The sequence below is a fragment of the Anopheles ziemanni genome, chromosome 3 (assembly GCF_943734765.1).
Source record: "Anopheles ziemanni chromosome 3, idAnoZiCoDA_A2_x.2, whole genome shotgun sequence".
Classification (NCBI taxonomy): domain Eukaryota; kingdom Metazoa; phylum Arthropoda; class Insecta; order Diptera; family Culicidae; genus Anopheles; species Anopheles ziemanni.
Genome location: NC_080706.1, coordinates 46,221,745 through 46,478,010, shown reverse-complemented (window position 1 = coordinate 46,478,010; position 256,266 = coordinate 46,221,745). Strand labels below are relative to the sequence as shown.

General features: G+C 44.8%; 6 protein-coding genes across 7 annotated transcripts; 1 reads left to right on the top strand and 5 right to left on the bottom strand.

The window, feature by feature from the left end:
• Nucleotides 1-38,059: 38,059 nt before the first annotated feature.
• On the top strand, nucleotides 38,060-50,514 carry LOC131286873 (uncharacterized). The gene is made up of 4 exons (XM_058315879.1): nucleotides 38,060-38,973; nucleotides 44,305-44,440; nucleotides 44,513-45,048; nucleotides 50,208-50,514. Exons 1-4 carry the CDS (start codon nucleotides 38,060-38,062, stop codon nucleotides 50,512-50,514), a joined length of 1,893 nt encoding a protein of 630 aa, XP_058171862.1.
• Nucleotides 50,515-69,293: 18,779 nt separating this feature from the next.
• On the bottom strand, nucleotides 69,294-71,119 carry LOC131287816 (transcription termination factor 5, mitochondrial). Its single transcript, XM_058316899.1, has 4 exons — nucleotides 71,020-71,119; nucleotides 69,977-70,949; nucleotides 69,687-69,911; nucleotides 69,294-69,604 (listed from the first exon to the last, which is right to left on the bottom strand). The coding sequence occupies exons 1-4, from the start codon at nucleotides 71,117-71,119 to the stop codon at nucleotides 69,328-69,330; spliced, it is 1,575 nt and encodes a 524-aa protein (XP_058172882.1). The 3' UTR covers nucleotides 69,294-69,327.
• A 2,431-nt stretch (nucleotides 71,120-73,550) lies between these two features.
• LOC131285996 (transportin-3) lies at nucleotides 73,551-78,246 on the bottom strand. Of its 2 annotated transcripts, XM_058314852.1 has the most exons (6): nucleotides 78,058-78,246; nucleotides 76,520-77,599; nucleotides 76,273-76,439; nucleotides 75,220-75,279; nucleotides 73,735-75,096; nucleotides 73,551-73,637 (listed from the first exon to the last, which is right to left on the bottom strand). In XM_058314852.1, the coding sequence occupies exons 1-6, from the start codon at nucleotides 78,169-78,171 to the stop codon at nucleotides 73,577-73,579; spliced, it is 2,844 nt and encodes a 947-aa protein (XP_058170835.1). In that variant the 5' UTR covers nucleotides 78,172-78,246; the 3' UTR covers nucleotides 73,551-73,576. The 2 variants fall into 2 exon arrangements, with proteins under 2 accessions (XP_058170835.1, XP_058170836.1); XM_058314853.1 differs by lacking the exon at nucleotides 75,220-75,279.
• Nucleotides 78,247-81,338: 3,092 nt separating this feature from the next.
• On the bottom strand, nucleotides 81,339-86,842 carry LOC131288755 (ras-related and estrogen-regulated growth inhibitor-like). Its single transcript, XM_058317929.1, has 5 exons — nucleotides 86,782-86,842; nucleotides 82,096-82,152; nucleotides 81,936-82,012; nucleotides 81,677-81,858; nucleotides 81,339-81,597 (listed from the first exon to the last, which is right to left on the bottom strand). The coding sequence occupies exons 1-5, from the start codon at nucleotides 86,840-86,842 to the stop codon at nucleotides 81,339-81,341; spliced, it is 636 nt and encodes a 211-aa protein (XP_058173912.1).
• Nucleotides 86,843-143,457: 56,615 nt separating this feature from the next.
• Nucleotides 143,458-152,310, bottom strand: LOC131288966 (aldehyde dehydrogenase 1A1-like). The gene is made up of 4 exons (XM_058318151.1): nucleotides 152,168-152,310; nucleotides 145,260-146,040; nucleotides 143,777-144,284; nucleotides 143,458-143,695 (listed from the first exon to the last, which is right to left on the bottom strand). The coding sequence occupies exons 1-4, from the start codon at nucleotides 152,201-152,203 to the stop codon at nucleotides 143,551-143,553; spliced, it is 1,470 nt and encodes a 489-aa protein (XP_058174134.1). The 5' UTR covers nucleotides 152,204-152,310; the 3' UTR covers nucleotides 143,458-143,550.
• Nucleotides 152,311-163,021: 10,711 nt separating this feature from the next.
• LOC131286950 (cadherin-87A) lies at nucleotides 163,022-226,624 on the bottom strand. Its single transcript, XM_058315960.1, has 20 exons — nucleotides 226,564-226,624; nucleotides 205,476-205,681; nucleotides 193,375-193,518; nucleotides 190,637-191,090; nucleotides 188,405-189,803; nucleotides 188,199-188,328; nucleotides 187,792-187,915; nucleotides 185,891-185,951; nucleotides 181,144-181,597; nucleotides 180,969-181,073; nucleotides 171,669-171,837; nucleotides 168,396-168,940; nucleotides 167,483-167,621; nucleotides 167,008-167,162; nucleotides 165,283-165,372; nucleotides 164,033-165,193; nucleotides 163,805-163,965; nucleotides 163,628-163,729; nucleotides 163,183-163,561; nucleotides 163,022-163,108 (listed from the first exon to the last, which is right to left on the bottom strand). Exons 1-20 carry the CDS (start codon nucleotides 226,622-226,624, stop codon nucleotides 163,022-163,024), a joined length of 6,126 nt encoding a protein of 2,041 aa, XP_058171943.1.
• Nucleotides 226,625-256,266: the final 29,642 nt, after the last annotated feature.

The following is a 256,266-nucleotide window of genomic DNA, read 5'->3' as shown; positions in this document are numbered from 1 at the left end:
GCTGTGTCGGCCAACACACCACCACAGATGCAATCAATTAAAAATGATTAAGATTAATTGAAGTCCCGCATACATCGCACGACCAGAGCGGTGGTCCTTACGTAAACATTTCATGGCACACGTACAACGCCCGGCGCGGACCTGCGGACGTCCATCCGTGCTGTGGGTCGCTGTTGAAACAGTTCTTCTTGAGGGTTGTTGTTTGAGTGCCGTCGCTGCTCTGATCCGACTGACCCGCCGCTTCTGTACCGGACAGCCATTGCGCACTCCAGCACCGTTTTGCCGACCCCTCAGGGCCAACCCAAAATGCCTGCAGAAGACAGCTCCGGCGCTGGATGGTGTGCAGTATGGAGCAACGATTTTTCCCGCTGTTTTCTTCTTGTCGCTTTCTCCTTTGACCTGACCGTGCTCCCCGGGACGCTCTCATGACACGATGGCCGCGTCGAGCATGAATGCTTGGATTTTTATTCGTTCTACAACCGAAGCAACAAGGAGAAAAACAAATACGCCAGCGTGGATCTTCAGGCGCGTTCTGCGTAAATCTTCACCACCAACCATCCGTCATTCGATGCGTGACGCATTTTTATGGCGACGTCTTAGTACGCCACCGTCATGCTGCAGTGGCGAACGTGGGGAATGTGACGAATCGATGGGTCAAATTGAAATCGGAAATAGAGGGCAGGGTGAGGAGTACGGCAGGCGGGTCTACCGAGTCAAGAAGGCGATTGAATTGAATTACTTTTAAGGACGAGCTGAGTTAGAAACTGAAAGTGTTTGAAATATCATACTATGTGGTACAAATGGAGCAATACTAATGTTAGAGTTAACTGACTTTGTGCATAAAACGTCCTTCATTACACATTCATTTTCCATTCGTTTAACTTGAGCGAAACTATGTATAATTCCAATATAAACATAAAGTTATTCATTATTTGTATTCAATTGATGCCTGTTTGAGAGTATTTCACCATCATGGAGTTTGTAAATAAGCTAAAAAAACATTTCAATTAAGAATCTTTTCGCGAAATTCCTTCGTATGAATCTTTCACCGAGGGTTCATTCAAATTGATTGATAAATATTTGAGAATCAGAATTGAAATTTGAAATCATTGATGAATCCTTCGAAACTTTCATGAGTCGCAACGAAATTTTGACGATTTTTTATGATTCTTCAATGATCTTAGATGGGTTTGGCTATACGACAAAAGAAAACAAAAAAGGAGATCTACTCTTCCCATTTCAGTGACTTTTTATGCTCCATAGATTTGTTCTCAATCAATCATAAATCTTTAGGTTTCAGGTATCTCTTATTTAAAGACATAGGAATCTCTATGTCAAAGCAAAGAGTAATTCAAATTCATGAATCTGAAACTCTATTACTCAATTAATGTATTTATCCAAAATTAATCTAATCCCGACAGGACTTCTCTATGATAAATGAGTTTTGTTTAAGTTTGCCAGGCGTGACTTAAACACCTATTAGTCCCTCGCAAATTTCAATGACATATTTTGCATATTTTTGCAAACTGCAATTCCCATCTCCTTTTTTACAATGTGTGTACACTTACTCCATCCTAAAAGTAAGAGGTAATATAATTTTTCCATCATAAATACCTAATCTGAATCCTTTTCTTTCAGCTAAATAAATTTACCACTTTTTTACACATCCCACGGATCAGATTTTTCTTTTCTTAGATGGAAAAGAGTCTTTATACTTATATAATTTATTATTCTATTTACGTGGCATGAAAAGGCCTCTCTCCGAAGAGAGGTTTCTGTGTCCGAAAGACGGTATATTATCTGGTGGTCAGTCAATCGTAACACCGGAGGAGGCCAGACTCGAGGTTCGATCCCACACCTGTGGCGTGGTGTTTTCTCGCGCAACCGCTGCGCCATGGGCACCTCCCAAAATAACCACTAAGCAACTAATAACTTAGCAATGTCATAATGAAGGAAAAGTTGCTGAATTGGTAAATCGTAAACCACAATTCGTGTACCGGAGAAAGTGGTGATCACAGCAGAGCCGGCATGTTAGTCACAACCCGCGGGAAAAACGAAGTAGATGAAACTAAGGGACGAGATGGTGTCATCAAGCACAGGAGAACCTGGGGTGCAAAAACGACAGTCCCGAAGACAGCAAAGCAAGCAAAAAACATTAGCAAACCACCGCAACACCGTGCATCAACAGTGTGCCAACATGCGAACACTCGAAGCCGTCCAACCCCCAACATTGAGCTGCCACGGGGAATTTGAACCTCCCACAGCAAACCCTCGTGCCGGGGATGGAAATTCGACCACGCGAGAGACCGTTTTTCGACACCTTTCGCCCACCCACACCGTGCAACACGGCCATCCGATGGGACATAGGAAATGTTGGTAAAAAGCATGGAACCGAATAAACAAATCAACTCGTCTATCATCTATCATCATCATCATCAAGCTCGCTATCGTCATCGGCAGCCGGAGCCGCGCTGTGGAACGAGTCGGGAATGCATACTCGTTGGCGTCAGCGCATCATTATCCGCTAGCGTATCTATGTGCTTCCATGTGTGTGTGTGTGTGTGTTGGTGCAGATGTCTAGCGTGACTTAGAACCCCTCGTGCCCGCGATGCTTTGATATGCTATCCCGCCGTGGAGCATCTATTCCCACGCTTCGTGTGGTGCGAGTGCGCCTTCCGGGATCGCCCAGTCCACCGAGCGATGATGTACGCGCCCTGCCAGCGATGATAACACGACAACACTTCCAAGCGGCATCCCAAAATGGCGGCGAAACGCGCGCGGTAGAAATAAAAATACAAATCAAAACCCATCCACTCTGCCCGGCCGGAACCGATGGGAGCGCTCCAAAGGTGGAACGTGCATCGGATTTGCTTTATTCAACGACTTTAAATTTATGGAAATGCACACACGAGCCGCGGGCTGTGCACACGCTGTCAAGGTGGCTGCTTTCAGATGCATCCGGTCGTCATCGTCATCGCCATCGTGAGGTTTCGAGCTCGTTCTGAATAGAAAGGATGCTTCAGCATCCAAGCACAAAATATCAGAGGTTGGCAAGCTTTTCACTTTCGGCAGAAACTTTTTTCAATTAAAAATGTAACGCAGTAAAACGCATTGTTAACATGAAAAAGCCAACTAAAAAAACTGTTTCCAATTAATCTTCCAACGACAAACATTGTGATAATATTGGTGCAAAACATGTCAGACCGTTTGACTTCCACTGAAAGATCTGGCCGGGTTGCAAAAGTCCGTAAATTTGACCACGGCTCTACACTATTGCCTCGGGGATTTCCCGGCAACAGCTGCTCCCGACAGGGTTCCGCAACCAGTGACAGGTTGAAATGACTAAACAGGGGCTACGGACAAAAGCGCTTCGGCCATTTAGACTTTCCAATCCGACCGGGGAAATTCAGGCGAGCGGAGTTTTAACGAAAATCTCCACGATGATCGAAAGCGACGGCTCATCGGCCCGATAAGGTTGCCTTTTCGGGAAGCATCCCGCGGACCGGTGCAATTCAAGTTTTCATGACAAATTTTCGCACTAATCTGGCAATGGCAAATAGGTTCAGTCAAAGTGGATTGCACTAGTACCAACCGGAGGTAGAAACAGAAAAACTGAAACGATGCAAATGCATTGGTGGACCACCTGGAAACTATCCGTTGCGGTCGGATAGTTCCAGTCCCCGAACTTCTTCTATTCGCTTCATTCTTTTCATTATCGCGAGAAAAGTTCATCAGCTGCATTAATTATGCAAGGGCAAGACAAAATTTGCATACTGCTTTCGGGAAACAGTTTCCTTGAAAATAAATGCATCAACATAAACAGCCCAACATTTCGTCCCACGTCATTCCTTCCGGATGTTTCTGCTGGTGCGAAGTTTCTTGGTGCATTTTGCAAAAAGTTGAAAATATGGTTCCTTTTAACGTAGACTCCTGCCAACGATTATTAAATTGCAAATTAAACATATAACCTGGTTCTTACAGAGGCGGATCAATCCATTCCTTGGCCCCAAGCGGGGAGGATAATCGGGAGCCTTTCAGACCTTTCCATTTACGGTAATGTGTCTGTACTAAAGGTAAAAGTCGGGCTTTTTTAAAAGAGTTTATTATCCTAAAGATTTCGATTCAGATTCGATTTTCAAATATTTCTATGAATTTATCAACATCATAAAGCGATATATAATTCACAATTCCTTTTCTACTATTTGCCTGCTTTTTAAACGACGATAAATCAATATCGAAATGATATACTACTTTTCGAAATGCTCGAAAGTTAAAATACTTTTATCCAAGTACACCAAGCCTCCGCCTGGGTTCTTAGTAAACGGTCATTGCCTGCAAACAGCTGGACATGAACTTCTGCTACTTTTATTTGTGTTTTGAACTCGCTTGAATTTCCTGGTATGTAAAAGTATTTCAATTATTTTATTTGTTTGTTGAGCAAAGTAAACAAACCCGAAAAATCGAAACTTGCTCTTCACTATGATATCTTCTTCTTCTTCTTCTTGGCGTAACGACCTTGTTGGTCATGCCTGCCCTGTAAAGGGCTTACGAGAGTTTTTACCCTATGTGTACGTGGATAGTCAGTCCTCTCGTACAGGGGAGGGTCCGGTCTCGGTTGGGATTCGAACCCACGCCGTCGAGGTGGTGAGCCCCGGCGCTCATGGGCCGATTTTCTAACCGGCGCTACCGCTCGGCTGTCGCGGACCCCCTCACTATGATATGCTCATGTTTAAAATTGAAAAGTACCATACCAACGCTGTAACTGTTTCGAAATTTACGCTACATGAAAATAAGGTCGGTGTAATTAAAAAATACATTCACTGTCCATCTGCTCGACGCATGAAGTCTCAACTGAAGTGCCCTTGTGGCTGAAGAATATGCATCGATTGGCATTCGACAATCGCAATTCCAAAGTGTTTGCTCTGAATACATAAAAATGTGTTTCCCAACTACTTCTCATCTATAAAAACTAAACAAGTGGATCGATTTAAAGTACAGTAGTTTTTTCAACGATTTACTGCACATTCACTTTTGTACCATGTTGATACTGCCAATTGATACAACCGCTGCACGTGTTGCTTGATAAAGGTGAGTTGATTTATGCTATCAGCCTTTGCTTTGCTGCTGCATAATTTGCGATGCAACAACTAGAGGTGATCCAGAAGGTATTTAAAGATATCAATAACGAAGTAACGAAAAATATCAATTGATCATAAATCAAATAACTTTTAGAGTGATGTAAATTTTGATTGAAATATAAAATAGAGAGAAGGATGGGATAACAAATCCTACATAATAGATGAAATAAAGTTTCGTAGACCATTCGCTTCTCTGTTACGTTGTAATAGTTTTACAATGCTTTTAAAAATGTATACTCTTTATTCCACTTTTAATGAATCTCTGCCTAATGAAATTCACTCGTACATCGCTAAAGAGATCATAACGCCACCAGGGCAACCATAGTCCTTTTTCCATGCTGTTAGTAAATTGTTTTCGATTGATTTACGAGCCTGAAAACCGCTGTCTTGAGGATCGAGTAGCTTCGCTTCAAGTTTTGATGAAAAATAGCTCATACACAAGGGTGTACTCGATAAACACGGATACTTTATGATGGATGCAGTTGCAACAAACTACCCCACCATAGCTGACGCTGAATATACACGGTTTGTGAACGAACGAACGGATGAATGAATATGAAACGGATACCAAAAGAAGTCCTCTTCACTCTAACTTTTTTGTATTGATGCAACCGCCCCGTGCATCTATGCATAACATAGATATATTGATTTGTGTTCAAAAGACTAACTTTAAAGTATGCATCTCATACTACATAGATTTTCCATCATTCGGTGGTCGCGCCAACAAAAACTGAATTAATTGGTTCCGTAATTCTCCATTCTCTGGCAAAAGCAAAATAGGAGATGAAATATGTCACACAAAGTTCAAAGAAAAGCTAATTACCGAAACAATTATACAGTTTTATAACAGAACAGATAGAAACAGACTTTATTCTTCAGTTAAACGTAAGTTTGAACATTTCAAATTAATTTTTATCTTTGAACTGGGGAATGTGGTACCATCTCCTTTGTCATAGGTCACGATAGCTAGTTGCTAGCTTCAATATAAATAATGAAGTGGAGCAATCTCAATACCCAAATCCTTTAACCTTGCTATCAAAACTTCCAATCAGCGTCTTCTGTTTGGTTTCAACGCTAGAAATTTACTCACAGAAAATGTGCAACAAGCTATTTTAATACATTCGGCTTGCAACGCCCCAATCCCTCTCTAAGCTCCGGCACCGGCCGCCAGATGATGACGGCGCGTGCTTTGTCGTTGATTTAAAATGCATTCCACGCCATGCTGTCAATGCCGATTCGCGCCAGTACGCTGCCATGCGTAAAATGGAATTTGAAATAAAAGATTGCCACGGTCGATCATCGGCACCGGTGTGGCAGACTGCAGAGACCGGATACACCCAACCGAGCGGTCGCCGGTTGTAGTAGTCGTTCATCGCAAACACAACCTCCTGGAATATAACTCCGCCAAAGTATGCCATTTCCCGGGGCCGCCAGGACTATCCACCGTTTCCGGTAGCTTCGTTAACGTCAGCGAAAAATGATCTTCGTGTCGGTTCCCGATGCCAGCCCCAATCAACCGCGGTACCGTCCGGGGCTACGATAGGAGCCAAGATGCACCTTGCAAGTCGGTAAAGCCGAAAAGACCTCCGAAGAGAAGAGCAATGGAAAGGTGTTTTATTCCACACTGGCAGGTTTGCTTCCCGTGGGCAACGCTTTCCCAAATCCCGGCTTCTTTTTTTCGACCACTTTCCTCGCTTCGCTATCACTCTCCGTATCTTTTTCGCTATCCCTTTCTGCTTTCATGGCTGTTACTCTCTTCACCTGCCGTGCGCGGGATGCACGGCACAGCACCGTTTCCTTGTGGAACCGGAAATGGGGTCTTTTATCATAAGAAATGATAAACTTCTAGCGCTCCCGGGACCGGACTACGCACCATTGAACTTCAATTGCAATTTCCGATGCATTTTGCATTTCCGTGCGCTATTTAGATCAAACGCGGAGCTCCTGCCTTTGGACAACGGGCGTTGGGTTGGTGTCTGTTGGGAGAAAATAGTGAGGAAAAATACTATCGATGCACAGTCAGAAGAATGGAGCCATCGGTGAAGAAAGCTACCTGAAACCCTGTTCCACATCCGTTTTCACCGGCTGCTAGAAGATGGTGGAAAACAGCCCAGCCTTGCACAACGAAGGATATGAGCTTTCGATAACAGAATACCACAAGATGTTGCGAAGATTGTGAGAACCATCGGCGGAACAAACGAGAAGGTGGGAGAGAAAGAGCAGGAAACGTGAAAGCCAGAAAATATCCAACCGGATGCACGTTGCATCGGACGGGTTTGTCTGCATGTTCATTTGTTCGTCGAAAACAAGTCGAAATGCTGATGGCTGCAAGCTGCTTCCAACCCAAGAGGTCCGAGAGGAAACACAAAAAGACGCTGCTTTGGTTCGTGTCCACGTGGGAAGCTTCCGGCATGCCGACACGTTCTCGCTTCGGGCGCTTCTAGTGATCCGCCAGGAAAGGGAATTATTTATTTGTATCACGTTTTGATACGTTTCTTCAAAGATTTATTCGTTCTCTCCACAAGACCGGATCGAAAGGATACCATTCTTCGCTTTCGGTGACTACGTTTCCGTACACCAAGATCACCGCTTCTCGTGACCTTGGCCTGGGCAGCGCCAAGTTTCATCGAATCAGGTACCGGGCGGAAGGATCCACCCCAGCGACGCCGAACACGACGCCGAAACGCAAAAGGTGCTGATGTCGATCGGAAAAGGTATGGAAATTGTTGATTGAGGTTCACTTTTTGTCTCCCAGAAAAAAGCCTCCGGAAGCCGAGTGGAACGGTATACGGTAAATAACCGTCGAATGTTGCACCGTCATCGGGTCGGGCAGTTTGCCCAAAATCCACCTGAAATCGTCCACTCTCCTCCAGATTCGGGTAGGAGCTGTGGTCGATCAGCGAGTTGTCCAATAAGTGTTTAGTTTGCAGAAATGAAGATTGCCCGTTGTGGGCCAGGATGGGTTCTAGTTCTATACGAAACTGAGGGGATTCGGGAGGATTCTGGGGTTAAAAAAAAGATAAATGGTATGAATTGCTCATTGTTTGTTTGGGACTCCCATGCAAACTCTATTCGTGATTTTATTGTAAGGAGATAGAACTTTGTTACTCTTGAGCCTCACTCGAATCCATTTCCACATATTAAAAAAGGAATTGTGAACTGGTTGTAGGCTTTTTCAAATTGAATCATTCGGCTGATTTTGTTTCTTAGAATTAATTTTTATACCTCATTTCAATGCAATACTGCATACTGGAAAGCTACTTTTTTTTATATATATTTGGACGCCCAGGCCGTATTGTACAGAAAGCTTCTTTTGTTGTGCGTTGAATTGTGCAATGTATATAAAAATTCCTTCCAGGTAACGAGAAGACGAGAGAAAACATCGAACCAATTGAATTAATTTGAATGATATAACAAAAATAAGTAGACATTAATGACATCATTTGAATATCGACAGATCGTCCATAGACATAGGTTAAATCCAACATTAATAATACAACTCAAACGAAACACAAACCCAAACAACGTCGATTAATGTCGATTTTCCGGTCGAAGCTGAAAGTCGTGGACGTTAAATTACTCTGAAATGGTGAAAAATGCTGAGAATTTAAAAAAACACACTAGTTTCTCAACCTTTAATCCTGAAATTTTAAAAGATTAGTAAGAAAAAAGCATAAAAGTTAAAATCACATTGTTTTTTGTTTTCTCGTTTTGTGACAAAGGTATAAGGATATTTATCAATTGTTTTGAATTTCAAATCTACCTTAAGCTAGTACAGAAACACGTTCCATAGTTATAAAACAATGGACCACATTCGTACTCAATGTTGCATGGAAGTATTATATGTAAAAACATGTTGATACATAAACAAATATTATTATCATATTCTCTGAAGGTAAAAGTCACGAATGGAAACACATTACATCGCACTGAATTATGCCAGCGTAATTTCTTTGAATTTCCTATATCAAATGTCGAAAACAAACCACCCGTCCGGGATCCAAAAACAACCACAGCCAGAACCAATTTGCCTACGATCCCACAATTTTCAGCAACAAACCCAACCGAGTTGGCCAACTTTGCCCGGTGATGTTTTTAGTGTTATTCTTTATTTTTTATAGTTGGCCACGGTTCATTGTTTTCAACCACATTAATTCTGTTGCGAATTTTTGAGCGCCGTAAATGCTGCGGACAGTTCCGCGTTGACGAGCAAGGGGAAGATCAAAGGGCGGAGAGCTGGTGACTCAAACGCAACCCGGTGGGCATTCAGTTCACCCGCCTAACCCTCGGCCTCCAGCGGTTGTCATCGACTCTGCCGCCGTTATCATTACGGCCATTAGCATCATAATGGTGGGGAAAACTTTCAATTGCAGCCACCCCGAACGGCACCGATTGCACCGAATCGGCATGCGTATGTTCGTGTTCCGATTTGTGAGTGCCCGAAATGCATGGGAACCACCGACCTCAAACACTCTCCACCGATGGCCGCTTTTGCCCGAGCGTGCAACCGATACAGAATCATCGCCGAACAGATAAAACGCAAGCGGGTCGCATCGAAAGCGAATTGTTTTTATTTGCATGTCCTTTTTTCTCGAATGTTCTGAACCTGAAGGATACAAGTGCGAGGAAGCGAGGAGGATATTTTATGCACCACCGACGGAACCAACTTTACATAGCTTCCGCACGGTTCGCATCCGTTCAGCGACTATTTATCGAAGCCGACACGAGATACACTGGAACCCTCCTGGACGGAAACAGCAACAGGACAGCGGAATGGAGTCACCGTTTGGCGCTGGCGATTTTTGCGGTCGACCCTCTCCAATCGCATCGGTCGAATGCAAAGTGCAATCAGCGATTTAATTACGAGCTCGTAGGCCCCATTTCGGGTGAATCATGCTCAATTGTACACACAACCGCACCAATGTTTATGAGCGCCAATCGGCAAAACAATATTTATGCGTCGCTCGGCGTTGGTTTTTCCGCGGGCTGTTGCTTCCGCCGGATGTGTATGTGTTGCCCATTCGGAAACCGGGGTACAATTTACTATGTTTTTTGCACAGTTTCAAACCGCACACCGTGCCGGCCCCGCCGTACCACCTGCCGCCGATTGTTTCCCCTATTTTATTAGTTTTCTACAAGTGTGATTTGAAAACATAAGCGCTCGTTTTGTGCTGTTGTGATGTTGCGTTTGTGCTGATTAACTCGTGCCAGGGATGGACCGAGGGTGACGCGTCATAATCCAATAGAGAATGAATTTAATTGCACAGCTTGTCACACGTGCAATTGCTTTACAATTAAACGGTACCAACATTTGGTCGGCATGAGAGGGGACACTTGTTTACTCCGCTTGCAATTAGCTTACAATTGTCGGGATATTTCCATTCGTGAACGCCCTTGCCGGCAGTGCGTGTGTGATGTTTTGGTATTCAATTTTAATGCTTCAAAACTCAAAACGATAAAACTCCAACCTTTTTTTAGTTAAGGTACACAGCCCCAATTGCTTCATAAGAAGGGTTTTTTGTTGGAACGAAATATCGATCCGATGCTAGAACTTATTCCATGAAAATGTACAAATTCCACCACAGCGTTAGTTTTTACTAAAAAAAATCGTAGCAGAGATTAGTGGAACTATATTAACGATATGCGTTGAAAACCAATCTGTGGTTATTCGAAAATTCTATTCAGTTTAATTTCATGGAACTTGTTGTCATAATTTTCAGGTAAAATTATGATTTATTTCTTTTTTGCACAAGTTAGTATGCATCATCAATTATTCTTTAAAAAAATTTCTAATTTATTTAACGAAAGAGGTACGTTGTATATATTTTTCAAAATAACAATAGCATTTTCTTACATTTGTAATTTTAAAATAAATTAAAGTAAATATATAGTAATAAATTAATAATTTTAAGTAATAAATTAATAATTTTAAACAGTATAAAGTAAAATTGAATTAGTTTAACCCCGTTGGCGCTTATTGGTTTGATTGTGAACTAACAACCGTAATAACAAGTGGTTTTCTATTTTGAATGGAACAACCATTGAATAAAAGTCTTGTGAAGAAGCAAACGTTTTTACTAAGACCTTCACATAAACAAAACCAGGTGCTAAAATGTGTTATAAAATATTAGAAAGCCTAGTAGAAAGTAGTAATAGACAATAACAATTATAAAAAGTCAGTAGTGGGAATATAGTACAAAATTCATCATATATAAAAATCTCCTATTATTATTGTTCTAGCTCAAAACCGACTGTAAACGGCAGGACCATAAATAGAGTGTGAGTTCCTAAGTACGATCCGTTTTTGTGACTGTTATGTTTCCGATAAAGATGTTGACTGAACAAATCCTTGGTTTGTTGGACGAGGCAGCAAAAAAAACCGACTAAATAAACCATTCGCGTGCGTTGCCTCGGATGTATACGGACGTCAGTGTCGGAACTAGCGCGCGCTACCTCTTGCGTGTAATGTGATGAATTACTACCATTACTGTCGACAGTGTGTCTTGCTGCGGCCGCATATGAGCTCGTATAGACTCAGCGCTTCTAGCCTCCGCATGGTTGGGCTCGGGCTTGGGGCGGAGGAAGTAAAATATGTGATATTTATGGGCAATACTGGTAGCAACTAGGCACTACTAATTGTCGGTATTTCTTGCTCTACCCGGGTATCCAGCTAGCGCAAGCTAGTCGCTCGTTTTTCTGTACGTTTTTTTCTCTAGTGTTTGGATTCCTCCGAGGGCCTAACGAATGCAGCATACCGTGAAATAAAATCAAAAAAGGAATTTCCCTCGCCATTGCACAGACACTGGTGGGCGGAGGAGGACGGCGTCTCCCGTGGGGCGGTCAGTGGGAAATGGGGCACGAGAGGTTAGATTTTTCGCTTTTCGTTTCGGTTGGCCCACTTGAGACCGGGCCCGGGCGTTGCCTCATAAGCCCAGCAGGACCGTCGTCGGGTGAGTTGTTGAACTGTTTGACCAGCGAGGGAAATGTTCCTAATTTATTTGGAAAGATCTATTACACCGGGCGCCCAATCGTAGTCACCACGGTCGGTGTCGTAGACGTCGTGCTGCAGAGCTTCGTTAGGTCGAGAGCACAAGTAAGATGTCCGTTCTCTGGGGGGGAAAGGCGAAGCGTTCAAATCTCAAGGCTCGGCAATGGTTCAACGCTTGCTTTGGCCAACGCTGGAAGAAGCGTCGACTGCCGGCAGCGGACTCGTGGACGCCGACTGTGAATGATGGAAGATTTTAATGGTCCACCACTGGCCCGTAATGTTCGTCGTTCCGAATGGACGCTCGCTCCCAGTAGAATGTAGGAGATTCGTGTGGCGCACGGCGAGCTAGTCCAATGTGCAATGGCGCAATCGTCGCCAGTTGGAGCACTGTAAGCCTCCATCCAATGAAGTTCTACTGTGAGCAGCATTTGCGGTGTGCGTATTATTTCCCTTTCCCAATGGCAGCAACGAAAGCCGCCCAGGAGGAAGAACCACAGTACGGATGAAGTGTAGTCTTTTACAATCAAGCTTGAATAGAAAGCTTTAGAAAATTGTGTATCTTACTCACGGCCAGTAATGACGTTTGCCACGTTGACCGCGAAACGGAATAAACGGAAACTCGTGCTTCGTGGTCGGTTGTTTTTGCTAAAGTTCATGTAATTGCTAACTTTTTTCTAGCATCTCATCTTAACCATCGTGACCACAAACATCGCACAAACGTTTTCCAACATCCAGCAACACCTTCCGTAAAGACGAGAAAAACTTATTCGGCACTTAATAGACATTACTTTCCTCCCGGAAATTGCGAGGCATAGCCGTAAGAGATTGTAACCAGATTGCAAATCAGCTCTCAAACGAGACACAGCAAACATTGCTGATATGTATTTTTATGACGCTCTTTTCATTTACCCTGGGAAAGGAAAGCGCAGGTACAGAAACACGGAAATTACAGTGTAATTATTTCCACCGGAATAAAAGTCAATGTTGCAAATAAATCAATCCCTTATGAATGCCTAAAATGGAACAATAATCGAGTGTTGTATGCAATCAAATCAGCTGATTGCAACTGTGAAAAGGCAAACTCTTTTTCACATTCTGCTCACGACACGTTGGTTTGGATTTACTATTTTATACCGGAAATTGTTTTTTTTTTTATTCAAGCATATCTAATTCCTGATATGTAAATTATTCAATGTAAAATATGATGAACAATGCTATGCTAAATAAGTTTCCTATCTGGGTCTACATTTCCGTGTATCTTGAATTGTTAGCTTTTAAACTAAACAAGTAATAAAGCACACAGAATGATGAAGAGAAAAAGATGAACAACCAGATTGTTTGTTCATTGTAAATGTTAACAATTAGTTAACCTGCCTATATTATATTTCATGTGGCACAAACTATGGTAAAGATTTATTTTAGTTTGAAAAAGGTTTCATCTGCTTAATAAAATAAAATTTGCAATTGATAAGAAAATACCCATATCTCATTTTAAAAATAACCACAACGAGGTACTTCTATCTATCTTTCAAATGTCTTATAAGTCCTTAATCGGGCATGACCAAGACGGTTGTTACATCAAGAAGAAGAACTATTAGTTGCTTGTATACTATTGCCAGATAATTCACAAAGCATTGGAAACAAAAATACAAATATTTAGTGGTAAACCACTTTTAGTGCTAATTAAATTAAACATTATTTAAAATTATAGAACTTGGGTGCTTGACGTTTGAACAGTTTGTACTTTGCCCTTTCTATATATGTCCTTTCTATATCTGCCCTTTCTTACAGTTAACTTAATTTGAGATACTTGTTTTTCTTGGAAAAACGATTCTCTCAATTTGCATTTGTTCGAGCGATGCATTATCTCAGAACTTGATGAAAAAGTTTTTGCTTTCTCTTTTCGAACCCATTGTCCATCAGCTCCAACGCATGCTGCGATCGTGTGGCTCTGCCGGATACTACCCATCCTTGAAACGCCCCGGGGAGGCACCATTTCACGGGTTTTATTTCTTTCCCCGTACACTCGAGACGGGGTTTTGCTTTCTGCTTCCAAGCGAACGGACGTCCTGCGAGGTGCCGAGCAGCATCATTCGACATCTCGCGTACCACCTCGACAGTCAGCTGGACACGCATCGCAGGCAGTCACATGTGAAGCTATTTCGTCCCATTCCGACACCATCCACCGCCCGCACCTCCCTTTGCCATGGACAATTCGTTCTTCTTTCACCCGGCTCCGAAACGCTGGTGCTGGAGCGATGTTCCGAGGCGGTTTTGGAGGAATGCTTAAGGGCCATAAAAACGGCCAGAAGTCAGAAAGAAAACAAAACGCGCCCGGCATCGTCGTTTGTCACTGACGGCCTTTCTGACGGCTACAAGTCGTCGTTTTGGTCGTCCCCGTTGCCGGTGCCGCCGTTCGTGTTCGAAGTCGCAAGCTAGGGCCGAAACCGTACGTCCCAGCAGCAGCAGCGACCCTCCCTAATTGATTTCAATTGAGCTTAATTATTTAATAGGCCCCACTGCGGGTATGTCACCGGCATTACGGTTGACAGTCGCGCATTGTGGTCCCGGCCCGGCAGCGGTGCGGATCGTCCACCCTGACGGCACTCGTGATTCCCGGAGAAAATCACACACACACACACACGCACACACACATGGACAGCAACTACTGGCGGACATACTTAAAAAAAAACTATGTAGACAGGTTCAAAAACAGGCAGCGGCACGAAAAGGAAAAACACTAAACGCTACTAGATGACGGGACGGGCGCGGAACGGCGATCGCGATGGAAGATTGTGTCGATCTTTCAGCATCAACAACCGAAACCCAAATCCACCAGCAAACCCCGCACCAATGGGGACAGGAAAAGCGTGAAGAAAGCATGCAGCACAAAGAAAGAGCAAAATAGAAACGGGTTTGGGTGGAAGGCGGAACAAAGCAACAGAGAGAGAGAGAGAGAGAGGGAGAGTGGAAGAAAAGAATAAATCATCCACGCGGACTGGTCACGCCGAAATAAAATGGCCGTTTATGGCATGGTGGTGATGGCACAAAAGGGTGGAAGGAAAGGGCGGGCGAAACATCATGTTGTCGAGAGTCGAAACCGTCGGACACGGAATGCTGAGTGACAGGTTCGTTTTGTTCGCGGGTGTTCCTTGACGGAGAGGGACGCGGAGGGGATGGATGGAATGATGGAGCAGGGCGGTTGGAAACCCGATAAAGCACACACATACGAACCGGTCGTGCCGCATGATCGAGCATCGGAATACATATCATTATGCGCGCGGGGATGGCGTGGCGGAGGATCGGGAAGATCTAACCCGCGTTTTTTATGATGATGGGCACATATATAATGATATATAAATGATGAAATATTATAATATCATGCCATTGTGCTTCTGTTTGTCATGTTCACTCTTCGCGTCGGTTTATGCTTTATCTTGCGCGGGACGGGACCGGCAAATGGTCGGTGAGGAGGCGGGGTGCCGGGCGTTTGTTGTGCAGTGGGATGTTTTGAAAGCGAATGCGAGCTGAATCGGACCATTTTAAGCCAGCATCCATTCATCCAGGCGTCATCCTCGGCCGCCGTTAGCGGTTTGCAGCAAGGTTGCCTTTTCGAACCGTGGTTTTCTTCGGCGGGTTTTTGAAGCACGGGTTTATCCCGTTGATTATTATGTTTTTTATTATACTCCTTTTCATCCCCATTAGTATCCATCGCATTCGAAACGGTTCCCATAGTCCGCATTCAACACGCGTTTCTCTGTTCGAGCTTCTGGATGGGATTTAAGTATCGCTGACAGGAAACGCATGAGAACACTCGATGTACAAAAGTGCAAAGTGATTTTTTCCTTTCCGAGCGGAACATGCGTAACCTTATTTCATCAGGGCGAAATTTGACTGCGAAGCTGGGAAAACATACTCCTTCCTTTTTTTTTGTTAGTCTCGACACCACCGAGTGCGTCAATGCTGCGTTCATCTCCCCCCGATTCCCATACGCCAAATGGAGTCCAGCGTTAAGTGGGGGCTGTTTTATGTGCTGGCAACAAAAATCGTTTACGGCTTTACCCCCGCGAGCTTTCGGCATCGTGTCTTTTTTCCTCACCTCAGTATAAAATGAAGAAATAAACCAGATCAAATGGTAGCAGGCGAAACGCGGGCTACCGGGAGGCGCACTGGCTCGCGGGAATCGCGACTGAAAACAAAATGTCGAATGGCGTCTTCTGCATAAACGTGCCGTTGCCGTTATTTTCATGCATCCCTTATTTTGCGACTCCCCCTTTTTTAATGCTCGCTCGCAAGGAATCGCTGTACGCGTGTCCGTTCGACACTTTGTGATTTTTTAATATTATATTTATCCATATAATCACCTTTAATTCCGCATCACCTCCGCGGTACCTGGTGCCGGCATATGTTTTAATTTACGGCCGACAACAAATAAGTACACGGTTGTTAATTAAGTGCGAACACGGCTTCGAGCTGCTGTCCGAACATGACACAATTAACCCGCGGAAGTCAATGTTGCGCTGGAAAAATGTTTATGAGGACGGTGGTGCTTTACATTGCTCTTGAAGGGATTGCGCAGGTCCGACACTGTTGACGCGTGACGGTATGGAAAATGTTCCACTTTCAATGAATAAAGGCATTACTTTGAATGACTGCAGAGCTCCAATCGATAGCTGTTTTCAAAACGTTTCAATATGGAGTCAAACGAGAGTATATCATCTACTTGTAAAAACATATGCGTTTTGCAGACAAATTAACATGAGATAAAACCTTTAGAAAACTAGAATAAGATTACAACAAACAAAATTAAATAAACGACATGTTCGTCCAAAATTTTAAAACAATTTTATGATGTTTGCTTGTCGCTTAAAATACTCAATGCAGAAATTGAAACTCATTTTCAAAAACTCAATACCAAGCAGCAGGACCTCCTCTCTTGAACATAATGGATAATTTTAAAAGTGACCTTTCACCACACACTCAACATAATGGCAACACAAAAATGCATACTCAAAAAATGCTCCATTTAAATTCTCCATACACCGGAGGCAAAACCGATCCTAAGCATACAATCAACGCCAGCCATCGATAGCCATCGCTCTAAGATATTTTTGGCTGCTGGGTTTCTACCACCTCTTGCTCTCCTCTCATTGCCCCCAGAGATAAGTGTCCCGTACGACCACAATCCATGCCGGATACTGCTGACGAAAGGTTAACTCCTATGTGCTGCTCCCCGTCCAGCGGACGTGACGAACGTAAAGCAATTAAAAAATCTTCCGACCACATCCGGATCCACCCACCGATATTTGTCTTCGGTCAGCATCGGTCAGCATTGCGGTTGGAAGTGGTTTGATTTTTGTCCGGCCCCCGTTTAATTACACTTCGTCGAATCGGGTAATCAGGGTACCCGGCCTCCGGCCCGGGGGAAAAAGTGCTGACCAACACTGTTTGCTCTACGCAAACCGAAGCCTCAACCGGCCATTAAAGTGTCATCGGACCGCAATCTTCCAAATTTTGTGGTTGGAAAAGACGAAAATGAGGGAGAAAAAAAAACTGAAGGCACGAAACGTTTCCCACCCGAAAGCGAGACAGGCGAGCTGCAAGAAAATGCAAATTTTAATATCACCACGATCCCTCCGAAGCTACGCTGGACGCCCGGGGAAGGGACTTTATCAGAAAGACCTTTCGGAGGCTGATGCGGAAAACAAACATTACCCCTCGGATGTACCGTTTCATGACCCCCTCCACCGTCATGACACCCGGGTACGGGAAGTAAAAAAGATCCCAACATTCTCTAAAATATTCAGCCGTGTATCCAACCCTTTAAATATGCCCTTCGATAGCAATCGCAAGCTTCGTATCCGGACATACGGCCACCGGACAAAACATATCGAACAAACAGCGTCACCCCCTTTTCGAACGGCAACGGAATGGTGACCGCATCCGGACCATAAGTGACCGCAGGAAAATTGAGTTCCTGCTCCATCCGGCGCCCGAAAGGAGCCGAACTCGATGAGATTTCCTTTTTCCGCAACCATTCGCCCCAATTCCTCAAAAACACACGGGAGAGCGTTTTGTGTTGGCGATCTTTCGGGAGATTCTTTTCATGTGCTCAATTTCTTGGACCGTCGACCTTTTTCTTCGATACCAGCAATTTTGTCTGCCCTTGCGGGGTGCGCAAAATTCACATGGCAATGTCGGGCGTATGCCAAAAAAAAACACCCCCCCGGAATGCGGATAAACGCACCCTTACGCAACACAAACGAGGTTGATGATCTGTTTTTCCTGCGTCCCACCAGAATGTGATCCGGCTCGGAGCGAAATGGGGTGCATTTTAGGCTGTCCGGGGGCCTTCCTGTCTCTTGCCCCCTTGCCGGAAAAATACACCCGTACTGCGTATTTTCTTTCAATTTTCACACGACGGAAAAAAAGGAAAAAACCCTTTAAACGACGATGATTACATGTAGGAAAGATGTTTTTTCGAAACCGATTCTGCTCGACAGATAGTCAACCGAAACCGATACGTACAACGTTTGACGCTTACGCACAAATATCTTATCCAATCCACCCCCGTCCCTCAATACCCCCGAACTTGCCACCAAGTTCTCCGGGGTGATAAGGACCGCTGGTGAGTTGCGTCAAAAGCTTGGGAAACCAAAGGGGGAAACAGAACACAAACCGAGCGTGAAGGGTAAAAGTATGCTAACGAAATGCAAATTTCAACTAACCTTTTGAACTATTATACTCCCCTCCTTTTTCCGGGAGGCTTTCGAGATGGATGGAGCTCTACCGGAGGGTGGCTCAAGTTGCTTGCCAAGCGAGAAAATCGTGCCGCTTCTACCCGGTTCGCTCCGAACTTTTCCCCATAGAATACTCCCGGTACTTGGCACTGTGCCAACACAACTAACAACAACAACAGGCTTCGCACGCACTCAAGAAGGACTTCGCACGCACTCGGAAGCACTACGCTGGCAGGTAGTTAAAAGCGCCGCCATTAAGCTCGGCCTCGGTAGGTGCATTTCGATCCAGCAAAGCAGCAACACGCGAGGGGAAATGTTTTCCGAATCGAGGGATCCGTAAAACAATCCTCTTTAGATACGCACGGCACAGCGTGGATGGGAAGCAAATATCCTCCCCCAGTGGCCTATCAAGTGGGACTATGATCAGTGTTTGGTTTACGAAAGTATTGTTTTTTATTAAATCATAAATAAAAATTATCAACTTTTCATGTCATTCGAAGTTCACAATATAAATGCAGCTTGACCTCCCCCGCAAACAAATGTTGAATGAATTGATGAAAGTGTCGTCAACAGACTCCATCCGCTTGATACAACGCGAATGGATTCCCTGGATTCCGTCCAATCATCAAACATCGACCAAACAGTGCAAGCTAATTGATTTCTAAATAACCACAGATGGTCCGACTAATTGAGCGCTTAACAACCGGAGCAAACCGCCCGCTCCTGGGGACGGGTTAAAATTTTCTCACAAAAGCTGCAAATCACGACGCGCCACGAACAACGAGACGGAAAAATCACGGCCCTTTCGGTTCACTTTGTGAGCAGATTGTAAAACAAGTCCCAATCGAATTAATAGACACAAATTAACGAGATTGCTCCATAGCACGGGCGGCCGGGAAAGGGGATCGGGATGGGGCCGCGTCGGGGTGGACGCGTGAGGAGGCCGTGCTAATGAAATTAATCAGGCCAATTAATTGAAAACTCTTGTAACATTTTCTTGGTCATTTTGGTTTTGACCGTCGCAGTACCGGCCACGCTCCTACCGTGCACCGTACCCGGCCAGTTTAGTTGCACTCGGTTCGCTTGGCTGGGGCGGGAAAATGAAGGTGTAAGTTTCACCGAACGACGACTGGCATGGCGATTTTCACAAGGCATCGGAGCAAAGCCAAAACGACCCCGTCCAGTAGTGAAGTTTAACGCAACGTCGGAACGATACGGACCATCACCGGGACGGGTCCATGCCATGCCTGCCGAGTCGATCGACGGAAACTATGGCCATATTAATTGCCTTTGAGGGATGAAGCGCAAAGGACCGGGACGCTATTTATAAGCCAACCGCGGTGAACTGCCACCGGATCGGACCGGCACTTGCCAACGGAAGCATTACTGCTGGTAGTAACATGAAATTATCTGTCGAAAGCTGTAATTGCCAGGGTTCGCCCGGAGGCCGCCGGTGTTTTGCATGGGATGGAGGGACGAGCCCAGACGGGCGAGGCGGGCGAGCGCATAGATAAATGGAAATGGCTTGGAAATTGAACACTAACATTGCGTGCATTTCTTCTGCATCGAGCGCTTTGCCGTACCCGGCAGAAAAGGGGTTTTGCCGTGTAAGGGAAGGATTAATGTAATTATAAATATGCAACGGTTTCCATGTCAGTGCCTGCCTCAACAACGATTAGCGTGTGTTATGCAGAAAGCTTCACCTCGGAAAGCACGCTATGCCACATCAAATTACCAAGAATTTCATATACATAGCGTTTTGATAACTGACGCAATATCCTCTATGATTATTGATTAAAGAAAACAAATTTACTTTTTGATTAAAACATAAATTTGAAAAAATTATCGTAGAGAATACAAGAGTGTTTGTTCGAATTCTCCACAACATTTTCCAACGCATTGTGAAAACGTACCAATTCCAATGCAAATACACAAATGTACAAATTAAATAAAATTCATACAACTGGAATGGGATTTTATAATGTAGTTGAATTCGTCATTCTATTATTATCTTGTCTGACAGCAAATTTTGCAGAGTGATGAAACGATAATAAAAACTTTGGCCAATTAATCAGCATGAAAAAATGCTATAAAGAGTCTTTCTCTCGTCATTTCATTAACTATTCATCAAAGTTTGTATTTATCACAGTAAGTGTTACAACATGTTTATAAAATACTTACTCATAAAATTACAATTTAAAAGTGCTTAATCTGATGACTTGAACGTTAAAGAATAAAAAAAAGAAGTTTAGAAAAATACTAATTGAATTAAAGCCTGTCTCATAGTAAATTGAGCCAAAGAAAGCGCGCTACTGTGGCGCCTCTAGTGGCGTCAGCCGGAAACTAATATTTTTAGTAGTATTAGTAACTAGTAACAATAAAGTTGTGAAAGTTTCAGACCTGTACTATTGTTTTTCGCTAAATGCCGTATTTTAGAAATTGAACGACCAAAAATAAATCCGCACAAATAACTGGAGCGCCGGTGGAAAGATTGACAAGGCCTGGAATCCATAATAAAAGCAAAAAAAAAGTCAAGTATTTTTCTTTCATACAGTTATACATAAGGTTTGTTATGAAAATAGTTTTTAACCATTTACGTGTCCCCTGTTCTTATAAATTCACATACTTTTTTTGCCGATTTTTCGACCTGCCATTATTCTACGGTTGTCTTAGAGTGGTACAGAGCCAATAAGATTCACTTTGTACCAAAACCAAATTTCCCAGAGTTTCGCCTCATCGAAAACCACTGGACAGTCTCAAAACTTCGTCTTAGACAAACTGGTGGAACAGTTACAGATGTTCTTGGCAAGAGGAAATGAACGGAGGCTGCGAAAACGGTGTCCCATTCCACGACATGGGCGTTAATGCAGGAAACAAAAACAAAATACGTGAATTTAAAAAAACAGGGAACACGTAAATAGTAAAACCCTATTTTTATAACAAACTTTATGTAAAACTGTACCAGAGAAAAATACTTTTCATTTTTTTGTTTTTTGTTTTAATGGGTTCCCGGTCTTTTCAATTTGCTCAGTTGCCTTGGTGCTATAGTTATTTGTGCGGATTTATTTTTGGTCGTTCAATTTCCAAAATACGGCATTCAGCGAAAAACAATAGTACAGGTCTGAAACTTTCACAACTTCATTGTTACTAGTTACTAATACTACTAAAAATATTAGTTTCCGGCTGACGCCACTAGAGGCGCCACAGTAGCGCGCTTTCTTTGGCTCAATTTACTATGAGACAGGCTTTAAGTGGTTCTTTTGAAGAACTATGGAACTAAATACTTTGCACAAATAAGCCTATTGCTTTGAAAACTGATTCATTTTGAAACAAAGGCTAGACTGAACTCATTGCTACAATATTTTAATCGAATCGTGCTCTTACATTGCTTACGAATGCACGATAAAATTCTCACATTTTGCACGGTCCGATTTCGGAAAATGTTTCATTCCTTGAGCGAATTTGTAAGGGAATATTCCACATTCTATCGCTCCATAGAAAACATCCTTCGCGTGCGATGCTGCAGCCACTTTCAGCACCGCTCGGTGCACCACCAGCATCACCATTCCGATTGAACCATCCATCGCCGTCCAGCGAGAAAGAAAAAACATTTCTCAGCCTCATCTGAGTGCACACATCTCGGTCGGTATGCCGTTTCCCATGCTGGTAGTGGAACCGCTGCGCCCGCAAATAATTTATATCAGAGTGATGGTACCGAGACGCTTCCCTCATCTGGGACCAACCGAGACGCAGGGATGAAGGATCCGCTCAGCGTGACCTGGGTGCAACTTCAGGGCGTCCGTGGAATGTGTGCTCTCGTCCCACAGTTTCTGTACGTCGGGCGATGGATTCTGCCCGTCTCCGGATCGGGTGCATTTTCCCACCCCACATCGGAGGAAAACATCGACATCGAGCCAGTACTTGACTTTCCTCTTAAAACGGGGTTCGGCCAACGCATCGGTGCGATAACGTGTCAGTCTCTTGGTAGGATATTAATGCCAACCGGTTGGTGAATGAATTTGCCAACGTGTCGTGTCTACCGATTCACCCATTTGCTACGGAAAATGTGCGAACCACAGTTCCGAGAGTTCTCGAGGTGTGTTAGGTATCTTTTTCCAGCTTCCAGAAATCTCCTCTCGTCTACAAAAACCCGCAGAAGACGAAAAAAAGGCATTAGGGTCGGCCTCGTCTGGGAACGCACCCAGCACGCTTGCCGGGAGGGTGATCCTTCCGGGGCGATAAAACACTTCTTCCACGCCGTCACCGCCATCGTCAGCAGTACCACCATCAAGGGCGGGCAAGATCGATCAGATAATGATGGTACACCGGCACCGGTGACTCTCGTCGGTGAACCGACCCGAACGGAACGAGCACTGGCAGCATTATAAATGGTGTGAACCTTCAATAAATGATTAGCAAATTAACTGATTGCCACCGGAACCGCCCGGAACGCGCCCAGGTTACGACGAAACGGAACGGTGAAACAACACCGGACACCGAACCGCCGGGGCCCTTTTCACCACGGAACGCTGCACGATCCTTTTTTTCGCACGCTTTCCGACCGGGGTAGGGTTTGAAAAATGCTTTGCGTGACATAAGTGAGGGCGAAAGCAAAACCAACATTAGCTGAATCGTTTATCCTTAATCTGAAGGTGTGTTTGCGGAAACGGATAGGGTAAGCACGCAAGACGGATGTGTGAACATATCGCCAACAAGGTGCAAACGTGTGCACGTACGTACGTTGGGTGAGTAGCTTTGATTAGTGATATTTTTTGTGTTATTTATGCATGGCCTCGAATAAACTTCGTTGTTCAGCGGAAGGGGTGGAGACTATTTCAGGCGTGAATCCGGTTACATTCCGGAAGAAAAACACGTATTCAGTGCGAGAGGAAAAACAAATATTGAACGATGGTGAATGAAAGAGAAATTAGTTTACAGCCATCTTATCTCTAAATAAAAATATTAGATTATAATGTTAAAAATCAAATGATCAAATAAACATCCAATTATGATGTTAAATTTGAAAATAACAGCACAATGTAATGCTGGTTGTATATTTCTTCTTTAGTTTACTCATCAGGTATATTACTACTGTAGGCTCTCGATTTTCTGTGTTCGTTCCTGAGTTCTGTTTTAGCTTTTTTACTTTCGTACAGTTTGTTGCATAGTGACACGATTATGATGAAAATGATACACCAGAAATATATTCAATGAAATTATCATCATATTACTTCCCGGAAGACCAGGCGTAGAATGTGCGAGTGTTTAAATATCTCTAAGGAAACAGCGTGAGTCACAATGCGCGTTACCCATTGCCAGAAGCCAGTATAATTTCGCATTGTATCATCAAACGTCATAATAGTCCTAGCTTGGTCATAGTTTGAGCTCTTCTAGATAGTTTTCAAGTTCAAAAATAAACATTGCAGCACGTGTAATCAGATAAATACAACATTTTCTTCTGTATAATTTCACAATTGTGACAAGTAACTAACAAACGTCATATTTCGACTAACAAGTCGTGCTTCATTTTGGCAACAACGCACCACCTATAGTATGACAACAATACCGTTCTACATAGCCACAATGAATATTTAACTTACATTGTATTTCAGCTATAGTTTATTTCATATTCTACATATATTGTAATTCAGCTGTCAGTTTCTTGCAGTAGATGGTAGAGACAAGGTGAAAAGAAAATACGTGGTGGTATCGTCCCAAATAACAATAGTAAAAGTACAGAGAGCCTAAAAATAATGATCGAACATTTCAACCTTGAGCTTTATGTTTGAAAAGTTGCTGTTTTCGTTATCGACTTTTCAATTTTTTCCTGTAAATCCATAGAAAAAAAAAATAAACATGTGAAAAATACTACATTTGAAAATTATTCGTCTATTATGCATATAATCTAACAAATAATTGATGATTTTTGTTGAATGAATATGGTTCAATTTATCGATTTCTAAAGGTATTATCGCAAAGCGACACACTTTTCGGTTCATTAAATTGTAAGGATATTTGAACGTTATTCAAATTAATCAAGTTTTTGAATCTGTATAACATGAATGAGAAAATAAAACAAGCCATCAACATGGACTTGTGAAGAAGCGTGTGACATAAAAAAACCCTATTGCAATTTCACACATAATCCAGCAGTGCAGCGCCAAAACCAGCACTATCTACCAAACCGACCGTGAACAACCCTATTTTCAGCACGCAGGTAAGCGGGCCACACTTTACGGCGGTAAATCTTCCTTGAACTATTAATTATATTTTAATGATACCACACTTCCCGGGTGTCGGTCCGGTTCCGGGAAAGATAAAGGGATAACCAAAAGTCGTTAACCGTTCCACCCGCACCAGCAGAGCGCCGAAACCAGAAGGGCTCCCGATGGGTCCGAAAGGCCCTCAGCGAAAGGACGACGCCCATCCCCGCTCTCGAACACACCACAGCGGCACGACAAAACCGAACTGACCGCATACCGAAACGCCACTGATGTGCGCGTGTTTTAGATTAAATTTAAATCAAGCGATTAACGCATACGCGCATAAGTATAATGTGACCCTCCGCAGGCTCACCCCGTCGCGCCGGGTGTGTGATGCCGTCGCCCATTTGCGTACACTTCGCCTCGCAGTGGTAATTTAATTGATGGCACATGAATGAATCATGGTGAGCAGAGTTTCATCACTCGTATCTGCGTCGGTGCGCGCGATCCACACACCGGACGGGTCGGTGCTCTAGAGCGAGTCCATCGGGACAGGCCAGCCCGGCCCAGCCCAGGCACTCATTAAGCACTCCGGCACAACCGAGCCGTATGGGTACGGCTCCCAGTGGGCCGATTCAGCTTCCGGTACAATCCGGCCATCAATCTCAAATTCACCACCAATCAACGGATGGTTCCGTGGCTCGCTCGTCGGAAGGAAACCGCTCGTCAGCGCAGTCCACGACGACAAGCTGCTGATGCCCCTCGGCTTCCCCCACCGGATGTCTCAGACCCTGCGTGCTCTGAGAATAACGATTCCCAGAAAGCACTCGCCTCCGGACGTTGCCTGGTGTCCCGTGCTGCGAATCTTTGCTGCAAAACTATTCGTTCGCAGGAATGCTAGCTAGCATAACTCCTTCCGGTGTGCCATTCCGAGGAATATTTTGTTCAGATTGATATAAAGACTGAGAGACAGAAAGAGATCGGTGAAATAAAGAAAATTCCTGAACAAAGCTAGGTATACGTGGAATAACAAAAGGAACGGAAGAAGACACATCTTGGTCCGGAAATATAAACTCCACCACTGAAGGTTTCCCGCATCATACATCCGGACTTGTGAGCATCGATTTGTGTGCATTTGTGTTTGCGTGCACATTTTTCATCTCAGTATGCAACGGAACTTTTGTACCACCAACTTACTTCCAAGCGCCGTTTGCGTTCGTTAAACTCACTGCAAAGATCAACACCAGTTATCGGTGAGCAAAATTTCGGGAAGTTTTACATCAAACTTTGGCCCCTCCAATCCCTGTCCATACCCGGTCTTTACAGGTCCATGTAACGGAAGCCGGCAAAAACCCCACAAAATGGTCCACCATTCGCGTGCATGTGCACGTCCGCCATGAAACTCCGTCGGTAACTTTTCCCGCATGCCAAGTCCTCGTTCGAAAGATTTTCCACACGTGACTACCTGCTTAGCTTCGTTTACTCCTGCTTTACTTGTTTCTTTTCTTTTTTCGATGTTTTTCGGCACAAATTTGCCACGAAAAACCCTTCGACGCTGTCGGTTCGCTGGCGGTGGCGAAACATGAAACGATGATCATTTATTATGTTGCTCCGAGGTGCCATCATCGGCTCGTTACTGCCAGCGCCGTGCTACGACAAGTGAACAAAAGGCACTCGGTAACGACACCACCACCACCACCACCGATGGAACGATTGCCCTGCCTCCCACGACCAGCGTGCGATTGACGTTATTGTTTCCCAAAGCGGGAGCTCGCTTTCCGTTCGAAACTTTTCTCCGTGTAAATCAGTGGAACTATTCAACAGAGAGGCGAAGAATGGTCGTCTTGTTGCGAGCGAGTTTTGCAATCGCTGTCCGCTTTGAGTGAAAAATGAAACCAACATTGATGCTGGTGTTCTTGCGGACTCAGAAGCAGAAAGAATTTTGATAGATTGATGGAAAATGCCAATGTAGGAGGAGCACAAATCACCGAGATTTGCATTATTACACCAGTTTTTGATTGTAATATATCTTCACTAAGTGAAACTAATACAAAGAAGTAATGATGTTAACGATAATAATCAAGTGTATAAAACTGAACAAATATTATTTCCCTTTAATTTACAATATAACACAATCAAATGCAATAGGTCTACGGAACTTTAAACAGCGCTTCGCTTACGAATACATACAAAAACTTGCGAAAATACAAAAAAATACCATAATCAAAACTGTAGGATTCTATAAAAACCCGCCGTCATTGGACTGTAAAGTTATTTGATTTACTATGTTATTTATTTGCATGACACAAAGACAACTTTTCTTCGAATCCTGAAATATTTCGAATATAAAGTATTATGTTTGGTTTTACAGATCAAATCAAATAAAAACATGACAGTGTGTTGAAAACACCATGTAAAACAATTTGAATGGTTTATGTTTGTCAAATCATAACAAGATGATGGCTAAAATGACTAGAACTAGAAAAAAATGAAAATACAATATTTTACAAAACCTGGACTAGGAAATATTAGCTACCAACTGTCCAGGTGTAACAAAAATTTCAAAAAAAGAATAAAAGAAAAAAAATCGAAAAAGAGAATTTCGAAAAAAGAAATAAATTCACTTTTCGAAAGTGAATAAATGACAGTGAAAAATGAAACAACAAGAAAGTGAAATAATGGGTAAAGGGGTAATTATTTTAGCTCTTCTAGTGAGTCCATTTTAAAACATGCTCATAAAAACTGATTCATCAAACTCGGAAAATCAACTCAATTAGTGTATATGTAAATATGTAAAAAGTAAACCAGCTAACTAAATTGGTATATTCCTAAAAACAAAGATACACCCATACTCCCCAGAGGCACCCCATCATTGAAACACATAATCGGGTAATTACAATATTTCATCCTCCTATCGAGAATGCTGGCCCGCCAGGCACATGCTAAAACCAGTCAATCCTCAATCAAAATTGGTCCTTTTTATCTCACGCCGGGGGACGAGTGCGGGCCAAAAAAGGCTTACATCTCCATTTCTAACCCCTTCACAAAAATCAACCACAATAAACATGACAAATTCATCAGTGAGGTGAGTGCCAACCGGAGCTACAGGGACGCAAAAAGGAGAGGAAGGTACACAAAAAATACCTCCCTTCCGGAGCTGGAAAACGAACGATATTTTGCGTGCGGAAGTATCCGGCGGTAACCGTACCTGTTCCAGAGCCTGTCACGCTCCACAAACTGCACGAAGCCCGGCATTTCATGCCTTTTGATACACATTCATTCTGCTCTTTCGGTCGAACGCCGTTCCTGGCAGGATCCTCCCTCCAGCACGCCGATGGGAACAAACGAATGGTGGAGCTTTTTTTCCGAAGCGTAAAAAAGGCCACACTGAGCAAAACATAGAAAAAGCTTACTCGCTTCCGCACGCCATCGGCGGAATGCTTTAACAAACATTCCACGCTTGGTTGGGCCGGCCTTGGATGGTTGAACGGTTTTAGACGCAACCAGATGGCCATCAACTCCCGCCCCACGGGCCAGCGCCAACCGTGGCTGGCTGGTAGCGGGAAGAAAAATGGCGATGAGAGTTGTGAAAATTTACTCAACAAACAACTTTTTGTGCTTCCCGCCCCCGCCCTTCCCGCCCCTAAAGGAGAATCACTTTCCTTTCCCAATGACACCACCTACCAATTTATAGCAGCGGCCAACTGGCGGCCTTTTTGCCAACCTGTCAATGCCGTTTGCGAGCCTCACAAACACACACTTTCCAACCCTTTTTCCGCCTCTCCCATCCACAGTTACCACCTCACGACCAAAGGATGCCACAAAAGGGCCACAGTTAGTAGGAGGAAAATGAAGAAAAAAGTGTTTACGCCACTCTCCATTTTGTTTGACTTTCACATCTACACTCACTTCCGGTAAGGCTTCGAGTATGCGAGTATCACCACGGTCAGGTAGGACGGCAGCATGAGGACCAGATTGGGTTGCAAGAGGGCTCGCGTGGAAACTTCCTCTTAAACTCACCTTTTAGCACTATTAAATTTCTATCTTTACTCAGTGCGCTACTCCGTCCCGTAACTGTTTCTGCCCGCCTACCCCGGATCACTTTGTGTACCGTTTTATGGTGGCTTAGTAGCTCTTTAATGCCAACATAACGACGTCTGCAAATGAAGACGCCTATGCTGGCTCGTGACGATCGTGCGGGCCGATCCGACGGAACACCTCGTTGAAGCGTGTCGAAGGATGCGGGTTAGGGTTACGAACGACACCGTTCATGACTTCGACTCCGACGACGACGACGACGACGACGATGATGGTAACGATGATGAGGTAATAATATAGATACACTAAGGATTTCACGGAGGCACCCAACGCCAGCCTATTCGAAATCCTGCGAAAGCAGCAGGAAGCCGATTGAGGTCGAATTATCGGTTAAACCCGACCCGCCCAGCGTGTGGTAGAAGCCGGTGGCCGGAACCGGCAGGCTGGTTTCGAGCCCGAGCAAGGTAATCCTTTTCTTTGGGGCAAAACATCGCAGATCTCACGCTCCACAGGACACGGCGCGCCAAGGAGGCGATTCACTCGAGCGTGCGAAGCAGTACGAGCGGAGAATCAATTATTTCCTGCTTTACGATTCAAATCGAGCCGGTGGAAATCGAAACCGCTCAACCGACGAAGCGTTGCAGCACAAACATGGCCCCGTCCGTGAATATGCACGGCGTACGGTTCGACTGACGTACCGAGCTCACAAACTGGTGAACATTCATTAGGCGTACGCCAACGCCCGGGAAACGATCCCGGTTCGAGGAGTGCCCTCGTGCAGCTGATAGCAACGAGCCAAGCAACCAGCGCACGGAAGTGGGCCAAGATGTTGGCAAATATGGTTTTACGCGTCGTATCGTATTTCATTTTGAAGTGATCGGCTCAAGGATACTTCTGGCTCGAATGTGAATGTGGCTCCGCGATAAATCAGTTCGGATTTTCATACAAATCAACAAGATTGTGCAAGAGTAGGTCCTTGTATGTCTCTCCAAAAAGAAGTATTTGTGCCATGTCAATCTGCAAACCATTTGTTTGTAACGTAGATTTCATTTTATTTCATCTGTTTTTCTTCACAGTTGTGATCCTTAATTTTCGTCAACATCCAATTTAAATTATTATGTTTGTTTTATTTTCTTTTCAAACATTATCGTTTCAAAAATAAATATAACCATCAATGAACATTGTTTATTAATTTGTTTTACCATACCATTTCATTTAAAATTGATCAATATTTAGTCAGTTTTATTTCGAAAGGTATTCCTATCAGTCAGCTTTATTTCGAAAGGTATGAAACATATCTTACTTTAAACAATAAAGTTTTCAAAATTCAAAATAGATTTAGTTTGACATTTTAAATCTGCCCTTTTCTATCTTTGCGCTAGAAAGCTTAAAGAAAATTTAAAGGCAAACCCTCCCGACAAAATTACCCACAAGAAAAATACAGTTTTACGAAATCTACGAGGAAGACAAACATGACAAGACCCAAAACATGGAAGCCATTGGCAAACCTAACGACTCTGAATAGGAGCTCAATGAAAAAATAGTTATCTTTACTGCCTGTTACCCAAATTCACCGATGCTAAATCCCCGCTGTTCACCGAACATCGCTTACCATTTGCTTTTCCGGTGGCGGCCCTGTCGAGTGAACTAAAGCACAAACCATTTCGCGAAACAACGGCAAGAGCATAACCAACAACGTGCGCGCCCCCATCGCCAAGAGAAAACACAATCAATTCGGGCGCTTTGCTGATGGTGCCGGCGAAAAACACTGGCGGTATCTGCCAGACCAATCGGAAAACGGTGGATCGGAAGAAAATCCCATCACCAAGAACTGGCCCCGAGGCTCGATACGCTTGGCCAGGAACGGGTAAACAAGGCGTCTTTCGCCCAACGCCTCGGTGCGTGTGTAAGCGTGTGTGCGCTTGTGTTGAAGATCATCATCATCATCATCATCAGCATCATCCGAGACGCAATCATCGTCGTTTTCGCCTGCTCAAACGAACCGAACGAACTGACGCGGGCAGAAGTATAAGGATCAACTCAACCAGTCCCAAGGTATTTTATTGATAAATGTACTTTTTTCACCGTGTATGTGAGCGATAAGTAAAACAATCCCTTTTGGCGTGCCTCTTGCCTTGGCGAAGAAGTAAGTCCACCATGTACGAAGCGGAATCCTCCGCCCAACTCTCAGCTGGTGGTTCGTGGGAAAAAACAATTAATAACATCCGAACATCCGCGCGTGGGAAGACCGACGAGGCGTCCAACCTTTGCCGCCCTGCGGCCACCGATTTCGCCGCCGCCGACATATCACATATTAATCAAATAAAGAAATCCAATATAAACACGATATCGAGAGCCGGAAGGGCTCGTGGGCATAGTGTGGAAATAATAATAGCACCTTATCCGGTCCGGGAACCGATCCGGTGGGCGGTAATTCCCGTGGCAAACAGTTGCCCACGTGATTGAATGTGTCCATAAGTCAAGGGACAGGACACCGGACAAGACAAATAGATTCACCCCGAACAGCACGGCGCTCTTGCGGCGGGAATGTCCGATCGCCTAAGCTTCAAACTGATGGGCGGACATTTTTATTGCACGCAGCATCGATGACAATTTCACTAATCTCGTACGGACGAGAAGGTGGATATGATGGGACAAGCCTCATTCGAGGACCATCGATGATCCCGGATCGGAGCAATTACGCCGGAATTGTTCGTGCGCGACATAAATTAGAATTATCCTGCCGGCGCAACCTCCGGCTCCTTCGACGATGCTGCTACAGGTCGCAGCCGATTTGTCCATCATCCTCCCGAAATCTTCGTACGTTTTCTTTTCACCGGGCACGCGATCGAATGGGCCAACCTTAATGCTCCCGCGACAAAGCCCCGTGCAGGTTGGGTTCTTCCAAACGTTAGCTAGGAAGAGAAATGTGCGTCCCAGCGTCGAACGTGTTTTTCCAATGCGATTTTGTTTTCGTTCTCCTCCCATTCCCATCTAGGGCGAATTTCTCGGGTCGTCCAACGCAGGAGTCGGCAAAGTCCGGCTCGCTAACTGATTTTATCCGGCCCTCAATAAAATTGTTTCATGTAAAAAGCCCGTCTCAATTCTTATCGGATTTTTCACGATATCCAGTTTAGTTTTTTTTCCAAAGTGAGGATTAAAATGGTTGAACTAGTTGTTCAATACCAGGTGGCATTCTTTTATACTTTTTGTTAGATTTTTTGTATCGTATTTGTAATATTAATTGTTCTATAAAATGCCAATAACACGTTCACTTTGCATCTGAAATAGCTACATTCAAAAAATACCATTTTCATAACTATAACGTACTCCGAGAGCACTCCAGTGAAACTAAGATATTTCAAAATAATTTGTATATAGGATTAATTTGTGTATTTGTGTGTAAACCAAACTGTATGTGTTAATCATAATTCAACGAAAATATGAAAATATTTAAAAAAGTTTTACGATAAAATTTCAAAAATTTAGGCTTATATCACGTTTTAGGTAACTTTACTATTTAGAAAGTTGATACTCTATTCAAAAGGGTTTATTATTACTTTGAAAACATTAAATTATCGTTTAAGGTATCCGACCCGTGCTTTCAGTTTCTCTTTATGTTAGAAACACTTTTGATTCAAACGCCAGCTGCCAATTAGGCTAAGAACAGACAGCCTGATAGTATTGATAAGCCAAAAGGGAACTTCATCGATCAGCTGACGGATCGATTGATCGAGAGGATCGATGACCCTTGGCATCGGCTTCGCCGATCGAAGGTATTAAATAAGGGGCTCGTTTGGGCGCGATGATCCATTGTGCAAACATCAGCGTTGAATAAAGGACTAATTTTTTGGTTCCTCACAACAGCGGTTCCTAATGAAATTTCTTGTTTTCTTTGCCATTTGCACAGAGTTGGAACAGTTTCCAACACTTTAATTATCTGGCCCTTTTTGGAAGACATGTGCCGACCCCTGGTCTAACGGCAGCACCGGACCAACCGGGACGACTGATTCCGACAGGTTGGCGAACGAAGACAAACTCCTCCCCGCTCCCTTCCATCAGCACTGTACTCTCACTTAGTCCTTGCTGTTAAATTTCCACGATTTAGAGCAATCAAATACGACAAAACCCCCGGCGGGCTTTTCGCTGCCGAAATTGCTCTTTCAACAGTTTCGCTTCCTTCCGAACCCGTAGGCGCTCGTTGGTGGCACGAAAAAAAATAGTCAATGATTTAAAAAAAACTCTTGACGAAAGCCGCCATGACAGGTGTGGGTCTGTGTATGCAGGTGTGTTTAGTTGTTTGCTCGGAAAAGGTGGAAACCCGTGATGGCGAAGATCCAACCATTCGTGGAAAGCGGCGGAAAGAAAATACCTGTTCATTTCAGCGAGCCAGCGGGAAACCTGATAGCCTTCGACACATGGCGTTGAAAGACACTTGAAATTGGAAATTCCTCGGAAAAAGTTTCCCGAACCCCCGGTTCTCCCTCCCCGCACCGACCGGGGAAAACCTGGGCTTGAAGGTCCTAATGAAGTGAGGCACGGCGGAGTAATGAAAATAATGTGCTTACGTTTACTGTTTGCTAGTTTGACGCTTCGTTTTATCGCTTGCACCTGAAGCGGAGCCAATCGGTTTTTCAACTGAACCGGTAGGCCTACTGCGATACTTTAATATGTAGCGATCGTTCGCACGAGGTTGGTCTCGGGCCCGGAAAACAAACGAACGGTTCCTCGGTATTCCAGTTCCAACCCAATTATCCATCGACCGAAACGGTGTACGGTGGAAGTATATCTAAATAATGCCCGTCATCGGGAAGCAAGCATAATCCTAGCGAAAGCTCACCGAGCTCCAACATTGATCCTTGCTCGCGCTTGTGCTCCGTTTCGTTTTGAATTTTGCAAATAATAAATTGATTCCCTGGGAAGATAATACGCCCTAAGCCCGCCTCTAGTAATCCACACGCACTTCGGGTCTAATTGTAAGGCACGGTCGAGCTCCGCGCTGCTGGCTGCCAGGTTCAAGGCAACCCCACAGGCCCCCAACTCCGTGATGCCGGCGAACGACTTGGGGGCCAGCAAACAATCCACCCGATGCAGTGGCAAACAATAACATTGTCTTTATCATCGACTCACGCCGCACATTGCCACCGGTGGGCTTTTCCGGGTGGAAACTCGGGAGTCCGCGGGTGAATCCGCGGGAGATTTGTAGCGCTTCGATGAACCGAGCACTTGACGATGCTGCTGATGACGATGACGATGATGCTGATGATGATCGCGACTAACATTGTGGGCATTGTTACACGAGACGTACAGAGGGATAGACGATTTGCAAGCCGCCAAAATTGGCATACATACACCGACCTTCGCATCAAACCGTCAGCTCACTACTCGCACTACGCCCCGGTCGGTCTCCCCCGGCCCCATGGGGCCCGGAGGGAAATGCATGATCGCAAATTGAACAACGGTTCTCCGAACGGCCTACGCTTTCTCCAGCGTTAGGACGATTGGATAAAATTTCCTCGAGCAGTCGGGGGCGCGAATCCAAAGGATAATTTTTTCTCCACCGAACGAGTGGGTAGATAATACCACTTTTGTAGGAAATAAAAACATATCTGGTTTTATTGCGTTTTGAAGTTTTTTTTACCAAACATGTTTCTAGCTATTTATTGTTGGTGTTGTTTCTTCCGTCATGTTGTTGCTTCGCCGTGTTTCTTCTAATTGTTTTTCTTTTCTCGTGGTTTACTCGACGTTTCGATCTTTGCCGACATGTTCAGCTTGCTGGGTTGCTAAAGCGCGAGGTTTCCTCCATTAGCGACCTAGTTTAGCTGAGCTGAAGCTGCGACCCAAAAGTAAGATACTTGTAAGATACCATTCCACTGCTTCGAAATCCATCGCTTTTTAATTTAACGCTTTCCAGAGGAACCGCGATTGTACTCGCTCCAATCGAGCGATGCTGTATTCCAATTTATGCCCTTGCTATCGTTAAGCATGGCGCTATTAGCGGAGGGAATGGCTCTGCAAATCAAGCCACCGGAAGCTCTTAAGGCACCCGGTAAGCCACCACAGAACATTTCGGGGGAAAATGCTGACGGATTACTGTTGGTTTTAGCATGGCTTTATGTCGTTCGCTTTTTTCAAAGCGATTACACTGGCTGGTAAATGCAACAAGGAGCAGTCTACTGAGCAGTGAACGTAAACAATTATAAATATTTTGTTCATTCTAAAGTACAGGAAATTTAGACTTTATCCACGGATTTAGTTTTGACAGTGCAGCGGTGTCATAACGGTTCTGCTATCATGTCGCTGATCACTGGTTCATTGTTTCTCAAATTTGATTTACCTATAAAAATACTTATATTATTATTAAAAAAATGAAAATTTCTCCATTGCAACTGTTTTTCTCTTACCGATTAAACCTTTTTGACCCCTTGACAGTCCTGCCTAGTGGAGAAAATGGCTTTAAAAAATGGTCACACTGTTTTTTTTTTACTTTTTGTATAGGTTTTGGTCTAGGGCTGAAAAAAAAGCATTATTTTCCTCAAGTTTTTAGGATTTTATTGATAAAAAAAATGGTATATTTGCAAGCGGCTATGCAAGTATTTTTGTTCTACAATATGTGTTATTTGCGATCAGCAATAGTTTGGCAATCATAAGCAACAAAATTGTTCCATTGCACCGATTAGAGTCAAATAAATGAATAAAAACGTGTTTAAAGAGAGAAAGTAGAGGAAAAACGTGTGTCAAAAAAAGTGGCCGAGCCAGGCTCGGACAAAACTATGAAGGGGTTAATATTGCTTTTGCTAAAACATATCCTTGGATATAGAATAAAAATCCGCCGTGTTAAAGGGTTAAATTGTTCAAAATAGGCTATAATTTTAGAATCAGATTTTTTATTCACTTCACAGAATATTTATGGATAGATGAAAATCACAAATTGTGACAAAAATTCTATTCTTGGCGTTTATGGGAAAACTATTGGCAAACATTAAAAATGACATAGGTATAAATGATATTTCTTCGAAATTGTACAGACGGGAATGAAATCTTATAAAATAAATCAAGCCAACCAAAACTATTACATTGCTTCAAAACATCGATGGTCAACGCAAGGAAAACCTTGCGAGAATGTGATACATTTTGGGATCACGCAGGCTAAAGTACGATTCGACCTCGTCGAAATACCATCATCTCAACGCCTGTCGCGCAAGAAACCACTCGCCTTAAGAATCACCCACATCATTTCCTACTTAGTGCCCACATCGTGTGAGTAATGGGTCGTCGGAAGGTTTTTCCCCCTCGACAAAACCGACAGTGTCCCTCCGGTGTGTCCGAGTCCAACAACGAACCAAATCCGATACAACCAAAGGACGGAAAGATCACCCGCACAAAATGCAAAACTATCCCGTGCCGGACTCGGAAAAAATTGCAACCAGGGGGAAAAGGAAGCAAACGAAAGCGCTGGTCGAAATCCGAGCGCGTCGAGGTGATCGCGTGTCGGTGGGAAAAGTCACGATGATGACGACGAGCCTCCCTGCGTAAGAGCGACCCTTCAATCGGCATAAGTCACCGGTTTTTTTTTTTTAATGCTTTTCATTTTACGAGGGGGTAAAACCGTACAACCACCGGCATTCCGTGCGCACCAGCACGATGGCCCGTATCCTTTCCGCTCCGGAGAACACGCACGAGCCGCGTTTCCCAACCCATCCACGATCGGTGCGCAAGAAAAGTCGGATACCCTTGCGCCAGGGGAAAAAAAACGCACACAGCCGACCAGATGACGAGGCCGATGGGATAAAACGATCCCAGGGAAGCGCACACGGAACGGCCGCACTCTCAAAATCGATCCACACACGTGGCCCTCATCGGGACGGATGTCGTCGGACCCTTCGTGTGATGTGTGCATCTCCTTACCGACCGTATCCGTACCGACGCTGAACGCACACAGGCGCGCACCGAAACCCCGGGTTCGGCGCAAACGACTCAAGGACCAGCATCTCTCCAGGCGCTGGCGCATTTCCCTCGCGGACCATCTCGCTCGCAACACCTCTCGCTCAGCACCACAGCATAAGCATAGCTCCGCCCCCTGGCGGCAAAAACGTTCTTGACGTCATGCTGGGTCGAACCCGGAGCGACCGTGGAAACCTCCCGCCGGGACGAACGAAAATGGCCGCGGCGATCCGCGAGCGGGCGGAGCCTGGCCTTTATTGATCTTAATTGAGTATAAAAAGCTGATCAAGCGCTATATTTAATTCATTGATAATTTTGCATCCGACCCGGCCGTATCGCCCCGGGCGCGTGGTGGTGTCGTTTGCCGTCGGTTTTTTTGTGCTCTTCCGTGCGATTGTTTTCGTAAATGAGTGTAGGTGTGCGAGAGTGTGTGGCTGTGTGTGATAGGTTTGTCGGTGTAGGGTGTGTGTGTGTTTCTATACCCGCTTGATGTGTGCGCGGATGGGAAGAACAAATTAAAACCCACAAGTGAAATTAATCGAAATCCTAGCTCGTGATTCTTCCTGCCAGACAAATCGCTCCTACCTAATTGTATCGGAAAACTAATTGCTAGAGTGAGACAGAAGGTGTGTGAGAGAGGGAGAGGGAAAGAAAGGAAAGAAGAAACCAGGATAATTGGCGCGAAGCACCTGATCCTCGTGATAGTGACAACAAACCGGAGTGTTTATGTTGATTTACCAATTAAAGTCACGTTCGATTTCAATTGAATGGAATTCAAGATTCTTAACACCACTGAAAGCAAAGGAATCTTGGGGTGGTAAAAGAAAAAAGCTGTGAAATCTATTGGTTTACGGTGCACAATGAATTAAGCTAAGTTAGTCGATGCAACTCAAAGGAATTCTTTCCTCAAAAAAGTAAAAAGTTTGGAGTTCCTTCTTTGGAAAAGAATCCAGTGTAAAGTGAGCCTCGTTCTGTGTGGAAAACATTGAACCCAACCTCGTCCATGGTATGGAACCGTCCACCTTCGACGACCAGATATTCGGCGACTTCACGAGCGAAACGCTCGGAACGCTGGCCGGCGGCGCGAAACCGATCCATGCCGGCCCGTCGCCAACGTCCGTCGCCAACGCCGCCTCCGGCCACGGCAATCTGCAGGTGATGATGGGCATCGGCCACTCTCCGACGCACGACGGTGGTGGTGGTGGTGGTGGTCAGCAGCAGCAACACCAGCGCCTGCCGGAAGTGAACAGCATCCTGGCGGTGGCGGGCTCGCCGAGCTACAAGACCGTCGACTACACGAACCTCAGCAAGGTGGAGTACCACCATCTGGCGAACGGGAAGCTGGACGGGCCGTCCTCGGCCAGCTACTCCCCGCCGGCACACCAGCAGCACCAGCAGCAGCAGCAGCACCAGCAACACCACCACATGGTGGCCGGCCCGAACGGCAAGTCGATCGAGTACGTCAACTGCAAGCTGGAGTACTACACCGCCCTGCCGATCGGCCACGACGCTGGGAGCAAGCTGGAGTTCGTGAAAACGCTCGACTACAACGGCAACGGGCGGCTCGACTATTCCACCTCGTCCTCGTCCTCGCCGAACGGCTCGAAGGTGCTGGACTACGGCAGCGGGGGCCCGGGGGGCGGCAAGCTCGACTACGAAACGACGATCGCAATGTTCCAGCATCCCGGGCCGCCACCCGGACCCACGGCCCAGCCGGGCGGACAACCCGGCGGACTGGTGGACGCGGGCGGGGCGATGCAGAAGCAGCGGAAAGCGGACGTGGACATGAACGGGGCGTCCGGATCGTCGACCCCGACGGCCACCACCGCCAGCAACGCGTCCCCCCTCGATGGCAGCGGAAACGGGAAGAAGAACGATAAGAAGAAAACGGACCCGAACGGGATCAAGAAAAAGAAGACCAGGTAATGGTGGAAAACGACTTCCCGGGCCCGATCTACAGGGTGGAAAATTGGGATGGATGTTATTTTTCGAAAAAAAGATCCTTAATGGGGAGGATCCTTCAAAAATACCCTACACACAAAAAATTACACACACACAAAAGACAGCCGTTAAAAGGTATATTCAGCAATTTTAAGCTTGGTTTTTGCGCTTCCTTTTGGTGCTGGATTGGAAAAAAAAAACACCAAAGGGCAAACACCTTTTTTTTGTCGCTCCCCTTCTTCGCGTGCCCGACGTGCTATGCAAACATAGAATTAAAGGATTATTTATTACCATGCCACGCGGCTCAACATACCCCCCCCTAAAGTGCCTCCCCCCAAAGGGTCGACCTTTGCCGATAATGAAACATTGTTAAATTCCCATTTTGACGTCCAACGCCCGCAAAAATAAGTATAAAAAACACACACACACACACACCCCCCGATGAAAAAATGCTCTGAATTGCGCATCAAATTTGCGATTCACGATGCCCCTTCGATGGGCTCGTCCTCCGACCCTTGACTCAATTAGCACCTCTCCACGGGCCGCAGGCCGTTATGCTACCCCGAATGGAAAATGCTCGAGGAAAAACACAGCACCAACCCCAACACACACACACCCACGCAACGACACAATGTGACAGGGTATTTTTTTGAGTGCAGATTTTATCGGCATTCATCATCGCGTGGGACGTTTGAGGGAGGTTTTGGTTTTTTTTTTTTTGTTCACCCTGGTTCGTTCATTTTCCCCGGTCCTGTTGAGGCATTCAACATTCGATTCGATCGAGAAAAAAAACACACTCACAACTTCCAGGACACATTCCGGATGGCATCGGAAACAGAGGGTCGAGTGAAAACGTTCGCCGTGGTGAATTGGGGTTTCGGGTAGAAAAAAGGAAAAAAGAACACGTGGAACAAAAAATGGGAAAATCCAACATATCACCACCGGCCCATCGGCGGACGCACCATTTCGATCCAGACAGAACGATTCGCAATGGAGATAGACAGTTCGTCAGACGATGCCCGACAGGCCCAACACACCCAACTGACGGGCCCGGCAGACGAATGCTTCGGCAACAATACGTTCGATCCAGGACGGCGCCATTAATTCTGCCCGCCGGCGCAGTTTTCCAAAAATTCGTAAAGTCATAACACATCCATCGGAATGCGATCTATCATCGCCGCACATTTACATTTGTGTTGTGTAGCGCTTTTTCTTCCTACGTAGGGTTTTTTTTTTGTTTTAAAACAATTTTGAAAGCAGTTTGGATTTCATTCCTCTCATTATCGATTGAGTGACTGCCTTCAGGCATTATTTAGAATGAATTTAAACTTTCCTGTTAGCAACGCTCTACGGTCGTTGTCAGTTGAGAACGGACACAAATAGCTGAAACAATAGTATTGGCCAAGCACAAAGAGAAATTTTGCCAAGCACAAGCCGAGATGAAATTTTATTTTTCATAAAAAGAATTCGCTTAACTATTCATATACATCACGGGATGAAAAAAGTGTTCCCAAGGTGAAAATTCATTACTTTTATTGAATCTATTTCATTAGAATATTTTTCCAGTCCCTTTACTTAGTTGGTAAATTCACAGTGAATTGAGCAAGGCATGTGGAATAAAAGTAATGGATGGAACTTTTCAATGTACAATACTTCATTTTTTAGTTGAAAGTTTATTTTATGTAATTCAATGCCAAGTCAGATCGTCAACGTCAAACATTATTGCCTGAAAAATGTTGCTTTAGATGCCAAATTTAGCACATAATTTTGTACATTTCGCTTGACCATAATTCTTCAGCGGTAAATTATACTCAGTGGCAAATGTGTAGAAACATTAAACATTTAATACATGTTTGTTTCCGATTGAATAACTCTAAAATCTTTTTTTTCTGTAAATCTTCAACCCGGATTATATACCGGACCATTCTTTTATTATTTCGCTATGGTGCTTAGCATTTATTTCTATAGGATACATTATAATAATTATTGTACGTCTGATTCCGTTCCAATATACTTCATCGGAAAAGGTTGAAAAATTCTACAGAATATTTGTTTAAGTAAAAATTTTACGAACTTGGCCCTTTGATGTTCGGGGCTCCCCGTGGCCGCTCAATCCGCGCACCGTTAAATCCGCCACTGATTATACTTCAATTTGCATCGTAAACCCGCTAGACATTTCCTAATGGTTTCTCTCAAAACTCCTGAGCGCTCACAAAAAAACTCCTCATTTTTTTATGGGCGGCCTGTAACAAAATTAGGGAATTGTTCAAGCACTCGGGCAGTTTTTCCAGCAGAATTACTGTAACAGACCGCTTCGGCCCGTACAAAAATGAGGCATTTTTCGTTCGCATTAAGGAGTTTTTGAGGGGAATCGTTAGGAAATGTCCAGCGGGAATTACTCTTTTAAAGTTATGTTGATTGAAAATGAATTTAATTTGAACTACACCAGTTGGTTCGCAGAGCACATCCCCGAGGAAAAGGACACTTTAAACTCGAAACGTTCTTCTAATTGCATCGTTTTACTACCCATTCTTCTTGCCCCCCTTTTTGGCGAACCACAATTTAAATTCATCCCATTGCGGTTGCACAAAAAAGGACCAGGATCTACACCATCCTTTTTTAGAACTGGCTAACAAATGATGATCCTACCGTGTTACTAATCAACCACAAACACGCGCACACACAGTCACACAAACACTACCCAATCGATGTTTCTCCGCCTTTATCGGATTAAATCGACCACTCCGATCCGGGGCCGGTGTTGCCGTGCGAAAAGCGGCCCAACCCAGAAAAACCGCTCCCGTACCCTCGTAACAAACGGCCCAACAACCATGTAATCATCATCTTACAATGAAGTAATTCGTCCGGGATACCCTTTTTTTCTGCCAACTTAGCTCTCCACCGGAGCGCAAACCCGATCTGGCCCCGTCGATGGTCGAAAGGGGGCTCTGATTACCGGCCTTCGGTAGTTGGTTGTTGTAGATTCGAAAACTCCGATCCGAAAACTTCGAGGGCCATTCACTCGCCGTCGAATAGCGCTGTGCTCGGTGAGCTGAACGGGAGGACCAAACCGAAAAATTGTAGGAAGTAAAAAAGTACTAACAAAAGGCCCTCGCAGAAAAAAAACACATCTTTTCGGTCACCTTCGTCAAACACATGCACCTCGTTCCAAGCACACAGGGAAAGAAGATCTTTCTGGTCAAGGGCTTTGCACCTTTTTGCCACTTTCGTGAACCTTGATTAAGTGTAAGTTATTTATCCGTTCCACGTCGGTAGAGCGCTGTGCAGAATGGTTAAGCGTGTTCCTTGGAAGGATACCTTTGGAGAACGAAAACCCGTACATGCACGACACCCAGGAATGTGAACCCTCCGGAGGGGCGAAGGAGGAAAAGTGTACGAACGGTGGGGCACCGAGGTCAGATTTATTTATTCTGATCAATCTCCTTGCGGAGTGTGTGCGGTCGCATGTTATCCAGCAATCGAATCCGATCAAAGGCTCGTGACATGGCGCAATCCATATTTGGTTCGTGAATGAACTCTCACGCATACCTTGGCGAAAAAATCAATCCATTAGAATGCAGTAAATCGTAGATCGAGGAAAGCCATGCCTCTACCGTACCGACGCCACCAGAGACCACCTTAAGTTGTATTTACACCGCACGGTTTACAGAATAATCCAATGATAAAGGAACGGCTCAGAATGGTAAAACATAAATACACATTACCTGAGCCGAACCCCAAACGGATGCCGAGTCTCCAATTCGGCCCAATTGTGTTCTACAATCAAGACAGATAGTTTATTTGCTGTGTGACTCTAAATCGAATCCTAATGCGGCCTTTCTGGCCGTTTGCGACAAAAGGCACCCCGTAATTTTGTCGATCGATTTTGTAATCCTTTCGGTAGCCTAATGAAAGGTAATTGTTCGAACAAACCAGAACCAGAATTTGAAGAAACAAGCCCAGAACGTGCGTTCTCGAAAAGCTGTGCCATATTTTTGGATCATTCGGAACTCCCTTTACATTCGTCCGGACAAAATGGACTATTAACAATTGGGCAAAACCTGGACAGAACCACTCGAACTCCGGCGCCTTAATGGTGTTTATGAATTTTTCGTGCCCCCTCCCGTTTCCATTGCAGCGGCCAAAGGTATCAGCATCTTCAGCGCATGACGGGCACATCGCTTGCCTTGTTTTGGTGCCCGAGTGGCTGCTTAATTCTTCCCCGTAAGCTCGACCCAGCCGGGAAGAACCGGGGAGACTGTACATCACACCGGTTCCAATCTAATTAGTGACTCCTGGAGCTGCATCTTTTGACCTGCCCGGGCGATAGCGTTGGTCCGGCGTAAGGCCGGGGCATTGTAGAGCGATAAAAATTTCATGCACGACCCCGAGAAGCAGCAGCAGCCAATCGGGAACCACAAAATCCTTGCAATCCTGGTGCAAACGACGGGGACGGGGTTCATAAAGAAACGGAGACTCTGGCATGGAAGGGCCTAACGGAGACATTAGTAAGAATCGGTACTAATTCCACCCGAGTGTGGCGTGGTCCGGGCATGCACTGGGGAAAAACATTTGTATTCATTAGCCGTAAGGGTCCGCCACCGTTGGTGGTGGAGGGTTGGAGGATCCAGGGAGAGACCGGGAAACCGGTGTTGCTGACCAATATTGTTGTTATTACCAAGTTCCTTTCCTTTGTGTGCGCGATGCGAAGGGCAAAGCCGGGCTGGCAAAGATGCCGTACACTTCTATTTAACATTCTTGGCCCACATTCCAGTTCGGGCGCCGGGCGAAGAATTGTGTGAGAGTAGGTTCAAGGTAGGTGGCTGCAAAAATCTCGCAGGCTTAGGCATCGGGGCACGAGGCGGCACGAAGTTCTGGTGCAAAATGCGATTAGAACGGAACGTCCGGTTGGTTTCGGTGTATCACGTAGATGCGAGGAAGCTTCCTCTTCAATAGACATGCAGCTATGCTTGTAGCTTCCAGCCAACAATGGCTCCGTTCTGGCCTTTGTCTTGCACTTTGATTGCGGCCAAACTACATATTGTTGAAGGAAGGTCTGCATGCTTTTCCCGTGCCTTTTTCCCGAGGCATTCGGGCAATCATTTGAACTTGCCTTGAGGGGGGAAAAGTGAATTTTACAAGCCCATCCGGTCATCCGTACCGCATCGAGCATTATATTTTGCATTTCGATAATGCTATTATATGGCTTCGGTCCGAGTCGGGGGCGAATAATAGCACAAATCATCGAGCATCACCGGAACGACACGCACTCACACGTACTCCCACTTTTGGCGCTTTTTCCTTTCCCCCAGGACCACCTTCACCGCCTACCAGCTCGAGGAGTTGGAGCACGCGTTCGAGCGGGCCCCCTACCCGGATGTCTTTGCCCGCGAGGAGCTCGCCCTCAAGCTGAACCTGAGCGAGTCGCGGGTGCAGGTGTGGTTCCAGGTGAGTAATGCACGCTTTTCCCCCGCAATGGTGCCTCCTAATGGGCCCCGCTCGTTCGATTGCTTTCCACAGAACCGGCGGGCGAAGTGGCGCAAACGGGAGCCGCCCCGGAAGTCGGCGTACCTTGGCAACAACAGCCCGTCGGCGCCGCTGAACGGTCCGATCGGTACGACGTTCGGGCAGTTTCCGCAGACCGCGACGGTGACGCCGCCGGGCAGCGTCGACAGCTGGTCCACCTACCAGGCACCGTACGAGCTCGGGCCGCACATTAACCTGCTGTCGCCGGCCGTCAGCCCGTACGGGTCGTACAGCACCCAATACGGTACTTACATGCCCGAAAGTCACATGTTCCCGGTGCGGCAGCACTTCGACTACGGCAGTCCGTCGCGGGCGGGCGTCGGCGAGCCGGGTGCGGACGAGCCGGGACCCCACCAGCAGCACCAGCATCAGCATCCGCACCACGGCCACCACGCCCACCACCATGCGTCCCAGCAGCACCAGCAGCACCAGCAGCATCAACAGCAGCAGCAGCAGCACCACAAGCCGGACCACTATGCGCCGCTCGACGACAAGTTCGACACGCACTGCACGGCCGGACTTCCCGATGGGTGAGTACGCGGGGGGAGAGAGGGGAGGGAGGGGATGCTTCTATCGGAAATGAAACAATTCCTACGATTATTTACGGAGATTTAGAGACAATCCACTGTGACAGGGGGGACATGTACTGTCCCGGCTCGGAACCGGGAACCCCCGTCGATGACAACGACGGCGAGTGAGGTCCGGGCGTCATCCTTCCGGAAGTAGATTGATGGGGCCACTATATGGGTCACACCGGGGATGTGTCTGTGTGTGTGCGATTGCGCATATGTGCCACACGTGGACAAATAAACCCACGTCGTTCCGTCCGTTCTACCTTGCCCGTGGATTCTCTGTTGCTGCGTAGGGCTATTGTGATTGTGGGACTATCCTACCATGGTACAAAGGTGAGCAGTTACGGACCAAAGGAATGGTCCTGAGTCCAGTCCGGTGATAAACCCGCTTCCGACCAGACAATGGCTCTAGGATGCCTCAAGGGTTTGCTATAACTTAATTATTCCCATTCTCGTTGGCTGAAGGATCTAGGAGCTGAAGGGCTCTAAGGAGGAAGTTCGTACAAGGATTAAGGTTATTTATGGGATTTAAAGGAAGGATTTTATGTAACAAAAAAACTACAAGCTAGTTGTAGTTACTTTGTCGGTTGCATGCAAGAGTTGAACGAACGCTCAAATATGTGGCTATCTACATTCTCTCACTATAAAAACAGTTCTCCATCACTGCCCACCGGTTTAAACACAATCCATCCGACAGTCCAATGCCTCGGGCAACCTTTCAAAACCCTCATTCATCGTGACGGCCGATGAGAAAATCTCTCCTGCCAAGTCTGCACCGGTTGGTCGTCCTTTCACTCCAGTGAGCTTAGTTGGCTGAAACGCACTGTTGGCTAATTTTAATCATACAACTGCGTATGACGACGTACCTGATGGAGTCACCTAGCATTGGCATGGTATGTTAGCTTTGATGGCCTTTGGAATTACAATTTCCACGAAGCGCATCGGTACCGATGAAATTCGACGCAACGCAGCATAAAAGAGCGCTGCAACGGGAAACGTTGGTTTCTTTTTCCAGGAAACCTACAAAAATTAGACATGACCGATGCAGGAAATACGCTTATCAGATTTGAGGAATTTATTCAATCCGGCAGTGGATGATTTAGTTGATTTTCAACGCTTTGACCGGAAGCTAACTTTTGGTTGGAAAATCGCAGCGATATTCAGTAAACTATGAATGCATGCTGCATACGCGGAATGCACTTAGGAAAAAACAAGGAAATTGGAAAATATGGGCATATGCTAGAAATATTATGCTGATCCTTGACCAGATTATGCTTGACCAGTATATGTATCATACTAAACGATAATGAAGCCCGACTAGGATGGATCATTTCTAGTTAGTATTTAAAAAACATTCACGCCCCATATTATTTTGTATTAAATTTCATGTAGCACCGACTATGGTCAAGAATTATTTTAGCTTGAAAATGTTTCATTTGCTCAGTCGAATAAAATCAATTAATAATAAAAATATATAATTCTCTTTAAAAAAAGTACAACGAGATACTCTAACCTTTTATGCCTTTATGTGTAATTATGTGCAATAAGTGCAATAGTATGAAATTATTGCGTTTCATTTTAACAGGATGTAAATGATCTCGTCCTAATGATCCATGCGTGTAAATATTTCATGACATAATTAAAACTATTTGCATATCTTTTTGTGTAAATGATTAGCATAGCGTAACACTGTTCGCTGGACAAGCGCAATTAATAACAGTGATATTTAATGCCTCAGTGCATTTAACGCATAAGTGCATTTAAGATGTATGAAATTTAATATAATTGAATGTAATTGTTTTTTTGTTCTCCAAACGAAATGACTGATTGTAAAAACTAATTCAAATAATCTCAAATCATGTTTATTTATGCACGATCTCTAATCATCATTACCATTGACGATTTATCGCCCCGAATCGAATCCCTCTGTGAACAAACCCTGCAGTATGACACAAAATTGTGTCAACACAAAATTGCACTTTTCGAAGAGTATTTCTTTTCAACACAAGAGGATCATGTGAGATATTTGAACCGCAGTATCTTCTAGTATCGTTACATATCATGCAACCTGCAGGTGTTCTCATGATCAGCCAATTTCGTACATCAAAACACGACCCCTGACCAATCAAATTCTGCACCAAAACCTTACGAAATGCTAAAGTTCTAACGAGCACAACTAATAGATACTGTCCGGCTTTTTCCCAGCCATCATGTTCACAATCAACAATTACAATCTCGATTGTTTCATCTCTTGCTGCGATGCCTTCTTCTCCTCATTTTTCATCGCTCGTACTTCATAGCTTTACAGTACGTTTTTTTCAACCAGCACCAATCAAAATGTTCGCTCGTTTGTTCGTGCAAGCGAGGCGCTGCAATAGTTTGTAGTGAAAATATAATCGAAATTTGATCAGACTATCGCAGATGAACTACCGGCATGTGAGTAACATTTGTAACCCCCCCCCCCATTTTGAACCACAACCTTCCACATCCGGCCAGCACGTGGCCCACACAAGTGGGAAAGCACATCATAACACAGAACTCGGAAAAACCTAACCGAACAGCTGCACCTTTTTACTCTCGTCCAACGGAGCTTTCACATATCTTGCCGGACGGACGACGGGTGGATTCGTGGTGGAGAAGTCCTGTTACCGATGAGCATTTTGCGACTGGCAAGTGTACTAAGAATTCATGCTGGGAGGGCAAACTTTCCCCAACCGGTCTACACCCCTCAGCATCCCTCTTTCTTTACAACAGGCCATCATCAATACGAGTTCAAGTTTTTCCTAGCCCCTTTTTGCCTGGATATCGATAAATTGTTGGAGACTTTTTCGGAACAAAGTTCGACGCTTTCTTTCAAACTCCTTGCCCGGAAAGACTCATCCATCTTATTCCATTTCCAACTATTTTTCCGATGCTGCGGGTACCGGGAACTGGAACAACGGCAAACTGACGTCCAGTTGTGTACGCCCTCTTCTAAAATAAAAAAAGAAAGGCCACTATTTGGGAACCGAGCAGCGAACCTGACCAAAGTGGACGTAGTGCCGTTCCGCAACGTGCAACTTTCAAACACTCGAAACGAAAAAAAAAAACAAACAACTACAGCTAAAGTGACGGGTTTCGGGGTGGGATGTTCCATCGATTCCGATGTGTGTGAAGGATTCACCAGTTCGCAGCTTTGCAGCGACACAGGATGCAACTTCTTGTGCAAAGTCCGGGAACTTTGTTTGCATTTCAAACACCTACCAGAGGAAGTACAACTGAACCGACGGAGCGTTGGCCATTCGTAGTCTTCATTACAAGTCGAACTCGCAAACTGCAAACGGCAACTGCAACTTCGGGTGCAACAAATGGTGATCACAACTGGTTGAGGAGCGCATTGTCTTCGGTAGTGGGGAGGGAAGGAGGGAGGGAGGGTGCAAACGGAAAATTGGAAAAACGGAACCGTGCGAAAGTTTGTCCCGAGCTTGTTTCTTTGTCGGTAACATTTGTTGCTCCCCAACTGATGAAGTTGCAGCAAGTCTTTACGAGCTGCAAAGGGTCATCCCGGTCGCCACCCGCTCACTGACTGACTCGTTCACGATCTCGCCGGTGGCCGATAATGAACGACAGAAGAAAATCCCCAAGTAAACATACACACACACAGTTGCAAACAATGGAGTTCTGATTTTCTCCCATCTCTGTTTGCTCGCCCCCTCCTCAGCGCTATTTGTAAGTCGCCAACAGATAATGGTACTTGAGTAAATGAATCCTGTTTAACCTTCGCCTCGGTTGTAATTTGAGCGCCGGTAGAAAGGTGGAAAAGATCGCTTTGACTGTTCGGCTGTGAAATTCGTGTACTCCTCACTTTGCGTGAAGAGCGTGAAAAACGTTGATGGCCCTATCTACTATGCTGCTGTGTGAAGATAATTAAAATTTTCCAGCAACTTACAAACTGTGAAACTGTCAACCTCTGTGATGGGGAGGGAGGGAGGGAGGGGGGGATTCAAGGAAAGCGAAGTCACTTTAGTCGGCTCTTTCTCGTGTCCACTTGAACTGAATTTATCTCCTTCCGGAACCGGATGTCCTCCCTAATATCGCGATAATGAGCACAGTCGGAAGCAACCGAGAACTATCAAAGTTTGATTGTTTGAAAAAAAAAAGTTCCTACAGAAGTACTTAAGCAATACGGTAGGAAATTAATCATCTTCGTGCGTTTGCTGAAGAGCGCATTAGGGAGAGATTTTAATTAAACGCTCATTGAAGAACTATAATTGAACAACATGGGTGGCAAATTGAGCGATCGAACCAGAGATTAAACATGACAAAGTACAGTGTTTCATTTCAATTTGCAATCATTTGAGAATGGTACTACTTAACTTGACTTGGGAAACTAATATGGATTTTTTTATTTGAATAAACAAAGTTCATAAAGAATAATTAAAAAGCTATGTGAAACGGATTGATTCTTAGATAACAAGGATATAATCTGTCATCGACATTTTTTTCCATATTTGATACGGATTTGGTTTTTTATTCGTTTTGAAAAATAAAACAATATTCCAATTTTGGAACATAACTTACACGAAGTGATTTCCCATGAACCCTGGCCAACTTGCTCTAATTTTTGCCAAAGTAAGTAGCACAAGTACCCATCAATACTTAGATTAATGAAAGATGTTTTGAACAGATCAATAACGCAAACATAAACAAGGACCAGAAACTGTTGAAATATATTGCTAATATGAAGTAAGTCGTGAATTTTATGATGGCAAAGTCTGGGAAAATCTTGTCAAATCGCTAAAGAGGGTTATGATAAGAAACTATAAATCTACGTTATTAAGGTTCGAATTTATTTATACACGATATTCGATCCCCAAACTGAGAACATGAGAAAACACCAACGCCTTTTTTGGCGAACCCTGTCGTAAAATTCCTGCAAGCATAAAATAAAAAGGAAGTGTACATACTTCCTTTCAACGACTTACTTGAAAACTACTCCCACTCCTCCCTTCTCATGTTTTAAGAGCGGGTCACCTTTCCGTACGAACGCCACGTAGCTCAATTTTTCACGATTTAAAAAATGCTCCTTTCTTCTACATATCACCAACGTTTCCCTTCTTTTCGCAACTCTTTCGCAGTCTCACGAACGGCAAGTACGTCGACGACACGAAGTACATTCACGCGGTCGACGTGCACTACAATCCGGACGCCGATCCAAAGTACGGCACTTGCCACCAGCTGGAAGATCCGGCGATGAAAGCTCACTACGGACCGCCACAGCAGACGCAGCAGCCTCCATCGCAGCAGCAGCAGCAGCAAACTCAGCAGCAGCAGCAGCAAGGTCAGTGTCAACCCGTCGGCGTGGACGACCCGGACGGGCTCGGTTTGGTGAAGGCGGAGGAGAGTGTAACCCACAGCTACGTACTTCCCTCTTTTTTGCCCTGATCGAGAGCATCAGAAAGGGTTCACAAGCATCATCATCATCGACGTCATCATCATCATCATCCTCGTCGTTCTCATCGTCGCTCCATTTGAGGCACCCGAATCGATCACGGTTCGACCAGTTCCGATCCCACTTCCACTAGGTTTCCCTGTCCCAATCCCCGCGTTCCTGCCTCCCGTTCGCTCCAGACACTCCCGTGGCTAACCGAGGAAAATCCTTTATTTCACCGTGATTGCTTTATCTCGAGGTTCGGTATTTGTTTGGGACTGCATTCATCTTCCTTTGTTAATCCTGCCGAACCAAACCGAACCGACCGACCGGTTTCATTATTCATCACTCACCCGTTTGACTATAGGGCGTATAGTGCTTCGGTTGGTTTTCGATCGTTTGTGGATCTATATATGTGTGTGCGTGTGTGCATGTGGGAAACAACCTTCCGGAAAATTTTCAAAAGGGTATAAAAGCAGTAAGACTCAATTGCCACAATTGAAACACCGATATCAGCTAGGATGTTTGGAACTATGTGCTCATCCCTAATTGGTAGTATTGAGGTTAGTTACTCAAGGAATGTGTTTTAAAATTATTTTTAAACTCTTAAAAATAATCCTTTAGGTCTTTTTAAATAAACCCTCCTTCGATACTAATGTGACGAATTAAAAGAGTGCTCTTAAGCCCCTCTCTTGATATCGACACAAGAGCTTAGCTGTTGCTTTCCGTATCGTATGAAATTCCGGAAAACCAGAAAATCGGAGTTGCTCGAAAAAAAGGCGAGCGAAAACACCTGCAATTTTAGGCAGAAAAGCTTCTCACCCACTCAGGTCCACTTTTCCGGTCTAATCAAATCAAACACTACGGCGTACCCCGAAGCAACACTTTCTGGGCAGTCGTTTGGCAAAATACCACTCGTTAGGTGGGGGGAGGGGGTGGTGTGTGGTTGAAAGAAGGGAAAGCACAACAAGTGTGCGTGTTTTTTTTTTTAATTTTCTTTTATCCAGGGCTATTGACGGGGGGTGTTGAGAATAAGGTAAAACCCACACACTAAAGGGAGATTTCCAGCGTTCCCGGGTCGTTTGTTTTAGTTTTCCCCCCACTTTTGAATTTTCATCCGTGTGCTTTTTTTCTATTGTGCTTTTAAACCATTCCAATAAGGTTTCTCTGACTCTGGACTAATAAATAAACCGATGGGAACCACCGGAGAGAGGCTCCCGCACGCAACCGGTTGGGCCGTGATTTATCGACACCACCCGGTGTGTCGGGCCGGGCTGGTTGGCTGGCTTTTCCTGGTCGATCGGAAAAACTTTACCCCCCTCCCGCTCTGCCAGAGTTGCTTCCGTAGCGGCCGCTGTGATCTCGAACGTCTGAGGGATCGATAATTTCGGTTACGGCCCGTGACCACACACATATAAAACCGATCAACCGCACACCGGCGAAGAGCGTGGTGTGCGCTTGCTTGTGAACGTGCTCCATCAAAGACTGTGGAAACCCCAAAATGTCGGTGTTTTCCCCGATTCTCCCAGCTGGATGGAATAAGTTTGACCGTTCTTCACCCGATAGCGGTTGGGGCAGATAACAGGGAGCAAAAATAGAAGTAAATTAAATTTTTCTTTTTCGAAAAACATTAAAAACAAATTTCACTAAACAGCGCTTCCGGCAAATTAAAAAAAAAACAACAGTCGACCCAAAATTCACTCACCCCCCCAAACGCTGTGAGGAAAGCGCGATCGGAAAACATTTCGCACGGAAAATCCTTCCCCTATCCACCTTAGAAGGGCCACCGGTCCGGTTGCGAATGGTGGAAAAACCGTTGGTGCGCCCCGGAAACACCGGAAACGGGGGAGGCCACCAACTGTCGGCGCCAACGACCGGCCGACTTCGCATGACCTACCCTTTGTTCCGGTTCAAAAGATTTGGCGGACGAAAAAAAAAGACGGCGAACAGCCACAGAAAAAGTACACGCGCTCCACCAGGTGAGGCTACGGGGTTTTGGTTTTCCCACCGCTTTCCCACCGGCTTCAAATACAATTTCGTGGCGGGGGAAAATTTTGTGTTTTTACTTTTCCCTACCCGCCCTTTCAACCCCCGCGATTGTTTCGCTCCGTTCGAGCGGGTCCAGTTTGGCGTCTTTCATTTTCCCAAATCAATCAACCATTCGCTGTACGTTTCCCGAAGTTTTCCATCTGCGCGCGCTCAATACTTTGGGGCTTTTTTTTTCCTGTAAGTTTCCGCCGATTCCTCTTTCCAACCACCGGTTCCCGGGTGGCTTAGGAAACATTTGGAGTCGTCGGAACAAATTTTACCCCAACCGGATACGTATGTGCTGGTGTCTATGGGGTATCCTTTTTGGGAAGCAAAATCCCGGAAGGATTCGTGTTTTTTTTAACACGGTGATATGCTTTATAGAAAGGGCGATTCGAAGAAACTCATGCATACAACGTCGGGGGTCTCGGGAGAGATTCAGTGAACCGGATGATGCTTCTAACATGTGCCGAAAATAGTCCCAACTCTTTGCAGCAAAAACCGTTCACCCTCCCGAAGGGTGTTTATTGATCGATGTTTATTTTAAAACATCAAGATGAAAGCTTATTTAAGGCGCACCTATTGAATTGCTCGGGACTGCAAAAAAATACCTCCACATGCGATCACTTGTATTGTTCCCTCGAGTCGTCACATTGTTACGGTCCACTAAGCACGTCGATAGGTTTTCTCGTACTTGTTTTCCTCAAAAACTTAATTAAACTAAAGTGCCATCCCGAATCGTTGAATAGTTTTTAAAGCTGATTCTATTAAAGGTAAAATGGTCAAGCATCTACTTTCCCCGAAGGCCGGAAGGGCGGTCTAACCTCTCCCGAACGCACTAGGGCACCTTGCGCCTTGATACACCTTCCCATCGGTGCGAGCCCTTTGACCATTAATTAACATCCCACTTTAGCGTCCGTCCCGAAGTCGTATGTTTTTCCTTCACTGGAAAGTATGAGTTTTGGAGAGCGAAAATAACAAAAAAAAAACGAACGAAACTCAAAGGAAAGCGTACACTTGGCCTGATGACTTTGAAGTTTTCCATCATATCGACGGACAATAGGCCCATTTTCCCGGCGGCCGGGCCATACCGGACATCCTGTCCCAAAAGAAAGACCGGCAACATGGGTCAAAATGTGTATTTGTTAGTTTTTTAGCTTTCGTACCAAACCGGGGCCCCTTTTCAACCTCTCGAATCTTAGGTAAACAACCGTTCGGGAAAGTTTTTCACCCACCGAACGGGTTTCGGCCCCCGAGGCGGCCCAATGCCGGCCAGCAACAGTTGGTAGTTTGGTTGTTGTGTAATTGAGGCCACAACGTGCCTAAAACTGCTCGTATGAGACCCGGGGCTGATATCGGGACCCGGGACGGGGCGGTTTGGAAAAGTTTAATTCTCCACGGATCGGTACCCGGGGCGGCGGGTCTTTTGGGGGGCACCGTGTGTATGTGTATGTGTGTATGCTCCGAAAGGTTCGTGAGTTTTAGATGGGTATATTTTTTTATGCCTCCTGTCGATTCTCTGCAGACTCGAATTTCATCCCAACGGAACGCAAGAATCTAATAGAAAGTCCGAAGCAAACACCCAAAGGCTTTGGAGTTGTTTACCACGCCATCTTCTCCGTTCACTATCGGGATTGGTTCTGTTCTGCCTCTTTCCCACAACTCCCTCCCACTACTTTCCAACTATCGTCATCATCATCATCCTCATCCTCATCACACATCGAAAACGCTTGTGAACCCTTATTGTTTGCTCTCAGTATCAACAAACTACATAAATTGCGCATAAAGCACAGGCGATCACAAATCGCACCAAGCCCTGGCCCGGGCGAAGCGGCGTGCTGTGTAATATAGGCCATATTTATTTGAGATCGACTCTCTCACGCCAATCCCATCCTTCCACGCCGCGGACGATATTTATTGATCCGCTCGGAAATGAACCGTGAACCAGCGCCTCAGTGCGAGGGTGTACACGGGCGGATCCAGGGAACGGAGGAGCGGGGAGGGGGGATGATAAATACATTGTAGAGGACAAAGCAGAAAAATTGAAATGAAAGAAGGATAAAAAAAAAAACAACGAAACCGATTTCGCAACCAAGCCGAGTAGAGTTGAAGTCGTAGTAATCGATTTCCGGGTGGATTCTTTGCGATGTTTAAAACGAAAGCTCGAATGAAGCGAAACAAAAAACGAACTCCGGTAGAATGTAGCCAGCGTTATTTAAGTGAAACGGAGGAGAAATTGATTCCGATGTACAAAGGGATGGAAAAGAGATGAATTCCAGTGCCATTTAAATGCGATCGACAAGCTGCAGCTAGTAAAGCAAATACGCGTAGTTCGCGATAAAAGCGAGCGAGCGAATGAAAAAGCGAAAATCAATTAGAACAAAAACATGAAGGAAGGAAAGAAAAGTCCTTAACGCTTAAGTTCCTACAGAGTGTCATATATATATAAATATATATATATATATTTTTTGTTTTGTATTCTATCTATGAAGCATTAGAGTTTACGATACTAGCATAAGTTCCGTTTATAGCCCTAGTCCCTTCGACAGCAAACATCACGACGTTCTTCCACCAGCTCGGGCTTAAGTATACCCGTTCCGGATGGGATTAGACCTAGGAGTAGCGTTAAGGAAACGAAAACGGTTCGACAAAATTGGCAGAACGAGCGTAAAAGAGTTGTTTTCGTTTCGGTCCGCAAAGAACCGCAATCGAAACGGGGCCGGTATTGTCGATCGTTTCGTTACAGCACAAGGCAAGTTGATTAGAAAGTTGGCGAGCGCAATCGGAGGGAGCGTGAAAACTGAGGAAAATTACTTGTACATACGGTTTCCACAAACACACCGCAAGTGCCCACACATCAACAGTGTCATGGCGCAACGATGCGAATGTGTCCGAATCCACTTTTCCACCCCACCCCGATCGTCGTTAGGTGACGAAAAGTGGCTAACAAACTCAGAACTCCAGAACGTGCCGAAAGTGCCTTACGGGAATGTAAATTGAATTCCTCCGAGCGCAAAGACAACCACCTATGATGCTCCGCCAAATCGTTGATTGCATGCACTCGGTGGCAGTAGCAGGAAAAATAAATAGATAAAAAAAGGAGCCAAACTCCCTCAGGAACTCCCCAATCCAGCCCGCCGGGCGATTTCAGGGAACGGGCCTAGTGGCATCGTCCGAGTAGCTGTTTGCCTGCACGAGCTAATAATTTGCATTTCGGTCCATAAAATGCTCCATTTCGGAGTAAAGTATTCTTTGAGCCAATGCCACGCTCCTGCAGGCACACACTATCAAAGTAAAACTAACGCTCTTCCGGCAAACTCGGTTTGGCTCGGATGTTTTCCGGATCGTACACATGCGCCCCCCCTCTCTCTCCTTCCCCTATTCGACCACCTTTCTTCGTTGCCACTCACCTTCGACGCGCAGCCGGGGAGCAGTAAAATTGTTTAAATCTAGTTTATATGTAAATAGATGCCACAACACGTGTAGCAGTGCCTCCGCCGCAAACTTCCGCCCGACCGCCCGTAGGAGTTCCCGGGAGTGGAGGATGTGAACAGATTTCATGGGCTTCCCACCATCCCACAATTATCATTCCACCCGGCGATGATGGGCATAATCATCGAGATAATCAGGAGTCGTGCAATGGAAGGATTCACCATATCCGCCATCTCCACCCGCATTCTCTTCTCCCCGTCTACTCACGATTTACACGATACTGTTTAGATTATAAATGTACACCTCGATTTGTGCGAGCGGAATATCAAAACTATGGCAACAGCGCCATACGAGCGGATGACGAGCTCCTAGCGAATCACGGATAGAACCGTTCCGGAAGCGAAGTTGTTGCTACAGCGGTATATTATATAGCCGGAACTAAATTAAACATTCCGCGGGAGATGAAACTAGCTGGCCTTGGGCGAACCATTGCTCAGCTTGTGGTGGTTGGTGTTGCTAGTGTGTGTTTATTTCAACGTAAGTGTAAGCAGATAATCGATGTAGCAAAGGTGGCCTTACATTTGCTGGTTGCGCTTTTCTTTCATTTTTTTTTTCGCAAACCAATGGTAGTTCGTTAAGTCCGTTTTAACGTAAGCCTTTTATGTATTTTATTGTAGAACAATTTTGTGACAATTTATTAAAGAAAAAAATACAGAGATTTTAAATATACTACATAGCTTGTCAATGTACAACAAATAACGAATTTAATCCAACAATAGGTCACAAATCTAATTAACGTAATCCGAAAATCAAATCAACATCGTCATTTGTTGTGCTACAGTATTGATACTTCGCTTTAAATAAATATCATTTCTATCTCCTACAAAACAATAATTCTCATTGATCTGGCGCTCAAACGCATCTCTCTTTTTAGTCACAATAAACTATCAACATAAATATTGTTTATACGCTTCTACTTCTCTTAATGTTTTCCAAAGTCCGAAAGAATCTTTTACAAACTTTCACAGAGCAACGTAGTGGAATGGTAAGGAAATTATCAGACCACGAAGGAAATATTAACTCACTGTAGAAAATGCAGTTCTAGTGACTTGCTAACTTATGGAGTTGGTTAATGCAAGAACCTAAATGACTCTTTGCATCGATTTTGCAATTCATGTGGTCTAAAGATCCTAGATGAATGGTTGAAAATGGTATTTTATAAATCAATATAAAGTTTTAATTTCCAGTTGCCCATCATTTCAACAAGCTCAGAAATTTCAATATTTTACCGTTGAAACCTCTGGCTTGGCTTATATAGAGAGAACTCTTTTTGAGTCATGGAAATTCAAAATTAATTTGCTTCATATAAATTTTTCTACAAGAGGGGTTTTCTTGGAACGAAACCTATACGACATTTGTAGCAATATGAAGGCGCTTAATTTAACCCTCAGTGGATCAGCAGAATGCAATAATCATTTCGAAAGAAATTTTCTGTGGCACACCGCTTGTAAATGTAGGATAGTTTCCAACAACTCAAGCGCCAGCAACTTCATTCAAAGCTATCCAAAATAGTAGCTTAATATCAAATACCAACTGGAACGGTATCAAGGAATTACAGCTGCTAAGCGGAAAAGGTTCCGCAAACCAAAGGCAAACGAACCTGCTGGCATGGTGAGCTTCTGGGAATGGATAGAGCGAAATGGATTGGCTAGAATCGTCTCCGTGGTTTCTACCACCATGGAAATCACTACGAAGCACCGACGGTTTAGTTGGTAACAACCTATACCGTAACAAGCTTACTCTGTTTCTCTTCTTCTCTTTTTAGTGCTTGTGTTTATCTCTGGGTCCGCAGTGTAAGGCCCACCCGAGCATCCCAGCAGCGAGAGGAACGGGCCAATTATTTGGTGGAGAAGGTTGCCGTAAAGTTGTCAAACAGCAGTGATAGTGGATGGGTACAACAAACGATGGTGGCATCATTTGTCAAATCGGTCCCGTCCCGACCGGCCGGATGGGTTTGGGGTGGCTGCCGCCGGGATGTCTCGTGTGAACTCGGGACAGCGGAGGTCCACCGGGCACGACCGGAGCATATCTGGTGCAGTTGTAAACGTTGTACGGATTACTTCCATTACTCAAAACACGCAGTGAAACAAAATGTTCTACAAGCTATTCGGAGTATAACCCTTTTGCCCATTACATTCCCTCCTTTGAATTTGATGGGGTAGTTTTCATACGGTGCCAGTATCAGTCGACTGCGATGGCATTGTCATTTCATCATTCTGGAAAGGAAATTAAATAGTTGGGGCAGGACGATTTGTGTTTGTAGTTTGGTAAGTGATTCGCATTTAAAATAAATTCGTTTGCACCCATTTCAACCGTTTCCATAGACCCTCTTCAATGACGTTTCTTTACTTTTATTCATTCAATATAAATAGTAACGAGTAGCAAGCTGATAGTGTCTGCTGATAAATAAATGGGACTCTGCCATTGAAATGAAATAATAATTGGCTATCCACGTTAGCACCCCCGTGGGAAACGATAATACGGTATTATCTTTAAATGGTTGCATTTTAATAAGCTCGCCTTTATTCGACCGATTCATGCAAGCTGTCCAAGTATCATCGTGCCTGGTTCGTTGTGGCCCGGTACATTATTGCATGTCCCCCCAAAGAGCGAGAACAATTATCATTGTTCGATAATTCAATGGATGCACCCCTTGGTCGAAGCGATTGTGACCGCGGGGCGAGATTAGCCTTTCGAGCGCGCCTTTTCCGACACTTTCCACCGGTTCGTTGCGACCGACCGAACAGGCCAAAACCGACCCGGAACAAAATTTCAAACGACTGAATTGACCAATTCGTAACGCAGCACCGTATGGCACCGTACGCTGGAACTGGCAACTCATTCGCTCCGTTCGAGCCGTTTCGGTGTTGCCTTAATTTATTGGCCGGAAATTAAATTTTCGCGGCATCGACCGATAGAAAATTGGTCCAGTTCAATTAAATCACGTATTGTCGGGCAATTGTCGTCAATCGGCTTATTGTGTTTTCCAACCTTCACGGCAGGATCTAAGGGAGTCGGTCGGCGGTGTCCTTTGGAACTCGTGCACGGTGGGCAAGGTATAAAACGTTAGCCCTCATTGGGGCTTAAAAGAATAAGTTTTGTAAAAACAAGCAAAATAAAACAACAAAGCTTTCATCGACATACCAGATTAATAAAATTGAAACATATCAGTTTCATGTGAAACTGATGAATGAAAAGAATGGATGAAGGAGTCAAACATTGAACATCCAAAAAAAGTGAAAACATAAAAAAAAGAAAACGTTGAATATAAATAAACAATATCTATACTTTCATAACCTACGCTGAACGAAGTAAATAAGTGATACCACCAGGTTTTCCGGAAATATGTTCAGAATTTACCCAATTTAGAACTTTATTTCAATCAGTTTTGCCTATTTTCGGCGGTCGTAATTCTATGAACTTTAAAAATATATTGCTGAATATTAAAAAACTGTTTGAAACAATAAAACAGCACCAAATGCAATTTAAAGATTTCAATAGTATGCGAGGGACCCATTCTTTTGGAATAAGATTTCAATAAGCTTTAATTGGTGTTGAATCGAGTCGTTGAAAAAGAGGTAAATATCAAAACTGATCGTAAAATCTACCAATCTTACAGAAATCCGTACTAACGATGACGGATAAAAGAATAATTTATAGGGAAGCAACGAACCGGAGAAGAACAGCAAAACAAATTTGTGCAGAATTTTATAATGTACACAAATAGATGATTCATTATGAGATGGTGATTTGACAATTAAATGGTTGAGACCTACAACACTCAGCGGTTGTTTGCAACGTTGCCCGATTAAAGTATCCATTCTTGTTTCAATCTATTTTAGACACACGAAATGCCTTTTCAAGAGGGAAATAAATTCCAATGACCAATCACTTGCATGGTAGCTTCCCACTGTGCGATACAAAGATCACATCCCCAGGCAAAATTGGAAAAAAAAACTGCTACTATCACCCACCAGCAACGAACGGCATCCCTCCAATCTATGCAGGGGGAATGGAAATACCCACAACACTCTAAAACGGTCAAACTATTTGTGTGCTGTGGCAAAACGACTGGGCGCCTCCATCGATTGCATCGACGACAACCGGTTGAACTGTCACAAAACCATCCACCCCGTCAGCCCTTTGGTTTCGGCGGAAAAGTATCCTCATTAACGAACCCTAAACCCCAGCGCCCCTACGATCCACCTGCTGCCAAATGACTAAAACCACCGGATTGAAATGTCCCCCCCTCGTTCGATGAGCGTAACGAACGGCAGCGGCAGAAACGCATGGTACGATGATACTTGCCCGGCCGCTCGTTGTCCAAAAGTACCAGGTTGAAGGGCTTAAAAAGGCCAAAAGCCCCCGCCACCCACCGCACAACGCTAATTGAAACGCACTCTTCGCAGGCCCGGAAATCGAAACGCCGGCAAACCACGACGCCGATCCCACGGTCCGGAGTCGACTGACAACTGATGAATCGGGCGTGCGACCGTGTGTCTTGTGTGTGTGTGTGTGTATTGAATATTGGTTTGGAATTAATTTATTTTAGCTCTAATTTAACGTGCACCTTGCGCGCGGCCCGAACCTATGCTGCCGCGTTTGAAACCGAGGACGGGGTAGATATAATGGGTTGACAAAATTGCATTATGATGCAGCAGTCCCAGGGCGCACTGCTAGGCGTACGGCCTGCAGCATGCCGGATCGATTCCCTCTCGTGTTGGACGAACGCGGATGCCGTCGGGATCGGATGCAAAATCGGCTTTTTAATGCGCTGACACTAATGGTGTACGTTTTGTTGCTGTCACTCGCGTCCCGGGTTGAGTGGTCCCGCAGCTATCGGTGGACAGAGCCATCGAAGTGCATCGAGTCGGTTCGCTTCCGGGAGCGTAGCCGGCGAAGCCACTATGTCAGCATCGTTGTTTGCTTACTTCGCCCATCGCCAATCCGTGCGCGTGTGGAATCGGTGCGATTTTGCTAATATCCTACCGTGGGATGTCTCAAACCGGTCACTAGCTCCCTTCTCTCTTCTTCGCTTTCTGTTTCAGTGGCTTGCAACTTGATCAAAATAAATGGCTTTTACTTTAACTATCTATTTTTCAAAGAACATTTGAAAACAACACGTGAACCGATAACACAAAAGCACTTTCCAGAAAAAAACGGTTCTGGTAAAAACCATAAAAATGAGATTCAATAGTAATAGCAATAAACAATTCCTAATGCAAGAATGCCATACTTTCAAATATAATGGATGGTTAAATTGAGGCTACTCTAAAAGATACCGAATTTGATATATTTATATACTCTACCAAACAATTCAAAATTGTTGTATCAATATATGAGGTTCAATCTAATCTGTTAAATTAGATTACTTTTGAACTAGTTTACCTTAGGCCATACCATTAATTTACTTATAATGATCCGCGAGCAACTTTAATCGGAATTTACAGATAATTAGAAAACAAATACAGTTCGTAATGAAGTAAACCATTTTTTAATGATGTATACTATTTCAACAAAAATACTACTACTGTTTGTACTAAATATAACATATTTTGAGTACATGAAACGATCTAGTACACAGAGACAATTTTACTAATTTTTAACAAGAAACAGTTTTTCTCAAGAAAAGTTATTTGCTTTGAATTTTACTTACATCAACAAATAAGTTTTTTTTATATGGCACGACAACCCCAAGTGGGACAAGGCCTCTCTCCGAGGGGGGTTTTCGGTAACCGAAAGACGGTATATTATAAATCGGTGGTCAGCCGTACGTAATACCGGGGGGTGCCAGAACCGAGATTCGATCCCACACCTGTGGCGTGGTGTTTCCTTGCGCTACCGCTGCGCCATGGGTTCCCCCAACAGTAGAAAATGGAAAAACTTCACCAAAAAATATATGAGAATACATTTAGATGTTTCGTAACATCATTTGTGAAGCTTATACTTTTTTTTCAACATTTCCCTGCCCGAAAACAATGTTGCCGAATACTGCCCTCGATAACAGCTTGTCCGGATGAGCTCATGCTCATCCTAGTCCTCACTTCGTTGCGTTATCCCTCAGTTTCTTTTGCCTAATACCATGCGTTCACTAAATTGCTCCTCCTCTCCCCACTGCCACCCTCTACGAGGTTCGCATTCATTTCGGACCGGTCATGTTCCAAATCCTACCCCAATCAGGATCGGCATTCAAACTTGCATACCCGTTCATTAGTGCACCCGGGCACCACGGAATGGTGGGAACGGCCATTCCATCACACGATGGTTCGCCCGGTGGACAGCAACTCGCCCACTTGCCCTAGCGTCCCCTCTCGCTCCCTCTTGCCAGTCGAGTCCAGCCACCAAAAGCGCTCCATTAAATCAATCCGCCACGGTGACCGAACCGGGCCGACGGGTTTTCAGTGGTCCGTGTAAGCGAAAACCCTCCGTGCGGACAACACTTGAAACAAATTTCACTCCATTTCCGCCATTTTGGCTACAGCCAGAAAAAGAAAAACTACGACAGGTTGTCCATCCGGCCCGTGTGCTTTCGGCATCCCTCTACAGTGCTTTCGGCATCCGGTTCCACTGGACGGAGTCCGTTTGGGTTGAAAGGATAGTTGCATCGCCCTGCTGCAATTCCCCCTTAGCTCCACGTGATGGACAGACGAACGGACCGGTCAACATTATTATGGAGTGACCATTGCACTTGAACGGCAGCTCGGAGAAGGCCTCGGGCGACGAACAAATACGCTCCTTTCGATGGCAACGACGACGACGACGATGGTTTGCAGTTCGAGCCGCCCAATGGCCGTGTCAGACTGCGTACGGTTGGCCACGTGCTAGGAAGCAGACCGGAACACTGCCAACGACAGCTCCGGAACGGGCGACCTGACATGCACTTGGGCGCCCGGCTTGTAAATGGGATACCGGTAGAGCGCCCGTTCGATGGAACGCGATGGCTTTCTGCCTAATCTGACAATATTTTCCAACGACCGTCCCCCCCTCCCACTCGCCGCGGATGACCGTGGAAGCCCCCAGGGCGAAGGGCGAAGAGCTGCCGATGGGTCAGAGGTGCGTGCAAAAATCACTCGTTTCTTCCGTTTCATATTGCCGACATGGGCGCTTCACACAAATTGGGCTTATTCGATTCGGAACGAGTTAGACACGGTGTGTGTGTGTGTGTTCGTTTTTTTGTCTCCCCATGCTTCCGTCCGCCTTTCATTTGTATTATCATTTCGTTCAAAACCCAAAAAAAAAACAAGATGCCAACACTCCGGAAAACACTCTCGTGCACTGGCGGACCATGTTCCGGGGCATGTTTCGGGCGCGCGCGAGAATTGTTACCGATCTGCGCCAAAATAGGCCGGCACACGTGTTAGTTTTGCTCATCGTCCGTGCGGCAACATTTGGGCAAGCGAAACCGTTTGCATATTCGTTTGTCCGATCCGAATGGGGGCCGTATTACTTTCTTCTGGCGTTCTTTTTGTCTTCCACCCTCCCTGCTTCTGCCGCTCGTTATTATCTGTGCCGGCTCCCGATGGTCTCGGCATTAAGGGGGAGTACTGAATGAGAAGCTTTTTAAGCTCGTGTTTTTAAAGCTATTTCAATATTCCAAGTGGAAGCAGAAACATATAAATTTTGGTGGGAATACTTTGGTTTAAGGAAAAATAACTTCCAAATAAATTAAATCGTGAGTTTCTTGCAAAATTTTAAATAGATGTGCGTATTAAATTGATCAATAATGTGATAGTGTTTCAGCATAATTTAATTATATAAAAATCATGTGCTGATACAAATATAAAAAAGAATCAAAAATCCAAGACCTATTCCATTTATGCTCCTATCACATTTATAGTGCCTCTATAGAGATGCTTTTATTTTAAAATATGCATATGACTTTTGGACTTTTTTTTCGATTTACAATTTGTTAACTTTATACTTCATTAAACTTCAGTGAAACCAAAAACAAATGTATTGCACATAACAAGAATACAATTTAATTAAATCATGTAATTGAAACGAAATAATAATTTGTAAAAAAGTTTTTGCAATTAGCTTTAAATTAATTTTATCACATTTAGTATACTAATATTTTAGTTTTTTAAATTTGAAATTGATTGCACATAACAAGAATACAATTTGACTAAGTTGTTTAGTTGAACCAAAAAAATAATTCGTAAAAATGTTCCTTTCTTATTTCCAGCAGCTCATGAGTTGTTTTGATAATTTTAATTTAAAATTTCGTCGTATTTCAATGTCTAGTTCAGTTACCCTCCTAACACGTATCGAGTGGAGGGGGCGACATACTGGACATACAAGTCGACTAGAAGGCATGTTTAGAAATAAAAACTGAAAAAAGGCGAGGGACAGCTACTCGTCCCGAAGAAAAACCTCCCAAAAAAGCGGCAGTGGCGAAACGGCTGATGAAATTTCACATTTGCATACAAATCAATTATTTTTCTTTTTCGCGCTGGCGTTTCGACTCACATAAACGTATGCGTGCCGTCGTACCCCGCCACCCCACAGCCTCCAAAGGGAATTTGCGATATGCTGCACACCACCGCCAATGCCTGGCCTCCACCGAATCCTTGACCGATCCCCCATTCCGGTGCGGTTTGATGTGCCTTCCGGTCTCGGCGATGACGCCAAAATGTTTCGGGCATGATGCTGGCGGGGCACGACGATTTCCCGGGCGCATCCGAATAACGAATACAATTTCCATTTTCATCCACTTCCGGCGGTGCCACCGCGTGCTCCCGGTCCCTCGGCCGGTTTTATCCGTTTGGCATTGGTACCACCTTCCGGCACCGGTCGCCGCTGGTTATACAACTCTCGGTACATACCGCCTGTACACAGCAACACACGCACGCACAAAAACATGCAAAACACACGGCACGACCGATGAAGACATCAGTTCCACGGTAGGCATATTTGAAAATGGGGAAAATCCTCTACAATCCGCTCGCCGCATGTCTCTACCTCCGGTCGCAGTAGAATGTGTACCTCCACGTCCGCGGGATGAACCGGGATAGTCCAAACGCTATAGTGCTAGCTTCAAACGGAACCGGACGAACCAGACGTTCAAACCGAACCACCGTTTCTCGAAAATGGGAGAGGAAAAATCCGCCACGATCAACAACAACCTTTCCCGCGGTCGGCCAATACTTTTACATGATGAGCACTTCGGCTGATAGTTTATTCATAAAGCGGAACGACCCAAAACGCGCCCGGCTCCTCGGCAACGCTGGAGAAGGCTCGTATAAACCGAGACATTTATTTGCCACGGTTCGAACGTTTTGCGGCCGTATGTTGATTTTATGACGCGCCTCATCGAACGGGGCATGCAGGCACGGATGAATCGGGTGTGTGGGAGATGGGAAGTGCACGGATTGAGATTGTGCTATCGACTTCCACTGCTGCGGACCGAGGAACGAGACTGTACATAGGCCACCGATAACGTGCCGATCGGGGTGCAGTAAATACCGAATCGCTGAATATGTTAAAGAACACATTTTTATGCGATGATGCCGATGGTTGGAATAATTCGCCGTACTCCATGTCGAGCACTAGCTTAGGGATGGGATGGCGCGTCTAGCTGGAATTACGAATATGCCCGACAGAAGGATGATGTAGGGTACCCTCCAACGTTGGGTACTTTAATAAATACAATCAGTGGTATTACCATGAAGGGAAAATAAAATTTACCCCAAACAAACGCTCAATTGTTGGGCCAATGTTGTAACAGTACTTTGAATAATATGATTGTAGTTTGTATACAGAAAATCTGTGCTCGTTGCCGATTACACCATTGCGATCGGATACACCAGTCGCAGGGATTAGATTATTCTCACTGAAAAGTGGTGTCTAACTGCTATTAACACTCAACCTTTCCTGTGGTAGGTAGGCGGTATAAAAATCCCCCAACAATTTCAATCGATTTAAAAATAACTGTATGTTCAGAAGGTTGAAATCACAAATTCTGAAGTGTAGTTGTTGTAAGCTAAATAGAAACATTCTAACTGCTACAAAAAAAACGGAAAAGTTGCGAAATACTTCACTCTGTAACGCATTGGAACGTATTAATAACAACAACAAAAATGCAAGCATTCATCAATAACATTTTAAACCATGTAACAAAACTACGGAAAGATCATTCGTTGATATAGATAATAGAAGGAATAAAATTTAATTTAAACAGAGCACAGATAGAGACATGTACAATTTATAAAAATAGAAGAGAAAGAGAAGATAATTGAACACAATAGGATAAGAAAAAGCGTTGTGAGCAATTGACCACATAAAAAATGCAAATGATTGAAGAAAAAAGTAATAAATTCCTACAGATAGGAGTAGTTCGTCTCGATCGATTGATCGAATCGGGAAAGGATCGAAGAATCGTGGAAGAACAGTAAAAAGAGTTAGCAGAGAGTGTGACAGATGTGAATTGTAAACCTATTTAACAACCGAACGCAGATTGGAAATATATTTGAAAGTAAAAGTGAATATAATGAATGCAATATTTTTAGAGTGATTTTTGGTAAGTAAATACTAAAAATTATTTCTCTTCGAATTGGCTAATTATTCAAATTTTACACCAATGAAAAATAAAATTCGCAGCATAGGTTTCCTCACATAAATATTATTAAAAATGTTTGTCCTTAAGTTGAACGCAACAACTACTCGTTACATCGAAGCCCGAGTGCTCTCTAACGTAACAAACATTAAATTTCATTTTATTGAAAAGTACTTCTTCGCTCAATACGAATCTATTCATGGCGAAAATGCATATCACTAGCACTATTCAAAGATCGTTCAGTAGCACTCGAGCGATGCACAAATGGCACTGCAATGGTCAGCGTCAACCAGCAAAAACTCCATCGAAAAGTTCATTCGATTTGCCTCAAAAGCCGCAGCTAATTTGCTCGTTCGACCGTGGCCGGTTTCGAAGTGTGGCGTAAAAAAAGTCGGTACTCAAAGTTAGGCAACTGTAGAAACTAACTCAACACACACATAGCCACACACTAAATCACATAGAGAGCCACTAAAGTACCACATGGCAACAATGGCATGGAACGGGAGACGCGTGTCCTTACCGTGTCGATGATGAAGTGGAAACGGTGAACCAATGCTTCAATGCGTTCCGTGGTACCACCCTCACTCCCTCCGTGTTTAAATTGTCAACTCTTAATCCTCGCGCCACGTTGGGTACACCAGCGTGAAGGATATATATTTTGTGTTTTATCAATCCACTTCCCCGCAAAGCGGTGATCGGTGTGTTTGTGGGCTTTGTTTTTTTTCAGAACGCAACACTTTTTTTCGCTCGTCCGGTCCCACGCGTGACCGAGTTCCGGATAACGAGGAGAGGTTTATATTTTATCATCGGTGGGAGGAAAAGCGGCAAGCCCTTTCCCAATGCCCTTGGAATGCATTTTAACACCGAGAGCACTTTGGTGTCCATGGATGAGCGGGTGTTTGTGTGTGTGTATGTATGAAGGTAGGTAGGGATGGCGTTTTGTACAAATCCGTGCACACCTGTACGGTTTTGTTCCGATGTGTCCCGTGATTTGCGTAACACTGGTGCATTGCGAAATCCGCCCCATCGTCCGCTCACAGAACCCCCGCCGTCCCATACCACCCGACGCTCGAGTGCAGCTCAAGCGTCCACTTGAGAGCAACAAACAAAACAATAAAAAGGGTACCAGATGTTTGTGTAACAATACGAGGACCTGACCCGGTGCAGCATTTCAGGCTCCATCAGCAAAGTGCTGCGTTTTGCTGAACCAAGCTTCCAACATCACGTGGATCGGGTAGGGATAGGGAGGATGGAGGGGGTTGATTGGCCATTGCTCCGGGAGGATCATTCCATTGTTTTTACTGATCCGATTGTTTGCTTTTGGTGTAGGTGCGAATGGAAAAACAGATTGGTAGGCGAGCCGGAGCGAAACATTAATCGATCGGATACAAGCCGTCTCCCTTTAAGCTGGATTAAGCCCTACTATTAGGACCATCCTTTCCCCCACGCGACCATATCGCCTCCCTCCCTTGCCTCCCCACCACACCATTGTCCCACCGCAGGCAAGTTCAACCGGATAATTTTTGGGTTTCCCAGTACACAATACCGCAGACAATCGGTAAACACGCGAGCGAATGTACGCCAATGTTTGGTAAACAGGATTTGTTTGCCGTTGCCATTTTCCAACGTCCTGCAAAACCGTCCTGCCGCTGGAAGTGACTTTCCCGCGAAGGGCAGCGGTGATAACAAAACAAATAAAACGATTGTCTACAAAAAGTTCGGTTGTGTTGAGCCAGCGATTGCATTGGACAATACATGGCCGTGTTTTATACCGCGCAATTAATCACCAACGATATCGGCAACTGATGTCCCGCGAAGTAAATAGCTAACCGCTTATAAACCACCCTGAGAGCCGGGTAAACTTTACCTTACCTACTTTAGGCCACCGTTTACCATCATGCCTGCCTAACACAAAAAAAAATCCATTTTGAAAAATTACATAAACTGAAAACAACCTGTTCTACTAAGGACTTTCTCTGCAGAATCTGTTTAGATGATAAAAAATGTTAAATGGTAGAATAGAATCTAGGGATTCAATTTCATGATGCGCTCAGTTAAAAGGATTCTCATTCCTACAGAACGACGAAACACAAATAACATGTATAGTAAACTCATAACGAAAGAATCACTCACCTTTGAAATATGATATCCTCCAGCTGTTTGTGTTGTGTGTGATTGGTGGTAATTTTTTCCATTTCATTTCATTGGCAATGATTTCATGCTTTGATTGCTTTGAAACCAGCTTGCATGCGGAAATGTGATTCCGGTGCGTTCGTGGCGTTTGTTTTCACCATGCATGCGTCTAACGTGGATTCACTCTTTTTGCACAGTTTACAATACGCCGAATTTGGGTTTTCCATGGTCTGGTGGTTATATGGTGTTTTTTCGAGTTCGAGTTTTATTTATGAAAAAGAGAACAAAGAAGATGTATTATTCATTGCTGCATTCGTTCAATTTTCAAGAAACCCTAGTAAGAAATTCACTGTGCAAACAAAACAAATGCATTTTCCGTTTATTACCTACTGAATGACTTGAACAAACAATCAAAACGGCCAAGAACTTTATAATGAAAAGTTGTAAAACTAAACAAATTATGTTTTGTTGCACAGCTTTCTTCACGTGTTACACTAAATTCTGGGTAGCATAAAACTCGAAACCATAAATGTTACCTTCGTTCAAAACTTTGTACAGCTACTACCTATCATTGTGGATGAAGTTTCTTCTAAACTTTCCCTACATTTCTCCGCCATCATCATGAACTACCCGGGGCAATGGCAGGTTTTTTACCAAACTTGTACTCCGTGCTTAAACTATTTGGCAGCTCTATGGTAATGGATGAGCCGGAATCGCTCTGCTGGATCTGCTGCTCCGGCCATACGCCGTCGCCGGTGAAGTGAAATTCGAGCTCAATCAAATAGAGCGCGAGCGCAAGCAGTTGCATTTTGCTCGCCCTATAAATCTCTACCCCCAGCTCGTCCTGCACCTTCCGGTCGTCGATCAGGGCGGAAAGTTTCTCCTCGATACGATTTCTGCGAAATGCAAAAGCCAAAAGATATGTTTTGTACATTGGGGTTAGGAAGAATCTTCGTATCGCCGTATCAGCACACTTACAGTGGGTACAGTAAAATGTGAACGTTATCCAAAATATCCTCCCGGCTGTACTTTAGTTTCAGCAGCGCCTCGAACGTGTCCTGCATCTGTGCGATCGGCACATGGAACCAGTTCGGATGGCGACGGATCTTCTGGAGTGCCGCATCGGCACGATCACCGAAAATGTATTTGAGAAAGTGAGCTGTATCCCTGCCCTTCGTTCGATCACACCCTTCGCGTACGTACCTAGAATGAAACGAAGGGTAGATGTGCTTAGTTGCTTAGGCAAACGGATGGCCAAACCCAAGTACCTTTCAAAGTTCTGCGAGTGACTCGAAAGCACGTCTAAGGAGGCACAGCGTACTTTCAGCTGCTGCAGATACTCCAGCCTTATGGTGGCTTTCGTTTGATACTGTATTAACTTCAACACTCGCGGATGTTTCGTGAGCACCTCGAATTCTTTAACATTCTTCAACCGCTCTAGCCGATCCGCGACGGTCAGCGGTGAAAGTGTCAGCACGGTCATACACTTGAGCAGCTCACCTTCGGGTATGTTTAACTCTTTCAATATCGCCATCACCTTCACCACAGACTCATAGTTGACCATCAGTACCTTTGGGTGCTTCATGGCCACCTCTCGCATCGTTAAGCCCCCGATCGCGGGAACTTCCGCCGGTAGGCGGAGCAAATTTTCCGGATCCGAATGCAGCAGATACAGATTGGCGATCAACTTTTCCCGGCTAAACTTGTACTCGTACTGCAGGATGTCAACAACGCGCTGCGTGTGGCCAAAGCTTTTGTGTTTAATTTTTGAGTACGATTTCCATAGCTTCGCCAGCTCCGTCTCGGTCATGTCGAGCCGTTTGGCAAGGAACGCGTTGAAGAATGCAATGCGCAGATCTTGCAGCAGCGTCTGTTCGTCCCAGCGAACCTTCGGCTCGACCGTACACTCAAACTGCCGCTGAAACTGTTCGTACATGTTCAAATCTTGCGGTATCAGTCGGTGGCGCTTCAGCAAGTCGATGTTTTTCCGTATCAATCGGATGTAGTTCACGAGGGCGGTCAAATTCAGCGACTCAACCAGTCCGCACTCCCGCAAGATCGTGGTTCGATTCTCGAGCGTCACAAGATGGTTGCACAGAATGTTTGGATGTTCGAAGATCTCCTCGGGAGATATATAAACGTACTTTAGATAGGTCAACTTTTTGTCTAGCTCCGTTTTGTCCAGCTGTAATAGGGCAGGATTTTTCGTAAGCCATCGTTGTACCTTCAAGTGGTCAGCCTCTGCAATTGAAGAAACAACACCGGCATTCAAACACAAAAACCATTGTAAGTATTTAACGATTCAACTTACCCAAACGTGGAGCGAAGAAACGAATCGCCTCTAGAACGGACATATTTTCCTTTGTGGATTCTTTGCACATCGTGCGGAAAAACACTCGTAAACCGAACATGTTTAATGTTTCATAACTTTCATACGCACAACAGCATTCGATTATGTTATGTTCTGACTGTCCAAATCAGCTGTTTTACTGCCAGCACTAGCTGCAAGGAAAAACATAAACAAATAGAAATGCTGTCAACAGGCTGTCAGTGATACATTCGGTGAACTGTGGCATTTGTTATTTAAATATTTCATCATTCGTTATATGAGCAACGGGAAAGTTTGAAAGTAAAAAAAATTAAATTAAAAACCTTAGAGTAAGGGCTTATTGAAGAAAGAGTAAGAAATTGTGTCCTCAGAATAAGATCGAAACATGACAAAATGTTCATAGACAGGGTTATCATATCAGTATAAAGTACTTCCAGTTTTCCAATATACAATCCACTACATGGAACATACCAATCCTCTCGCAACAGTAATGTTTTTTTTTAATTTGTCGTCAGAAATGTGTACTGCACTATAATTACGTTAAACGGTTTTATTGAGTTAATCAAGGAAGGAAATTACGTTTACATTTAACCAAAATTCTGTGATATATGCTGTGAAAATATAACATGACTAAAAATCTGTCGTTTATACATCATAGAAGCGAAATAACCGTGATCCATGAGATGCAAATCAGGCCTTGAAGCATGTGACTGATCCAAACATCCACAATAAATTAAAATGTGTAGGTTTCATCAAATGATAAACTTTAAAGTAACGAGAAATTTCCTTTCATGTCTCTAGCAATTCCAAACCTCTTCCGAATCTTGCTAAAACGCTTATGATATATGGCATGTAAGCACTACGAAACTCGAATATTTAAATCATTCAGATGGATGCCCAGGCATAGCACATATATGTACAAGACAATACGTTTAGAAAAGAATAAAAGGAACTGGTAAAATAAATCGTGGAACCCGTTTCAATTGAGAACAATTAAAACGCGCTGAAACGTTACAACATTCGCCAGCTTGTAGTAACACAGACGGTGAGGTAGGTATTATTCAAAGAATATATTGTAACTATCATCAAGAAGGAGGGGGCGATGCGCGCCTGTTCGGCACGCAAAGAAACGTATCGAGAATACTTACAACATATCACAGTTAAACTTAACCGCTAAAACAGATGCAGCTAGGGTTTCGAAATCATGTATGATATAGGCGTACGGAGTGGTTTGCAGAAACCTATCGCAAACCGCATGGGATGACGCGAAGGTAGAGGAGACCACAGGACACCAATTGATGTCGTGGAAGCTTCACGGGCGACGCGTGCGGGACAGCAGTACATAACACATGGCTCATATTTTCAGTGTACAAAACTAAACGGGCGTACTTCAACAGTTGTTGCGGCGTTGTCGTTTAGGTGTAATCCTTTTTAATGCGTATCGGGTGTCAACATAAAACATTCTCCTTCCTTTTGTGATCTGGCCAACAAGTCGTGTTGTCGTAGGTCCAAGGGGGAAGTAACCGGAAAACGTAGGGATGTCGAAACGAACAGGTGAGATGATGGGAGGGCTCCCGGCAGAGCCCAGAAGGACACAGTAAGGTTCGCAATGTTTTTCTTCTACACCACATTACCATCGCGTCGATAACGTTTTGCATTGGAAATAGTTAATTATTTAAATGTTTTTTTTTGTTTTCATTAATATCTTGGGTGCGAGTATCGCACAAATTTACAAACTTTCCACTTTGCCTTTACAGCCATTCCCGGTAAAGTAGCGCAGCGCTCATAGCCACATCACATTTTAAAAAGGCGCACGGAAAGGCGCACATACAACGGGCCCCAATTATCACAGAAATGCAAAATTAAACTGATCCTTTTGACGTTGTATCTTATCATAATCGTGCACAAAATTTAAATGTTTTATTATAACAAATTTAGATGCTTAGTCCATAGAAACCTTACCACAGACGAAATCGGGCTGCACTTATGTGATAATTGTTGCGCGTTGCTAGTGGTTCAGATTAAAAATGCCATTTCCCCGTGCCAAAAAAAAACACGATGCGGCTAGACGATACTACTTTGGGAAACTCTGTGAATAATATTACTAAACAACACGGCGTCGACGACGTACCCTCTGCTTCGAAGGGTACTGCCGGTTTGATCGAGTTCGCAAGGGGAGAAAATCGCATCGGATGACCGATTTGGACGCTTCACGCGATGATGGACACCCGGTAGCATGGGCCCAAACACATCACATCCGTTGTTTGTTCCTTTGATAACAAACACTCACACGTACACACATTCGCACGCCCTACTTTATCAGTACGGGAAAGAATCTATCTGCAGCGGCTGCACTAAAACTGAATGTAATAATGTCTCTATGTACAAAGTGCGCTGGTTCCGCGTGTGCGGTGTCGTCGAAGGGTGTATATATGTATATCGCAGCCGCCAGTGTAGTCACAGTTGAACTAGTTATAGGCTGAACGTGCCAAGATCTTTGCCAAATGGGTCTATACTCCTGCTGCTACTCGCGTGGCGTTTATCGGTAGAGTCGGGCAAAGTCTTGCAGTGCTTGCGTAGTGGCACGCGCGGTTTTGGAGCTAAAAAGAAACATCCGGGTAGGGGAAAGGAAACCAGGGTCATTGTATTGCACGAGCCAACAAAACGCGAACGCTCGAAAGCGCGCCTCCGACTTACCGGACGACATCGGTCACAAACTTGACCATCTGCTCGTGTGTCACCGTCACCGAGCCGCCGCTGTTCTTCTTCGGCAGCGAATCGACCGCCTTCTTCACGTACTCCTCGAGCTGCTGCGGGCTGTGCTGCTTGATCTCGACGAACACCTCGGCCACGTCGGTCAGCATGTACGAGTGGAGGCAGAACACGGACGCGTACAGCAGGTTCATGATGAGTGCCTCGCCGTGCGACAGCAGTATCGACTGCACGATGGGCTGCAAATCGCTCGCCTTCTCGTGGCGCAGCAGCGAGCAGAAGAAGCGCATCACAGAAACGTTCGCGTCCCGGTGGTCGAGCGTACAGGCCAGCAGGCCGCACTGGATGATGGGAGTGACGAGCGGAGACTGGAGGAACGGTAGGGGTGCACGTTGAATGAAGCGGGACGCAAGGCGGAAGAAGTCATCCACCATGTCCGGGTGGTTCTTGAGACCGTTCTCCATCTGTAGCACGCCGAAGGTCGGTTCGATGAACGCCTGGAGCATGTTGAGAAGCCCCTGCGTGCAACCTTCCTCGACGGCGAACTCATCCACCAGAATGCTGCCGAGGTACAGCAGGCAGCTGTGATTATGCCCGGAGTAGATTGTAATGATCTGCTTGACCAGCGGCTCGAGGATTGGCATTGCCTGCTTGCCGATACACCGTATGGCGTACCGGATGCAGCGCACGATGCGCTCCATGATTTTCGAGTCATTCTTGTACCGCTCGAGGGCCCGCGACAACACGTTCCAGTTATTGATGATCACAAACGCGCAGGGATTAACCTCGGACGTGTTCGCCTGGTGCGGGGGTGGGGGTGGCGTGACGTGCCGGTAGATCGCCGCTAACCGGTCGAGCCAGAAGCCCGGATCGGAGCGGGTTTTCTTGACGTTCAGCCCATCATCATCGCCGTTCGTTATCCGACTGAGTGCCTCCACCTGGAACGCGCACAGCTCCTGCATGGCCGGCGTTAGCTGGGGACCGGGTAATCGGCCGATGATGATCGAGATGCCCTTCAGTAGGCCGATCGCCGATTCGTACTGAATTTCGAAACTGTCGAGGCAGCGCGCTATCTCCATCAGGCCACTGATGTGACCGAGCATGTGCTTCTTGCAGGCGGAACAGATCGATTGCAGCGAGTTGGCGGCGGCCGTCGCGAGGCCGTTCTTCTGCTGGAGCGCAAATAGCAGGAAGTTCAGCACCGGTTGCAACGTTTCCGGGTTCGAGTCGATCCAATCGCACAGCTCGCCGAGGATGTTGATCGAAGTGTAACGTATCGCGATGTGGCAGTTCTCCGGCAGGTTGAGGATCGCTTCGACCACCTTCGGTACCACCTCACTCTCCTCACTGCGGAAACGGGGAAACGGAGCAGGCGGAGGAGAGAAAGAGAGACAGAGAGAGAAGAGAGAGAAAATACAAAAAACGATATGTAACCCTTAAACCATGTCGCGAGCATTTCTTTTTAATCACCAAAGCTGGTTGAACCTCGACGTTGGTATATCATCACGCTCTCCCAATTCCATAATCTCTCTAGAAGATCCAAATAACACAAAGCGCAAAAGTACATTAAAATGGTGTCCAATTCCATCGCCAGGATGCAGCATGGGATTCGTATGTATGGTTGGGCGTGCATGTATAAGGTGTTGTCATGGAAACGGGGGGAAGATTAAAGAGACAAAGAGAGAGAGAGTGAGAGAGAGATAGTAATGCTGCTTAGATCAAATTTCTACATTAAACATTTATCCAATACAAAATTACATTCATTTGTCATGTGTTTAAAAGTGTTCATTTTTGCTATTCTGTTATGTTATGGAAACGGGGAATCTCATCGTGCAAGTTGACCTTCGTTGAATGTGAGTTTCTTTCCGCCAAGCGGAAAAACAACCGATCGAAAAACTTCCCTCTCGTAGGCAAAATTGGGACAATAAACATTCCATAAGTGTCATTACGCTGTTTATGTTAGCATAATCAAAAATGCAATTAATCTTTTATGATCAAAAAGTATCGAAAAGAAAACATAAACAGATGATGAAAATGATTGATCATATTTTCACATAAACGAAAATCTACGAAAGAATTGAATGACTATTGTTATATCTATCTAAGTATGGCCCCGATCCAAAGGAAGGGAGAGCGCTTACAATATTCTACTTGTTATAAAAATTATTCCTGCGATGAGATTTGAGAATGTTTTACAAACGCTTTTTTAATATCAAGGTAATTTAAGATTGATTTATAGTACATTTCCCGGTCAAAAGTCACATTTCCCATGACACACACCCTTTTACACACCCGGTGATTATTGGCCACCTTATTTCCCTACATTTCAGAAGTAGCAACGGAAACAAATTCACAAGACTAACGTGCACGATAGAGCAATTCCGGGCGGATGAAAAGGATACAACAAAACCAAGCCTCTCCTACCTAGTGGCAAAATTAAAAACCTAAAACATAACCTTAACACGGAGCACACTATACTGTTTGGCCACAAAAAGACAAGGTAGTACTAGAAGGTGTACTTACGGCAGGATATTTCGGGCTACGTTCTGCATAATAAACAACGCTGCCTCGCTCGATTCCCACGTCACGTTGGGATTCTGAAGGACTAAAAACATTTGCTTAAAACAGCTGATCGAGCTGACAATAAATATGACGTCTTTGATAATTTCCGAAACTCTGTCACGGAAATCCTAAAACGATAAATTGAAATAAATGGTTGTTAGGTGTTGAGTTTGATGGAAAGGGGATTGATGTTTGCTATCTATCCTACCTGGAACGATCCACCTTCCTCCACCAGCCCATCGTGGTCCGGATCGAGCTGCGAATGCTTGTACAGGGCCGCTATCAGTCGTTCCACGTACGGCTTGAAGTGCGCCGTAAGCATGTAATTGTTGCGCTGGTACAGATCTTCGCTCAGCCGGAACCACATGTTGAAGGTAATTTCGGCCACCTCGTAGTCGTAGTGCCCGACGCAGTTCAGCACCAGGTCGAGCGACTTGACCGTGTGGTGTGGCGTTTCCTTCTCCGAGAATGCCACCATCCGCACCAGATTACTCTCGACCAGCACCGTGAACAGCCGGCAGAAGTTCATCGACTTTTCCAGGTCCTCGTGCGTCACGGACGCATTATACGCCTCCTCCAGGCATAGGATCCCGTTGAACAGCTTCTCGTCCAGGTCACTGCCCGTTTTGTTCATCTCCAGCAGGTTTAGCAGCGAACAGAGACAATCCACGGCAAACTCGTGCAAATCGGAACTGGTGTTGGCGTTGCTGAGCAACTGGAAACAGTACACTATGATCATGCTGTCGCATATTTCTGGCAGTTTAAATGCGTTTATTTGCACCCAGGACGTGAAGCACTTGAGGATCTTGCCGATCAGCAGCTCGCTCTCCTTGCAGTTCATTAGGCACACGGTCAGGTATTCGGCAACGAGCGTCGAGTCCGATTCCAGCTCGAGCAGAAACTCTTTCCGTCGGTTCTCGCCGAGACGGAGGTGCCGCGAGTTCACTTCCTCCGGGATGAGCGTGAGGAGCTCGATCAGCGCGTACATCATGTTTGGGTTGGGCGAGAAACGCTCGAGAAGTGTGGCGACCGGTTTACGCCAGGTGGACATCAATAGCGCTAGATCGGCCAGTGCCAGCGACAGCTGCGTTACGATCACGGACTTTGTTTCCAGCGTTATGTGGCTAATGTGTTCCAGTAGTGACTGCCGGAGGGATTCGTGAGCGGTTACCGGCAGCTCGTGGAAGCTGTTCTGTATCTTGTTTCGCATCGTCTGCGCAGCGAATGTGCAGGAGTTAAGGTCATGTTTCTGCTGCAACAGCTCGTCAGCAATCTTCCAGGAATGGATCTACAAAGAGGGGGCAAAGACCTTCATCAAACACACCACCATGGCACAAGTAGAAAGGTCATCGCGTCGCAATTGAGACCCCGGAGTAAAAATAAAACATGCAAAGCATCGTAACGCCCCGCGCATGAAAGTTGGACAATTACGTTTCATAGGAAACAGCCTTCCGTGTCCGCATCAGGCACACAATCTTCATTTCACCTCATTTCGATTCCATTTTCGCATAAAATCACATCTATCTCTGCACAACTACCGTTGTCGCAACGACGAGAAATGTTCCAGAACAAATCGTTCTTTGAGGTTATGATGCTGATTGTGTGCGAGAGTGAAACAGCGATAGCTTCTTGTTGCATCCAACACCCCATGGGTCTCTGGGAGGGCATCCGGGGTTTTGCATTCCGCTAAGATCCCCGGTTGAAGATGGCCAACAAGGAGATGAAAATACTATCACCGACACCTACCGACTTCTGAAATTCTTCGAGCCACTTCGATGCTTTCTCCTTTTCCACATTGTTTGGATCGTTGTACAGTGTGAAAACGCCTTGCAGAACCGCCTCGGCAGTCGGTGGTTCCATTTTCCTTCTTCCTGGCCTAGCTGTTGCCGTCGGGTCGGGCACTTAACCGTATTGTCTATCGTCTAGCCAAATTGCACTATTTTCTTGCACGATACACGGTCCGCACGCCAACCTTATTTCAGTTTTTCGATCCCAGATCTCACTTTTCGCAGATTTTTTACTTATTTCGATGCGTTTGGTACTAGTGTTGGCAGAATCAGCACTCCGAAGACTCGAAGATTCAATCCCTAGACGGATTCCAAAGATTTGAATCCCATTTGACAGAATCCAAAGATTCGAATCCCATCTGACGGTTTCAAGATTACTGGAACTAGAGGTTGGGTCGTCACTGCTTTTCATGTCTCTTTACCTTGTTGGTACTAATGACTAAACTGAACCTATTTTGAGCGTAGAATTGCCGGGTACTGTAGATACACAGATAGGTGTTTTCCTTAAAAATCCAATGAAATAGATGTTCTGATAAAGGAATCATATGGTTGGAAGCAGTCGATAAGTATAAATGTGTTTTACATCCTGGTTTAGCTGTTTTTTGGTACAGATTTGAATTCAAACGTGCATTACGAATGTTTGTTTTAGTTATCATATATTCCACGACGGCGCTATGTTTACCTGTCAAAGCGCTTCACATAAACCAACCTTGGTAATAAACTTAACTTAATCCCAATCTATTTGAATTTGATATGACTCGATCTAGACACGAGGTGTGTTTAATTAATCACGTAACTTGTAGATCTAAACAATGTGATTGATTTCAGTTTATTCGACTCGGGCGCTGGTTAGAATGGATAGTGACAATTATTCAGACCAGCTCCTGATTTACATTTTTACCGGATTTTGAATAAAACTATCACTATACATTGATAATCTTCTTAGACCGCGTCCACACGGCATCGTAGCGTAGCGATTTTGACACTCTGTCGTAGTGTCAACTATTTTTTATGGCCGTGGCTAAGGCCTCTCGACCAACATTTTCACTACGACGGAGTGTCAAAATCGCTACGCTACTATGCCGTGTGGACGCGGGGTTAGACAATGTTACATACAAAAATAACTGTTCCCGCTTTTCAATGCCTGCGAAGAACATCGTTTCCTTACAGAAGGCCTTAGCCACGGCCATAAAAAATAGTTGACACTACGATGGAGTGTCAAAATCGCTAGGCTACGATGCCGTGTGGACGGCCAGTATGATGAATTGGGATTTGGGTAAAAGAGTAAATGAGGCCCCGGCCGCCATGTTTTCGATCGTGGCTACACCTCTTGCGGACGTTTAAACTGAATGTATGCAATTGGTGATACATTAATTCGTTAAATTCGACCGACGAGTATTTGAACCGTAGTGTGTACCGTTAATTTCGGCTACGCAATCAACCTAGGGGGTGCGGTATGAGGGGGGCCCACGGGCCCCCCTTATTTCTCAAAACTATAACAAAATCTCTTTTTCGGTAGACCTAGCGCAGTCCGCTCGCTGCGCTCGCTGCGGGCGCGCCGCCGTTTCCAACTCATTTCTTCGACTAAACTCATTGTTTCATGCTGTCCATCATGTGTGGTATAGTTTAGTTACTAGTAACTTAACATGTAAAAGTATATTAACCCGCATTCAACCTCCACTGCGTGATTAGTTTGAACCGTTATGGTGTTTTAAGCGAACCGTTAGCGTTCAAAAATTCGAAACGTATACATGTGTCGCGCTTTGCATAGCTTCAGGCGCTTAATGTGAACCAGTAGGAAGAGGAGAATCTAGCCCGGGGCCTCATTTACTCTTTTACCGGGATTTGGATTTGCGGATTCAATGTACCCACCACTAGAACAAAGCAGCAGCCCACCAACAGGCTTTAAAAACCTTGATTCAACTTGAAATACTGACTAAAATAGCTAATTTGTGGTAAAAGAGTAAATGAGGCCCCGGCCGCCATGTTTTCGATCGTGGCTACACCTCTTGTGGAGGTTTAAACTGAATGTATGCAATTGGTGATACATTAATTCGTTAAATTCAACCTACGAGTATTTGAACCGTAGTGTGTACCGTTAATTTCGGCTACGCAATCAACCTAGGGGGTGCGGTATGAGGGGGGCCCACGGGCCCCCCTTATTTCTCAAAACTATAACAAACTCTCTTTTTCGGTAGACCTAGCGCAGTCCGCTCGCTTCGCTCGCTGCGGGCGCGCCGCCGTTTCCAAATCATTTCTTCGGCTAAACTCATTGTTTCATGCTGTCCATCATGTGTGGTATAGTTTACTTACTAGTAACTTAACATGTAAAAGTATGTTAACCCGCATTCAACCTCCACTGCGTGATTAGTTTAAACCGTTATGTTCTTTTAAGCGAACCGTTAGCGTTCAAAAATCGAAACGAATGCATGTGTCGCGCTTTGCATAGCTTCAGGCGCTTAATGTGAACCAGTAGGAAGAGGAGAATCTAGCCCGGGGCCTCATTTACTCTTTTACCGGAATTCCTTATCCAAAACATATATAAATAACTCAATTTTACATGACAACAGAATAGAAAATTTGTAAGTTTCCTTGAAAGACGACTGTTGTACTTTTATTTTAGCAGCTCTCTGACTAATGTTTTATTTACACACCGTTATGAAAATAATCCTTTTTATGTCGATAAATTTCGATCAACGTCGATAAATTTCGATCATTCTCGATCAACGTTTTAATTTCTTTCATTTCACTACACAATTGCATATAAACAAAACGCCAAGTATTCTGCTTCTTTTACAAAGTTTACTTTTCCGAAACATGTACAAATTCCTTCAACTTTCTCCAAAATCCTTACAAATATCTTTCATAAAACTAACATCAGCGCGAATTATGATGCTATAGGAACGTCGTGCACCTCCATGTACCGAGTGGTATAACATCCCGGGAGATTTTTGCAATAAAATGCAGAGACACATAACGATCTTCTTAATTACTAAAGTCGGGGATCCGTGCCCCAAGGAATGGCTGTATTGGTGTCTCACAGATGCTACTGTAACTATAAAGCATTTTTACAAACTCTAACAAATCTAGGGGGAGAGGCACCAGCTTTTTGTTTCGTTGTTGGAATGTTCTCTCCGTATGTACAAAGTGGTTTAGAGCTAATTGTAGAGTAAAGTATCGATAAAACTACGAAGGGCACCCGGTGGTGGTGGTGATTGAGCCCGGCAAAGGCGCTGAGTGTCAAATGCTGAGCGATGGTCGTTTCTTTCGTTCACCTTTGCTATTTTTGCCGAAAATGTTTCCGAGCGCCTTCGAGACACTGTTCACACCCAACTTCCGCCGCAGTGGTAGGGCCCGGAAGAGCTGCGTCGAGCGCGCTTCCCGGATGAGCGAGTGGAACGCGAGGGACACGCCGGCAAAATTTTCCGCCGCCGACACCTCGTAGAATTGGCATGAATACCGAAACGACAGCTCCTGCCCGTCGTTCACCGAAATTTCCCTACGGAAGTGAACAGCGTGTAAAAAGGATTAGTTGCAATGAGGTGATCGTTCGAGGAAAATATCGTGACGTAACTTACCTCGCATGATCGAGATCGCTCTTGTTGCCCAGTAGGAGCAGCGTATAGTAGGAGGGAAGCTTCAGTTTGGTCAACTGCTGAAGGTAGTCGGCCGCGTCCTCGAAGCTCGCCTTATCACAGATCGAGTAGACGACGACGAACGCGTCGCCCCAGCGCAGGTGTTCGTACAGGCAGCCGCGTTTCTGAAACGATCCGGGCCGATAAGGATAAGTCTTCGCGAAAAACAAGGATGAATTCTTTAGGATTTGGTTTTACTCACATCACATCGCGACGTGTCCATGATTTCCACCTCGGTTGTTATGTTGTCATAGGTGACGCTATGTCGGTAGAGAAAATCTGCAACGGAAAACAATAAACACGGTGGATTTGTTAAGGTCGGGTTCAAATCGGTGCAGCCTGCAGCCCTACTGGTCACTTACCCCGCGAGGAACTATACTCGCCGATGTAACGCTTCGTGAGATAACGCACCGTGACGGCTGTGGAATGTAAAACGAAGAGGTATAGTCATTAGTGCCTGCACTTTCGTACATCTCTTCCTATTTAATAGTTTGGTCTTGTGCTTCACCGGCCGCTGGTGGCCTTCGAAAGGGAGTGAGCAAAAACAACCCCATCACGTCCCCACGTCGGTTGACGGATCGCTGAACAGCTTCCCAACTATGGACCGAACGTGGCGGTACCGTAGAATTGTGAAATGGTTCTCGAAAAAGGGAACCGCTCGCTGCGCCGTACCCTGGCCGGGTTTTTAGTTGGAGTGCGCCCCCTTTGTATCTCCTCTCTCTTTATTCCGGGCCGGTTTCGGGACCGACGACAACACGACGTTTATGGGCGACGCAGTGACGTTCGTGGCGCAAGAATTGCCTGACCATAAACATATCTGCAGCTCCAGTGCGGGCGGAAAAGGCAGCTAGGCTGGAGATTGGTTCTAAAGCTGCCGTCGACCAGCGGACAGAAAAAGTTGCCCACCGATGTACTGGGGTCCAACCGGGCTGCATTTCCTTTTTAGAAGAAACCCCGAGAAGAGGGCACGCGCGTGTACGTATGTGTGGATTTTCCGCGGGCTGATTGATTTTACTCGATCGCGCACGTCTCGGCTGACGCATGTCGAATGGACGGATTTGGTATGGGGAGTAATGAGATAAAGCGTACGAAAGTTGAGAGGATTCGAAATGCCTCAAGGTATGGCAGGTCAGCCTGCAGGTTAAGCTTATGGTTAAGTTTAACGTTTGGGAAAAAATGATCTTTTTCTAACAAATAATTCCACAACAATTCCATCTATTTTCAAACAAAATAAGAGGTTTTCTACGATTAGAAAATTTTATTAAATAAGTTTTTTCATCTTGGCTCATGGTTCTTTAGTTTTTGAATGTTACTCTTTTAAACTTCTTTTCATTTATTTATTTATAGTTATTTTAATAGCTGCGTTTCCGCACATTAAAAAAAAAAAGTTTCACTCCTTACATTTGTGTGTTTTCCGCATTCTTCTTCATCTGCTTGCTCGGTAATTTAGAAATATAGACCGGGTCAAAGTTTTTTTTTTTTAAATTGTTAAAAGCTTTCAAAGGTTATGTCAAAACAAAAGTGCACGTAGAAAAGGTGTTGTCATTAAAAACTTACAAACATATAGAACATTGAAAAGAAGTTAATATTTATGCGATCAAAAATGATGATCACATGATCGATCTGAAAGTAAATCAATCGCATGCCAAATTACAGCATGATGTGTTGAAACATCAACTATAATTAATAACCGTAATCATTGGATTAACCGTACAATATGGAATGTTATGTTTCTTTGAAAAACATATTTATCACAAATTTTGACCAGTTGTCATGCTTTTTTCGAAAAAAAGGTTTTTGTAAATGTAAAGCTTATCTTTTTGAATTTTCTGAAAAATACAGAACGGAAAACAGAAAACACTTGGACTCAGACTCATACATATTTGAGCGTTAACAACACGAAAAAGTGCTTTTCGAGGAATGTTAATGCCTACATTATTGAAATAACCATTGTTCCTTAAATTCCTCCAAAACAAGACATGGCAGCATAATCGAAATACACATGTGGCTCCGTTTTCCCCTTTATCAACATTCCAACATTACATTTGCAAGATTACGGACATACGATTGCCTGTCATGTCACCAACTTGTAACCTTTTCAACTGTTCACCTACTGCTGCATATTGTATAAAGTGTTACTGGATGCATTTTCATTGTTTTCCTTCCCTTTCATGTTTGACCTCCTTAAAACATGCCTTCTGACAGAGGGTGTTCATGGCCTTTTTTTTAAAAGGCGTTTAAAAACACAATGTTATCTGCTGCAGTTTTCAGTTAGACAGATTACGGTCGCATTGTCTTCTGCCCGTGGCCGTTGTATAACGAGCCGCCTAAAGAGTCAATGCAGACGGGAATCACTCATTGTAGCTGCAGGTGATGCGTTACGGAAGATATAAATGTTCGTCTTTTATTAAACAGTTGCAAAAAAATTACTCAACGAATCAACTAACGACACACCATCCACCACGACGCCGGCGGTCATCCAGAGTTTTCTCTTCGCGTCCCCAACCATACCACTCCTTCGGCGGATCCTCTTCCCCGGAACCTCGTCAATGACGACAGCGACTGTATACATAATTTGTAACAGTTTGACTTTCGTGAACTAACTGCACTGGCAGCGAATCGCACGTCATTTATCTCGCCATTGTTGTTTGGCGATCGGTGTATGTGTGTGTATGTATCCAACGGGATACCGGAGCCCAAAAATCGCGCGCGCCCCGCCGGGTACTTGTTTTCATTCGATGAAAGAAAAATCTCCAAGATCTCTTTATTATCGAAAAATATAATGTAATGAAGGACGATGTGGTATGGTGTGTGGAAAGCGCGATCCCTCCATCCCCTTGAGCTGGGTGGGTCCTAAAAAATGACCAAAAACATGGAAGAAAAATATGGTTTCAAGAAAGTGAAATAAAAGGATCCAGCCTCGTGCATTCAAACCAACGATGCATTTCCCTTTGAGTGTTTTGTGTGGTGTGAGATCGCTTTTTTGTCGATTTTACTTCCATTCTCTTAGCCCGATCTCTTGAGGTTCCGAACGAAAGCGTCTCGCGAATGTAGGTCGAAGTTGAACGAAACGCATTGAATTCCGGGCCCATCGTAGGTCCACACCCGCGCCACCCTGTGCCGCGTCGTCCCCTCGCCCGCCAACGGACAAGAATTATTAATTACGATTTATCACGCTTCAATAATCGATCGGACCGGGCGGACAAATGGCACCGGGCCATCCCGTGGGACTCCGTGGGGTTCGCGTTTTCACCACCGATCGCCCGATAAAGATAGCGTTCGACCCCCTTGAGGCCCGCGTTTTCGGCAAAGGAAAGTGACCACACGAGCGGGTGGCATGACTGTTGTTTTTTGCCCCTCCTGCTTCTCTCGACCGCACGTGACGGAAAATACTTGCAGGTATGTAAAATGGGTGCATTTGACTCTTCAGTATCACCGTGGCCAAGGTTGACTTGAAGGTGCCGTCCGAGCGATCGGTCAGTCAAACAACAGCACGTAAGGTGACTCACGTGTTTAGCAGGGCACGTTTTCGGCGGTACGGCACGATCGACACGCCATGCGTATTGATGCGGGAGGGTTTTAAACCTTGATCCAATAAAGAAGTTATTACATTTTAATTGAGTCTCCATTGTTGCGGTTGTGATTGAGAATCGTTACCGAACAGACAGCAATCTAAACAGCATCTAAAAGATGTACATGTGAAAATATGTATCAGAACGTTTATGTAATCATTTTACCGACCAGCTCTTTTGATAAATTAAATTCTTGCTATGATTAAAATGTTTTTGTTGAAACACTAGGGTACTATGATAAATAATAAATAAATAAATAAAGATTTCTTATGCTCCATGTGCTATAATTTGATGAGTAAAATATTCACTTTCGCTTCATTGTTCAAAATGACTCGAAAGCGTAGACAATATTGGTACTGTAAAACCTATTCTAACCTCAAATCACGTCAATGCTATCTGTCTAACGATAGAATTTGGACACAGTGTGTTACCCACTTGACAAAAATTATTGTTACTTTTAATTTCAGCAGAAACCTCTTAGTTTTTTTTAAATATTCTTCTGACCGTGTGAACATAAAGTATAGTCATATGTCATGTTAGCACAGATTTTCGACGGTTTAGGGATTCCATTAAAAATATATTCCTTTTCTGTAGAATAGAGATAGAAAAATAAAATAGAATAATAAAAGAAATAAAATAGAATAAAAGACAAATGTATCACCCATCCAAAACGAGTTTAATTTTCAAGCATTTGCAATTGGTTGCTCTCTACGAAATGTTGAGCACGAGACAGAATAGAACTATTTTATCGTAATTGCATTTTTTGTTTAAATTAAAGTAAAAAATCAGGAATGGTTTTGGTTAAACGGTTCGAAATGAATGGTCAATTTGCGCCAAGCGAAAGTTTCCACCGCGGAATGTTGTACCATAAATCTAAGCGATAGTGAATCGTGGACAGCTGGTGTCAATTCGCTTATCGATTCTCTTTCAATTATCAGTTGTTAAAGCGACCAGTGTACCAGTTCCCGTCCTGCAAGACTAGGCCGAGGCGTTCCGTCTACTAGCCGTAATTAGGTTATTACAATTTTAGTACCACCGATTCAATCTCTCTCGAAATGCTGACTGCACATCCAGCAGTCATTCCCTCCGCCCGATGCGGTTCGGGGTGGCCCGTGGTGGAAAGTGCCGGTCGTTCGAATGTGGGTTGACAAGCGGCAGACGACGACAGAACGCCAGACCTTGAGACCCCGGGGCGGTAAAAATAGGCTAATCGATTTCTCTAGGGCGCGCACGTTCAGGTGGATGAGCTGGCAACTTTATGTCCGTTCGCACGCCGGTCGCGACTCCGAGGGACCCTTGGCGAGGGATTTCCCAGCGCGATGGCCAAGTGGAAATAACAATAACCATAACAATCGGCATTAAAACTGACGACTTCCCTTTCAGTGAGGTGAGTTGGACCTGACTTCACCGCAAAACTGGCAAAGATGGAGAGAGGGAAAGAGAGAGAGAGGGAGAGTACTTGCAAAACGTGCTTACCTGATTTGCCCACTTTGGAGCTTCCAATGACGACCACTTTGAGCTTGTTTAGATTCGTCATTCCTTCGGTTTATGTGCACTCTATCAGTCGGTTTGTGAATTTCAATTAGCTTCTGCAATGGGAGCTGCACTGCTCGTGGTTGTGTCCTTCCAAATTTTCCTACCGTTTGCCGTGAACGTCACTGAAATGGCATGCCCGTGGATGGGTCGCTAAATTTACGCTCACAAACGGGTGCCGGGGGGTGTCGGACACCACTTTTCCACTTTTCCAAACAGACCGACCTGCTTCTCAGGACGCCGGACGGGTGTGTACACAAGCAGCAAACGCAATCGATTGAGGTGTTGTCGTTGTTGCTATTGCTGCTGCTGTTACGGCCTGCCTGTGGACGATCATTCTGGCCAATGGTGCCACCGGCGCTGGCAACTGCGGGCCAACCAACTCGAATCCACCGAACGGTGGCCAACGGTAGCGGCGAGCTGTCGTCCGGACGATCGGGATCTGTTTTTGCTCGGTGGTTTTGGAGAAACGGGGAAAACGCCTCGCAGCGGGGTGGACCGGGTGGTGGATTCGTTTTATTCCGTTTCCCTTTTAATGAGACACGTCCGATGGGCTAGCAGAGCGATAGAACCCTTCGGGGGGAGCTAGATAAGAGGAACGAGAAAAAAAAGGGAGAACAAGAAATAAGAACATCGCACAAATGACGATCAGTACCAGTAAGTCATGTGTTTATTTAGATGTATGCAAAAACACATCTAAAGAAGGTTAAAAATAAAACCAGCATGAGAATATTACAGCTGAACGTGGTACGCGGTAGGACGGCCAGGGAAACTTAATGTGCACCTCCCCTACGAACACTCGATCGTACCCCTTCACCCCGTTAATCCCATCCCAACACACCTTAGACGATCGATAGCGAGCCGATAGGGCGGCAGCATAAATAATGGTACCTGCGCAAAGTGTAACATATTTTAATTAGAGTGAATTTAATTCCCATTTTCGCCTCGTATCGATCGGTCTCGTTTTTCGCCACCGTCCTCCTCATGTCCGCCAGCTTCAATGCCAACGCTCCATAGACATCCTTCGATGGGTTCGTCCGTGCTGGCGAGGTAACGACGTGGCCGGGTTTAAAAATAGTTGCAGTTTCCGGGGAATTGAGATGACACTGGCCCCGGTTGTCTAGGTCTACCGCGTCTTCTTCGACGACGGTGAAGACGTTTCGGTCACGTTGCGTCGGTTTTGCGAACGTTTCCATTTCGTGTCCCTGCCCGGACGGTCGGGTCGGTCTGTGGTATTTGGCCTGATTTCCGCACCGAGATGTAGCAGCAACGACGGGGATGAACTGGAACGACGTCCCCGGCGGTGGAGAGCTAGAGAGGAGCGGCGGACAACAAGCGGTGTTCGATGCAAAATTTCTGCATAATTTTAATAGATGCGATTGTAAATCTAAATAGCAACACCCAGCGCCAAACGTGCGCACCCGGGAAACGTTGGTGCAGAAAGATTTACTACGGTACGGAAAATGACGCGCCCGGGATTGGCTTGCAGTCGCAACCCGGGCCACTTCGTTCTTGCACCCGACGTTTGGGTTTTTTTTAATGTTTCCTTCATCCCAGCGTCGAAAAAACAACGCTGCGCTCGGGAGATGGCGAAGGAACGAGGGCGAAGACGACGTCGAGGTGCGCAATGGAATTTGTAGTCAACCGATGCTCGCTGCGTTCATGTCGATGCAAGGGCAGTCCGCGATGTTTGTAGTTATGTCGTATGGTCGCTACTCGAAACATTCGCTAAACGAAAGACAAGAGTAACAAGTAAGTGCTGGAGGGGCTTGGGATCGCAAATGCGCACTCGGGGTATACAAATACGTGGAACAGGATTCCGGAGGAATTTTACGAAGAGCCGACTTGTTATCAGTTGGTATGGATCAAACATTCGCTTTAACGAGGATTAAAGCGTTTGAATTTAGCAGAACGACGAATGAAAAATGTGAGAATCGTCGTGAAAATGTTTTAATATGTAGGAAATATCAAACGTTAAAAAAAAGTAAAAGTTGAAAATGGTGACATAAAATGAACAACCAATTACAGTAGATAATCATAAATGATAAATATAAAACCAAGTGTGCCATACTTATAATTAAATTTAAAAACGTTTCGTATTCTTAAAACACATTTCCTCTATTTAAATTCAACTAAGACACTAAAGAAATTATTATATGCATTTACTTGATGGAACATATTCTTAATTTCACATAACTGAAATTGTGTATAGCAAAAGTTAATCCACAGAAAATTCAGCAAAAATGCATAAAACTGTTATGCTCAGCAAATCTAAAAAACCTGCATTTGCAATCAATATTAAAAAGCGCATCTTGTTAAAATGATGAAAAGAACCAAAGTGGAACAGCCTAAATTGTTGGAGTCATAATGATGCTACAAATAAAAATAATGAGCCGCTTGGATGCATATTTTTGGAGTTTTTCTTCTATCGCAGTTAACCTTAATGAACATAACAGTAACTCAAAATGTTCCTAGATTCTAATTGTTGTAAAAAAATCAGACATAGACTATTGTGCAACATATTTCTTCAATATTTTGTCCGTACAAAGCCTAAATTCAGCAATCAGTGAAAAGCATGTTAATTTAAATTAACACCGATTTTCAACCGACGTAACAAGCCTTTATTGAAGCAACTATGTTCGCGTGACAGCAACATAAAATCACAAAACACCTTGTCAATATGTCGTCCCTGACGGCCGGATAGCGTTAATGGATTTTGGTCATCATTATTTAACATTCTTTATCGCGCTCATCATCATCATCAAGAAAGCTACCGGTTTTGGGAGCGTTCCCAGCTTTCGGCGGCCTGTGATATAACGATAAACAACAAACCCGCACACTCGCAAGATAATCGACTCCAATACGTGTTATTGTTATTATGTGGGAAACCTATTATCCGGTGGTGTACCGCGCCTCGGCTGGATGCAGGAGCGAAAGGAAAACGAAAAATCCGCCGATGAAAAATGGACATCGCGGCTTTGAAGCGCCGTCATCTTCGGGAATGGGCTTTGGGGTTCTGTTTGCTTCTGGTGCGAGTGCGTGAGAAGCGAGAGGCAGAGGGAAGTGAAATGTTTAATTTATTTTATATCATTTTACTTTTCCTCTCAATAGCGTGTAAACGCAAGAAGCCACACCCATTGGCCCAGATTGTTGATGCTATCGTCGTGCGGGCAAGTGGGCGATAATCGAAAGCCAATGTCGAGCATCAACTGAGCGAGCAATTCCGGCACCGGTGTGCACTATGGATCAGTATTATGTGGAATTTAAAATCGAATTACTACTATTTTTGAACCAAAACTATTTGAGAAACAATATAATTAAGGTACAAAAAGATTCTGCTGATGTTTTAAAACGAGCTGGCAAAACAATTTCTAGAGCAAATAATTACAGATCCATTTCTTTTATTTTTCACCTCTTTACACTCACAGTACGGGTCCTCATGCAATCTATATTGGTATATTTTCCATTACAAACGATTCCCATTAACTTGTTCGCGCTGGCGTCGGCAGCAGCCAAAAGATACGCCGGTTCGTTTATATGTGCGCAAAGGGAGTACAAAACGGTCGAAAATTGTACTCCTGTCACCCACCGAAAGGTGTGCTACCGTCAATGTTGACCGCTGGCCGGCAAAGAAACACCGTCGTAAAATCGCTTTGACGGTTTAAATCTGCAGGAACGCGATCGTGCCTTCGTCAAAGCAAGCGGCTCGGGGGAAAAAACAGCCCGCGCAGGTTGAGCGCGCGATAAATGATAAATAAGACGCGAAAGGGTAATTTAAAACGGAATGAAAATAGCCCCGACGAAATGAGATTATTATTGAATTACCCGAAAACCGTTCATTAATCGTAATGGAAATTGAAAATAAAAGCCATCAGTTTATGCCATCATCATGCCAACGCTTCGGCAACCGTGGTTTCGTTTGTTGATGGTGTTGCCGTAGCGCACGTAATCATGCCACGGCTTGTCGCGTGCTTCGCCGTACGGATCACGGCGTGGCGGATTTTACGCTTCTCCGCAAGGGCGAAATATCGTTGGCCGTAAAACAGAAACATTTTACCTCAGTACGATATTTTAATCGCGAGCGGTAACATATAGTCGACTAACTACAACAGTATTAACCGATTTCTTTAGTACCATCAATAATCATTGTTCGATTTGCCGAATCAAATTGACCAAAATGGTTGGAATGGCTTTCAACAGTCGGGCGACGATTATTGTTTCGTTTGTGTCGATTCTGCCACATAAACGATATGATGTTACATGCTGAAATGGCGAGAAAGTTGAGACAATAAAACTCATTCCATGCCCGTAAATTTTAATTCGAACATATCAGTGTAACTTGGGTGGGTTGCTATAAAGAATCAATAAAATTCCTTAATTTACTTTCACATACCGTCATGGCTTGTCGAATAATATTGAATCCACGTATTGATTTAGAATGTTTCCATTCATGAATAATAAAACGTAAATATATATGGAGATGAAATTCTTATTATTAAATCTACAAATACTTATTAATAGAAAAAAACATTGGAGAATAAAAAAACATAAATTTCAAAGAAAAATCTGTGGCTTGACAAGTTCTTAGCGTATTAGTATTTGTCCTTTTCGTAAAACCAACAACATAAATTTTAATAGCTTAAACCTCACCGATTGTTTTCGGTTGAATGATTGTATTTTTATAAAAATCTACACAAAATTCTACACATTACTCTAACTTTTCAAATGATAAAGTTACATATATTGAAAAACTTTTCGGCAAACCAATATCATGTTCGAAGTTACCGAGTAAGGAATGTGAGAAAGTAGCTGACTAAACGGAATGCCTCGCAACTGCATAACAACAAAGCCAAAGTGTCACGTTGAAATCAAGAGCTGCACCCAAAATACCTGAGCCGTTCGCGATCATATTTTCGATAAACAACCTGCACTGACTTCAAGTATGCTGTAAATTTGAACGTAAAATTATCTTCACCACAGCTTGCCATTTGTTATGCCTTGCGGAGTGCTTCAAGGAAGCGGGGGGAAAAAAGTAAAAACTGTTGCCTTCGATTATGAGCAACGATAAGCGGAACACTTCCTACGCACGAGCCAGCCATTTTCGTGGCGGTGATCGTTTTTCGCGATCGTTGGAGTGCATTTTTGGGGCTTATGGATGGTACCGTGTAACGGTGGAAATAAATAACTCTTTGACATTTATTTATGTTCTTGCTCGAGTTACAAAGGGTCCGTTCTCGGATGGTAGGAATGGCTGTCTTTTCGTTCCGGCCGGAAGATTCCCATTTTGTTTTTCGTTGGTTCTTTTCCTGTACTGCTGAACAGCATTTAGGAGCATGATTTATATGCGCGTTGTAAGCTGAGGCCATCCGGGGAGGTGAGTATCTTAAATTTGAAATTTCTCCAATCACGATCTAGATGAGCAACAGTTTGTGCGCCATATTTCATGGTACTTCGATGGTACTTTCTATTGATCGCGAATGGTTTATGGGTTCGTCGTTGAAAGTTCAGCCGCCGTCGAAGTGACGAAGATTGGTGTTTCTCTTCCCGGTCGATGGAGCGTGCAAGCCAACTTTGCCAGAGGACCGGAACTGATTGACGGTCGATCGGCTGGGTGAGAGGAAGGGACCCTTATGGGGGCAGATTGGTTGATTTTTATGCAAAACTGTACCACTACCACCACCCCCACCAAGTTTTTCCGGCCCTCAATATTGTAATGAAATTCCGCATGAAGCCGGCGGCAAAAACGGTTGGACGCTAAATTATTGGGCGTTTATGATGGCGGTCCCATTTCCGCCACCGGTTAACTAAATTTGCCTGATTGCGAGTAACGTTACAGTAATGCTCACAACTCGTTTGATATTGTGTCTATAATATTGTTTGTTTGCAATTTTTTTTATTAAAACAGAAATGTGATTTAAACATGTTTTGAAGCGTTATCTTCTTCCTTTGACATGTGATGATAATTTTGTTTTTGCCATCATCGTGTGGAGAGATTTAAAAGTTTTGAATTTTGGAATGGTAACCAATTTCGTTATCATGATAAAATTATTTCGCATAAATATCAATAATTTAGCTTCCTCGTAGATTTAATAATTCACTGAAAGTGTTTATTCATTGGATGGTAAAACGTGCAAACTTTAAATAAGTCCAATCCTTTCCTAATATTCCTAAGAAAATTATGCTTTTTAAATTGTATTTCTACGTCGGTGCCATGAAACTTTTCAATCTATTAAAATTGTATCTAAAATAGTTTGGTTTGCGTAATGAAAACTATAAAAAAAATGCTTAAATACACCTTCTAATGTTAATTCCGATTGGGGCTACAATCAATGCACATATTTTGGCCATCCAAAGGTAGGGCCAGCACTCCCTGCATCAATAGAGCTGCACTCGGTGTTGCAAATGCCGTATACGTTCTACCAATGTTGCAGTCGACACTGTACTTTCCGCCAGGGCGACGCACGGACGCACATTACCCTTCGCACGCGAGCCGCCCCTGACTGCTGGAAGCGTTAGACACCGGCGCCACCGCTGCTGCCCGCGGGCCCGCAGGCCTTTCGCTATAAATAGTCTCTAACGGGCGGCGGTGCAGTTCGTCCCGACGGGCTCGCAAGCGGGACGGGCGCTTCGATAAATATGCTAAATCAAACCGAAACCCAACGAAGCCGAAGCCTATCTCGTGAACGCGCGGAACGGCGGCGACAAATCTAGTCGACAAGCGGCGTGGCAATCGATCCACTAGCGCCCTTTCCGATCCACCCGCCGGTAGGTTCGTCGCTTGCTAGAGTGAACAAGTCTCCCATTTGGCATGGCGCCACCAGCCCGCCTCCGCGGGCCGCGGCCGCGATTGAGTTGTAGGAGTGCATAATTTGCAAATTGAGCGTAATATTTTGCGATAAATCATAGCATTTTTCGAGACCCCTCATCACCTCTTTCCAGTGCGCCACCCCTCCTGGCCGGCTGATTGGTGGAAACAGCGGGCGTTCGATCGGCGGGTATCGAAAATGGCCACCCCCGTTCCACACTGCTGCACCACGGCGATTTCTTTTTCGCTTCAGTTTGACTTCATGCCAGCCTTCCTGGGGCTCAGTGTTTGCAAATATTGTGCCTAGGATTAGTTCTCTTCCGTGCCTTTTTTACAGCCCGTTGTCTTTCGCCGTCGGAGATGCAATCGCTCCCGGGTGGATCGATCGGTCCGATCGGGATCGATGCTAAGCTCGCCGTTCGGGCAATCGAGAGTGCCTTTGTTTGGAACCCGGTCCGGATAGCTGCGGCCAGGGTGGTCAATTTATTATTCGCTCCCTTCGATTTCGATTTCCTGCAGCAAAATGGAGCATTGTCCGGAGCCCGCAGCGGTGGTGGTGGCACTGCTTCTGGGGCGGTTGTTCGGTGCATTTCGGTGCATTTCGGTGTGACTCACCGGTTTGGGGTGGTTTTGCGCGGTGGGCCTTAGCTTTGGGCCCCCGAGAGCAGTTTATAATTTGTTCGCTGAGTGGTGTTGGTCGCTGTTGGTTGGCCCAACGGCGAGAGTTCGGTGGCCTGGTGTATCATTAATTTCAGTTTTATGCTTATTTCGCGTGGGCTACAATTTAACCGCTAACAATGCAATTGGAGCGGACAGTTTGGATGTTTACCTTCTTTCGTCGTTTGCTTCCTCGATTACGATGGCTAGCGAAAACCGACCCTTAGCTGGTTGCTTTCGGTATTTTCCTCTTTGGAAATCTGGGTGGCCTTATGCCACCCAAAAAATAAAACTAAACGAAGGCAATACCGGCACACCAAGGAAAGGTCCCGTACCGCCAGGCGGCTGTCTAGGGAAGCGGTTTTTAATGAGCTTTTCCCATTTCCGATTTGGCATGCATCCAGCGAAGGGACGGTAGATTTTCCTCCCTCGGCTACCCGTTCCGGGGCCAATCAGGCGCGTCTTCGGGCGGCTGTGCAATATAAATTTCCTCCGGAGTAATAATAATAAATTTAACCCTACCAACTAGGAGGCAAGCGGACGGACAAATCTGTGTATGGAGCAACAAAGGTCCGTTCTGACAGTTTGCGCAAGAAAATGGTTTTACGGCAAGGAAATGCAGCTGGAAGTCATCCGCGGTTGACGGTCGGTTCGATTTGCCCTTTGGATGCATTTGGGCAGGCCAGGCCAGATCGTGTGCACGGTAGTGATTGATTATTTATTTAGTGCCACCCCGGGCAGCCAGATAAGCAGGGATCAGATGTCACACAGCGGGGAACCTTGATGGAATTTTTCACCTTGTGCGATCACGATGGAATACTTTCTCCTGCTCTCGTAGCTGACGGATATTAATTGTGTGTTTAGTGGGTTAAATCCGTCGCTTCCTGTTGTTAAAGAATTTATTTTCTACATATATTAGTTTGAGGCATGTGCTTATCTGCTAAGTTATCATCAAGAACCGGTTGATTGTATGTAGCAATCGCTTTTTAAACCAATGTAGTGAATAAATAGAATGATTAGAGAAATCCTCAAAAAAGTTCACAGCGACGTGTGGATAGTATTTTTATTTTATATTTTAAGCTGTTTCAAAGAAGGTTTTGTTTATTTTATAAAAATAATGATTACGATGAAAATACATTGATTACTGCTAATTTTGTTTGATTTATGTTTTGTTTGATTGATCTATTTGATGTTGCGTTGTAAAAGATTGAATGAAACATACTTTGCTTTAAAATTTTTTTGATTAATGTAGTTTTCAAAAAATGAAGGAAAAACCAAATAATTCCCTACACTCTACACTCAATAAAAAAGTTGAAAACGGGGCAAACATATCGGATGGTCCCGTTTTATTGAGTCAGATATTTAGAAATGAAAATTAGTTCACACACTCTGGTGACAACTTTATTCTGTACATTCGACCTGAGAGAATGTTATTTAATATTAAACAAATGTAATGATTCCAGTAAACTGCATTTACGTAAATTCGTCGGGTTGAAATAAGCAGGAAGTCAAATATCACAAACAATGTAGGAAAACATAAACATAAATCACAAGTGAAAGCGGCACTTGTCCATGCACCCCGTACATCAACAAGTGAAAATATGCATTCTTAGCCACGGTGACAACGAAATGTCCTGCTTCGAGGCGATCGTCTGCATTGCACCAGTTTCATGTACCGACAGTTTAAAATTACGTCGCCCCGTATGCGACTGCTTTAGTTTTTCACTTACTAAGCAAAAATAAAGAACTGCCACCCTTTGGACACCTTGTATGGTTTGCTTGTTTGGGCGTCATTGCAAACAATTTCCCACAGCACCGATGCACTCGCAGCGTTGTCCCCGTGCTAAACGCTGGTCGTTGGCACCTACCATGGCGTCTCGTTTTAGTTTTGTGATACAGCATTTTGTGTGTACTCTTTTGCTTCAGCAAAGTGTGCATCGCATGAACGCTGCAGTGGTCGGAAAAAAGTCATCCAACACCGGTCGGTCACCCGTAACAGGCAGAAATTGGTTGTCTCTCAACCTTTCTTCGTTTTTCACCCACCATCGTAGCATAAATACCCGCTTGGGGCGGCGTTAGCCATTCGGCGGCCCATGTCACTCGTGTCTCGGCTTTGACAAATCCGATTAATTGCCCGCACTGTGGGGCACGCGTTGGCCAAACGAGACCACGGGCTATCAGCGATCATATCTCTTATCGTATCGTAGGCATCGGCGTGAAACCGTTTTTCCGTTGCAATCTTCACCGCCGTTGCTCGAGGTCTCGATACAGGTCGTAGACTTACGCTCCGGTTCGACCATTTCATCACCCCTTGGGCGGGTGGGCTATAATTAATCGTATGATACAAACTATATTAACAGTTTAAAAATAAGAAAATTGCACAACCGTTTCCCGAGTGGAGCGGGCGCCGGGATGGAGTCGGGGGCGCAGAAACGGCCCACTCAGCGGGAAACGCCTTTTTGGGTCCGCCTACCACCTCGTGAGGGGGAGAGAGGTGCAAATAGAGAGAAGTGGAAAAGAAAACGGCCAACCATGGCGGCACGTGCGCAAGGCGCTTGCGTATTCCGGTGGCGTGCAGGTTATGGGGTGGATTAAAAAAAACTACGCACCTCCCCCTCCCCCCCCCCTCTCTTTACAAGGGGTTGCGATCGATCGGGAAAAACGTTTAGCTGCCGCGGGGAAGCTAAATGTGCGAAAATAGCCTGTTAAAAGCAAAAACAGAAAAAATGGTGGTAATAAAAACAAATCTACAGCAAGCGTCTGGATGTGGAGACAAAAGCAAAAACAGCAAAATATGTAACACACACACGCACAGGGGGCCAACTTTGAACAACAAAGTAACAAAAAAAAAACAGCAAGTAAAAACCACCCCACATGAAAACAGATTATTACCGTCAATCCCTTCGAGCCAAAGTCTCTCGGAAATGTGCATTGGTGGCATTTGATTTGTGGTCGGTCGAAACGCTGAAAGTCACGCCATACATACACACACACAACCACACACAAACAAAAAATTAAAAAATAAAACCAGGGCCGCTTTTCCCTTTCGTTTCCCTCGCTCGGAAAGCGTTGCATGATAAATGGCTCCATCGGTTGTTTTCGACAGTTTATGAAACCAAATTGATAAATATTAGCATTAGCACGAACGGGGTGGCATTCGGGTAGATCGGGTGTGTGTATGTGTGTCTGTGTGTTAGATGGTATTTATTACCCTTTCTTTCCTCCCGCATGTTGGCTCACGCTTGTCCTCTAATTGTGCGCCCATTAGTCGGGTGAGAAAGTGATTCGAATTTGTCTCCGTTGGTCGTTGAATCATAGCGATTCGCAGCGATTCCCACAAAAAAATAAACTGCCTTGTTTTTCAACCACTCCTGCCGTTGCGTGACCCGCCGGGGGATCAGAGTTCGATGAATTCCCAGTCCCAACGGTGTGCAGCGCTAAAGGAGTCTCTAAAAAGCCATCATAAACCATCGGCTAATCCTGCCGACAAATGGCAACCGCCGGGCTGGGGATTGTGGTGACGATAAAACCTTTTGCATCGAGCCAGGAGGGGTTTCACTCGGTCAGTGGTGCAATGGACCGGGAGTTGGCACGGAAAGTCCGCCACCCTTTTCAGGCTTGATGGCTGTTATCGTCGGTCGGTGGAAAAGGAACTTCTTTTTCGATCTGTTTATTATGTGCGAACACAACGATACGAGAGGTGGCAAACGCACGAAAGCTTCCTGAAAGCAGTGGTGTCGAATTGTTCTCCGTTGTGAATAAAAATTATAACCATACTTTTGATTCAGTTGATTTTTCAATCAAAGAGTAATAAAATGATTATGTGATGTCAAACAACAGGTTCCATGGTCTACTATTAATTATCATTGAGCAACGAGTTCTTATAATCCACTGACTTATTGGGATTATGAACTAAAGAACTCCATTCGATTGGTAGTAACATAAATTTTAGAAGACACAGGTCACAGTCTAAGGTCTCTGACTCCATTTCAAGGTGGCTAAGACGTTTTTGGATGAAGTTCTTGATCATTCCAAATTTTAGGGCCGATATAGTCGCAGTACCAAATGCTTCAAAGCCCATTATATCTGGGTTCAGCCCAACGAGTAATAATTTAGCCAACCAAGACTCCTCTGCATTCAAACCGATTCCCAAAAGTTTGAGCACTATGGACATTAAGGTTTTGATTAACGGAAGATTCATCTGCATCTTTATATCAAACATCTTTTCTGGCTGATAATAAAATTAAACAAAATTACAAGCAACTGTTAAAAATATTTCCATGATTTCTGGTTCATTGCATGTTATCCTGTAACATCGCTTTTTAAAACCTAGGGTTAACCCAAGCCTCAAAAGTGATAGAAAAATACATTGCTTTACAATAGAACCAACATTAGATTACGATAACCGTGTTTTAATTTTAAATTCATGAAGATGACCTTGTTTACACAATATGGAATTCTTTCTTTTTATTATGATATTTTTGAAGATTTTGGTCGAACGAACAGAACAATGTTCCACCAAGGTCAGTTATTGTTTCTGTTGCTGTTGGACACCACTGGTTTTACTCATTCCCGGGTGGGTGCAACATCAAATAAAAGTTCGCGCATCAACGACGACGAGGACGATGATGTCGGGCGCGTTCAAGCGCGATCCGCATGATCCGGTGACAGCAGACTTCGTGCCTCGAAAAGCTTAGGCAAAGGATTAGGACGTTCGACGACGGTCGCGCCTGTTCGTAGTGTTTTGAGCGGGTCCGTCGCCGGGTTTTCCCTCGGTGGCCCTCTCCGTTGTCTCTGGAGGTGCGGATTATGATTGTGGGAATTCGGCGTGCTCCAGTCCTACCTCGCACACCACGGCCCTGGGGGGGGGGGGGGGGGGGGGGGGGCTGCGTGTCGGCAAGCGTGAAGTGTTACGGATTCATTCTGCGAGCCCCAGTCCAGGATCTACGGCTCCGGGCTTCGGAGCAGACGGGCCGCCGGCCGATCGGGCCGGGATTGAGACATGCATGTGTACCTCTCGTGCCGGCGCATTGCGCATGGCCGCGGCCAACATGATGTAAGAAGACAGCTGCCACTCGAAGCAAAAGGTGGAAAACTTTCACCGAACGAAAGGAAAAGTTGGTGAACTTTGCGGGTGAACGCCGCGCGAACTGGTTACGCGATGCCGGAGAGGTTATATTGACTAATGGTCGAGCCAAGGGAGGAAGGGAGCAAGGGGCACGGATGACGCGGGGATTGCGGGTGCTCGAGAGTTTGCAAACGCGATCAGAGGGATTACCTTCTGCGCCGACTGGTAAGGTTATTTATTTTTTATTGCATCTTACTAATGCCGTGCGGGTCGAAGTCGGTTCGATCTTCCAGAGTGAAAGACGCATCATCCTGCCTTCGCCCACCCACCCCTACGTCCCCCCGTCAGAAAGGGGGCGCATGCTCGCCTAGCCATTAGGGTTGTTTTATTTATTTGCACCCGATGCACCCGAGTACAGCACCCACTTGATTGCTTCTGCAAAGTTCGCGGCAATTTGACACACCATAAATTAGAGTGAACGCTCGTTCAAGCCCCCTGCGCTCGTTCACGGAGCCATCCCTGCGTCAACCGCCGTGTCATGTGGACCAATAATTTAAATGGCAGACGTACGGTTTGCTTGCCTGTACCGGCGAGTTATAGCTACGGTTTTGGGCGATACACTTGCCAGAGTGCACAGGATGACATTTGGCAGCAGAACGGTTTGCTTTCTATTTTACGTCCTACTACATTCAGCCATTTGTTTAGCCGATCGGAGTTACTACTTCTTGCTTACGAAATATTGGCAGAGGAAAGTGGGACAATATGCACCGGTGGAATAAATTGCAATTAATACTAATAAACATCTGCATTTTGACACTTACGAAAAGAATCCAAAAATTTAGCTGATATAGACTATTAGAAAGAGATTAGATTATTATTGTAAGGAATTGTTTTCATTACTCTTGCAAATGTTGCTGTATAGATATGTAAATTAATATGTATAAAACAAGAAAATCTTACGCCACAAGTCATGGTAATGAATAAAGTCGGGGGTTTTGCCCAACAAATATTAAAATCGTGTGGAAAAGTGGACTTTAATCTATCTAAGAAAAAAAGGAAACAAGGAAATTTGAGAACTATAATTTTATAAACAGAAGTGTCTCTAAAACATATCCTAAGAATGGGTCAAATGATACGTTATATATGATGTTGCGACTAGCAAAGTTTGCTTAATATCAATAAAGATCTCTATATAAAAAAATCAGAATTTTGTTATCAGCAAGTGAAGTTATTGGAAAATAAAAAGTAATGAATTCAAAGAAGTAATTGATCATACACTACATCAATTCTAATATGATTTAGGCTAGGCGTTAACAACTTTAAAGGCGATCCAATTTTATTGAATCCTTGTGTTGAATTGATAATTTGCAGGAAATAATAACGGTTGTTTTTAATTCATCATCGAACCATATCCTTGAAACCAAGTCGTTGGCAGCTTATGGAAAGTGAACTTGCTAAATACGTCGCCTTCATTTGAATGCCCCAATGAGCCCGATAATGAATTCGCTCCATTTCCTCTTTGATCAAAATTACTTTACGACCGTCCTCCATTTCGGCTACGAAAAGAAGATTATAAACCATCCCGCTGTGAAGCAGGAAGTGCTGAACGCAAAAGACGTCGATCGTGTGGCATGGAAACAGGTTATTGCCCTCTGGACTTTTCTTCCATTTTTTTAGTTCAACTGAGATGTTGCAACAATCAAACTCGGTGGCCGGGACAGAAAAGTAAAAAAAAGTAACAATCTAAAAAGACAAATAGACAAAGAGTTCGCTGTCAAAACAGAATCAGAACACGAACAGAAACAAACTGGAGCTGGTAATGCTTCCAAATCTGGCGTGCCAGCAGAGTTCTTGGGTCGCCCCCGCGGTCAACGGTTCGTCGCCGCCCGGCGTAAGATGCTGGCGGAGCGAAAACGGGGAACTGCGCCGCTCGACAAAATCGCCCACGGTGTGGGTTTTTGAATCGTGGTGGTAGAACTCACGTGGTGTGAGGTTTATTGGCGACCGTCGTTATGGCCGGGCGGGATCGAAAACGGTCTACCGACCGCATTCGCCCACGGCAATCGGCATCCCGGGCCGCCGATCCGGAGGCAGATTGCGCCGCGAATCGAACCGCTCGTGCTCGCTGAGTGGTGCTTGTCCGAGAAGTATAAATAATCATCGAAAGCCAAACCACCGGTGCTGGATCCGGTGATCTTGGGCGGTGGGATGGCGCACGGGGTGGTGGAGGATCCCCAAGTGACAGAAAACACGATTTAGATAATTTTCGCCAGGCTTAGAAAGGGGCTGCATAGAAGATTAATAGCAGTCTTATTAAGCCAAAATTGCAAGTGTGTGCGTGAAAAATGAACCCACCGTGGGTGCACTGATCCGATCCTTACTATTATAAATTGAACCCTTCCATCCCAACTCCGGAACTGACAGCTCAAAGCCATCAAATCAAAACAAAATATAAATTCGAATTCAAACAGAGGATTTATTTTAACAATCTCAGCAGTTTTTCTGGAATAGTTTCTTCGCGTGTTCCAAAAACCGTCTAGTTGCAATTCGTAGTCATGAAACGAAAAAGACGAAAAGGTAAATATAGAAAAGTACAAATATACAAAAAATTACCTGTTTACATTTGCTTGCAAACAGGATAATCTTCCCCGACGAACTCGAATGCAAAAAAATCGCAAACACTGCATGTATCGAGCTACCATGGAGTAAACCTGCTTCCTAGCTTGCTGCTCGTCCTGTATTACAGGGTCAGCTGCATCTTGCGGCGAACAGAGCGTCTGCATCATCATTGCATAAAGTTCAATACGAGCAATGCAGAACGGTCAATACGAGCAATGCAGAAACCTTCCGGCCTTTGTTGTTGAAACCTGCTGGACGGTTGCAAATAATACTTTCCAAATAAAAATTATCGAGTGCTGAAGCGATAACGCAAATAAATCAATAAACTTACCATAATCGATAAACTGCCTCATCACAATCTTGCTTGGCCCTGGGTAAACGTGTTGTTGGCTTTCATACTGCTGATCCACTCGCTGTTTAATCCACCTTCTGATCGAGAAAATTAGAGTCGCATCTCTGTTTATCTTCGAACCACAATGTTGTTTTTGGTACAGTGCAAACGGCTGAATCGAGAGAGATGTGGAAATATGTTATTCGCAGACCGAGACGCAGGTGGGACATTTCAGTCCAGTCATTGCTGATGCTGTGCAGGAGTACCATGACAGTGCAGCGAAATCACTCCGTCGTGTAGCTTCATAGAATACTATGCCAGAGGGCAATTGGGCTACGTTCTATCGGTGCCGCAGGACAAGTAAGATCGATCAGTCCAGCCTAAATACCCATCTCGAGAATGCAAGCGCAAACTACGATGCGAGCATGGTTAAGCTAATGCAGTCTGACCTAGCCACAAACTGCTCGTTACAAGGCACAAGAGGTTATCTGCGTCATTTTCTTCAGCGTACTTCACACCCGGCGACTCGACACTGTTTCCAGCGCTGCTATCCAACTTTTCACTACGCTTTGTGAAAGTAACATCTTTCATCACCGACCTACCCGATTATTGAGAGGAAACATTCTCCTCGCTGCTGCTGCTGAGCGACGAGTTTTTCTTACGACTTAGCGAACGTTAGCGAACCGATCGCGTCCTGTATGTCACCAAGTAGACGGAAGTGATCGAAGAGGTGATATTCTTCACCACCGCATCTTACACCGTATCCTCCTGCTCCTTGATCACCATTGCCTCCTCAGACATGAACGATTTCGGTCCATGCTTACCGCCACCGTCGTGTACGTGTACGCATCAGATCGTCTCCAGCACCATTGATCGCCGACGATTCACTTTCACGTTTGACCACCTCATCCATGTCGATCAAAATATTACCCTGCTTTTGCTCCCTCGCGCCTCCGTGGACGCGGTTTTCCATCCGCTTTTTGTTCAACAATCGAGCAATCGACTCCTGCCAGCCAATCTGTTTCGTGATCATCTGCGGAGCTTTCGGTTTGGTAAAAGTGTTGGTCATCAACCGTCGCGCATTTTCAAGCTTCAGTGACAGTTTGGCCAGATTGGTGTGATAAATCAAACAGAGTGCCCCGCCGTATCCCATCTCGGTGTCGGACCCAAGGTCGAGATCCCGCAAACCCAAAATAACGTGCGGCTCCAGCTCGAACGGCAGCGTGAAGGAAAACAACCCCGATTAAAGGTTGTGGCACTCAAGTGATGGATCGTAGAATCGCAGGACAGCATTTTTTTGCTCGAATTTCGCTTCGTGTTTAGCGGTAATGAACTTGATCAGCTTCCTCGGCGCCAAAGTGTCATCAACCGTAGCCTCGTGCTTCGTTGTGGTGGTAAGGGTGAGCCCGAATGAAATCCAAAACGAGAAAAATAGGAAAATGAATAAGCTTGTCCCCTGAATCTTACGAACCTTTTCAATGTTAAACTCTTTTCGGATGTAACACTTCACGTTTGTCAACAGTGACTCCAGTACCATTTTGGTATCCTGCGGCGGAAGTGTCGTACCTATCGCGAAATTCTCCTGTACCACGTCTAACATCTACTGACGTAACGCCGACAGTACTTCCGACCGTCCTTGATAATCGTACTGATGTATTGTATGTGCCCAGAATTTCACCCCGATCTGGAAGTTAAACACCCGATTCCGCAGCAGCTTATGCAGTAGCTTTATGTTACCCAGGGACATCTCGTTTTGAATCGCTTCGATCAGCAATTCGAAAGCTATTGGCACCTTTTCGTCGAATATCCGCTGGTTGCACTATTGCAGCAGCGAACTGACGATGGCGATCACATCGTTCATCAGCACATTCTCCTTATTTGTTGCGAGTTTGTAGAGAATTCCCGAAGCCACCAAGTTCGTTGTGCGAAGTTCTACTTCTCAAAAAACCCTATATCGAATATGAAGTTCAAGAGATGGAACATTTTAAACTAAACTTCCTTCAACGGTTGTGATTTATTCACTCCCGCCGTGTCAACAAGTTTTGAAACAAACCTCTGGTTTGTTGACGTTTTTTCATTCAACACCTACATTCGACCGACGTTGATGATGATGCTTAATATATATTAACATATGTTTCCGGAAAAAGGCTTCTCTTACCTCTTTTCTTGTTATTCCGTGAAAACATGTGTGATTAATAAAGATTATCATTTTTTATTTACGCTGAACAAGTCCGCACGATGCACAGTCGCATTACCAAATGAAAACACCAATGACAGCTCAAAACTGATGCACAGCCAGCTTCGAAAAATGTTCAAGAAGAAAACATTCATCAGTCCGTGTATGTACACGGCGATACGAAATTCCGCACCCATACATTCAAACATCGGTGGGATTTAGGGCAATTTCACTGCATTTTTCAAAAATAACCGTCAATTTTGTCACCTGGGTCCCGATGCGGTTTTGAAGGGGGAATTTGTAACGTCAAACTGGCAGCGCATCGGTTGTAAACACGCATCACACGCGGACTGCCCACGTTTCAAGACGATCGACAAACGATCGAGCGGCGGCGGGCTGCAGAGTAGACTCGAAGGTACCAAAAGGAGGGAGGTGGATGGAGGAGAGTTGGATGCTCATTCGGAGGGAGGGCCAAGGAAAGTCACTTCTGGTGGTACGTGCCTCGTGCTTGCGGCATTTGTGGCTTTCTTCTCGTCGGTTGCGTGCGATTGCGTTCGAGGCACATCTCAATTTCACGCACTTCGTCAGCTGCCGCCGGCGCAGGGTTTATTTTCCCGCTTTATCGTTCATTCTGCCTCCTCTTCTGGCGGCAGAGCAGGAGGTAGAATGCTACCGCACCAGCAGCAGCAGGCCGGTAGGGTCATTTGGTAATTGGATCGAAAACCGAAACATTTCAAAGCCACGCCGGTCGGTGAAGCTACATTAAAAATTCTCAATTATCCACCCAGCGGGAAGCTGACCAGCGACGTTCGTTCGACCGCGAGGGAAATGGTTCATTACGAAGCCTACCGTAATTTTGCATCCACAAGATCGTCCCCGGTGAAAGTGGCAAGTGGGTGAGCGTAATGCGATTGCATTCTAGATGCGCTGGGTATGATATATCTTTCTTTTGATTTCTGCCGCTTACGGTTCACACGATGCGTGCACCTTTTCCAGTGATATCGCTGTGCGGCGTCTAGAGCGAGGGCAATCGTGATCGTGTTTCTTACGGGAAACACTTTGCTGCCGGCATAAGAGACTCTTTACTTGAAAAATGAAAAAACCGTTCCTACAGATACTGGGGTGGTTAACTTAAACTTTGTAGGAGTCTGAACATATTAAAATCAGTGGAGAAAACTTAAAAAAGATTATTTTTTAATGCATACTTCAAGCAATGTAAACATGTTTGAAAATATTTCTTACTTGATTCGTTAAATCCATTTTTATTGAAATACTGGTTATCCATGTAGAAATTTAAGTTGAACAATCTAATCTTGTATCAAACCCTATTTTATTTATATTATATTCAAATTAGGCTCTCAGAAACTTTCAGTCGTACAGTTAAAAAACTTAACGCCACTCTAGATATTTAGTTTTTTTTGTATGAAGTTCTGTGTTTTGTATGGAGTTCTGTGACACCTAAGTTTGAGAAATAGAGATGTTGTTGACGATTTGAGTTTATTTTTGGTGAAACTATCTAAATTTTACAATTGAAACTGAGTTTTATTAACACAAACAAAACAAGCATGTACACATATGCCAAGGTGTATCCACCCAAGTTGTACAACAAGGTTTATAAAACACTGGGAAATCAATGAAATATCAACCATTTTAAATAAGCCGTTATTGTAACTATTAAATTAAAACATAACTCTCAGGTATAGAGTTGAAACCATAACCCTGTTCTCAAACACTGAGTATCGCCGGGGCATCAATCGTGTAGTAAATATGTTTAAACCGTTTGATGAGATTCGCCTAACGACCTCTGTTCACTACAAACTGCTTTTGCTTGAGTCAGCTTCCGTTTCAAGATCAAGATCGTCCGCCAGATGCTACACATTCTCGTCGCATCCAACTATTCGGTACATTTCCGGATCGGAGAGTTGGCTTAGATCGTTCCCACCGCTCGCAATGTTCCCGCGGTGTTTTGTTTTGATTCTACTTTATTGCTTTCCTTCGCTGACCATCCGTCGACTCGTCGCGAGGGTGAAATCGTAATCTTGTCTCGTCTCGCGCGGGCGCACGCTCAAACGCGCAGACAAATCGCACCGATTAGCGGACACGCGGAAGGAGCGGAACCGCACGCGCCACCACCACCGCAAAATCGCCAAGTCTTGGCCGTGGGTAAGAAAGCGCGCCTTTTCTCGTCGCCCCGGCCACCTTTTCCTCCCGCTCTGTGGCGCCCAGGAAAAGGGTGCACATGACAAACACGCGCGCCCCGGCTGATGGTGATCGTGCGATTAAATGTGCACTCACCGACCAACGATCTCCAGCTTCATCGCCACCACCACCGCCTTCCAATGGCCACAAGCGCCAACGGCACGCACTTACGGCGGTGTGGAATTTCGATTGGATATTTCCTCATATTTTCCCGGAGCCTGCCCAAGCGACGGCACGGATATGCCTGGCGCCACGTTTTGTCTCGATCTCATCCGTTTTCCGTGTCCGCGTGCTCCACAAACGATCGACTTCGAGTGTCCGAGTGTCCAGTTGCGTATAGCTGCGGGCCCCTTGCCCTGTCTCTCATTTTTTCTCCCTTACTCTGAACTCGAATCTATGCAGATCCGGGGAGGGAACGCCGTTTCGGGAGGACTTGAACCGCCACGCGGGTTTACGGTCACATGGCGTTGAAGTTCGCCAGAACGGGACGATTCTTAATGATCACTTCCTTTTGCGGGGGGGGGGGGGGGGGGGGGGGGGGGGGTGGCCAGAGTTAATGGCCATTGTTCTACGGTTTGGCTCGTAGGCGGAAAGTTCGAGTTACACGGTCCCATTCTATTTTGCGCCACTCTAGGCGAGCCTCGGACGAGCTCCAATTACGGACAGCAGGGGTGGCTTGACACGGGAATTCATTACTTCCTGCTAGGCCATGCTTTGCTACGTACGTTAAAGATTGAGTGTTTTTCAACTGCTTTAAAATGTTTGTTTAATGATGCCAGTTAAAAATTGATCAATTTAAGCGTTTCCATTTTGAATTACTAGTGCGATGTATAGTGGACTAATTAGTTCACATTTATTTGTATTTTAATTTGTATTTGCAAGACATATTTTGGAAAAATAGCACAAGTGGGGAGGAAACAGCCAGTATCCTATACTAAATATTTTTTATCCTTCACCTTTAAAGTCACCTGTTCCGGAACACACACTTGTCACCAAAGCATTTCCAGCACGCACATTTGATGGTCACAAGCTGACCTCTCGAGGGACCATGTCTTGTGAATCTGGTGACCTACAGAGCTACTCCGCCACATGTTTGCCACGAAAATGGGGGGTTTTGCAGTGCCAGGGTCTAGTCTCACATGACCAATTTGTTGGCGCACTCTGGTCTGCTTTTGCACTCTCTGTACGCAGGCCTTTTGGGGCATCGCAAAAACAAAAACAATGCTTCCATCCCTTGGGCACGCACAAAGGAAATGGCATTGCCGTGGGGGAAGTGAAACAAAACAAGAAGTGTCGGGGAAAAATAAAACAACACCCGGTGTCGCGTTAGGTTTTTGTGTATGCATTTTAAGAGACACATAAAACTAAAACACATCCCTGTCGCCGTTGGCGCATATTCGTCGCACGAATGGATACGCTTCGCCTAACAACGATGCGCTCCGGTCGTGTCGTGCACATCCGGGGCAGGTGATGAGTTTACGGAAGATTTGCAAAGGAGGAAAAATGGCATCAAATTTAACGCTCACCAAGGAGGTTCGATGGCGGAGAAAGATGACCGCATTGCTGATGAGTTGAGATGGTGCGACGCCGTTAGATGTTTTCGAGTACGTCCGTTACGTTTTTGGTTACCGAATACTGAGTCACTTTTGCCGCTTTTTCTCACTGTTTGTTTTTCTCTAATTGTGACCTAGTTGATGCAGTAGCATCTGGTGCACCTGCTTTTTGCTTAACACTTCTTGATTACTACTATTAAAACGAGCACTCACACTAAACGCACACTCTCGGTCACTCCAAAAACCACCCTTGTTTAACGTCACACACGTTTGCTTCTTGCCGGTTTTGTATTTGGCATTCGAATCCAAGCCAGCGAATTCCGCAAGCAACAGTCGAATGGATTCCTTTCGCTAGTCGAATGTAAAATAAAATACCTTTTCACTTCGGCCCGTGTGGAGCTACCAGCAGTGCTGGCGGAATCGGAAGCTGCATCGGAAGCTATACTGCACAGTGCCTCGATCACTCTTCGGCCCGCGTGAACGTTTTTCTTTTTAATATGGGGGAGTTTATATGCTACACGATCGTATGATCGAGACGCGGAAACCTAATAGCGATATCGAGAAACACGTCCACCAGGATCCGCGAACAACGCAGAACTGACCCGCGAACGAACGTTTGCTGGAACGCGATGTTGTGTTGCAGCTCGCGGAAAAACAACATCGAGCCGCGAAGAGAGGCAAAGTGGTCCTACGAGAGATCTGGAGTGGAACGCACACAGTTTTCTTCGATACGAACGGAAATGTTAAGGGAAGAGCAGCATAAATAGAGATTTAAAGAGAAAAGAAGCGCGGCAGAGAGAACAGCGAGAGATTAGGATGGAATGGTGATCGAGCGATCGAGAGATCGCAAGGCTTTCCTTATGTTTTCATTGCTTCTCTTTCTAAATGTTGCAAATTCATGTTTGGTTTTCTGAAATTTGAATGCTAGCAGCAAGTCCTAATGAGTCAGCAAAGTGTTTTTTCGACGATCAGCGAATTCGCGAAATCTATTTATGCAATGAACAAACAAACAAATCGTTAAATAATACTTTTCCAGGCGTCCCATAAATCCGCGATTCAGCGTTTTTTGGGGAATAAGAAGGAAATGATACAATCTTCAATGCTTTTTTTCAATGTTATATTAAGGTATCAGAGCGCTTAAAGATTTATCAAGAACAAAACAAAAATAATATTTTAAATGGTTTTAAAGCTAATAATGCATCGAACGAGCTTTGCAAAAATGAGGTTTAATTAAGGTGCATAGGCTACGATAGCTTTAGAAAATTCTTATTATAGGTATATTAAATAGGTATATTAAAATTAATAAAAAATGTAATCATTCCCCCATCGAAATCGTCCATTGAAAAAGTAACCTGTTTTGCGAGCCTATGTAAAAGAATTCGAAACAAAAATATGAAACAGATATGGGTGGACCGCGACAGCCGAGCGGTAGCGCCGGTTAGAAAATCGGTCCATGAGCGTCGGGGCTCACCACAGAAGAAGAAGAAGAAGAAAAAGATATGGGCGGACTAATGGAAAAATTATGAATATACCAAAATAAAATTCGTTTAACATAAAATAAGTTATAGAAACTTACTGTTTGAGATTTGTAAGATTTGTTAAATAAGTGTCTCGTAAAGTCTTCGTAAAGTACAATTTAAATGGCATTTACAATATGAATAATAGTAAAGCATGTAGATTACGAAAAAACAAATTCATGAAATGAAAACAGAGAAATTTTAAATGCCTATCAAAAGTATTTTTCTTTTTCTTTAGTATTATGACAATGCATAGGACATCAATAACTATTCTTATTGTTATAACAACAAATATTGCTTTTAAAAATAACAGTAAGTTTTTTGGTATGGAAAGTAAAAGTAAAAGACTTTATATTTCGCTCGTTGAAGTGGTTCAAATGCTATACTCTTCAATTCGGTGTTGAACTTTCTTTCACTCCTGGGGAAGCTTGGTTTCGAATAGATGTGAATACCTTCTGTCCATTCGGTTCGTATTTCATCTCGCACTCACAACTCTTGGCGTCTCTGCGAGGCGACGCAAGAGTGCGGAAAGAGTCGTATAATTTTTTATTTCTCACTTCCCACCGGTACCAAGGGTAGACATTTCCCGCCATCCAGTCAGCAGCACACGCGGGTCGCTGCAGATTGCTCCGCTGGGTGTTATGAAAGCTTTCACGGGGCACGCATTAGCCACCCGAACGTTGATTTGGTAGCGTTGCTCGTACCACGCGAGTCTGCGAAAGCGCGCGAAGATGCGATGAGTCTGATCTGTGTAACCAGAAAGAAGGTAAACGAAAATGATGCACAATCCATCATGCCGGGTCCGGCTCCGAACGTCGCCATTACCGCGCGACCACCGTCGGTGAATCCGCGACCACTAATTATTGCGAACCTGGAAGATGACGTCCCGGCACTAGTATCGCGTCGTGTTGGATAATCATCGTCATAGCGCGCCGTCGCTGGCCATTCGTAGCAATAAAAAACTCGTGCAAGGGAAGAAAATCGCATAAAAGGTGGAGAAAAACTGGCGGCGCTCCCGCGAAGCAGCAATCCCACGCCGCATCGCCGTGAATGACCGGAGGGCCTGCCGAAGGGACCACTGTTTACTTATGTTGCAGTAATTTGAGGTCTTTCGTCGCGAAATTATCCATCGTCCTCACGCACTCCTCCCAGTCTTGCCCTCAGTCCCTTCCGACCCGGCAGTCGAATCTCGGGACGGGGCCACGCTGAATAAGACACCGGTGTTGATATGCACTAATGAGACAGTTTTGTCCGTTACGATCGTTTAATGTGGAGTGGCGCGCGCAGTAATTTCGGCCCCTTGGGCTTTTGGTTGGGCGCCCGGGCGGATTGGGTCCCGAAAACAAACAACATCCCTCCGCGGTCTCTCCCGCTTAACGGCTGGGCTCAACGTCCCGTGCGTGGTAAAACAATGTAGGGTGAATTATGGTTCCCGTTTACTACTAGGCCAACGTATGGCGTAAAACCGCGAGAGAAAATGGAGCAAATGGAGCGATTTTTCATGGTTTGTGTGTGTGTGTCTGTGTGCCTTTTTCGGTGTGCCCTTTCTATAGGACATTTTATCTTGTAAACCATGGCTAATTAGTGTACGGCAACCATAAAAATAACACAAAATGATAATGTTTCCGAAAAGGGCATATGGAAATTTCTACTCGCCATCCTCGGTCCCTCCAAATTTCAGTTAAAAATAAAGTTGTTGTTATGCGTCGTTTGTCATTTCATAAACCTGCTGTGAAAAGATGTACTCAAACAGTTTTTGGCCTGATGTAATCTGGGAACACATGTTCCGATAAGCCTTTATGAAGTTGTCACCATCCAAATCCAACCCCCGCGGAGTAACTAAGCACAGCGGCCCTCTTTTTTGTCCAATGCCAACTCTTTCTCTTCCGTTAATAAATTTAACCGATTTGTTTGAGATTTGGGTGCACGCCGGGGAAGATAAAATAATTTACAGCTCAACGAATCGCTTTTCAGCAACCTCCACTTCGTCGCCTTCCAGAGCGTCCTGTTACTTTTTCGGGGCTAGTGGGTGAGCCGGTGTTCCGCCGCAAATAAATGGCCGTTCACACGGGCACGACCAGCACAAGCGACAATCCCTCGCGCGCGCAGGAGCCGAGGTTCCGAAGCCCCGGGAACCGGTTCTAATTTGCATTTCAAAGAAATAAATACGAGCAGCAAAACAGACAATCCCTAGGGCCCTGTTCAGGGCTTGGGTACGGAGAGGGGCCCGGGTATAGGGTTCGGGTGGATTATTGTGTCCCCGCCCGAAACGCACCACTGATCCTGCCGCCCCGGTGAAAGTAGTTCACACGGATTAGATAGTGGCGGCACCTTGGATGGTGTGTGATTTTGCTTCGTGTGTCGGAAACTAAAAACCACCGTTCGCTATGTAGGAAAAATACATAATAAAACTCATAATTCCAAAACTCCCGTTAGTGTACACAACGAGGACGACGAACGGTTGGGTGTTTGGTGGACACAAAAAAAGGTCAATCTTTGCCAAAATGAGAGATTTATGAAATGCAGCACAAATAAAATCCTTCATCTCCGTGAGCCTCAGATCGTGAGCGATTTACGCGGAAGCTAATGCTCGCTGTGGGGTCCGTCGTGCCGGGCGTAAAAATCTTCGAAAACTCGTAAATATACCATAGCCATAAAGGTAACCCTCCGATGGTCGTCATGTCCCAATGCCGCTTTGGGTGGCTTTGGGAGCGAGAAAGCACCAGAAATTGAGGCATCAAGATACGTCCCCTCGTGGAAAGCGAAGCGCCACATCGAAACCAAATTCTTGCAATCGATTCCGCGAATATTTCATACTTGCACTGTTTTATTTCTTAAATCTCCCACAGCGAGCAGAGGTAAGGAAAAAAAGGCTGACGTTGTTTTAATGATTATTTCTGCCCGAAACGAAATAGTTGCGTGCGAGCACAGGGTTCGCGGAGAAAGGGAAACCGAAGCGGAGGACGACGCGCGGGACACTTGGGTATCAAATTGTGGCGATAAATATTGGTATAGGAATCTCGTGCACAGTTTCCAGTATCGACCAGCAACAAAACCGGCCTCCGGTGCGGTGTGCCTTTATTTTTTTTTATTTTTGAGAAGCTGCAAAAGTGTTCACATGCTCGTGCGCATAAACGCGAAATTCCACACGGTTCGCGGATCGCTCCGTTGGTTCGTGCCGGTTTGTCTTTGCCCACGACTTATTGCACTGCGCGTACCTTATGCCGGCCGGTTAGCGGAAACGGCACCGGTACGGCGGAGTGAGCATTAACGGTGCGAAAAGTAAGATTAATCATTGATATGATTACAATTTTTAGCCTTCCACGGCTGGCGCCATTAGTATCGCATCTCTCCGGAGCGGCGTGAGTTCGCTAAATGTGACGTTCGCATCGCTGTGAATTCCCGCCGCCCGCTGTGGCATTACCGTACGCAGGGCTCGGTGCATTCCGGGCACTTGTAGTCCAGACTCGTTCCTCGGTTAGGATTGGTGGGGCCTGTGTGAAGGAGCACCCTTTGAAAACGTAATTTTACGCGCACCATGAATGCGTTACAATGTTGTCGGTTGTTTCCGCTATGTTTTATCTAAGGTATTTTGTAGCTATTTATAAAGAATATTTGGGTGGAAATAAACACGGAAGCAGTTTAAACTTCGTAAAAGTTACAAGTCGTTGTTAGTGAGAAGTGAAATATGTCAAAACAAGATGAAAGTATAAAACTTTAATATTTGATAAAATAAAATGATAAATTATTTTAATAACGACAAATAATAATAATAATAAGGACAAATAGGCAAAATATGCAAAACTTCTTCTCGCTAAAGTGATCTGCATCACACATAAAACTACAATCAATTCTAGTATCACAAAACCGATAAAAACAGATTGAAATGTCAAGAAATAAAATTGCCGAAAAAGAGTAACGAAACATTAAATTGTTATACGTTTTTTTTAATTGTTTAATATATAATATAATATATATATAATTTAAGACATTTCGTTAAACATTCGTTTTATTTACAATTATTTTTCAATTTATTATATTTTTTCAAACATTGGAACAGGAGAACTAAGGTTTTGAATATCAGGTAGAAAAGCAAATTTTACTAAGTGCATATTTTAATACGTCTTATGAACATGATTTTCAAAAATATATATCGGACAGCTCAGTCTCAGTTGCGGAATATGCGTCATTCGGACCCTCAACACCGTGAACAAAAATGTTGAACTGCAGCTGGTGATAAAATGAAAATTGATTTCCTTCCATTAACGCTGCTTCCTAGGCATAGGTTTCTCCGCTGTCACTCGCCAGCCGGCGTGTTAAAGGTCCCCACGGCCACGTCCGTTATCGGGGAAACCATTTTCCAAGCAAACGGCGGCTCCGATTTGCGCGGACTCGTTTCGCAGTGGCTTTCGTGTGCCGGCTTTCGGCACACGAAATGTCAAATGTCAGTCGGAGGGTAGAAAAATGGGACTAGGGCACGAAGTTTATCGTTAAGACCCTTTCAAACGAGAGGGCCTCGTCCGTCCGTCCGTTCGTCAGGGCGAATCATACAATTGCAATTCAATTACGCTACCTTCAACGTTCGGAACGGACCTTGGCGCGGAAACGGTAGAAACGTGAGGTTGGCACTGCACCGGGGCATCGAGTAGAGAGGAAAAGTGACTCCAAGAGATGAAAATCCCGCCCCAGGCTTATCGGAGCGCTCGTATTTGCTAACCCGAGTACGGCTAACCAGAGAAAATCCCTTCCAAAATGGAAACATTACCTTCGTGCAGCCATCGTAACCGTCGACGTAATGCGATCACCTCCAGCGCTTGCCGATAATTGATTATGAACGCATGAATGGACCATTTGTACCCGTTTATCGGTTAATTAAATCCAATTCATTTGCTCGATAGATTGGTTTTCTTCAGCTGCTTTCGCACGGTGAGGCAGCTCAACAGGAGGATGGATGAGTTTTTGAATATTGGTTTATTTTCAACACTTCTAATATCAGGAACTACTCACAAATATTGTTATTAGTCCCTAGCTTATGGCGATTACTAGTAAATAACCACGTTCATTAGCCGGATCGGTTGGAGTGAACCGATCAGGAGAAAGAATCATAGCAAAACGCAAAAAGAGAAGAATTTTTATAAATTCTTCAAAGATCATAAACACGCTCAAACAACAACTGTATTTAATAAAGCTTCACTAAAACGTAGAATATTTTATAGAAATATCACAGTTACGAGACGTATTTTGGTACAGAAAAAACAACTTAATTATTAGTATGTGACGACAACAACTGATGGAAATTGTGAAAAAAGGAAAACAAGAAACAATCACAAGCAGTTGTTTTTTCCAACGAATATGGCCCTAAGTTGGGCCATACGTGTTTGTATGATACACTAACGTCTAGTGCAATGTACTTGTGAAGCTAATTCAGCCAGCATTAGCCATCACGAATTCCCAATCGGAGCCACCTGCGGTGACCAATTGATTCACAGCTAGGATGCAACGGGTAGTGCTTAAAGATTTACGGAAAACCCGTCTCATGCAACCGTAGAATCTATGGTCCACCGCAAACGCTCCCACCGAGAAGCGAAACCGGAGAACTCTTTGTGCCTTTCTTAGACCGTCCAGCCGTTCTCGTTGGTGACAGCTAATTTTCCTTTGTTTTCACCACACGCCAGCGCGAAAGCGGGAGCGATTAATAATATGTACAAACTGTTTACACATGTTTGTCGCATGTCGTCCAAAGTGATCGTTTTGTTGAAAGGCGGTAGACGCCACCGAGCGACCCACATGGCAGAAGACTGCGGAGGTGTTCCCTCGATGGGCCGCTAGTTTTTCTTCATCCCTCGGCGAAACGGGACCTCGGGAGTGGCGGGATCGGAACCCGGTTTTCTGGTCACCGACTTCCCCGGTCGGTGGGTGTATCACAGATCGTGTGTGCGTGTTTGTGATTGCAGGGGAGAATTGATTTAAAGACCACTCCCGCGACTGTTGGCGGCCTTCTCTAAGGCCCCGTTGCCTTCCTCACCTTATGTTGACCGGCGTCGAAGTTGGCCGCAGCAGCAGTTATTAACTGCCCTCGTGAAAGTCGATAATTTAATTTGATTAAAAGGTAGCCCCCAATGGTTTTCATCGTAGGCCATTTAACAAGGCGAGAATTTCTAGCGAAATATTGGAACTAGCTGCACAGTGGGGGAGTTCAGGAAAGAAACGATGTTCAGATTCTATTTTATTGTTAAAATGGTGGAAATAAACACTCTACAAATGTAATGCGCCAGCATCACGATCGACTTTCCGAAAAGTGTGACCAAAGGTGTGAGTGTGTTCGTGTGTGTCCGTGTAGATTGCACTTCACCACGTTCATGCTTGGGGCAATTATGAAACGTAACATTGACAGCCCCCTCAGGCCGAGGTCGTTGATTTACGGGGGCCCAAATTTGATTAATTACCAACAGGAAGCAACTACCACCGCTCGAAGGAGTTCCCGTGACGATCACCTCTGCGGCCAACGATTTGTTCGGGGAGGAGCTTCATGACAACTTGGGCGATTGAACTGGGGTGCCAAGCAGTGGGGCTCAGGTGCGGGACCTGGTGACAATTGACCGGATGGCAATTATTATCGCATTATTGAGCAGCAGCCGGCTGGATCAACAGGATGTTTTTGGGCGTTTTCTTTGGCATTTTAGGAACAAAGTTTTGGGGATGAGTTTTGAGATCGTAGATTTGAAGGCAGTAATTTGTGAAAAGATAAATTTAGACATTTATGCTTAAAGTATTCCTCACCAGTTTTGTTATTACTAATCAACATTTTTCTCATGAGATAATGCTCTATCTTCACCGAGTGTATGCTGTTTGGTGTCGTCCATTCAAAGTTATTATCCGTTCCACACTACCCTCGACTCCAATCCTGGAACTCACCCGCGCGGATGTAAATTTGTCATAATGTTGTGTTTAATTGTAGGTCCGGTTACACGCTTTGCTCACTTTACGGACAGTTTCCCTCCACCCTTGAGTCACCACGAGGTCTGGCTCTCCTTCATATGATGGCTCAGCCACCTGCACCAACTCCTCCCACATCCCATTCCCACTGTTCGAGTGAAGTGTCGTTTCCTTCCATCGAAACGGGTTCCAAACCGCAATCCCCTCCGCATCGGTTCGGGCGCAATTTGTCGCAACGGTTCATCAGCAGAAAAAAGGGGTCTATAAAATACTGAAAACTTCACGGAAATGACGACAGCAGTCGGGAAACGGCTTCACCGTACCCGCCTCAAATGCTCGCCGCCCCAAAACGAGCGGCAGATGGGACGACCCAGCCTGAACATTTGCTTTTCTGGCCCGGACGACTCCAGTTCCGTGACTTCCCTTCCCGATGCGCGCGTATGGAAGTGGATGGGGCAACCCGGCCCGGTTGCCGATGTAATATGATACGCTCTTTAGCGCGCCTCAATGTTAACAGCCGAGCGAGTAGACAAATCTACGGCGTCGAAGTCGAACAACTACACTTTTACCGTGGAACTAGCGAAAGGAAGGCAAGCTGGAAGAAGAAACCGGGATCCCCAATGACACTGGGCAAACGACCACAAATGTCAACCGGTGGCTACGAGCCAAAATGGGCCTTCGACACTTGTCTGACATAGTCCCTGTGGACCGTTGTCTTTTAATTACGTCAGCGTTAGGCTCCGTTGCAGTTGTTTGAGTTTTCTCGCCGAATTGGGTTCTTCGATTCGCTAAAATGTCCATGATCGACCGCCGAGTGCTTCCGCCGTTGACTTGTATTTATTACGACAATCTTCTTTACGTGTTTCATGCGAACGCTGCGCTTTGTTCAGTCAGCGATAACCACTTTATCATTTGCGCGTGACACACTAGTGTAGGTTCTTGAGTTTCTTTTACATGATGTGAGCAATCAATTCTTACACAAAGTGGTAATGTGATATTCCTTTCCATATGAATAGATTTTTATTCTTTCCTTACTTTTTTCATTTTCCTTACATGCATTGTTTTGCATCTTGCAATTTTACTTTTTCTAGAACTTTTTGAATTTTAAAGTCCATTTTTCAACCGAAATATTTTTTAAAAATAATTGTTTTTAATTCTGGTGAACTCTATTTCTTTGTTTCTTATAGTTTTCTGAAATGTAGAATCAGGACAATAAAATAGCTGATATAAAGAAAATATAACTCTCAACGTTCAAAGGTAATGATCTAACGTTAAAAGTTAATAAAAATTCTTATAAAAAGACTAGAAACGCTAAAAAAAACTACATATAAAGTTTTAGAGCGAATCTACTTGATTAATATGAAGAATCTACTTAACTTAATTTATCTAAAGAGTGCCGTAAAAGACTGTTACAATTTTGTGAAATGCTCAGTTAAAACAATTTCTCATCCGTACAATCAGCAATGGCTTTATAACTTTTTAAACATTCTGCTTTTCGATGTGCTTCAAAATTCTCCAAACGAAACCCAAGTTGGTTCTTATGAGTCATCGAAGCCAACCAGTAAAACTACTGCGAAAAGGCTTCTCGATCTTCTGATCTTGCAGCAGCTGTGTCTGCCGAACGGCAGTACGGCAGTGGGTCGACAGATGTTCTTGCAGAAACACCTTCCAATTAGGGACAGAAACGAAAGAAAAACGCAAAATAACGATCCTCCAAACCTACATTCTAATTCTGTTCCTTCTCCGGGTCGTCTCTCAAAGCACGACGTTTGTCTGGAGTTGCTCGTTCCGCTTTCCCCCCCGGGGGCCTCCAGGCGGCTCCACCGCTGGTTCGCAGAATATTACAACAGACAGGAATTTGGGGCTCGAAAACAGAAGAAAAACGAAATCAAATCTGTTAGCTTTCGTGTTTGGCTGCTCCGCGCCGTCGCGCCAGCGTTGCAGCGCCAGTTTTATTATTAGCTTTATTGTTAGTGCACGAATCGGGGCCGCCGAAGTCGTTGCTTGCATGCTGGCATGCATGCAAATGCAGCCGCCATTCTTCGGTGGCGTGGCTGCCGGCTTCATCCTTTTCCACCGCTTCGATCTGTGTTGGGCTTCACAGCCTGGTCCGAAAATGCACCTTCTACCCGACGGTCGCTTCAAAGGACGGCTCGAGCGCCACGGCGTGATTCTTTTAATGGCATTAATTAATTTTAATCCGTTTTATATTTCTTGATTTCCCGCCGCGTGAGAGCATTTTACAGCTCGGTGTGTCCACCGCGGCTCGGATCGGATTAGAAAGGGGGTTAGCTCTTTCTGTTTGTGCGCTGGTGCTAATGTTTTTATTTCTCGTCTCTTGCATTGAACCGCACACGGTGGACGCGTGTCGCGTTCCACAAGGGGGTGCATTTTTTCTTCCCGCTTGCTCCTTATCTAACCAGAAGGTTTATCCGTTGGTTTTTGAATTAATTTTTCATCCAAACGTTTGGCGCACGCCTGCCACCAGAACGGTACCGATCGCGTGGATCGACGCTTGCGCCACGTGGGGTTTTTTCGGCTGCACTTTTGACTGCACTTTAATCGAATTATAATGAAAACAAACAAGCGACACACTCAAGGAACCGAGCTTAAGCCGAGCAACATTAAATGCGACAGGCGACAGAAATCTGATCGTTCGACGAACCGTTCCAGCTGGAAAGCTTTCTGTTTTTCCGTTTCGACCATTGGTGGCAGTGAGGTCGAGGATTGTTTTCCACACTGTTGGTTGGAAGATGTTGTCCACCTCCCCACCGCCTTGTCCAGTGGGTGGATGCCCGGGTTTTATCTCACCTTCGTAAACTCCTTTCCCGGTCGCTTCCAAGCGTCTCGCCCGCCCCAAAAGTGGAAGGTTGGTGTGCTCGTCGGTGTTGCGCCCCGCAGACCGCTAGCTTTGCGGTGATAAAATGATAAATACACGCGGAGTCAGCGCTGCCGAAACCAGAAGCGAAAACCCCGGTGCGATTTAATTTAATTTATTAAAATTTAATGCAATATTCATGTGTAAAATTATCGCGTTAATGTGTATGACGAGACGTCCGGGCGGATCGGGTTTCGCGGGACACCACGTGCAGCCGCCCGGGTCGGTGGCGTTCACATGTACCTTTTTTTTATCTTTTTCCCTCATTTCCGCCCCGTTCGAGGTTTCATGCCTTTCTTCTCACGTGCTTACGTTTGGTTATCTGGCGTTTTGTTTTCGTGCTCATATTTGCATCCCCAGCCTGCGGGCGGAGGGAAATGCCGGGGCGAAGGGTTCGGTTGCCTCGATGGACACCCTTTTCCTCCCTCAATTTCGACCGACCCGTCCAAGCGCCGGCTGATAGGTTGACAAGGTTTTCGCTCCAACGGGCATTTACTTTAAAATAAGAAATATTTTAATGATGATCACAATATGCATTTTCAGCCAATTTTCTTTTCGCCGATCATTCTCCCAGTTTTCCCCGATCGACAACGAGGAATTGCATTCTGTCACGTCCTGTCGTTGTTTTGACGCCTCAACGAGACCGGGATTTATCGTAGCCCGTCGGACAAATTATCTCCGTTGTTGTTTCACCTTCGTTTTGCGATGCTAGTGGTAGCGCTGATAATGAACTTGAAAACAGTTTCTTGCTCTTTGTTGAAGAACGTTTAAAAGCAATGGTATGAAGCTAAGTCGATCAAAACGGGACAAATGCTTTTTCAAACTGTCTGCATGATTGATCTAAAGCCCAAATCGAAAAATAATTGGTAAGCTTTTTTATAAAAAATTTGACAAAACCCTACTTGAGTTGAGGGAATGATAAGAATTTAATGAAACAACGTACTTGTCCCAATAACATGTTCGCATACAGAACAACGCATATTTTCTGGAAGTGCAATTTCACACGAACACAAAAATACACTTGTTTCTCATTAAATTCGACGATCCATTCTGCGATGACACCGGGACCGGGATCGTGATCGCTTCCGGGACAATTTAATCCGTCATGCGCTCTGCCAAACGCGTTCGCCTAATGACAGGTGCTGAGCCAGCAACCAAAATGCAGCTGGATCTTGCGGGCTGTCCCGGCAGAACAGCCATCGCACCACGACGCATAATGGAGGGTCTGGAGGCGTTTCGGGTTAGTTTCGCACGTCGCCATCGCCATCGTCGGTACGGGTACTTACATTATTATGCAAAATTGGGCTGGACCGTCGTTTCGTCCAGAGCCGAGAGCAAAATGTGCTCCACAGTCATAAAGCCGGGGAAAAGGCGAAACGCAAAATATGGTGCGCAGGGCAAGTGCAGGCCTTGGAACGCCAGCGGCCATTGCACGAATTCTACCGTAACGCGCGTCTTCGCCTTTCCGACGGCAGTATTCTTCGGCAGTTCTCGACAGGAAGCGCCCAAAGGAATCGTAAACGAACGGTACCCGGCGCATCACGTTCGGTCGTTACGAAAGTTTACAAATTTCGCAAAATCGAAATCACCCCGCAAAATGCGTTTTTGGGGTGATTGGGGTGTACATTTTCATTCGAGCGTTTTGATTCATTTGCCTCGCGTTGCGCGCCGTGATTTGTCTTGATGCGTGTCGAGAATAATCATGCGCCGGGCGCATTACCTTCGACGTTCGGCGCGGCGAGTGGCAAAAATGGAGGTCTTGCGAAGAGCGACGGTAAGCCTCGCGCTTCTGACGATTGCGCAAACGCACGTCGGTGAGCGATAAGCGTCGTAAAGCAACGGCTCGATTGGGTTTCGCTTCCCGCCCGCGGCCCGGGGTGGCGATAATTTGCGTAATCTGAACCTTGTGCCCTGGCCACAAGGGCCTCCTCGGGTCGCACTTTCTTGCCCGCCCGTTATTGCGTTAGCTTTTTCGTTCCCCACCCCGGTACGTCCGGGCTCGGAGTCTGCCGTACGAGTGGAGTTTCTTCTTTTTTGCGTTTGCAGCTCGTTTGGGTTTTTTGTTTGGTCGGTGAACCGAAAGCACAGCCTTTCACCGTTGAACCGTTCAACGAAGCGCCAAAGAAGACGCTGCGTCTTCGTCTCGAGTAGTGCCCAAGCCAACCCCCAAAGCTCCCTGCTTCCCTTGCTGACGATGGTGCAGAGAGACGAAACACCAACTCATACACACACACAAATACACACGCAAACACAGCTGGAGTTACTCCTTGCGAACGACGTTTGATTAATTCGTGCGACTTTCCTTCGCCCGGCGCGACCGTAGCGTGATTATCTAATTCACATTTTAACACCTTCTGTCTTCTTGTCTTGTTTAAAGTGAAACATTAGCCTCCAAACACTGGCCAGGTCGTCGGACCGTTCGGTCTCGCCAGTGGACGGTCCGCGACGGGCCCGACAGTAAACGTGACGCGCTCGAACATGCGCCAGCGCTGGACAAACTGTGGTGCTTTAGAAGGGCCTGACGCTTCCGACGCTGGCTGGTGGGACAGTGGTACGACAGTTGGACAAAATTGTTGGATGTTGATAGTACGTTAATAAAATACTTACGCTAGTCATCAGGAACGTATACAACTACTCACCAACTCCCGTATTTTTCCGTGCATAACGACCCCCCTAAAAAATTATTCAATGCAAATGAAAAACATTTTTTTTCTCTTTTTAACCAGTTTTAACAATTTTTTTTTTCCTGTTTTAACCTCCACTCTATGATCGTAGATCTGCTTGGAGATCATCCAAAATGCTTCTCTGTTGCATTATTTCCATTCACTTTCGCGGATTCAATCACTGTAAACTTTAAACTGGATTTATGCGAAACTCTCTTTGCTGGTAGCATGTTGGTTGATTTGCTCGATTTTGAATACCAAAAATTAATAAAAAATAATTCAGATATCAACAAATCTATACACTAAGTTTTCAAAAAAGTCTCAACACGTAAAAATTACTACCCGTGTATAACGACCCCCTAAATCTGGCTTTGGCCATTTTTGAACTAAAAGGAGATCGTTGTACACGGAAAAATACGGCATTTTAAAACATGCACGAAAATCTCAAATAGAACTATGAAGATACGGGAAAAAGATTGGATATTCCATCCTAATTTAATTAAATTTTGCTCTGATGGATGGGTTTTCAAAACAATAAAACTTACATCTTCTTCTATTCAAAGCCGTAGGGTAAAATCAAATTAGTATATTTCTTAAATTTGCTCTCATATCGCGTTTTCCACTTAATTATATCTATTGAAAAAGGCAAAACGAAATACGATAATGCATTATCTTGTCAAAAAACATCTTAAAACAGCTTTAATGCAATTTTGATTTGGGTTCAGGTAACATCCCATTTGTATGATATGATAATGCAACCACCAAAATAACATAATACATACAAGATTCTTTTCAAGAATGTTTACAGTACTTTTCAAAAATACCGTTTTGTGAGGTTGTTAATATGAAAGGTCTTCTGAATCAGGTTTACTGCCGGTAAATCATTAAATCCATTCATATAACGTGAGCTGGCATTTAATTTTTATTTTTGCATATTGTAATACAATTTCGAAAACTCACAAACAAGTTCAATCTGTTCTTTGTGTGGCCAGATCGTCATCGAAGTGCAGACCGGTGTGTTCCAAGCAACTTGTTCGCACGATCGCACCCCATGTCCAACGTCCGGCGTCTGCACGCGCATCGCCAAGCGACTCAACAGGCCGTTCCCCGGGACCTGTCTAATTTCTTGTCGTTCGCACGTTGTGACGATGCGCGTAAACTACCTTCTGCACACGCTTCCCGGTGCATCAGCAGGCTGTCCAGCGCGCCGTACGCCCGCAGGCTTGCGTGTCGGGACGCCTCCTACACGCCGGCCTGTCTGCTTATCGCACACATCGCGTTGTTTAGCGCATACTCGAACAGCATTTGCATGATGATAATGCATCATCATCATCGCCATCACACCATCGCCATCTTCACGCTTGTGCCCCATTCTTGCCGTGATCCGCCCCACGTTCTCGTTCGATGCGGAGGTTTTCCCCTGTGGAGCCGCGAACCAGGTGCTGCATCGCGCGATGAGCATTGCCTCCGGCTTCGGCACCGAAACGAACCATCTATCTTGATCGCCACGACCGCGCTGCATTAGGCACCGAAAGAACGTCGGCGATCGACCAACCGCACGGATGGGAAGTGAGAGTGCACCTTCCGTGGATTGTTCCGCCCGTTCGAAACCCCAACCGTCTGCGCCACCGTGAAGGGAACGGGTCCCGTGGGTCTTCGGTCCGTTAGCAAGCGGACAGTTCGAAAGTTCAACCCGGCGGTGGAAGATACAGCCGGGGGAGTTCGGCGATCGGCGTGACAGGTCAAATCTGTACTGTCACGCAGGTGATGAATAGAATCCATTCAACCGACGGGGCCAACATCAAAGCGGTTCTTCCGCGATCGCACTCTCCGATCGGGCTTTCTAGCGCTGGCAACATACTAGTAAGGGCTCTCCTGGCGGTTCCCTTGGGCGTTCGAGTGGCCTCGACCGCAGTCTGATGTGCGTAAGGTAAGGTGGTTGCACCGGGGCCTATCCTGGCTCGTCGCTGCTGAATGACACTCGATTAGCCGCAGTGCGCGCAATCATGTCTTGTCTGGTATACGGAATTCCCGCAATAAGTTTCTATTCAATTGAAACCGCGCGTGGATTGTGCGTGCCACCAAACTGGATACAATTTTTAAGAGAGATTTACAGCTTCTTTGTAGGGCTGCACGTTGATGTTATGTGTCAAGCGATTTCTGTAAAGCAGTATGCAAGACAAATTGTTTGAAAGTTTTGCATACCTTTAAGAATTATATTTATCATTATGATTCAGGTTCAATGGCTTTCTACAAAGTTAATAGGAATATTTTTTTCCATACCCTCAATTAATTGTGAATGAAACGAGGGTACGACATCATAATAGAGGAGAAGAGATCTATGAGCAAATTAAGCAAATACCCTTGGATCAGGTCCCAGAGTAAAGTTGTTTAAATTTATCTGGGATGGTCCTAGATAAGAAGAAAACTAATTTAAGCTTACTGTAATGTAATGTATTTCAAAATAGAACGAAAATAATAACATATTGATTGATAAATAACGGATACGATATTTCATTCTAGAATAAGATATGTGAATCTCAACAACTTGCTTTTATTGGCAGAGAAACATGGAAAAGCATCTGACGTTTGTTACAAAAAGTTATGTGTTTTAATTTTTTGTCTTGACAAGATTATATTTGATATGCTAGTTTTGCGGACGATTTTGGAAATATACGAATTGGTAAAATGTAAAATATAAGTAACTTGAAATATAATGAAATGGAGTTTCTACTCAGATCTAGGTTGTAAAAGTAATCCATTAAATTCAATTGTATCCATTAATAACAGGTTATTTTAAATACAATGTAACGATCTGTATGATTTCTGTTTTTATTTTATAAATTGGCCATCTTAAGCTTGCAACTGCTTTCACCCACCCACCAGTTCAATGACCTTTCTATGAAAGAGAGTCCTCGTTTTGCTCGGGACATGATTGATGATGGCAAGGGTCACATTTTCCAGTGCACATTGGCAATGTCCACTGCCTTGCCTCGTCCCGGGAGGGTTGTCGTGGTACCATTAATATGTTACTCCTTTGCCTTTCCACTCCCTTCGTCCTGGCGAGTTCACGGATGCATAGTGTTTTGATCCGATTTTGGGTTGTTACCAAAAATCACGGCAGGATGCCAAAACATTAATCACGCCCATGTTAAACATGGGGCAGTTGCAAAACGGTACGGTTTTAACCTGCGCATACCTTTTTTTCCGAACCCAGCAACCTCCAGCTGTGGGGACATCGGGGACAAGTAAAGAAAAGGCAACCAAGGTGCATCACGACTGCATTCGCCTGCATGTGGCGGCAGTAGCAGGTCGCATGGGCAAAACCTTGCGAAAGATCGTTGGCCCGGCCGGGCGTATGCGAACTGGTTACACGGCGGGTGTAACCCCGGCAAATGTCGCCCACCAGAAACTTTCCCGGCCACCGGGCGAGCGAAACCGGGACGAAAACAAAGCCAACGACGGTAACGACCGGGCGGGATGAAGTTGCATTCGCTGTGCATCAGCCTTTCAACCCCCATCGGTGGGGTCGGCGTAGGGGAAAGGGCGTACACGGAATGTCACGACCGCATAGTTTCACAGGATCGAACGCTAATGGAGCGGAGCGTATCGTTGATTGTTTCGCCCCCGAATGTCCCGAATGGGAGGTGGTTCTCGACTTCCCAGCTCGGTTTCCTAGGAGAACACCGATCGTTCTACCCCCCACCCTAGAACCCTCGGCCTCGGGATGTTCGGAACGTTCAGAATAAACCACGTGACTCGGTGCCGCTATCGGTGTACGGCTTTTGACGTTTTGAGGTTAGAGTCATTTGAAACGCCACGATCGGTGCGATCGGACGAAATCTACACGCGTTCGTTTCGGGCGAAAGAGGGAAGAGGTAGTGATTGAGGTGAGGGCCTTAAAGCTGGGAGACACGAGTTTGTTTCACCGCGATCGACTTTAATTTTCCCCGCCTGTCTGGGGAATACATTTCCACGATGGAAAAACGCGGAATGCTCAACCCATTTGGGACCGTTCGCTTGCAGAAAGTTCTAAACCCATCTAACCTCGGGTTCCCGGGAGGGGCAGGGAACTGGTCATGATCTACACATGGCCACTATCGTGTTGGTGATGGTGAACGGCGCCGCCGCCGCCGCCGCTTCCCGGTGATTTATGTTGCACGACTTACAAACCACCATCAAATCACCATTCCGATTAGTCGCGTGTTGTTCGCCTTTCCCAAGGCAGAACCCCAGAGTGGAGGAATTTGCCTTTCGCTCGCGCCGAGAACCTCCTTTCCGATCCCGCCAACCCTCCCGCTGCCGCCGGGCCATCATCCATCCACCCACGGTTTGACCTCCACCGGGACAGCCGGTGTCACGGTGAATGTGTAATGGCGAAAGAATTACAACGAAGATTATGTTTCGGTGGCCGCTCCGTTACCTTCTTCTCTGTCGTTATTTCGGTTTACACCGTTCGCGCTGGTGTCGAAGATGGATGAGTTAATTTTTGAAAGTCGACCCGCGGTCCTTTTCTTTTGATTCTGGTTTCTTCACAACCGAACGACATTAACGCCCCGCGACTTGAACCGGGTGCAGCAGCAAGTGGGTGGATTTGGTTGCGATCGCATCCAGAAGCCACGGATTAGTGTCGGATTAGTTTGGTTGAGAATGCAGATACAGAGAGAGAGAGAGAGAAAGACAAGTCTCTTTAATCGTCGACGTTGCGAAATGTACCGTTGCTTCCATCAGGGATAAATACCAATGACATCCTGATCGGTGATCGGATGAGCGTTATGAAGAGTATTCCTTTTACAAGCGTCATCTATCACGGTATAATTATGCCAAACACATTCACTTCAGAATGGTTCAAACGAGAAGAGAACTCTGGTTCAATCTGATAAAGCTGTTTCTTTGTGAGGCGTGACGAATCTTTTTCATAAATTTCTCTTATCGAAATAAAATTGGGCATGTAATTTTTAATGACCAACACTGCCCGAACTCAATGCGTCTTCAACAGTACTCCGACTACGTTCTTACCAAATGCTGGTTCATCTTTAATGCATCGTTTTCAAGCAAGGCATGAAAATTAAAATTCCGTCGCGAAGCGAAAGTAAAATGGAACACTCCAAACCCTTCATTGTTGGTTCAATCAGGTTGATCTCCTGCCCAGGTGATATTCTCCGTTAAATTCCAACAACGCCGGCCGAAAATTAGCGCCCAAAAACAGTGAACTCAATGCACATCGGTTTGGCACATTACCGATCTTGTGATAGGAGAGTGTTTTGGGGGCAAAACCGTTCGAAAAGAGAGGAAAAGTGACGAGCATCCCATCCCTTCACCCTTCCTTCCTTTGCCAGCGGCTTCGAAAGGCGTTTGAAATGGCGCTAGAGCACCGCTTCCGCCCTTCTTCACCCGCAAGCGGCGGATGCAACGGTACGAGAGCCATTTAATGGATAAGTGGTGAGTCGGATGGACGCGCGAACGGACGGACGGATGGACGGATGGGCAGCTAAACGTATCCGTTACCGATCTCCGGGCGTCCATTACGTCGTTTCTAATTTGCGATTGTCTACCTTGGTGAGCGTGTGCGGCTTTCGGATCACTCGGATCGTCGGATGATCGCTTGAGCAGGTTTGGGTATTTACCATTCTCGAAAGAAATAACGAAGAAAGCGATGGTATTTTTAACTTAGGTTTTTTAAGTGTGTTTAACCCTATGAAGTGTGTTGATGCCCCACGTGTTACCCAACATAGTTTGTATGAATGTTTACTTTATCAATTCAATGATTTTATTCTCATCCTTCCTTTGTATGAATGTATTTAATTAATTGTTGAGTTATAAAATAGCTCCCTTGACGAATTCTCCTTTGCACTTTTTCGTACAATTTTAAGGTTTATGATCTTCAATATTGTACTATAATTAATTTTATCGTTTAGCTCAGAGATAATAGATTTCTTAGAATAAATCACTTGAAATGCTCATAAAATAGCAGAAATGTATTTAAATAACTGATACTTCTGTGAAACATAAGGAATAATAAAATTATTATCAATCAAATAATGATAATTTTAAATTGCAAAATTTCTATTTTTCTTAATTTGTTTAAAGCGTCTGGTCGAAGTTTAATTGACATTTTGATATTATTTTCAAACTTCTTTGAACTACCTTTCTGCTACGTACCGCAACTTTTTCAATAAGTTTGTTTAAAATTGCTCTCAGTTTGTGTGTTGTAATTAATAGCCAATTTGATGGTTTTGTTTTGTGTGTTATAAATCAACATTTCTCGTTTCACAAGCCATCTTGCACTTTCTTGTTTCTATAAAATCCCACGGTGGATTTAATATTATTTTTTGGCCCGTGTTGTGTCCTTTTTTCTCTTTTTTCCCCTTAGCATATTTGCAGCCGCTCACCTTTTGGAAGATCGTGAATGATAAACCCGTCTCGCCAGAGGCAAAGTTTTCTTCCGTTTTCTCTCTTCCTAGAGCGTTATCATCTGCCTGTTTTGTGTATAGTTCTTCGCTGAAACTGAAACCGGGCGTACGACCGCCAGGATGTGCAACCTCACTGTTGTTTTGTTTTTTATTCGCATCAAAACATTAGAGTGATGCTTTGACCGGGCCCGCTCCTCATGGATGGTTCAAAATTTGGGATACGAACGGTCCAGTCCGATCGCTATATTTGCACATCGCACCGGCATCGGCATCGTCGGCATCGTAGGCATCCTTCCGGAGGTGATTTTCCTGTTCCTGTCGCTTCGGTTTACCGTCTGCTGCTCGCTCGTCTTCGAACGCGAACATCCACGCCGGCCGAGTGGAAACCGTTCCGTGCGAAAGCGAAATTGATCGAGTTATCTGATGCGTCATCTTTCACCGGAGCGTTCGGTTAGGATTTCCATTTTTTTTTTGCATCAATCTTCTTCGGCCGATGTGTTGTGTTCCGCAAAGCTAAACAGAAAGTGCACTACCCTGCTACGGCATCTAACGGCAGCTTGATCCACACTGGCGAGCCGCAGGTTTCCGCTGATGATGCTATTTTCATATTAATGATTGTTTTTAAAAAGTCTCGCCTAGATTTGCAATCATCGAGCGAACGGGGAAGGGAGTGATTGGGATTCTACTTTCCCTTCGTTGTTCGCGATGAATGGGGATCCGTTTGATGAGGTTTCAATTGAATTTTGAAGATTGAAACAGCGTGGACTACCCTTTCTTTCGCTTTGCTGCAACGCAACTGCTCTTTTCCGTTAGGGCAGAAAGGTCAACTGCAGGTATTTCGAAATAATTGAAAACTGGAGAGTATAAGCATTCTCGTATCGAACAAATTGCTTTTAAAAAAACTTTAATTTGTGAGTTAAGTTATACTCCTTATTGCGTGCTTTCATTCATGTTTCTGTGGAGGTTTGTTCTCAAGAACAATAGTTAATAAATATCGTCTACAACTGCTCTCCAGGCAGCTTTCCTACAGGTTTGTGAAGAAAATGTACGCAAGAGACACAGCTGACACCAAACTGAACCTTTGCATGTTCCTCTGCCATACCGATTTGTCAGCCCTCCCACCCCGTGCCACATTGCCGGATGGCAGTTAAAAATTCCTTTATCGTTAGGTGGCCAATAGAGCCATTAGAAATTTAACATTTCCCACGCCATGCGTACGGCGTGCGGTAATGCTTTTCGCGCGAGTGCACGCGATGTAGATGAAAGACCATTGCAATTGCACTTGGGACGAGGGTCTATTTCTATCGCGGTTGTCTCTCGCACACACACACACACATGCGATCTAACGAGGAAGAGATGTCCATCCCTGGGAGGGCATGGTTTACGCTGAAGCTAACGGGTAATGTCGGGTTCAGTCATCTTTCTGCATCATCACCTGCGATGAAGGTGGTCTTTTCGTGGAGCCCGTTTTACTTCTCCATCCCAATACATAAACCGAACTTTCTTGCTTCGGTTTCCGCCGGTCGGAGTTCGCAAGTTATGAACGACCAGCCCGAAACGTCCGCGATAATGATGAGATGAAAATTTGCAATTACACCCTCAAACGGAGATGGTTTCACTCCTTTTATTACATACGTTGGGTGGTGGGAGTTTTTCCGAGATTGATGCGGAAGGTTTAAAGGGTCGTTTCGCACCATCCCGGCATGAACGCGCTCTACAATAGTAGCCTTTATGGTGTGCGTAGGTGAAAGTGTTAGTAAATGCACACTGTTTGGTATACCCCCGGCCACCCTTGGTAGGTCCTTGCCCTTTGGGGTCTCGTTTGGGTGACCGGCTGCTTTTCTTTTTCGTTGCACTCCAATCAGAGTCGCCGATGGAGATCCTCCTAAAACCTCCGCAAAATGCCGTAATGTGTCATAACAGTGCGCACCCGAGTGTCGTTACATTCGGCCGGGGTTCCCGAAAGGGTCTCCAAATGGGTATGACGGATATGTGGGCTGGTAGCCATCGCGAACGTTCACCCAAAGCCCACCGGTTTCCGACGACCGCCTGCGTCCGTGGGCAGACAAACAAAAACCAAAAAGTACGGGGGCGTCAATGGATTACGCGGCTGCCGACAGTCGGTTAATGATGGTGGTCATTCTAAGCCTTTCACTTGTGATCTTTTTAGCCCGGCCGCTGGAGCCCCGGAGGGAGGGCTTTTGGGGTAGGGAAGCGAACGCCGTAAAATGAAATTGTTTTTCAACAACTTACTCGCGCAGCTTCCGAGGTGGATATGAATGGCGACCTTTGAGGCTCCCGGGCAGTAGCGAACATGGGCCGCAGCGATTGTTTGCTTAATATTAATTATGAGCCCTAAATAATTGTCCCACGCAGCCCGCCGCGGTGGACAGGTTTGGTTAGCGGCCACAGGAAGTAGGGTTAGCATTTATAAGTGTCATTTCGCTTTTCACTATCGGCTTCCCCGGTGAAAGTCGTATTGATTTTGCTCCGGATTGAATAAGCATCATTTTTCATCTCAAGTCGGTAATCAAGAGGTGTTGCAATCAATAGAGAGGTTTATGGCATTGCATTTGAACACGAACACAAGCTCGCTGAGAAAGCTTTGTGGTGTACCATAAGTTTAAAATTTGTTAACAATAAATATTTATCAAACGCTGTTCAATGAATGTGCTACTTAATTTTGTATATTTTAACAAATGAAAATAAAATGATAGCATGCTTCATTTTGTTAACATATACATGAAAGAGCATTCATGATACCTCATAGTTATCAATATCGTACATTTAAAGTTCATCTTCCCTAATTTAATTTAAACAAAAGATTATTCTAAGAAGGATAGCAAAACTAATCTATTTTCATTAAGAGTAAGCTGAAATACTTGAACTTAATGTTTTGCCAATCATTGAATGTTTGTTTCTGAGTTGTAGAAGATTTATTAAAACATTTTAGTGTACATGTCAATGCAACAGCAACTTTAAATATTGCCGTTAAATTTTAGGTAGTTTCGATTTAAATGCAATTCATTTCTAGAATAGTTAAACCTAGAAACGAAAACTGGTTTTAAACAATCGACTTCATGTGGTTTATATAGTAACGTGTTCGAAGAGCCATTTTAAACAACTTTTTCGACATGGAGTAGATGCAGTACTTCATACCACTCTGTTACGTTTAATGAAAACAAACTTTAATCCTTTTTCAATCTCCCAAAGTCAACACCTCTGACCTCTCCTTGTAGTTCAAAGCAATGCTCACGGTGAACACCGTTTCTCGTCCCTCGGTCAAACAGAACGAACCCCCTCACCGTTCACCTCATTCACAACATTTAATCCTATCCAACGTGGCTTATCTGAGATCTTAATCACCGAAACTCGTTCACAACGCTCGACCGGGGGCTGGTCAGGTTGGCGGTTTCACACGAACAGGTAGCCCGAACGACGCAAAGGTCACGACGATTTCGATCGATGTTGGTCAGCATGGCGCACGAAATACACACCTGACACGGGTGGTGGACACTGAACCTCCCGAGCTAGCCCTTTACCCGAACACCGTCGGCCATCGAGTTCCGAATATGGGCCGGCTTTCCTGGATGAATGAAATTGTGTTTTTCCTTTGGCATGCCCAGGCTCGCTGAGGGTGCATGAGTCTTTTCCAACTTACCGCTGGAGAATGGCGACCGACGTCGTCGAATGTGCGATGTGTTTTTCTCTCAACCCTTGCTTGTCCTGGCCTGGTCCAACGAGCTCGTTCGTCTTGTTTACTCTAAATTACTAGTCATCCGAAAACACTTTCGCCAATGTCGTACACACAATCCACACTCCCTCGCGTAGTAATCCTGAGACTTGTGTTCGAATTTCTAACACGTGTAAATAGGTTCCATACGATTTAGCTGCGCCTGGGCGATGTACCCGCTAAGCCACCTACGAACGGGTGGACCGAGGCGCACTTGAATCACCGATCCGGTACGTCTTTGTCTTCTGGTGGCCGCCAAACGGTGCGCGTTGCCGTTTAAACTTTCATATTCGCGCGGGATCGTCGCCCGCAGTCCGCCGGCGGGGGAAGGTTACGGGGGATCGCCTGTCCTGCCGAGATCGACGGGGGGAACCGTGATCGTGACTCGGTAAGACCCCGAACTTGAGCTTTGGAGAGCGTGGCGGTTGTAGATGGAGATGGAACGGGACACCACGACCGGACCGGATGAAAGTCCGAAAGTTCGACGAACGTTGGACAGGCGGGGTGGGAGAGTAAAAAAAGACACAGGACTCGCCCGCTGTCAGTACCGTCAAGCAAACGGTTTTGCTCTCTAACCTCAGCTGGTCTTGACCGGTCCTGATATTGCACCCTTTCGTCGTCGTGCGACAGTGAACGATCACTTTTTCCGCACGGCACAACGAATTCCGGTTCGCGAAATTCCACACCGCTCCGGAACGATCGCTCCTCCACAACACAAACACACACACAAACAACCCTTGGCCGGCACGCACCGATACGGTAAAGCGAAAGATCACCTAAACAGTGGAGCCACAAGCTAAACACAAATCCCTGACCAACGCCAGGAGGAAATCGAACTTCAAACGCGAGCGAATGTTTCTGGCGCGCACGCGCGCGTGACTTGAGCAACGCAGCAGACGACGAACCGAAACCGAAGCGAACGAAACGTGTACTGAACGCAGGTTGCGCGCCCGCTGCGGCTGCTGCAGCACGAGTCAACCACACGGGGTTCGTCCCACCACGAGGTAAAAGGTTCGTGGTCGAGGTTTGCTGCGAGGTGGCGTGCATGGGAGAAATGGCGGGACACTCAGTGGAAACCGGCGGTGGCGAGAGGTACGAGCAGAAGGATGGCAACATTTTGTGTTACCCAAAGCCTGTAATCTCGCGAGAACAAACTTCATCCGTTGTTGCTATCATTGTCGTCTTGGACGAATAATTTTAAGAAATCGCGAGAGTGAGGTTTACAAAGAATATCATTAAATTTCAAGTGTGTTTTGTGATGAACTATTTTTCAGGCTAGTGAGGGTAATATTTTATTTTGCATCAACAGCGCATTTTGCAACTTAGTTGATACTTTTAAAATATATTTTCTTTAATAAAAACATTTTCGATTGCAAAAACATTTCAGTATGCATGGAATGAGAAACATGTTCCACAGTTAAGTTTATGAAAGATAAAGAGAAGATTCATATGTAGGACTAAATTATAGTACTTCCAGCAACCTAACGATCATTGATGTAGGCGATTATGTATCCAACGGAGCCCTAAGAAGCCAAACTACCTCCCGGTGGCCATGTGAGAGGGCGAAGTACATTTAGCTAACCTCCTCGAAACATGTGCCCAACATAACGCGGTAACAAATATGCAATTATGCTCCGCTGATGGTGGTGGATCTAACCTTCTCGTTCCACAGGACTCTCGCCAGTGGAGCACCAGACCAGATGCAACAACGGTTTAGCGTGGCGTACATTTTGACTGGTTGCTTTTCTTTGTGCTGCTCGTTTTTTTTTGCGTACGCCCACGGGTAACTTTGGGGATCACGTGAGCAGTGCCTGAGGGCATGCAATTACCGAAACTACCAAATCCGTTTGATGCTTACAAATATGTGACCGGAGGCCCCGTGCAGAGTGCTTGCAGTGCGAAAAGCAATTATATATCGATTGGCAATGAATAATATGCCATTATTACAGTGCCAGTTACCGCACGCATTCTAATCCCGATTCCTTTTTCCGCGAGATCATTGCGAATTATTTGATGCCATAAAGAGAGAGAGAGAAAAAAAGAGAAAGAGAGAGTATCATTTTAAACATTTTTACTTTCTGATTTTAAAATGCTATGGATGGCCTCTGTTTTTTTACGCATTGAGTATCAATTCATTTAAATTCGGTAACGTGAGCTTTAAATTCAAAAGCTTAAAATTATTTTTAGATACTTTTCTATGAGTTCGTTGTCGCAAATACATTTCTGATAATTTTTATATTTCTGGTGTTTTAAAAACTATTTCTAAAATACCGATCGGGGGGATCCGCGACAGCCGAGCGGTAGCGCCGGTTAGAAAATCGGCCCATGAGCGCCGGGGCTCACCACCTCGACGGCGTGGGTTCGAATCCCAACCGAGACCGGACCCTCCCCTGTACGAGAGGACTGACTATCCACGTACAACAGGGAAACAAGTCTTGTAAGCCCTTAACGGGGCAGGCATGACCAACAAGGTCGTTACGCCAAGAAGAAGAAGAGAAAATACCGATCGATAATTTAAGATTATAATTTGACAATCTATCGTCGGCTGCAACCAATATATGCAAGGGAAACTGGGCTGAATAGTGATAACACAACAGTAACAAGGAAACGGAGTGCCTCACCGCACGCTGCACAACGTTGGTGTATTAGTAATCGATATTAAATTCATCTAATAAAACCTCCACCCGATCAAACTAACCACAACCGTATGCAGCCGGTCCACAGATTCTACCCCGGAGTTCCGAGCAGAGGCAAACCATAGCGTTCTCCGAGGCCAGCCTTGGAGGAAGTGATGCGATCGTCGTGCATACGGCGCTGCAGCAGATAGTGAACCGAACGGAGGGAACGCACGTGTAATTGGCCGTGACCACCGCAGCAAAACGATGTCACGCATCCTCGCGGAAAGCGCGCGAGGGTCAAGACGGTGCACCGGTCGGTGGAACATTCGACATCCGCCGTCGCGTGAAACCAGTTCCCCAGGTGCCGTGGGCCGGCACGATGCAATGGCGTGGGATGTCTGGGCTGCTACCCGCTTCCCCCGCCCGAAACATGATCCACCTGATTCTTGCTCAAACGCAACAAGGTGCAACGGTGGTAATTTGTGACTTGCCTGTGTTTGTGGTTGTCTTCTTGGTAACCCCTCCCTCTCGACTGTCCATGTTCCGGGGAAGCTCATGTGTTCTTGCGGCGAGAACCCACGTGCGCAGACGCAGTATCGCAATAGGACACGCCAGACGCAAAGGGGTTCGTCTCTTACGGGGATACAGGGGTTGAGGGCAGGAAGCCCCCACGACCTACGAGCGTACGTGCAAGCATCCATCGATCGGCTATTAGGCTACAAAATGGCTACAATTAATAGAAACAATGGGACAGGTCTCACAGGTAGCATGCACCGAGCGAGTGCATCTAACATCGGTCCATCCGATACTCTGTAGCGATGTAATCGGCCGACGGGGCCATCCCGTTCCCTATTCGGGCGCCCGAACCATTGCGGCTTGTAGATTCTGGCGGATTTTTCTAACAAATTGCTGACATTGAATTGCAACACGCGGCATCCATCGCGGGGCAGCTGGCGTTGTTCTGGCGGATGCTGCTGCCGTGGCCCATTATGCGCAACCCCGAACGACGGGTAACGTGTAATTTGTTGTCCTCCGGGAAATACGGCGCAGGAACCCGCGACCCGGGACCCGCAGGGAAACGGACATTTGGGAAACATTACGCGCGTAGATGTAGCGTTTTATTTTAGTTTATATTTTTCCCAGGAGCGACCGCGCACGTTTCCCAACCGTTGGGAAACTGCGAGAGAAGAAAACCAAAAACCGGAACATCGCATCACGCCACGAACCACGGCCGGACAGCATGCTGCGTTCTGCGCAATGTCGATAATCTTCGCCGTTCTAATGGTTTCGCTCGCAGACGCTCGTTCTCGAGCGGGGTTTGAAAATAAAAACAAAATCGCAGCAATAAAAAGCTAATGCCAGCGCGTTTATAAGCGTTATGTTTTGAGTGAATGGGCCATTTTTCTTGCCCGGGTTTACGGTGCCACCGCTCCTCAAGCAACTCTCCAACATCGCAACATCGAGCAAGATGCACCGGGAACGCATGTAAAGCTGAAGATCGGTGTTCTTGCGCGCGCACCTTAAATGCGCAAACAGACGGACATGTAAGTGAATTTTCGGGAAAAATGCAGTCGTAAATGTTTATCGCTCCGGGCGGTAGTTCGCTAGTCATTAGTGCGAGAGTGATCGCGTGATTATTGTCCGGGGTTTTGTGGCGGGCCGTATGTGGGTTATGGGTTTTGTGTAGAACATGGTTCCCCCCATTGAGCGCCATGCGGAGTGGGTTTAATTATTGGAGTATGTTCCTAACTCGCATGATTACAGGGCACCGGGTTGTTTTTACTGGACCGTGTCTTCCAAATGACGTATTGATAAATTGCGCCTCACAAATTCTTCGTTGTTCTCTACAGAAGAAGAAACATTTGAAAACACCTTTTAAAAATTAAATCTTGTGTTTAGCAAACGAGGTAACGACATGTCTAACTAAGTAAAAAATATTTAAAAGTTACACTTTTTTTAGCCAACTTCATCGTGCCTGGTCATCAATCTTAACGCGATGATTCCCTCAAACCTACGTCCCGGAGTCGGAAATTCGAGAACCCTTGAATGTTTCGATGGACGAGTTAGGTAAACTTTCTCACGGCCCAACGAAAAACTCCATCCGGTTGCAGTTTCATAATCGCGCGCGACGCTGCACAATTTCTCGGTGGTGTTTCCATCCGTCATAATCTCGACCGACCGACGGTGATCATGGTGATGATGATGATGCAGATGGCGATGATGGTGGCAAAATGGAGGGTAAGGGTAGGGCCGTGCTCAAATAACGCAATGTTTGCCCGACTTCCTCCGCCCGAAATTGGTCTGAGAGATGAATCAAAATGTGCGGAAGGCGGTTTACCGGGTTTGAGATTTTGTGATGCGTCTCTCGATGCTGTCACAATGACCGTAACATAATTGCAGCTTGCATTTTGCCAAAAACGCCCACCATCACATCACATAATAGCGATTACGTTTTGTTTCGTTGCAGAAGCGTCTGCAAATTTGGAATTTCGATGGAATGAACTGGTTGATGTTTGTTTTTTAAAGAAATTCTGCGTTATAAATTTCGGTATTGAAGAGACTCGAAGAAATGAAAATCTTCGTTAATGATGCATTATGTTTCGAGTAAAGTGTTACTATTTAAATTCCTTAACCAACATATTTCCTAAATAGGATTCATCGTTGCGACCCTTCAACATCAAACACCCACCTTTTCCGGATCGGTGTCCCTCTGCCGATCACAAATTACACCATCAGCGACGGGTTTTTGTCTGGTTTGCCAATTCTTCAAACCGAAACTGGACACCGGACACTTGTTGGCGGGGTGCGTCAGCAAAGTCGTTCGCCCTTTCCGCGTGTATGTTTGGTTTTGTGTCGTCGTTTTCCTTTCCGATCGATCGCGTTGGCGAGGGAAGGGTCGCCGAGATATGTTATGCTATGCGCGCTGCTTTGTTTTGCTCGTCAGCTCGCACTTTTTCTTCCCTTTCGAGCGGGCGAAATGTGTCTTCATCAGCACCGCAAAGAGCGATCGTTGTTCGCCCGAGGAGTAGCCCGTGTGGCCACACTGGGAACCGGGTCGTAGTTTTCGGTTTTTGTTTTTTGCGCGACTTGGCGTTGTATTTTGAGTGGATTTTTTTATTCACGTTTGAGGCGCAAAATGGAAGTGACTTCAGCGAAGGCGCGCCTGGCTCGGTTCGTGGCCGTGCAATAACCGGCCGACAGCGTTATGCTGATTTGTTATGGCTACCAGCGCGGTTTTTCCCGTCCCCGAACGACATCTTCCAAGACGTGACTGCATGATGATTTATGAGTAAGCCCACGGACGGTGTCCGCCAGCATGCGATGGAATTGCGGGATGAAATGATAGACGTGTCTATTGGACCGCCTGCTCACCCTCCCGGGTGCCCACCACCCTCACCACTCCTCGTCATTCGATTTTATTTCACGCGAAACACTTCACCACGGCGCGATCCCGTTCGAAATCATTCAAGCGCCTATTAGCTTTAAAAATTTTTGAAAGGTTTTTGCTTACTTACCGGGCAATGATAGAAAGTGTTTGAAGAAAATGGGTGGATCGGGTTGGGCCGGGGGGAAAAAAAATACACACACCAACACAAACGGAAGTTATGATGCCGTGCAATTATGCAATCGGAACAGATCACACTCGTGGACACTCACGTCGCAGTGAAGTCGATCGTCGCGCTCCAAGAGAAGCAAAGCAAAGAAAGAAAAATCGAAAAGACCGAGATTGTATCGTCCAGCCGTGTCATCGCCCCGGGGAGCGCTTTTTGCGCCGATGTTGGAATTGGAAGTTGGAAGTTCACTTTTCACCGCGTGCCATCGTAAAACGATCCAACGGTTTCGGTTTCTATTTTGCATTCGTGGGTCGCTTTCTTCCACCGCCTTTCCTTTCTCGATTTGTCCACGACGACCGAACGGCGAAGCGTCATATGGAACCATTGATGATGCAATCGGTCCTAGCGAAATGTACGCCCTTTCTTCTGAGCCATTTCGGAAAGATTAGTTCCTTGGCCTTTGTTCGGTAGGGGATATTCTCCGTTGGCGTGGATTCGCTAGTGATCGATTCAATGTCAAACGCCAAGGGGAGTGCACCGGGATGATGCATGGATGTTTATTATGTGCGTTGGCTTGGTACCCGTGCTTATGGTTGTTGATTATCCAGCATATACTTCTCCGAGGGCCTCGGGAGATCGTTATGATGCCGGGCCGAACCTAATGAAACTTTCCGTTAACACCTTCTGGGAGATGGATGCAAATCAGATGCACATCAAGCAGATCCTTGCTGCTAATCATTTTAATGCATCTTCTGCAAAACCTATATGATCGATCGTGCGCAGTGAGATGTTGTTTGCCGCAGGTTGTGAGATGATTACTGGAAGAAAATTATAAGTTGCAAGTACGTGAGAATTAAGGTGTGAATTTTTGCATCACTATTAAATTCTTCGTTGCGATCACTTCGTTTTTCGAAGAGATTTTACTTTTTCAAAGGTGTTTGGTTTGTTGTAGAAATTATGAAACATGATCAAGTGAAATCTCCTTTTAATCAAACTTCATTGCTTGTGATGATTCAGTTTTGTTGAATGGAATTTTTCATCCAGTATACAGCACCACTTTTTTTTATTCATTTCATTGATTCTAATAGTATGTTTGGAGTTATACTTTTAGTGTACCTATATGGTTTAGTGTATATTACTTCAAGTTTTTAGTACCAATTACGGAAATACCTTTGGATGAATCTTTTTTTCGTGTGTGGAATCTCTTTTCGTTTTCACTACAAAGAAGGACATTAAACAACTTCATCTAAATTTCTAATATATTTTGTATATTTTCATGTAACATACGAATTATTACAATGGAATTAAAACCTAGTTGGAACCAAACGAGATTTTATTAATTTTAAATGAACTGATAAACGTATTTTTTAAAATTAACGAAATCTCTCGATAAAAGAATTGTAATGAAAATGGTTTATTATCGAAATGAGTTAAATATTTCAGGCTGGTATTATACAACACTGCAAACATATTACAATAAAATAATGAATAGTATACTTTTTCTAAAAAATATTACCTGCTTCAAACGATAGTGCTTCCTTTCTTTTATCAATAAGCAAATATTTTAATTATCTGCTTCCAGTAATGTTCATTTCAATTTTTTGTTTTGTCATTTCATTTGAAGCTATTTACTTCTGGTGGCATTACTACGGAACCTATCTAATACGCACCAATCCAAGAAATTACGGTCCAGACCGATTGCATAATCCATGCAGACCGAACTGGGTGATAGCATAACGTAAAGTCCAATCGATACGGTCGGGCTTCAAACTGGATTCCAACGGGAGGGGTTTAATAGGATCGCCTTGGCTCAGGAATGCCATCAGTCCGGGAGTGTCATTATCGACGCGTTCGTTGCGATTGTATCTACCGTACTGTTTCATAGAAAGTAAAAAAAAAAAAAATAAAACTGATGACTAGTGCAACAGTTCCACCAGCAATCTGATGACTAGTGCAACAGTTCCACCAGCAATCTGTACACTATGTTATTAGATTTGGCGATATTCAATTAAGATGCAAATGTTTCTGCATTTCCGTGCGTTTTGATTAGCCTTGCAACGTGCGTTTCGCTCGGCTCAAAGGATGACGATTCGCGTCGGAAGTCGGGTTCGCTCATACCTGTGGTCCTGTAAATCCTAGGTGGAAAGGCAACGGTACACAAGGAAGGAAACCAGTCTGCACTGTTTGCTTTGCATCGAAGGCTTCCACGATGTCCACGGCTTACTTTCAATCAAGCTTACCCCTACACACCTGTGAAGCATCGGCGCTGGGTGGCGATCGGTGCAGACACCGATCCAGGATGTTTGCTAAATGGGCTATTTACTTTGACGATGGCCGTAAGCCGCAAGATCACCTGCCGGCAGTAAACCTGATGCGATGCAGCCAGCACAAGTGTGCTTTAAGAACAACGGCGGTCATAACTTGACACCTTCTGCGAGGGGACGGTGCACCGATCGGTTACTGTCAGAAATTGCGCCGATCGTTTTCGTCGTTCTGGTGCACTTCGGAGTGACACATGTGAGATGGAGATGCATTAACCCTTAGGTGTACTGCATAAACTTTAACGGTTTTTAAAGATCTACAAAAATACGTCCGTTTAAAAGTTTTGTGTCATGATGTTGTATTTTAGTTCTCTACAATAAATTATTCGATCCTATATAAACATCGGCAGGCTTGTGAAGTGAAATGCATTAATCAATAAACATGGTTTTCCTGTATAATAACTTTGAATAATAAAATCAAAATGCTTCTTCTTGAGTGTAAATAATAAAATTTTTTAAATAATAATTGAACATTCTAGTTGAAGGATTAAGTACAAAAGAAGATTGATCTTACTCGTAGTGGCGAATACTTCCACAACTCTCCCCGGCCCTTGGCCACCCTTCAGTGGCAAATGAAGAACGACAAAGTGACACGCGGAAACGCCAGCGTGACGTGTGAAAGACCAGCGTGAAAAACGAAAGCGCCCCGGAATAAGCCAGGAGATGATTTCGTTTACCTCGCCGGACCATATGCATGTCTAGCCATCACACCTCGTCTTCCGCCGTGAGGTACTTAAGCTTTTACAATTACTTTTTTCTCGCGAGTGCTCGAGAGAAAGGTCACGCAGCGTCTGGATCACCGCGATGTCGGTTGTTGTAGGGTTTGCTTCTTTTTCTCCTTCATGTTCATGTTTCACGCGGTGTCCTGTGGATAAACAAAATTAAAATAAACTCCGCTCGTTGACCGACGGAGGTGTTCTGTCGCGATGAGGGCGATTAACTTCTCGAGAGGCAGATTCGAGAGCCTGGCAAGAAAATTCGTTTCGTACAGCCACACACCATGGGCCGTCAACGGGACTGTTATTGATACCTGTCCAACCCGGTGCGGAACAACGCGATCACCGAGCGAGGTGATCTTTCTGCAAACGTACCAGGCTCCGTTTCTCAATGATGTGCAATATTCTTAATCTAAAACAATCACTCGCCCGCCATGCGGAACATCGATACGATCCGCGGGGTTTCCCGAGGCGAGAAAAATCAACTTCTCATTCTGGTCCATTCCCTGGGCCCGCATCGATAGAAGACAAATCGATGCACTCGAAGCGCAACCCTTTGCCGCAAGACGACCGCTGAAAGATGCTGCTCCTAACGGGCTTTCCGGCATCGGTCTGTCACCGCTCTCTGAGGGCGTCGTTTGGGGGCGCTGTCGAAACCGTCACCCGGCCGTATCCTGCGACTTATCGAACGCGATTTCGACTTCCTTTCGTCCGGGTCGGCGCACTTCGGGCCAGGCAGATTTATAATGCACCCATCCGCTACGGTGCATTTCCCGGGTAACGGTTGTTTCTGCATTCGGAATTCGTGTTTCCGAGGCATCTCTTTTTCACTCTCCGCTGGTTCTTCAATTAATCGTCTTGTCGGGCGAACAGGAAAAAAAAAGAATACCATGAGAACTGCATATGCACACAGTCCTCGGAACGGCGCTCGCAGGAAGATGATCGGATTTACCGATCGGAACGCGCCGCATTCATTCGCCACACTCGCCACCCCATCCAACGCGTCACCCCGTCCTGACGTGGGAAGCGAAACCGTTGAAAGAATAATCGATTTTTGGAACGCAAATTCCTCGTCCGCAACGGGATCGATGGATCGGAAAAATTGGAAAACAAAACGAATACGGGCACGCGGACGAACCGGGTGAAATTCGAAACCCATCCGAAAGGCACACGCAGCGCGCATGTTCGCACGGATAATCGGTCGGTCGCGGGCCTTGAAACTATATCGCATATAGGACTTTCTTATTAATTACTTTCTCTTCTCGATGGCCACGGAAACAAGGCGGAGGAAAGGATAGAGCGATGGCAGTTTGTCAGTGACGACTGCCCGAAAGTTAAATTAATTGCAAAAACACTTCCCTTCCGGAGAGCAATCGCTGTCACGATGGCTGTCACGATCACCCTTTCGGATATCTGCACGGAGTCGATCGATTGATCGCCGGGGATGTGCATCCGACCCTATATTCCACCTCCAAGGCAGAGATGGAGAACTTATTTCAGTCAAGGAGATTCACAAAGAAAAGCTTTCATAAATTTATTGTAAACGGTTAAAATGTTGATATTAGAAATAAAATGAAAAAGGTAGTACTTAAAATGAGTTGAAATATATTGGCCATCGTTACCCAATTTAAACAACTGTTTGCCATCACTACTCTCTAAGACAAAAGATAACGAGTGCCGTGCAGCTTCGCGTGCGAAAACTATTTCGTGATCCTTTTCACTTTCGAAAATGAAGTTTCGATTTCTTTCAACACTTTCTACGGCTCTCGATGACTGCAGAGAAGGGAAATGGGTGTTAAGAGATTGATGGACCGTATATTCTTCGTCTTGATTTTGTTGTTTTTTAGACTTCTACAGTATGTGATTGTGTTCGAACGACAGGGATATGCCAGCCCAGTCGTTTCGGGTTCTTTATTGCACTCACGACGCCGGAGCCGCACCTTTGGAGCAGTTTTTCACACCTTGGCGGGCAGCTTGATCGTGACGGACTTCGTCTCCAGGTACAGTTCGATGCCGCTGTAACCGAGCTCGCGGCCACTTCCGGACTGCTTGTAGCCACCGAAGGGAGTCGTCGGCACGACGTAGTCGTAGCAGTTGACCCTGAACGAAGGCAAATTTGGGAAAAAAAGCATACGGTAAGTGACAGTGGAAAAGCGAAAAAAGGGGCTCCATTTTCCTTACCAAACGGAACCAGCTTCGACCGCGTTCGTGAAGGTGATGGCCGTGTTGATGTCCTTGGTAACGACGCCGGCCGCCAGCCCGTACTCGGTGCTGTTGGCCCGCTCGATCACCTCGTCGAGGGTGGCGAATTTCAGGATGCTCTGCACCGGGCCAAAGATTTCCTCGCGCGCAATCTTCATGCCATCGGTGACCTCCGAGAAGACGGTCGGCTCGACGAAGTAGCCGACGGTGCCGGAACGCTTACCGCCCGCCTGCAGCTTAGCGCCCTCCTGCTTGCCCGACTCAATGTATCCGAGCACCTTGCGGAACTGCTCGTCGTCCACCTGCGGACCCTGCTGGATGCCGTCCTGGAACGCATCGCCCACCTTCCGGTTGCGCGCCATCTCGGCCGCCTTGGCGACGAACGCGTCGTAGATGCCCTCCTGGACGAACGTGCGGCTTCCGGCGCAGCAGTTCTGGCCGTGGTTGGCGAAGATGGCGTTGTGTGCAATCTCGACGGCTTCATCGACTGTCGATCGGAGAGGAGGAAAATGATAAATTTGATAGCTTCATAGAACACGTCTTTAAAATGACTAGCTCCACGAAAGGTATTTGGAATCAATTCCTAATAAGATAAGACACACTGGTCAACTTCATATCTCATATAGTAAATAGTCACATTACCTACTGGTCAATAGATAATTGAAGCTCAAATAGAAGGCAAAAATATTGATCCTTAAACATATTAAGTATGTTCTAGAGTTGCCAAATTCGAATTTAAAAAGAAAATTTTAATGCTTCAAACAAATTTTTATCGTATGTGTTCATGATGTCTTGTTTGTTTACATCCCAAAAATGAAGATTAAATTGTTGAACAAGGTGTTCAATACCAGGTGACTTTTTGTTCCTAGTCTCGTGAGTCTCATACAACATCCGGCGGGAATAACTTGTTTACTTTGCATACAAAATAGCTACATTCAATAAATAAAATTTTGAATCCCATTGTAAAAGCTCACAAAATTGAAAACTTCTCGAAACTGAGTTATTTTAATTACTGAGAGTACGACAGTAGAACCAACATACATTAAAATAATTTGAGTACAAGATTAATTTCAAGTACAATTAAATAAATTACTTAACAGTACAACAAACCAAAATCAATGTGTTGAAAAACTCAAAATTTGACAAAAATAAGTATGAAAATGTTTAAAAATGTTTAACGATAAATTTTCAAATAGTTTATCTTTTGCCATTTTTTGTGTAAAGTTACTATTAAGGAAGTTGATACTCCATTCAAAATAATACTACTTTGAAAACATTAAGTCATCGTTGATGGTATCCGGCCGGCGCTTTCGGTTTCTTATTAATCTAGCCCTTTTTGGGAAATGTACACCGACCCATGCTCTAAAATATCTGAGCTTTTTTGACTGAGTCATGAAGGACAGTTCAACGGTCTCGAACAATACATACAAGTGATCGTTGACACCTCGAGAGCGCTACTTACGGTCGGCATCGTTGAAGATGACCAATGGGCTCTTTCCGCCGAGCTCGAGCGAGACCTTCTTCAGGTTCGATGTGGATGCACCGTTCAGGATGATGCGTCCCGTCTCGACCGATCCGGTGAAGGCCACCTTGCGGATCTCCGGATGAGCAACAATGGCGGCACCGACCGTCGGGCCGAATCCGTTCACGACATTGATCACCCCATCCGGGAAGCCGGCCTCCTGCGACAACGCCGCCATATGCAGCGCACTCAGTGGCGTCTGCTCAGCCGGTTTCAGCACCAGTGTGCAGCCGGCAGCTAGCGCTGGGGCCCACTTCCACGTCAGCATCAGGATCGGGTAGTTCCAGGGAATAATCTGTCCGACCACACCGACCGGTTCCTTGCGGATGTAGCTGAGGACGGGCCCGTCTGAGGGTACGGTCGCGCCGTGGATCTTGTCCGCCCAACCGGCATAGTAGCGGAACGTGTCGATCGCGCAGTTGATATCGAACACCGAGTCCCCGAACGTCTTGCCGTTGTCCAGCGACTCCAGGTTGGCGAGCGTGTCGATATCGCGCAGCATCAGATCGGCCAGCCGATTCAGGAGTCGACCGCGGCCCGAAGCGTCCATCTGGCGCCAGGGGGCGCTGCGAGCGAAGGCCGCCTTGGCCGCACGGACAGCCACCTCCACATCCTCCTTATCGCCCTCGGCGACCTCGACGATGGGCTTCTCGGTGGCCGGGTTGAGGGTGGCGAACTTTTTGCCACTCTTGGCATCCACGAACTGGTTGTTGATGAAAAGCTGCAAGGATGGTTTGGAAAGAAAGCGGAAAAAATGGTTGTGAGTTTGGATAAATTGCACATTCCTGCCCAAAGTCTTCTTAGGGTGCGATTACACACGTCGCCCAATACGAGCAGCATGATTTATGTCCCCACATCCCGAGGAAAAAAAGCCGATGTTCGACGGTCGACATCCTGGTAGCGCCGAAAGCCAAAATCGCCTCCCGAGGCCAAATCCCGAGGAGGTGTGACAAACATAAATAATCAACCCAATCGTGCCACCCGAATCGTTAAGCCTCCTTTAGTGTGTATGTGTATTTTTCGGCATGTCCACCGCATGAACCCCTACTGTCCCGGCGTGTCCTGGTTCGCCATCCTCGCCAGCGAGCGTCGACGATAATAATAAAAATTATGAAATTAAGTTATTAAGTCGGGAGATTTATGAAGCGGAAAACCGCATGTAGCGCAACGATGGCTATGGCGACAGCGTGTTTCCCTCACCTCTTCCCACACTCGCCACGCCATGTGCTTCTGCTACCATTGTCACCAATCGACCGTGCGTTCCGTGTTTATTTTAAGGCTGAGCGGTCTCCAGAGCCCCGTCGGGGTGGCCTTTGGTTCGTTAGGTAAGGCTCGACTCGCACTGTTGCGTTCCGTGGGGAATGCGTGCTATATCCTGTCCCACAACGAGAACAATCGCGCCACGGGCTCGGCTTACCTGGGGGTCGATACACGGTGTCCTCTTCTCTTGCCGATACTTTCTTCCTGATTGCCACCCACCACCCTCCGGCGGTGGTTTTCTTCGCCCATTTTACAATTTCACTGGCGACATTTTTAACGGTGACCCCTTGGAGACCCCGCGCCGGCGCCCATCCAACCCCAGGACTCAGGCTCAGGCCCAGGCATCGATGGGATGGTTTCGGCCTTTTTGGGGTCAAGCAGCTTTACTCTGGCACGGTGCGTGTGTGTGCTTGTGTGCGTCGGACAATGCGGCGACACCGTGGTCGCGCCGATGCATGTTCTAGTTAATTGCTTTGGCACAGTGTGCAATTTTTTTCCACCCCGCCGTTGTCGCTTTCCCTTCCCACCCCTGGACGCTTTTTCCAGTTCACTTTCGGGATGCAGCTCCCCATTTGGCGGGGTGACCTTTGCCCTCACACCCTTTGCCGTAGCATTCTCTGTCACTCGCGTATCGGAGGGCGCAGCGTGCAGGAGGTGGGTGATGTAACGGTGGATGAGGTCGATGGTTTCGTGCTGCGTGATGAATATGGGATACGGTGGGAAAAATGGGTCAGTGTGCAGCCGAACCTAGGAACCTGCGGTTACACGGGGGCTGGTATTTCGGCGGGGCTGGAATGCCGGAGGTGCGACAAGTATGCTGTTTCGTGATGTCATACACTGAGGAATGTACATATATTCAGCTTTAATAGTGTCGAATGAACTCGTGTTTCCGGTTCACTCTTCAATATATTGTTTGCATTACAAAAATGCGTTTCCAATTCCCGTTTTCGTGAAGCTATAAATGTCTTTTTTCTTCCCAACCAAATCTCATTCTCAAGTTATGTTTTGTAACAAAAAATTTCAATTTTCTTGTTTTTGCAATAGAAAAAAACGAACACCGAAACTAAGAAATAGGAAAAACCGAATCTTGGTAGGTCACTATTTCAATTTTTTGTATCAACCAATTGAAATTGTTTAGCCTGTTTAGCCTGCTTAATATGCTGATTGTATTTTGTAATAAGTACCGCAAAAATTATGAGACGGAAAATGTAAAAAATAATACCTAAATCAAAACAAAATTATCGATCGAAGGACCACGAAATTGCTCAAAAGAAGTTGCTAACGGACAACAAAACCCATTGTTAAAACCACTGATCTACGCGTGTGTATTATGTACTGTGCTTCCACAGTTATGATTTAGCAATTCTATAATAGTTTATTTTATTATCAAGAGACGTGGACGTAAAATATGGTTATCAATTAATTTTGTTATTAAAATAAATATGCATAATCATGCAACAAACTAAAATAAATCACACCACGAACGATTAAAACGTCAGAAATAAAATTATTACCAGACATTCCTGTAATGGAATTTCAACACACATTACTACGAGTAAACATCCTGACCAACCAAAGGACGTGCCAAAAGTTGAGGGAAAGAAATTAGCACAGACCCATAATTTTTCAATTTTCCACGCTCGTCGGCTTCCTATCGGCCGGATTTGCGTTGCGGGCGGCAAAAGGTGGCCCGCCTGAAATCACTTTTCGCTACCCAGCACAATTTATGTGAGGCCATCCTCTCGCACCGGCCAACCAAACGGGATGACCAACGGTCACGAGATAATAATAATTAATTTTTAGCCGCAACTTCTTACGCTCGCCGGGCGGGCCCGCAGATGCTCCATGTCACAAGGATCACAGGGATGTGCCGTCCAGTCGGGACCGTGGCTTGCACGCGTGCGCTTCCGAAGAGATACCTCTGGGTCTGCACAGAAGCCAAAATCCGTTACCGTAGGGCCACACGCGCATTTCGAACGCGCCCGGTTTGTTCGATGTATCACCACTCCGTTCCGTTTTCGATGGCCATTTACGCCGCGCGGAAGGGTACAAGAATGCGTAAATTTTAGTGTCTTATGCATGGTTTTTGAGGTTTTTTTTCTCTATCAGTTGGTGGCAAACGGAAGGCCGAACGGAAGACAAATCACATCACCGAGCCGAACCGTCTGCCTTGGGTGAGCTATCCATTTAGGGTCAGATGTAAGAAGCGATGCAAGGTGGAAGCGGGAATCTTAGTCGAGCCGGAGAAGGTAACATGGTGGGTCGGAGGGTGGGGTAAAGAAAGCAGAAAAGATAAACGACTTAAGTAATGCGATACGATATAACGCGATAGCGATGCATGCCAAAGTTAAACTTATGACCATGTGCGCCGCGCGCTGATTTGCGATGCGTGACTTCGGTGCGTCGCGCAAACACGCAATCCACGTTTCCCGGTGCTTCTGGCCGGTGAAGCTGAACCATCGTTCGCTCCGACCGCTCCACCCTGGACCCGGGCGAGGGACATTAAATTTTAAATTGTTTATGCATCCCGTTTGGGTTGTGCGTACATGGGCGCGTTTACATGTGAGACGTAGATTTGGTTGACATTTTTTCAGCATTTCTCCGGCCATGTTCTTCCTCCGGTATCGGTGTTGAAAAGTTAAATTATGCCTCACTGTCGATGATGTTACTAGGCCAATGCTGTCATCGGGTATGTTTTGGGAGCTCAGAGTATCCTTTTACCAGTCGAGCCAAGGCTTGTTTTTTTGAAGTAATACGAGGTTAAGATGCAAAGAAAATGATTTATTGATAATCCCAATCAGACACGGCTTGTGAGAATGTGAGCTTAAAACTTCTTTTCCATCGATTTAAAGTTAATCAATTGAACGATAACATGAGAAAAGCAAAATGACTAGAAAAATTACAATTTGCAGAAGGTTAAAAATAAAAAAAATGTCCCCCCATGTAAATCGCTATTGAAAACCAAAAACACCACACTAACTTATTAAAGTCTCATCCTCATATCACCATCATTTAATACGGACATCCAATATGGACACTGTATTTATTTGAGGGAAGAAATAATTAAAATTTTAACATTTTCTCCAAATTTAACAGTTGAAACAGATTATTTCATTTGAACGACATTTCATTCACTCATTTTCGTGTCATCGTGGTTTTTATTTTTAAGTTCATCCAAATCGATACTTTCAATTTTACATTTAAAGTTCGATCATTGCTCCACTGTGAGGTGATAAATTGATTCAATTTAAGGACATTCCCTTTCGTCAGGTCTCTCGTACGGATTCAGATATCGACGTACTCGTTAGCCAAGCTCCCAGCTTTATTTATTGTCTCGTGCCCTTTTCAGAAAACTTTGTTTCATCATAGGAACAAAAAGGCCTGGCGAAAAAACGAAAAACAACAGGGAAAACAATATGCCAAAGAGTTGGCAAGTTGCTTTGAACAAAAGATGTATTTAAGAACTCGCTGGGCCGGGCTTACGTAACTCCCTGGCGGCCGGAAAGCGCGGCGCAACCAAACCGAAAGAGTAATTATTCCAGTCGAAAAGGGCGCACGAGCGTTGTAAAGCTGGAAATAACATCATAACCAAACCAGAAACGTGCTCTACTCGCCATCCGGGCGGGTTCGGGAAGGGACGATTTGTGCAGCGGCTGGAAACAAATGGAGAGTTCACGGTGGATGAACTCTTCGCCCCGATCGTAAGCAATAAGGCGGGCAACAAATCGCGATTGCACCTCGCGAAAAGATCACGGGTTTTGCGAGGTGACGACTTGGGACACTGAAGACGCTGGGGATGCTTTTGGCAATGGATTCGATACACACGAGGGGGGATGGTAGTTATGGCCATTTAATGACACACAACTGAGCTCACATACTCATACACATACACACACACACACGGTTTACCAACGGTAAACCATAAATGAAGCCATCAGATAAGCCTGTCCGACGCCTGTCCGGCTGTTGTCAGGTAGTTGATTTTCACGCCACTTAACACAACATAACGCTCAATTAAGCCGGGCAAATGGTGCGATATTATCGGGCCCGTACCTTCGTCCATTTTGTAGCCACACTTATCGGTCGCGATAAGCAGAGGCTTTTGTACGCTTCGATCGGGAACCGAGGCGTAAGCCCAAATTATCATTAATTCATTCGCCCTTTTTCGCCTCGATCGATCAAACGTTCTCAACTCACCGATAACACGCCCGGGGTTGGGCTTGTGAAAGTCCACACCGAGACCGGGCGGCAACAACATTTATCGCTCCGGTGACAGATTCACTATCTAATCGGGTCCCAGGTCTGCGATGACAGATCAGAGATCGCTCTCGGGTTAACCCAAGCGACACCGACTACGTACTGCACCGGCATTCGTGTCGAGCTCGGACCACTTCTTGGAGCGAAAAGGGAAAGCGGTTCATTTACGTCACACACTCTCCCGGGGCTTCCCTTTTTTGTTGTTTGCTTTTGGAGCATGCGGACATTTGGACTCGCGCTCAAAACCACCGAAAATCGGGCCGGCACAAATGGCCACCGAAAAGTGAAGCATGCCTTTATTGCCTTCGCGTCGTGCGGAACAGATCGTCGGTGCGATAGAAATTGATCCGTCGGGCGAGTGAAAAAAAAAAAAAAATAAAAATAAATACCAGTCTCTTGCGAGCGAGACAACACGAAACCGTCCGGACGTCAGAGTTTGCCGTCGAAAAAGCCAACCCGTTTTGGTTCAAGGATAAGCGATCATAGTGGCCAGTCCCGAGCAATTAGCCGATAATGATCGGAGGTATCGAAACTGGGCGTCGAAGATGTGGCACGGATCAGAATCGCGGACATCGAACACGGTTGGCCGGTTTTCCGCCGGAAAGTGCCCGTTACTCGATGACGGCCAGTTTTGATTGATTTTGGAAGCATGGATTAGCTTCTTAAACAAGCGGGAGTCACGTTTGAGCACACAAACGTTCGGAGTGTTTGAGAAAAGGGGTTTAAGGTCAGCAAGTGGCTTTTGGGAAATTGGGTCATTAGGTTCGTATCGAGCGCCGGGCGGAAATCTGTAGTTAAATTTTGATCGAACATTTATTCCCGGTGTAAAATTGAAATATGCAGATACTGTTTACGTCCGCTTCGAGAAATAATACCGAATAAAGCCATCGATTTTTATATGCGAGCCATAAAAAGAGCTCCATTTTAGAGCTCTTGCTAAGAGATACCTTATCGGGACGGTCGCTCTTTTCACCAAGTGAATCTCTTCAAACAGGTATGTCAGTCAGTCTTATCTTTCTTTTAATTAATGCGTCCAACAAGTGGCTTTAAGGTGGAGAACCACTTAAAGTTGGGAATCTAAGAAGAAGCCATAAGATTGTTGCTTCGCAATCAATTTCGTTGTTCTTATTTATAGCGTTATGTTGGAATGTACCCTTCGCCACAGCATAACACACAGCGACCATCCTGAAGGTCAGTGATCTTCACGAAATAAATCAGACACAGAACTCCCCCGCAATCACAGATCACAGCACGAAGGCCAACGTAAAACACACTAAAAATACACTTTCACTGGCGCTAGGGTAGCCAAACGGCGTCGGTTCGATACTTACTTTGGTGTATTTGATTTCCTGATTCGGGTTCGCCATTTTGGACCGGCAGACGGCAGACGAGAGGTTACCAACGAAATGAAGCTGCTCGCTAGAACTTCACCACAAGACTGAAACGCCGGTCTAATGTTCCGAAACGAAGCGAACGTCGCTTGTTGATTTGCCAAATGTGCGTCCCAAAGACTGATGCCTGTAGCACAAAGACTAACAACGAAATAATGATAATGACTGTGATGATGATGATGTTGATGGGAATAGCGTGTGATGGGATGGGCCCATATGGACACAAACACACCGTTCCTTCAAGAGCCGGCCGGTAGATTGTGCTGGCGTGCTGTGTATTTTTTTTAAGAAGCTGTCAACGAACCACCAACCTATGGCGATAAGATACGCCGGACAGGTTGCCGGGTCCGATGGCAGCACGGTCGGCCAAATAAATGCAGCTCACGACCCGAATGCTTGCGTTAGAACCATTTAATGGTCGTCTGTCCTTCAAATTGGAGACGTACGAGTGAGGAATGTTTCCATTCGTTGAAACTGGTTTTGAACTGTGGAAATAATTTACGATTCTCACTAAATGGAATGGTAAAGTGATATCTAGGGAAATATTCGTTGCCCTTACGGTCAAACTGAACTGTTCGAGTAACGTTACGCGGAACCGCGCAGAAAGAGTCGGATAAATTAAACGGTTTTAATTAATGGCACCAGAAAGGTTTATGTTTAAAACGCAGGCTACAACAACACAGACCTGTGGTCTGTTCTTTAATATTAGATGCTTAGTTTTTACTGTGTGGGCAAGTTGGGTTGTTTACATCGCGACATCAAGAATGCATTGCGCATGCTCTTGAACTTGAAAAAATTGCATGTGACATCTGAAGGTCATCAAAATTGTTAAAGACAATTGAAAATGACAAACGAAGCCGTTGGAAAATGTTTGCTTTGCGTTTTGCTGTAAAAAATTCACTATACAAATTTCTTATTATTCTCATAAACACTTTTTAGTTGTATAATTATTGTTTACATATTACATTTAAGTTATTCGATGATTTTTGATTGAATATAGCCTGTGGAGGTGTTTTTAAAAGTCATAATAATAATGTTAAAAAAATAACAAATTTGTTTTCACTTTTTAAAGATAATCTACAACAATGTCAATATGTCATTCAAATCCAACCCTTTCTTACCAATGCTCTGAATTTTATGAATACCCTTGATATGAATCTTCTTGAATTTTTATTTACATTATTTAATTTATATTGTTTTTCTGTATCGAATGTTTTAAGTTTTTGTATATAAGATTAAAGGTTCTAAAATACTATTTGTAAACTTTTATCGAACATTTCAGAGATTCAGCTGCGAGAGAACCAGAGAGACTGAGAGAATGAAGAACGTCTGCAAAAAAACTTGCTTGACAAGAATTTCACTTTCACTTCCCACATGCATCCAGTGAACTTGAAGTGAATGCCCTGGCACGGTTCGTTGCGAAGGACGTTTCAAGAAGCACCCCGGCTCTCTTCTTCCGTCCGAAAAGGAGGCAACGATCTCACAATTAGGCCAACAGACGCGCATCGTAACAACGGCCCACAAGACCCTCCCTGCGACACATCCGGGGCCGCACAACGGTAGACAAATAAAGAAACAAAAGGCCAAAAGCCCATCCGGCAGACGGTGCTCACATAACCGAGCATATACCCAATCGCAAAAATCGGATACTGTTCGGACCTCTCACTCTAAATCTGCACTTTCTCTCTTGCTTCCTCTCGCACAAGGGTATGCAACCACTTTCTGCCGCGGCACCGAGCTGCGAGTGTATGCGTGAGCCATGCATGAATTTACTCCCCGCATCACGCATCTCCCCTTTGGGTCCCACGAACTTGCATGGTTCGTTTCCTCCATTCTTCATGCCCCGCGGTCGTTGCCCTGCGGCTGTCGTTTTAAATCGCTTTCTGTCTTTTTTGCGCTTATTTTCTCTTTTGCTCATCATTTGGCTTCGCGCCAAAACTATGAAGTGACGTCACATTGCATTTGTTAAATACGATTTTAGTTATCACTTGCGGTAGATTTAAAACCATATTTGCGTTGATTACAAGTGAACAAAGTTTTCCAGTGTTTATAAAGTGCAAAATTATAATTTGCATTGGACCAAAATGTCCGATCTTGATAAAATGAAAAAAACTGGCAATTTCAGTCGTAGGGTCGCAAAGTACCTGAAGATGGATTTACCAGTCGATGAAGAAGCAGTGTCAAGTGGATTGAGTGAGTGAAAATAATGATTTAGTAATATTGAATTAGTGTTAAAGCTTTATTTTCCAGTGTCACAACAATTACATGCCGTTAATCCTTAGGATAGTACCGATATGCCATCTGAACCACAAGAGCATCAAGGAGAAGGATCCATTCATTCCGAAGATCCGAAATTAACGGATTATTTAGAAACGAGTTCTATTAGTATGACAGGATGTGCTCTTGTTATATTTTATATGCACTCTGGCTGCAGCATGTTGAAGTTTCTTCATCAAAAAGTTAGCAACATGTTTGTCAGCTACTATTTTAATGCTCGTTACTGCCTACTTCCTTAAAAAGACTCACCACCTCTTTAAAATTAATCAAACCTGTCGTTGCTTGCCTAGGTTTCCTACTGATACCCGATCAATTCTTCTTCTTCTTCTTGGCGTAACGACCTCTTGGTCATGCCTGCCCTTCAAGGGCTTACGAGACTTGTTTCCCTGTTGTACGTGGATAGTCAGTCCTCTCGTACAGGGGGAGGGTCCGGTCTCGGTTGGGATTCGAAGCCACGCCGTCGAGGTGGTGAGCCCCGGCGCTCATGGACCGATTTTCTAACCGGCGCTACCGCACGGCTGTCGCGGACCCCCAACCAATTAATACTTGCAAAAAATGGCTTAGCAAAAATAATATCAATAGAATCGTGCATACAATTGGAAGGTTCTGCGCGCGTGACTTGACTTTGCAACCAAGCCAACAGTTTTCTTTTGTATTGAACGTTTGTTAGGTCATCTTCAAGCTTCAAAAGTTCTTCTGTGCTAGATATAGGAGAAAATTCAAAATCCGTCTACTTACGGATGAGGCCTTCTCTAGGCCGACTGACTGCCACCATCGTGTTCAAAGTGACATTCGTAGGCGCAGTGTTGCGCAGAACTAAATCCAGTTTGGCTTCGAGCCTCTCATTTTGAAGTCGAAGTTCTTTATTCTGATTTTCTAGTTTAGTGAACTTCTCTTCAAATTTTTCAGACATAGATTTGACAAGATTTATTACCCCGCGTCCACACGGCATAGTAGCGTAGGGATTTTGACACTCCGCCGTAGTGTAAATGTTGGCCGAGAGGCCTTAGCCACGGCCATAAAAAATAGTTGACACTACGACGGAGTGTCAAAATCGCTACGCTACGATGCCGTGTGGACGCGGCCTAAGGCCGCGTTTGCATTGTTGTATTGTTGTCCATTCTAATTGGATTTTGTGTAGAGCACAAGGTGTGGGTAGGTAAAGCAAATGAATTGTGTTTCTCCTTAACAATAACATTCTGCTTATTAATTTACACAGCTGTAAAACAAACAAATATAAAAAAGAAACACAAATAACTCCATTGCTTTTGGATCCATTGCTTCAGGATAGTTTAATGGTGATGATGATGGAAATGAAGAGCAAGGTTTGAATAAACAAATAATAATGAAAATAATGTAATTTAATCGATCTTGGATGCTGCTTGATCGATCACGAACGGTTCGATGACAGTTCGATGATGAGTCGAACAAATTGCCGCTAGAGGGAAACTCCTGATAAGGATGAGAGAATCAGGAGCAGTCGTTCTCACTCTACTATCTGGTATATAGACAAGTTATTGAGGATGCACCAGGTTGCACTGGTATCAGCTGATACAAGTCAACGACCTGTGACAAATCCGAATTGGTTGGTGGATTTGAGAACGACCTCTAGTAAAATTATTGTCAATTTAAATGTGGAGAACTTTTTACACAAAGCGGAAAAGAAAGCACGAATCGATGTAATGGCACTAGATTCGAAAAATTATTAGATAGTAGATTGCGTAGCACTTTAAGGTGTTAACTGAATTATGCTTACATTCAAACATTTCGTTATTTATATTGAATCACCAACTGGTCGTGCAGAAGAGCAGCCGATAGCACAACTGGAAAACACTTCGTTCCATGGGTAAATATAAACCATCAAATAACGATAATCAATTCTTACTTGCCTTCTTTCAGGAACAATTGCACCGTAAAAAGTTAGCTCTTCAATTAGAATAATATGATATGACGCTTCCTTTCACGCCACCGCCACAGGCCCACAGCCACGATATACCCGCGCGTGTAAGAGCAAACGAGAAGCAGACAGCTGTCTACACTCTCTGAGTCAGCACGGAGCACGGAGCTAAAGAACAAAGCAGGAGAAATAATAGAAGAGAGAAAGAACACGGGCAAAACAAATACGACACCGATTTTTTTTTTTATGCAACGCGTTTGTGACGTCATCAATCCGGCATCACCCTAAACACACCGCAACACCGCAAAAATCGGGTGATGGCAAGTGCTCATGTGTGTGTATAACGCGGCGCGCTTCGACCGCGACACCCAAAAATCTTGAATTTGGCGATTATTTAGGGGCTTAATTGGATATCCAATTTTTCTATGTGTAATATCCAATTTAGTATCCAAAACCCGCGTGTTCAAGTGACTGGGTATGCTCATAATTGCACCGAGGCCGCGGCAAAAAACCATCCATACATACATATACACACACACACACAGCCCCCGCCATTCTGCCCACGGGCAACGATCGCGTTCGCGATCTCGCCTACTGTCTTTGTGCGAAAAAAAATGTCTCCCATCAAGAACTGGAGCAAAGGCTCCAGAGCCAGACCACGATAATCGATATGGGCACGCGGTGGAAGCCTCCGCCGAGGAGGGACAAGCGGATTAATGATTTATTCCTCCCGTGTGGGCCTTTCTCAGCCTCCATCGGTGAAGTGTTCTGTTGAGGTCCCATGTTTTTCGTTCGGCACCGATGCGGAAAAAGTCAACATCCGAGGGCACCTCGAGCCGAACGCGGGCTTGCACGTTGATTGCATTTTCATTTCATAACCAAAACTGTCTCAAAACACGGTAATCTACCGGCTGCCGGTCCGCCGGGGCTGCGGGATCCGGCCACGGAAAGGCCGTGGCTCGTGTGGCCAGCGAAAGCCGCACATATCCCTCGAGGGCGCAAAACGAACAGTTTCCTCACATTTGCGCAAGGCTTTCAACCAAAAGTGCACGGTGGACAAACCATCCCCAAATGGGCGAAGGGATAGGGGTCGTGGCTGGAGGAAATTAATTTACCCATATATTTGCCTTTCGCCTCCTGCGAAATGATGAAGCAGTTGTCGAACACCGAACCGATCATTACCGTCCGCCGGTCCGTGCCGTCACCCGCAAACGGGCTCCCATTAGCGCGCGCAAACATTGTCGAAGAAATTGATTTCGGTCCGAACGGCTCCTCCACATGTTTTTCTTCCTTAAACTCTCTCTACTTTGTTTACCACCGTTTTTACTATCGTTGAGGCGGGCTTTGAACCACCGACCGAGATAGTATTCGATAATCAATTGGTGGCATCTTATCCCTAACATTTAGTTGCATATGTTCTAACAACAAACTTGAATTCGGCTGGGAAATTCCATAGCTCAAACAAACAATAGTTGGCAAACAAGTAAAAATATCCAATATCCTTGACAGTGAGACATTATTCTCGGGTCCCGATCAGAAGTAGGTTTCGTGCACGAACGACTGAATGTTCCATCACTATCAGTGATCTGGATACCTCTAGGGTGATCGGGAAGCAGATCGAAACAATCCTGCCCATTTGGATTTCGGTTTCCTTCAACACGTTTCCGAAGGATGTCCATTTTCGGGGGAGGGTGTCGAATTTTGTACACCCATTTTTTTTTTTTTTACGTAACATATTTGTCGCATTTTTCACCATGAACGATTGGAATCTCTGTGTGGTTCATATCGTCCTCACCTTCGTTCCATGTGTTGTTTTATCATTTTTATTTCACACGAATTTACCGTAAACCTTCTGTACTCCTCGGTGATACATTTTCAATGTGCGTGTTTGTGTAGATTTGCTGTTTCGGTTAGCTCTTGGTTTGTTTTAAAAAAAAACTCTTCGTTTGCCTTTCGTTTCGCACGAATCCTTTCGAAATTGAAAACCTTCGCGCGACATCTGGAATTGGCGTGCTTTGCGTTTCTCTTCCTTTTTTTCTGTTTGATCGGTTGTAGCTGCTTATCGGAATTCCGGGTGCATGCTTCAGCATGGGGTCATTAACTTTTCCTTTCCGTTTGGGTACGTTATTTACGAGTTCGTTCAGGAAGTATTCGTTTTGGAATTATTCTCGGAGCTGATTTCCTTCGGTATTTTAATTTTAATTCCATTATGCATGGCAGCAAATGCGTTATTATAACAGTAGACTTGCTGGATTCAAATTAAGAGTTTATTAGAAAAATTAAGTTATTTTTCCATATTATAAAATGGGATTTAAACTTAAAAATAAGAAATCGCACTTACAAAAGTGTTTTATTTAATGTTTTTATCTTAACTATTTATCTTAATTATATATCTTAATTTGTTTATCTTATTTAAAATTTTAATGATCTATTTATCACCAAAACTTAATTGAATTAAACCAAAACGCAAAATTAGGATATGCATGTAGAAAATTATGCAAGCATAATGAAAGCAGCATAACCATTGGGAAGTACAAAATAAAATATCCAAATGTTCAATGGATGTGATGCCGGCGGTCACAGCAGCAGCCTGGTAGAGGGGTCTCGGTGCATAAACATATTTGCTCTTTATTTTTACATACAACCTTCCCATGACCCGCTCCGCAGCAGTTCACCCTGCACTTTTCCACTCGCCTTCATCCTGCCGATTCATTGAAAAGGGCAAGTTCGGCAGGAATTTCCTCCAGGAGTTTATTTTGCCAAAGCGATTCGGTCTACCTTAGGTCGATATTTTCCTTTTTACCTTTTGCTGGAACAATCCCGGTTTGTTGAAAGACGAAAGATAGCAATGCGACAGGGAGAAAAAGAAGAAGTAGCCAAGAGCACCCAAGCGTCCCGGTTTCCATATGATAAGATTTATTTACTTTGGTTTTTGTTTGGAAGAAAATTTATTTTTAAACATTTGTCCCCCGTCTTGCGAAGGCTTGTCATTGGAAAAGAAATCGAACCGATTGAATTCAAACGAATAACCAATGAAATAACACGCTACCGTTACCTCAACCGTCGTTAGGAGAAAAGAGAAAAGCAACGCTCACCACAACGCCGAGAAAGGGTTCAAGCAGTGCGCGAATTCGCGTGGTAAATCTCGTGGCTGGCGCAGATCGAACAGAACGATCTCCCGATCGTCCCTTTGCAACCGCGACCGATTATCGGGCAGGCTGGAAGGTTGGGCCGGACGACGGTTCAGTTGACAGGCAAAATATCATCGGCGATTGAATGAACGCTGAATACCGTTCCAATTGTCACAGTATCGATCTTGGCGCTGAGTTTCGTTTGTTCGTTTACGTTTCTTTGCTGTTTTCCATTGGAAGGCCTCTATGGCCAACCTCCCGATGTTGGCATTCTTTGATCGCGTCTTCTCCGCCGCGCACACCCGGTTCGGCTTTCGGACTCGGATTGAAAAGCTAAATTATGTTACAACCGATGACATTCGGGTATAAATTCAAACAGTTTGCGGTTTAACCTGCTTGAAAGTGAAAACTGGCAGCAGTGGGGTTAAAAAAGGCAGAAAGGGCCCGCGAGAAGATAGGGTGGAATGAGGTAAGCGTACCTTTATCTATTCTCTTCCTCCAATCTTCTCAAAATATGTTGCTTCTCGTGTTTGGCCCAGTAATTTTCATGTGAATTTTTCACACTTCCGTTTATTTTCGGATCGCATCCGAAGGCGACCACAATGAGAATTTTGATATGATTAATAAAATTAGTAAAAGTATAACAAAACCATCTAATCGTTTTAGATAAGTTAGCGAAGAATATAACAAATATGCAAAAATATATGAGGTATGAATGTTACAATTTTTGTTACAAACTAAAATTCACTTCAATTTGACAAAAAGAGTTAACAAATATGATTCGTGAAATACGTAAATGTAGTTTAATTTGGGTTTGATATCGTCGCATTGCAAATAGAGTACAATTCGCTCAACAGCCTTTAGTTCTTACCATTTATTTTCTCGACTCTCGTTGTTCTCGTTTCAATGTATATCTGTAAAGAAGTTAAAGCTTAAGAAAATGAAGGTAGCATAAATGGTAAGTACAATCTAATTTTTACTTAAAATTCCAAACAAATCATACATTCGAATTAGCCACTGATAAAAACATTTTGTGATATTAACTCGGAATAACGCATTAAACGAATCCCATTCTGTAAAACAATGGACCACAATTTGTGTAAAAACTTGTATTTTCCCTAAATGTTTTGTTACCATTTTTACTCTGGTGTACGTGTGTGCGTGCTATTTTTCGTCGTTTTTGATATACTGATGACAGTTTCTTACAACAAATTTGTTATTCGATACTTTAGCACAGATTTTTGTTTTTTTTTTCCCTCGCCACACAACATACTTCGTGTCCTGTACAGAAACCATGGTTCACGGTTCTTTATCATTAAGAATGCACAGAGAAGAATACTTCTGTTCTAATAACTATTTTTCTATTAGAATAAAAGAAAATGTAACGAAAATAACCGACCTCAAGGGAACAGTTTCGATAACCCCGCACTTAGTTGAAAAGAGGAGATAACGCACAACACAACCTACTCGTTAGTTGTGTCGATTAACGTAACACTGATTTCACTTTTCTCGCTCGAATGCAACGTAGAGTACAACTTTTACATAACGAAACAAGTTTCTCTAGCTTGAGTGCTGTTATTATAATTTCTGTGTCCTTGCTACTTTGTACATTGTTCTCAACATGCAATTCAATTTTGATGTCCAATACCGTTGTAAGCCGTTGTTTACGGTCGTTCAACACTGAAAATCATAAATTCCATTCCTGGCGATAATTTATTCTTCACTTGCTTCTCGCTGTGCTGTTTGACTTTCGTACGCCGTTCGTTTCCATTTTTCCGCGCTTCCCTACAGGCTTGATTCGGTCCTCAACAAGATTGCGACCACTGGACCGTGTAATTGATTTAAAATCATTTTTAAACATTTTCAATCATTAATGTAATTATATACAATCTGCTTGCCATGCACCGATTGCCATTCGCTTACCCGGTACCGTGTCCCCTAGTGCTGAGCATAAAATTGTCGGTGAGTTTGAGATGCATTATTATATAGCACGCAGAGAGGGTGTATCAAATGCATTCGTAATTTGACAGTATCTTTTCACTGGGGAAAGAACATTTGCCAATTTTATCACTCCATTGGGATGTAATTTTACCGAAAAAAAAACCGCAGATGTGTATTTATCAACATCGTACAACACAATATAAAAGTTGGTACATCAACATTAAACCGTTCATCAATCCCAATCGAAAGGCCACGAATGATGAATGAACTGTCCGACTCTGGTGAACTGCAGAGATGAGAAGTCCGCATACAATTACGAGGCTATACGTTTTTTTTCATTGTGTTTTCCTCTCTCCCAACGTTTGTTCAATTGAATACATAAAATGCGATGTTTCAATTAAAAACTGCGGCGAAAATAATAATAATGAATGAAAATGAGGTTAAAGTTAACGCGGCTTAAATTGCGTCCTTCCCTGCAAGGGGCGGACCGGTGGGATCGGAAATGATTAACCGGGTAGGATCGGAAACCAAACGCCAAAATGGAGCTTCCCGTTCCCTGAGGTTTTGAGCCCGAGCGCGATAAGTCCCGGGGATGAAAAAATACACCAAAGAGAATAATGAGCGTGAAGCATAAAATTGCGGGCGACTAATGAATTGACCACCAATCGAGCGGCTAAAGGTTGACGTGTTGCACTGTCCGATGTGTGGATGCGTGTATGTGACCGGGGAGTGTTGTTTTTTCATCATGTATAACAATAATGTTGCATAATGTTGGATTAAAACAGGCCCTCGACGTTGGACGAGGGAAAAAGAGGACAGCTTTGGGGCGCGCAAATGATTGAGAATAAATTAATTGGTGAACGTATCGTTTTCACCGTTAGTCGCAAACGTGTTAAAGTAAAGGTGCACGCCAAGGGCATGGGGTCAAGCGAATGGCAAACCGTTGTATGGTGCAGCGAAAACGTTCCAGTTTGTGTCCCCTAGGTGACACTGATACTGCTCGGGTACATCACATCGAGTGCGGTGCTGTGAGTATGCGATGATTTTTTTCAGTAAAACCTATTTATTGTCTCTATCATGTAATCTCATAACTACGGCCCGTCTGCTGAGCCGTCCTCACATACCGTCCGGGGGTTCCGCCACTCTGCTGAAAATTGCTTCGCCCTCCCTTCAAAGTCTTGTGTTTTCATAGTTGCAATCTGTTTGCCAGATCTCGGGAAGCAGCATTTGAGCAGCCGTTCCCAATTCCGATCGATTTCCGTATTTGCTAGAATAAAAGTACAAATAAAACTCTACATCTACCGAACGCGCTAACCCGTCCAGCGTGTGTTTCAATCCCGTCGCTCCTTGAGTAATGTGTCCGTCGAGCAGCCGACGACGACTTGCCGGAATGTGAAAGTTTGTCAAATGTTCTCGCTTAAAAATAACCCCTACATAGACTTGAAAAAACCCCGATCCTAGCTTATCCTAGCTTAACTAATCACTACGTATTACTTCCATGCTGGTTGGTGGATGTCGTCGCTGCCGGGTGCGGTGACATGGTTCGTCCTACATGAGCTCCGTGACGTAGTCTGGCTGTTCACCTCCACCGGGCTGCTGCACCTGGAACGTGGAGCCCCGGAACTCGAACAGTTGCTAGAGGAAGTAGCAAGACGAGGAAAACAATCGTTAGGAGGAGCTCTAGTTTCATAACCTTAGATTCCGCTTACCGATGGCGCTCGGTTGTTGCGTAACGTGGCGTAGTCCGCGACTTCGCTCGAGCTGGTCGCACTCGTGCCGGTCACCCCGGCCGGTGTCGGTGTTAGGCCACTGCCCAGCACCGTACTGAGATTGCTGGGACCGTAGTTTCGCGGCTGTATGGTGGCGTACGTGTTGTCACCGGCCTGTGACATGTCGTACGAGTCCCTCCGGTGGCCGAGCGGAACCGACGCCGGATGGTGCAGCTGATGCTCGAGCCCAAGCGTGAGCGAAAGCTGCGAGGATGGGTCCTGCGAGCTGTTGGAGTTGTTCATCGACTGCTGCTGGGACATTTCCGGCTCGGAAAACACCTGCATCGTCAGCTCCTGCTCTTCGTACAGCTTAAGCTTCCTGGGATAAAAGGGTGACAGCATTCCATTATTCATTCTGGTCACGGAGCACCGATATTGTACTTACTGCTCGATCCAAAGAGGATTTTCCGTTGTGTTTAAGTCCTCTATGATCTGCTTCTTGATCAGTGCATCTTTACGCCGTGTTTCGCTCGGTATCGTAATAGTCCTGGAAGTAAGAACATCGGAAATTCATGTAAACAAAATGGTTGTTGAAAGCCCACGTCACCGACAGGAGGCTTACCAATGCTTTAGGCAACAGCAGAGAACGATAAAGCTAACCGCTCCAACGAAGAGTACGATAAGCAGGGCGATCAGTGCGGCCAGCGCTAGGTCGAAGTTGTCCTGCGCCGTAGTGGCGTACGCCGGGACAACATTCATGATGGAGAATCCCGCATTGTAGTCCTAAAAGATAAGCAGTTCAAGTCGATAAGAAACCACTTTCGAGGAGAGTCCATAAACGGAGACATACCTGAAGGAAGTCATACTTGGCATCGATCTCCCGGAGGATCTCCTCCACCGGGACAATCATCTGCGTCGTCGTGTCGACCGCGTGGAAGTACATATCGCACCAATCCATCCGTATGCGCCCGAGGCTGTCCACGTGGTAGCGTATCTCGTCCACGATGATCAGCCGCTGCGTCGCGTTTCCCAGCTCGGACACAATCTCCTCCCGGTCCTGGTGGACCTCGGCCGGCGGTCGCGAAAGAATCATGCGCACCAGCTGCTCCGGATTGAACACCCACACGTGGACGCGGGCGGTCGCCTCCCGTTCGGGCGATTCCACCTCCTTCGCCACGATCTCCAGCACGAACCGATCCTGGTTGTACTCGGCCATATAGTTCGCCGTCACCACGCGCCCATCCTTCGAGATGGCGAACGGGCTCGGCACGATGCTGCCGGTGGTTTTGCTCGCACCGTCCTTGTACAGGAAGGTGCCGCGGATAAAGAGGTCCAGCGTCGCGTTCACCCCCAGGTCCCGGTCGGTGGCGTTCACGATCGCCACCAGCTCGTTGATGGAGGCCTTCGCGCTGATACCGGCCCGGTAGAGGTCGCGCCCGAAGACGGGCGCATTGTCGTTCACGTCCAGCACGTGCACCCACACTTTGGCCACGGTCGCGTTCCGCTCCAGCTGCTCCGTCGCGAGCAGGACACGCTCGTGCTCGCTCACGTACAGATCCGGTTGCTTGCTGGCCAGAATGTACAGCATGTACTCGTCGTGCTCCTCGCGGTCAACCGAGCGGTTCGTGTACAGGTCGCCGCTCGTTTTGTCCACGTAGAACGCACCGTCCTCGTTGCCGAGCAGCATGTAGTAGAAGATGGGTGGGCTCGGCCCATCCAGGAAGGCCTGTATCTTACCGATGCGTATGTCGCGCGCACTGTTCTCTGTGATGAAGAACTTGTACGGGTTCGAGGCGTCCGGAAACTCCGGATAGTTCTCGTTCACGTCCACCAGCAGCACCGTGAGGAAGCGCAACGTCTCGAACCAGGCCGGCGTCCCCTGGTCCCGGGCGACCAGTATCAGCTCGTAGCGCGACTGGCGCTTCCGCTCGAGCTGCCGGCGAATACGCAGCTCGCCGGACATCTCGTTCACGCTGAACTCTTCCGTTTCCTGCACGTTCTGGTTGTTCACCTGGGCGAAATGGGATGAGAGGCAAAGAGAGGCGAAGCTCAGTTATGAACGTTCGGGCCGCAACCGCATTGCAGATTCGACCGACATACCTGTAGATAGTACAGCACCTTGCCGTTGGCGCCGGAATCGTTATCGGTTGCCTTGACGGTCATTACGAGATAGTCGGTGGTGGCCAGGTTCTAGGTGGGTGGGAAATAAAGTCGAGGTAATGAGTGGCTTTTATCCCGTGAGGAAGTGTCATTGAATATTGCCCGATGGCTTGCAGTTTAATTTGGTACGATACGTTTATACAGTTGGTTGCCAGCTATACCCTTATTTGACGAGGACTTTTACTGCCATTTTTGTTCAGAATTTCACAAAATAGGTTCTGGCAGGGCATTTGACATAAAAATTCTGCACGCTCGAGTAATAACCAAATTAAAACAAAGTTCTACCAAATTCATTTTGCAGTCATTTGAACATTTTTATGTTTGAATTTGGCGTATTGTTCAGCTTAGAGTAATGAACAAAGCATGTTGCAAGTAACATAGCAAAAAATAGGCAAAACGCCACTTTGACACAAAACTACCAGTCAAAAGCAAAACGGAGCATGCTCGGTTCCGATTTTGAAGAAAGAATGCTGTTGTCGAATGCGATTTGACAGTAAAATTGTGGTGAAAGGTGAAAGTTAAAGTCCTCGTCCAATATTATGTTAGGAGCATTCAAAACGACAATGTAACAATAATGAAAAGTAACAACCTATAGAATGGAAGTAAAAACAAACACAAGTTTTTTTTCGAAAAAGGCACCAAATAAACATTATTTACAATATTGCTTTTAAAGAAACGTGGTTGTAAATAAAATGAAAACAGTTAAAATTCATTATGAGACTTTACTGAAACAAATGTAATTTCGTTTATCAATTGAAATGCAATATCAAAGTACAAACAGTACACTGCTAATTTGTTATTCTTATAGAAAAAAAAACTGTAAAAATTGAACTGTTGTAATAAAATTAAAATGCTTTTAATTGCATCTCGGTTTCAAAACAGCACGCATCCCCAGGAGATTTATAATTCAATCGCATTCCTTCTCCCAACTGTGCCTAAGCTGGTTGGAATGCAACACCGCGAACATTACCCGTTGACAATGGTAATATTCTGCATGGAACTGTGTCACCCACTTTCGCGCAAAGCCTTCGGGGCTGCAAAAAAAGGCCCTCGGTCCGACCGCTAATACCGTCCGCGTTGGGATGTGGCATATCAAACATTCAAAGCGCCATGCCAATGCATCCGCGGGGTGGCCGCGAGTGGGAAAGGCTGTGCAATTCTACTGCAACGGTTCGGGACCGGGTGCAAAGGGTGACGGAGAAGATAAAACCCCACGTGAACGACAGAATCGGACGTTTTAATTTATACCACCCGATATCGACACCGACCGTTAGCTTCGCATCCGCTGGTGTGTGCGCGTGTGGCGCAACACGATACGATATTACCATTTTCGGGTTGGTCCTTCGCCCATTCCCCCGCCCGTTGCCTCGGATGTGGGTGATGGGGGCGGTGAGTTTGGGTACACGTGGAGGGTGACGGTTTCCAATAGAATTTTAATGAAAAACTCAATTAAACACGGAAGCCTAGGGTAAGCCGGTCCGGAGCACGCACCGTTTTCCGTGCCGGACAGAGAGCGTATCAAGCCAATGCTCGGCGCGAATTTCCCCACCTCCTTGCATTGATACATCCCCCTCCCCTCCCTCTTCCTCCCCACCCCTTCTCGTATGCATCGTTACCCCTTTCATAGGCTTTGGCTCTAACGGCGAGTTTGTTGGGTTTCGTTACCTCCGGTATCTCGACGGTGGCGTTGGAGAGCGCCGGCATGATGAACACGGGCCGATGCTGATTGATACTCTGGATTTCGATCATTATGGTGGCGGTGTCGCTGTGCGGTCCGGAACCGAGTCCATCTCGCGCCTCAATTTCGATGCGGTACTGACCTGCGGAAGGAGAAGAAGAAGAAGGACTCGTGTGCGGTTAGCGATGGGCGGGAGAGAGAGGGCGGAATCGCGCTCGCCGATGGCGCAGTGACATCCCGTTTCATCATAGGCTAATCAATTGATATAAACACGTCCATCGTCGCGCATCGCCGGTGTCATCGATCTTCGCAACACGTGACACATTTGCCGTGATGCGTCCCGTGCTGCTCTGTCACTTTGTTTTCCGATGTTTTAACGTTATTTTTTCCGTTTCCAACGGACTCTGCGGCCATTTTAGGCACGGCCGTTGTTTAACGAGCGCGAGCATTCCATTAACTTACCGCTTTTTCCAATTAAGCTGGCACCGGGATAGAGTATGCCCGAGTTTGCATCGAGCCGGAAGATGCCCCCGACGGTGTCGGATAGTATGGCGTACTTGACGTCTCCTGCGGCGCCCTCGTCCGGATCTGTCGCCGTGACCTATTGACGGGAGGGAATTGAATACAGATTCCATTAATGGAAAGTGTATGTTTTTTCGTAGATAATAACCAAACGATGTGGTTGAAATTGAATGATAAGCAGACAAGGAAACATTTAGTAACTATTCTATTATTGGCATATGATTATTCCTAGATATAGGAAAATAATAATTTGAACATGAGGATTCAATAAATTTACTCAAAACTATATTTTACAAATGGTGTAAATGTTAATTTTAAGTATCCGACGACTCAAGGTTCTCATTAGATTCTCCTGATGACTATCTTCTATAAGGGTATTGTTCAACTCATTGCGTTGCAAAAACACCTTGAATTTAGTAATACCAAATTGTGTGATATGTTTTCCCCATTTTTACTTAAATAGGGTAAGCACGAAAAAACATTGAAAACACTACCGTGGAACGGAAAAGTTTGAAGATGCAAAGAATTCTAGAGAATGTAGTAATGATACATTCGTAATTAAACAATTCATAACTAATTAAAAAAAAACAGGAATATTCAAAAAGCCTGAATACATTTTATGTGTAACATAAACATGGTAGTAATAATCTATGTCGACACAAAACTATTTAGTTTTGTGGCTTCCTACATGTTTTCTATTGAAATTCTATGATTTTCTGTTCTATAGTATTCTATTTCAATAAGTTGTTTTTCATTTGTTTGACGATACAATTTCCAACGAAAAAAGGACATGAAAAAACGTTGTACTAAAATGTTGGTATAATTTTATTCCATTTTAGGACGCAGCACTTACCTGCAAGATGGCCGCCGGCGGATGCAACGCTGCATTTTCCGCAACCGTCGCGTAATAGATCTGCTGGGAAAACGTTGGCTCGTTGTCGTTCTCGTCGAGGATCGCGATCTGCACAGGGACGGTGGTGGATCGTCTCGTCGCTTCCGGGGCTCGATCCGTCGCTATCGCCGTCAGGCTTGCCTCCTGTTCCACCTCCCGATCCAGCGCGGACGCATTGTGCACCGTGATGGCGCCAGTATCCGGATCGATCGCAAAGTTCCCGCTGTGGTCGCCCACGATCGCGTACGTCAGCTGGCCGTACTGACCGGCGTCGGCATCGTTCGCCCGCACCACCCCGACCAGCGTGCCGACGGGGCTGTTTTCACGCACCTGCATGGAGTACTCGGGCTGCTCGAACACCGGATCGTTATCGTTCGTGTTGACGACGTCCACCGTGATCTGGGCGGTGGAGGTGAGCTGCGGGACGCCCGTATCGACCACGGTCACGTTGAACTGCACCACTGGCACCGCCTCGTAGTCGATGCGCGTCCTCGTCTGGATGAGTCCTGTGAGCGACCGAACAATGAAACAATGAACGAGTGGAAACGGTGCGCCAAGCCGTGCGTTAATTTTTCACGCCACGTAATTAGAATGTCAAATTTGCCCGACCCCGCACACCTCTTTATGTTTCCTCACCCGGGAGCGATAAACGACAGGGCCACAATTTGTTCGCAGAAATGAGAAACGTCGAAACGATTTCGTCGATTATTAACGCCTGTTTGGATCCGGCTTGCATTGCCCAATAATAACCAGTGGTGCTTGGTAGGCAATGAAATATCATAAATTATCGGCTCCATTTATGTCTTGCTTTCAGTGAGCCTCCACAGACACTCCCCTGGTCCAACACCGTTGCTCTTTCAGAGGATTATTTTGAAACCATTGACACGAGCTAACCATGCCAGCAGAACACTCGACAGGGAGTCGCTCCCTGGTGACAGCTGGTATTTGCATTCAGAATGACTGGTGCAGCGTGAATTTGCCAATTGTTGGGCGCCTATGATAAGGTTAGAATGATTAAATAACAACCGTTTTGCTTCGTTCGAACCGAAGCTACATCGTAGCAACAATTGCGAGGTGTTGCATCGGACAGGCTCGGTGTTAATTCATCTATGGTGCATCTGATTAGGGGGTGTTCATTCGGATCTTTCGTAGAATCGGTTGCCTTGTCAAGGGAACGAAATGGGAAGTGGACCCACTGAACCTTCACATTCTGTAACATGTTTACTCCATCTACAAACTCCACAAAAACATGAAATAATGAGAAAAGGACAATGGTTTCAATAACATTTAGTAACCCTTAACTCATAAGTTTAGAAATAATACCGAGGCTGCAACTCATAGAAAGCCATGATTTACTTGTGAATTAATTAATGCGTAAATTCTGCTCTTGGTAAATTCTGACCAATTATGGTATTTCAACAACCAATTAAAATTCTTTCGGTGAAAATGAAGCTTTGTTGAATACTTCGAATAACTGGGCCGAATACATTTCCACTGATAGTTTCCCTGGTAAAACATCGATTATTTAATTAAACCTATATTATTTTTGGATAAATCAACTAGTGGGTAGACTAGTGAACACACTACATATTTAATAAACGATTAATTTTATAAAATTAAACTTTGTTTCATTGGTTCAAAAATTTCGGATAATGCTAATGCTACATATATGCAGAGGCGGATAATAAGATAAAAAAACTAAGTAGCTACTTGGGGCCCGAGTTATCGAGGGTTACCAAGTCCGCTTGCTCATTTGTTTTTAAATTTTAATGTTGCAATAATTTTATTATTTTTCAAAAAAGTTGCATGTCTTATCAAATGCGTGATAAATTTGCAAATTAATTGTGTTTGATTTGAAGGTCACCAAACGTCACATTTTTTTTGGTTTTTTGAAGTCAAAATATAAAATACTGATGCACTATCTTATATAAAAGCGATAAGTGTAAAGATTATTTAACAGAAGAGGAAAATTCTCAGAACAATTTGAGGATAATGGACATGGATTAGGAAAAGTAAATGCCCTGCACATTTCCAACAGTTTCAATGCTTTGCATTGTACTAACCTTTTCTTTTCGAATTTTCTCAAACACAAAACTCACTTGGTTTTTGTCAAGAGACTCAATAACTAATTAGAATTAGATTAGAAAAAATGAAATTACTCATCAAATAGGAAATTTTTTTCGTGAAAAATTATTCTCCTGGAAAGTTCGCAAAAATGATTTCGCATTTGTATGTAAGTATGGATTTGAAAATAAGGCTTTTGGCATTTAAAACATGGGATTATATTGAGGAAAATTTGAAAGTTGTAGTTGAAATTTTAAAAATTTTGGAATGTATGTTTTTGGGGCCTACTTGTAGCTGCTTGGGGCCTCTAGAACAATTAATCCGCCTCTACATATATGTACCAATAGATTTATATGAGTTTGGGCCATGTTTTTTGAGTCATAACTGTTTATCGAAATGCAAATTTCAGATAAGAACAGAAAAGTTAGAGATGAGTAAAAACATTACACTTTCCAAGATTTATGCAGATTACTTAAAGACATAGCGAAGATGAAATGAACATGAAAGATGATGTTTCCCCACAAAACTAGTTGTGTAGCATACATATCGCAACCTTAACTGCCCCTTCATATGCGTTGGGGTGTGGCTGGAAACGCTAGAAAGCCTAATCAGACCAAAGCCGTTCAGCTAACCGAGTTTGCGAGGTGACAAACAGCCGAATCGCGGGCGCTCTGCGAACCCGGACCGGAACTAATTATCGCGATTAACCGGGCTCGTACGTGCGACCGTATGGTTTTGGATTATGCCTAGCATGGCTAAAATATTGATCCATATTAGTGGAACTTCCAAATGCGCACCAAATACCACGACGCAAGAACAATGATGGATGCAAACGTTATGGCAGCGTCCCGTCATCCCCAGCCTACAGTTCGCCCATTTATGGACGACCCATAATGATGATAACGAGACCCGCACGCTGAACGGAATGAGCGATGGCTTGCCCATTCCGGGTCGGAATCTTGATAGCATTGAATAAATAATCGATAAATAGTTCGTCGGAAAGTAGCTATGGAGCACGTTTAAGTTCGCTTCCTCGTGCGGGAACTGTGTACGGTCGAGGTCGAGGACTTCCGCCGAGCCGACAGATGCCGAAGCTGCCAGTAATCAATAAAGTGCTGGTGCATCCGGGACGGTGCATCTGTTTGCACCATGCCGATGGAGAGAACCTACCTGTCGCGTTGTTGATCTCGAAAAAGCCGTTCTCTGTCATCCGGTACTCGGCAATCGTCGAGTCGGCATCTGTTGCTTGGATCGTCGTCAGGATCGTCCCGACCGGTTGTTCCTCAACCACCTGGAAGTGATAGGTGGGACTGTCCGGGGTCCATGGCGGAGCAAAGATCTGTACAGGGGCGGGAAAACCGAGAATATGAGAAGCGTGGCACGAGGATGTGTGGCGATAAAATGCACGAAGATGGATTGACAAATGGTTGAGGCGCTCGGTGTCACCTTTGAGTAATATTATAAATTTTGTGCCCAATTTATGCCCAGGCAGCTGAGAAGGACCACAACGCTGGAGGATGGAATTTGTAGAATCTGCTCAGCCTCACTCACATGGGCCAACGGTCCGGGCGCCCTTCGGGACGAACGTTGTCATCATTGTCCTCCTGCTGACAGCAATAAACTGTGAATAATGGCTCGGAAAAGCCATCAAGCAGTCTGCGGTAACCGGGTCACCGAGCAGCTAGAAACGGCGTCGGTGGTGGTGACTTGCAAGACGCCATTCGAGCCATAAGTTACGACGTGCCCCGGAAGGCACCGCAGCCTTGCGGTGAACAAGGAAACTTAACCAAAAAAAAAAAAAGAATGAGAATCTACCGAACCATCTCTCAGCCGGTTCGAGAATGCAGAGCATCGATGCGACCACCATGTTCGACACAAAATCACACACGCACCGCCCATGTAGCCACCCGAACTGGAGCCAGGCGCAAGGTAGCACAAATAAACGAGCACAACTGACAGCATAAATCAAGGAGCAGCACGGCCCAGTTGACTGGAATGCATTGTGAAACCTGCCTCAAGTGTAGCCCGGGGGTTGCCATTTTACATTCTACGGTGGCTTTTCAACCAAGACATTTCCTACAACCCGATCCCGTTCGTGGAATGTTAGGTGTCTGTGGCCTTTGACCACGAAACGAAATGCATCCCCGGAGGAGCTGTTGGCTTCTTTTAAGGCAGCTCAAGCGACCCCAAGATGCATTCTACTATCTCCGTTGCAGAATGGTTACGAAGATCGGGGTCTGATTGTTCTTCGGCTCGTTTGACGAAGGGCGCTCTACTGTGAACCGTTTAAATGTTTCATCAAATCCTTTCTAAACAAAGTGCAGCAAACATGTTATTGGTGACCCTCGAATGGATGCTTTTATCATAAGCCACTGTGACGCAAGAGGAGGAAAACGATGGCTGAGCGATTGTTTTCTAGATCAAAAGAATCCATGCTGCATCGCTTCCAGCGCACTTGAGACGGCGTCTCGATGAACTGACCTCTTTTTCGCTTTGGGCGTACTGGACTTGATTTGATTGAAGACATCGTTTCCGAACTCGCCAAAACCAGGCCACCCATAATGGAAAGAAGGAATGCTCATTGCCACCCTCGTCCAACCACTACCAGCCGGCCGGTTTCTCAAACAACACGTTTCCGGATCGCTCGCATTCCCTTGGCAAAAGGGAACGAGAAGAACTCTTTTTCACAATTCATCACCATCGTCATTGTCGTCGTCGTCACTGAACTACAATTCCAACCGAGTGCTGCTGCTCAGAGGAAATAGGTTGACACAAGCAAGTACAAGCGAAGGTCCAATCGAACGAGGGCGAGTGCTTGTCTTTCACTTTCGTCAAGCTTCCGAGCGGAGACGGCCGGTATGACGGCAAATATGCAAACATTTCCCGGGCGCCTTCCTTCCTTCGAGCGTGGGACTGGCATTGTACACAGTTTTCCAGGGGTAGAAAAAATAGACTAGAGTGTAAAACAACGAAGTGAGCATCTGAGACGGGAGCGCACAAATGGACGACGAGATATGGCCCTACATAGAGTGCGCCGGGTTTTCTATCAAACCTCCTTCCCCCCAACCATCTCTGATCGGGTTCTATGGCAGGAAACATGACTTGTAGGTAACGACAGCACATTTTGTTTTTCCTGGCCTGAATTGACAGAATTGTGATTTGCATTTGCAGCGGAAGTAAATCATCGGAGCGATTTGTCGGAATGGCGTTTGGACCGATTTTATGGACGAATTGGGTTTGTGTTTTGCGGAAATGTCGAATTTCGCCATCGACAGATGGTGCTAGAAAAGGGTATGAAGGGTATTTTGTGTGTGGTATTCAATAGAATTTTAGAGAACAACGTTTTTCACTTCGGCTGAATGACTTTTCCAGAACAGAAACAACTCGCATGAATCGCTTCTATTATTCGAAAATTGAGAAAAATATATTTTATTTTCCAAAAATCTCACGTGAAAAGTTAAATTCGACAAAATATGGCCAACAAGACTGTCAAATAAACGGAAAAGCAAGAAAAATACTTGATTGTGGGGTGAAACTATCTATTACATATATATTTGAGCTTTTTTATTTATGGAGTTTTGTGTACACTAAAAACTCGATCAATATTGAACCGTCGAAACTTTCCACACATTAAGCTCAAGCACTGCAGATGTTGTTGAAGATTTATTTGATCACGATGTTTTGATAAAACCAACTAAATTTTACCAATTGAAATCCAGTTTTACTAACGCAAACAAAACAAGCACATGTGTCAAGGTGTATCCATCCATCCAGGTGTATCCAAAGTTATACCACAGGGTTTATAGAACACGGTTAAATCGATGAATTGACAAACATTTTGAATTTACTGTTATTTTAACAATTAAATTAAAACCCAACCCTCATTTAAAGATTCAAAATAATAACTCTTTTCTCAATCTCTTCTTCTCCGAGCATCGCCGGGGCGTTCAACATATTGCAAAATAGTCTGGATTCAATGTGCTCAGAATTGATTTTCTAAAAGAGGACTAAATCCTTCCTTTTCTTTATTATTTTCCCTGAAAATTTTACCAAATTTGTTTATAAATCGTTGTGTTATGATGATGCCTGTTTGTGTTGGATGCCCTTTTGTGTTGGAATAAGAGAGCAATACTGTCCGAGTGAACGGTTCCTGTATGCACGCGATGGAGACGCCCGGTCTCTGACGATCAACCGAGCCACTCAGTGTTAGCTACTGTGCTGTTCCAGTCATAAAGTAGTCCTCTAATTAGCACATTGGCTCCCACCCTTTGGGAGCGACTGGCACGAGTGATGGGACCCAAATTGGCCCGCCGCTTATGATAGTTTAGTACCGATCGAACCACCGCTGGAAGCATCGAGCCGCACGCACCTTCACCCAAACACGTGTCCGTCTATTGTTCGCTCGAAAGTCACGCGGAGCGACCTGCCAGTTCCGAACCCGTCACTGTGGTCCCGCGGGAAGGAGAAGTCAGTTCGTGAGAGTTTGCTAGTCAGCGCTGTTAAACACTGATAATTGCCTTATCATTTATGCAAATGATACACGCGGCGCTGCAGGACGCGAACGTTCCGTGAAATATATTAACTCACTTATTGCTCAAAGTGAGCCGAACGTTTTTAGACTGTGCTTTTAGGTAGCATCGTGCTGCAGAACGGGCTCGGAAGAAGCGAGAAGCCTTGCGGCCGCACCGAACAGTCGCGTTTGAAAGCGTTTCTTTGTGGAGGATTTGTAGCAGGATTCAAACGGCTTTCTACCACTCGTGTCATTAACCCGTCGGTGTGCTGCGTCAGAATGAAACACACGGAAACCTGACGTCTCCACACACAGTTCACTGTTCACCGAGAGTTCATCAAATATTCCTGCCAACAAGCGAAGGGTTGTCCTCTCGGTCGATCCGCTGCCGCGGAGCACGCTCAAGACATTTACGTCAAAAACTCGAGCGTGTGCCTCCCACCTTCGCATTTGCTTGAGCGATTCTCTTCCCTCCGGAGGATGCCGTGCATATTTGCCTTTTATCGCTACTAATTCTAACTGGATTAGCTGCGAAAAGCGTCTCCCGGGAGATGATTTCATGATTATTAATGTGCTGCTTTAGCGGCTGCGTGTTTCACCGGTAGCACGTTTTCCGGATGGATGTATGCATGGCAATGGATGGGGGTGAAGGGTCGCAGATTAATATTTCACCCCCCGTGGCTCGTTCCAATGCACGTTGCTAAGGTAGGCAAATTAAAACCGGATTCCAAGCGATGAGATACGGCAAACAAACGGAAACGATATTTCGTGCATCGCCACACACCTAACCACTGTTCATTTTTCTTCCGGTGATGTGGGTGGAATCAGTTTCACCACCCAGCTCCTACGCTCGTGCCTTGCGACGTACGTGTATTGTTGTTTAAACCGATTGTGCGATGGTAACGAACCGACGGAATCCAATCCCCGAGCTCTCGTCCGAACCCTTCGGGTTGGATGCCGCAAGGATGTGAAGGAGAAAATTAATTATTCAACATACAGGCCCCACCCCAAATGGGCACATTTTCTCTTCCACCCTCCAGCGCACACCCGAACATGGCTCATATACACTCCAACTAGGGGAATTGTGTTTGGCTTTGGGAGATCGATTAAAATTTCCCAAAACAGTCGAGCTGCCGGCTGCAGAAGCCACTCCGTTTCCGTTGAAAGGTAACCCCGGAGAACGGGACGGATGGGCAAATGTTTTCCATGGCATGGAAAAACCCTCGGCCCAAATGGACGCAGGCAAATGGTAAAGCCCATAATCGTATTATAATTAAAATGCCCTCATCTTACAAGCTTTTGTGTTGGCGATCAACGGAGGCTTTTCAATCGCACTATCAGCCGCTTTCCGAGCCACAAGGGCCTAGGGGAGTGCCTGAGGGTAGTAGGTGCCCGGATCACTGACAACCAGCAGACCGGATGAGGGCCGACCGATTTCCTCCATTTTTGGGATCGCTTTTCTACAGAACCACAAAACCCGAACGGAGACGTTATTCATTCTCCGTCCGCCGGGCACTGCTTGGACTTTTGAATTTGTGTTTTCACTAGGGATCACACACACACACACACACACACACACACACGCACACGTACACGCAGCGACATAAGTCGACCGGTAGTGCGTGTGTCGGCTCAGAAGATGAGGAAGGGATTGCTCTCAAAGGATTTTTGCTAGAATTAATTACAAACTGTCGATGAAAGAACCTACGGGATGAGAAATATTAGTTCTTCTGAAAGTTTCTCATGACTTACGTAAGTTGTAATTGGATTCCGATTTTGCTGAAGCGGAACCAGACCTGGACGTGTCTCAGTTGCACAGTTCTGCGATTTGTGTTGAATTCTCAGAGCACTCTAATCCTAATTTTCTCCGAATCACATTGTTAGCAACGTTCTTTGGTGTCTGATACGGAGAATTTCCCATCGAAGGCGACGAAACATTATCGCGATGCAATACACCTTCCGGTGCATGCTCAAGCCGATGATAGCATTTGGCATGTGCTCTATCGCGATGAAGGATCTTGATGTTGTTTTGCACACACATACACACAAATACTAGGCTGCCGATCAAAGAACCACCTTTCAGCGGGATGGATTCGTAATACGACATGAATAAGGCATCTTTGCTCGAGCTGGTGGGTGTGTAGGAGAATGCTTTACACTCCACCGTTCCCACCGGATGCACTTGGATCAGGTTCCATACCGTGTTGTTCCGGAAGTGCTTTTGTTAATATCAACACAATCCCGTTGCGCAATGCTGTTGCTACCGGTTGTATCTTGCGGATTGAATCGAAAAGGGCATCATGTGTAAGTAGCGTGCGTCATCCTGAGACCAGAGAGGCTTTTAACTGACGGTAAAATTCACCTCACAACTCCCAGCGCGTACCGAAACTCCGGTGGGAATAGACCGTTTTAGCAGGTTTCGTTTTATCCTCCCTAAGAGATGATCCTTGCGGGATGAAGGAGGAACTTTGGGAAGCAAAATCAAGCTCATGTTCTCACTTTCGCTGATAAGCCACGACCATACGTACATTCAACAACTCACTGCACAATTTTGGCTGAGAAAATACAAAATGTGAAGAAAAAATATAAATAAACTCGTACCCTGCCGTTTCTCCAACCGGAATAGTAATTAACGGAAGTGAAGTTAGGCCAAGCCAGCAAGCCAGTAAAGCTTCTCTCGAGAGTCACTTAGCAGATGCCGAGGTTGAGCCTCTTCGGTTCCGGGAGGCGGCAGAAAATGAGTGAAAAAAAATCGGTATAAAAAAGGAAAACAAAAAAAGCGCACCGTGAAGCCAAAGGTGAGAAATTGTGGTTCGGCAAACAAAACCCGCCGGATAGCGGCGAACCGTCGGAATCGGGCGTGAAAAGTCGACCCGCTCGGAACGAACAGAAAAGCCAGCGCCGGGTGAAAAAAAGCTCCCCGAGGAGATGAGATGGGAAATCCAATGGAAAAGCTCCCGTATGCGCTATCACGTTCCACTTTAATGGATGCACTGCTTGCACTGCGGCGCGTATAATCGGTGCGCCCTGCAGGTCCCGGTTGCAGTTGTAGGTCAACGCGGGGCCCCTTTTTTATATTGGGTTGCATTGCTCGTTTCGCTTTGAATCCGGGATGATTACGCCTGGGGAGGTTGGACCATTTGGAGTGGACGCGGTCGGTGCGATTTGTCTTGATACAGCCGTAATAGGAGCGTCAGTTTGTGGAGCGCTTTTTTAAGCCAGCGCTCGAACGAGTACCGTAAACTTTCCACCAACAGGCCACGCCAGTCACAAGAAAGGCGGGCAGTATAATCTGCAACAGGGCTGGCCTCAAAGAGTGAAAGCAGTAGATTGAGTGTATTAAAAGATACATGGAGTTTGCGAAACCTTCTGAAGATATTTTCTCATAATCCGTTGACGTCGAGGTATCCGTGGCCGGCCAAAGGAAGTCTTCGTGCAACGTAACGAAACACGGTTAAAGCTACTTACGCCTTGGGAATGCGTATGATATGGTCTCAAGAAGCACACACACACACACACACGCACCCACACATGCAACGGCTCACACCCAAAGCGAACCAACAGCGAGCGAAAACCAGGCGCGATGAAAGAACGCGAAAAACGTTGCCATTTTTCTTCCCAACCATGTTGGCAGCAGATCCTCAAACGGTGTTAGTGAAATGAAAAATGAGAAGGAAAAAAAACAAGCAACCCAATGCCGCGGGAAAAAAGCGGGCAGCAGCGGCGAAAAGCGCCGACCTGCTGCGTTGGGAATAAATTGCTTCATTATGTGAAGCTGTTCAGTATTTTTTTCCAAAATTTTAGTTCACCTCCTTTTTCGTGTGATCTCGCGTGGCTTTGCGTGAACTTCTAGTCAGGTTTGACGTGCTTGAAGATAAAGATAGGGAAAGAAAAACAGAAAAAAACCGCCCCATACACAGACACTCACACATACACCGACAGTCGGGGCAAACAAACTCCACTGCTTACCGGGTTGATTCATCGTAACTTTAGATCTCCCTCTTGGTTTGATGCACATTTTGATGAGGGGAATTTAGTGGCGCCGCAAAAACGGAACTTTAAAGTCTTATTAGTGTAGTAAAAGTAGGTAAATTAATAAACACGAGCTGAGCCAGAGGAGAGCGTAGATTGAAATGCTAGCTTTTCAATTAAGTTTTTCGTTTGGTTTGTATGTTGGAATAACGGAACGTTGAAGGTCGTTTGAATCGATAAATCCTAAACTAAATGATATTCAAAACAAAATTAACCAGTGAACATAGTTTTATTCAACATTTGGATACTCTTGTTTTTTTTTTCATCACGATCACATAAGATTATGAAGATTTAGAGCAATCATGTTCGTTCATTCTGAAATCGGAGATGAAATCAAATAATTTGTGAAATTCTACGTATACTTATGTTGCCTTCATAAAACATGCTCACTTTTCTATTCATTTGGATTAAGGAAGGATCACTCCATCAACTGTTCAATGTTTTTCTACTAATTCAATGTGGACGTGAATGTTTTACAAACAAAAAAAGGTAAAAAACGTTCACTTAGTATCAAAACTCTGATCCTGTTGTATCTGAAAAATATTCCGCAAAAGCATCCTGCCTCTGCTGGAAACGCAAAAAACAGCCAAACGATTCATTGCGACTGACAAAACAATCTTCTCGTTCATTGAGCAAAAGAAAGCTACCGTCCGGAAAAACCGGATGGCATAAAAATGCATCCGTGATGAACTCCAGGAAGCGAGCATCATGTTGTATTGTTTCGAAACGCAGCGAGCTGCAATAGAGTGCAGTGCGAATGGAGCGAAGGAAGAATGGTACGGACGGAACGTTTCGCAAACGTTTTACCAATAATTTTCCAACCATTTTAATCTGCTTTTCACAACGAATGTGAGTTTTTTTTTCGCTTGTGCTGTTGTTCACCCTCCCTGGATCAAAATTCCCAGCTTCCGACGTTTGTCGTCCTGCAGTCGGCATGCAATTCGCAACAGATCGTTCACTCTTCCGGTACGGTAATGGCGCAATGCGAACGGATGGATAACATTAATCGACTTCATGGTCCAACGGCATCCATCGCGAGTGGAAAAATTACGTTCATATGATTACGCATGCAGCCGCGAGTGATCCATGTTCTTCTCCCTGTACGCTGTCGGGCTGCAGAATTTTAGTTATTTTTTTCATTCCCCATAGATCCCATTAGCGAGTGCTAGCAAGCATTCTTCGAGTTTTTCACGCTCGTTTTACTTTTATCGAAAGCTTTTAGAACGCTCTCACGGGAACCGTTCGCTTGATGTTGCAATCGAGTGTGTAAATTGTGTGCTAGCTTCCGGAACACATACGTAGGCACGGTTCGAATGGATCGAATCGCAAGGAAACTATTTATGACGCTGCATACACCGGATGGTGGATGCCCGTGGGTTACTCACGGTTATTACCGACGAGCATAGGAATATGTGGCAAAAATCGGTTTGGCAGGTAGATGAGGTGGGTGTTATTGTGCATTTTCTAGCATATCGATCATCGCGCCTGACATCATATCGGTGAATTAATGCACTCCACGGCATCGTGATCCACGCAGACGAAACGAATGGGGAAACTAGTGGCACAAATGGGTTCGTTCACATACTAAGGAAGCTCTTCCCTGGTAGTGTTGCGATTTTATCCCCATTCGCAACAGTGCTCACATTAAGCTCCGTCACACCTGGGTAGAATGGTTGCCAAGGAATACGCCATCAAACTTCGCCAAACGAGGGAGATCTCCAGTGGCGGGGTGTTTCTTTGTTGTGAAAATAGAAAATCGCATGGATTCGCATCAAACATCACGCGCAAAGTACCGGGAGAAGCAGAAGAACGGAGAGTTACTTTTAATATTCAAAATGGATTCTTCACTCAAGGACGAAGATGATGTTCACTACGCGCTAGATACGGTGGAGAAAGGAAATCTGTGAAAAACAAACAAGTACACTCACCGGTGGCTCTTCATTAACATCCGTAATCGTGATGATGAGCAGCCCTTCGCCTTGCTGTATTGAAGGTGCCGTTGTGTCCGTCACCAGTACCTTTATCCGGATGACCTGGTTTGGCGAGCGGGAAATGAAGAGACATTAGCACTCGACCGCTCGCTTGAGTGTTTGCAAGGCTTACCGCAAAGCTGTCCCGCTGGAGCCGTCGGTTCACGAACACCTTCCCGGACCGATCGATCCGGAACATGTCCTTGAAGTCCTCCATCTCGCCGACCTCCTTACCGTTCTTGTCCACCGCCGTGATGGGCTCGGTGGCAGCGTAATCCAGCGACTCGCTCGACGCGACGTCCGGGTCGACGGCCACTAGGGTGTGCACCAGCGTACCGATCGGGGCGTCCTCGCTCACCTCCGCCCGCTGGGTGGTGGGCGTGAAGTACGGCGCCTTGTCGTTGCTGTTGATGATGCTGACGATGAGCATTGCGGTGCCGGAGAGACTCGGTGTGCCCAGATCCGCCGCCACGATCTCCATCTGGTACGTGTTGCGCCGATCGTAGTCCAGCTTGCGGGCGATCGTTACGTCGCCAGTTTTGTTGTCAATCGCGAAGTCGTCAAAGCTGCCTTGCTGGATGCGGTATCTGGAGTTGGAGAAATTGAATGTGCAACGAATTATGAGTATTTATTAGCATAGCCAACCACAAACCGCTTTGGTATATTTGGAATAAATCTATGTGTACAGAGTAACAGGATATTTGTTACAAAATAAAATTTAATGTTTAAACTTGACATTCGATACCATTGAAGAGTTTGTATAATCTTATAACCTAGATAATTTGAAAAATACTTTTAGCAACTTAAGAACAACTTCGAAAAACTCCACTTGTTAGCGCTGCCAGAAAAAATATAGGAAAATATAATCAAAGAAGGCTTAGTTAAATGACATGGAAGAGGTTAGAAAAGAAATAGGGCAGTTGCAGGCAAGACTTTGAGAGAAGAAGTTGTAGTAATAGTATTTTTTTTAGTTTTGATGGAGGTTTTTCGATGTAGCTTGATGAAATTTGGTGAAATATAGAAGGACATTTGAGCTATCTACTAAAAACAACTATTAAGTTATTTTCCGAGATAACACCTATCCGCCTGTCACTTGATCGTCGTTTGTTGTGTGGGTTATCAAAAATTTGCATTATTGATAACGCACAGCGATAACGATCAGGTAACGGTTCGATGACAAGTTGGGTCCGTTCTAATCCCGTTAGATGGCGTATGCATGGATGGAAGGGAAGAAACGAAGATCGGTCGCTCTCACTCCACCGCCTGGGCTACCACAGGTCGTTGATTCCGGTGCAGACCAGCTGATCGGGTAAACGACCTGTGGTGCAACCGAAAACGTTGGTGGCTGTAAGAGCGATCGCACTTTCTTATCGCAACCGTCAAGGAGAGTAGAAGTGCAGTGTTAATTTTTTTAACCGATAAATAAAATTCGTCGCGTTCAAGAAATTGCTGTGAAAGTTCTTCTTGGCGGGGGAAAGAAAGCGTCTTGCCGCACCAGGTGCAGCAATACCGCCTATAAAATTTGAACGGCTTGCTAGTTCTAATTCAATGCATTTTTGTTTTCTTTAGTTACAAAAATTATTCTTTCTGATCCGGAAGATAGCAATGATATACAAAAGTTCGGTTCAATTTGTCAATTCTTAGTATGCTTTCAAATGAAAATGAAATCAAGAGGTATAGTTTGAAATTGTTTTCCATTCATCATTAACCTAATAAGATTACAAATGGCGAAAATAAACCATTGTGGGTAATGCGGATCAATCCTGATGATGAGTTTATGGCAATTAATCCGATTTATTAATTGAGTATATATTTCTCCTAGCACGCCTTGGTACATTGATTGGCGCCTTCGTATTAGAATTAGCTAAGCACCGGTCGAGATTTAATAAGATTTTCATTGAAATTATTATCTTTGTTTTTCACTTCCAATTCTACCTGGAATCCCCGGATGGGCCCTCAAGCTGGTAAATCTTATCGAAATCTTGGAATTACAAAAAAGCCACCTCTTGGAGCATTAAACAAAATGCAATTACGCCAAATTGCCAGACTGAAGCCGACCAATCGAGACCGTTGGTGGAAGCGTGGTGCTAATTTCAAATCGTCTCCCGAAGCCGCCAAACTCTTTTGCATATTTAATGAGCTGCTAGCCCCTCCAAAAAGTTCGGATTTAAATTCAACGGCGCACTTCCATCCGTCCGCCACGCAAACGGGCAAGAATGTGGCTAATCCCGTGTAATTAATGATCCAGTGCGGCCTTTCTGACGAAAAAAGCGCCACTGGCCGGGCATTGTTATTCACCGGTAGCAACGATTTTCCGGCCATGTGGCCGCAAGTCCGAATTCAACCACTCCGCTTTTTATGCTCAGCGTCATTTATTTTTTATTTGTAGAAACGAGGATCCGAGATTACCATTGACGCGTTTTGCAATCGCGCTCAATATTTCATAGGACAGGAAATAATGAGACAATCAAAACTTTATCACTTGCTCACGTCGTTCGTCAAGTGCCGAGCCTCAGCCATACTTATTCGATATCTTCAACAGGACGAGCTTGTTAATGTCTGTTTTCACTAATCGAGGAGTAGAAATTCCTATCGTTTGGCTTACATTCTGGAAAAGTCTAAGAAGCTTGAAAAGCTGGCGAACGGTTTCCTTAGTTCCAAATGGGTGAGTTAGCGCCCGCTCTGTATTCTCACTCACGGCATGCCCAATGCTTGGTTAACGCAACCGTTTGCCCATTCGCTCGCTCACCGTGACCCCTTAATCCTATTTAACCCAGCAATTTGGGTTCCTTAGCGTTCGGACCCGGTTCGCTCGCCCTTCCCTCCCTCCGATGCAACGCACCGACGCCAACGGGGCTACCGATTTTGGTCCTGTCGGCCGGCGGATCCCGCCGGCGTTCAATCCGTTCCGTTTCTCGTAAATCTAAACAAGAATTTGATTAAATTTTAACGTAATTTATGCGAGCACACCTTCCGTTCGCTTGGCTCCCAAAGCCGACCACCGGTAAGCCCCTCCCTCGGGCGGGTTCGACTCCGTAGACGAGCGAGTTATCCTGCCAGCTGCGACCAAATCCTTCCCCCGTTCAACCTCGCTTCCAACGGATGATTGCCCCACTCAATTATGTTGCGCTCCGGCACTGGGGCACTATTTATTTTTTTTGGCCCCACTTCTGTCGCCACTCCTTCGACGGTTGTCGTTCGTACATTTGTTCTCTTGTTTTGGCAGCGCGCACACCCACACACACAAACGCACCCTCTTACCGCTGATGTTTCGATTTTCCGTTCGTTTTATCAGGACGGTTTTGGGTGGTTAGGGATGGATTTTTCATGGTCGCTTTTCACCGGTTATTGGTTGTACAGCGACTGGGTTGGCCGTGCTGCGACCACGCACCAGTCCGCTGGTCAGAAATTGGCCGGGGTGGCTGCACATACATTGGCAGCGGTGCCAGTTTCCACCCCATTTGGATAACGTTGAAAAGTGGGTGGTGGTGCTCGGTGGATGAAACATGTCGAAACATTTTGGCGAAATCACCCAGACTTGGAGTCGCTCCGGTCAAAGCTAATCAGAAAATTTATGTGACAATTTGTACACCGGGTATGTTTAACGTTGGCTTTCCCGGGGTTGTTCAGCGATGCTGCATACGTACACCGGTCACGGTTTTTTTTTAAAAGGAAGATTATAAAAACTCGATGAGCATAAAATAGCCGATTCACATCCCTGTTGATTGTGTGCACTAATTTGTGAGCTTTTCTTTATGAAAAAGCAAAATCATTTACATACACTGATAAATATACTTTAGAAAATGGGATCCTCGCTGCTACATCATAAAACGGTTACATGTCCCCTGAATTACCGCTTTATTTTTCTGATCTCTTCTTCCTCAACCCATTATTGTCAATAATTCCATGAACTTTTCCATTTGCAATAAACATCATCATCATCGTCATCGTCTTCATCAAAACAACCATCATCATCGTCATCATCGTCGCCATCACCATCGCCCCGGATTGTCGTGTTCCCTGCAGCGGCCCGTGGCCAAGTTTTCCGGCATGCTCCTGACCTTTTCGTTTTTTCCTTGGCCCCCCGGCAGCCACAACATCACCCAGGATTACATCGGCAGACGGGCGGAAGTAAAGGGAATAAAATGGACATTAATGGTCGTTTTGCAAGCGAAACCACCCGAGCTTCGGGCACGTACCGGGACGCGTTGGTGGTGATGGGGATAGGAGGGTATGAGAAATTGAAAAGTGGATATTGAACCATCGACCAATATCATCGGCAAGGCTCAAGGCACTGTCGATGTGTGTGTGTGTGTGTGTGTGAGTGGGGATGGGGGAATGGTGGATGAATAAATAAAGGTAAAACAAGGAAAGGTTTAGGTCATATATTCGCATTTACGGGACGACCGTTCCGTGCTCCGGAGGCTCGGGAGATTGGATCGCTTCCGTGCATGATCGAGCGCTTTCCTTTAGGAAATTGTGAATAGGTGTACGTGTGTGTATGTATCTGTTTTCAGCACTCTCCATAATGGTTATATGCGACCCGATGCTTTTTCTTCTGCCTTGCCGCCCCGAACCTCCAATTTACCAGCAAGGGTTCAGGCGAAATCTGAACCGGGCGAGAAAAACACTGGTAAAACAGGGGAAATAATCAAGTTATTCTAAAAATTTATTTTTACGGCCCTACAACCAATGTATATGGCCTTCCTTATCTTGGTGGCAGTACCTGCAGGCGGACGGCGGGGAAGAGGGTTGAATTTAGGGCCGATCGAAAATCAGTTACGGAGACCAGGTTGGCCGAGGGTTAGGGTTTTCGTTTTCCTTCCACCGGATGCTGTGGGCACACGGCGCACGTAATGTAAACTAAGTTTTAAATTTACCTGATGTCTGCATTGATTCCCGTGTCCAAATCGATCGCCTGCAGCCGTTCCACTTCAGTGCCTGGAAAATTGATTGTTGCACAGCAGCGAAGAGAAGAGAAATGGAAAGAGTATAAGCATTGGTTGTATCCGGAAAGTGAGGTTGAGACTTTTTTAGTTTTTAGCAAGTCTATATAATTATCCAACACGAGATTTTGTGGTGTGGAAAAGTATTTTTCTGATGCAATTTCGTTGCTTTTCTTTTATTTTTTGGTGAATAACACTAATGGCAATAGCTTAGTCAAATTTGAAATTAAATGAATTTTGAAAAAAATGAAAATAAAATAAAGCATTGAATTGCGGGGTTGACTGTAGAGTATGATTAATTATTATTTGTCATTATTTTTATCGAATAAGATATTTAACTCGTTGACTGCCATATCACCCAAAAGTGGGTGAGAGCAGCAATTAGTTCTAAAAAGTTGTTGGCCTATAAATAAATGAAAATCAAAACAAAAACTATAGTAATATAAAATACAAGTTCTTTGGGAAGCAAAGTCTTTGCTTGGCCTTCAAAAACCGTCAGTTGCACAAAGGTTATAAACAAAATTTATTTAAAAAGATTGTACTAAAAAAGTATGCTAAAAACGCTTGGCAGTCAACGTGTTAAATTGTGTACTCTCAAACATTAACTCTCAAACAATTACAAACTGATAAACCTATTGAATTGCAAAGATTTCAACTTCTACACAAGGTAAAATGTTATTAAACTATCTACAGAAACTGTAAAACCAGAAGAGCGTTGAGATGATAGCACATATTGACATCAACCTTTTCCAACATTAACACATATAGTCTTCATAAGACTAAGCTCGATATTTCATCGAGCTTCGATGAAGTAAAAGAAAAGAACGAAAAGTAGAATGTAAAAAGAAGCTACGTCTTGCTAGACTGAATGTTTGATATTTAAAACTACCATAAAGACTTTTCTACCAATGAAATCCTTGTTATCCTTACGTCAAACTATCATCATTCATGAGAACGGCTTTACAAAACACATAACCCCGGCGACGGTGACTATCTGATTGGGACGTGCAAGCGTTTGGGGAATCCGATACCGATCCGTTCGTCCGAAGCAATATTCATAACATTGAGACTAAATAGTCTTGACTCGCTCGTTAGCATCAAGAGGCTGCGGTCACGCGAGCCGGCAGGGGATGCGAGGAGCAACGAGGATGAAATTGATTCCAGCATTGGCCCAGTTGTTGGGAGAGCCGTAAAACCCCGATCGATAGCTGTGGGCGGAAAGGTAAACGCCAGCCAGAACCGTCCTCCAAAGCCGTCCTCCAAAGTTCGGTGAGACTAATATCTTTTGATGAGTTGTTTGATAGGCGGGCGAGCAATATATTGTACCGTCAATGGATCCCGAGGCCGAATTCCCAACCAGCGCTCCTTAAAACTGTTAGCCAACTAAGTGGCAGCGGGGGTTGGGCCACTGCCACCACTAATTCTAACCACTTCGGGGATGGGACGCCCCGTGCCCACGAGCGTTCGCCTTTGTCGGGTTGACACTCGATACAGTTCCTCAAACCAAGACTCAGCCATTGTCTATCCAACAGAGCCGCTCTTTACTACTGGTACGTCAGAAGAGAGAATCCTTGGCGTACGAACGGTTAGCTAGAGTCGCATTCGTTAGCTTGACTGTAAAACAAGCGCTTGTGCGCCCCTTCCTTGCCGGTGGCTCCGGACAAAGCCAACGAACGGTTCAATCGAAATCGGAACCAACGAGCTCGAGCTTTAAGGATGCCAAACGACCCGACGAGTCGGGGTGGCTTTGTTTTATCGTCACCGTCAGTGTTATCATCATCGTCACCGTCGTTACGGGAGGCGCTCGTCGGTGTTTCCCACACCGCCCCACTTACCGATTGGTAGGTTTTCCTCAATCGAGGTGAGATAGTGTTCCCGAGCAAACAGGGGCGCATGGTTGTTCACGTCCCGGATGGTAATGTTCACGCTGCACAGCGTCGTGTAGAGTCCATCGGTGGCCTGTCGGGAAGCGTTAAGAAAGGAGTTGAGATGAAAATAGTGGCATAAGGGGTTTCTCGGAAAATCATTGACATTTTCTAGCGCCTGGAGAAGGCGCTCGGTGACACACTGGTAGTTCGATTTGTTCCACAACGAGCTCGGAAGGAAAATGGTTATCAAGAGGAATTTCTAATTAGATAAAGTAACGCCTTCCTGCGACGATATTGTGGACGGCGGTGTGGCCATACCGGAATAGATTGGATTTTCAGGTGGGAGTCACACCGGCCCCAAAACCGTGGCTTACCTCCACGCCGAAGAACACATTTTCCGACTTCAGATGGTTGACGTCCAGGGCGACCGATTTCGATATCGTCAGCTGACCGGTGCGCTTATCGATTTCGAAGTGGCGTGTGACGGCCTCGTTTCCGATGATGCTGTCGAAAAGGAAGAGGAAGGAAACGAATTGCAGTGAAACCCGTTCGTTGCGCTAGAGAGAACGCTACCACTTACCGGTAGTTGATTTCGGACACAACATCCGGATCGCGAGCCTTTATAATGAGTGGTGGTTCGAATAAGGTGGCACCTTCATCAACTGACGCCCGATAGAGTGGACTCTCGCAGACCGGTGGAGAGTCGTTGGCATCGAGCAGGCTGATGCGAACCGATACCACGGACGTTTGGCCGCGACCCTCGTCGTCGGTGGCGCGATAGGAAAGGTAGTACACCGATTGCGATTCGTAGTCCAAGCAGGGCGCTCGGCCAGGCCCGGCGGCCTCCGATACGGTCCGCAGCGGATGCTGGTGGATATCGTTTGTCTGCAGTGGCTCAATGCGGACCGTCGTCGGAAGACCGTGGTCGGACTCGTCCGACGTCGACTGGTCTGGCATCGTCGTCGTCGTCGTGGAGCGTTCCTCCGATTCCTGACCCTCGTACAGCTTGGAGATGGTGGGTGGCGCGACCACACTCACGTCGTGGAATTCGTTCGACTCTCCGTTATTAACAATGCGGTACGTCATGTACTCTACGCTGCTTCCTCCGGAAGTGGATGCGTTCAGGTGGTTCACATCGGCATACTCGTGGCGTAGGTTCGCCCGGGCGGGTACCTGCCGGCGACGTCTTCGAACCGCACTCAGATGAGCTTGGTCAGCGGGGTTGGCAGGACAATCAGCCACCGAAATGGCGCCGGTGAGTGCGTCCACGTGGAACAACTCCGATCCGGTGCCGGACAGCGAGTAGCGGATGCCCTGATCACCGAAAAGTCCCGAATCCAGATCCTTCGCCGTGATCGTCGTAATTAGCTGTCCCGCGTGCGCCGTTTCGGACACGCTGGTTGAGTACGAGTCCTGCTCGAACAGTGGCCGGTTATCGTTCGCGTCCGTAATCGATACGGTGAGCGTGGCGGTGGACGATAGCCGGGGGTTTGTCTTCGTTTCTTCCGCCACCAGCAGCACGATGAACTTGCGCTGGTTGGGATTCTCGTAATCGAGCGACCCGTTCGCCACCCGGATGCTGATCTGGGACGAACCGGACACCAGCTTCGGCTCGACGTCGAACACGTTGGAGACGTCGTTGAGGCGAAGCGCAAACTCCGCGTTCTCGCCCACGTCCGGATCGCGCACGGTGATCTCCAGCGGCAGCGGCGTTCCCGGGGCCGTGTTCTCCGACAGCGACACGAAGTATTCGGTTTTGTTGAACATCGGTGGCGAGTCGTTCACGTCGCGGATCGTGATCGACGCTTGGGTCGTGGCGACGGTGAGGTTGTCATTGCCTGGAACTCCGTCCACTACCTCGCGCGCCTTCACGGTCAGTATGATCAGGCCCGTGTCGTCCGGTAGGGCTTCCTTGTCCAATGGCTTTGCCGTCCGGAGCTCTCCGGTGTGTTTATCAAGCAGAAAGTAATCCATTGGATCTACACGACGAGTTCGAAAGAGAATAGAAACACATTATGAAGGTGACATTAAAGTGGAAAAGGATAGTTTCATTCTGTTTGAAAGAGTATAAGAGTAAAAATTATCATCGTTCTTCAAACACGTATCTAACTTATGAGGAAGATTTAAATAATGTATCTGCTTAAAATAAAAAAAAACTACATCTTTGCAGTGATATATAAACCAACGCTTATGGTATTCTGTTAGTTTATTCCGACTGTACTAGTAACTTATGCTAATCGAATATGCTATTGTGATCGTTGTTCACATTTAGGGTCACAACATCTATCCCATAGACGAAATGTTACCCAAGCAACGTTCGTGGAAAAAGTATGAAATAATGAAATTGAAGTTCGAGTACTATTAGAAAAACAAAATATTTCTGTGCCTGAAAGGACCCTAATATTCAGAGAGCTATTAGAATTCCAAATACAAGCGTATGTGCGAGTAATGCAACAATTATTTAAATGTGCAAAATATTTAATGTATTTTGCGACTCCCATGATTTTAACGTTACTACAACAAGTTTAACAAATGCCATACTTTTAGGATGGATGTCTAGCACTATCTTAAAGAAGACTTGTTAAGTTTATGATTTTTTTATTGTTGTTTTTAATGAAGATTGTAAACATAGACTTACATGCTAATTGTAAGTTCAATCGAACTAAAAAGTCTCTTGAACAAATTGACACAAATAAATAAATAAACATATTTTTCATTTACTTTTGTTTTTAAAACCTCATCATAACCATCTGAACTAATAAAAGGAAAAATGTGCAATCGTTAAAATTCCTTTCAATGTTTTTGTACTTACTCGTCACCAGCTCGTACACGATCTTCCGGGGTTGGCCACGGTCACCGTCCCGTGCGTGGATCACCATTACCAGCGTGCCGATCGGGCTGTCCTCGTTGATGACGGCCGCCAGCGATCCCTGGAAGACCGGTGCCGCATTCTGTACGTCCCGCACGTGAATCTCCAGACCCGCGCTGGCGTTAAACAGGCCGTCGCTCGCATCGAGCAGCACTTGGTAGATCATGCGATCGTTGTAGTCTAGCGGTTCCTTCAGCACCACCGCCGCGGTCAGCCGGTCCTGCTCGCTTTTCGTCACCTCGATCGAGAACTTTTCGCATGCATCCGGATTTTGTGGCTGCGGAATGCACACGACGTCCAGATCCTCCCCGACGGTGTCCCGGTCCGTGACGAGGATGCCGTCGAACACCGTCGTACCGGGTCGGGCGTTTTCGAGCACTTCCGTTTCGTACGGAATCTACAGTAGGGGGAAGAAGTAAGTGAAAAGCAAATCAATATAAAACAAATGAAACAATGATCCCAGTTGCTACAAAGCTGTAAGTATTGTCCCTGGCAAATTACATTTCAATCCGCAAATTTCCCTTTGCGTTCTTAATTGGTGACCCGTTTCCCTCTTTCTTTCGATGGTAATATCAACTGCACCGACTATTACACACCACCGGTCCCACCGCTGCCCAGGGCCGTCCATCGAACCGAGGGTTCAAATCGAACGTCCGATCCCGCTGGAGTATAAAATGTTTGCATTTCCAAAGTTTAAATTAGTTCGAAACACCCGAACGGACAGCAGTGTCCCTCGTTCGATACGTTCCGCAGGAAAATCGTTATGCACAACCAGCGCAAACAGGTTCGGGGGGAAAAACAGATTAATCATTCCCAACCGCAGTAGCCGAGGTTGGAGCGCACACTGGATGCACAATTTACCACCCCGTTTTCTTTCACGGTCCTAATGTACCATCCAGTGAAACTGCCACGTGACGGTTCGATACCACACTTCCGAAGCGAAGAGGACATAACCGCAAAAGAGTGGTGGGCAGCCATAGGACGAACACCAGCAGGGTACATGAGAAAAAGAGCATAAACCCTGTTAAAGGAAACATAAAAAAGGGCTCCACCGAATCGGGCGAGTTTATTGAAATTGTTTAAAATGAGAAACTTTTCCTATTTATTATTGCAACACGAAACTAATTTCACTTCAATGAGTTCACCGTCACAGTTGGCGGAGTGCTCGTTGTTGTCGCGGTATTCGTTTTCGTCACCGTACCAGGGTGGCTTTCCACATGGCCTTTGCCCGTCCATCACCCTTTTACCGTCCACTTGCTCGCACGTTGCTTTCATGGTTGGTTTTCTCTAACGAACGTGCGCACGGAAAGCTGTTTTTGCTGTTCTCCGAGCTTGCAACAACCATGAAAGTTACGATGACAAAATAGGAAAAATAGCAATGAGAGGGACACAAATTTCCAGGAATTTAACAAAACATCGTCGCATCACTAGGAGCACGTAGAATTCACTAGTAGTTCGCGAATGGAAACAATATCAAACCAGCAACTAAAGAGGGGAGCGAAAGAAGCGTAAAACATAAAACGAGACGATCCGTTCCGGAAGTAGATGGTATGCAATCACCCTGACCTCCAACGGGCTCGGAAGGAATCTTTGATGACAAGGTGCAACACCCCACGGCGAAAGGTGGCAACCCTGGAGGAAAAGTTTTCACAATTTACAGCATAATAAACATTCCCCTTTCGCTCATAGTTCAGCGAATGGGGATTCGTGTTGATGTACTTCGCCGATTGACGTCTTGTTTTTTTTTTTGCATTAGTTTAATGAAGCTGCATAATGATAAAGTGTTTAAACAAACGTAAACTTAGCTGCCAACGAACGAACGATAATGAGGTAACATACTTTTGTTGAACATCGGTCGTTCAAAACTGCTCGGAGGGTTTTTCTTTTCTATGTACAAGTTAGTCTAGTGAAACAATATAAGTTTGACGAAATTACTTTGTATAATAATAACATTAAATTAAAAATGGAGTTTTTAAATAAATAGCCTTATCCAAAAATACACTGAAACAAGCACTTATTGCTATTAGTAAGAGACAATAGAGATAATTAGTGTTATAAATAAGGAATCATGGATGCGGACTCCCATTAAAAGCTCAAACACTGCTCAAGTATAACTATAGAGAAGTACAGCCGAAATGAAGCGAGTTTGAGTTAAAATACCAATTCATATTTCAGAAGTGTGGATATTATTTTTACTGCTAATATAGTTCAAAAACTAAATCGACAGAATAAAAAAAAAAAGGTATAAACAAAAACTACCAATCAACAAAATAGAATATTCGGGCTGAAACATGATAGAAAACATGGGCATAAAATTTGATCTGTTAAACATCACTTTCAAATGCTAAAAAAGTAAAGTGTTTGTAGCATTGCATCTCGAACCTAATAACTTAGAAGGTTACACGTTTCTATATTGCTGTACTTCAATTTTGTACCCGAAATCATCAAACGCATTCTTTATAGTAATAGGAATCCGTTCCACCGTTTCGAGTCTTTCTGGACGACCCTTATTGCGTCGGAACTGCATGACCTGTACCGCTCTTATACCCTTGTCAAACCTATCAAAAACTTAATTACAGCGCGATTCGTTCACGCCGTTCATAGAGCATACGGCATCCGGAGCGCGCAGTCTGAAAACGATTTTTTCTATTTTCGGCAACAAACACCCAATTTGTACTTACGTTCTGAAACTCGGGAGGATTGTCGTTCTCGTCCAGCACAATAATGGTGATCGGTACGTTGACGATGTTGTCATTTTCGGACTCGATACCGGTCGGACTGACCCGGTCCCGGATGGAGACGGAAAAAGAGAGTGTATCTTGTGCCTGAAAAAAAAAGAAAAAAAGGACAGTGAGCTGCAAAGTAAACAACCATTTCAACTAAAACCTTCTGGTGATAACAGTGCTTTTATTACAAGTACGACTTTTCGTCCATTTGGTATGTCGCACTCTCTCTCACATTTTCTTGTTTGATTTCCTATGTGTCGTTTTAACAAGACTGATATCAATCGATTGCGTTCAAGTCGAGTCAAAATATTGTATTCTTTTTGCAACAAATAAGCCCCCTCTCGAAGCGAAAGCAAGCTCCGGGATGCGTCTTTGCTTTATGACTTCGCTAACATTTCCATTCCGTGTTCGTTGTTACGCTTGCCAATTGGAGCGCTTTTTCTCCAAACGGTCCAAATGATTTCCATCGGTTCTGATCGACATCGACGTTTTTCGCTAAAGTTTTTCCACACTCCCATACCTTCTTTTCCCGTTTTTATCCGCCGTTCGTGCGACCAGCGGATATTGATTTCTACATCCGTTTGATGTGACGGTTGTTTGTGCGCGACGGTGGGTATTTATTTATGTTCGCTTTTTGTTGATTTTCTGTGTCTGTGGGAGCGTTTTTGTTTGCAGCTTTTTATTCGACCCACCCGTGTCCCCAACGGCTTTGGGCCGCTCTCGGCGACATGAGGGCGATCGGGAAAATCAACATAGCCAGGTAGGAAAAGTGAACAGCCGATCGGATAAACAAAGACAGCACGAGAAGGGGAAGGGGGTGGGGGGGGGTGGTTGGAGGTGAAGGAACCGACTAACCTGAGGCAGTGGGAAACGAAAAACCGAAATGTTACGATACGCGGTTGTTGTTCACGGCCGAGCGGAAGATGCAAACAGAATGAATAATTCTGTTTATGCATGGCGAATATTTTTGCTGTACGCAATTGCCCCTGTGCGTGTGTGTGTGTGTGTGTATGATCCTGCAGGGATGTGGGCACATTTTTGTGTGGCTCTGGGGTTCTTCTTTTATTTCTATTTGTTTTCTTCGGTGCCTCGGACGCTGCAAAAAAAACATGCGTGCAAGCAAATGACGGATGCCATCCGGGCGTATTGCCTTCGATAGGGTTTTCCATAATGTTCCCACACCAATCCCCGTGCAGGGACGTGGTTGTTTTTCCATCCTGCGTCGTTCGCGTTGTCGGCGTCCGAGAAAGAAATTCACATCCTACCGAGAGAGCATCGGGATAGGTCAGGGCTGGATGATGAAAAATAAAGCGCATCATTATGCCACCGTAGCCAGCTTGTTGTGGAAGTCACGCACGATGCCACCGGTCCGCAGCCTAGGGAGCCTCCCGTGCACCGTCAGGAAAATCGATTCGGCTTGATGGCTTGGCAGTCTGTCCCCGTCCGCGACGAGCCGTGGCAACTTTATTCACATTTGCCGACAGGAAGGACGTGACATTAAGAAAGGAAAGTGGAAAAAATAATCATATCGTTCGAGCGGAGCGCTCAAACAAAAACAGGGAATAGGTTTATAAAAAAAACAACCGGAAAAAGGACACCTACCCTATATCATTCCATACATGTGTGAGGGATGCAAGGATATCACACGGGACAGTGTACTGTGTGTGAATGCATTTGCGAAGTGCAATTGAATTCGCTGGCGTTTGCATCCGCCAAACACGCAAAAGAGGCAGCCCAGAGCACGTTAATGGAACTCGTAGGGGATGTTCGGCCTCCCTTATCTCCGATATGCCCTGTTCCGCTGTTTTGATTTTGGTGATGCACCTGCTCTTATTAGATTTTTTTTTCCGCGTGCATGTTGACTTACGCAGGACATTCGATGTTTCCCTTTCCGTGTTCGATGTTCCGGCCAGTATCGGTGCTTGTCGGTTTGAAAAATCAAATTTAGCTTAGTTTGGGTTGAAAGCGCACGGTGCGTTCCCGTCGAGCACGAGATGATACCGACGAGCTCGTGTTCCGATGACGTTTTTGCTTTTTCACTTTATGTGCGTGTACGTGTGCATGAAGAACTGTACCCAAATATGCACAACATCGTCCTTTAGATGACATTTTTTATAGCACACTAGAATTCGTAGAATATTAACGAAGGTGTTCCAGCGATAGTGGTTCGATTTCGCACCATAGAAAGTTTTGGAAAACCCTCGGAAGCGCCCGATCATGGATGGCGTCAATCGTTACGGTGTTAAATAAATTTATCCCTCTCTAATATTGAATTTCCACTCAACTTTACGACTTAGCGTGGCGGTCCATTGGCTACGAACAAACAAACCACGACTCCGCAACGCTCCCAAATAGAAGGTGGTACGGTCTCGGTATCCTGGTTGGCGTTTCCTTTTCTACAAAAAAAAAACATCTACCAGCTCGACCTCCGGTCGATTTTTGACAGCATACTCCCCGGTTATAAACCAACTACGTATCGATCGAACGATGAACATGAAAGCTACGCTCAACAGGACGCGCGGCGACGGTGCTGGTCCGACCAATAACTTAATTACCTTCGCTCAATCACTCGATTATATGTTCGTATACGCTTGGCAGACGCCGTAACTTGCCAAACGGAAGGATGTACTACCACCGAACAACCGTCCGAAATAGCGCTAGTGTCAAATTAGTTTCTCGATCTTTCGTGTCTTTTTGAGTAGAATACCCACCGAAAGGGCTTTGAAAACATAAAAACGATATGAACAGAATTCTAAGCCGTGAGCCATTTAATCAATTTTATAAACTTACATCAAACACACACACCTCTCTACCACCTATGGCGATGCGCGTCATGGTGATCTAATTTGGCCAACGGCTCGGAATAGAATTCTCCGATCTGTCATGCCATCCGGATGGGCAAGAACGCAGGCCAAGCCGAAGAAAAACTTGTTCTAGACTCGAGAGCAGCGTATGGCGAAAGAGGAATGTAGAGTTGGTCATGTATGTGGATTTTTGCCATCCCGATTTCAAAGAAAAAATCGACCGATTTCTCCGACGCTTCTGATACTACCATTCTGCTTCAAGCTTCCGGATGGGGGAGTTCACGGGGTGGAAAAAAACTACACATGTCAGACGATAGCACAGCGCACTGGCATGCCCTCGCATGATTCCAGCGCAGCCTAGAACAGCTCGGGGGTAGAACGAGCGCTGTTGAGTTGTCGATATTAATTTTATTTTCCAATTTATTGATCCCGCTTTTTTGTCGATAGCCGAAATCGAATTCATCCGTGCCGATGAACTACTTTTTCTCAGTTCCCTCTCCATTCCATTCAGCCGTGGATCTGCGGTAAAGAGGGAAGAGGTTACGGGGATGGTCGCTTCGGTATGTGCCACCCGAGGCTGTCCGTGTGCTTAGTGGTTGAGACTTCCTCCAATTTTCTTTGTAAACGATTCCCCGTGTCCCCGTGTCCACCGGGTCGCTGGCAAGGTTCCTGCAAGAATTCCGGGTACTCGGGTCTGAACGATGAAAAGCAATTCTAGATACGTCAAAGAAGCGCAGAAGAAAAAAGGACGAAGAAGGAAAAAAAAAGGATCGACAACATTCCGTTCGTGATTCGGGAAGAAGAATTACCACGTAAATCTCGTTTTCATCCTACAAGAATCTCGTTTTCGGCAACACAACCCACCCGGTACCCGGCCGCACCCATACACACATACACACGGTCACGCACGAGAAGATCCATGTTATTTTTCTTCTTCTCGGAGCGGGGCGGATCGTGCATCGGAATGTGCTCCTGTCGCCCCCGTTCGTAGGTAAGCCTCGTTCTACATTCACGACGAGTGGCGCGCTGGACGACCACAAGCCTCGGGGCCCATTTGTATTAGTTTTTATCTTCATCTGGTTGTAAGTGAACGGAAGCAGGGAACTTTAAGACGGTGGTTGAAAATGACGGGATTGCTATGGATAATATTCATACGATGAATTGCTGGAGCAATCGAAAGCATAAGTTAAATCGATGGAAAGGATGATATTTTTATTACTCTGATTTAATCAGCCACCATAGAATAATTTTACAAAGATGGTGTTGTTCAGTAAAGATTTAATTTTGAATGGTTTATGCCAGAAAATGAGCATCATATATCAAATTTTCAGCAATGTTATGCTTTGAAAGTAAATTTAAGTAGCATCCTTAAATATTAATTTTCATTCTCGCTACGAATAAATTTTCTCTTATTTTGTTAAATTTAAAAAGCATTTTTTTTAACTTCATAAAATTCATGCCTATTTTAATCAAATTTTTGTCATCTTGATGTAAGTTTAAAATTGAATTTGATCGAAAATAGATACTTGAAATTAGCCCCATTTGCTTATTTTATCAATCTACGATCAATTTGATTTATTTAATGGATACTTTAACATTTGCTTAAAACATGACGTGTTATAAAACGCAATGAAAATCAATTATAAAAATTCTTTTAAGATAAAGTATTTTTTTTTTAATTTCAAATATGAGGCAAATGTCCACAGCCTTTCTGCAATTATTCTTAACGTCTTCTTTTAATAGATTTGCTTGTTACCCACCTCCAATCGATTCTCAGAATTTTTCCCTTCCAAATGGAATGCAGCCTCAGTCGAACGGATTGGGAAAAAAGTTTTTTTCCTCACTGCTCGTTGCATCAAGCGAGCTATTTCAACTCACCCCCCGGGTAGTCTGTTTTGTTCTATTTTGAGTTTTCTGTGTACCATCCAACCATTTGCCATTGTTTCTCGGAAGCTTTTTCCGCTTCCGTGTTGCAGCTTTTGTTTCGCACACTTGGTCAGCGCTGATGAAAAACGAAATACGTCGAGATGCACTTTGCTGGGGATTATCGTCGTTAAGAAGATGGTGAGACGGGGAGGCTCTTAAGAGATCCGACATTGAGCATACTGAAGCGTTTCATGGAACGGCGGAAAAGGCAGCAATTCTGTTTTTTTGTATGCAAATATTTCACCATTTTGGAGCTTTTTTCATCATTGTTGCACTAGTGCTTTGTCTGGCACACTGCTGCGAGCGCGTGTGGATGGTAAACAACGGCGCGAAGAGAATGGGAGAGCGAACGTTGTTAGAACAACTCTGTACCCAAGCCGCAAAACGTTTGCTCCATTAGGGAATCAAAAAAGCATGGTTGGCTCGAAGGACTAACGCAGGGCAATTATTCTACCATTCGGTCGCATCCCTTGGTCCCAGCCGTAGTGTTTCGTTTTCCCGCCGTACCATCGCAGCAGACGACCCGAGGGTTTCCATTGTGGCCAATCGATGACCGAGATCGCTTGTAGTGGATTGAAGGATTAACTTCCGCTCTAAATGATTCCCTTCCTTGAATGATGATCCTGCTTGTTATTTGCGGTTGAGTAATTAGGTGTTACGTCTAGAGCACTGACGAGGATTAGGATCCGACATTGCCGAGTCTTTGTTTTTCTCAATGTTATTCTTTATTTTTCTTAGACGTTGGAAGTTTCATTTTGTGTGAGAGAAAATAATAGATAAGCCGATTGCAAAGAAAACACTGTTAACAGTGGAACCGAACGTTTTGTGTTGAGTGGCTTATGTGTGTAATAGAAATGATAGGATAAACATAAATTACATAACTTTTTTTTACATAACGATATTATACGATTTATACGTCTTATACGTACATAACAATTTATACGTGTAGAAAAATTAAAAACCAGTTTAAGTAGCAAATCTTATGTTCAATGATGAATGTATTTAATATTTTCTAGTTGAATGGAGAAATGTGTACAATAAATTCAGTTTGGCATTTAGTTTTGGCATTCTTATCAGTCAAACTATAGAAATAAGAGTTGAGCTAAACATGTGAAAAGAAAGTTTTTCAATATTCCTTTATCAGTAGAATATCATATACGCATGGCTTTCTCATTAAAATGGGTTCAATCGTAGCCGTTTGCGTGAGCGTAACAACATTTTACGCCCAAAAGTTCCTTATCCGGTTTCTGAGGTCTACCAATGGCAGTTTCCCGGTTATGGCTTGGAAAACTTTGATTTTTTTTTCTATCAACCACCACAAACCGGGAAGGATTGTCAGGATGTACGGTGATTCTGCTTCTCAATGGATTCCTAATTTGCAAACCGGTAGCCCACGGGATTCACATGCTGGTAAGGTCACATCGGCACATTCGTATATACTCTGTTTTTGCCGAAGGTATTTTACAGCCGAGCAGCACACATACACATACGAGTAAAGGGGGAGCCTCCTATAGCATGTGATGGGAAACCGAAAATTAGCATATAGATCAAGCGTCAAACGAAACTGGTAAATGCACTTCCGTCGCTCATTTTCCCTATCGCCGGCAGACGTCCGGCTATCAGGATCACGGACCACGCTTACTCGGAGCGACCTACCCTTGGGGCACAGTTGGGAATTTAAATCATCTACTGGCAGGTTAGCCCAAAGGAACGACCGACGAATGGTGAGTCCCTTCCTTCCGGATCCATAATCAAGCCCCAAAAGTTTTCTCACAATTGAATTTGAATCTTACCGTCGACGAATCGAAAGTTCCATGTGCGGTTCGGGGAAAGAGGAGATATTTCACCAACTCTAGTTGAAGGGTCTGATTCATCCAACGGAGATGAAAGTTCTGCCTCGAAGAAGCTCAATGGAATGGGATCGGTTACGTCTTTGGGGATGAAACATTCTCCGATTGAATGCAGGACGATAAGTTCCTTCGGGAAGTATTACACCATCAAGGGTTGTCAAAGGTTCCAGCAAATATGACGTCAGACCGAATAGATGCAACATACAGGCCGCATAATTGCAATTTAAGTCAACTTCACTGTAAGGTTTTGGCTACTGAATATTGACCAACTTAATCATAATATTATTGAGGACGCTTGTTTACTTCTGGCCAGCACAGTTCCCAGAATCATTCGTATATTTCATGGAAAAGATTTCAAAGGATACTGCTTGACACAGCTATAAATGCATTCTGTGGTATGGTAACGTTTGCAGCAATAATTAAACATCGTTTAATATCACTGAAAGGCTTCGAGTTTGTGACGATATTTTCCATGCACGAACGAGGCATTGCTTATTGATACTAACGCATCCTTGTACTAGATATCTAGAATAGTAATAAATTCATCGACCACTATCCATTCCGTTCCTAACGACAGCTTGTAGTCATTAGTATTTACACCACCTTAGACGTTACTTGTCCAGCCATGCAAAATCGTTTAATGCATTCTAGGTTTGTTGACGTTAGTCGAAGCTACATCTTCCTGCCAGGCGGTGATGGTAGGTTTCTTCCACAAACCAGGCACATGTGCCGGCAGATCGTTCCGATTGCGCATTTCGCTTCCGGAGCAGCATTTGCAGTCGCTCGACACGGGAGCTCGAGCTCACCCACACTCAAAGTACGCATATTATCATCGCATTTCAGGCGAAGCAAATTATAATGAATATTTTATGCGGTGCTGTTTGTGTTTGCATTCTGTCTGCAGAACTGCAGGGGGCATACTTTGCGCTAGGTGTGCCAACTCCGATAGTCGGTAACCGTGTAGGACTAAGTGTAGCTTGGAGACTGCTGCGACAAGACGATCTTATGTTTCCAGTGTCGTCTTGCCGGTTTTGCCAGCGGGTATAATGCAGACGGTGTTGACGAAGGTAGGTCTTAGTGACTTGAAAACAATCTTTAAACTGCACAGTGATGGAAAACCTTTTCCGAACGGCTTGTCAGGCTATATTTGAACGTAATTAAGAACCACCTGGTATAAAATATGTACTAGTATCAATAAGCCAAATTATCCTTGAACACTTTGCGCATACTCTATTGTACCAAAAACCCTCAACAAATGATGGCGAATGCTTTGTAGAAAATCTTATTATATTATAAGTTTTTCTATCCATAGACTATGCACAAGAATTTGCCAATATTTACAGTCAATGAGCGCACTTTTGATTGTCGCATCAAGTTAATTAAAAAAAAAGTGTTCTCTTACTCCATAAAATATTTCTCTGTTTACACATTATTCTTCATTCAAGGTTGACTTAAATTTAAATTAAATAAAAATTAATTAGATAAAGTGAGTAAATTTAGTTCAATCAAAACATCATTATGCATGAGAAATGAAGAATACTAAAATAAAACAAAAAAATAACAAAAAGATGTTACATCATTGGAGAAGCGAGGAAGCTTTCAGGATAAAATTATTATTATGTTTGAAGAACATTTAATAGCATCCGTTTCAAACCAATGGTTTGTGGTGCAATATGCATTACATTTTGAAAGCAAACTGAAAGATTGCTTCCAAAAAGATATGACTTTTACAGTGTTTAACAGGTAGTAGTGTGCCATCCCTGGCTCCTGGAAAGTTTCTAGAAATTACACACCAAGCAAGCCATAACTGCTAGCCGGCCAGCATTGCCATTAAGCACCGGCGAAGGATGCAGCCGTTGTTTGTTGTTCTGTTTGCACAAAGTCAACCCGGGAGCATATTTGCGAATCTCGTCCGATGCTCCCGAGGAGAAACATGATAACGAAAGGCAACCTGGCCCCAAGTGTACGGGCAGGACGGATGGACGGATGTGAGGGAGCGCCAAAGGTTAATGTTTGCCCTGGACGGCACTTGTAACGCATTCCGCTTTGCAATATTATCTCTCCTTTCCGTCAACAAACGAGATATTCGACATGGGTAGTTACTTAGCTCCGAGCGCGTACATGGTGTTCTGATTTGTTCTACCGTGCGAGTAAAAGCTGTTTCGTAGATTGCAACATTGTTACATGAGAAAGAAAATATATGCACTTTCCCCAGCTGCGATGAAAGCGCTCCCTTGAGCCGTACGATGAATATTATTTCTGCTAATTTGCGAAAGCGCACGCAAGCGGAATGGAAGTGATAAAAGCGTTTCGGGCAAAAGGGGAAAAAGAAAGCCTGCCATCATTTTAAGCAAACGCTCCTCAAACGCAATTAGCTCCATTCCAGCCCGCTTACGTCGAAAGGGATTTAAGATGGTTTACGGCACGACGGAGGAAACATCGCTACGCAAAAGAAAATCCGATTTGATCGCTCAATAGCCAACGGCGTCACTCCACGGTTCCCATCCCAGCGGCCATTAACCCCGGCCCCAGGGTGGGCGGCTGAAAACGCAGCTGATTGTCCCATACTTAAACGCTTTCCATTTCCCCCCCACGGCGGAGGAAAAGAATACGGCAAGAAAGGGAAAATTCCGACAGAGTGCGTGCCTGCATGGGGAGTGTGTTTATCCACCGGAGGACTTCCGTTTCCGAAGGCCACCCAAGACAGTCTGCGCTTTGCGGCATTCGCCTCGCTCGACGTTCCGGGGATGGGAAGCTGGGATCAGTGCAGACTTCCATAAGGATTACATTTTATTGTCAATCTGATAGCTCTTATCGCCTGGAACTGCTGCCCCGCTTACCCCGCCCGGTAAGGCGAGAAGCAAGATGTCGGTGCCGGCTTAAGGCGGGAGAATGAAAAGCGGAACGAATGCAAACCAGTGTGCGAGTATGCTGACGACTGCCTTGTTGCCATTTTTGCACTTGAAGTCGTACCCGGACCGAAGCGTAATTAATGAACCATTTTGAATTCATAAAATATCCTACGGCCAATCCCACCCTCCTGACGAGACCAGCAGTACTGTCTGTGTGTGTGTGTGAGTGTTTGTATAAGAAGTTATTTCAAGCCAAAGGATCAACGAGAGTTCTTTTCCTTGCCTTTCGAAAGGGGTCGAAGAAGTTGGACGCAGACACAGCAGCGCCAAAGATATGGCACGGGGTCGGTTCTACTCAACAGGGCACAATTGAATCGTAAATTGTGCCATGGCTCAACATACCCGGGCCCTAGCGGGCTTCCGGAGCAGGTGCCCGGCCGGTTGTTCCTTCGCCTTCCAATCTCGCACACAGCTCCAACCCGTGCGTATTTTGCACCGGTTCAATTCCCGATTGTTTCCAGCCGACCGCCAACGATGCTTCGTCTTCGCGTTCGCTTAGGGTAAGCTTTTCCGGGGCTGACTTTTCCTGCCTCCAGCAGCTTGACTTCTTGGCTGTTGCTTCCTCCCTTGCTGGTGGAATAAATTCCTAAGCCAGCCTTTCGTTGCCCCGTATCTCCGGTGGCCCATTCGTGTGTACACGCACCACGGAGAGCTGGATAGTCGTTAAGCTCCCAGGAAAAGCATTTCACCGTCGATGTGTGTGTGGGTGTGTGTGTGTGTGTGTGTAGGTGGGTTGAGCACAGTGAAAAGCTGCCAGCGTAGATACGGCCATGGCTTTTGGCAGATTTTCCATTTCACTGTGTGTGGAAGGAATAAGCCCATCGGTTCCGTATTGTGCACCACCAGTGCCCCATCAATAGGGCAAGCGATTTGACGGCGCGGAATCGTTCGGGCGTGCAGGACTTGCTGGCGAATATAATTACCATTATTATTGTTATCACACAGGCAATCACATGTGTGCCGATGTTGTGCGGTTGCGTCGTCATGCTTGCCAACCTCGGGAGGGGCGACGATGGGCGATGGGAGCGGTGCGGTCGGAGGGCATGTGAAAAGCGAATTTCTCCTGTCTTAAGAGATTGTGCACCGGAAGAGGAACGATGTTTTACCCCTTCCACGTGAGCACTCTTTAAGTTATGCTTCAGCAGACGCGTGGGATTATTGAACAGTATAATTGGGGAGGATTTAGTTTAAAGTAAGTTTCTCAAAACGAGCATTCATAGGGGGAAATAGTTTCTTATAAAAATGATTCCTACTATAAAATCATTAATTTGGACGTGAACAGAATAGAAATTGTAACGCCAGAAAATTTTATATTAATATGAAATATCATTCACATTTTTGATTAGTTGAAGATTATTGTGGATATAATGTCATAAGAAAATAAGAGCAATAAATGTCTGCTTTCATGACAGTTTAATATCTATGTTTAAGCCTCTTATAAATTCTATTAAAATAATATTTGAGCTAGCTTTAATTACTTATTGGCATGAGTTATTGCCAAAACGATCTATTTTAATAGTGCACATTACGTCTCTTGTATTAAGTGTGTGTGTTAGTTCACGATTAATGAGATGCTAGTAAACACTAAGCAATTAAATTAAAAGTGATGCTTAATAACAATAATAACATTCAGTTATGTCTTTGGGATTATTCTATTTTGGGAGTGTCTTAAAGTTATAAAAAAAAATGTATACGAAACAGTCTCTCTTTCTTTCATTCCATTCTTCAAATGTTTTTAATAAACTGCTGCATGCTTGAAAATTCAACCGTGTGATTTTATCTATCTCGGCTTTATGGCAACAAGTAAATATAAACTCCATGTTATATCACCATGAACTATACCATTTGAATAAAAGAGTGTCGAATGAGGTGTAAAATCAGGACTTGTTGTGATTAACATAATTATAAGAAGGGAAATAAATATGTTCCCTCATTCAAGCCAAAGTATGCTTCTGTTTGGTTTTTAAACTGTTATGAAAATGATAAAAAGTGTTTTTAAGTGTAAAAAAAAGTCATGTCCCTCTCGTGCCCTCCGAAAAGTCACACAGAAACACACATAAAGTGGAAATCGTGTGGTAGATGGAAATTTATCTCCTGAACATGCACAGATCGTCCGACCGACCGGTAGGCAGCAACCACTCACACTGTTATCACGTCACCTCACAGACGAGCTCGAAAGTGTACGAGTTGACATATGTTTGCATCATTTTCACTAAAGCTTACCAACGGTTTGGGGGGCGGGTTTGTCGGGGAACGAGACAAACTAGCTACCATCGCTAGAAAAGCCAACGGGTCAAACGGGTCCTCGCAAGATTTATGTCTTTTGCCATTAGCTAGCCGGCGTTTGGGCGTCATTTTGCTTGGCGCAAAAGTCACCCCTGCGTTTGGCCCGAGAGAGCCAACTACAATGGCGTGAATCGGGCAATTTTCCTCCGGGAGAAAACGATTTGCGAGGGTAGCTCCCTCTCTCTTCCGCACATACACATACACAGGCACACTATCTCTACCAGTCATGCAGAACACTTGGCAAACGGTACTATTTATGGGCCGCCACGCTTACTTACCTCACGATCGAGCTCCTTGATCACCTGCACGTCGCCGGAGACGGGATCGGCGATGAAGTTATCCGAACCGATCAGACCGAACGAAACGTTACCGCCTTCCGGGTCGTAGCCTTCGAGCCGGTACACGACCGACCCGACCGGCGTCGTCTCCGGCAGGGCCAGGTTGTTCATGTCCTGGGTGAAAATCGGTGGCAGGTTGCACTGACCTGGAAAAGCAGAGGGGAAAAGGAAAGCGCAAACGGTGCGCGTGAGTGTGTATTAACACGTGTTTTATGGCTAATCTAATTTGCTCTATTATTTATGACGCCCGGTAAAAGGCGATAAACTTTATCTGGTCGATTGTTGGAAAGTTCTAAGCCGACGCATCGTTTAAATTTCGCTCGAACACAGCCGGCCGGTGAATCAATTGAATAGCTTAAGAAGCCGAAGGCGAGAGAAGATGTGTTCGTGCCCAAGGCCTTGCTAGTGGGTCGTATACTTTATGGCATCATAAAATTGCTTGCGCAAACTAAACATGAAGATAGCGCATTTGCACCCTCTGAATATCTTTCAAACTTACCCGTAGCATAACAAACTATTTCAATGCTTTCAAGTCATTCGAGTTTCTTACGCAATTCGTCTTATGTTGCACATCGCACATTAAATGTTTTTCGTGTATCAACTAATGGCAAGAATTTTACTTAAGATTCTCATTTCCACACTCGTTCGACTGATGCGCTTAATCCCTGCGAATTTATTTTCACTACACCAGAAACGACAGTTTTCCTCAACAGATTACATGCCATTTATGCTAGTTTTTTTTCGTACGTCTGAATCCATTGCAAAAACTATGCAACAACGATAATGGCCCCGTGGGGATGGAAAGACGCCGACGAATGCTGTTGCAACATTAGCGATGCCGCAACTTTTCTGATTGCTTCCAGCAATCCGGCATTGCGGTAGGTTTTCCTTCCATTTTCTCTCCCATTACGCGGCGCCCATATGTGAGAGGGCAGAACTTTTCTTCACACATTTCTTTCCTTCGGCTTCAGCACCGCTGCACGAAAAACTATGCCCTTGAAGTTTGGGCGCACATTACTTTGGGCGAAATGTTGCTTCTCGTTTGGTGCGGCTTGTAATGGAAAAATAAATTGAAAAAAAAGAATACAACTTTTATGCGGCACTATTGCACGAGTTTTGCTGGCAGCCTGTTCGGTGGTTGCGAGCTGAAATAAAAACGGTATCCTCTGCTGAAAGCGGGTGGAGATGCAAGCGGTCGGCGACGATGAGGGTAGAATGTTTTTATTATGGCAATTTTCCTCCAGCTGCCTCACATCGGTGCACCGTGTGCTTTTTTTCCAGCGTGGAATGAGCGGTGCATGAGTTCCCCGGTGGGAGTATCAGCTGGGCGACATTCGGCCAAGAACAGGTTGAGGAAAACGCTGCCAGCCGAATGAAACACTAGACCCACCCGCTCGGTCAGCTACGTCCCGGTTGAGGAAGAGTTTTCCTTGCTTCACTCACAGTTTGCCGGAGCGATGCTGTTACTTCGGTCGTCATCCGGTTACAAGACCGACCTAAGAGGGTGAAATTTGGGTTCTTGAAGGCGCGGAAGGGTGTACAGAATCTTCATCAAAGTTAACGCCGGTGTTCGAGAGCCGGTTGTGCGAGCAAAACTTTGCCCGAGGTCTTGTAAGTTTTTCGCCTCGGAACAGGTTTATCTTTCACTGCAACTAAACTAGAACCATGGACAGACCAAAGGTGACTGGTTGGGTTTAGGGTGGGTCGGAAGAGAGGGCTGGCGTTCATTAGGACACCATCGGAAGTGGACTTGGTCCGCTTTCGCAACCGGAAGCTAGCCGGGACCCGGGATATGCAGGACACCATAATTTTGCATTTACGGTTCCACCATCTGACAGGTAAGCAGTGGTGCAAATTCTGGTTACGTAAAAGATAACTTCGCTTTGTGGAGGGAGAAACGACAGCCCGCTTACTCGGCACAGATAACATGTTTGTCCTGCCACATTCCTGCGATAACATTGCGGTACGTAAGGAATAACATATTCCAAAACATTCCAACCGGAAACGAATTCCCCTCTGCAATCGTCCATTTTAATAGGCTACAAAATTCCGTTCTCACAAGTTGGAGATTCTAGGAAAGCTTCTTGCAGTTCTAGGAAAGCTTGTTGCTTTCCCAGGAACGTTCGTTGCAAACCGATGAGCCATCACGCACCGAATGCCAATGAAAATGTTTCTTGGGTACTTTTTTTACACGCAAAATGCTCACGTTCGGCCACAAGCGTCACTGGCAGATCAAACGATTTGCTTTGCCGCTCGTGTGCGCCTCGATACCTGTGATGCTGGATCGATACTTATTCAGTTGATTCTAGGAAATTCATTGGCAAATAAAAGTCAATGCATACATTTATTGTGAATATTTCCCGCTTTAGCGCACACCGATATTCGTGTTATTGCCAATCAACGTTCGGCAACCAGAAGCTTACCGCTTCCAAGGAGATGGATTCAATTAATTTGTATAACAATGAATCGTTCACGTTTGATGATTAAAAATGAAATATTGTGAATAAATTATTACTTTGATGTAGTGAACGCTTCAAGATAACAACTCAATCAAAATCATTGGTCAGAAATGAGCTCAATTATTGAACTCATTGTATTTTGAACTGAGCAGTACAAAGAGTAACTGTCCTTTGTAGTATCATATTACATATGAAATCATTAATTATTTTGAAAACAAGTAGTAAACATCAAAAACATGTGTCACAACAGTGGTACACGTTGAGAAAGAGAAGAAATAAAATATTTCAAGAAAAATGTTCTCTGTTCGGTCATGCGTCCTTGTTGTGGTTGCACTGAGCGATGATTATTAATATTCTAAAACACACTGTACAAAAAATAAATGGTGTATCACTCTTTCCGACGACCGTTTTCGTCGAGATTTCATCCTCCACTTCTGCCCACAAAAGGTATACAATGTTATCGATCGTCCGTATGCTTTGTTTGTGAAAAATGGTGTACATTTCCCTGTGTTCCCTCCGCACACGGGTCGGTTAGGATGGAAAACACTTCCTACACGAATACCCGATAGTTGGTATGCGATCAACGTGTTCCACACACTACCCTCAGGCCGCAGGATGTTATTCAGACCACCGTACGAAGACCCTCGAGGGTAGAGGGGGCGGAGGAAGGGGGTGGAAATAAAATAAAAATAAATGTGGTTTGAAATCACTAGAGTGTTGCAACCTTCGGATCTTTTCGCTCCACGTGTTTGCAGCAATTTCCATGTAGATTCCGATGTACGTTACCGTTCGGTACATTCTTCTCCAAACCCTCCACCGACCAAACTCTACGAACAGTCAGGATTCTTCCAATCTCCCCCGCCGAAGAAGTGGGCGAGAATTGGCTCCATTCTTTGCCAAAATCATGCTGAAGGTGGTTGAGAATGGTAGCGATTGCGAAAAACGATACCAAGGATGGTTGGCATGCTGTTCGTGTACGGTTTCATCGTTGACTGTGTGCGCTCAATACGGAGACATTACGATAAGGTGAAGGAGCGAAAGAGGTTAGTTCTGTGCCGGTGCCAATTATTATTATCGTATTATTATTACCCTATATGGTTTCAGCGGGCGGAATTGTGTGAGAGAAAAAGCCAAGTGAAAAGAAAAACACAAATCTTTTTTCAGCCAAGCAAAGGTGCTCGAAAAGGGAACACATTCCTTCGCTGTCCTAGTCGTCGGTGCCAAAAAAGGTTCATCATCGTGCTGATCACGATGCCGACGATGATGATGATGATGATGATGATGTTGACGATAACATCGAGAGCGAAGCCAAAACCATGTGAATGGCTCGAGAACATCGAAACGGTTGAATGAGAAGGAAAAAATAAAGAGGGGGAGCCAAAAATCCCTTCAGCCGGAGGCGGGAAGAATTAATTTCAGCCAAATTATGACAGATGGTTATTGCAGTTTTGGTTCCCATTCGGGCACGAAAGTGGCCACCCTCACCACGGTGCGGGAACCTGGCGAGATTGGTTTTATTTTATTTTACTACGTTTGGTCTGTGTTGGTGTTCCTCTTGCAATGATTCTTTTCGGCGCCCCGCTCAACTTCAACTGGGCCAATCGGAATTTGATTTACAGAACGTTGGCACGGGCGTTCGAGCATGTGGAAGGTGTTGGGCGTTCCGTTTAGACGCGTGGATGGTGGAAAACCTGCTACCGGGTGCACGGCACCCCGAGGTGGTAAACGGTGCCAACGGGAGCGAAAACAACGTTCAATTTGTATGTGACACGTGCACGCTCGAGCGACATAACGATATTAGGATCGGCCGGTGCCGCCAGCTTGAACCGGCGAGGGGGTGGTAATGTGATAAAAATTTGGTGTAACTTTGAGTCGTTATAGGCCATAAATGGCAGCTGCTTATGTTTTTTCTTAATGAAAAAAGAAAACCACTCTCGCACGAACACGCTGTAAAGAGACGTGCAGTCTATGGTTTTACGCCAAACATACCGCCACGCAAAACAGCGGTAAGAACTCCATTTTAAGGGCACACACACACGCACACACACAAATGAATAGCATTATGAGATAAAGGAAAACCCATGTCGGCAAGAAAGTTACACGGGTTTCACTGCACGTTAATATGAATCCTTCCTGCCGACGACGGATGGTGAAAAAGGGAGTGCAAAAATTTGTTCCTACACGCTTCCGTCTTACGGAAGAGTCATTGCCTAAATCAATTCACAACCCTCACGGCACACTACGGCGGTGGCAGCGAAAAGCTATAAATCTTGCCCTCATCTTGCACCAGGCCGGGAAACGTAACGGGCCTAATGTTTCGGTTTGGCTTTAGCCGATTCATCCGGTGGCCGACGATTTTTCTCCACCACGATCGCGGTCGAACGGGTCGCGCGGAAGGGAGGATGATTTTTCCACCGGCTGACTCACATGAATCAATCCGAGGGCGGATCGTGATGGCGGCCATGCAAAAGCTCACTTTCTGTTCTTCGTACTTTGTTCGCTTCTTTAGCGAAACGACCCAATTGATGGGACGGATGGTGGAGAACTAGAAGGGATATGAGAACGGATTGCCGAAAAAGGTGGGCCTTGTTCGAACTAAATCAAATCCAAGCTCATTTATAAATGTCGCTACCATCCTTTCCGCGCTCGGAATGAGGTTTGCTCGTGTAAGCGGAAAGTATTATCATTTGTATCAATACCATGTGAAGCTGCCCGATACGAGTGGGATAGCAAACGAGGAGGAAAGAATTTTGGTCTGCGCTGTGGATATTCGTAGATGACTTTTATTCTTCAGGTTGTCTCGTGTAGGCGTAACCTATGCAATACTTCACTGATGATTTTTTCAAAAATCATATACAATCTTATATTAAAAGCAAAATCTTCATTTTTAACGTTAGTATGCATTAAAAAGACAATTTCTAATTATTAGCAGACCGATGCCCTACAATCTTTGCACAAATTATAAACTCGGAATTGTATACTCCTTGACTTCTTTTTCAATATTCAAAACCAAACCCCCACTTTGTGCTCTGTTAACCAATAAGGTTACGCTAGCTGTGTACCAATAAGGTTACGCTAGCTATCTCTTCTTCTTTTATGACTTTTTTGTTATTGACTACCCTGTACCCTTTAAATGGTTGGAGACAAAACAATGAGGAGTTTAGCTTAGATCTTTTGTTTTGAAGTTTTACACTGTTGTGAAAATAAACTTTTTGGAATGCAAAATTATCTTTTTTTTATTTCAACACCTACAAGCAGAACCTGCAACAGTGGCACAGTGTGAAAAACATATTGCACCTACATTATGCTAGAGAAAAATAACAAATATTGCAATGCAACACAAATCGACTCAGCAGTTCTCACTTATCTGCTTTCAAAATAATGAACGTAAACTGAACGAAGGATATTATTTATTTCATGCTTCGTTGTCATGCCAACTTTACTGCACCTCGTTTTCACTGTATTTCAATTTTCTTCTACTGTAACGTTCTTTTGTCTCGGGTTTTAATTTTCTTTCACGCTCGGTGAAAAACAATGAGCTGGAGCTCATGGATATTTTATATTTTTTTATTAGTTTTAAGCGCATGTCGCTGGCACTGTTTCGCATGTTGAGACATTATCGCAGAAACAGAAAGTGCAAAAAACTAACTTCAACTATAAATCAGAAAGAAAAACATTTTCCTGAAGACACCATCTTTTCGCAACAAGAACTTAAAATGTAAGTGTATTCGAAATATTCGGACCAACGGACATGTGAAACAGGAACAAATTTCCCATATGCCACAGCCGTTACCGACATGTGAGAGTTTGAGGAAGTATGCATTTTCCACGTGTTAAATTCTTTTTTTCCCCCACTCTCAACAGTTGGCTGGCAAAATTAAAGAAGAAGCGCTTCAAAAGAAACTCTCCACCCATGACTGGGCGCCTCCATCGGAAGTGTTTGGAGGTGTTTGGCAGTTCAACGCAGGCACGTAGGTGGCACGTAACGGGGTTGAACATTTTTCACACTCTCATGTGTGTACGATATTTTATTTCCTTTTTTTCCATCCATTTTTATGTCCAGAAAAAACATCCTCTGCACAGAAAACGTGTGTTTAAGCGTATTGTTTCTTGCCATTTTATTCCACTTGTTTGCACTTGTGCTCGATAGTGCTTGGCGTGATGTAGACACTGTAGAGTTCTTTTCTACTTTCGTTTATCACTTTGTATGCAGTTTATTTCGGTGCCACTTAGCTTTAGAGGGCGCTCGGGGTGATGCAGGAATAATCTTTGGTATGATTTATGTTTCATTTTTCCGTTGCACATGTTAACAACATTACACTTTATGATACGCCAGTGCTAGTTGGGAATAGTGTTTTTCAATGTAAAACAAAAAACACTCTTTATTATTTTTCCACATTTTCATTTTGTGACACGATTCATGTACCTGCCCAAGCGGTAAAATTATGCATGTGAAGATGGAATGCTCGTCGGTTATAGCAAACATTTAAGTCGAAGAATGCTGACTCGTAATAGGATAAAGAATTCCCAGTCAGTCCCATATAGTTTCTGATGGCTGTACTAAACCATCTTCAAGAACATTTGTGTAGCACGTCGAGCATGGCGCATCCTCCAATGTGCGTCGAAGCACACAATTAGCTCTGCTACGGAGTGGTACTTCACGGAGAGCCAAACGTTCCAAGTTGAAAATACCATAAAAACGGTGAGTCGTTCCTGGTGAAAAAAGGTCACCTTGCCGGAAGGTAATTTGCAACGGCGCATAGTATTTTTTGCGCCCAACTTTGATCCCATGTAAATGATGCCGCGGAAAACATCCGCAAGTGGGAAGCAGAAAAAAAATGTCGAAGTAGCACTCCTTCTCGGCAGGAGTACGAACACTGACGCTTGATTGTGGAGCTCCTTCTTGAGTGGGTCCCATTAGAAACATACGTACACGTATGAGCATGACACATGCGAGTGGGACGGGAGGAATGTAGAAAGCCATATTTCGCATACCGAACAATTTATGCGAAGGAATTTTTCACTTCCACGGCTGGATGTTATTACTAGCAATCGCGAGGCGACCCACACCGTACAGTAATGTTAGTAGAGCCGTTTTCTTCCTCAAACCTCCGAGCAAGCAAAAACGGCTTTACTCTGCAGACTTTCTTCAACCTTCAACCCGCCAGGTTTTTTGATGTTTGGTTGTCGGAAAATCCAGCGCTCTATAACGGTGGTCCGTATATAAGGGTCTATGCATGTTACAGGCAAGACGTGACGTCAAATTGAATGGAAAAGTTTTCCTTTAAAGAGGTTGTTTTTTTTATTTTCAGTTTTCTTCGGCTCTTCCTGCCAATATTTCTTATGAGGTTGTACAAAAAAAGTTTCCCTGAAACTGAAATAAGCATGAAAAGGTTGTAAAGCTGCAAAGGGAGAAGATAACACAATAAGAAAACATTCCAGTTTATACGAGGCAGGAGTTTTCTTAGAGGGTGTTGTTTTTCCTATTAGCTGCTGTAATTTCCTGATAATTTCCCTTCTTAAAATTAAAGATTTGAATATAAAAAAGCCTTTTCGATTCATTTTGAGCTTATCAAAGTTTGTTTTTGTTTTTATAACATGTGATCGAGCTTGCCGTCAGGTCGGTCGCAACCGCTTGTGACCGGAGTGTGCGCGTCTGAGATGGTACGCACGGTACCAACACTCAGTGTGGAGTATTAGCCAGACTGGGACCGATGGGCATGCCAACAGGTCACAGTCTCCCAATAATCTCCAAAACTTATACGATAGAAAACTTGGCGTGCCAGAAGGTGTCCTACAAGAGATACCGTGGGTCGGTCTCTTTACAGGATCTTAAAGCTTTTAAAGTATAACACAAACTTATGTTTTTCTTTTCCAAGTAATCCATCTATTTTCAAATTTCTGAATGAAACGACCCTAATCGGCGACGAGTTGCATTAGTGATGTCTAACTGCGGTTCCCTTGGCAAAAGGCCTGAATGGACTACTCCGTTCAATTCAATACTTTTTTTGCTATACCTCTTCGCCATTCGTTCTGTCCCATTCATGTATCGTTGCCATTCATACGTACGTGGATCAATGCCACTTCGAACTTCGAAGTGCCAATTCGAACTTCGAAACTAATCTAACTAATTCTGGGATTGCCTACATTTCGGCGCAACCCAATTTGAATACGCAACAACATGTTTTCAGTCAAGGAAAAGTATTTTCGTTGTAAAGTTAATTCAATTCACCTTCCTTACATCCCAATAAATTAACCATACACCGCTGCAATGATAAGCGTCTCTCTGTGACCACATTAGCACCGTTCAGCCAACCGCACAAATGGTCTTCTCCGGAACCCGTGCCTCAGTGTGCCCATTTGAGCGCAGACGGAAGCACCGGTTGGGCGGGAAAACGGTTACCCCTGCTCGAACAACATTCGCATGCAAATGAATTAGCTCGAATGTATAATGCTCTCCCGCAGAGCACTATACACCGGCTTCTTCGCAATGGAGGGCCCTGTGAAATTGGCAGGGGGCAAACACTAACAGCTTCCATTGTACCCGCTTTGTCGGCCTCCCAAACAAGAAATAGAGCGTCCCCAGATTGGGTGCCTCGCAGTGGTGCTGCCTGCCTGCCAAAAGATCGGACGGCGAATCGACAGGGTGTGGCCGGAAATTTGGAGTAAATATGCGGAATAAACACATCCGACTGGCATGGCGTCGGAAGCAAACGTACCGAAGTAGGGTTCCCTGCTAAAATACCATGTATGCCAAGGACCGCACAGGAACGCTATCAAGCGGTATCCTTTTACGGAGCAAACGGGATTTGGAAGGTAAAAATAGACGATTGCAACTCTGCTGATGCTCTTTTTTGCTAACAGTTACGATATCGTAAGAAAACCCCAACCGTTTAAAGCATAGAGTGTAATTGACCTATGCGTTATGAAAGCGGAAAAATTCAATCTGTGTGCAGAATACCAGTGATGAGGGAAAGAGAATGGGTGTTATGATGATTGATGTGTACCAAAAAAAGGTTCTTGCATTGTTAGATTTGTCTACAATTGATTGAATAATTGGCAATGCATAAACTTTCTTATTTTTCAGTTAGTTCCAACAAAAGAAGTTTGGCGCCTATTTAAGTTGTTTTAGACATATGGAGGCGCTCGGTGGTTTTCTTCCGACATGGAGGCGCTCGGTGGTTTTCTTGTGACATGGAGGCGCATGGTATTTTTCTAAAAAAAATTTCCAATATGACGTGTTATTGTGAGAGAATTAATTTTACCCTTCTCAGCTTACCGTAAAAATAGCCTCTCCAGTGCCACCCAGTGCTACTCTACGTTTGATCGTTAACCCCGCAGTAAACAGATAAATAATAAAAGGGCTAATGATAACGACAACTGTGGCATTATCTAACGACCTACACGACACGGGCAAGCACCACAATAACTATTACCCGGCCGTAATGTCGCTAATAAACGAACCATACGTTTTACGGTGACTCGCAGACACCTGTGCCATACGTTTGTTAACATATTTATGATTGAACCGAACACGCAGAGAAAAAGAGCCACTCACGATACAACGCTCCAACCCGAGCATCAATACACCCTCCGAGGGTGGCTCGAAATGTTTCCCAATGACGAGCCACTGAGTCGGGTTTAATGGCAAAAGTTTACTGCCAAAAGTTTCGGTGTACGATCGGCGACAGATTGCCGGCATGCGGGTGACATTATTTGACGTTGGCTGGCGTCCTCGCGACTCTGGCCAGACTTTTTCGAAGCCCGAGCCAACGTGCAAACGGAACGGAAGAACATATTTTTCCCCATGGTAAGGTTTTCCCCACCGTTCACATTTGTTTGGTCTCCCGCCGTCGAGGAGCGACCGGAGGAAGCGTGTTATTATTTTCTGGATAAACTTCACCAAATCATGACCATAACTTTTGCGCACCTTGCGCCTACCCGGAGACTAGTCTCCCTTTTATGGCAGAACCAACACATCGATCTGGAAAACCAATCAGTCCGGGTGGCTCATTTCACCCGTACCGCGCCGTACCGACCCGCACGCTTGGGAAAGGCTGGTGAGAATTTATCGTTTCAGGGGAGTTGGCATTCGCGCTGTCGTAAAAACAAAACGTCGCACCAATTTACGGCTCGGGTGATAATTGAATGTGACCTGGAGTGCCGGTGAAGGTAGAATAGCGGCTTAGCGGAACCGAAGAAAAGTTTGGACTACAGGGTAGCACAGAGTTGGTACACCTTTTAGCTGATTAGTGTGAACTTCTGATGTTTGTTGTCTTGCCTTTACGAAGTCGTAACTGGTAGTTTGTTGTTGAGAACTGCATGAAATAGTTGAGCTATCACGTAGGAGATGCGCTGATGTGTTGATGTGTTGCACTCTTGCGGCTTTTATTTTAATGAGAGTGCATAGCATATACTTGAAATGATAGTAAATAAATCATTTTTAATCAATTAACTATGGCATATGCATACACTTTCACAACCTTTTGTTGAACACTCTTCATTTTAAGCAAAACAAAATAGAATGTTACCTGGAAAAATCCTGTTTCGCACAGTCTAGAAGGGAAGTTAATCGATAAATCAGGACCTTGCGAAAACGTGCTTAAAAAAAGATGGAAAACCATCTGTTGTTCCTTTTCTGCTCGATCCTTTGTTTCGAACGATGTTCCTTTCGGTTGCTGGTAAACCGTGTGTGCGAGTGAAGCAACAAAAAGATGGGCTCTCTTATTTTTCGGCCTTCCATACGTCGATGACACGGTTGGCCTTTTTATCTTCTGTCTGTCGATTCGGAATGACACGTTTCAAATCTACGAAAGCGTGTTGTTTTGTCTGTTCGCTTCGGTTGTTTTTTTCGACATCCCCCCCAAAGCTGCCTCTGCTGCGCGCGCCATCATGTGCGACGGCTTCGAGACAAGATGGATTCCGTTTGTCTTCGTTCTATTTACTTTACTGTCACGATTGCCATTTTCCGGAACCCATGCGAAACCATTAGCCACGGCGTGCTAAGCTATGAACAATGCGTTAGGGGTGCGTATGGTGGTGTGGGGGCTGGGGGTGGAGGGGAGGTTTACCTTGAGCCTTCCAGGACCTTTTGCGAAGGTGTTCGGTGCGTTACGCACCGTTTGCTGTTTGTCTTCGGATTGTGCTAATGATGTGCTTTTTCTTCCATTTTCTCTCCGTTTAAAAAACTCGTTCGCCCATGCTTGAAACATTTCGTGAAAGCACTGAAGTGATTGAAGTTTCCCATGAAAAACCTCAACTCGTCAGCGAGGTCGGCATTGAGAAGAAAGGATTCGCGCACAATGGTTCGATTCGAGGTTGTCAGCTTCCTTTATCGGGTGTCTGAGTTTGGGTCAAATTAAAGCAACGATTTCGACGATGCGTGACGTGTGAGGGAAGAGGGTTCGTGAAATGGATGAAACGTTCCACCTTGGGCACATACGTAGTCAGTTGCTTGGGGCAATTCCGTCGAGTCGAATCCTAATGAATATTGATGAACATTATTTACGGCCTCCAGATTAAACGATCGATGAATCAGTAATAGAAGGTTACGCATGCTATGAATTCCGAGTGATTGCAAGTTGTCCCTCCGCTTGGTTCATTCGTTTTGTTTTTTGACAGTTGGTTGTAGAAATTGCAAAACATGACCTTCTAACTAATCATTTGTGTGCATCTGGAATCTGCAAACATTGGCCCACGGTTGGACGGTTCATTGCACGCAATTTTAAATGCTCGTTCCGTTTGCTCTAATTGTATCATGAAGAAAACTTTAACATTTCCATTTTCTTCCTCCATCTCGGCTATCGACTCAGATGTAGTTTAAATTTTCCATCGATAGCAAACGATGTCGAAGCAGCTGCCACAGACATTAGCCAGTGGGAAAGTTCAAAGAATTGATCCGTCTCCCTTTCGTTGCTTCATCGGTCTCCGAGAATGTCTGCAACGGAAGGACAGGAAATTAGAATCCGAACCTTTCGTTCAATTGGATCGTTCTTCGGCGTCTCGGTGGTGGACTCGATGCAGGAGAAAGTTCCTTGCAATTTTACTCATGCATCAGTGGCCACTTCGGAGGTGGAACGTGGACTTTTGGAAAAGAGAAAATTCCAAAATCCGGATAGAAAAGGGGGGAATAAATAAAACGTCCAACTTTCTCCGTTTTCATTCCCTTTTTATGGTCATTTTTGGATGAGTTCATTGCCAGACTGCTACCAGACCAGAGAAACCTAGAAACCACTCAGTTAGTTTAAGCGGTACAAGGTGAAGGACGTAAAGAAAGGGTGACACATACCCGCAACGGAAGCGATGACAAAACTGGATTTTTTATCCATTCTGATCGTTCGATACAATTTAGCAATGTAGGGATACTTTTCTAAGAAAATCCAAATTTTCAAATCAAATCAAATTATATGATAATGTTGGAACGAAAGTTTGTTGATTTATTGCTAAAAAAAATTGAAAAAAAATCAATAAATTTTCTTTCACAGAGCATTAAATGGAATAATGGTTCGAAAATACGTTAGATAAATTTTCCGATCATCATTGCAGAGACAAAAATTACCACTGCGGAATTTTCAATTCAAATTTTGAATGTATATCTGCAAAACTCTGCTACCTGAAGTTAATTCATTAAAGTTTTTTCTAACCCATTTCGTCCATTAGCGACTTTCGTCAGGCAGTCTCCGGTTCGCTGTATGACGTCATCATCGCCACTGAAACCAGGCTGGATGACTCATTGCCCTCTTCATTGCTGTTCGAGGATAGCTTCGAGGTGTATCGCTGCGACCGCAGCTCGATCAACAGTACGCACTCTCGTGGCGGCGGCGTCCTCGTCGCTTGCGCAAGCCAGCTGGTGTCGTCCCGTATTCCACACGCATTCCCATCGCTGGAGCTCCTATGGATTAGGGTGCATCATCAACGGCCCTCTTTCTACATCGGTGTGTGCTACTTGCCCCCTGATCGTAGCTCGTCGGTGCGTTGTCTGGAGGAAGTGATCGAGAGCGTCTCTCGGATCTCCGAGCAGATGAGGCCCGACGACCAACTAGCTCTCTTCGGTGACTTCAATCTCCCAGGATTGTCGTGGCGCCCTGTACCCTCATCGGTACCTAATTACTTTGATCCATACAACGCTGCAGGAGTTCCGTCGCATGCTATCTCCTTCACCGATGGTATGGCATTTAATGGTATGCGTCAAATTTCAGGGGTGGTTAACTCGCTGAATCGACAGTTAGATTTAGTTTTCGTGAATTCGGCCGCATTAGATTCGTGTGCGCATGTAGGTTTGGCGCCGATTCCGCTAGTCCCTGCTGATTCATACCATCCCCCTCTTGAGCTCACCCTGACCGTTATGATCTCGAGTGTTCAGCCTCATGAGGGTGTTAGGGTAACGTCACGGCCGCGTAGGCTAAATTTCCTAAAAATGGATTTCGTTAGGTTAAATAGGTTAATCATCGACTACGACTGGTCGGTGATTGATTCGGAGGACTCATGCAGTGAAGCGGTCATTAAGTTTACTAGCGTTTTATGTTCAATGTTCCCTTTATGTTGTCCTCCTGCTCGCCCTCCTCCTATCCCCGTTTGGTCAGACAGGCATCTTCGCGTGTTGAAGGCGGACATGAAACGCGCAATCCGTATGTATGGTCGGTATCGCTCTCCTTTCTGGAGGCATATCTACAAGCTCGCAGCCTCTGCCTACAGAGGATACAATCGGGCTCGTTACCAGGCATACGTTCTACGTATTCAGTCGCGACTGTCTACTAATCCCAGATCTTTTTGGCGATTGATGAACGCCCGGCGCGGTTTCTCCCGCATTCCCCATTCCATGTCTCTTAATGGAGAGACAGCTTCCTCCCCTAATGGCATCTGTAAACTTTTTGCAAAGCAATTCTCGAGCGTTTTCGTTGACCCGGCTCAGTCGGCTGCCTCTGGCTCCGAGGGCCTTGCTCATACCCCCCTTGACGTCCTCACTTGCGACCTGGTGGAGATCAGCGAGGGTGATGTTTGTGGCGCGCTAGCAAGGTTGAAGCCTTCCTTCTCTCCTGGCCCTGACGGCATCCCTGCGTCTGTTTTACGCAGATGCGGGGCTTCCCTAGCCCCTATCCTGGCGCGTCTATTTTCGCGCAGCCTCCGCGAAGGGGAGGTTCCAGGGCTGTGGAAATCGGCCTGGGTTGTCCCGATTCACAAGAAGGGATGCCACTTATCCCCCGCCAACTATCGAGGCGTCTCCCTCCTCTGTGCCACCTCCAAAGTCCTCGAATCCATCCTACACTCCTCCATCCTCCCCTGCGTGCGCCCGTACATTTCTCCGAATCAACACGGGTTCATGCCTCGCCGTTCGACTGTGACCAATTTGATGACCTTACTGTCCGTGGTTTACCCCAATCTGGACTCTGGGCGTCAGGTTGACGTCATTTACACCGATCTGAAGGCCGCATTTGACAGCCTGCCTCATGGCTTACTGCTGGCAAAACTCGAGCGGCTGGGGATTGGGGAGCCTCTTTACTCCTGGATCAGATCGTTCCTTAGCGGACGGTCTTACTCTGTGCGAGTGGAGGGTACCTTCTCTGATCCGTACATCGGGGTGTCTGGTGTTCCGCAGGGCAGCATCCTCAGCCCTCTCCTGTTCTCTCTCTTCCTTAATGACTGTGTCAGTGTGCTGCCTCCTAATGGGCACTTGCTGTATGCTGACGATGTCAAATTATTCCTTCCCATATCCTCTCCTTCCGACTCCTTACTCCTGCAAGAATCCCTCCACCGCTTCTCTGAATGGTGCTCCGCGAATGGATTGACTCTCTGCACATCCAAGTGCTGTGTCATATCCTTCAGTCGCTCCGCTGGGGTGACCCACTTCGACTACTGCATTAGTAGCGTTGCGTTGTCGCGAGTGTCGGTTGTCAGGGACCTCGGGGTATGGCTTGACGCTGCCTTGTCCTTCCATGTACAGATTGACCAGGTGGTGTGCAAGGCCAACCGTTTGTTAGGGATTATTTCTCGCCTGGCATCGGAAGTGCGGGACCCGCGCTGCTTGATGGCGCTTTACTGCTGCTGGGTCAGACCGATCCTCGAGTATGCTTCCGTGGTATGGACCCCAGCAGGTGTCACCGCCTTGGGAAGGTTGGAGGGGGTGCAGAGACGCTTCACGCGCCTGGCGGTGAGGCGTCTTCTCGGCTACAATGCCTCCTCCCTCCCGCCTTACGAGTCGCGGTGTCAATTGTTGGGGCTATCCACGATTCAGACTCGCCACCGGAACGCTCAGGCTATTTTCATCGCCCAACTTCTCCTACACTCCACTGACGCTCCGGAACTCCTCTCTCATATCCCTCTATATGTCCCTTCCCATAACCTTCGGGAAAGGCCTCCTCTCCTTATTCCCACGCGCCGTACGCGTTTCTCCCAAAATGATCCTTTTATCCGCGCCATGTCTTCCTTCAATAGCTTTAGTCACCTGTTTGACTACAACGTCTCCATCCCTTCCTTTCGTTCACGTCTTAACAACTCCCTCATGTAATCTATCCCTCTCCTCCTCTTGTGCTTGGTCTTCTTGTTTTAAGTGTATCTATAGTTTAAGAAATACTTTGTATAGCCCGCGTGGCAAACAATGTAAAATAAATTGAAATTGAAATTGAAATTGAAATTTACATTCCTACTTGGTGCAGAAACACGTATAAGCCCATCGTTTGCCCATTCAAAACCGGGCCATAGCGTGTGTGTTCGTGCGGAATCACCATTTGGCTGCCATGGAGTTGCCAAAGAGTAAGCCAATGCTAAAATGGCCCCGCTAACCAACAACAAAGCTGATAGCGGGCAGCTTATGACTGCGTTCTCATGGCGAGATCTACCACGGGCAGGACAGTGAGGGTATTTCATTTCGTTTTCAGTGCCGAAATTGCGCCGACATTCCCACCGCGAAAGCGATGTTGGCTGGTGGACGTCAAAAACCCGGGGAACCACTAAAAGCGACTGTTACAGGACCCACATACGCTTACCCATGCATTGTAGTGGGACGGCGAAATGCATCAGTGCCTTCGAATGGTACATTATTTTGGCTGGCAGCTGGCTGCTCGGTACCGGATGCTCTGGCTACCGTTGGCATGACGTAGGGTTCATAAAACCACGCGCATTTCTCATATTTTCAGCACCATGTGAGTGTGTGTTTGTGGGAGAGTATGAAGTTGGCGGAAGCAGTTGGTGCAAGTTGCGGGATTTAATTAAATTTAATTCTGCAATTTGTGTCACTGTTATTGTTTGCTTTGTTTAGCTCTAGCAAGCGCGTGGCCGTGGATGCACCATTTTGACATATGGTTTTTCTTGAGAATTCGGTATCATATTTCAAAAGTTGGGTACTTAGTTTATGGCTTTCCCAACCGGAGGTAGGTGTGAAACACTTGATTTAGCTGGTTGGTTGGATATATTTTTCAATGCTGAAAAAAATATTTTTAAATTAATAAAAACTTCTTCCACCACCTAACACATTTTGCATCGAATTTGACTCAATTTCAGATGAACCGGTAACAACATAACACTAAAGAAATTCTACCCCCATTACCGGAAACGTACAACCAAAAGTGAATGCTCATTTTCCATGTGTCCACTGGACGTTAAATAGAGTGCGAACAGCGGGACAAAGGAAGAGTGATACAAACACCCAAAACCTCAAAAACCCGAAAAAAGAGCGGTTACGCGTTCACACAGCGATAGCCCATCGGGACTGGAACGACCATCTACACGATGCTGGTTATCATCATCAACATCATTTTCATCGTCACCGCACGATGCTGTCGGTTGACGTGTCATGTCCATCGTTTTTCGCCTGAGGAAAATTCTTTTCGTCTATTCGCAGGCTTACTGTAGCGTCACTTGAACCAGTGCCAATTTGGTACGTTGGAGAGTGAAATCTCATGAGGGGAGTGAAAATAAAGAAGCAACCAGGAAACCGGACTGAGCTCAAAATGGTTGTTGATAAAAATAAAATGTTAACAAATGTTCTGCAACGCAATACATGTCGAACGAACTGAATCGATATGATGTGATTTATTGTATATGACGTTTAACATGGTCATATTATTTACAGACTGTTGAATTTGTTTGTTCGTGTTAAGCGAAACATTTGCTGCTATCGTGAATGGTTTCGATTTCAATCGTAAGCATGAACTTGTCGAAAAGTGTTCATTTGAAGTTTATTTCCTTCATTTCCTTCTGCCTATCGCGATAGAAATCCTAAAGCATGTTGTATAAAAGTTGTCAAACCATCGACAGCGTTTTCTCGATCAAAATGATCTCGACAGGTCCGGGCTTAACGAGAGCGATTGCAAGTGCATTTGCAAAAATGTTTCCTTTTGTAAAGTGATTCAACGAAGGCGTATAAACATTTATTTCATGTTTTATAGGATATGTTCCATTATCAATTGTTTAATCTTAAAACTTAATTGCATAAATTTCTGCGATGTTGCCCCATGGATCGATGGAATTTACTTTTGAAAATTGAGCATTGATAATCACGAACGTCGAAGAAATCTTGTTTAACTTTTACGCTACTGCACACACCAATTTTACAAAACACAGCAACCACAACCTGAAAAGAAAAACCGATTTGACAGATGGCTGCTAGACTATTCGATCGAAAGTTTTCTGTTTCGATTATTCCTTCGATCATGACTTGTGGTCCCCTGGTTTCGTGATACCACTTTTTTATACCACATCATACTGCGGAACATAGTGGTAACATCGAACACAGATTGTCTTTTTATAAGCATTGGGTTGTTTCACAAATTCTGTAGGGAGTACAGTTAAATGAATTTAAAGGAAGATAAAATCTGGTATATGAGATTTTTTTTTCAAATTTTGTCGTGCGCTCAACAACATACCAAATCTCAAACAGAGATGTGTTTGTTTTATCACACTAACTATACTTGTAATCAAACCACTCTTAGCCAGATTTTAAGATAAACTATCTTTTGTTAGAGTTTTCATTAAATCATGAATGTTTAAAAATTTCTTTTCTTTTTCATAAACAAATACAACCCTTAACTGATTGGAATAATTCATTCGTTTTTATATAAAATTTAAAAACACGTATGTTTCGTTGTTATAACAGAATAATTTTTGGTTGAAGCTGTAGAACAAATTATACATCAAAAAGTGTAACGATAATGTCCTTACTCTTTTTCAAAACCATTTTTTAAAAACAGATTTCACCCATGATGAAACTTTCTCTACGGTTTGTCAATGGTATGAAAAATGTTTCGCAAAGTTCAGCCAACCAATGCAGGTGCTTTCGCATGAAAAATTATTCGGGTCGAGGTGGGCCTTAAAAGGTACGACTTCGAGGTAAATTTACCTCTGAACGAGAGTGACATGAGGTAGTTTTGTGTTTCGATGTTCTTACAAATTAAAGTGCGCTTACGTAACTTTTGAATCCGGGAGAGAAGTTAAATTAAATTTCAGCAAAAAAGTCTGAAACTCGCAGAAAGCCGGTAATACATTGAAGATGAAATAGGACCAACTAGAGCGGGGCAGACTTACCGGTTCCATCGAATTATGCCTCTCGAGCAGCTTCGAGTCCGTACAGTTCACATTACACCACCGAGCTCAACGATGTAAATTCCTTTAACCGGAAACCAACGGAGCCTAGAATCTGAAGATCAGAATCCACGGGTGCAGCGGATGTTTCCGGGGCTAACTTCGTCCTACGGAAAGCCACCGCTTTCCCTCTACGGCCGATTTCACCGACCGTGGCCTACCGTGAAGGATGGAGCAACTTTTTCACAAATTGGATTTGCCGAAACAGCCGACAAACGATGCGGATCTCGAGCGGCATACGCAATACGCGCGATCCTTCAATCTACGGAAACTCTTTTGGGTCGGGCTACAGAAGCTACAGAAAAGCAAAACGACGCATTAGGTAAGAAGAAACCGACGAGGTAATATTTCGCGCAACGGTGACAATGGGAAATACTTTCTGCCGTTTGCCAACAGCCGACGGCTCGTGTGCCCGGGAGCTACCCCGTCGTGAGCTAGGTGTCAATTTATGGAGGATTTTTATTAGCCTCCGCATTTGTCTGTAGCATGCAAATGAAAATGAATGCTTTATTGCGAGGGATGTTTGCTGTAGGTTTGGTTTTATTGCAAACAAGGTGGTTTAGAAGAGCATAACAAGGTTTTAATCAAAAATTTTACAAAACAATTTTTGCAATTTTGATATAAAAGGATGTTTAACACAACCTTAAATCTTCAACTTGATAGCAACTGAGCAATTTGAATAATTAAAATAACTATGTTCTCATTTTAAAATCAAATGTTTCTTCATTTTTTCCCAATCCTATCCTTTTTCAAAATCCAAGCAAATAATAGTTATTATTATATTTCATGCTTGCGATCAAAAACCTTCAACAGTGAGTCTTGCATTGGCCATCCAGGTCATGACCGAGTAATCTCTTCAGCTAATCGCATTGTACACACCTTCATATCCTCACAAGCCAACCGGCGGTGAGGCAAGGTCGAAAGAACAGCCAAGATGCTCCTTCGAAATGTTGGAAGAAGTCTTCGTGCAAACAACGCCACACAAATCACACCGTCCCAGCGCCACGGTTTTCCTTTTAAGGACCACCATGAAGCCATTCTCCGGAGCCACTCGTTTTCCGAGCCACCCGTCACGTTAACGGCCGAGGAAAAATGAAAAAGGTGACATACACTCCCATTCGGAAGCGACCGACGTCAGCTACGGGGAGGACGCGCGCGAAGCGAAGAAGCTAAAGTAAATAATTCAAGCACGTGAATGACATGCACCTTTTCCCGTTCTTAACAGGTTCGGTTCTTCCCCGCCCCCGTTACGGTCCGGGTTTGCGGCGAACGACCCTTTTCGTCATGCCAAAACGGCGCGGCGGGGATGGTGGCGTACAATAAAATGAAACCGCAGCCCCATGACATACTGACAAACACACCCTCCCACCAGCGTCTTTGGCGTTCCTCTCCAACAACAACAAGTTTGACTTGAGTAAAGCATAACAAATAAACACGACTTTTGACCTCCGGTGCGCGTTCGCTGTTTGCGGCCCGCGCAACCGACGAGCTGCCAAACCAACGCGCCAGACAACTTGCGGTGTCAGTTCCGGTTGTCGAGTTGTTGGGCAATTTTTGGACAAAGGGAAGAAAATGTTCGTCCACCACCCGCCCATCCTGCAGCATCTGTCAGCGAAAGGTTAAGCCGCTGTTCGTGGTCGAAGCATACGCAGCGTCTTCGGGATCCGCTCAGGATCTGCAACAATGGCAATAATAAACCTGTCACTTCATTTGCCCGCAACATCTCGCTTCGGGTGGCGGTGCGCGTTGGTGGCGACGAACGTTTCACGGAGGTGGTGGTTTGCCACTTGACACTTGGCAGACTGGTCACGAGCGAAACAAACGAGCGTGGATGCTATTTTTCTCTGCGGCCGGGCCACCTTCGCTGCCCCGCAGCCCACATCATCGGCAGGACTGCGAAGGTCGACCACCTACGCCGGATTCGAAGATTGTCTCCGGCCCCGACCGGCGGACGATATGACGATGAGAAAACGGAAGCAGAATTTATTACTTACATGGTTCGAGCAGGAGGCCAATCGTCAGGACCAACAGCAAGGTTTTCCATCGGGGTAACATTGTTCCCCGTGCTTCCCTTCGGCTGGACAACACGTTTATTCTGCAACGGAAGATAGAGAAAAAAGCGAGAAAAACAAACGGAAAGGATTAGTACGTGTTCGTTCGTTTGGTTGAGTACCTTTTTCCGGTTCAGAAGTTCGTTCGAACTCATACATTCGTTCGCGTCGTTGGATACGTGCACTCAAACCATCTCATACCGATGTCACCTAAGAACAACCCCCCCACCCCACACGATCATACCAGAGTGGCATGGAATGCGAACAGGATGGCACCTGGTAGCTGGTCGAGCAAAAGTTTTTCAATATTTATACTAATTTTATTGTCCTAGAGCGTAGCACGTGTGCCCGAGAACAAACGAACCAGCTTGTCCAGCTTGTCCGATGGGAAAGTATGGACACTCGATATTGCTGAACCCAATTGTGGATATGGATGTCCAACCCGCCCACCCTTTAAGCGCCACACTCGGCCCTGTTGAGCCCCATCGCTGTCGGTTCACAACTACACACATCACTCCTTAATCAATACCACCTCGTGGCATCCGGAAAGGAACATCCATTTTCTTCCGGTTCAGTGGCCTCGGTGTGACGCAGCATGTGGGAGGATTATTACTTTCTTTTCGTTTTAGGATTTTGTTACAAGTTCCATTACAAGAAGTGGATCTTCGGCGGTCGGAGTTGGGCTTGGAGCGAACATTGTACGTAAAAGTTTGCAGCTATCCGTTCGCTTCCGGGATGATTTTCCTCTCACATGGCCCATGGGAAATCTAAAAAGAACACGTGACCATTATCCCGCACTCGTCCATATTGCGAGTGTGGTAGAACAGGCTATCTTCTAGCTATTGCATTTAGATTTTCTGTTCTTTGAGTATGTGCAGATCTTAAACCTAGTAGCAAAATAATGATATTTTCTATCAAGAATAATTTTATGATTTTTGTGTTTATTCAATACTTAGTAGTAAAAAAAGGGCAAATGAATGCATGTAATTTTTTTCAAAATAATTTCTAATTGGCAAAATTAAATATCATTTTGTATTTTGTATCTTTTAATGATATTAAATGTTGGGGGTCCGCGACAGCCGAGCGGTAGCGCCGGTTAGAAAATCGTCCCATGAGCGCCGGGGCTCACCACCTCGACGGCGTGGGTTCGAATCCCAACCGAGACCGGACCTCCCCCTGTACGAGAGGACTGACTATCCACGTACGACAGGGAAACAAGTCTCGTAAGCCCTTAACGGGCAGGCATGACCAAGAGGTCGTTACGCCAAGAAGAAGAAGAAGAATGATATTAAATATCATTTTGTATACAGTGTATGTACATACACTATAGTGTATGTACACTATAGTGGTACAACCATACAATTTAAAATAGACGAAATTGACGTAAAACATTAATAAACGCCGATTTATATAACTGCAAAATTTTGAAGCTCGTCGAAACATGGGTGAAAAAATAAAAATGCAATGTCTCAATAACACTTTTGATGAATTTATTTCGATTAAACGGCGAAAATTTGTTGGTTTGATTTTAAATAAACACGAACATTTTAAATACAAGTTTCATACAAATGTTTACGTACCAAGCGTAAAACGTTCTTCAGAAACAATTTCAAATTCAAAAAATTTGTACAGAAATTAAAAGATTCAATATGTTTTAAACTAGCAATGATGAAAAGGTAAATATCAGAACATAATCGAATTCTTGATGAAACAAGAAGTTTGTCTTGATTGTTCCCAGATAAACGTAGTATTTTGATCTGAATTAAGCCATTTATCCCAACCAACTGCCAACAGCATCCGTCGTACAATTGCCACTCGAACCGAAAGCAAGCCATTACCGTGGCTCTATACCGTGCAAATGGTGACTTCATTGCCATTAAATTCGATTTTTAATAGGAAAATCCTTGCCAGAACTTTTTCTTCCCTCCTTAACCTTTTCAAACGTTGGGGCACTGCGGTAGAAAATTGGCGAGGGTCGTGCAAGAGGAAACACTCGACTTTCGGTGTACGTGTGCGTGTGTGTACCGTACAGCCCGTTCCGCATAAACACACACACAAATCGATGGGGCGGCATGTAACGGCCGTAAACGGTACGGTCGCAAAGTGATTCATAAAAAGGGTTGTTCATTGGGGGCACGTGCTGGCGTGAGATCACGGTCACGGATTCTGGAAACCCTAGAAGGTCCACCAACCATCACCGGCGGAAGCCCGGGTGGCGACAAAGCCCTTTTACAGCACGCTAAGAACTCGTTTTGGAGGGTTTTTTGGTCGGAGCCGTGGAGAAAAAAGTGGAACTGCAGAGCCCTTCAATATCGCGTTTTCGATCGTAAAATTCACCGATCGATTATAGTGCCGAGAAGTGTTGCATGGGTGTGTGAGGAGTATAGCTGCGATATAAAAAAAATCGCAAAAACCACGCTAGCCAGCGAACGATGAAAAAAGTTAATGTGAAAACGCAGCGTACTCGGGTGGAACACACTGGACACATAAAGAACGGCACAGGCTGCGAGAATGGCTCTATCAAAGTCATAAAGTATGCAAATCAATTGATCACGCATCGCCAAACGTCGAACGTAGGTCCTTCACGAAGATCAAACCCTCTCGGAAAGCAGCGCCAACATCGGAACCGGAATTCTTTTCGAGAGGCTTATCGAACATCTTCCGTTTTAGAATGTGGGAGGAAAAACATCCAACGATAGAGTGGAACGGAGAGACGTATACATAAAAAAGCATAAAGGAAAGCCAGCGCAATAGCTTTCACTATGTTAATAAAACTGCCAGCCGAGAGAATAAAAATCCAATCCAAAGAAATTGGTCCTCCATTTTCGGGAGTTTGCAGGGCTTTCCATTGGCAGTGGATTCGCGACGGTTGCCGAAGAAGTTCCCGGAAAATCGGGTATCTGTGCCAATGCCAACCCGTACAAATTGCCCCGGCGGGTGTCTGGAGTCGCTATGGCTTTGGTTGCAGGCGACACAATCGACGAAGGGAAGGAGAACGGTAAAAATCTGGCGCATCCGTCGTGAGGTGGACGGAAAATCAAAAAACCATTGTAGTGCTTTTTTTTACTTTCAGGCATTGATATCGTTTCGATACCTGGCTTTCAGTCCCTATCGCACCACGCGCCGCTATTACTTGAATGTACAAGGCATAAAACTCTCCTACCGAAGAATGCAAGATACTCAGCTATTCCTGGGCAAGTGTTCCGTATCTTCAAAATGGTTTTCCTTGAGGTACGGAACAAATTCCAGCGCTTTCTTTGGACTACAAGGCACCGCAAGGTGCGAGCAGAAAATCGAAAATTCATAAAACCATATTTATTTCATTGTAATAACGTCTTTAGTAATGCACATTCCATGAATTGTTGACAAATTGAACAATTGTCGCATATTTCCATGGCATTGTGAATTTTTGTTTTGGAATAAAACTACTTGTTTATGTATCACGCCATATGTTATGACAAGCATTTTTATTTTTAAATTTCACATTATAGGAATAGTAAGTGAACAAAAGAACAATAAACAAAAAAATTAAACATTTATTAAAACTAAAGAAATGTTCTCTTTTATCTGTGGAGTTATCTCGGAGTATAAATAATTTGCTTCAAAACTTGTACGACATCAATTTGATGAATACTACAAACTTGTACGACATAAAAACATAAACGTCATTTTGGGAAAAATAACAAAATCAATTTAGCGTTCAGAACTTGGTTTCATTCTTCTTAAGGATTCAGAACATCTTTAGAATTTACATTGTTTTTGTTATGATTTTAATTCATAACTGTTAGCTGATTAATTTAATCATTAACTGAATTTACAATAGCAATTTTAAATGTTTCGTTTTTGAACAGTAAGCAGCATTCTGAAATAAAGTATTATAAACATATTCATACGTAAAATGCACTCATCTTACTTTCAAATCATATCATCATCTTTCAAACATATGTTTATTCACCTTTCAACAGTTTTAGTATCGTTAGCAGTTCTGTGGTTTTATGAATATTCTTAAATGTTCTTCCTCATGGTCTATTGTTTGAATTCTTAAGCAACATGCAAAGCAGAAAAAAGTATCGTTCATATAATAATATGCATATTGTCGAATCGAAAACAGATTCAATAACGTTCGGGTTCAACCGAACCGTCGAGCACACGTGGTCAATAAAAGGTTCATACCATCGTTATGCCATATGTCGTCTTTGGTCTCGAAAAGCCAACTCCCAGGAGTTCCTAAACCTGCTAACGTTTTTCTCCTGCTTCCAGTTGGCTCAATTTCTTTTCAACTTGCTCTGCTCTAGTTTTTTCGGACATATCCTTTGGCATGGGTATGAAACTGGTACAAAGAGAAACCGTTAAAGACAGACGGGATCGTTGCCGTCGAGCTGAAGCGTTACGAGTGAAAGTCAAACGAAACATGCCCAACAAGCGGATAAGGTTAGCAATGTGTGCATCGCTATCCCTCTTTTATCCTCGATGATTCCGAAACCTTCGCTACCCGAGAGCCAGTACTGCTCCGAAATCCTGTGGAGTAAAGTGAAAGAAAACAATATTTCCCAACCGTATCACCCGGTGGAGCAACGGATAATAATAGGATTTCTTTTTATTTGCATTAAACCGTGCGCTTCGGCGCTGGAAAAGATGAAGATGAGTCGATTGATTTCAATGCATCACGTCGCTGGATCCGTTACGGTAGCTCATGGTGCTGCTGGCTTCCGAGCAAGCTAACTGAGTTGCTTTGCCAACTTTTGGAAGGTTTTGCTTTTTGTTTTCTTTTTTTGGACTTTTTCCAATGGCTTTGCATTTTCTTTCTCCCTACTACCGCTGGCGCACAAGTGCTTGGTACGTAGCACAGGGCGCCGAGTCAAACAAAACAGCAAGCGTGAAGCAAAATAGAAGCTGATCATCAACAGACGAGTAAATATTGACAAATGAGATTAAAAATGAATTTCGATCCGCGCGTGAAATTGATCAATCGATTGATTTTGGCGTGGCGTTTCCCGGCCATGGAGGCGCCTGGTGGTTCACGAGACGTGCTGGAAAATTGTACCGAGCCGTCGCGTCAGACCTGATTGCCCGGGTTTTGGAGGGGCAAAAAAAAGCAAATGAAGTGGCAAAAGAAAACATACTCCTCAGAGAACCAGTGTAAACAAATCTATTTTCTTTGAATAATTTAAAAGCGACATTATTTGTATTTTGTGTCGAGATGAAAATAAGTATATACACGTTGCTTAAAGCTAACCGTACAAATAACGGTATTTTTAATATCTTTGACTAGATTTTCTTAACTTGAAGTCAATCTATATCATAAATTTAACGTTCAACAGCTTAAAGGTGAACAACTGGAATTTCCTTTTCTACGTTACTTTAAGCGTGTCTCACAGGAACCCTCCTACCGGGAACATAGCTTCCTACCTAACAAACGATCTTGTACGTGCCTAAAACAGAAGAAAGGAATTTATGCGAATCGATAAGACAAAGACGGTTGAATGCTTATCGGTGCGGGATATATACGTGTGTGTGTGAGCGTCTGCAGCATTCGCGGAAATGATAAACTTGTCACCATTTTGTTTGTGGCGTATTGATTTATGTGACGGGATTGTTACTGTGGCAGAAATTTATCGTATATGTCGTGTCACAAGGCACGACAAAGGCTGTGAGAAATAATTCACACCACCAGTTTTCGATGTTACATTGTGTCCATTGATCATGAACACAATACTTGTAAGACTTCCGGTTGGTATTATTGGAATGTAATTACTTACTCGGTGACAATTGTTCGACCCAAAGAATTATTTCCCGAGCACTGATGGTGTGTGTAAATTTGCGCATGTTTTGAAAGATTTAAATTGTGTGAATTACTTATCAACATTAAACATAACTGGGTGTAAACTAGTAGTAAAAAAGACTTTAACAAATTAAGAGGTAAATTTGCAGTTATTGATTCCATGTACAAAGTAGGCTAATCGAATTTTATTTCAAGTTTCAACCTGATTTTAATCAATTCAACTTTGTGGTTTATTAAAATAAATCTTTTTCATGTGAAGTTTGCTAAAATAAAACTCTGCCATGCCATTATTGATCAACTTATAACCAGAAACAATGTGGACTAAAGGAATAGAACATAGAAAAGAGAAAAAAATGTAGATACTTCGGTCACACTCACTTAGTCTCGACTAGCCTCTAAATGGCCAACAACCGATCAACCCACCCTCCAGCCAAACGTCCGGTTCCTAGTCTATGGCTCCCGGTGGTCTGACGGGAACATAACTCACTTCTTTTAATTTTATTAAATTTTCCGATAATTTATGACCCTTGGTCAGTTTTGCGAACATTTTCTCATTCTCTTCTTCTTCCAGCTCACACAAACACAACCAAGCGGCCACCATCTTGCGCCGGTCCCCACCGGGACTCTGGTGGCCACAGTCATTTGTGACACTTATCATCTCCGTCCGGTCCACATCCCTGCCGGTTTGGTGCGCTCACTTTCTTCACGATCCTCGGCTACAAATGCCACCGCCATCATCATCGTGGCGGGTGTTATCGTTTGCCTCCGGCTCCTGCCACCGGAAGGCACCGGAAAAGAGAACGTGAAACGTGCAATAACTGACCAGCCGAAAGGGCCCAACGGCAGGAAAAGTGCAGAGAAAAAGTAATCCATGAACGGAAAAATATCAATCTTCAGCCGAAACCCGGACGGAAAAACTTCCCCAAACAGGACACGGTTGCTAGCCTTGACAGTAGCATATTTCGTCTACTCGCCCTCACTCACGTATGTTTTTACTATTTTTTTAAGTCTTTCCCCTACCAACTTCTCTCAACTTTCCCCCTGGTTTATGTTGAACGTGTTTCCATCGGTATATTCGAACTTCCATTTAACTTCCACTTGTATTCCGTTCGCTCGTTACAGCGCTGGGTCGGCTTCTTTGGTCGGGCATTAGGAAGGGTAACGCAAAGAAGGGGGAAAAGCGGAGGAAAGGCGAAAAAAACAGAAAAGATATATACTGCCCACTCAGGACGATATGATGAGGTGGCATAACGGTGAGATTTATGAGTAGCGATGGCGGAAACTTGCTGGCAGTGCGCGTTCGGTAAGAAACTATGGAATGAATGGAAAAATATTGTTTTTCCACTGACCATGGCAGGGAGGCAGGAAACAAAACAAAAGTAGAACCCACGCACGCACACATTCTACACATACCTCAATGGAAGTTAAAAAAAATGAAAAGCTACACAAACATCCCACAGGCAGCGTTGACTTCCGCGCGATAAGGAAAGTTTGTGAGAAACGGAGCACGCTCAGCCGCAGTCGCTCAATCCCTTCAAAACAGCGCCGATGGAAAAAAAGGGCTGGAAACAGTCCACCCGCAAATAAAATTGAATGTGACAGCAATCAAGTCAACAAACAAAGCTAAGCGATACGCCCGAACGGCCTTGCTAGCGCTCGAAAGGGTCGTTTAGGGGTGATGTTTTTCCTTTTCAAATTGAAATTCCATTCCCTCGTAGTAAATCATTTTCACTCCGTTTACGGCGCTCATCAATCAACCATTGCCACTGTATGTACTGTTTTTTTTTAGTTTATGCAAGAGAAATGTGTTGATAACCGGGAGGGATTGAAATGCACGCCGAACCGAAAAGGGGTTGTGAACGAAGGGTGGAAGGTAGGCAGATCGACGGTTGGGAGGGTGCCCTGGCTGTGGGCACGGATCATTGGGTTTTCCCCGCGCACGCCTGGCGGGAAACGCATATAAATTTATTAAAAATTTATTATTACATGAACTGGCAGCAATAAGGAAATATTATGGGCCATCGAATGATTTATGCGCTTATTTTGACATTCAACGTTCACCCCGAAGCGTTCGTACCGGGGCCGGAAAAATGCCCTGGGCTAGCTGATGTGTTCGGTATGTGGTGCGATCCCCTGCACTATCTCCATCGATTGGCCACGGGGAGAAGATGGGTGGCGCGAATAGGGGGTTGAATTTCAATAGCGAACGGGGATGCACTGTGGTTATACCGTTCTGCACATTCACTTTCATCCCGCGGGCGAACGAGACGAGAACGCGAAAGCGGTGGAAAACTTTTACGCTCAACGAAGCACTTTCTTCTAAAGCTGCCTGCCGCTCGATAAAAAGTCAAAAGGTACAGAGAAAGTTGGTCGTGGAAATTAACAGTAAAAACACTGCGAAAGAATGAATATACAAAATCCATCATTTAAAATTTATTGGGATATAATTCGCGCACTCTATTGCAGTGAAACTATTTTTGTTAAATTATTTCTCATCTTGCTTACTTTCCATCAACTGCCTGCTTATTTCCTGCTCCGTGCTTTAAGCTAGCACTGTGCAAAAACCAAACATTCTCTAATCTCGAACGAAACATTAGCGAAAAACATGGCAAAATTTCCTTGCGCGCATTTCCTGAGCTTTTCCTGTGCCGTATTACTGCCAGCTTACGATGCCACGGTCCTCGGCCAAAGTTCTACCCGCTTGCTGGTGGTAAGTCAGCGGGAAAGCCAACACACCCCATCTATCGGTTGGAGTAGGTGCCAATTCCAAACAACATTTCTCTTCGAGCAACAGAGAAGTTTTCTTTTTTTTTCCTTGTCGGGGAAAAGTTTTCGGTTTTTGTTTTTTTCCTTCATTGTTGTGCTTTTTTGTCGGCGCATGGGTATGTGTGTGGGCGTTTGGGTTAGAAAAGTGATTTCGAAAGGAAAAGTTTATCTTCCTTTCAACTTTTACAAGACAACACAACGCGGCCACATTGCTCCGGTAGCCGAGCAAAGTTCCGGCACGGAACGGGATGAGAAAACCGATTTTCAACCAATAAGCGTCGCGCGCGAGCAAGTAACGGAAAAGTTTTACGTACGTTCGTATATTGGAAGATGGAAACTGCTGTGCGGGAAATGTTTTTCTTTTTCGCATGAGTGTGCAAGTGTGCGTATGTGGGGATACCCGTGCTGTTGTTGTTTTCCGCAGCGCCGAAGGAAATGGATGTTCAGAAGAATATGTGAATAAATGGTTTTCCGTGCCCGACACTTCTGAGTGACTGCCAGCATGGACTCCCCACGAGTGAGAGCACGTGAGGATAAATATAGAAGAGAATGAGTTTTCGATCCATTTTCTACATGTGCTCGCTGCAAAGTAACGTGATAAGGGCGCTGACGCACTCCAGTTCGCAAGGGGCCATAGAGTTTATTTTTAATACAATTTTGTTTCATTCAAATATGAGATTTAACATTGAAAATAAACATTATAATTGAAAAATGTGCGTTCATTTATTTCTAGGGATCTTAGTGAATAGCTTCCCAGTATTTTTTGTAGATTGAGATTCTAATGCAGAAAATCTTTATTTCTGATAAATGCAGTCTTATGTTTTAAGTAAATTGCTTTATTTTTTCACTCCGTTTAGTAACTTCTGTTTTGAAGAAATGACCCCTGTTAGCAATCAATTGCATGGTACTCAATATTCGGACGGTAATTGAAATGATTTCGATCAAAACAGCAACTTAACCGATGAAAAAATAAACCTGTTTACCATCACGGCGATTCGTCAGGATACGCTAGGACAGCATCTAAGCTGGGAAAAGTACGCTGAATTATTCATACACCGTTCATTGCAACACCGTGAAAAACGTCCACATCAACCCTGATGGTGCCCCCTTGTATCGGTGCTTCAATGGGAGGAGTAAGAAAGAGCAGTATAATTAACTTTCCATGTCCTCATGAATAATGTAGCGTGGAAGGCCAGGGATTAGCATTGGTTTTTCGAGATGGTTTATGGTCGCACCTTCCCTTGCTGGCTGTATCAGTTTTAAATCCTCAACAATTTGACGCTTTCCTTCTTCGGTTCGAGCTACGAGGTGTCAATTTGCTGTGAGAAAATATGTCCTATACTCCGAATCCAAACGTAGAAGATGGTCTAGTCATTCCTAGGAAATGCAATCGATGGAAAAGAATTGAAAGAATCATTCTCAATCGATACGGCATCTTTTTCCAATTACCGCTCTTGATACGCTTAGCTTATCTCAGGTTCATTTAAGTTCATTGCGGTATATGGGGGCAAAACTCGTGACATAAGCTATGAACTTTTACGACGCCATAGTTTTTTTTTCATATTGCTTTTAATCTGATGAACAGAAACGAATAAAAGACGTAGCACATTTACGACTTATAATCTGTTCAAATAATCAATGTGTGTCTTCAAATAAACACAAAAAAGTATTACTATTATGAGTTGTTAAGCTATTGAAGTTGTTACATCTAATAAATATTAGATCTCTGTGGAGGAAGACAAGTTTTCAAACAATACTTATTTTCCACAAAGCTTCTTCGTCCCTATTTTCTCCTGCTTCCAGAAAGTTTTTGGAACGGTTCCAGAAAGTTCTCTTCTCGTGTTTCGTACTCAAATTTAATCTTCTAATCCCGAAAACCTCCCCCTGTTTTGCAAGTCGACTGCTGGACAAATGTCTGCTTCGGATGGGAAAAAGCAACCGAAAACTACTTCCAACCACTAGTTTTTACGTCCCTCGTATTCTCGAAACGCCACCGAACGGTCGATGAAATCTTAATTAATGAAATAAATTACTATCATCAACTGCACTTCAACTCACTTAATTCGCACTCAACTTACCAGGAGCGTCCCACTCACACAGTCACACCTGGGGGTAGTGCCCGCAAACTCACTCACACACATACAGGCATTCAAGTCCATCGATTTTTGGAAGTAAGGACCGACGTTGATCGTTTGAACCTTCCAGGATACATGTAACGAGAATTTGTGGAAGGAAAATTGATACGTATCGAACTCTCACGTCGATTCCGTGACCCACGGCTCCATCTCGTACCGATTGCCCGTCGCTGAGGGACGAGATGGAAAATGGTGGCTCTGTTCGGATACTGCTTTTTGCCAATCGACGCCAGAGACGATTTGCACAGGCACTGACTGCTCCCTAGCCGATACTATTTGCTTGTTAATGAGATTTTGCCCTGGCTCCATGTATTCCCTAGAAGTGGAAGGCTATAGTGTTGTACAGCAGGATCCAGCAAAAGAAAAATTTCCACCTCTGCAACACACGCTAGCACGAATGGGACTAGGACACACAAAGCACGGAAAACAGCTGACCGGTGGTTCCGAATTTCGGTGAGCTTTAAGTTACGCTCGACCAGCAGAACGGAAGGAACGACGCAGGTCAACCCCGTCGTGCTATCGACCCCAATCTAATGGATATGCCAGCGAGGGGAAGAAAAATACCTTAATTTATTTTTACTCCTGCGCTAGCGGGCAGCAAAAATAAAACTCAAACAACTCCAGCATCGGATCCTGCCCGCTCCGAGGGAGATGCTTATCCATGTGCCATCAATTTTCTGGCAACAACATTACGGCACCATGTACGGCCGATAGTTTGAGAAATCTCCACTGATTTACCGATCGACGATGGGAATCGGGCAGAATGAGAGTAATATTTTCAATTGCGCCCGAAATGAGCCCGATTTATTGGTGATAATAAGATTGGGAAACTTTACTATTTGACGCGGCAAGGAATAGGAAAACATTTAAACACTGTTAACTTCTGTGTTGAATTATATTTCATCATGTATGTTTACTATTTGATTATTTTTTAGGAATATCAATTCTTATTTTGTTGACAAACCGATGAATTTAAAAAAAAAACACTTCGAGCTGAATGTCTTCTCACAAACAAACCGAAAAACAACGCGTTTAAGATAAACCGATCAGCTAGAGCGTAACAGGCGGATTTGAATATCCTTAATACTAATTTTAAACAATGTGCGCACCCTGCTTCAGGGTACAAAACTCAGAGCTATCCGATTGCTGCATGAGTCGTCGTGAATACGTGGTTCGATACACCGGAAAGCAGAACCGAACTTGTGTAAAAAAAAAGCGAAACGCAGGAAAAGCCAGAAAATGCCAGCAGAAATACATTCGCAGCCTTTTCGGTTCATGCTAGCTTGTGGAACTATCGTTTGAGGCGATTAGAAGCTGAGCAAAAGAGAAAGGGAGCAACTGGGCGGACGGGATATGACAAGTGGGCTCAGCCCCGGGGGCGCTAGCAAAGATCTTCGGAGCCACTAGACACTCCGCCTCCCCTCCCCAACCTTCCCCTAAACCGACTACGGTCCACTTTTGCCAGCGGGCCACATTCAATATTCACTAATCCACCCGCACCCAGTGTGAAGATTATCGGATTACGAATTATGCTCTTTCATACTCTTGGCCCATCGTCGCGGGCGATCTCTCGCTGAGCCTTTCCCTAAAGCCTCGAGCAACTGTGTCACTTGTGGTGCGGGCATTCGTTTCGGTAGCATTTCATCCTTGAAAATACACCTCCACCGCAGCACCAACGCCAGTCCACCATCGTCCGCGTGCATGGTGAAATGGAACAGACCCAAAGAGAAACAGAGAGCGGGAGCGAACGAAAAACCTTAGATCGCACAAAAGCCGAGCCGACCGGAATCGTTGCGCACTAAGAAGATTTCAATGAAATATTTATCCGGCTCCGGTCCCAGCATCCTTATCGTGTCTGCCTCCCGTCCCTTCGAGCCCACACAGCACGCTGTCCTACACCACCACCACCACCACCGCAGACGAAAAAAGTGGGCCGGCTTCCTTACAGTCGTCCTTGATGCGATTCCGGTAGCCTCCACGGGGGTTTTCCTCCACCGCGCGGGGTTCATTGTGCAAGCAGACTTGAATTTAATTCTGCCTTTTCAGCCCGGTGAAGTCCGATTTCGCATTCATAGAAGAAGAAGAAGAAGAAGAAGAAGAAGAAAAACGCACACAAACCGAATCGACGCCAAAACAAAGCAATTCTAACCGGCCCAAAAGGTATGGCCCAGAGGCGCTCCGAGTATGGAAAGCAGGAAAACGGGCATCCGTGGCGGGAAGAGCTAGCGATGGCGACGGGGCAGACTCCCGGCATGGAAGCAAGCGAGCATCCTTGTCACGGTTGAAAGTGTAAAAATGATGGGAAATGAAAATAGAAGCCATGCCAGTCAAGGAAAAGCAAATCTGAGGAAGCTTCACAACTTCGGTAGCACATTGGGCTTAGCAGGTTTTCGAAGTTGTTTTTCCCCTAAATTTCTAAATAAATTAATGATTATAAGTAAGCTGATAAACATAAAATTTGCACACTAGGACGAAATAAATGTGGTTACTTATGATTGTAAGTGAAACAATACTTCATGAAAAATTAGATGATAAATTATGAAAAGGATTTCTATGTTATTGGTCTTACAAACAAACAATGTTCAATGTTCTTAATTTTTAATATGCACACAATGTTAATAACACGGATCGCTGTGCAGCCGACCTATTCCTTGCGAAAACGAACGGCGAGTACGTGAGGCTCATCGCATTCGTTCTACCAACAAGGGCTACCATTCCCCGCCATTTTTACCTTTTTTCCATTTCCATCTTACCGATGCACCTTCCTTTCCCTCTCCAACGCGAAACAAGTGAAACAGATTAGCCCCAAAACAGGGATGCCAATTCGAAGGGCACGAATTCGACGGCGGGCCCGCACTTCCACCGGCAAACGGACGACGGTGGAACAAACGACGACAATTTCAGCGAACGTTCGTCGGCATTGCAACGACTCCCCGACACAACGTGTGTGTGTGTATATGGGTGGGTTTTCTAGAGCGGATGAATTTGTTGCTATTGTTCCAAGGGATTTACACGGCGGATTTGGGTACGACAGGTACGGCGGGGTCGGGTGAAGCGGTGAAGTTTTATGTACAATGAAGTGGAGCTTTTACTTTTGAATATCTGATTTTTGGACAGCTCGGCAGATGGGGTTGGAAGGCACCCGTCAAAACGCCCTCACAGCACGAACCGGACGGGCCGTATGTAAGTGTGTGCATGCTTGCGTGCGTGTGTTACAGCGGTAGGACGCAGTTTCGGTCGGATGTTTTGATAAGGGTTTCACTTTTCCGCTCTGGCACCGAAGCCGGCCACAGAGGCAGACAGCCAGAACTAAACTGTCTTGGGCCGACCGCTTTCGAAGCTCCAAAACTGGACAGGTACAAGGTATCCACGCGACAGAACGTGATAAATGAGACCGTCAGCTCTACGCAAGCCGGCCCTCCCAGCGTGGTGGTGGGGTGAGGCTTGAGGTTTTTATTTTCCATCCCCATCCCAGCCCGTTTTGGTGGAGGACTGCCACCTAGCAACTCTCGTCTGGATGAATAATGATGCCTTATCTGGGGTGATTTTATTAGAACTGACTCTCCGTTTGAGACTAGATCAGGTTGCACAGGTTGCTTCAAATAAATCTAGAACAGCCTCAACGCGTTGGGGAAAACTGTGCAACGTTTTCAATACGGAATGCTTGCGAAATAAACACTTTGGTTACAGGTTTTTTCGCTTCTTTTTTCAGTTTAGTTTATCCTTCCAAAATGAAGCCTTTGCACATCCGCTGGGAACAGATTAGCTTGTACTAGAAAATAAGGGTTAACTACTGTTCGTTCGGTTTTATCCAGCAAGTGAGCCAGGAAAAATTTAATATTTCCAACCACATTTTCCATTTTGTTCCTCCCATGGGAAATTCAAAAATGTACTTGTAAATCCTAAAACATGGTTGAGAATGGAAAGGGGTACAGTAAGTAGTAACTTGTGCAACCAACTTATCATAGTTCTGCGTGACTTACACCAAATAGAACTCATGCAATAAAAAATAATGTATTCTAAGGTTAACAACTATAAGATTTTAATATGATAAAATGTACTAATATGTTGGGATTGGTTTAGCCATCTCTCAAAAAACTTCGAATCCACATATTTGCTACAATGGCTGGGAATATGATACACTATAGATTCCACCCATTTGGGGGTGTCCATGGCGCAGCGGTAGCGCGAGGAAACACCACACCACAGTTGTGGGATCGAATCTCGAGTCTGCCACCCTCCGGTATTACGAACGGCTGACCACCGATCTATAATATACCGTCTTTCGGTCACACAAACTCTCTTCGGAGAGAGGCCTTATCCCACTAGGGGATGTCGTGCCACATAAAAAAAACAAATAGATTCCACCTGTAAAATCAAAGATCAAAGACCGTTATAGTCTCTGATTGGTGGTACGAATAATCAAATTCTGCTTCTTGCATCGTCTTAGTGGTTTAGTGTTATCTAAAACTTATCGTTCACTTCACCTATAGGGTAAACAACCTGGAACCTTTCTGTGTTTCTGTGTGGTTATATTTGGTACTTATCGGAAGCTTTTTTGCAGCATTTTCTGTCATCCCGTATGCAGCATTTCTGGTTTCCCGTAGCTTAAACCACCAACTTTGAAGACTAATTCCGTCTAGCGGACCAGTTACGGGCTGTGAGATAGGCTTCGGGTGGGAAGATGAGAGGATATTTTGAAAAGAACTTATCCTGCAAAAGCTGCGCTTAGCCTCACGAGACGCGGTTGTTTGGAAAAGGGAAGCCGGAGGTAACAGACCGCAGCAACACGTTCAATCTCGTACGACACGCCCGGATGTTCTCGATGACTACGGTGGGGCTTTGCCTGATAGGAACGAACCTGCCAGCACGCAGGAAAAGAGACTGCCGTATGTTTTGGGCAAGAAGCCGCATAAACCAGCAGAGGGTCGGATCGGCTAAGTACCTTCCCAACACCGACATGCTTGGCTTAATTAACAGTATCAAAAACACTCGTAGCCTGCCAACGCCAGATTGAGGATTGCATTCCAAGCTGCTGAGGTTTCACAGGCAAAATACCAGTTTTAAAGGTACAAATATTAAATACACATTGTTGTCTTTTTATGGCTAACGAAGGTTGGCTAATTTTAAGTTAAAAGCAAGGTATCGAGTTGAGTAACATTTTTCTTCGATTTCTTCCGTATCATGGAGTGCGATATTACATCCAATGCGCTTCAACAATAACGCATCCTGTTCGCCTTATTTGGTAGAGCCAACATCAATTAGTACAATCCCCTGTACCGAATGGGAAGTAGACTGGAAATCGGTGTCTTATGGCCTGCATAATCGAACAATTGTTTCCGTTTAAGCCAATCAGTTATCCAACATACAGTCTCCTGAGTTCATTTTCATGTAGAACGATTTTCATCATTTTCCGGACCTTCCTCACAACGTCCGACACGAACGACTGGAAACATACATAATTTATGTTTGACAATGTACAGCAATGTGCACTAGGTTTACTGCAAACGAAAACACTTCAACTGAACTGCATTGCAACTTTTGGCTGTGAAAATATCCTTTCCAAAACCTGTTGCATGAAAACACGCCCTGCCCGCATCTGTGGCAGCTTCGAGTGTGCTTTCGACACGAAAAGAAAGTTGGTAAGTTCTAACACTTTTGTGATGCTTTCTGTTATTTCAACTTCTAGCAACTTCCTAGAACTTTGAAAAGAAATAGTCAACGGCTGGTTTTTCTCATTTGTTTGTATTTTTTTAATGTTTTTCTCTTAGTTTGTCGTCATTGTTTTATTTAATGTTTGTTTTTGAAAACACTTGGATCTTATGTGTGAGTAAAAATGTCATATCAGAATTGATGAAATAGTTTTGAAATAATGGAAATAATTAAGTTTTTTTCATTATTAGTTTTATTTCAAACTTCATTCTCTAAAACAACAAACGATCGGTATGCATACATTTAAAGGTTGTAAGACAACAGTTCACTCAAACGTGACGTACGTATACAAAATAATGACATCCATGGTCTTTTAAGCAGGAGTTTTACCGTTCCTATGCCACGATGCAAAACCCTGCCCTCAGCTACGTTTGATCCATCAAGCACTAATGTTTAATGCAGAGAACCAGGCACAGCAAAGGAAACGTTAAAAGCCACAAAACTTCCCCCACTAAAGAGGTTTAATTGATTGCAAAGCAAATACATTTTAATGCCCTTTTTCCGGTCGTGAAACAATGTACGGATGGAAAAGTGAAAATACACATTCGTTAACACCATTCTGGCGCGGCCAGAACTGCGGGTACGCCGTGAGCGATCTGAGCCCAGAACTCAGGAGCACCGTGTACACAAACAAGAAAAAAAAACATAGCCGTGAAAGAATGGCTGTAAAGTTGCGAAAAAAGTATCATATATCTTCGGTTTGGTTTTCGAACACACAACCGTTCCGTTTTTCCGGTCGTTGTTGGAATGGTTGGTGCCGGTTGTTTTGTTTTCTTGCCATTTAACGCTCAACGTTACTGGCGAGGTAGCTTCGAGACATTTGGCCTCGTGGTTTGCAGGTGTGTAGAACGGGTTCCACAAGCAGGAAGTCAGCTTGCGTTTGAACACATGCTTCACGCTGTGCAAATTTGAACGTCGAGGAATTTTCTTTAAAAATTCCCTCCATTGAAGAGAAACCGCTTTTGAGCAGATCGGCTAGATTTCAAGCACAACAGATTCACAAATTCAAACCCATCTCGCTTCGAGTGAGTTTGTGGAAACGTGTGCTCTGCTATGCACCTCAAGATTACCCATGTTTTCCACTTTTGCCATTTATTTTCTGCTATCGTATTCGGCCCCTCCCTTTCGGTGTACCGTTTACTTTCTAGGAAAATGTTTTTAGCATATCTTTCTCCAGGTGGGAATTATCCTAACTTCGTCAAATTCGCAAAGTGCAAACGGAAGATCGTATCGTAGCCCGTCGTACAAAAGACATGAGGAAAGGTAAGCTTTGAGTAGACGAGCGGAATAGAATGCACTCCAGTTGAACACGGGAGTCGTAGGTAAGGACCATCTCAACCCAACTGAGAATTATCGGTCGAAGCGAACGGTTCCGATTGCAAGCAGAGGACGAAATGCATTTTGCATAAACGACACGGGCACTAATGCAACGGGGGTTTTCCGTGCAACTCAGGTATAATGCTTTCGATTTTTCCTTTCAACATGTCCCGCAAATCATCCCTTAACCATCCGGGCGGGATCGGTATATCTTCCATGTTTTTTTCCTTTCGTTTTTGAAGCGGCTTAGTGGCTCCATGCGAAGGAATTTTCAGCATACCTACGCAGGAAACCTACACTAAACCTTTATCGAAAGCTTCAGTGGCAGGAGTAAAAACACACACATTTAATGCTAAACATTGTGCCATCAATCTTTGTTCGTGGAAGGCTTGCTTATAAATAACTCACTGCTTATCTCAATAGCCGCACTTGTGAGGGTGATGAATGAAGGAAACTTTATAAGGGTAAAAGCATTCAATGAAATTACAAAGAAATCATACTACTACTTTGTTGCAACTAGCAGGTAAAAATATTAAAGATGACTTTGCTTGGAAATTGTTGACAATATTATAATTATTCCATGCACAATAAAGCATCGACAAATATAATAAACAAGGTAATCACCTCAATACTATGCATGTGAAAGCTCAAAGAATTTGTATGGTAAGTCAATTGCAGTGTGAAAAAACGCCAGGAGAAAAATGTCCCATCCACTGGCATATAATAAAGTCCCCAACTGTCCCATGGAGATTCTCTGTAAACCAAACCATTGGGGATTAATTTGGTTGCATCGTTTGATGATGTGGTGCGATCACCCACGCGATTGAACGCCCGTTTTAATGACCATTGACTTCAGTGCTTTTTGCTCATTAAATTTGATTCGTCCCAAAGGGTGAAAGAACTCGCGAGATTGCGTAAAAACCGCTGTCATTCTCCAGCACCATCGAATGGATGCGGTGGGAGGCTACGATAAGCCAGGGAAAACTCTCAAAAATGAAATATTTTTTATCTATAGAGTGTCATTATTTGTAGCAATTTGTTACGAACCCACAGAACTTTATGATCGAATCTGTTTACATCGACCATCCTCATGGTTTCTATGGCAATACTTCCCCCACTGTGCAAAAGTGGTGGTTGCGATGTTTCGACTGTCGAAATACGGAATGAACAATAAAACAAGGATAACCCGAGCAATTATCGATAGATTTATTACGTGAAAATAATGGAGGTAGATATATTGAAGTCCGTTTAATATATATTTACCAGTATTACGGTTTAAAACTGTTTCCTGACATTCTTCAAACAACGAACCGTTTTAAAATTGTCAAAGGAATCAACAATTCCATCAATTCAACATTAACCATCAATTCATTCATTTCCATGAAAACGACCAAGTGATTTTAAATAACACGACATTATACAACACACCAGAAAAAGGGACCGTACTGTAAAGCATATTTTCCATTGCAATTATTTTGCTCGAACATTATTCAAACTTTAATCCTCCTTACTTAAATTGTTTTATTCCAAGTAAACCTTCGATGGTGAAACAGTGGGGCCAGAAAGTTATAAATAATTTATTTTTAAGTATGATTGACAAAACAATATTTTAACTTTATTCAAACTTTGTTTATGATTGATACAATTTTACTAATATTATATAAGTAATCCAAGAAGTTTATAACGAATTTGGCAATTTTTGCAAATTAAAAACCATGACAATATGCTAAATTATTCAAAACAAAATTTAGGTCGTCGTGAGTTAAATATAGGACCGATCAATTTTTTGGGTGAGGATTTTGAAAATCCCATTAATTTAGTAAACACCACTGAAAAAAATATCGAAAAATGGCTGTTCGTGTCGAAATCTTCTTAACGTTCCAAAACAATGCTATGAAGCAGGAATTTTTTACCGTATGTCAAGTGTTGGTTACTTTTTGATGGAATTGGTATGGAATTCAAAAATAGAAACAAGAAAATCTCTCATCTCCAATATTGGATGGAATTAGCGTTGTGCTTTATGAATCTTTTGGCGAGATTCTTTCATATGATTCATTCAAATGGATGCATGAATCTTTTGGGATTCGAATCTTCAAGCGTTTATGAATCTTTCGAAACCTTAATTAATCTTCAATAAACTTTCATGGATGTTTCACGAATCTCCGTGATTCTTTCATTGATTCTGGATCATGCAGAAAAGGGGTCCCTCTACCCATTGTTTGCATTTCATCATCCAAATTCATCAATTCTGGGTTCGATGAATTTCTTTTTCGAAAAAAGATTCATGAATCTCTAAACCACAAAGAACCATTGAGATTCATGAATCTGAATCTGAATTACACAACCCTAGATGGAATACTCTTATTTCGGAAAATGTGGAATGGTTTATTTTAAGATTGGATCTGGCTGAATTTGTGGATCTGTTAAAAAAGTATATTTGCTGCATAGATTGTTGAGAAAAAGGAGACTACAGCTGTCCACTTTATTGTATCTCGATATAATTACGGTGATGAAAGTTTAAAAGAGGTATTCAAAAAAAAACTCTGCAGTGGCGTCAACGTAGAAGAAGTCAACTACCAAAATATTTTGTCAGAGAGTTTCTTTGTTCATGGGGAAGGTAGGTATACCAGGTGAGATGAGTTCAGAAACGAGTCGGGCTCTCATCCATGAAAAAACTGTCTATTTGTACCACTCAACAACCATTAGCTATTTTCCGTATTTTGTCAAAGTTTTCTTCCTTGTACCTGTGCTACCTTTGCTTCCTTAAGAGCATCATTGCACACGAAAGCTTCTTTTTCCCACGGATGCTGGATTTTGTCGAAACTTTATTAATTAAGTCCACCCAGTTGACCTCGTCCGAAGCGGCCCGTATTTCGAGCCGTTGCGGTGAACGGAAAAATGTTACCCCTTCATTATCCAGCTCATACGCTCCCGGCTCGGATCGGACCGTCGGAGAAAGTGCCAAAACTCGGTGGTCTCACATTTTGGGCGCACGGGCGATAAAGTAGGGCGAAGGACGAAAACTTCCACCTGCCGAGCCTGCTTCGTTCGGTGAGGGATGCCCGAAAATGAGCCGGCGTGCACGAAATTGTGCTTCGCATCTTTCCGTCCGGGCCGACCGAACGGCCCACCGAGGACCCAACCCCAGCCAGGGCTTTGATGATAATGGACGCCAGTCGCCAGTCAGTCGGAAGCAACATGCCATGAGCAGTTTTCACATTCTCGGCCAAATTGACTGCAAATGATTTCAATCCTTTCATCGGCCCGTCGTCGACCGGCCGTTCCTGGCTGGGCGTGCTTACGGGGTGTTTGAGTTGTTGAGCACTTTCCTTGCCTTACTATTGCCTTGCCCAGCCCACGGTCCCCATTTCCGAGCCGACCGCCCTACCCTGGAGAGCGATAACGGCGACGGTCGTTCTTTGGCAAACTTACCGTTCCGATCTGGCGGGTTCCGACATCTTCCGTGCTCGAGGGCCGGGACTAACTGGCTTATCGACCTCCCGTTTCCCTTCCCCCTTGCTACCACCGATATCGCACGCTGAGTCGAGGTCATCCCTCGAGTCTTTGGGCTCACCTCACGAGCACTCGAGCAATGTGTGGAAGCTAATTCCGCCCGGCCAGAACGTGCGGAATGGATGGGACACACCGCAAGCCGACAGCTCGAAAAGAGGTGTGATCCGCTCCCTAAACCTTGAGGGTTTTGTGCTCGCACCTACGCCCCGCCATGGCCCGGAAGCCGGACTAATGACTCAACCGAGGGTACTTGAGCGTGACATCACATATCTCATCGACCGCCAAGTTGCGGAACTGCTGTGAGTGACACGAGTGGCCTTACTATTCGCCACAACTTCGTCCTCAACCGAACAAAGAATGTGTAAGGATGTGAGGTGGAGCGAGGCGATGGGCCGATGGCAAGACGGTGGCCGAACGTGTGCGCTCTGTGGCAGATACATTCCGTGTGCACTTCCGAGACTTTGGGGCACTTTCCTCCCAGCATAAATGAGTCCTCGTGGAGATGCCCGGACGGCGTACTGCGGACACCATTAATTGGTGAGGCGTTTCGGAATCGATGCAACACGAGTCCGTCGGCCAACATTGCACGTTGCCTGCCAGAAGCGCCACTACGTAGTCTGATTTTATGAAGCGTTTCCACTTCTTTTGTTCGCCAGCATCTACCGACGATCCCATATGTGTCCTTTCCCAGGCCATTGGCAAAAATTTCACCATCGGCACCGTATTGCCATGCTGCAGAATCTCTCCTTCTTCTCTCTCTCTCTCTCTATACCTCCGGAAAACGGAAACCGGAAGCGACCCGGGTTAACCTCAGTGCTAATTTATTCTATCTACGAACTGGCCAGATCTTTCGGCCCGCAAAACCTCTCCATTCGTTTCGAACTTTCGGTCGAAGACTAACTGATAGGTGGGCAGCGAATGCAGCTGGTTTGGACGCTCCGGTTTCAAGCCATAAAATTCCAATTTTCTTCCCCCTGGCCAACCGAATTCCTTTACACTTGCAAACTCTCCCCAGTCGCTTATCAGCGGGAGAAACCGAAATCGCAAACACAAAGTCCCCTGAGTTGCGTATCATTTTTCCGGATCAACCGGCAGGATCGAAGAGCTTCGATGAGTTCCACCGCACGTGGAAGCGCATGGAGTACGGAGGTGGGCTGGGTAGGAAATAGGTTTGCTGCTAAGAATGGGCCACTTACCGATGGAGAACGGTCGGTGTGGTGTGGCTGCAAAGAGGAAAAGAGAAACGAAAAGATGCGATTAGAATCAGGAATGTTTTATGCCTTAAATTAAACTGGAACCACGGCACAATCGGCACCAATGGGAGAAGGTTCGAAGTAGGGTATGCCAACACACCACGAGAACATGGAAAGTATCTTCCGATCGTTCTCTTCAGCGATTAGGGAGTTTTCTTTTTGTTTTACATGAGATTTTCCCTGGATTACTTGCATCAGCATTTGGAAATAGAATTTCTGTTTTTTTTTTTTTTTTTACTGTGGCACGACATCCCCTAGTGGGACAAGGCCTCTCTCCGAAGAGAGTTTGTGTGACCGAAAGACGATATATTATAGATCGGTGGTCAGCCGTTCGTAATACCGGAGGGTGCCAGACTCGAGATTCGATCCCACACCTGTGGTGTGGTGTTTCTTCGCGCTACCGCTGCGCCATGGGCACCCCTGTTTAAGCATAACTAAAATCCTACTCCTAACTGCATTCTTAAGAAGACTTAATGAAATCAAAACAATAGCATTTATTTAAGAAAGTATCACTTTTGATAAGAAGCTCACGCCTCAAAAATTTATGTAAGACATCTTCTTCTTCTTCTTGGCGTAACGACCGCTTGGTCATGCCTGCCCGTTAAGGGCTTACGAGACTTGTTTCCCTGTTGTACGTGGATAGTCAGTCCTCTCGTACAGGGGAGGGTCCGGTCTCGGTTGGGATTCGAACCCTTGCCGTCGAGGTGCTGAGCCTCGGCGCTCATGGGCCGATTTTCTAACCGGCGCTACCGCTCGGCTGTCGCGGACCCCGACATCATAGTATACGAATCATAGTATACGAATCATAGTATAGACATCATGTAAGACATCATAGTATTCGAATTCTTTATATTTTCTAGTTCAAATTTTCATGATATTGAATTTGAATATGCATTTTAAAATATTTATGCCTTTCTGTGCGTGTATTTGTTTGTTTTAGTTTTAAAAATAAATTAATTTCAATCTAAAACAATGATTCACTGAAGGAATTTTATCAATTGGATTTATTGATCCAGCAATCTGAAAGAATATTAGATTATATAAAAATAATATCAAATGAGGAAATATGCATTTAGCCGCCCCAACATTGAGGCCAAAGGAAAGTAATTTATACAAAAGTAATAAGCTGGACGACAGATATAAACAGGATAGATATTAAGCGGCCAACATATACCTAAATAGTGCAGCTTCGAAACATTGTTGGTTTCGTTAACAAAACTAGCTAAACATGCACATCGCCTCGGTGAAACTGCACCAACCTTAAACATAGCTGATTCGCGTGTGATCGGAATGTTGCTACTAAAATCTGCACTCTTGCAGATTAACTGACTCTCGCATCCTCGAGTGGCACTTGCCCAGGAGTGGATGGTTGCTCATTCGCAGCTTGGCAAACACATTACTTGAAAGCTTTCGAGCTTCCGGCCGTCGCTAGGACCCTCAGTCCCTTACTGCACACCGTCCGGGCGGTTTTCAGTTCTCGCAACTTTCCCATTTCGAGCTAAGCCACTTAATGCCGATGCATTTGCCAACGGCAAACAGGGCACCGCTGGCGGGGAAGGTGCCGATTGGTGGGGGGCGGTGAGCAGTTCAGAAGCTGGCAGAGCATTAAATATTAATTTCTACTTCCGCTCCAGCCTCCAGGCTTCCCGTTCGCTCTGATTCGAGCCACAGGATGACGAGGAAACGTCGTTTTTTTGTGCCTCTTCCTCTTTCCAGCCGGTTCTTTCATTTCCGGAAAAAGTGATAAAGAAGTGTATCTTCACGGCGCGCCCGGTAGCAGCTAATGCAGCCGTAAAGTTGATCTCGCTCGTAACTTTTGCCTTTCCGTGAAAGGCCCTCCCTTTTCGGTACCCGACCCAGCCCACACCCGGCTCGTGCCGACCGTATGCTCCGCTTCTGATTGTATTCGCTCGTGGAAGTACAACCCGCAAACTGCACGGATGGTCTACGTCACGGAGGCCTTTCCTTTCCGTTGCGCGTTTACGGTCATGATTCATATTTAATGTTTAATAAACCGAAACTTATCCCCAAGTGCGGCTTGCAAGATGCTCCAGCATCGCACCGGCCAACTGCAGCTAACCGAAGCGCCGCTTGCCGACTGCTTTCGCGGTAGCGATTGAGTGCGAGATCCCGGAGACAGCAGCGGTCATGTCCGACGTTGATCCTCGCGCTTCAAGCTGAGGGGGCACTCTTCATCAGCATCATCATCGCCGGACAGTTGATGGCTGCCCGTCTGGCGCTTTGTCTGTTTTCAGAACGACCGGACGCCTGTAAATAAGTGAAATCAGTACTTACTGGAACCCACCGAAGATGGTCGCTCAGTTCTGCGAAATGGGGCCGGACCACTGACGAACGACGTCAAACTGTCGCTCGTGTTGATGCCGATCCTTTTAACCAATAATGACTGGTTCTAAACTTCAAAAGCGTAGGATAGAAAATGGAGTGAAACATTTCTCACGATTGAGCACAGGAAACAAATGACTTTTTACTCACTCGTAAAAAGATGGCGACAAATTTTCTATCGTTCTCGGGAGGAGAGCCGGCGCGACAGCAAATACATCAACAGGTCCGGCAGTCATTCCACCGGAAGCGAAATTCTACCGGTACAGTTCTACTGTTCCATTAAATAGCGAGTATTTTGGAAAAAAGCACAACTGTGTAGAAAACTCTATCGTGCTATTTGAAAATAGATTTCCCGCGAGAATCGCCAGTTTCGGAACGGCACTCCTAATGGAATGCACTGCCTGGTACGTTTGCACTGTGTATCCGGACAATTTGTTTCGTTTTGCTCGCCAGAAAATTACAGTAACCGAATCGGCGTAGAGATAAAAAAAACCTAACGCCAGTCGTTTCGTGTTTCGAGAAATCTGTACACAATCTCACTAGCTGGGAGATTTGTTTTAATTATAAGCCTCTTTTTTTTGGCATTCCCGTATTTTGCCAGCTGAGGCAATGGGACTCCTCTAACTTCCATTACTCCGGAAAGCTGTTCAGTCCGGCCGGGACTGCATGATGTACTCAGAGCGAATCGTTGGAATGCTGCTTTGGAGAATGTAGCTTGCATTGTAATGTTTGATTCGGCTGTCCCGCACGCGACGGTTATGCAAAACGACTGCTGAAATGAAGTTGCAGAAAAATAAAGTTGTCTAACATGGTTTTATTTTCATTCTGCATCACCAATTATAAAAAATTATTTGCGAGCATTACGAACCGCTTCTTCGAAACTGGGTGTTATTTGAATAATTAACTATTTCCATTCAGTGTTATCTTTATTCCATACAAACATTTGCTTTTTTTCGCTTTCAGAATATTCATATTATAACATTTTCAGTTGAAAAACATGCTACGTAATCATTTGAAATTTAAATTTAAATCTGTTAAATAGGAAACAACCTAAGTGAATAACCCGTTATGATTTAAACCTGAATGTTGATACTGCTCATCGCCTCATCTGACTACATTTTGTTCTTTTCTTTTAAGCAACTTAAAATTTTGTTTGAATATGTTTTAATCAAATGAGAATCATCAATAACAGCACCAAATTATTTTTCAACAGTGTTATACAAACATGTGCTTCAGAGAACTGTGTGTGCAGAAGAATTACGCTGCGACAATAACAATCACTGAACGTTATTTATTTCTCAGCTGTGAAACCCGAAAATGCGTTTTCCACCTGAATCAAGGCCGATTCTTTCATCCATCAAAACTTTAGGGATGGTTGATTAAGATTATCCTTCATCGAGATTAAGCAGCGCAAGCTGTTTCGCAACACTTTTTGCAGCATTGGTAAGGTCTTTTCGCCCGGTGAAGCCGACCCGAAATCATTAGTTTCTGAAACATTAGTCATTCCATCAAGCAGGTTACTAATGACCGTTGGAAGGCCCCGGTTTGGGTTGCGACCAAGTATCAGCAGTAGCAGCAGCAGCGACTAGGCCCGTGTCACAAACTTTCCCCTAGTCAGACATTTGCCGTCCAATGGGCAACGGTGAAAGCCCCGAAACAAGAAAACCCTCATTTTGGAGTCCACAGTTTTGTCCGTCATAAACACTGACGGCCAAACACAGATCCGCGCGAATCCGTAGAAGCGAAACGCAGCAACATCAAACAAACGACCACGCCGAGTTCTCCATTTGCCTGCTTTCACTACCCTTCCTTTCCCTTCAGCTTTCTTCCAACCTACCCCCCCCCCCCCCTCCCCCTCCTTTTAAAGGCGTTCTTCCCCAAGCACATCTCGGTAGGAGATCGTAAAAACCGACCAATTTTCTTGTTTAATTAAGGTCGCCTTTTCGCAAAAGCTTTCCCCATCCCATCCGCGCTCCTGCAACCCTCCCACGCTATCAATCGCAATCAGAACACCTCCAGGCTTCACCTTTCGCTTCCGTCTCGGTACGGGATGGGGTGGGCGATCTGCGTCCGCAAGCATTCCACCGCCCCGACTTTCCCATGGCAACGTTTACGGTCACGGAAAACCGACCGTTGCGCATCGGGTGCGGCTATCAGCGGCTGCCACACGCTGCCCGGATGTCCTTAGAAACTGGCCCCCGTCGGTAGCCGAAAATGGCGCCCGGATCGGGTGCGTCGAGTCCCGCCGGCCGACGCCATTTACACAGTTACAGTTTTTAATGAGTGTCATTTCCCCCGTCTCAAAATCAGATAATTAATTTCGCTACACACCGGTGAAATGCTTTTACCGTCTTCCTCATTCGCCCTTCTGCGAAGGATCAACTACCGCAGGAACGAAGACGCCCTGCGCCAGCTGCGGCGTGGAGTAGCGTTCTTTTTGCTGTGAGAAAAACGCTGATGTCTGCTGATGGTTGTTCTTTACTCCAAGACACTCGCCTCGGGGTCCCCCGAGGCTGCAAAACGAAAACGTCATAACGACGGACCGGAACTGGGGGCGGAGGAAACTATTGTAAGCATACACAGTCACACAAAGACACACGTGCCCGCGCTACTGTCACCGACCCCGCCGTTGTTGACGACGATGATGATGAGCTTTGCGGAATGTTTGGCATCGTTCTGCACACTCCAGGTTTAAATGGACTCGACTTCCATCCGTTTTTTGGTAGGGTGGTGTTTTGAGTGTAAATTTTTTGAAAAATAAGGACGAAACACATTATTCCGCTGCTTTGTTTCGCAGATTCTTTGCTCGGGGGCGAACGTCCCGGAGCACCGGGAGGGCCGTTGTATACACGCTGCTTACAACGAACTGTCTTAACGACAAGTGGCTTCATGAGTGTCATTAAGAGTAGTGCCTTTTTGTGCGGGTTGGATCCGGCAGAACGTGCTGCGAAGGAGATATGCCCGGGAAGGCTTGACTCTTTGGCACGCCCTGCTAGTGAACGCAAACAGACGGCTCGGTGCTACCGTTTTCTAATGAGTATGCTTCACCTGCAAACGATAAAGTGCACTGTCACACTTGCCCTCATTATTTCGAGACACTCAACGGAGGACCTTTTTCATCATTCTTCATAAGTAGCGCTGATGAACATCACTCTGCTTTGAAAGGATTACGAAATGATGAGTACCAGAGGTATATAAAATGTATGTGACAGCTACGTGGAGTGGTACAAATGGCTGGGTCCTGTTCAATGAACATTTATTTTTGTGTTTGTTTAAATGGATTCACATAGTATGCAAAATTGGCCCCCAAGCGATAGAAGTTGGACAACCAAATCCATTAAGGCTTTTTAATTTGTCTCCAAACACAATGGCTTGGAGCGCCGTAGCGTATAGAAATTGTTAGAAAGACGACCGATTGTCAGCGGTTTTGTATGCAAATTTTTTAGGCCAGTTCCACATAGTTTGTTTGTAAAATTTTAGTCTGTAAATGTCTCCTTACGATAGCAGTTTGTTTTCAAAATTTATTTTTTGAATAAAAGACAGTAACATTTTTACATAAATAGAAATAGCGTTCGAAAAGGACACACTAAGCAAAATAAAAATAGAACCACCATGTTTTGTCAGCAGTAGTGTTTGAATTTTAAAACCAATTTTTTAATTTTATTTATTTTATTTTCACATTGAAATGATAATAAAATCAGTTTCACAGTTTTTTTCTTTTATTTTAATCAATACTATGAATTTTGAGAATTGTTTCCCGGAAATGGAGAATTGCAAAAGAAAAGCTGGGGGGAAATGCACTCCTTGATTATTTTTTCATATGTGTAATTGAATACACTAGTATATTTTAAAATGTCATGTGTGTATATATTCAAGCTATTTATAATTTTTTATTCAACAAATAAATACAATTCAACAATTCAACATGTAGAGGGCATTATCAGGGCTTTAAAAATTTAGGTCTTATAAACTAGTTAAAATATCTTTAAAATAGATATTTATATGTGGCCAAAGATCATAGTCTTTTAACTTTAAACAGCATAGACCCTTGACTCTATTACACTGAAGGTGTACTTAGAACAGTCAACAGCATAAGCGATCAATTTCTCTCTTACACGTGTTTATTGATGTTTACCGAAAACCCAAGGGTCGAAATGTGAGAACTTTCTTTCCGTTGAAAAGGAAAGAAACATTCTACCGACATGCCTTACTGAAATATCTGCCGACCCCAGACGAAGAAAATGCTGCAACTCATGCACGGCTCCATGTGAACTGCAATGGTATTGCTGCAAAAGCAATTTTCTCGGCGGCTTTTTGTGTTTATGGTTCCCAGAGAATGTACGATGTATGTGTACGGGTAGCCGGGTTCGCGTCAGAAACAGAGGTTCCGGATACGGAAACTCTTTTGGAGCTGAGAACTCTCGAGTGAAGTGGCCCTGGTAGGGACGGTGGGGACTGTGGTGGTAAAGTTTTCCCCACGTGCAAAACTTGCGCCAGCCGATCCCGACAAAGCGTTCAGCCGGATTTACCTCGAATCCGCACGCGAGAGTTTGTTCTGCCCAACCCCGTACCGTGCACTCGAGAACCGATTCGGTTTTCCACGCCCCAAACTGGGAACTGTGAGTAGTTGTACTTTCGTGGTACCAGTTGTGCGGTGGTCCAGGTTTTGTAGGTTGCGGTGCCGAGGGTGACACACACACACACATACACTCCCGTGACCGAAAGGCGTACCCATTTCGCAAACCGAGTGGGCAGTAAGATGATAATTGAATTGTAATTGAGTTTTCTGCTAAACCTGGTCACCGGTCGGTTTTCCTATGGGGTG

Bases quoted from the DNA above. Each gene is read 5' to 3' on its own strand.
- LOC131286950 (XM_058315960.1), bottom strand. From the start codon at position 226,624: ATGTTACCCCGATGGAAAACCTTGCTGTTGGTCCTGACGATTGGCCTC. The intron at 205,682-226,563 runs GTAAGTAATAAA...CTGCTTTTCCAG, and splicing joins TGGCCTCCTGCTCGAACCAT to GTCAGTGCAACCTGCCACCG. The intron at 165,373-167,007 runs GTAACGAAACCC...CCACCCACCTAG, and splicing joins CCACCGTCGAGATACCGGAG to AACCTGGCCACCACCGACTA.
- LOC131288755 (XM_058317929.1), bottom strand. From the start codon at position 86,842: ATGACGAATCTAAACAAGCTCAAAGTGGTCGTCATTGGAAGCTCCAAA. The intron at 81,859-81,935 runs GTGAGTAAAACC...GGATCGTTTCAG, and splicing joins TGGACACGTCGCGATGTGAT to AAACGCGGCTGCCTGTACGA. The intron at 81,598-81,676 runs GTAAGTTACGTC...TCACTTCCGTAG, and splicing joins AGCGATCTCGATCATGCGAG to GGAAATTTCGGTGAACGACG.
- LOC131285996 (XM_058314852.1), bottom strand. From the start codon at position 78,171: ATGGAACCACCGACTGCCGAGGCGGTTCTGCAAGGCGTTTTCACACTG. The intron at 75,280-76,272 runs GTAAGTACACCT...TGGATCTTCTAG, and splicing joins GTAGCCCGAAATATCCTGCC to AGAGATTATGGAATTGGGAG. The intron at 73,638-73,734 runs GTAAGTCGGAGG...GTTTCTTTTTAG, and splicing joins TTTGTGACCGATGTCGTCCG to CTCCAAAACCGCGCGTGCCA.
- LOC131287816 (XM_058316899.1), bottom strand. From the start codon at position 71,119: ATGTTCGGTTTACGAGTGTTTTTCCGCACGATGTGCAAAGAATCCACA. The intron at 70,950-71,019 runs GTAAGTTGAATC...CTTCAATTGCAG, and splicing joins TTTCTTCGCTCCACGTTTGG to AGGCTGACCACTTGAAGGTA. The intron at 69,912-69,976 runs GTACTTGGGTTT...GTTTCATTCTAG, and splicing joins CACTCGCAGAACTTTGAAAG to GTACGTACGCGAAGGGTGTG.
- LOC131286873 (XM_058315879.1), top strand. From the start codon at position 38,060: ATGGAACCGTCCACCTTCGACGACCAGATATTCGGCGACTTCACGAGC. The intron at 38,974-44,304 runs GTAATGGTGGAA...CCTTTCCCCCAG, and splicing joins ATCAAGAAAAAGAAGACCAG to GACCACCTTCACCGCCTACC. The intron at 44,441-44,512 runs GTGAGTAATGCA...TGCTTTCCACAG, and splicing joins GGGTGCAGGTGTGGTTCCAG to AACCGGCGGGCGAAGTGGCG.
- LOC131288966 (XM_058318151.1), bottom strand. From the start codon at position 152,203: ATGGCGAACCCGAATCAGGAAATCAAATACACCAAA. The intron at 146,041-152,167 runs GTAAGTATCGAA...CCATCCTTGCAG, and splicing joins AGGAAATCAAATACACCAAA to CTTTTCATCAACAACCAGTT. The intron at 143,696-143,776 runs GTAAGGAAAATG...GCCTTCGTTCAG, and splicing joins GTCGAAGCTGGTTCCGTTTG to GGTCAACTGCTACGACTACG.